Here is a 221,694-nt window from a genome sequence, read left to right as displayed (position 1 = left end):
AAATGATTTACTTTAATGATGCCCATTGTCTACAACCACGTGACGGAATAGCTGCCTCATGTTGTTTGCTCGCACGTACCCTTTATAGACCCCCCTCCAAGCCCCCTGGTCGCTAATCTTACACATTTCTGTCGCCATTAGCGAGTGCATTTAATGCTGCATGTCACACTTCCCCCCACTGCCGCTTTTAATCTTTCCATTTCCTGTCCTTATTATTCATAAAAGCCAGGATTGCAGGTGACTGGGGGCTTCACGTGTACAAGCTTTCAATGCTTTTTTTCCCCAGCGCAGACCCCTGGGTTACTTCGGTAGGTCTGTAATAAAAATATAATGCCACATTCATTTATTTTTTAAACCTGAATGCTGTTTCTCCTTAATTGAGCTGACTTTTAGTCGAAGGAGTTGTTCCCACACAATCCGTGAAAAAAATTCACAGCGAAACTCTGAGGCGATAAAGTCGCATTTTCCTCGGCAGCATGTGGACGAAATTGTTGTCTTTGTCTGCGGTGTAATTAACGTCTTGTGATGGAAATTACCTCCAAACCACTTTTGGAGTTTTATATCTAATCTTAGTTTCCGGTCTGGTTCATGATGGCTTCATACCAGCTCACTCGACTAGAGGTTTTTGTATCTTTCAGGTGTGCTGGGTGTCTTTCTGTCTCAACGTTATTGCTTAGAGGTTATTTCAAAGAAGTAAAAAAAGTAATAGAGTTATAAGTGATGATTCAAGGAATGAACTTGAATTTGGGTGTTTTCGAGTAGATGGCATTTTTGATCAATTTCAATCAGTTTATTCAAAAACTAAAATAATTAAAAATAATAAAAACACTTCAGATAATGAGATAGCACTCTACCAGCGTGCTGTATAGGATTATGTTTAGTATGATAAAATTAGTACATATAAATGCTCTGATAATATTTGGACTACATCTGTGAGCGTATTGTTCGGGTTTGGCTTTGTTTCTTTTCTGCTAGTGTTGTGATGTCGGACGTCAAAGATCCTCAGGGGAAGCATGGCGTTGGGGAAATGAGGAGCTGTTCGTGAATGAATCTGATGAAAATTGATGCTAATGAGTCAAACAAGCCCAGTGGCACGGAAATCAATACGTGTCTTCAGAGATGGTTAGTCGCTTGTTTTGGTTTGTTTGAATGTGATGTTCTTTGTCGAGCTGATCAAATGAGAGGTTAAACGCAGTTCCACTTAACATAGCCTCATTCTTGTTTATCTCAAATTAAAATGAATTTAGTCCACTTCATGTCGTTCCAAACTTATATCAACGTTTACATATAGAATGTCACACAAGTTAGTATTCAGATCTTTAGGGAATCTCAATGTGTTTATGTTATTTGACAACGGCATGTTGTCATATTACAGTTCTCATCTCACAGGCTCATTAGACACCATTCACACCTGTTGTTCCCCCCACAATGCAACTTTGGAGAACAAAATGTGGCTTGTGTTTTTCAAACATCCCTTTCATTTACGTCCAACAATATGATATTGTGTAGTCAGAAATGCACCGTGATTTATTCAGACAATACTCAATCACTGCATTGAGCTTATCACATAATACTTCATTTTTTGTCCTGCAATGCATAGTGGATCGTTGATTACTCATTCTCCTCTTCAAAGAATAAGACACGTTCTGTTTGCGTTAAAAGAGTTATTCAGACCTTAAGAAAAGAGAGAGAAGTTATTGTGTGAAGGTAAGGAGTCGAACGGAAATGAAGATCTCGTAAAACTACCCAAAAGCCTTGTGGGTAAATATCGGTCAACCGCATCTCTCACAACATTAAAAAATACTGAAAGCCCATCTCTTCTGTGAATACTTGACAGACAAGCGAAAAACAAACTTCTCTCTTTCTCTCAACAGGTATTGTTCTGGCATTTATTGAACTTTGGCATTAGCACTTGTTCTATTATTGCTCCTGTATGACATATCTCTTTATTGCTCCCTGAAATCTCTGTAAGTCGCTTTGGATAAAAGCATCTGCTAAATGACTAAATGTAAACAGACAGCCCACGGTACAATAACCACAGATATATCTGTAGAATTAAAGAACTGTATGCAATTCAATCCCTATGAGATCCATCTATCAGAAGAAAGAAAATCACTCAAAGGAACAGAAAATAGATTTTGGTCCTCTCGGTTTATATGAATTGGAGGTTATATACTTTTTCAATTCACTCACACAGCACATTCAAGTATGATTGCAGGTTTTCAGCACCCCAACATGCAAACAATGGTGTTATTGGCTGACTGCACACTGCTTCACTACCAATAAAAAATCTACGGATAAATCTAAATCTCTGTCTATTTGCACATCCTCATATTGTGATTTTGAACGATTTCAATGAGTTTCCGCAAAAAGTAAATAATATTTGATAATAAATAAGGCAGACACATGTTGGTAACCAGTGAGATATTTCATAAATGTAAAGATTGCTTGGTGTTTTATCGAGAAAAGGCCCGGTTACTCGTTCATTTATATGTTTATAGGAAAATCCACCCTACCCAATATGGCGGCGCCGTTGACGTATGATTGGGCTTCCAAAGTGACGTCTGTCATCTATGCGTTTTTTAGCCAACAATATTCATGTGCGTTCTTGCGTTAACATGTTATCGAGGACTTAACATTTTTAAATATTTTATATTATATTTAAAATTATATTTTTAGTGGCTATATACACTCACCTAAAGGATTATTAGGAACACCATACTAATACTGTGTTTGACCCCCTTTCGCCTTCAGAACTGCCTTAATTCTACATGGCATTGATTCAATAAGGTGCTGAAAACATTCTTTAGAAATGTTGGCCCATATTGATAGGATAGTATCTTGCAGTTGATGGAGATTTGTGGGAGGCACGAAGCTCCCGTTCCACCACATCCCAAAGATGCTCTATTGGGTTGAGATCTGGTGACTTTGGGGGCCATTTTAGTACAGTGAACTCATTGTCATGTTCAAGAAACCAATTTGAAATGATTCAAGCTTTATGACATGGTGCATTATCATGCTGGAAGTAGCCATCAGAGGATGAGTACATGGTGGTCATAAAGGGATGGACATGGTCAGAAACAATGCTCAGGTAGGCCGTGGCATTTAAACGATGCCCAATTGGCACTAAGGGGCCTAAAGTGTGCCAAGAAAACATCCCCCACACCATTACACCACCACCATAATTGCATTAATGAGAAATTAAACAAGTGTTCCTAATAATCCTTTAAGTGAGTGTATGTCCACGGTGTAACTGATTTTAAAGATGTGCAAAGTTGAATATGGTATTTGGATGTGGTAATGTTGAACTTTGTTGAAAGTGACTTTGGTGTCTAATGCAAATGGTAAACCTAGTTTTGCCACACATTTGATGAGAGGATCCTTTTGTTACGGAACTGAAAGCGCAGTTCAACCCTCTCCACTTTTTGATATTTTAAAAGCTGTATGATGATCAAAAAACCTCTTCCCTTAGACTTTCAAGGACACACACACACATAAATATTGGCTTAATATTGGCGTGAGCTGAAAACAGATATCATAATAATAAAAGGCCTGTAGGAGATTGTTATATACTTTATCAATACCTCACACTGCACATTTAAGTATGATTGCACGTTTTTAAGCACCCCAACATGCGTTGAGTGCATTTTAGAGCATATTATAATATTTAGTAAAGATCATGTTCCATTTAGATATTTTGTAAATTTCCTACCTTAAATATATGAAAACTTTATTTTTGTGAGTGGATGGCCTGCAACATTGCCCCAGATTAACAACTTTAAAGGCAATTTTCTCAATATTTTGATTTTTTTGCACTCTCAGATTCCTGAGTTTTAAACAGTTGTATCTCAGCCAGTTATCGTCCTATTCTAACAACTCATACATCAATAGAAAGCTTATTTATTAAGATTTCAGATTATGTAAACATCTCAATTTCGAAAAATTGACCCATAAGACTGGTTTTGTTGTCCAGGGTCAAATTTGTACTATGTTGGTGGTAGAAACATTCTGATGAAGATTATTATTATTATAACACCAAAAATCATTGTAAAGATATTAAATTATTTGTTGTAATATTATTATCATAATAATTGTTGCTGCTGTTAGTTTTAATGATGATAGTACTAGTGTATATATACGCAGTGTAAATCATATCTTGATAATATTCCAAATATAGTTTCTTGTTTATAGTTTAAGGTGGTTCTGAGGTATGAATCCAATAGGCAAATAGCGCCATCATGTGGCTAGAAAGGGACTTATCAATAGTGTATTTTTATTTACTCTGGAAATTGAAGGGCACTCAGAGTGTTTTGTATTATGGGATATAGCACTTAGTATTGTGATCTGGTTATTGGCTGTAGGCTAGTGCACATTTTTATGCAAATGTTATTTCATATGCATACAGAAAGTTTAAATATTATGCACAATTATGGATATCGCAAAAATAACAGTATGAGCTGCGCCAGAAGTATTTTACACAATTCTACAGAACTTTTTTCAAACTATTCTGATATTTTTAGTTATTAACAGTTTATTTGTTACTTACAAATAAAATAGTAATTATTAGCATTTTATTAATTATGAAAAATGTGAACATATATATAAACTTATGTGGAAATGGTCTCTTAAACAAAATTGATCTATATTAATTACATAAATAAATTTGGTACTCCGAATATATATATGTATATATATATATATATATATATATATATATATATACACTGCCCATCCAAAAAAGTCACACACTTGCAATGGTTCGTTGAACGGGTTCGTCACAACATTTATTGCCATCCAGAGTTGCATTGATTTTTCACCAAGATCTTCTATGGATGATGGGAGAGTCGGACCACATCCCAAAGATTCTCATTGGGGTAAAGGTGTGAACTGCGGTGGCCAATCCATGTGTGAAAATTACGTCTCATTCTCCCTGAACCACTCTTTCACAATTTGAGCCCGATAATTCCTGGCATTGTTATCTTTGAATATGCCCGTGCCATCAGGGAAGAAAAAACCCATTGATGGAATAACCTGGTCATTTTGTATATTCAGGTAGTCAGCTGACCTCATTCTTTGGGCTGACCAACTGCAGCAACCCCAGATCATAGACCATTTATTTGGACAGGCAGTATATGTTTATATATATATATATATATAAATAACATCATCTATATATATTTGGATATGGACACATAGTTGACAAATAAAACCAAATTCGCACACTTTCTGAATTGATTCATTATTTATTATAATATGTTTACATTCCACTTTACAAATTCCTACAATTTTCCTGATGTAAAAATTCCCTTCTTTTAAGAGCTGTTTTGGCCTCTATTGGTCATAACGATCTTCATACAAACATGATCACATAATACATAGAATCTGTATATTAAATTACTTAAAAAAAAAAAAAAGGAAACAAAACAACAGTAGCAAATAACTGAGCCACGAAATTTGCACCAAGTTGAAAATGTCAGGACATCTCATTTCCAGTCTAAAAACAAAAAGATTTGCTTTCGTAAGATAAAAATAACAAGTAGCCAAAACAAGAGCAGTATACGATCACGAAACAAACCACGGGCTACTTGGACAATGTTCTTTTAAGCTAAACACTAAAGCTGGACTTTTGAAATCTCAAAGCAAAACAGAGAAATAGGCGTATAGAACGACAGACGTTACATTCAAAACATCGATGAGAACTTCAAAACACGCTCAAAGTAAAGTGACAATGCGTTCAAGCGATAAACGACTGTAATGAAAAGGAAACTCTTCTGGAACGTTATGACATCATCACGAGGTCATAATGTTCTCATGACGTAACGATGTGTAATGTTACATTGCATTTATGTAACACTGACGTTTTTGTGCAATCACTGATTTACTCAGTTTTATGGCAACTTATGAAAGATCAGGCATTTACTGTACAAAACTGATCTACAATCCGCTGATGTATTTATATCCTGATTGATAACATTATATTGTCGAGAAAGCCGATCCAGGAACAGCATTCTTTGAGTTTTGTAGATATGTTTGGCAATGTGTCACATACAGGGGGTGTTGTTTAGTGTGGGTGTGTCAGGGGTGGGACACATTCTGGTTTAATAATTAAACCGCATCATTAAAGCTGGGAAATCATATCAAATAAATCAAATAGCTTTCCTGTAGCTCAGTGGTAAGAGCATTGCAAGGTTGTGGGTTCGATCCCACAGGGGATCGCAAATAGCTATGTAAAATGTATAGGATAAAGCAATGTAAGTCGCTTTGGATAAAAGCGTCTGCCAAATGCCTAAATGTAAATGTAAATAAAATCGATAATTTGAATAAAAATGTGTTTTCCCATTTAATTCACCGTATCTGAAATGCATCTAATATTGAGATAAAATGGGTAACTAAAATAACAAATATTTGTTTCCCCTCCTGGTGGGCGATCCTTCCCTTGCGACATTATCTGAATTTGCAACTTGATTTCTGATCAGTAAGAACGACTATTCCCAGAACAGGACTTAGTGCTGTCTTAACAAACACATAACAATATAGAATTCAGCACAATAAATATACAAACACAATAGAAAACAAGGCCTCAGAAAGGATGTTTTTAAATTGTTCTCTGAGAGGTTACGTGAGTGAACAGCGCTAGAAACCTGTCGCCCGCTACGAAAATGCAACCAAATGCCTGGAATCGTCGGACAAATGGGAATCTTCAAATTATGTTCCCTACTTCTTGGATATCATCAACTGTGTGTGTTGTGTGAATGTGTGTGTGTGTTTTAACAGTCCGAGTCACGGGATCATCATCGCGGCACTGACGCCCAGAGATAGAGAGGTGCGGTCACAGTACAACACAGTGCAGCCTCTGGGAACCCGAGGGTCTGTCCGCCCGCCATTTGGCCTTTCTCTTTTTCTTCAGACCTCGCTCTGGAATCTGCTGACTGCGGAGGCGGAAAACATTAATATTCATGTCTTATGATGAATGGCGTATGGAAAGTCAAAAGCACATCGGAATGGCTCTTACCGTATCACTCTTACAAGCTCGTGAAACGCTTTGTCTACATTCATGGGCGGATCCTTTGCACTCGTTTCGATATACGTGATCTGAGACATCAAAATACAACATTTTGGTCTTAAAGGGACGGTTCACTCGAAAATGGAAATTCTTTCATCGTTTACTGGTTATTTCAAACCTGTTTGACTTTCTTTCTTCTGCAGAACACAAAAGAAAATGTTTTGAAGAATGTTGACAACCAAACAACTTTGATCCCCATTTAATTCCATTGCATGAACAAAAATATTTCTTAACATATCTTCTTTTGTGTTCCACAGAAGAAAGTCACGAAGAAATGATGACAGAATTGTTCTTTTTGGGTGAACTATCCCTTTAAGAGCCAACAACAATGTAGCTGTTTAACAATGTTGAAAGTTGAAACATAATGATACACTTACAATGTGTTTGGAGGCCATTTCTCGACCCTGTTCGCTGGTTATCTTGCGCAGATGCACCAGGTCGACTTTATTCGCTACCAGGACCATTGGAAAAGATTCCCTACAAAGACACATGTATGTGCTTTTAAAGGAATTACCACATCATTATCACCAGATGAATTATTTAAGCAAGCTCTATTGGTTCTCGTATGCCACGTGACCGAGCGTGTTCATACCTGTCTTTCACTCTAAGAATAAGCTGGTGGAAACGGTCGACGTGTTCAAAACTGGCTTTATCGGTCACTGAGAAGACGATGAGAAACCCGTCTCCTGTCCTCATGTACTGCTCTCTCATAGCACTGAACTCTTCCTGTCCCGCAGTGTCTAAAACTAAACACACACACAGATTATCAATGGAAATGTCATATTTATACAGATATAACCACTGCATGCATATGAAGCCATGTTTATCACACAATTATTCACAATGCGATCCAAAACAGAAGATCTTTTGTCAAAATTGCGTTTTGTAATGCATTACAAATGATATAGTGCGCTATTTACATCGCATAAATTTTTCTATGAACGTTTAACAGTACTTTAACAAAATGTTCTCTATATATTTTTTCAACAAACAAAAAAATCTTTAACAAACAAACAAACTTTTTCTATTTTCACAAAGTTAAAACTTAAACAGAAAAGTTTATGTGAACCAGGGGTGTGACGAGACACTTTTTCCACAAGAACTTTTTTTAAAGAAATCCTCAATGATGAAATATATAGGGGGACACAAAATACAAAAAATGTAGGCACTATAAAATCATCTTGTACTTTAAGAAATAAATAAAGCTTCTATTTTAATGAATTATATTATGCAGTAATAAACAATAAACGCTGCAAAATGTTTTGTCACAAACTCAAATGACAGGCAGCACTTGCACGAAATGAATGCTTTGTTTTCTTAACAGGCGTAGCTTTTTGTAAAGAGCTGTGGTTGTTTTCTCAATATGCTTTTGTATAGTGCTCGAGTTAGCAAGGGTGGTGATCACATCAAACTGTCAATCCTCCTTCCTCCACTGACTGAACCCTCATAGCCTTGAGAGAAACAGTTAAAACTATAAAAACGCATCATGTTTTAAGCTTACATTGCACATATGTAAGAGACAGATAATCCATTTTTTTTAAAGTTTGCATGTGAATGTATTTAAAATAACGTAATGTGAACAATTGCTATACTCTGCTTGTGGTACGGTCCATTGTTGTTCAGCAGCAGTGTTGCGTTCCGCCGATGCGCGAGGTGCTGCAGACGCTCGTAAAGGTTGAAACCCATCCGTCTAGCGCATGTTTATATAGAAAATCGTTCGAAAAGTAGCGCAGTGGCATGGGAAAAATAATGTTGTCTATATGAATGGGCGGGCCAGTCACTGGAGTTTACAGCACGCACTTGTTAGCGTGTTCTGTAAAGTAATGAAAACAGTTCGCACCAAAAAAAAATATGCACTCACATAAATGATCCCAAATATATTTTGAGGTCGCACAGGTTAAATTTAAGGTGTATATGCGACTTAAATGGTCGCCATTTCGAGCATCGCACTCCCATCATGCCAATTGAGTGAGGATCTTATGTTCTCGCGAGACAAATAGGATCTCATATCACCCCTGATGTCAACTATTTACAAGTTTATACATTGGCTGCGTCCAAATACCCACACTTGCAGTCTTTGCACTTTACCACTTGACTACTTTCATGACGTATTTCCTGTTTTTGGCCGATATGTTCTAGTGGGCTTGAAGTTGTCAAGTGAGCATGTAGTATTTCTAACCCGTTACGACACACTTAGCAAGTGCAAACATGTTAAGTTAATTAATGTGGTGTTTCTTATTATGTGATAAAAGGCCGTTTTACAAAATACACTGACAACTCCAAAGTTTTCACCGATACAATGTGCAACACTGTAATATAAAGTGGACTTACAATAAACTTAAAAAAAAGTTTTATAACTTAAACTGGAAAGCTTTCCGCAACACCTTGCAACGATTTTTAATACTATTTTAGATATGTATTGGTCTAATAAACACTCACCGTCCAGAATAGCCCACTCTCCATCGATCTCTGTGTGTTTGAGGTACGAGTCCTCAATGGTGGGATCGTAATCTGGAACGAAGATCTTCTGAAAGAACTGAATGGTGAGAGCGCTTTTCCCGACACCTCCGTCACCGACCACCACCAGTTTATAGGTGGGCAGGTTGTCCCCGGGAACCACGCTGGTCGCCATGGAGACAGCTACACCTGCCATAGCGAGCAAATGTGTCAGAGGAAAATATGCATTGTTTCATGTGATTCATTTGTGGGGTTTCCTTGTTGACAGGACAACCCATGCAAACACTGTCAGAATCATATTTATCTGTATAAAATGTACACGTTACCAACATCACATCACAAAGTAGATTTAGCTGTGTGATATATAATACGTGCATTAGATGTCAGGCATTAGACCGAATGCGAGTATAAGGAAGAAGGGAAGACAAAAAATGGCACTAAATGGATTCTCTATTGGCATAAATGGCTTGTGTGGAGTGCAAGGCTTTTCCCAGACATAACACACACAGGAAACACGGTCTAGACGAGACGCTTGGATCGGCTCGCTGTGAGTTCACAGTGTGGAACCACAGCACGGAAACTGCCAACAGCACAGATTGACCAGCGGACTGTACCAAAACACTTCCCAAAAAACACTTTCTACATTAAACTACTGAAGCACAAACCACCTTTTATTTACATGAACATAATGCCAAAACATCCCATACTTCTACAAAGCTAGTGTTTGTGGTGTTGATAGGCGGATGCTAATGTGTTCTTGGTGTTTGTTGATGTGTTGCTAGATGGATGCTAAGGTATTCTTTGTGTTTTGTGCATATGCTAGGCGGCTGCTACAGTGTTTTAGTTGTTTGTTAGTGTTGCTACCTGGTTGCTGAGGTGTTTCTAGGGAGTATTAGAATGTTGATATTCAGTTTATATGGCGTTGCTGGTTGGCTGCTAAGGTGTTTAGTGTTCTTGGGGCATTGCTATGAGGTTGCTCTGATGTAGCTAGGCAGCTACAAAAGTTTTCTTGGTATTAAGGTATTGCTATGGTGTTGTTAAGCGGCTGGTAAGCTTGTTTTTGGTGTTTATAGAGCTTGTTAATCGACCTCACGGCAAGTTGAATGTTGCGCCATCTTGGGAGGATGGCTGCTAGTGCATTCAATGCAGTGTTTTGTTTTTCTTGTTTGATTAGGAAGTATAACTGTGGTAGGTCGGTCTTGCGGTGTTAAAAAAACGCAATAGCATTACGCAGAGTCGTTCAGGAAAGCCCTTCAATTTCTCCATATATCAAACAAAACAAGTAACCGTACATATCAAAACAATAATAGCAGTGGAGTATTCTCCTTCCAAGATGGCGGCGCCACCGCAACATGCAACATAGGGCGTGATGTCAGCTTCACATTCTCTACAGGAGCGTTGCTATGAGTTTACTGTGGTGTTGCTAGGCGGTTGCTAAGGTGTTCCTGTTTTTGTTAGTGTTGCTACGCACTTTATATAGTATTTCTTAGTGGCTGCTTACTGTTTAAAATCAAACGAACCCACTTGCATTGTCTTAATGTATCCAATGTATAAATATAAATGAGTTTATAGATATATAGATCAAATATGATTTAATGACATATTTGGATTCAATTAAACCTTAACTCAACATCTGATGTCATTATTACACACCTCCTCCAATCGCTCTTCCTGTCAACCACAATTAAAGGAAGTTCAGGATTTCCTTTCTGGAATCATCAGGGATACAACTCCATTTCTTAAGGACTACATGGAACAGAAAGTCAAGGAGCTGTGAAACCACATGCTTTCCAAAAGCCACGACGCATCTAGACCCCTTTCTACACGTTGACCTAAATTGTGATTTCATACTCCACGATAGAAAGTATGACTTTGGCTTATTGTGCTGTGAAAAAAATGGGTTGTGGTGGGCCTGGTAATGAGTTGTGCCCTAAAGGCCTGAGGTCTGTGATATAGTTTACAAATTGCGAGCAATACCCATAATACATTGTGTTCCGGCCTCTGTGAGGTCTAATTTAGTTTAAGAAGATGCTTACATAATATGTTCTTAAAATATTTGATCTCACAAGGCTGATAGTCGTTTGATCTCTAATAATAGGATAAGGCTGATAGTCAAATACATGCATATTTAACAGTGTGTTGCCCATATAGTGGACAACAACCAAATTTGATTCAAATGTTCTTTGTGCACATACAGACCTTTATGCATTTCGTGGTGGCATTCAAAACCAAGCTGTGAAAGGCAGGACACTATTTTAAATACACTGATCACTGTTGTGCTCATCTCTATCACCAATCTGGGTTAGTGTGCATTGTGTGTACTTGCATACTTTTGACATGAATACTGTCTGAAGTACAACACATTGAGTTGTATACATATCAATACACCCACCTTGATCCAACCGTCTGCCTTGCCCATTTTATTGCCATTTAGTGCGTTTACGTGTTTATTATAAATGCACCGTTAGATGGCAAAAAGGAAATAGTGTGTCGTGCATTTCGAGCGCATATGTGCAATGTTGCAATCCACCAATAAGATCGCGTGATACCACCATTAAACGCCCACTCGTCGTAGATAAACCAGGATTGCCTTCCTGTTAACAGATGCATTAAACGTGCATTTCAATGCAAAAAAACGGTCACGTGCTGTTTTACGACGAGCATTAAAGATCGTTACCTTTTCACGAGACGACAGCATATGCCAATAGCCCGATCCGTTTGCACAGATGTTGCAGCCGACATTACCGAGCAAATGCACAGACGGAAGCGTTTGTATGTTTGTTACACAATTGGATACGCGGTGTCTTTAGCATCCGCGCGAGGAACCGTTTTCAGTTCCTCACATCTCGAGAGCAGCGCTTACGGCTGACACCGATATACAAAAGTGACAGGGGGAGACGAGTCGCTTCTAAAACACATTTAGAAGCTGCTTTTAAACACAATGTTGTTATGTGCTTAGATACTATTTATGTAATAGTACGTTCATTACAACATGGTTAAACAAATGTGTTACTTTATGTAAGTGATAAATGTGGAAAATCGTCAACTACGCTACCCTCTTTTACTTTGCTTTTGGTACGGTCCACTGTCAGAGCTCTATGTGGAGGCTTTAGCGTGAGTCAATATCCTATTTTAATTGTGGTTTTATAATGACTTCCTTGACATTTGTATGTATGTGTATTTACGAAACTCGTTAGGTGTATACATATTAAATATTATTTGTTTTTTTAGCTTATGTTTATTATCGTTTGTAATAATATTAATGATTATTATTCACAATGTACATGAGTATTTAATACTTTTACACAACCTACATATTAAAAGTCTCTCTCCTATTACCTGACTGATATCACTAAATTAAAGGTGCATAACTATCTCAACCGCAACCAAGGGAGCGACCTGCCCTGTTTTAGCCAAGCAGAAATATGACGCGTTAGTCAATCATACAGGGGGCGGGGCTTTGGAGAAAGAGGGAGGGACTTACGTTGGTATTTACTTCAGGGCACTTAAAATAAAATTATGGTTGATGTACAAATACAAACATTTGTACAGTACAGTCAATTAAATATTACTTTTTAATATTCTTTTGTAGTCTGACATGATCATCCATTAGGTTATGACCCGACTATGTGTGGTTAACAAATATGCATATTTCCCAGCCCACTCTCCCTTTGATGGAGACAAAAGGCATTTTATTTTCTCTCTCATTTGACACCAACAAATGATGTAATTGACTACAGGAGAATATGTTGGAAACGGATCTATAGCGGTGATGTGTTCTAGAATCACCCTGTGACTTCATAATGGTTGCCTAGTAACAGACAGTCTCCCTCGAGCATCCTCCGGTGTTCTCGATCTCATACAGAGCTACTCAAAATGATCATCAGGACCCCACAGAACCTTCAACTCTAATACCTTCAAGTTAGAGATGTTGTTTTAATGTTGCAGTGATAATGTGATGTATTTGTGCTCTGTGAAGTGCAGATTCAGGTCACTCCTAGCTACACACACACACTTACAAACGCAGTCAGCAGGTGGCGATGTTGATATTTAAGTTTGCATTTGGGGCACCTAAGTTACTGCATGACTGATCTCATGACACTAGGCTCAGCAATGCCCCAAAATAAAAAATCATAACGTTTGATGATCTATATATAGAAAGAGTTACAGAAAAGAAGCAAGTAATCTGTGCATTCAAAACCACGCCCCCAGGGAGTTGCCCCGCCCCCACCAAACAAATCATGACGATAAAGCGTTTGCCATTTTTATTCTGAACCTTGACTGAAAATAACTGAAATAATCTACAATGTCTTTGTTTATTGAATAAATGATGAGTTTGGTTCCAAAATAAATGAATGAAATCTTTTTTTTGTGCATTGCGAACAGCAGTTGGTTTGTTTTGATTTAAGGCATAGTAACTAAAAAATACAGCTAACTAACACAATAAAAACATGTTAACATAATAAAATACATGATTTTTGAGTTTTTGTCATCTCATTTTGTCTCATTTATCTATCTATCTATCTATCTATCTATCTATCTATCTATCTATCCATCCATCCATCCATCCATCCATCTATTTATATACAAAAGCGAGACTTAAACTAAAAGACAGAAGTGACAACCTATGTAAGCGTGCATCCACGACCACGCCCCCGCGCGTTGCCCCGCCTCCCCGCGCATAGACCTATGAAAATGTGGGCGTGGCGTGAGCGGTTGCGCCATGTTAACGCTGCACGTTGCAGTCGCAGCAGCAGGAACGCAGAGATATATGCGGGATTATAGAGCTAAACCCGGGCCAGTCATCGCTGAACACAGCAGCCACAGAAAGGAAAGCAATCGCGTGCGGTGCTCTCATTTCGTGCATTGCGTCTGACAAGAATCCAGGATTGCACGTCGCCGTGGGATTCTCACTCTTATTATAACCGTGCCAAAGGCCCCTTAAAACGAATGTAATGTAAACGTCTACAGCGATGTGGTTATTTTCCTGCGGATGAGCTTCCGTTGTCCGTCTCTCCCCCTCCCGTTTTCCATCCATCCCAATACAGAACCATCTTTCATCCACTGGACTCTCCTAGACCTGTTTATGAAGGTAAGCGTGCGCATTTCTGCATTCACGCCACAGTCCATTCATTCATCCCTGCCTGCATGCGTGTCCCGTCTTCCTTTTTATCCCATTGCATAGCAACCAAACCAGCCAATGCAAGCTTTCAGGACCCCCGAACGATGCACGGGCAGAGGCGTACAGGTCGCGTGTGATCTGACGTGCGGCTCGGCTTTGCCACCGTGCCAATGACTTCATGTTATATTCATTTCTGCTAGATGTCAAGATAATCCATTTTTGGGATGCAACAGACGCTGCCAGGCAACATGGGATGCTTAGGGTTGTGTTGCTGATACCTGGCGGTGGCCCTTGTTGGCCTCTTTTGGAGATCCATTGGTGTCATTTTGGATATATTTAAGCTTCGTGGCGTTTCGTTCGTTTGTAACGGTGCATTCTTTTTTTCTGTCACGTTATTGCATAACCCCCTCTCATCCTTTGCATGCAAATAATCCGGTTGCATGTACAGCTGCATCCGGACACGTCTTTCTATTAATGTCGTATAAGCGGCATAAGGTTTGTTTTAATTGTTTTCTGGGCACTACGCATCTTACCCGGCTGTCGGTGACATCATCTCCTGTTCCATGTCCCCCGGTGTGTGTGTGTATGTGTGTTAGTGCGCATTCTTGAACAGACTGTAATGCGAGTGTGTGTTGTATTCAGATGGTGTACATGTTTGAATGGAAAGACGAGATGGCACTTTTGTACGTCAATTGTGCGTTTATTAAATGGTTTGGGGTACAGGGGCGTTATGTGTTTAAAGGGACAGTGCACTGTGCACCCACAAAAAAAATGATGTCATCTTTTATTAACCCTTATGTTGTTAAAAATCCGTTTGTGACTCTTTATTCTGTGGTGAACACAAGAAGATATTTTGAGAAATGTCCGTACATTGGAAGTCAATGTTTGATTATCAAGGTTCTTCCAGATATCTTCTTTTGTGTTCTGCGGAAGAAAGTCAAGCAGGTTTAAAAAGGCACGAGCGTGACGGATTATTCATTTTGGGGTCAAAGAATGAATTGACCATTTAGACCTACTGTCTTTTTTTCAAATTTGCAGATGCGTATATCCAAAGGTGCACCTTTAGAAATTCGAACCTGTGGCCTTTCGCATCTCAAGTGGTATATACTACCAAATACCAATTGATGTAGAAGTGTATCACATTTAGACTTTGATAACCTCAAGATGGAAAATATATCTGACCAAGACAGTTTTGGGGTGGGGAAAAAACTCACTTTTGTAACCTCACAATGTTATGTTCCCTCTGAGGTGTTGGTGGTCTAAACCCTACTCAGCGGAAAAATGACGAATGTTTCTGTGTTTGTGGTATTCGGTGACATCCGGGGGAACTTCTACTGAAGGGAAATGTTCCACCACACACGCACAGTCGCATATTATCTCAGTTATATCACACAACCTATCACACAAAGAGATTATCCTTTTTTGCTGAACCACATAGAACGAATTAGATTGTGGTGATGTAAGTATTGCATATAAAGTCTGAATTGTGTGTATGTGTCTCTGTGAGATCTTAAATAATGGTCTGTTTTATTTCAAAGGCAGTTTACAAGCTACATCGTAACGGTTGTCAGACAGTTCAAGTATGGTTACGCTGAATATTGGATAGAGTTGTTTAGTTTTGTGACAAAATTGAAATTGTGTCACGGATTAATGGTTATAATCACTTGGGTGTGGGAGTTTGAATGGGCGTCTGTGACCCCACCTACAGGTCACGATCTCTGACCCTCAAATGTTTACGCAGCTGTCTTCTGGACCTTGTTTCTTACAGCACCGACATGTGTAAAGAAACTTAGGTGCATCTTAAAATGGAAAACAAAATAAATGATTTTGCGTGCGTGGCGGCAACTGTGAATGATGACTGATGCAGATGTCGTTTCAAAGGAATATTTGATTGGGAAAACCTTAAAGGGACAGTTCACACAAAAATAAAAATTCTGACATTATTTACTCGCCGTCAATTTGTTCCAAATCTGTAAACATTTCTTTGTTTCGGTGAACAACAGAGAGAAAGATATTTGGAAGAATGCTTGTAACAGTTCTTGGCCACCATTGACTACCATAGTAGGAAAAATTAGAGAGTCTACCAGAACCTTTTTCTTTCTTACATTCTTCAAAATATTTTTTTTGGTGTATAACAGGACAAAGAAATATATAAAGAGAATGTTCCTGCTATGTTAGTCCATGGTGACCAAAATTTTGACAGTTTGGTCACAAACTTTTTCCACATATCATTCTATTTTTGGGTGAACTGTTCCTTTAAATGTTTTCTCACTGGACTGGTAGTCACCTTAGGCTTAAGCCATAACTACTACTAAATGACCTGAGCATCAGTGAATGTGCTGAGAATGTGTTAAGTTACAGGAAAGAGACTTTGTACACAACACCATACCATATTTGATCTTTTCCTTTCAAGTTATGTTTACAACGTGCAACAAACAATGTGAATAAACAGGGTCAAAACAAAACTTTTTAAGGGATAGTTCACCCAAAAATTATTTCATCATTTACTCACGCTCATCTCATTCCAAACCTGTATGAGTGTCTTTCTTCTGCGGGACACAAAATAATATACAGTATTTTGAAGAATGTTGGTAACCAAACAACACTGGACTCCATGGACTTCCATTTGCATGAACACAAAACCACTGAGACATTTCTCAAAATATCTTCTTTTGTGTTCTGCACAAGTAAGAGTCATATAGGCCTACTGGTTTTCAATGACATGGGGGCAAATAAATGACAAAATTGATATTTTCCCTTTTAAAGTGGGACATCTTGTACTAAAGATTGACTTTTAGTGTAGTAATGATATTCAATTACGATTTTGAGTGTGAATTCTGCTGTGTTAAAAAATAAATAATGTAATAAATATTTGTCAATCAAATACAAAATCGTGCTTTGAAACTCCTTCGCCGCTTTTTGTCAGGTGCTATTCAATGAAATGTATTATATTTACTGATCGTAGTCGCTTTGTGCCATTTCTTTCCATTTTCAACAAACTATCTTTTTAAAAAGGGCAAGATTGCCTTTAGGAAACAAGAAAACCGACAGATGAGGTGCTAAAGACGACCTTGAGAATATCAGTTGAGCTCTGAATAGATGGAGTTAATGTGAATAGTAGAGGACAAATGTGTGTCAGCGGTTTTGAAAATGGTGATTCACAGGAAAACATATCAGGCAGTTTCAGTTATGTAAATAAAATCTTCTGGTCTCTGCTGTAAAGCACAAATCTCATTTTTACTATTGGAACTGAAAAGCCTTTTGAGATTAAATGAATAAAAACATGTGGCTTAGACTTGCTAGCGTATTTAAGTCACATGACTACAAAATGAAAAGCATGTTCTTGTACGGTAAATCATCTGTAACGATTAAAAAAATCTATAGGAAAAGACTCGTTCACACCAAGGGCGATAAAAAAATAAATAAAGTCCTTTCTGGATTTAGGATAGCCAAGTCCATGTCACATCAATACTGAGGCAAGATGTTGTTGTGATCACTTTAAGCGATGTTTTTTTTTACTATTCACGATAAAACGTAATCCATTCCAATTTCAAATGTGAAGCCGCGACGTGCAAACGTAAAATAAACATAACAAGGTTAATATAATTAACCTCATAGTTATCTATGTAGTCCGCACTCTTATAAACAAATTAAATAGTTATTTGTTTTATTGCAGGGTGAAGAGCAAACACAAGTCAACTAAGTGTGTGTGCTTGACCTTTAACCTTCACTGTGCGTTTTGCAGACGGAAGGGGGAGCGTAATGACCGCACGCTTCCGGTTGCCCGCTGGCAGAAGTAACGATGTGGGAGCCGTGGAGGAGTCCAGAGAGAGACATTTGCTGGTGGTGTGTAACGTTTTGCTGTTGGACAACACAGTGCAGACATTCGAAGTCAACGTGAGTATAAACACACATTTTTGAAATTTTCACCCGCGACGTTTGGTCTGAATATTATTGACAATGTTTATGTTTTGCGTAAAAGTAGATCTGTTTAGATTTGTTTTTCTGATTCGTTTCTGATGTTGACAGACATTTTCCATAATATTTGCTATGACAAGCATCACTATTGTAATTTCTCAGAAATATGTTTGGGAGTTTATTTCAAGTATTAACTTCGGCATGCTCCGTTTTGGGCTGCGAACATGAACGATACCTCAAATTGCAAACAAGGTTTCTTGAAAACAGTTCATATTTTGTGAACTGTTCTTCTAACACCGCCGAGCCCCATTTTCAGAATGGGCTAAATGAAGATTTGGTTGCTTATACAGGGGTTGCAAGTTCAATTCCAGGCAGAGATGACCCAGAAACTGCTGATGTCTCATTCTTGCTCTATCAGCGTTTACCCCCGAGGGCAGACATGTGTGGAATAAATCCGTTTGGACAAGAAATGTCTGCTAAATGGCAAGTGGGTGAGAATCGGCACAGTCAAGCGTCTGCGATGCGCGGTGAAGCTGCAGTGAAGTCATGCGCTTATGTGATGTGGCGACGTTGGGTTTGTTGTCGGTGTGGAGCTCGGAGGGTTCGTTTCTGGCAGATTCGTCGCATTCCTCGGTTCGACAGTAGCGATCCCGGCCCGGGGCCATAACTGTTGTGATCAGACGCGCTGACGGATCAAGCTGGTCTAGAAATGTTTGAAGTTGAAATTTTCAAATTGAAGTCAGCGGGTTTGAATTAATAGCACGTTTGAGAAAAACCGAATTGTGAAAAAAGCGTTTTTAAAATGTTAACTTTGCATATTAGCTACGAAACATGGATCCTTTTAGGATTATGATAAGCATCTCTCTCTCTCTCTTTTCTCTCTCTCTCTCTCTCTCTCTCTCTCTCTCTCTCTCTCTCTCTCTCTTAGAAGCAAGATCAGGGCCAGACCTTGTTAGACATAGTCTACAAACATTTGGAGCTGACGGAGCGCGACTACTTCGGCCTTCAGCTAGCGGACGATTCTTTGGACAGCCCGGTAAATGCTCACCTGTCACTCAGCTGTTGCCCCAGCAACACATTCCCCATAAATCCTGTTTCATTCATGCTACAGTACATAACGTGTGCCAAATAACTCTCATGCTATTATTTCAAATAAATACGAGGCTGTTTGGTTATTATTTTTGGTTTATACAGACACAATGACCGAATGCTCATTAAAAGCCTCTGTCGAGTTCGCATAGTAAAATGAGGCAAATGTATAATTCATTAGATTGGATGCCGCTCGGTTTTGAATCGACAGCGGTTGCGAGGTCTTCCACATTACTTTAAGCATTTTTTACATTCAGATGAAAAGTAAAATCAGATTTTCATAGAAGCGGCGCCTTATTCGTTTTGTCTGTCTGTCTGTTTTTAGAGGTGGCTGGATCCTAACAAACCTGTTAGAAAACAGCTAAAAAGTATGTTTTTTATTTTAAATTTTTAGTTATTAGCGTGTTTTTATGAGGTAAATAATGGTGATGATTTGTGCTTGTAGGGTCGTCGTCTCATAATCTGAGATTTAGGGTGAAGTTTTTTGTGAGCGACCCCAGTAAACTACAGGAGGAGTACACGAGGTACGATTTATGCTTGTATTCGATCTGCAATAACAAGAGATTTTATCGTTAACGTTTATTTAGAGCTGTTCAATCGTGATTGATCGCATCCAGAATAAAGGTTTGTGTTAACATAATATATGTCCTTGAACTGTGAATGTAAAATTTGTATTTATAAACACGTATAGGAAAAATATATTGAAAGTATATATACATATAATATGCAAGTATTTGTGTGTGTTTATGAATACAAAATAAATATCCACAATGCACAGACATATATTATGTCATCACAAACTTTTATTCTGGATGCGATTAATTCGTGTGCATTTGTTATTGCAGGTATTTGTACTTTCTACAGTTAAAGCAGGATATTCTAAGTGGAAGGTGAATGTTTTTTTCTCTTTTAACAAGATTCGTAATGTATTTGTTGCCTTTTCTAATGTCGGTTGGTTTTCATTTTTTCCTTTAGACTTCCATGCCCTCAGAATACCGCAGTACTTTTGGCCTCTTATGCTGTTCAAGGTGAGATTTACTTCATGGGTTTTTCAATGGCTGAAACTGAGTTTTGACCGTTTCAAAAACATAACCTGCAAGCATTTGTTTTTCCTGGGAATCAAACCCATGATACACAATTTCTACCAGTTTAGCTACAGGAACTCTCTTATGGCCAACGGGGCCACGTCTAAATCCCAATGACAATATCCAACATAAACAGATTTGGAGGATTTGATTGTAAACTCTATGTACTTGGGCTGGTGATATAACAGTCTGTACGGGATGCTTAAAAGCTGTAGGGTTTGTCAAATGGTCCATGATCTCCTTTTGTCTCTTTTCTGTCACTGACTGACCCACTTTCAGTAAGAAAGGCCGGAAAACCGTCAATAATGTGGCTAACGTGGGTTTATTACATGAATAACAACACCAGTTATTTGAAATTTTATTTTAATGTTTCCTCATTTTTTATTTGCCATTAAAAGGACGTAATTGGGAAACATAAGTTTTCCTGTGAAACACAACAGAAGATGTTAAAAATGATTAAACTGTATTTGTCAAATGTTCAACATTAGGTTGCTCCGTGATTAATCACGATTAATCGCATCCTGAATAAAAGTGTGTGATTACATAATATATGTATGTGTGTTGCGCATATTCATTTTGTATTTATAAAAACATACACATATGTGTATATAATAAAGTGAAAAATCAAATTTAAACATGAATAAATGTTTATATAATATTTAAATGATATACTGTATATATATTAATATTAATGTTTCCTAAAAATATACAATGCATGTAGGTGTTTATGAATGCAAACTTTTTATGCACCGTACACAGATGTCAAATATTTAAACACAAACTTTTATTATAGATGCGATTAATCGCGATTAATCGTTGAACAACCAAAATTTAACATCTGTAAATGAGACATATTTCTAAATAAAACTGAATATATATTGTGGAATAATGTAGGGTAGCACTTTTATTTCTAGTATTTTCTAGTATTCTTATTTCTCCGTAACTTCATTAGATGGTAAAATGCTAAGCTGTGATATTATTGGTTAATATTATTTCTTTCCGGCCCACACAGCCTTGATGATGTCAGAAGAATAGAAAAGTAAGCGTTTTTAAAAAATTAATTGTGCACAAACATGTTCATTTTTAAGGGTCGTTTTCCCAAGTGTCAGAGTTTTAATGGTGTGTATTGAGGAAACTGGAAGTCTTTTGGACGCGCTGTGCCCCGTCTCACATTGACACACATGCACATATGGTTTCTCTGCTTGTGTTCCAGCTGAGTTCGGGGACTACAGTCACTCTGAACATTCGCCCGGGTATCTCTCCGAGTACAGCTTCATTCCCAACCCGCCACAGGACTTTGAGAAAGAGGTCTCCAAACTTCACCAAGAGCACAAGTAAGAGAGATGTGTCTGTGAAATACTTCACTGTGTTCATGATTCTTCGATTTAACTGAGTGTCTGCAGAGACCGCAGAACAAAGACTCACAGCTGAACACACACACACACACACAGAAGCGTATTTGAAGAAACAAGGCAGTTCATTGTTTGTGGCTCTCTGAGATATAGTCTCTCTTTTTCTCTCAGTGGACTCACTCCAGCTCAGTCCGAGTTTAACTATTTGAATGCCGCTCGCACGCTGGAGTTATACGGTGTGGAATTGCACTATGCTCGGGTGAGTTTTTACCCCGCTGTTTTATCTATTGCTTTTTTAATCGGGACATATGATTTGACAAAAAACGAACAAATATAATAACACAATTACAAAAGCACATAGTCAAATTATTAATGGTTGCTAATTGCATATCGATCGTTAATTCAAATCAATCCAGTAAGCCAGATGCCCAATTGCCCTTGAAAACACAATCATATTGATGTTGCCATGGAAACACCATCCTTCTGGTTACCAATTCTTCCTGTTGATTTCAGGACCACTGTAACGCTGAGATTTACATCGGAGTTTTGTCTGCTGGTATCTCGATCTATAAGGACAGGGTACGAATCAACAACTTTCCATGGTGAGTTTAATAGTTTTGCTATGGGTGATATAATCACAATATATTCAATATGATAGGAAAAAATGTGTTTGATTTACCTTTAATTAAAAAGTCTTAAAAATAAAATATTAATTTATATTTAATTTGTAATAATATATATTTTATATTTTAATATATTTAATTAATGATGTTTTTGATTGAAATTGTATGTGATTAATATTTACATATGCATTTGCATTTATTTATATTTCAATATACTTTAATAATAAGATAAAATACTTTTCTGATATTATCGATATATACATATTTATTATTTTTTCATATTGAATCATTTCTACCCATCATTTAATTTTTTTTTAACTTTCTCTCTTTCAGGTTGAAAATTGTAAAAATATCTTTTAAATCTAAGCAGTTTTTTATACAATTAAGAAAAGAACTGGTGAGTATGACTACAAAAATTTCCTTTTTTTTGTCATTCTCGCATTTTATTTTCTTCACATTCTGTCTTTGTTGTATTTCCGCCGTCACAGAGTGAAAACCCTGAGAGTTTATTGGGCTTTAACATGATGAACTACAGAGCATGTAAGAACATATGGAAGGCCTGCGTTGAGCATCATACGTTCTTCAGACTGGAGCGGCCCGTTCCTCCTGAGAGGAACCTGTTTCTGCAGTACTTCACCCTCGGATCCAAATACCGCTACTGGTGAGATGTTTAAACACCTGTCTGCTTTTGTCAGTTATTGAATTTCTTGACTTTGTCACGACAATAAAATGCTGTACACCAGTTTTAAAGTTATTTGTTCTGATGCCGAGACAAATTTAGTTTCCAAACTGGCAATGACACAACGTTCTTTTTTTTTTGACAGTGGAAGGACAGAGGCCCAGTCTGTACAGTACGGCAAGGAAAGAGGAAACAAAAACAGAGTTTTTGCCAGGTACAGTGACACTTTTATTATCCAACGTTATCCATTTTTAAAGTCCCAGTGAAATTATTTTATATATGGTGAAATATTGCAGCCTTTATCAATGTGGGTCATTCTCATTTTAAAATGTGTGTGCCCTCATAATCTTCAATTAAAATATGAAAATGCACTTCTGTCTTCTCGTGACTATCCATTTTAAATGACATATGTTTGACAGCCTGGGCGGAGCATCCGTTAACTCCTCCCCTTCAACTGTCGGTCTGCTGGCAGTTTCATTTCCAAACGCAACGGCTGTTATTTTACATCATATCAAATCGCAGAGAAACGCCCACTATTATTCTCATTCGAAATTCCAATTCACTCGGAAATGCGTCAAAATACGGCAATAAAAAACGGTCGCAACTTGCGGTTCATGGGGACTTTACAATAAAATATAGGATAAATGTCTTTAAAGCATCTTGAAGTGGAAGTGTCAACGTTTTGTTGAGTTCTGTTTGGCTGTTTTTGAAAAGATTAAGATAAATAACATCTGTGCTACAATTTTTTTTTAATAATAAAAGTAATATTTTGAACGCAGATAGCTACCGCGGTGTTCACGGGAGAATCTCTTGGCTCTTCGTCGATGATTTTATTATAGTAAAAAATGTAGTACCCATGTTTTTTGACGGATTACTTACTATTTCTATTATAAAATTAAGGTTTACTACAAATAAAATAAAAACTATGGCTCGCATGTCGCCCGTCCCTAACGTTGTCACATCATCCCCGGTTTCTATTTTTGAAGTAGCAATGTACTGTGACTCAATTTGCTACTCCCATAAAACATACCACAGATTAGATTTCTTTATTATTTCTCCTAGACATCAATGAGGTTAAATGGGAGAGCAAATTGAGTCTTGAGTCTTTTCTGCGTCTCAAATATCTCAACTGAGAAAAAGAGTCAGACACAATGCGCTATTCATTAGTAATGATCTAGATTCACTTTTTTAACAAATTTATCTTAAAAATCTTTTCAATTCACACGTATACTGTCTAAATGCACAAGTAGTGATGCGTGCGTCTTGTTCAATACAATATAGACAACAATATGAAACCACGTAGTGCTTGTAAGTGTTATATTAGACAGCATGTGTGTCATCGTATGTCTGTACGTGTTTGGGTGTGTTGCATTATGGGTTTGATATTAATGCTCGAGCGTCTGCATGTGTGGTCGGGTATTCTCAGAACGACACCCAAACACAGGAAGCGTGAGCCGAGCCGCGGGTAGTACGCACGTTTGTGAGACACACTCGAGAGAGAGCAGCGTTTGTTCGAAGATGATGAGGCTGAAACTCAAACTACAGTTAATGGTTCATCATACTTCAAGAAGGTATTTGATTTACAATACGACGACGCATCCTCAAAAGAATAGAAAACGTTACCTGGTTATGGTATGGGTCACGTTTTTTTCAAGGCATTGTTAGATATCTGTGGCTTTTAAAAGCACCACGTGTAAGAACGGCGTGAGGAAAAAGCATTTGTTTGTAAACTAACGTTTGTTTGGAAAGTTTCGGCTTTTGTTTGAATTTTATTGACGATTTTCTAGAACTTTGCTGGAAATTTCGTATTTAGTTTTGTTTAGTTGTTGTAGCATGTGTGTGAAAAATGTAATGGGAAAGCAAGTTTGTTTGTTTGTGAAAATGGAGCTAACGTGAAATGTGTAAATGGGGCTACAAAAATAGATACAAAATATATAAAATAACACAAATTTATATGTATGTTTTAAATGAATATAATGAAAAATAAATATATGTACTTAACAATGTTTAAAAAAAAAACATAATAATAATAATAAAATGTACCAGCTCTACGTTTGATTATTCTGAGTATCTTTGGAATTGAATTGAACGATGTTTCCTGTGGATCTGGTGCAGGTGACAAATAGGTCATATGTGTATAACCAATAACCAATCTGACGTCTATCTGATGTGTTTGCAGGTCACCGAGCAAGCCTCTGGTCCGGAGACTCATGAGCGGCTTGGACTGGGAGACCGTCAGTAGAAATTCTCTCTCGGATGACCGACTGGAGACTCAAAGCTTGCCGAACCGTTCTCCACCGGACTCGCCGAATCAGTGAGTCTTATACACAGACAACGGAGATCAAACGTGTGGCTTTAAAACACAAACACACTTTTGTTTTTCTTTGTTATGGACTTTCCCGTGACCTCTATTGGTTTTAAAGTAGACTATGAAATGATTTATCCTCAAGAGTGAGTGATTAACATGTTAAGTCAATGCAAAGATTTGATAGGTCATCCTGCGGCGATGATGCGATTCGCGTGAATGATGCGGATTGAATTGAGCGTTTCGGGCATTTGAAGCGTGTATCGCACGAGTTGAAAAATCTTTGGCTAATTTTTTTGCTGCGTTAACCAATAAGGAGCTTGCTCTAGTAGTGACGTGATTATGGCGTAGTGAGCAGAGGCAGAAATCCGAAATAACAATGGAGAACAAACTCATTGTTGCTGTATGTATGATACATCTTACTTTTATCGAAACAGGAATAAAAAGGATCCTGCTTGAAAGAAAGTGAGGAGGTTGGACAATCTGTTAAATTGTAAAAAACACTCTTTACTCATTTTGAGATATATATATATATATATATATATATATATATATGCGAGGAAGGCAGGACGGGAGCCGTGGGGCGGGCCGGTGGCGTGAGTGATAGTGGAAATCAGCTGTGCGCGCACCGGTCCCGCATCTCCCACGGAAGAGTTCGGGAGCATAAAAGGATGAATCAACAGGACTGCCGGCGAGAGAGGACCGGGCCCGAACATGTGTTTAGTTTGTATTTATGTTCTTGTGGCCTGCAGTCGACCATGAGGTGGCTGCCGGTCTTTTACATCCGTGTAATGATTTGTTTATTTTTATTAAAGTTTGTTAAATGTTCCCACCTCCTTCCTTCCTTTTATTGAACCTTATTACACATATATATATATATATATATATATACACACACACACACACAAGACTGGAGTCGCCTGGCAGAAGCCCCTCCCATGACACGAATTCGCGTAAATTTCACGCACGAATGAAGCGAATTTCACGCCTCGATTGAATCTAGTAAACTCAAAATGTTCAGGCGTCCAACTACGCACGAATAATGCGATTTATTATGTCTCTATTTAAACGCGCTTCCCTCGCGTCTGCATTTAAAATAGTCAATCTGTACATTGTGTGGATGATGCTGTGCAGTGTCAGGTATTGTTTGTGCTAACATTTATGCTGGCTCAGCGGCAGGACTACTAACGTCATGCGGCACATAACAATAATAAAAGACTGAGATGTACTAAGATAATATTAAGTACAGAGTTTGAATTTTTACATATTTATTTAAAGATTGTCTATTATGTTAACAGACAGTGTTTAAGTGCAACCAACATTTTTATGTTTATTAAAGTGACTCGGCTTTTTCAAATTACTGAGTGTGGTAAAGCCACAGTTTTGTTTTATATTTATGCAATCTGCATTTTAGTTTCTGTGATTATTGACCTTTATATTACACTGAGCTTATTTGTTAGCGCTTTATGTTGTGATATTTGCTACATTTTTACATGGCGAGAAATTTATATCATTCAATATACTAGCATGATTGAGGTAATTCTATAAAAATATGTCAATCAACTAATATAATTTTAAGCCTGGCCTATAGTTTAGGATTAGTCTGTCTAATATTGCATTGTTTACGATGATTGATTGATTTTATTTATTAAATAATACACAAGATAAAGTGCTTGAAAAATAATCTCATATTAATCGCAATCGCAATATCGGTAGAAAAAATCGCAATTAGATTATTTTACAGAATCGTTTAAAATGTACGTAAGACTGCTCTAAGATGTTTGTTTTTACACTGCAGGTATTTTCCAGACCTTATACAGACATCTCACAGATGCACCTGTGCTATCTGAGTCATGATAGATTTGATAGTTTATAAACCGCCATAACTATATCTGATTTCATGAAAAAGCAAACTTGCACGCAAACAAACTTGCACACGCAGACAAACAATAACAATCTGACCACATCTCTTGTGTAGTCACACAAATTCGCCCTTACAGGTGGAATAACACAGATACATAATCACCCTATGAGGTGGTTAACGCACCCAGGCACAATTTTACTCAACACGTTTTCACACACACTACTAACTAAACTTGTTAAGTCATACACACACAAAGGGTTTTACTGTATATTAATGTCTTCGTTTCTCTTTTCAGTAGTAATTCTGTGTTTAACACAGAGGGGGCGCGTGTCAGGCCGTCCTCCATCGGTCACTTGGTCGATCATGTGATTGACGACTCGCCATGTCAGACGTTCACCAACCACAAGTCTGCGTCCTCCACACAAGCAAACAGCATCAGTCTAGATTCAACACCGTAAGTTTGAAAGAACAAATCAGTGTTTGTAATATAACTGACAACTGCCCTCACACTGGAAATATAAATTATCTGTACGCAATACTATTTTGAGTCGTTTAAAATGATTTTTAGTAATCATCTGTTGAGCCGTGATCAACCGGCATGTGTTTTTCGATGATCAATGCAAATTTTGGCTGTGTTATCAGATATGATAAATCAAATATCAATCCGATTATTGATAAATCGTGTTGTATTATAACTGGTATTTTGTTTAGAGATTTTAATTCAATGCAATGTCACATCGATTTTTATCCATATTATCTTATCCAACTTATTTGTTGTCAAAGTGATGAACATTTTTTGTATTTTCTGTGCCATTTCATTATGCAAAATATCATACTTAAGGAAAATATCTCTTTGACAACCACATCGTCTCTATTTGCTTTTTGTTTTCTTGAAAAAAATCTGATTTATTTTTTGTATTTTGTTTACCCAAATATTCATGTTTTCCACATGTGAAAAATGTGCATATTGGGTAATTGAAAAATGAAGCGTACAGGTAAAGCAAAAATTTGAAAACAAACAGTTAATAAAATACAACTTTATATTAGCCAAATCAACATTTATAGGATACAATTCCGGTTTATTTGTCAACTACCCAAATTCAAAGACTGCACATTTGTTTAATTATGCGTTTTTGAAGCACACAATCGATGGTTGACCGTCCTTTGAGTCAAACTTTCCCTTGTGAAAACGCATTCTTATTTTAGCGCTGAGCAACATACTCAGACGTTCAATTGTAACCTGAGGTTTGATATCGCTCGACCTCGGCTCTGTTGAAATGACACGTCGGTGGTTAAACTCAGTTTTCACACACCGTTCGGCCTGAGAATCTGCAGTCGGGGAATTCGCTTTCAGCTTTGTGGTTGGCACAGCTCGCCGTGTTACGCTGACGTGCGATTGAACTCTAGCTTGTGAACACGGCATCATTTTCCATTGGAATAATCTGTGACCACGCACCAGCTTCCTTTCTCAGATCTGCCCGACAATCTAAATTTGCAGTGTCATAGTTTCCAAATCTAGGTGTCTGGTAGACCTTGATTCAGACCTGCCTGATCTAAAAAAAAAAAAAAGAATAAACCAGATTTGCATTTCCTGGAGAAAATACCATTTCAACGTGAAATGTGATAGATTATCTTTATAAACTCGATTTTATTTTAGTAATGAAAAATGATAATAACTTATACATTTTATTGTATATAAAAAATATTTTCAAATCTTTCATTTATTTTTAATTTAATATTTGATTTTTAATTTGGTTTTATTGTAATTTGTGTCAGTCAAAAGATTTTTATCATTTGAATGTGCATGGGCCGCCAGCATTACGCTTTGTTTTCATGCCTTTTTACTATTTTATGCTCTCCATCTTCTCAGTGTTGCATTTCAACTACATTTAAGTATCCAACTTAAAAACAACACAAAAGATTCTTCGGATATCTCTCCTTCTTTCGCCTGTCGGTCGAAACGTTCCTTCTTTTTCGCTCTAGCAACGTTTTCTGTGTGTCCCAGTTGTTTTTATTATGTAAATGTCCTGGAGGCCTTGGCTGTGTGTTGTCTGTGGACTGCAGAGCAGAGGAACTTTCATGCTGGAAATCTAAGCATTCATAATGAGACCGTGAGTGTGTGCGTGTGTGTGTGTGTGTGCGAGTGTGTGTGACATGGCTTCTCTCTCTGTGAGCAACAGTCCTGGGTCTTAATACTCTCCGCCTGGTATGCAAATAAGCCGTGCTTTGATTAACTGTTGGAAATCCTCGCTAACACCCAGCAGATATACAGCACCGCTCGTACAGACTGCTTTCTACAGATCATAAATCATTCTCGTTGCCTAGACTACATAGTGTTACATAGTGAAATCTACATAGTGAAAAATGTAAGAATGATCATGGGAAATCGAATGTTGCATGGTTACATTTGTATCTTATTGGGTCACTATTTTATCTTATTTGTTTATTCATAGTTTTCATTGTCTTCAAGTTTTTATTATGTTATTTTTATGTTATTTATTTTCACTCTCCTGATAATACATGGTTTATTTAACTCGTGTAATGATTTATTTATTTAATAGTAATGTTATAGAAATGTATTATTTAAAAACAATATTTGAAAATAATTATCTTTTGAATAATTGTATTTTTATAGTTTAGTTGCTAAATTGTAGCTTAAGTTTTCAAGAATTAAAAAAAAGCTTTAGATGTAAATAAATATTTTTGAATACTGTATATATTATGTAGGATAGTGTATATTTATGATATTAATTCACATATAAAATTAACAGACATAGGCCTGGTTTCAGAGACAAGGCTTAGTTTAAACCGGGATTATGCCTTAGTTGAATTAAGATGTTTATGTCACTTTTATAAATGCTTTAGAATACATCGCTGGTGAGCATCTGGAGACAAAACAATGGCACTGATATATAAGATATTAGATATTTCCGGACAAGTTATATTCAGTTGAGACGGTCACACATTTTTTTTGTTCTCGGAATAGCAGTAAGCTTTTCACAGAGGTGTGATATTTGCTTCCCTTTAAATGCTACAGATGGCGCTGTTCTCTTAAGAAAACACGTTTGTGCTCTTTTATGCAAGCATGTGTGTTATCCAGAATGTTTGTGTGACATTTTATACATCTACATGGCTCACATTAGAGATTTATCATTGTTTGCAGCAAAACAGGCGTAATTTATTATAAAAATATTATTGTGGCATTGGATAGATGTTATCTTAAATAACATCTAGCAAACATATTAAATTTAAGGTTGTTCCAGAACCTCTGAACTGTTTTTACATACAAATTCAAAGATCTCTCAAGTGTCCAAAATCGCTGTGATATTCACTACTGGACCTTTAAATATGTTTTTCAGGTCTCCAGATGTAACCGCTGATGAACAGCCACCGGCGTTGCCCCCGAAACAGTCCAGGAAAGACCCTCTCACCCAAAATGGCAGAACCCAGTCCCAACATGAGCTGGACGACCACTTGACTGAAATTTACAACGTACCTACGGCCTCAGCAAAGAGCATGGTGCGAAAAACTCATATTTCCATTCCACGTGTGCTTTTTATGGTCTTTGTTGTCGGTTTGATTCATATCTTCATTGGTTTTCAGAATGGAGCGGTTCCTCATGATAATCTTGTGCTGATTAAAATGAGGCCGGATGAAAATGGGCGCTTTGGATTTAATGTTAAGGTAAATTTTTGATTTATTAAAACTATTTAATTCATAAATTCAAAAATTACATGCATTACAAAATAAATAAAGAGCAATATATATTTGTAAAGAATTACCTTTTCTATCCACAGGGTGGCGCTGATCAGAGGATGCCCATCATAGTGTCCCGTGTGGCTCCAGGAACTCCAGTATGTATTTTTTTATTTTCATGTCAGCTGACAGGTGTGGCTGATGGAATTGATGAACGTCTGACCCTTCAGTATTGATCGGTGACTGCAACCTAATCTGTGGCCTTTGACCTCTGACAGGCTGACATGTGCATGCCGCGCCTGAACGAAGGCGACCAGGTCGTGCTGATCAACGGTCGGGATATCTCGGAGCACACTCACGATGATGTGGTTATGCTAATCAAAGCCAGCTGTGAGGACCAATCAGGAGAGCTCATCCTGCTCGTAAGACCCAATGGTACGACCCGCCTGGATGTTGCTTAACAAATATAATACTTATATTCTTGATATTTGATTGATTTATTATATGAAATAATGTAATAGTATTTGTCCTTTTTACACGTTCGTTTTTTATTATTTTTATTTAGTAATTTATTTAACATTTATTTTAATATATAATATATTTTTCTGACTCCATGTGTTCAAATTTATTTCACATTTTTTTATGAAAATAAATAAAAACAATTTAAACTACAACTGAAATGATTCATGATGAAACTCAGTATTAATAAATATTAACTCATAAAAACAAATAATAATAATAATAATAATAAGAAACACATAATAATAAATCTAAACCACCTAACATAAGTTAAAATTAAACGATAGTTAACATTATAAAAACTAAAAATGAAATCAAATAAATTAAAAATTAAAATAAAAATTCAAGTTAAAAAAAATTAAACCTTAATTAACATTATAAAACTGAAAATAAACAAAAAGCAAAAACTCTGTTTATGTCTACCTCCAGCCATCTATGATGTAGATGAAGACCAGGACAAGTTGGACCTGGAGCCCGATTTCCAGTACATTCCTGAGACATCTAGTCTTGATCAGTCCCACTCAGATGCTGATAGTCTAAAATCCTCCATTCAGCTGTTGAAAGACGGTCTTTCCAGCGGAACGGTCCTCGCGCAGTTTGATGTGAGTAAGCTCGAGTTAAACTTTTTTAATTAAATCAATTCTTTAATTTGAGAAAGTCAAGCCTTCACATTTTTTTATTTGTGTGTTTTGGCTGTCCTATTTTTGGCCTATGCTTTTTTTTATAATTTCCTGTTGTTTTCAAAATAACCAGTCCACTTCCTTGTCGCTGTTTTGATGTCGTGGCCTTGTGTACTGAAATCCATCTTAATTTAGTCTGTTTATTATTACATGATAATATTGCAACAACAACATTTTGCTAATATTAACAAGCAACTAGGTCAAGATAAACTATTTTTGTACACCAAAACATCTTTTTTATTGGAAATATGTGTTTTTCCTATAGCAACTGTACAGAAAACGGCTTGGGATGTCCGTGTCATGTGCCAGGCTGCCACAAAACGTCTCTAAAAACCGCTATCGGGATATTTCCCCATGTGAGTACACGATGCTTTATATTTTTATATTTAAGTAAAACTCTCCGTGATTGAACGTTCATAACTTTTTATTACACAGATGATGCTACACGAGTCATATTAAAGGGGGCGGATGACTACATCAATGCAAATTACATCAACGTGAGCGCTCTTCTGTGATTATCTAAATTTTTTAGTACATTAGTAGTTTCTTTTGTTGTTAGAGGGATGAATGTGTGATTTATTTTAGATGGAGATCCCCAGAACAGGTGAAGTAAAGCGCTATATCGCCTGTCAAGGGCCACTTCCTGGTACCTGCTCTGAATTCTGGCAGATGGTTTGGGAACAGAGCGCCCCCCTGGTGGTTATGCTCACGACACAAGTCGAACGTGGCAGGGTAGGAATATTTTAACAATAATATGAAACTTGGAAAAAGACACAAATTGTGTTTATACCTTTTTTGTGGGTTATTATTTACCAATTAAATCTGTTTTATATAAACTTTTTAATGTTTTGTCTCTAGGTAAAATGTCATCAGTACTGGCCGAATGCTTCTGCGAGTGGCACGTATGGGGACTTTCAGGTTACATGTGTATCTGAAGAAGGAAATTCTGCATATCTACTCAGAGAACTCACACTTACACACGTGGAGGTCAGACGTCCCACCTTTCTTCGCTTGTTCCATGTTTTTGTAGACAAGCTTGAAACACTTTCTTCATGTTTTTTTTTAACTGTAATACCATAAAAAGGAAATTGAATACATTGTATTTATACGCAGTTATACAGCCATGCACAGCAATAGAATTAATATTTCTGGTGTAAAATATATAATGAATAATATTATTCTTAACAATAAAAGCAAAGCAAGACATATATTTTTTAATAGTTAGTAGTATAAGAGTAAATATATCTTGATTTAATTTTTTTATATTATTAATGTAAACAATCAAACAAAACAAGAAATGTTTTTTTCCAGTATTACACATCAGTATGATGTCACACCCTTAATGGTAACCTATTAAAACTGCATTAATGTCTCTTTTGCTTGTGTTTTTAGAGTAAAGAAGATCGACAGATCTGTCAGATGCAGTACATGGCGTGGCCCGATCACGGCGTACCGGTAGATTCATCCGATTTCCTCAACTTCGTCAGTCAAGTACGCGGCAAAAGAGCCGAAACACAGGAGCCTGTGGTGGTTCACTGCAGGTCAGGCCTGAAAAATGTCTCGCTAACATTAAACCGTTAACAATCATCAAGTAAACGAAGAAACATTGTGGCATTGATCATAAACGCTTGACTCTCCTCTTGCAGTGCCGGGATTGGTCGCACCGGCGTTCTCATCACCATGGAGACAGCGATGTGTCTGATAGAGAGCGGTCAGCCCGTTTATCCGCTAGACATCGTAAGGACCATGAGAGACCAGCGTGCCATGATGATCCAAACTCCTGTGAGTATCCGCGCGACACGCTCTCGTGCAACCAGATCTTTGATCGTCCGTATTAATAATTTAACATTTTGTGTGCAGAGCCAGTACCGTTTCGTCTGCGAAGCGATCCTGAAAGTTTACGAAGAGGAGATTGTAAAACCGTGCGAGACCGAACCTACAGAAAAGGAGGAGTAAACCCTTGGATTCTCGGAGGGCCCAACTACTGCCAGTGAGAATGATGCTCGGCTCGCTGGCGCCCCTGCTGGAAGGCAGCAGACGTGACCGGCGCGAGCCAGAATACAGACGAAAAGCACTATTGCACTTTAACAGCGACAAACAATGAAAGGGATTTTCATTTACAAAAAATATCAGGTCACTGATTAATGGGTACTGTCAATAATGTTCATTTCGGGATCGGAGAAACAAACGTACTTTTGCTTTCGTGCCAAAAGCTGAAATGAGCCACAATCCATGTCAGAATGAACTCCTGCATCCAACATTTTTTTTAACAGTGAACAACGGGTGCTCGCCCCTTCTCTTCCCTTTTCCCGACTGTGACTGTACACATTTTAACGTTTAAGTTTAAAACTTAACTTTAAACTGTTAATTTAAGCGTCTTTTTATAAGTTCAACAAAACCAGTTCGCCACTGAAAAAATCAGCTTTTAATGATATACATTTTGTTCAGTTTTACTCCTGGGCCTTGAACCCCGTCTTTCACGAAGTACTAGCTAACGTTATCGAACATTTTCAATGAGAATATCGCAAATTCTCTCTAAATTAAATCCTAAATTCACAAGCCACCAGCTTTGTGTCAGCTACACTGAAAATGAGTCATTGCTGCCAAATTTCACAGCTGTTTGCCTCTTAAACCGATTGGTGCTTTGACTAATTAATTATTTATTACAAGGGTGTGTGTAGCACATAGCATGCCTAAAGTATGTATCCTTAAATACTCCATAGGCAGCTGTTTGACTCTGGGTTCCGCATCGATCGGATCTTGGAAGTAGATGTTTGTTAAAACTTTAAAGCTGTGAATTCATGTTTGATTTGTTGACGGAAACTGAAAGCTACTAGTTTCGATCAACCAGTACTTCTGATGCAAATTAAAATGTCAAAACTAAAATAACAATTTTCGGTAATGTTTAGCAAAGCATTTGCCCTTGTCAGCTTAAAGATTGTCTCGTGAGTCAGTATGGTTTTTTTTTGGTAGCAATTTACGATACGGGTGTGTTTTGTTAACAGCAAATGCTAATGAATTAGCTAACATGATCTAGCAATAAGTAATACTTAAACTGTGTTCAATTATTAGTTTAGCATGACTTACATTTCATTTATTATATTTAACCAATAATAAATGCTAAAAGACTATATTGCTTATTGTTAGTTCACGTGAAAATGTTAACAAAACAACCATATTTTAAAATGTTAGGAATTTTTTATGTTTGAAATGAAGATTTCTGGTACAAAATTTGAATTACGAATATCACAAAGTAGGAATATTTGGTGCTGAGTGAAAAATATCTGTGCTCCACCCTCTATAGAGCACAAGTTCACATTTTGCTTATTGTTGGTAATGCTACTCTAAATTTTGTCACATAGTTGTCTATTACCTGCAATATAATCCATAAGGTGGTCATAAATCCTACATGGCCATGCCTTTAGAACATAAAATATTTGACTAGTCTGCGTTAAAGTGCAAATTGCCGAAATTTAAGAAACGCTTGTGGACCTGCACGTTTTCGACGGTAGCGATCAATGAATTTGGCTTAACAATTGTTTTAACGGTATATGATCATGAAAAATTTTCCGCAAATAATATATATTTATAAATTACAGCTCAAACAAAGCATTTTTAATGTGAAACTCCACACCATCTTAATCGTTTACGATCGTGACCACTTTGGCACTTCACGTTTTTCCTTTACGACGTTTCGCGAAAACGATTTGACGTCAAGGACCAATCCCGCCCACCGTTTTGAATGTCGAGCCGATTCGCTTCACTGTACGTCGTCATAGTGCAGCAGCTAGAAATTTACTAGCGATGTTACCGTTGGATATGGTGGTATTTTTGTATTTAAAGAAAAAAACGAACGACATAAGGGCAGCACTTTGTAACTGACTTTGTAGTCAGATGTGCTACTGTAGAATTTATACTGTAATTGTGAAATGGGGGGGAAAGGCTGTTTAATTATATTTATGTTGAACATTTTGTTGAATAAGAAAACCTGTGTGGGGGGGTCTTAACTACATAGTGTCATATGTGAAATATTTGTAAATACGATGTTATATATTAAAAGTGTTCTGAAAAGATAACAGTGATCGTTTTTATTTAGTACATCTAAAAAATTAGGGAAGTATGCAGAATATTGTATGTTACATTTGTATATTGTATGGTTGTGTTAGTGTGTGTGTTCGAGAGAGTACAACTAAAACTCACAATTGTAATAAATATATGGATCACCACATCCAGAACTGAAACCAAACACACATTGAATTTCGCAGCTTGTCCATTTATTTTCAATTGTGTTTTACATGAAGTGTTAAAAAAGGGATCATTTATTTCATATTCAGGCGTACAATTTATTTTCTGTAAGGTTGTCGTCTTTAATTCAGGACATCGACATCCTCTGTGCGAGAAACAACTTTTCCGTCGATCACCTCTTCGATTACCGTGCGTACGCGTTTAGTAATGACAGGTTGGTCTGGAGAGGAAAGAAAAAAGACAAGTTGAAAGATTTATATTTATAACATTTAACTTACATTATTATTTATCTTTTATATAGTTGTTTTGTGGGGTTTTATAAATGTTATTCAAATAATAATAAAATACATTTTAGATTATTAGTGTATATAAAAGAATATAATCATTAAAGTAAATATTTATCAAAATAACAAATCGATTTTCGGAAAAATATTAAAACTTACGCTTTGGAGGGGGGGGAGGGGACACAACTTCTACAACCTTGAACGATTGTGTCCTGTGAAAGAAAAAAAACACAGTTTTTATGAATTGTCTTGAAATACGAACATGAGCAATCTTTAAAAAATAATTTGATCGGGGGTTTGCAGAAGTGGGTGCCATTTGCAAACCACAATTATTGTTATTACTAAAACTTTGCAATGTTTTCGCAAACACCCAAACTTACTGAACGGCCTCTCCATCCAGAAGTCTTCTGTACTCCGCGATCTCCATCTCTAGTCTGGTCTTGATGTCCAGGAGCACTTTGTATTCGTTACCCTGTCTCTCGATGTCAGTGCGCATCTGGCTTAGCTCCAGCTCCAGACTGTTAATGTGCGATTGCAATTGGTTGAGCTGAACGCCGTAGCGTCCCTCTGTGTCAGCAAGTGTGCCTTCCAGAGCTCCTTTCTGTCCAATCACAGAGCAGAACAGTACAGTTAGGGGGTGGAGCTATGCATATTTCATCAAGTAGAGTTCATTATCAACTGTGAATTTTGTTTTATGAATTGATGTACCAAGCTAAGCTGAGAGTTGAGTTCGATCTCCAGAGACTGCAGCGTTCTCCTGAGCTCGTTGACTTCGCTGCGAGACTGCGAGAAGTCTTCTTGTTTGGTGGACACTTCCTTGTTGAGTTCATCGAACTGTGCAAAAACATCCACAGTCATAATTCAGTCCCTGTCTAGTTCACACTAAACCTTTATTTGACTCTACACTTACTTTGGCCTTGTACCAACCCTCCATCTCTCGGCGGTTTTTCTCGGTAATGCCCTCGTACTGCTGGCGCATCTCCTCCATGATGCGGGCCAGGTCCTGATGTGGTGCGGCGTCGACTTCCACGTTGACGGAGCTGGACGACATGTTGGCGCGAAGAGCAGCGAGCTCCTGCAAAGCAATGATATTAGTGTTTCATCTTTAAGTTTTGACCATGTCCCTTTTTGTAACACAAAAAAACTGCTTGAACTTTGGGTCTTAAACTGTGCAACTTCAACGCTCCAAGTTGCGTTAAATTACAGGAGTTGCATTGCTTATGATGTTTTAAATTGCATTTGATGGGAAAAGATTATGGGTCTGGGGATTCAAGATCTCACATCACCTGGTTTTAAAACGAAACCTTGAATGTTCTTTGCTTACCTCTTCGTGGTTCTTCTTCAAGTAGATGAGCTCCTCCTTCAGACCTTCAATCTGCATCTCCAGTTCTGACCGGATCATGGTCAATTCATCCATAACTTTCCTCAGGCCAGCAATGTCTGCCTCCACCGACTGACGCATTGCCAACTCATTCTCGTACCTGGAGCCGCCAACAACAATTCCGGTTAGAGTGTAATGACACACTTAAGTGTATGCATGCCCATAAAGTTGTAATGTTGGGAATCACATTAAAAGGTCATAAAATGTGGAACAACCCAAATTATAATCCTCCTTATTATAAACATGAAAGACCGACACTCAGTAGAAAGGTAATTTGGGGTTATTCCCGCCCATGCAAAGTCTGGTTGCTATGGTATTCTGAGTTGTTTAAGCGTGTTGCTATGCAGTTGCTCGGCTGATCTGTGTCATTGCTAGATGGTTGCTTACTGTCCTTGGTGATTTACTTCCATCCTTACATGTATAGTACTTTCTGGTTCTGGGAAATGGCTCAAGTCCCACCTTCAATTTAATTCTATGAGATCTCGTCCCCGTCAGCTTTACGCTGTTATGAGAAACAGGTTTTTGTTTTGTATACTTACTTGACTCTGAAGTCTTCGGCCGCTAGTTTGGCGTTGTCGATTTGCAGGACGATGCGGGCATTGTCCTGGGTGGCGATGGAGATCTGAAGAGAGGAAAGTGGACATTTGATGAGAATACTGGTAACTTTAAAATACTGTAATGGAAACTATAGAGTATGTTAAGGCAGAGCCTTATACAGAAACTAAGGCCATTTACTACACAAACACTGATTACTTTGTGAATTTTTTGTTGTTGTGCCAATCTATTTATTGATTTGAATAAATAGAGTATTTGACATTTGAATATAATATGGAGATATTGATTATATGAAATATGAATAATAACAAACAGATTATAGCGATAAACCATCTATACATTTTAAACATAATTTTCTTCATAGTGCAATAATAGAATAAACATAACTTTCTCTTTGACAAGTATCATGAAAACCAGAAGAAGTTCTAATGGATTTATTGTTTTAATGGAATGGTCTCTGTGGGTTACTAAATGGTAATGTGTTGGGATGTTATCTGGTTGATGAGTGCCGATAAATAACAATACATTCTACTAGAATAAGTCCCAAAACACACTTCAAATCATGCTGTAATGGTATTTGTAATAGAGACCATTCGGACTTCTATCATTTTCTCAGCGGGGTCATTTAAAACTCACTTTTTTGCGGAGGTCCTCAATGATGACATAATATTTGCTGTAGTCTCTGGTGACCGGTGTTCTCGATTCGTACCACTCGCGGATTTGACGCTCCAGTTGCGCGTTGGCTTTCTCCAAAGAGCGCACCTTCTCCAAGTAGGTTGCCAGGCGGTCGTTGAGGTTCTGCATGGTGGACTTCTCGTTGAAATTGCCTAAACTACTGTCGCCCCCGCCGAGCGCACTGGCCAGATCAAACCCGTTGTTCTGTGCGTACGAGACGCGCACGCTAGACCCCCCGGCGCCTCCATAGACGCTCGGCGCGCGTCCGACCGCGATGCGCCTGTTGTATCCACCGGACAGGGAGTGCGAGGTGAAGGAGGGACGAGAGCTGGAGCTCGAGAACGACTGGCGGGTAACGGACTGTTTCACCTGAGTCATGGTTTCTGATGATGTTGTCTCTGCGCTTTGTGTTGGTAGACGTCTAACAGCTGCGTAATGGTTTTCTCTTTCCAAGGGTCTATATATATTGTTCAGCAGGGGGTGGGGTTTTGTCGGCTTATTTACGGTAATAATTATCTAAAAGGCATCTAACGGGTGTGTCCAGGGTGCGCCGGATAAAAAAGTGACCCAGGTACAGAGTACTACACGCCTATAACCCGACCGACACGATTTTACGCATTGACATCAACTGTGGTGTTAAGTGAAGTTTGAGATTTAATGTCTCGAGACATACAGTAGGCCTATACAAAATCTAGGTAACCCACTTTTCAGGACATTTAATTGTATATAATGCATTCGAATATCAAAATGGATCATGTAGGTTAATATATAAATAAATTATTTAAGTAAGCAATTCAGGTTGATTTGGACACTCTTTGACATTGACTACATAATAACTTTTTAACAAATACGTTTTTAGTCTGCATTTGTTTTCACCAACAATGTTAATGCTATACTTTAATTTCGTACATTAATTATGTGAATTGAAATTATGAATGAATTATAAATTACAAAAATCCTGTGACTACTGTAAGGTAATTGACCCATACGGTATGTGTGAGGACTTTAAGCCTGTCGTTCACGTCACACCCAGATTAGTGACATTTTTTATGATTTAAACGATTGCAAGGTTATAATGTTAACTAAACTTTAGTCAGTGATATTTTAATATTATTAGATTGCTTAAGAACATAATGAGCGTACATATCAGCATATCGGCCTGACGGATACCGATAACGTAACTTTCCCGATAAGAGTTGTAAACAAAAAGACACTCAACGCGCAATGCGATTTCTGTTCATTTTGTTATAGTTTTATAGTTTTTTGTGTCATTATTATAAGAACATCGAAGTAGCCATTAACCATTCCTTAGGTATGCCATTGCAATATGTGATACATGTGCGAAACACGCTGTACAAAGGTTCATCACACGGTCTGCAGACGCACTTAATGCGAGCACACATGCGCAGACCTGCCTGCATGCGCGTGACATATTTTCCTTCATTTTCAATCACAATAATTTTGTTCTTTACATCACTGCATTAGTCACGACTTTCCCTTTAGTGTTTGCATTAGCCTAATGCCCTCATTCTGAAGAATTGAGCTCCCACGAGCCCTTTCCGTTCGCCTACACTTATAAGGGTGTGTTCACGTCTGCATCTCTCCACTCCCGCATACCTCACCTCATCCAGACTGAATAAATCTCTCCGTTAATCTGTAAATAGACTCGTTTTAAAAAAGAAATCTTATTTCATGCCTTGTGCTGGTGGGGCATCGAGTTTCAGTCCGATCGCTGATCCGATCCATTTCGCCAACTTTCACACATCCTGTGAGGATGGATTTTCCAAATACTACCTTTGTTTGAAAAAGACAACGTGTGGTTTTGTAGATACTTGGTTAAGGATTGTTAAAATTGGATCTGTGATGACAATAATTCAAGTGTAGTATTTTTTCTTAGAAATATTTTTTTATTAATACAGACCACGTTGCGAGGTCTATAAACTGGTGCAGCAGCACTTCCGGTTCCGTTGTATATGTATCTTTTTTATATAATGAGATTTTAAGGATATTTGTTTAACATTTTGATTCGTTTATGAAAATTCTGTTGGTTGTAGGACTATTTTGTTTAAATGTTTATGCCCCTGTTGAAAAAACAGCATATGCTGGGTTAAACCATCTTAAACCAGCTAACGACCAGCTTAAACCAGCACATGGCAAGCTGAAACCAGCACCAAAACAAACAAACCTGCATATTCTGATTTTTCAACAGAGTTAAAAACTGAAAAAAGGAAGTAGTTCTGGACCAGTGTTATTTAAGTTTGCTGAAGTACAAATCTAACGTAATCTTCTTATTTTATATTTTTGTAAGGCTTTATCAGCACAGCATTTTCTTTACTAGTTTTTTGAATGCATTCAAGTCGTTTTGTATTTATTTGAATCTGTCAAAAAAGTGTTTGGTTGTTGAATCGTACAAAACAATCGTAAAATTGTACAAAATAAAATTTTAAATGTTTGCTTTTTTATTATTCACAGTGTTTGTACTCTGACAGATAGAGGTGGGATGGTTGAGAGTGTCTAGAGATGATCAGAGAAGTGGTTTCGGGTGGATATACGCTGATCCTAGTAGGTGCGAATCATCAACAAAACAATAAAAGTCCTCGTCAGGACCAACTTGATCTCTTCTTTGGTGGAAACATAAACATTGAATCCATTTACTATAAACATGAGATAAAGGCATAAATAAAGGCAAACAACTGCACATTTATGAAAAATGATAATTGAAAGTTGTTCAAATTAATACTAAATACCATTTGTCAGACAAGGTTCAAAGTGTTTACACCAAACAATTACTTAAAACATGCCCACCACTGTCATACTTTAACTGTTTGTTTTGTTTACACAGCACTGGTCCAGAGCCAATAAGGACTGATTTCAGGTCAGCGTAATACCGTGGTAAGTGAAAACCAACGGTTCTCCGTGCCACCCTAACCAGTTCGACTTGTCTAAGTGAGAGCTATGCGCCCATCCCTGTTTTGGATTTAATCATCAAAGACACTCCTCTAGATAATTATTTTTAAGTCTCTTTTCTCACCTGGGGCGATCACCAACCAATGTCAAGCAAATTGAAGACTTCTATTGTAGAGCATTGAGATTTTGTAACCTAAACCCTATCATTCATTGATAGATCGATGTCCGGGGTTTAAGATGACTCTTCGGTGCGGTTGAGGCTTGCAAATTGGCACGTTTTGAGTTTTTCTTAAAACAACTAATTTGTTTCTTTCAATGACGTTTAATATGAAATACCACGCATGGTTATGTATTCAATTTCACAAATTCACATTGAGGTTAAATTGAGCTCTCAGTTATGGATGACATCATCAATGAATACGATCATTCAAATGTCATTTAGTGAATTGACAGGATGTTTCGTTTAGGGTGGATTTATTTCTTCTTTTATGTGTATGAAATGTCTTTCTGCACGCCACATGTCTCTGTTTGCTCAAAGAAACGAATAACACCCTTTACATAATTCACTTTGAAAGTCATTGTGTGTCATTAATTACTTTTTTTAACCTGTCGTTTGATGTGGCCCCTGTGATATGGCATGCTTCATGTTTTTTTGATGTCTTGGTGTGGTTCGTGCAAACATGGTGAGCGATATTGAAGTAGACAAACGGGATGATGTTTCATGTTTGTGGAACAATGTAGAGGTTTCACCAGGAGATGAAAACGGTACACTTGACTGATGTTTGGTGAAGAATGGTTGAATAACTTTCAAAGTAACTTAATCCCAAAACAGTTGACAGTTTATCTGTCAATCTGTCTGACTGTCTGACTGTCTACAGAGTCTACATTCACAAGTTCAAGTGGTCACTTGACTAAAATCTTTGTCACAAGCTTAAAACCTTGTGTGCTCTGAAGGCACGTCTGAGGAAATCACAGGTGTGCCAACACATTAATTTAATTTTATTATTTTGTATTCATTTCATTTCATTTCATTTTATTTTATGTGCAACACTACAATAAATTTGTATGTGTTAATGCATTTGATTTCAGAATTGATTTTTTTATTTAAAGTTGAATGGGTCTGTTAATATTTAGTCAATGCATAATTTACTAACATAAACGATTACACAAATATTTTATTTTAATTATTTTAATTATTTTGTTTTGTTTTGTTTTGTTTTGTTTTAATTTTTGCTATGCTTTGCTTTGCTTTGCTTTACTTTACTTAGCTTTACTTATCTTACTTTACTTACTTAGCTTTACTTATCTTTACTTAGCTTTTCTTTACTTTGCGTCAAATAGAAGACTTCGATCAAATAAAAAAACAGCCATTAAGAGCCCAGAATATACTTTTTATTTAATAATCATCTAAATTTTATGCCCCATCAGGCCTAATTCACATAATTTCCATAATAATCCCCATAACTATCACATTATTTGCACAGTCACTGCACATTTTTGATGCAAAAAAAGTGACTGTACATTTTGAATAATAGTGTTTCTTCATGTAGTGAAAGTGTTATTGTCTATAAAAATAAGATCCTCCACATAACAACAACCACAAACCGTAACGAAATCCTAAAAGCTTGTCAAGCGTAATTACTCGCCAAGCCATCGTGAACTCGTCTTCTCACGATCCGCCTCCTTCCTATAAATCATCATTCGTTTTCAATGCATTGTTTGTTTTAAACAGTGGAGACACGCAGCAATGTGCACAATCCATGGCGACATGCCTGAGCATTGTAGCTTTGCATGCCTTGCGTGGTTTACCCGCGCGGGTGCGCCCCGGGTGTGGCTCACCCTTGCTGTCTGTCTGCACATTTGATGATTAAACATGTGATTATGTTGTGTGAAATAAAGACATTATACCTACAAAGCGTTACATATATTTGACATGTTGGGACAGGATTCGTACAGATTTGCACAACAGACTTACGGGAATCATTAATATTGTTACGTCAGCGACAGCAAGTGCAAGTTAGGGTGTATTTTAGAAATTTAACAGATGACTGATGGAGATTAACGTTCATCCATAAAAATTAAGCAAATTCAGAGCAGTTCGTATTTGGATTATCTTAATTGTTTTCTTTTTATTTGCATAGACGTGGCATTGATGGATTGATTCAGAAGGGACAAAGCATCCCATTAGAGGCCCATCAAAATGTTGTTCTAGGGCTCAAAAAGATGTCATTGCAAGGAAAGGCCAAACAAGACGTTCTGCATAGCTGAAGGGTCTTTGAAGTGTTGTAAGCCAGACATCTTTGTGTCAACAAACAGGGTGAGAAAGACATTATATGTCAGCTGGGGACTTTTATCCTGTCATTAAAGTCACAAAACACCAAGATAACAGAGGAATGTGCTTGAGGTGTTCCTCTTACCTACATCCCTTTCCTTGACATTTTTGAGATGACTTTAAAATAATAGGTCAATGTCATGTAACAGGTGTACTGCTAATGGAGCCATACATGCACATGTGTTGTAAAGTGTGCATGAGTTATGTCTTTGATTTCAATATATGTCAGTTGTTCATTTAATGCATTGATATTATTACATGTTTGAGCCGTTTTTGCGCTTAAATCCTCTGGGGGGGTTTGGGGGTTTGAGAGATTTACACATGCAAGGTTGCCCTAATGTTGCTTACAAGGGGTGTAAGATCATATCAATAAACAATAAAATTACAAAATATGCATTCAATTGCTCTGGCAATGCTTTTTATATTTACTTATTTTTTTTTTACACTTTTTAAATATGATGTATTCAAACCCATTGGTTGAGCTACCAGCATACCAGTTTATGTTTCGGTTTAATGTATAAAGTGATTTTGCATTGAGCTTTTACTGCTTTATTGAGTTTAAGAAGTTCTCTCTTAAAGGGGTAGTTCACCCAAAAATGAATGAGTAAATGATGAGAGAATTTTCACTATTGGATCAAGTATGCCTTTAAAGTATTTCTTTTTTAATTTACTTGATGGTAAAGACAGACAAGCAACCTTACAACAGCATGATAAAAAGAGGCGGTAAGAAAAAATATAAAAAACAATTCTGTTGTATTTTTTTGATTTCTTTACTTTACATACAGAAGTTGTATTTACAACAAGAAAAATAATACATTTTTATAACGTTTTGGAAATTAATGTGTTATTAAACATTCAGTCTGACTTTTAAAATGTATTAGAAATATTGTGATACTATCATTTCATGATCCCACTGTTGTATATTTCGCTTTACGTATCGACATGCCCTTATTGTTCACACTGCTTACATTGATATTTATGTGCACGTGTATTTTTAGTTGCTGAAACTGGTCAGCATTTCAACGTGTTTGCCATTTTTAAATGAAGTTCTGTGGTGGGAAAACAAAATGTGTTAAAAATAAAAATATTGACATGACAGGAAGTCTAAATATTGAAACAGAAGGTACAAATATTGATACTACAAAAGTGCAAATATTGATTTGATCATTAGATGCAGAAAATGCTTGTGTGCGTGCGTGCGTGTGTGTGTGAATATTTATGTTTCGTAAAAAACATGTGAAATCAGGTGTATGTAATTGTGTCATGATACTGCCCCATGTCATGTTTCTCTTGATCTAGTGGCAGGATCATGACAGAACCTCTTGTTTTATGTGAAGAGAGACGTTAGGGCCCTGTTGGCCTTCCATACTCTCCTGTCTCGTCTCTTCCGACCCTCTCGTTTCCTCATAAGCACTTGTTCCCTCTTGATTTGTTCCCTTATTTCATGCTCCTGTGTTTCCTGTCCTGTGCTGGTTCATTGTCATTTGATTCGTGTGGTGTCGCTCCTGTGTCAGGAATTGTAATTTAATTCAAGTGTTGTCTTTAGTCCTGTCTAGTGTAGTTAGGATATGTTCTTGTCTACCCGTCATGTTTAAAACCTTGTCCTTTGTATTTTGCCTCTTCGTGGGTTTTTGTTTTGTTTTATTATTTAATACATGTCTTGTTAAACAATAAAACATTTCTAAGCATTTAAATGTTTATATAACAAACATGCATCTTTACGCCATGGTCTAGAATGTTTATTGTGACGAAATTAGAAAGTGGGGCTTTAAACATTCAAGTCAAAAACATTAAGATCCAATTATCTCGTTGTTTCATTTCTAGCACTAATGATTTCATGCTAAGTTGTTTACTCAGTCAGACCACCTCGTAGGTTTACTGTTGGACAGGCAGGCGCATGCACGCCATCGTTTACCTGCAATTACATTCCCTACCATTTAAGGAGATGTGTCATTAGACCACATGTTTTCTCATGGACCTCAACGCCGGGGGCCAGAACGAGTCAAGCGGCATTCCCTGTCCCGTGACTACCAGATACGTCGACACCCCCAGAACCAGATGTGCGAGGGTGTATCCCGGCACAGCCACACGGACCCGCAGAGCGTGACTCTCATCTGAGGGGAAATCACCTGAGCAGGGACAGTAAAAAAAGTTAAAGGGGGCGGGAAAAGCCAAGGGCGTGTGGGTAAGTAGCTTTTGTTTTGTTTTCTGACGAACTTTCACTGGGCTTGTGAACTGATCAAAGATTTGTCAAAGGCTGTCGTCATTGTTTGCTCAACTGAGTGTTGCATAAGTTCATGCATGCGTGTTATAGAAAATATTGTTGAGTCTTGTGGCTTAAACGCTTACTACATTTAATGTAAACAACCACGACACATAGGTTTTAAATCCTAGTTTCTAGTACAATAAATGGTAGGTACAAACAAACTGCGCATATTCCACCTGCGACTGGTTTTGTGCGCCGCCGCAGTGACTTTGTAAGGCTGTTTGTATTGTGTAAGTATGCCCTAAGGACTATGTTCTCTACCTGAAGATAAGTCGACGGAAAAACCATTATGGAAAAAAAATGCTATTGAAGCCAACGAGAATCTACTCTACACATGTCCCTACAGCAATACATACAAACCGCATCTACGGAGCAAACATGCTAGCACATGCTGTTAAACTCAAATTTAGACTTTGACCCCAAGTCTTTCGTTTATCTATTGCCCAGTTTATATGTGATAGTGACTGTAATCCGGCATCAGTAAAAACAAAAGCATTGCCAGAACTCGTGACACAACCTTCTGGCTTCAGTACATAACAGACTTTTTTAAGTGTCAGGACCCCTGATATAGGCCTTCCGACCATCCCGTTTAGAACCGAGGGCCTGGGAAAGACGATCATGATAGTGTGTTTGCGACGTCTTTAACAGCCACGTCTACAGAAGCGTATGTATTCTTGAGAAATATTTGCTCTGTAAACACCCTAAACATCAACTGAGGTGTGGCATGCTGCAAACTCAAGACAAGCTCTCGTGGTTTTCTGTGTCTTTGCAGGGACCACATGGATGGACTGAAGGATCCAAAATGGTCCCTGAGGGACCTGAACGAGAGGTTGAAAGGCTTCGTGGAGCACGTGCATCTGTTGGAACAGGTGAACCGCAGACTGGAGGAGAACATTGTGGAATGGGGGAAGAGAAACGTCGCTCCTTCACAGGACTGGTGCGGCAAGGAGGCGCTGGCACGTGAACTTAGAGCTCAGGTCGGTCTGCGTTCTCGCGACGGTTGCTGATATGTGTTTTTAACATCATTACGATGATAAGGCCGGACCTGGAGGTGAAACGCAATGTTCTTATGAGTTCACTGCGTGTGGTCAAGTGACCGTGAGAAAAGACAGAGACTGATACTCGGTTAATAATCTTAATTGGGAAATGAAATGCTTTTATAAGTTTTGAAGTTTGTTTTTTCAATGCGGCCCCCGAGGGCCCGTCAGGTCTCTATTTTGACACGCCCAGATCATTCCAGAGATTTTACTGATCTGGTAATGATTTGAATCAAGTGCGTTAGATAGCAGAGTTTTTGTTCATGTTTCCTTGAGACTCAGAAATGGTTAGATGTGTTATATTACCATGTTACTTTTGCACCATACACTTTTTGGGCAGTATTACTTTATATGCTTTTCAAAGAACGGGATCTTTTTCTTTGCATGCTTCAGAGCAGCTGCCAAAATGTATAGGCAAAACCACAACAACACATATCCCACAATGCAATGCACTCAACCTTTTCATTCTCAATGTTTTGAATTGTCTCGAATTTAACCTTGGATTTTTGTAAATCTCATTCTGGACCGGTTATTTTATCAACTGCTCAAATGAATAAGGGAAAAAACCTACTTATCATTTTCAAAAAGAGACAAACTCAACAAATGGTTTATATTTGACATTTGGGTTGAAACAAACCCAGCATAGGTACATTTTCAACCCGACGGCAGCGTCATTTTTCATCTAATGCTGGGTAAAATTACCCAGAATTTGTGAAGATTTTTTGCTGTTTGAAGTAATGTTATGTTTGGAATGGAACACAAACATCGTTTATTTGCCAGTGGCATATATAACAATTAAATATTTAAAAGAATGTTTGCTATTTTTAATTTTGGTTTCAAGTTGTCGACAGTAACACAAAAATAAACATGTGCACATCACCGGCAAAATGTACAGATGGGTGCACTACCAAAATTTAAGTGTAATAAAATGTTCCTGTCATTGATGACATGTTATGTTTCCGTCATGCTTTTGCTGTTATACGGTGGGGGCGCTGTTACGCATCTATGGATCCGAAAAAACAAGCAAATTCTCGATCTATCTTTTGATAATAATTTTAAATCCAATCTGGACGAAGTCTTTCAGAAACGCATTTTGCAGTGATATAAATTCGTACGATCTCATTCGTGCATTTTTGTTTGATTTGCTTCTGCGGCAGTGACGTGAGGGGCAGGGATGGGGTTGGGTTTCCGAATAGCTTTTTTTCTAGTAATCGCACGTTTTTGCACAGCGTACAAATTCACACAAATAAGCCGACTCATAAAATAGTTATGAGTTCTCGTGAGATCAGTTTGTAAATGTTTTCCCCATCTATACAACAAAATGGAGCCATGAAAGTTTGGTCAAAAATTCGGACACTGGCTGGTAAACCTGTATACATTTTGTTGTTCTGCTAAACTAAAAAAAAAGATATTTGGAAGAATGTTTGTAATGAAACACCGTTGCCTACCATTGTAGGAAACAAAATCTACTATTGGAGTCAATGGTGCACCAGTCCTGTGTAGTTTCCCACATTCGTTGAAACATCTTTTGTGTTCAACAGAACCACCAATGTATACAGGTTTGAAACAACTTAGGTAATGTTGTTTCAAGCATAAAGTAGAGCTTGCATTCACGTAACATGAAATCTATTTTTTGCACTGCATTGTGGGATACACAAACCTAAAACTTTTGCACATTACACATACTTCACATGCATAGTGCACATACAGTACTAAAATCTGAGTAAATAATAATCACAGTATGACAATGTGACAAAAACGTAAACCCCTATTTAGGCTTATTTGAATTCTGTAAGACATGCCTGTTAATTCATTTCCAGAGGGCAGAGAGACACTTATTACCTGCACATCCTTAAGCCCTGTCCTGTTCTCTTAGCTATCATTACCTTGCGAAAGATTGTAAATCCTTTAACACTTCAGGGTTGGTTTTTTAATACACACTGCTCGACCTTTGACCCACACAACCTGCTTAAAGACACTAAAAATGCAGGAAATGGTTAAAACCGGGTTGCAATGGACTTAAAATGATACAAAGAGCATTTTGTTAACTCTGGAGCAAATTCAAACGAGATACTATCCTTATGTTGTGAAACGCGATATATAAACGTTAAACCAACAGTCCTGGATGCTGTCAAAACATCTTTCATTTATTCAGTGGGATACAGTCTGTCTGTCAGCCGGGCAGATTGATGCACCGTATACACCCTAATCTTTTCAGACTAAGAATGTAGAAACGTTCCCATGATTAGTTGGGTGTCAACAGTCATTTATCGGCTATAAATCTGGACTAAATATAATAATTGACCTTTAATATTTTGTCGGGTTGATCAAACTATGTCCTGCCCGCAATTTCTCACCCACGGGTTATTGGGCGTTCTGTACTTTCTCTCTTTATTATTTGGCTAACTGTATTTTCTGTGTTTGTAGGTTAGCAGGATGCTGATGGAAAACGCAGAGGTTTTGTTGCAATCGGACGTCGTGAAAACCGAGGCCTTGCATTTGAAAAACAGGTTCTGTCTTAATATTCATATTAGCCAAAACCACAAAACATTAACGCAGGGTGTGTTCGGAATGGAAAATTTGTATTTTGACATACCTGTCAACATGCTGAAAAAAATAAACAGCTTGCATCAAGCATCACAATGAATGGTTTGGTGATGTAAACGCTCTCTTGTGGTGAGAAAAGGAAGTAAAAGCAATTGAAATGTGTTAAAACAAAGGTGTGCATAGTTATCAATGCAAAAAATACTACATGTGTAGTGTATGTTACTAATATATGTTAATTTAGTTTGACAAGCTTCTAGGAGCAGTTTGTGGCTATTATTATGGAGTTAATAATTATCTTTATTATTATTCATTTTTAGAGGCAAGATGTAAATAACACATAGCCACACATATATTTATTGATATTTGGATAATGGATGATTAAACAGACGACGATTAACTGTTCCTAATGATGTCGAAATTCTAGAATGGCAAGCAGCCAATCACAGTTAGTATTTGTTAATAAATATTACAATAGATGAATCAATTATTCAGAATCTTATGTTAGGTGGAACTGTAAAATAAGTGTTTGTTTTAAGTTCCCAAGAATCTTCCATTTAAAATGATTGTTAATGGGTGTGCGCTGCATGTTCAGACACTTCTACATCCAGGGGATGATTTTTTTAATTAAACAAATATTCTCTTGAATTATTTTTTCATATGAATGACAGATTAAAACGGTTGGGAGACTTTTTAACACATTCAACAATGCATTTTTCTTTTTAAATGTTATTTATTCTCTTACTCTTACTGTAGACTCGGCCCTTCAATCTAAAAAAAATAAATCCATCGTAAATTTCTTGAAGAGTTTATTTGCAAAAGCAGATAACTATGCTTTTAAACCTGTACAAAATCTATTTTTTTATCGTTATCATGTTTTTATTGTGTTTTATTGTCTTAGTCAGCAGGTTTTTTTTGTTAGTTGTTATTACTTAATCAAAAACTCAACTGTAGTTTGATTTGATATTACTTGGAATGCACAATAAAAAACTGTTTCTGCAAATAAAAGTATTTTAAAGTATTGTTTTACACTGTAAAAAAACGAATTTTACAGTTTTTTACAGATATTGTATTTATATTTATTCGAAAAACTGTAATTTTACAGGATATTTCGGTTTCTCCAGTTTACAGCAATATTCCGTTTATAGTGTAATTGTGTTTAAATTCGTATTTTAATATCAATTATTGAAAAACAGAGTAATTTATTGTGTGAAAATAATTGGACAAATTACAATCGTCCCACAGTTCCTCCATGATCCACAATACTCAATACAATTTTATTTCTATGGAGCTCTTCACAAATTTGCATTTGTACATGCACACAGAAATTATCACAACTTTAAGTTTCATATAAAGTGTATAGGAAAAATGCATTTTTGTCAAAAATTCGGACACTGGCTGGTAAACCTGTATACATTTTGTTGTTCTGCTAAACTAAAAAAAAAGATATTTGGAAAAATGTTTGTAATCAAACACCGTTGCCTATCATTGTAGGAAACAAAATCTACTATAATGATCAATGGTGCCCCAGTCCTGTGTAGTTTCCCACATTCGTTGAAACATCTTTTGTGTTCAACAGAACCACCAATGTATACAGGTTTGAAACAACTTAGGTAATGTTGTTTCAAGCATAATGTAGAGCTTGCGTTCTCGCAACATGAAATCTTTTTTTTTTGCACTGCATTGTTGGATACACAAACCTAAAACAGTGAGTTCTGTTTATAATCAGAATTTTGGTGATTTGGGTGTGCTATAACAAGTCACATACTTCACATGCATTGTGCACACACAGTGCTAAAATCTGAGTAAAAAATACACGGCAATGTGCAAAAACTTAAACCCCTATTTAGGCTTATTGGATTTGATTCAATCACACTTACAGGTATTTTTAATTCATTTCCAGAGGGCAGAGAGACACTTATTACCTGGGCGTCCTTAAGCCCTGTCCTGTTCTCTTAGCTATCATTACCTTGCGAAAGATTGTTAATCCTTTAAGACTTCAATGTCGTTTTTTAACACACTGCGTTATCTGTTTTTGCAAATAAACTCTTTACTTATAAGCATTTCAAAGTATTGTTTTACACTGTTTTTTGCAGATATTGTATGTATTTTTGAACCAATGTTTAAAAGTGTAAATTACATAAAAAACAGTCTTAAGTAGCGCGGGAACATTTTTAGTAAAAGCAAAACAGGGTATGGGTATTTATGACAAACATCATTAGGATATAAAGGAAAGATACCATTCCATGAAGACATTTTATACATTTCCTACTGCAAATGTATAAAAACTTTATTTTTGTGAGTGGATGGCCTGCTGCAGTACCTCAGATTAACAATTTAAAGGCGACTTTCTCAATATTTTGCTTTTTTGCACCCTCAGATTTCCGCTTTGTAAAAAGTTGTTGTTCCGTCAGATTTTGTCCGATCCTGACAAAGCATATATCAATAGAAAGCTTATTTCTTCAGCTTTCAGATGATGTAAATCTCCCCTTAATACTGGTTTTGGCGTCCAGAGTCACATATGCATAATTTCGACGTAAGAAATAATTTTGTCAAATTATGCACAAAAATGATGCATAACAATATTGTATCACTTGGACAAATCTTCCTTCAGGGACATGTTTGTGAATGTAATTCCATTAAAAGGCGCTATAAATGAAACATTAGTAATATCCTGACACGTTTTCAGTTGGAAAAGCAATACTTTAATTTCATTCTTCTGTTGCAATACAGTTTGTGATCATTATATACGTCTACGGTATCCATAAAATGATCTGTGTATGTTTATGTAGGTGTGAAACAGAGGAGAAATTTCGTCGCGTGACAGAACAACAGGTGTCACAGCTGAAATTGAAGAAGAAGGAGGTGGAGATGACCAACAAACTTCTGGAGAACCAGCTGTCACAGTCCGAAAAGGAGTTCCAGCAACTTGTAAAAGAACAAGAGGTAAACAGACCATGTGTGGTTGAATGTGTGGGTCAAATTGCGCAACTGTGCGTGTTTAGCCTGTGCAATATTCTGTCACATAAATCACTTCATGTGGGAAAATATTGACGTCTCCTTTTGGTAAAGATGCTTGTCGAAAATGTTCCGTACATGCCAAAATGTGATTAGCCTGAAGGAAAGAGGTGTGTGTGTGTCAGGTGTGCGTGTCTGTTAATCTTCGGTGTTTTAGAAGATTTTCCTTAAAAATATGGAAAAAAAATCCTCATTTAAACACATTTATGTCTTTCAAAACCTGTATATGACTCATTCTACAGTGGGACACAAAAGAAGATATTTTGAGAAATGTCGCAGTGGTTTTGTGTCCATACGATGGAAGTCAATAGGGGTCCAGTGTTGTTAGGTTAGCGACATCCGTCAAAATATCTTCTTTTGTGTTCCACAGAAGAAAGTAAAATGAGTAATGTTTTGTTTTCAAGGTACATGAAATCCCAGATGTGCTTATTCACGATGTGACCCCTTTAAATCCTCTCTCTCTCTCTCTCTCTCTCTCTCTCTCTCTCTCTCTCTGGCTGACAGAAGGAGCTGGATCAGCACCAGAGACGGGCAGTACTGGAGTCTGATCGAGTGCTAGCGCAGGTTGCTGCAGGAGAGAATGGCAGAGGAATGGATCTCTCCCGGACCAGCACCTGGTGCGACCACTCCAGTCCCGCTCAGAGCAGCCTTGACTCAAATCGAGCCCCAGGATCCGGCCCGGCAACACAGACGAGGCCCCGCAAGGATGCGAACGGCCCCACGGCGCCGTTTCCTCTACAGGTACGAGTCCAGAATTCTCTCTTTATCTCTCCATCTCTCACTTTCTCCTTCGCACACTCTCTGGTCTGCTGGTCAGGGCACTGCAGTGTGTGTTTGTGTGTGTGTGTGTGTGTGTGTGTGGACTGCTACAGATTCTATTAATATTTAAATAATAATGGGATGTCAAGGCAACAGAGGATCTTTTATTGTTTCAATCAGAGGGTGATCATTATCTGTCAGCGCAGAATTTATGTCCTAGCACCAAAAAAAACGAGCCTCGTAATTCTCCTTGGGGCACAAAAACACACTGCAGCTCATTCTTACAGAGAGTAGGTCGTGGAAGTCAGGGCGCCCCAAGGTAATCCCTGTAGTACTGAATGATGGTCGTATTTATACCATTATGGTTTTGAAATGTATGTATGTGGTAGGCCAAGATACTTCCAAGAATACCATGGTACATAAGTTGTCCAAAACAACATGGTATTTATATAGTACTATGTTAAAAATACTATAAAGTATTGACGCTTGTTACCTTTTTTTATGATGTTTAACTCCTGTCAATTTTGTTCATTTTTATTTAAAAACAGCACAGATTATAGTGTTTTCCACTGATGTAAATAAGTACCATTATCTAGCGTTTGAACATATTTTCATGAATGTTGGAAACCGGTTTTAGGGCACCGTTGACTATCATAGTAGTCTTTTTGAGTTAACTATCCCTTTAAATCTAAACAGCCATTTATCGTCCAATCCAATTAAGCATTTATTTCCCTCAAAAAATACATTTGATTAATGGTTTCCAGTACATATAACATTATTAACCATTATGGACAAAATTCCTTTATTTAGTGTGTTGTGGGTGTTTTTCGGGTAGGATTCAATTACGTTTTATTTGTTCTGATCAAAGATAACATCCATTTTGTAAAACCCAAAACATAACAAAGAGACCCACAGAAAACAATGCAATTCCTATTTTTAGCTCCATTAGAATTCCTGTGATAGTTTATATAATTGTTTTGTTATGATTTTCAGCAGGGACATAATTTTCAGTAGTTTCCATTTGAACCAATGCAAATCCCTTTAAAACCATGACAACTTCTTTATGGTTTAGAAGTGTGTTTTGGGCATTATCCCAATAGAATTTAACATCCCAACAACAGAATCCATCACATACCAGTAGAACCAGTACAGTTTCCATTAAAGCCAGTACACATTAATGCTTTCTATTGTTTTTTTCAGCAGGGAGTTTCTGCTGAAAAAAACAATAGAACCCCAACAGAAACCGTTACAGAAATGCTAATGGTTTACAATAAAATACCATTATGAACCATTAGCTTTTTCCCTTAAAACCATTGCAAAATGCCTTTTTGTAGTGCGTTTTGGGCATTATTCCAGTAGTATTTATCATCCCACCAATAGAATCCATCACATAGTAGAACTAGTATTTGTATTGGTCTAAACGAAAACTGTAATGTTTCTACTTGTATGTGTAGGATTCTATTGGTGGGATGTTAAATCCTATTAGAAAAATCCCCAAAACACACCACAAAAAGGAATTTTGATCGCACCCTGTACCCTCATTTACTACATTAGTTCACTATTATAGTCCACTTTAAGGTGCGGGTGAAAACCAGAGAGTATATTCGGACACTCAGAGCATTGGAAGCGCTGCCGGCACCATCTTCTGCAGAGACGCTGGAATCATTCACAACATATGGCTAGCGGCTAGCCATGTGTGTACAATGGATTGTATTGGTGGGATGTTAAATCCTATAGGAATAATGCCCAAAACACACTACAAAAAATTATTTTGTAATGGTTTTAATGCAAAAACCAATGGTTCATAATGTTATTTTAATGGAAACCAGTTGAATATCTGTAATGGTTTCTGTTGTGTTTCCATTGTTGTTTTCCATTAAACCATTACAAAATTCCTTTTTGAAGTGTGTTTTGGGCATCATGCCGTTACAATTTAGCATCCGACCAATAGATTCCATCACACACTAGTAGAGACCATTACAGTTTCCATTAAAATCTGAAACATATCGCTTTTAAACCATTACAACTTCTTTAAATTCCTTTTTGTAGAGCGTTTTGGGCATTATTCCAGTAGGATGCCATAGAACACCCCACCATCAGAATCCTTTAGAGACACCATTATAGTATTAAACCAATACAATTCCCATTATAACCATTTCATTTTCCAATGTGTTTTGTGCAGGGTTCTACTGTTTCTTTTCAGCAGGGTTGTGTGTGTGTGCAGGTGAGAGCAGGTGAAGGGGTCCTGAAGGAAGCCCGTGCCGAGCTCACGGAGGCCAGAAAGCGATGGCACCGTCTGCAGGTGGAGATCGAATCGTTACACGCCTTGGTGGGTTAAATTCCCACATCCCCCACACACCTGTACACGCCCTAACACACAGTTATGAACCCGTTTCACCATTGCCGCAAAATGCTATAATTACATCACTTTGTGCTTATTACTTTCACATTCAACCACAAACGGCTATTATACAAAGACTTTGTGGTTAAAGGGAAGGTTCAGCCAAAAACAAAAATGTCAATCACCCTCATGTCATTGCACACATCACTCATTATTTTCTACTTGTTATGTGATGAATAAAGACATTTTAAAATCCCCATCAGGAGAGCAGTCTTCAAAGCTCCTTACGTCACACACAGCAGCAGTACTCCACACAGCTCAAGGATCTCTCGCGCTCCGTTGGGAGTCTGGAATCGGAGTTGGAAACGGTACGGGACAGTTTGGTGGTCCAGCGGCAGAACCACAGCCAGCTCCTGAACACCAAGATGAGGCTGGAGAGAGAGATCGCCACCTACAGGAAGCTCCTGGAGCACGAGGAGGGCAGGTCGGGGGACGGGTGGGACTTTGTTAAACATGTGTTAAACACATGCTCAAACTTGTATCGTGACAAACGGTTGTCGGTTGTCATTTATCTTTCTGATGTTTTGTTGTGAAGTGTGAAACATCTCATCAGTTAGAGAGTAACCAGAGCGTGATCCCAAACCAAGCGTGGTTAAACTTTTGCTTGTATCTACAGGTTTTTAAGTTCAGATGGTCTGGGACTGAAGCCGTGGAAGGGGTCTGTTTCCGCTCTGGAGCAAAACGGTCTGCCCAACGCATGTGATGAAGAAATAGCTCAGACTGTTACCACAGAGGAGAAAACTCCAAAAAAGGTGCAGGCCTACGTCGCCAGAAGAGCCTAGCTTTGACAAGTCAGGCAAACACGTGATCGCATCTTCGTTTTCAACATCACCCATCTGGAGAATTGGTTCTGAAATGTTCCTTTTATTACTGTTGTGGTCGAGTGATCATACAATGGTTTCAATGATAAACAAGTGCATGAATAAAATTTAAATTGCACATATATAAGGACATTTTAAGTAAAATATGCAGTATATATATATATTTTTTGTCATGTTCCAGTAGGAGGCGTTATGACAGTTAGAGAACCACTGGTCTAGAGTCATTCTCCCCAAAAATTGAATAAATATTTCTAGTAATATTAAAATAATATTTTTTATAATACAATTAAAATATTATTTGTTCGACTGGAGACACTGCTCAGATAGCACAGGTACGTCTGAAAGATATCTCTTTAAGATCTGGAGGTATGTAAAAAAAGCATCTTAGAAAGGGCAGTTTTCCATCCATTCTAAATTAAAACACTTTACAGACATCTTCTAGACGTCTATATGACGTCTGAAAGCAGACGTCTCAGAGACGTATTGCAGATAACCAACCAATCAAAAATATGTTTGGCAGATATAAATTCACACATCAAATAGACGTCTCTCAGATGTACGTGTGCTATCAGGGTGCTTACCTACAATCTATTCATAAAAGGGGATAAAATAAAGTTGAACTTTGTGGGCGTATTTATAACCAGATTCAGGTGGAAACAAAGACGGCGAGATCTGCACTGTAAAAACTCAGGAGATTCTAGAAGGAAACGTTGTCAGAGAAAGTGCTGAGGGTCATGGAAAAGTAGAGTAAGTTCACGTTCACGTTTTATTCTTTGTAAATGGATTGCTGGTGTGTAAAAGCGTGTGTGTGTTCCCTCCAGGACGGAAAAGATTGACAAAGTGATCCGGCAATGGGAGGGGTCATTCTTTCAAGGAAATCCCAAACTGAGAAAGAAATCCGTGTCTTTGCGTTTCGACCTCCACATGGCCGTGGCGGACGAGGGGTGTGGCCAGACGAAACAGGACAGTCTTCCCAACGTGGAGGTCCGTCTGGTCATGAAACGGTCCCGCAGCATCCCCACATTCGCTCAGTGATGTTGTGACCTCACAGTGCTGTTACATAGCAGCGTCGCCACGACAACATCTCAGCCATGAAAGAAAGATGATGCCACATGTGACATCAACCAACCTTTGCTACATGAGAGAAATAAGCATCACATCGTCACTTAAAACCCATATACAAAACAAATTCCTGCACATAAAGCTAATATTCAGCCAAGTGAATCTGTAATTGATTGAGTTATGAATATTTTCACGTAATCTATTAACGCATTTGGATTGGTAGTACTTGGAAAGTATAAACTAGTTTTGAGAATGGAAATGAATAGGCCAATGTCGAGCACTGAAAAGCCTTTAATGTGGACACGGATAAGATTTAAACCTTCAGTGCAGCCTAATGCAAGATGCCTTTTTTCATTTGACAAATGCCACTGGAAATCATTTAACTCCTCAATGAATGCAAATTCAACTAGATCTGGTTCTGCGAGAAACAAAACAAAACGTTGCGAAATTGCAAGTGTAGCAAAACTTGGCAGCCAAACCAGAAAATGTATGAAGGCAGTGTTTACTCTATGCACGATATTGCCTGCAATGACTTTGCAAAATGAGTAACAGTAAAAGCAGACGGTCTAGATGCTCAGAATGAGAAGATGAAACGTCATTTGAACACATGAATAACCTCTGTATTCATACACGCTATTACAGATGATTTATGCTTTATTTAAAGTGCGAATACTGTGTTTTACCCATTTAATTATGCAGGATTATTATTATAAAGAAAACCTGAAGTTTCCATATTTGATAAATGGGTAAGATTAAAAAAGGCATTTTTGATCTGCATATATTATTAATCTAAACTGTTATGTTCTACCTCTGAAAGCAGTATTGTAAATAAATGGGGATCTTTACGATGCAACAATAAAATAGATAGACATTAATTAAGATATTTTCAATCTGATCAATCTGACATTTAAGTTGGTATCAGCTCCATTACATATTGGCTTTTTATTTTCATATGCACATTATACACTCTAAAAAAAAAATTGTGACTTTAAAAAGTGCCAAAATATATATATATATATATATTATATGATATATTCATTGGGTAAAAATAGGATGACAAAATCTTATCCTGCCCGTCTCGCGTGCACTTTATTAGATCTTCAGCAACACACGTCCATTGATATCTTGTTGGTTTAGGGTGTTCAATGATTCCTTTTCACTGCAACAAAGGCTTTGATGACATTGTTGATTTGTTTTTGTTACACATGTTTTTTAAGCTGTATTAACTCTGCCCTGCTTAATGATTTGGCTTATATTGTATGACAGGTGCTAATAAAGCTATTCTTGTTTCTGAATTTTGATCACAGACGTTTTTGTTGCCGCAGAGGCTTAAAAACTAGCATACAACAAAGTTGTCTCAGTTAAACCTGGGATAAAGTTGACACTTTAAGAGGATATCAAATCCCTTTATTGTCACTCAAACATACTGTATACACAAGTGCAACAGTGGGTGAAAAACTTGGGTGCAGTTCCCACCAACATGGCAGTATGGCAGATTACAAAGAATTACAATACTCTACAGTAGACATTTCCTGTTCACATTTACACAATAAACAATTCTGTACAAGTGTTATATATAATGAATGACACATAATTTACATATACCCTAACTGTACAGCAGGAAGTGTACACAATGTGCGTAGTGTACACATAATAATGACACATAATTTGCATATAACTACACGGCATCAAATGTACACACAATGTGCTTAGTGTACAGTGGATACAGTTCTGAATCAGATAATATTACACAACTGTGGGTTGACAGTTGACATTTGAGATCACACAACACAGTGTGATCTCAAATATAGCACGCAATATAGATATTTCCATTGTGCATGATTTGAGTTGTTTTGAATTGCACATAAAAGTCAATAATTAAATTATACAAAGACAAACTTGATATTAGCATAATTAAAAATGTTATGTTAAATAAGAAAATATTTTATCATAATAATATAATTTTTTGTGGTCTTACATTTTTAAGCATTATAGCTAAAATGTTGATATGACTGCATCAAAAATACAGTCAAAATGGAAAAATGGTGCCATCTGGTGGTCACTATTAAACATGCAGGCTACACATCAAAGGTTTTTGAAATCCTGTTTAGTAGTAGAGCAGTTTGATATAAACTATAATATAACTATATCCTATAAAACTTTAAATAATAAATTATATAATAAATACTTTGTCTGTTTGTTTATCTGTCTGTCAATGTCAAGTTTTTATTTGTAAAATAAATCATTTTTGCTTCAAATTGTGCTTCGTATGCATTACAAGTATGTTTGTCGTGCCAAACTAGAATAGCTGTGTGCAATAAAAAAATGTGAACTGTTAAACGAAGTAAAATAAACAAAGAAATTATTAAACATAAATCTATTTTTAGTGCCAGAAAAAATGAACAAAGATAATTTAAAATAAAATAAAAATACGATAGGAATAAAATCAATATAAATAAATCAAAGAGTGTTATTAATAAGGAAACGTGAAAGAAAATCATAATGTATCTCTGTGTGGGATATAAAAACACAAATCAAAACTCTTGAAATGTTGCACCATTAACGCCTGCAACCAGGAATGCCATTTTGTGTGTGTTTGCACATTTGGAAATATATTATTTACAACTCATTGTGTCTTTACACATTCTATATTATATCATCAGTAATTTCAATACTTTGGGTATTGAATCATTGAACAGGAAAGAGGAAAAACCCTTAAATGAGTGTGTGTGCTTACCAACATGACTGAATACACACACATACACGCACACAAATGGACCACGGCCTGGATCTCTATACCCCGTAATCCCACCTGTATTTTTCCAGAAACCACTGACTCAATTCTTGGACCTGGTTTTCATGACAAAGCGAATGTCCTCTTTACACAGAGATGTCTGGGTATAAAAGAGGCATGCTGGGATGGGCCTGAACCAGCACAGCTCCTCACCACCCCTCCACAGGCACATCCCCAGGTGAATCTCTGCAAAATGGGCCGGGTGAGTACGAAGGTGATCAGGACACACCGATTATTGATCAGTTATTGATTGACATTTGTGATGATGACTGCATACAGTAGTGGTGGACAGATATTAAATGCTTAGTTAAAAAAATCTATATCTATCACTAGTCCTGCACAATTGTATTGTTTTCTATATTTTATACAATTATACATAGGTCTATTTCTATATATAATTATTTTACTGTTCCCAAGTTCTTTTTATTTTTCCATTTTACTTTGAATTAAATTATTTATTATAATGTGTATAATTTATTATCTATATTTTAATATGTCTATATATTTGTCTGTTTTAAAAACATGTTTTCTGTACAGCCACTTTGTAACATTGCAAACTTGTAAAAAGCATTACAGTATAATTGATCAACTTTAATTTTTAAATAATACATTTTTTATATTTTTATATTCAAATAATATATTCTTTTATTTTGGTAGATTGGGTATATAATTTTATTTTTATATAATAAATTAATTCATCACTATTTATATGGTACAATTTTGTATATATTTTAATTTTATATAATATATTACTTCCATCGAAATTGATTATGTATAATATTTTATAGTTTATAATTGTACATAATACATTCCTTCCATCAATATCTATTTGGCATAATTGAATCTAATAGCCTACAACTAAATACATATTTATACACACAGTAGATGAGATGCCAAACTGATGCGTAATGTAACTACTAGTTCATTTATTAACGTTGGATGAAATAAAATGTCCTCGTCTTCTCTGTCCAGATAATTTTCTACGAGGACAAGAACTTCCAGGGTCGTCGGTACGAATGCGACAACGACTGTTCTGACTTCCACACCTACCTGAACCGGTGCAACTCCATCCGTGTGGAGAGTGGAGCTTGGGTGGTGTACGAGAGGCCTAACTTCATGGGCTGCCAGTACGTCCTGACCCGGGGCGAGTATCTGGATTACCAGCGCTGGATGGGTCTCAATGATCGCATCTGTTCCTGCAAAATGATCCACTTTGTAAGTCTAACGCACATTAAGAACCATTTGTTTTTTTTATTTTTTTACGATCCCGTTTGCTGTTTAACTAATGGACTAATGGGATGGCAAAGTGTCCACCTAGGTGTTCTATGGACATTTTGTAGTTTATGTTAAACCAACCATTGGATTTGGTCCATATTCTACCCAAACATGGATTGAAACAACCCAGCATTGTTTTAATACTTATACCCAGTGCTCGAATTGAACCAGGTCTTATGGGGGTCCCCCTCATAAGACTTTTTTTGGCGGGGTTTAGTCTCGCGATATACAATTTATACAAAATACACAATATATTTGATTTGAATGAAATGTATCAAATATATTTTTTTTTTCAAATTTAAAGAGACATTTGCAACTAGCCCATAAATAAACTTAATTTAAATGATTGTTAATAATTCATTCACAAAATTGATCATATCCATTGCATGAATTTAATCACATTTCTCCCCCAAAGTCTGTTTTTTACTTCTTATGGGGGGCCCCTAATGCCTTATGGGGGGTCCCGGAGCCCCCAGCCCCCCTTCAATTCGAGCACTGCTTATACCCCAAACTATCCTGATATCCCTCTCCCTTCAGGTCAGTGGTTCCGAGTACAAGATCCAGCTCTACGACAAAGGAGACTTCGGCGGCCGAGTATACGAGACCACCGAGGACTGCCCGTCCGTGGTGGACCGCTTCCGTACCCGCGAGGTCCACTCCTGCAAGGTGCTGGATGGGATCTGGATCTTCTACGAGCACCCAAACTACAGAGGGCGCCAGTATCTACTGGAGAAGGGGGAATACCGTAAACCCGTGGACTGGGCGGCCGTCTGCCCCACGGTCCAGTCCATCAAACGCCTGACGGAGTGACGTCTATCCTCTAAATTCATCCATATTCTGTCCTCCTTACCTCCAAACCGCCCGACCACGGCAGCACAAGTACACCTGTGCTGATATAATAAACCTGTTGCAAATTAAACGTCTGAAATTATTATTTCGTTATTACGCATTTACTGACTGAATTAGCCTAAGGGACTGAGAATTGCAACATAATAACACATTTTACATTTACATTTAGCAGACGCTATTATCCAATGCGACTTAATTGCTTTATTCTATACATTTTACATAGGTATTTGCAATCCCCTGGGATCGAACCCACAACCTTGTTAATGCAATGCTCTTACCACTGAGCTACAGGAAAGCAATAACACAAAATTGTTAAATATACGATTATATTTGTTAGTGATCAATGATAAATTAAGATAATATTCCTCGTGAACAAGAGGAAAAAATGTGTTATTATATTTTTTTTGTGATGATTTAAATTCACAAGAGATTAAATTTAATTTCACGTGTATACATTTGTTTACAGAAACATTTTGTATTTTAGTCGTCAACGAAATGTTTTAAGAGAACTTTATCTAAAGTTCAGACCAAGTAAGGCGTATTTTGTTTTATATAAAATGCTTATTTGAAGTAGTCTAAAAGGTCTCAGCTAACGTGCATCATTAACAAAAAATATAACTTTATAATTAGGCTACTACAGTAATTTCATTACAATTGCTTACGATGCATTTACCACAATAAATAAAACTTACCAAAAAACATCAAGTATAATAACAAATCGTTTATGGAAAACATCTTCGTTTTATTTGTCTGTTAAAATTAACATTTACTTTAGTAAATTTTTTAGACATAAGCAGCTGATGTAGTTTCTTTAAATAACACAAAGTTTAAGCCTAAATCCAGTCTAATTTAAAGAGGGGTGTCTAGATCGAAAACAATAAGACATATCTTGAAATATATCCATGTGATTGTGTTGTCTCAATATGCACAGTAATGTTTTTTGTAAAGTAAAGTTTTTTTAATTGACTTAAATATCGCAATTTTACTAAGGCCTAGTCCTGATTAAACTAATCCTTGTCCGGGAAACCGCCCAAAAGTGTTTTGTATGCTATAGGATGTAATTTGTGTCACTTAATTTCATTGTGTTTATTTGCATGGAGTCGTTTCACTATGTTCAACTTTTTTACCTTTACTGAACTTTATAGGCCTATTAATTTATTTATATTTGGGAAAGTTTATTAAACACTGCTCAAGAATAAGAGTCTATCACCTGAATCACAATTTTATATTTAGCATTTAATGTAGGGCTATATATATATCCAGGTATATGTAATTTATGAATATAGACTTATTTTTTTAGAGGCTGCAGTTGCACTCCTAAACATCAGATGGCGCCGTTGAGTAACGACAGTTGTAATAATACGCGAAGAAGTGAGGGTTGAACCAAGCATTGCTTGTATTAAATCTCATTTGGTTTCGTTTTACAATGTTTTAGTGAGAAGTTGCAGGCATCTCCAAAATATTTAAAACGTTTATTATAAGAATGTGGTTACGTCATATGTAGGCCTACATTAAATACAATACGATATACGAATACGTTTGAGGACGGACAGTTCATGATACAAATCAAATTGAATTCTTTGTTTTTGAACTAAACCTTATTTTCTAGGTTATTTTGAGAGACATTTACAGCTCAGCATGGCTTTGGTGCCCTATAATGATACCTTACTGCCAGCTCTTTCCAAGTTGCACGAGAGCTCAGCTGAATTCGATCTGGCCAATCACAGGATCAGAATCAGCCAGAACTGGAACCAGTTTGGTGTGGCAGCTGTGGTCTGGGACGCAGTGAGTTTTATTGATTTATTTAATCATTTTGGTGTTAATATTAATCTTGACGAGGGGAGCAGAAGCTGTTAAAGAAGGAAATGGATGGGTCGCTGCTTTTTGCATCATCGTGTTTCTTTCATCCTCGCTTAGGCGGTGGTGCTCTGCATGTTTCTTGAAATGGGTACCATTGACCTCAAAGGAAAGCGAGCTATTGAGCTTGGAGCGGGCACAGGTTTGGTGGGCATTGTTGCTGCTCTTCTTGGTAAGCATATGCAATACGTTCTCTGTCTTGTTATATATTTTAGTGTAACTCATTATTTTAAGTAAAGTTTCATATTGGGTGAACTTTCCCTTTAAGTAACGTTGTGTTTTTGCAGGCGCAAAGGTGACCATCACAGATCGAAAACCTGCCTTGGAATTTCTGGCTGCTAATGTGCAAGAAAACATTCCTCCCAACCAGCAGCCTTCAGTGCAGGTATCTGAACTCACCTGGGGGGAAAATCTAGATCTCTACCCACCAGGCAGCTATGAGCTCGTGCTAGGAGCTGACATTGTGTACCTGGAGGAGACGTTCCCTGCTCTATTGAAAACCCTTGAGCACTTGAGCTCGGAGAACACTGTGGTCTTGTTGTCCTGTCGGATACGATACGAGCGCGACGAACGGTTCCTTATGGACCTCAAACGGAGGTTCTCGGTGGAAGAAGTCCATTATGACTCCCAAAGGGACGTTCACATTTACAGAGCGGTGAAAAATACGAGCAAAACTGAACTGTAGGGACCAAGTCGTTAAATACATGACGTCCAATATTATATTTTCTTTGTTTGATCAAAGACAAAAATTCTGTCAGTCATGTCACGTGCATATAACTCTTTTCATCTGTGGAACACAAAAGAAAATTGAGAAATGTGTCTGTGGTTTTGTGTCAATCCATACAATGGGGGTCAATGTTGTTTGGTTAGCAACATTCTTCAAAATATCTTTTGTGTTCTGCAGAAGAAAGAAAGTCATACAGGTTTGGAATGACAAGATTAAAAATAAAAACAAATTTTTGGATGAGCTTTCCCTAGAGCCATTTCTGTACCTGGTCAGCGGATGGCGCTGCCATCAAGGACCAAGATTCAACAGGAGACTTTGAAGAAAGTGGATACCTGTTTTACCTTAAACTGTCTGCTGTCTTTTTCTAATAGCCGCAAGTTTAAAAACATATACTTGGTATACAATTGTTGGATTTTTAAGATTACAATTGGTAAATACAAGCTAAAAGAAATGTTAAAAGTTTAACACTTGTCACAACATTTTTTTTATTTCTAGGACACAGAAGATGTAGCATGTAGGCCGATCCCCTTTTATGTTAAAAAGCAAGATGATTATCAATAAAATGAGCCTTTCCTCCAAGTAAAGAAAACTGACCTTATCTTAAGTAAACAATCTCCAGTTTACAACAGATAACATGCATCCGGTCCTGAAAAGACTTTTGCTATAAAGTCCAGAGCAGCCGTACCATGGTGAAAAATCCAGCGGTTGTGTTGAATCAAGTGGATCTATTTCTTGGACAGCAAGAGGAAAAAGCATTAAAATAATAATGATAAAATGCATGTGAAATTCTGTCATCATGTCGCACAAAACCTGTGTATGACTCTTATTTCTGTGGAAGACAAAATATCAGTTTTAATCAGTTTTGAACAGGTTTTGCTTTTATGACCTTTATTGCCATTGCAAACCCGAGTTTCTGTTTTTCTGGTCTGAGCAGGGCCAGACAAGTGCCATGACTGCTTATTATTATTTCCCAGCTTTTTTTGATAAACTAGTGATACTTGGACCCAAAGCTTTGAAGCACCTGGACAGTGATGCTGGCAGAATCTCAATAAAACCCATCACGGTGCACCTGTCGGGGGAAGTTTTAACTTTCACGGGCCATGCTGCATTAAACCGGATTGAATATGTGTTTGTTTGCGGAGGAAGTCTGCAGATGAGACAGATAGTTCCTTCTGGAGCTCAGTCAATAAAAGAGACACTATGATATTTGTTAAGCTTTTAACAGGCTTTTAAAGCCACGCTTTCCACTGTTGAACGATTTTTAAAGACGACTTCACTTGCTGCCGAGGTGATATTTCTGTATGCCTACAACATTTCTGTACAAAGGTTTCCTATTTTTAAAATGCCAGATTTTTTGTATTAAACAACAAAGTACATTTATTTTGTTCAAGGGTGCAATTAAAGACCCAGTGACATTAAAGATGACAAATATAATTTTTTCATGAAATTTTGCAGCCTTTACAGTAAATAGCTTATCAATGTTGGCCAATTTGTTTTTAAAAATCATGTCCCCTTATAATCTTCAATTACAATCTGAAAATCCACTTCCGCCCTGAAATGACTATCTATCTCAAATGACGTAAACTAGACGGCTTGGCCGGAGGCCCGGAGCATCCGTTAACTCCTCCCCTTCAACTGTCAAGCCCGTTGCACATTGAGTCCGAAATTTACGTCCAATATTTCCGCACGTTAAAAAAATAAATACGACCTTGCGTTGTGTCAATCACAACCGCCTCCGATATTTTCGTCCGTCATAAAAAAATCGGACCGGGTTCGATTTTCTTTCGCATCTGTCAAGCATTTTGAGTGGCCTTTTATAACAATTCATAGACACCGTACAAACAAGAGCCAAATACGAAAAAAATGTTTTTAAACATACAATCAATTCGCAGGGAAAAACGCAAGCCACGCCCACTAATTTTCTGTTTTGAAATTCATTTTTTCGGAAATGTGTCGGAATACGGAAGTAAAAACGATTGCAGCATCCGGTTCACAGGGACTTTAAACTCAAAGTAATATAAAAAAGTAATTAAATTCTTCATCAGATAAAGATGACATCACATCCAGTCGGTTTTAAAAGCCGAAACATCAATGGAGTCCCTTTATCGGACGTCAAAGACATAAAAATGTTCAAAGCAAACTAGATAGAGAAGAGACTCACCGACTACACATTAATGTCATATAGTTAACCTCTAAACACAGTCATGTGTGACACATGAAGTCTATAATCTGACGTATTTTACAGCCCTTGGCAGTTGGCAGTGAGAAAGTGCACATTGCCCTTTGAGAATGATTTGATATTATCTCTCGAGCATCTTTTGGAGATCTGAGATTTTCTAAAGAAAGAATGGGAATGTGTTTATAGCAGAATATGATACATAAAGACTGTGGGATGGAAATCTGTTATGGGATTTCTCAATTTTCTGACTGTTGTTCTGTTCGCTGTGGCTTTGGATGGCGTGCCATGAAGAGTCGAAAAAAATGACAAATGCAATCCATGAGCACCCCACCCAAATTTAGTCACCACTAAAAATAAATATGCATTCTTTATAAAAACACAACAATGCTTGAGAAATATACACAGTGTCTTGAGAATCAACACCCTGAAACTATCAAAAATTAAAAAATTAAGTAATTTTCACATGCTACGTTATTCAATAACATTTCATAAATAGGGAAGTCCATGTTAAAAAATTGTACTCTGAAAGGATTTCCCTTGAACGAAATGTTTTGTTCTTGTATAAAAAAAAAACCTTATTTTAGTAAATTATTAAATCGTCTTCATATGTTTCTTGTTGTGATTTTGTGAGCGTTTTCTTCCAAGCAAATGCGTAATCTGAAATGTTTAATGATTTCTTGCATGAAAGTTTTTTTTTGTTGCGTATATCACTGACAGTTTTATGAGTCGTGTGAGGCTCTTGTCTCGTTTAAAATAACTTAAGGATGTGCGCCTGTGAACCTCAGACATTATTTATTATTTGCTATATAAATGACCGTCATAAATGTTATAGCCCTCAATAAAAATGTTTGAATACTGTAATGTAGTCTATGTAAAGGAATTCCGGCATTTCCATGAGGTCATAAATGGACCTTATGAGATTTTTATTTATTTGACAAATGTTTGGTTATTAATACTCATTCCCTTTGTAACATAAATAATTAAAAACAAATTTTAGATTTAGTTCTTTATGCTTCTATGTTTTACAATATATTAGGCTATATTAGTTGTCATATAGCCTATTGAGTCAAACGTTGACAACATTGTGCTAAGACTTTATCAAAAGGTTTGACCGAATTATTAAAAAATCAACTCAAACGATCAACACATTTTTTCAGAAAAGCCATGTGTTTAAATGCTCATTTAAAATAATCTACATTGCACGTTTAGATGTATTTATATTGACAGTTATACGGTCAGTGAAAGAACAACACTAACGATCAATAAGTGCGCAAGCGAATGTGAAACTTTTTCCATACATGAGACTTTGAGATGTGCAGATAAATAGCCTATCTGTATGGCTGAACTAAATGGATCACTAGAAGAATGCGAACTTTAATCTAACACGATTTTATTGTTCCCTTTACAAGCAACGTGGTGGTAATATTTAACACTAGTGCCTTAGAAGCGCACAGACACGAAAAGGAATTTGCGTTGAAGAATCGCGGAATATCGAACCGGTACAGTCGCGCGATGGTCAGTAAGTCCCAATATTACAAATATTGTGTGCGTACAACTTGTTAAAAGTTGCAATTAACTCCTGACGTCTTAAAGAGCAATTACATAAATGCGCATTTGGAGAGGGTGCGTTTTACGCACAACGCGTTTTGTAGATGTGCGTTGTGTAATTCTGCTTTTGTTTGATTTTATTTCTCATGACATGTTTTAGAAAATTGGAAAATGGATTTTGGCAGCTTTTGGGATCGCAGTGATCGTTGTCTTAATAACTGTGCCGACAGTCATATTTCTCAAAGGTAGGTGCTTAAATGCCACAATAAGGATGCGTTTATTAATTTGCCTAATGCAATCTTTATTTGTAGTTTGGCTTCGTTTGAAACCTGTTACAAGTCAAACGGTCCCTTATACATGTGTCATGGGTTTATAAGACGTGAATGAAGTATGTTTCAGTTGGAGATTTCACAGCTGATTGGCTGCAAGTGTGCTTACATCAGTGATTTTTAGATGCTTAACACTTTCCAGTTGTTATCTGCGTCATTGTCTTGCCATGACTCTGAACTTTGTACAGGATAATGACTTTACTTACAGCTCTGGTTTCATGCACACAAATGTATGTACACTGTTAAAAATAAGTGTCTATCTATCTATCTATCTATCTATCTATCTATCTATCTATCTATCCATCCATCCATCCATCCATCCACCCAACCCCCCACCCACCCACCTACCTACTACCTACCTACCTACCTACCAACCTCCCAATCTATCTATCTATCTATCTATCTATCTATCTATCTATCTATCTATCTATCTATCTATCTATCTATCTATCTATCTATCTATCTATCTATCTATCTATCTATCTATCTATCAATCTTTCAGAGGATAAAACACAACCCCAGAAGACATTCACACTTGAAGACTACTTCAACAACACTGCAAGAAGCAAGTCATATAACCTGCGCTGGGTCTCAGGTAGGCTACTGTGTGTGGGGATATTAATAAAAAAAACTTTGAGGTAGTAACTCTACGGTCTTAGACGGTAATACCGGTATGTTAAAATATACCATGGTCCTGAATGATTACTTTATACAGTAAATCGTTTGGTGATCTAACATATACGTTAAAATATAATGGTGTTCCCATGTCACATGTTCACAACACCATACTATCATCACAGTATAAAAATACCATTGTGTTTTAAAAACCAACACCATTGTTATGTGAAGTCAACCAATTGCTGTTTCTTTTTTTCATCCAAAGATGATGAATATCTTCACAAGTCAGGAGACGGCTCCGTATACCTGATCAACGCACTTACAGGAAATGGAAGTGAATTCCTCAAACATCAGTTGTTTGTAAGATTTTTCACACATCGGAGCATTTGAAACATTTCCTATCCTGACCAGACAACTTCTGTTCACACACGTACAAATTCACATTACCCCTTGGCTCAGCCAGTGGTGTGAATGTGGGGTGGAGCTACCTATATAAATAAATGTTCTGTGTTTAAATCCATCATAAGTAATATTCATTAATTTGCTTCAAGGCCAGTGTGGCAGCTTACGATTACATGGTGTCAGCCGATCGAAAATACGTCTGTTTCCTGAGCAACTACACGAAGGTAACCAATCAAACACTTTCATATAAGTGTTGGCCCAGTATTCGTCTATAAACTTTTAACGTGGGTTTCTTCAACAGCTGTGGAGACACTCGTACACTGCATCGTACTCTATTTATGACCTGGAATATAAGTATGTTTGTTGTTTAAAATAATTGCTTAAAGCCATAGATATACATTGACACCAGGTTGACCACTGAATCATATGTCAACGACAACACCATATTGAAAAGAGCAAAATAGCCCTATAAACTCATACAAATAAACGGAGAAACTACCAATTCTAATGCTTTGATCTCTGTTGAGTATAAAAACGTTCAGTCTTATTTAGTTTAAAAAATACTCTTATCAAGCATTGAAATTGTTTTATAAATGTAAACTTGGGTTTGGTTGTTTTTCAAAGAATCGCAGCTCTCTTTATTTGTATGCATTTATAGGGCAGTCTTGCCCTCCCCAATATGGCGGACAAGTAAAACTGCTAATGTCTTTTAAAGCTAGCTAAACATGCAAATGAGCATTTTTGAAGAGGAAAAACTTTGTATTTCAGGGATTTTATAAACACAGATATCCCACATGAAATTCAGTACCTCGCTTGGTCACCAATAGGCCACAAACTGGTAAGAAATCAAATAATCGTGACATCGTTCAGAATATCGGTCTGTCATAACCTAAATTTGTTTTTGCAAACAAATTGCTCACAAAACTAGCGAAAGAGTAATGCATCTTGCTCTTACATCCATACAGGCTTATGTGTGGAATTACAACGTCTATGTGAAAGAAACCCCCGCTTCCCCTTCGCATCAGGTCACTATGAACGGAGCCCACAATCTGATCCTCAATGGCATTCCTGATTGGGTGTATGAAGGTATAGAATGACAGCCAATCGTACGAGACGTCAGTGATATGTCATTTGAACCTGCGTGACAATCTGCCATGTTTGCTTCTTCTGCAGAAGAGATGTTCTCCACAAACTATGCTTTATGGTGGTCACCGGGTGGAAGGTTCGTGGCCTACGCTCAATTCAACGACTCGGGTGTCCACAACATCGAGTACACATGGTACGGAAAAGACCAGTATCCAGAAACGGTCTCCGTACCGTACCCCAAGGTGAAAGACTTGACCATGCACAGACATTGAGCTAATATGCCCAACAGGTCTTCATAACTTTCATGTACGACTTCCAGGCGGGAACCCCAAACGCAATCGTGAAACTTTTCGTCTTGGATACAAACACAACCGCCATCTCTGAAGTTTCAGTGCCAAGTGATGTTGGGGCAGGGTAATACCTTGCTTATGTGCACTTACATGGGTTCTTCAAATCTTTTTATACTGTATATAAGATGAGGTGCTTTATTACAGAGAACATTACCTGAGCACGGTGACGTGGGCGAGGGATGAGCGCATTGCAGTGCAGTGGCAGAAGAGGACACAGAACTATGTGGTTTTAATGACGTATGATTTCGACAATGGCACTTGGAGCGAAAATGCCCTCGTAAGTTTGAAATGATTTAGTCACACTGATGGTTTATGAGCGTAGCCATCCACCATTTTTATAAGCGATAGTGGTTTGAATGTCTTTAACGTGTTGACCGCAGTAATTTATGTGGAAAAGTCTTAAAGGTGCAATATAATTTTTCTTGCAAATAATACAAATTGTGAAATATTACTTTGTCTTTTTGTGTTTTTGAACAGAAGCAAGTTCTTACAAGCAGCACGGGTTGGGTTGGTCGGGTATGACTTTGGCGTAAAACCTTCGATAACGTTAATACAACATTTTTCAGTTGGAAGTGAAATGTTTGTTTGTTGGTTTATCTTGCGTTGTTTTCACAGTTCTCTCCAGATGAACCTGTCTTTCAACCAGATGGCGGCAGTTGTTATTACGTACTGAGTGATGGAGACGGGTTTAAACACCTTGCTTATTTTAAGGAAGTGAGTTGAAACAGTTTGCACAACACAAATTTATTAATGATGAAAATGTTAAGCAAAACCTGTTAAAAAAATCTTTATTTTTGCAATTGCGAGTAGTAGAGACGTGAAATTTCTGTTTAAATTTTTATATTTTTATATCTAAGAATTAATTTGACTAAATCTTGAATAAATATGTGATGTTAAAAATCCTAAAATACCTTAAACTATTTTGATAAAAAGTGTTTCATTTTACATTCATCCAAAAGCAAAAAACAAATACGGCAATAAAAAATCAAATAATTTCCCTTCTTGTTGTAGTACAAACCCTTTATTTAAATATGATTGAATTTACTGATTACTTGTGATCTTGTTCAATATTTTCCTTTCCTAGTCGGGTGACAGAGAATTTCTGACCAGTGGTAAATGGGAGGTCATCAGCATTCTTAAAGTAACAGAAGACGCCGTGTAAGTTTTCTACAAATGTCGAACAATTGTGTGTTTCCCCAGTTGATTTCTTCACCTGTCTTCCTTTATTTTGAACAGATACTATGTCAGTAACGAACACAACGGCCAACCAGGTCAGAGAAACGTTTACAAGTAAGTCTGACGATCAGAAATCATCCAATTGTTCATGATCTAAAGTGAGAAAACATTTCAATGCTCCCCTGCAGAATTGACGTTTCTAATTCTGTGACCGTGTGCCTGACGTGCACCTTGAATGAGGACAGGTGTAAATATAATTCTGCACTATTCAGCCGTAAAGGGACGTACTATCGCATGGACTGTTCGGGTAAGCACTATTGTATTCACATGAATTACAACATACATTAAAGCACATACAAGGAAATGTTGTTGTCTTGTTATCTGTTTGTGTTTGTAGGGCCTGGACATCCTCTGTACACACTCAGAAACAGCCAAGATGGATCAGGTACTGTTATATGTTATGGATTGATTGGAGGCGTGGCCTAATAGTTGGAGCACACTAACCATTAACCATTAAAGGGATAGCAACGAATTGTTTTTGGCATTATGAGAAAGATTTGATTTAGTTCACTGGTCATTGAAGCGCTGTCCCTTTAAGAACACATTTCATAGTGAATTGAATGAAAATAGTTTCTTTCAAAAAAGTGAAAATGTTTTTAATATAAATCCACACTACGTTTTTTTATGAAATAGGATCAAGCATAGAACAGTATGTATTGACCAAATTTGCAATGTTGGTGAGTGTGTAAACATATAAATTCTTGTTTTTTTCTAGAGGTGAGAGTTCTTGAAGACAACGAAGAACTGGAAGGCATTTTGCAAGACATCGCAATGCCGTCAGTTACACACGGGACCCTGAAGATCGGAGATTTTGGTAAGACTGTATTTTACCGCAGACTGCCGGATTACATAACAAATGTGAAAAAATATGTTCATATCCGATCATAGTTTGTCTTTTCATTTCTTCATCCAGACCTCTGGTACCAGATGACATTGCCTCCCAAGTTCGACAAATCCAAAAAATATCCTCTGCTTATTGATGTGTAAGCTGGCCATACATATTTTTTAAGTAAATAGATTTGTCCAAAGTACCTAAACAAATCTTGTTTTAATGACAAAACGCAATTCATCTGTAGATACGCGGGTCCCTGCAGTCAGAAGTCAGATTTTCGCTTCAGGGTAGGATGGTCCACATACTGGGCCAGCACAGAGAATGTGATCGTGGCCAGCTTTGATGGAAGAGGAAGCGGTTACCAAGGCGACAAAATAATGCATTCTATCTACAAACGCCTCGGTACCTACGATGTAGAAGATCAGATCACCGCAGTAAGGTAAAAACAAGCGTCTGTGTTGTGCTCAAGAGAATGTTTCAATGCAAATAAAATAAAAGGATGACAATTCGCTAGTTACACAATATGGCGGCGGTGAGCTTTTGGGACGCCAGAGTCGGCAGACTCAGGATTTTTGGCCGGCAAATATGGATTGTTTTTAGATTAAAGAGAGGAAAGTTATATAGCAGCGATATGACAGATTCTCTTTACATTGTTAATCCAAAATAACTAGATAGTGTTGTAGGAAATTAGTTCGCTGAACCTTGAGTCGCAAAAGCTCACCGGCGCCATCTTGTGCAACTAGCCCATTATTCAAAGGAAAAGTTAACCCAAAAATTCAATTGTCTTGTAGTTTATTTACCCTTATGCCATCTCAAAATGACTTTCTCACATAAATCTTTTTTTTTGAAAAACAATTGAATAATTTATTATATAATTAATATAACCACAATTATTTATATTATATAAAATACCACGTAATTGTCTCTTTAGAAGCATAAATAGGTTTCCACTTGGGGAAGTAAACATTTAATATTTTGAGCGTCTGGAATCAAAACCTAAACAAACAATGCCATTTGATTGTTTTTATACTTGTATGTTTTACCAGATTGAAAAATGTATACAAACTGTAAATTATTTCTGTTAATGCCAATATTTTTACTCTTGCTTTTAGACAGTTTATTAATATGGGGTTCATAGATAAAGAAAGAATTGCCATCTGGGGCTGGGTAAGTTTTCACCAGAAATATTATTTGTTCGTTGCCCTAAAACCATATGATCACAAAATATATTGCAACCGCTCTCTGTGTAATGCTTTGTTTCTAATGCAGTCTTACGGAGGTTACGTCACTTCGATGGTTTTGGGAGCTGGAAGTGGAGTGTTTAAATGTGGCATGGCTGTCGCTCCGGTGTCTAAATGGGAGTATTACGGTAAACTACTTTAAATATGATTTGAGATTGTTCACTCGAAAAAGAAATCCTGTCATCATTTACTGACATTCAAGTTGTTTCAAAACGGTATCAATTTCTATTTTGGAGGTGCAGCATTCATATACTTCCCATAATGCACTAAAACCTATTTTAAGCATTATTTATCTTCCAACAGATTCTATTTACACGGAGAGGTACATGCTTACGCCGAGAGAGAATCAGCAGTTTTATGACGTAAGTTGACAAGTTCATGTTCTTTTATAGTAGTCTTAGTCTTTGGTTTTCCAAAATGACGTCACAGACATCCGCATGAAATAACTCATGAGGGGAAAGCTTTACTAGGGTTTATGGGATGCTGCGTGTTTTACAGAATTCCACAGTGACGGGAAGAGCCAAGAACTTTAAATCTGTTGAGTACCTCCTGGTGCACGGTACTGCTGACGGTGAGATAGCACTTCAGTGTCTCTCTCTCTCTCTCTCTCGTGCTCTGTCAATATCTCTCTGGCTCTCTCTCTCTTATTCTGTCTACATCCCTCTTGCTCTCCAACACTTACAATAAAAGTTACTCTCATTTTTAAATTCCTTATCATTTTTGCATTTATAAGTTTGTGCAAAATGATAAATTCAAATCAGATTTTTCTTTTATACATTATTTTACAATTTTGCGTTGTTGGAAAAAGGGAAGAAAAGAAAACTTAAATGAAATAAAACCAGAAATACATGCAATTTTTAATACAATATACTTTAGCATTATTATTATGAGTTTAAACATATCTTTTTAGATAATGTTCACTTCCAACAAGCTGCTCAGATCTCTAACGCTCTGGTCGATGAGCAGGTGGACTTTGATGCAATGGTAAGATGAACAGTGAGCTTTAGAATTTGATTTTATGCTAACATTACCCTTCGGCTACCTCACTCTTGTTTTAATCATCTCTCTCAATCTCACCCATTTAGTGGTACACCGATGAAGATCACGGCCTAGGAGGATCAGCCAATCAGCATGTGTACACTCACATGACTCACTTTCTGAAAAAGTGCTTCGCTTGAACTAGTAAACTCTTTCGACCACCCCAGAAGCTTTCAGTTCTGAATCAACGTTATTTCCAGACTGATTCACGCACGTACGGTCACACATGACCAGCCCTTGATGTCAAGCAACTGTTTTGTGATGGAATAATGGACACGTTTATTTATGCTTGAATCACTTTAAGACATTTCAAATGTACATTCTGAACATGTGAGTCCATTATTGGTACTAAAACGTTTATTGCAATGTCAAAGACCAATGAGAAACTATCTGTTGAATGTTTATTGTAAATGCTTCATGCAAAAATATACAGTAAATATACATAAATTACTATATATACGTGGATGCATACAAAGCTTGATGATCCAGCTAATATTTTGTTAAGTTAATAAAAATTGAATCACATTTTCTATTTTGTTCTATTTAGCCGATAAGAGCAATATTGTGTATGTTCTGTTTATTCTGGAAATTGTCAGCAGTTGATTTGATGTAAAAATGCATTAAGAGTCTGATTTTGAGAATCCTATGTGGGTTTTTTGTGTTATAATATTTATTGTGGATTTATTTGTAATGTATAAGCCAAAATAATACATACATCAAAAACTATTTCTTGATTCCTAATAAACTTAACAAATATGCTTAATGGATTGTTCTGTAACCACATCATTTATATGACGACTTGATTTAACAATATGATTAAAGAAATATAAGTAAAAAAATTAACCGTATTAGACATTTTTTGATAATGTTACAGAAACATTATTTGATTTTGTCTGAAATGACCATTTATTTTAAAATCTTATACTCATAGCAAAAATATACTAAACATGATATATGTACTAAATATAAATATTTTATAAAAATGTGAACATTTCCAAATAATTTTGTCATGTTTACAAATAAAGAAACATATTCCAAACTTTGTAATAACGATTTTAAAAATGTATACTTATAACAAAACAAATTGTATACTAAACATGATTTATGTACTATAAAGGCAATATATATTTAAATATATATATTTCAAAAGACAGACATTGCTTTTTCAACTACAGTAGCAATTCATTTATTTTCCTTGTCCTTTATTTGTTCACTTTTTTCACACCTCCAGGACAGCTCTTATCTGACAGTACTTTGGCACTTCTTTCACTTTAAACAAACATAAGGATGAGTTTCATCCAGAGGAGGTAATGGACTGACACTAATGAATGAGCTGAACGTGTGTATGTGTGTGTGCTTCCAAACCAGGCCGGCCCACTTGGTCCAGCTATATAAACCCACGAGTTTGAGAAGAGGCCACGAAGAACGAGGGGAACATCTGAGGTCGAGGAACAAACACGAATTCATCTACGTATTGTATCCATCCATCCATCCATCTACTGGTGAGTTCTTGAAGACAAACTATTTGGCTTTCAGGACCCAAACGCTTGTAGAAGTGGTTAAATCTGATCCACCGATGTCTTACTATATTTTTGCATATGATTTCTACAGGACTTGTGTGTTAAAACGTTACAGAAGCTGAAAAATGAAGGGCATCCAAGTTCTCGCTGGTATTCTATTTCTCCTCTTTGTTCAAAAAAGCATTAGTGCGCCACTACAAGACGACAGCACAAGGTAAGAAAAGTACCTCATGGTACCAGAATCCATGTGCGTTTGTACGATCTTACGAGAGAGACGGAAATGTGTGATTATGGTTTAAGATAAGTTGTCTTTTGATAAGGGAGTTTTCATGTAAGTGTCATGTCTTAAACAACGTATAAGCAATAAAATCATTAAGTTTGGTGTTTGAACTTTTGCGAATCATTATTTGACGACAGTATAAAGGCACTCCATAAAAGTGCTTCAACTTTTTTAATTGATACATATTTGTACATTTCGTCAGTGGGTGTGTACAATTATACTGCCGTGACACTTAGTATTTCTTCACCTGTAGCACAGAGACAGTAGAAAATCTTCTACCGAGAGGTCAAGATGTCACGACGGCAAAGAGGCATTCAGAGGGGACGTTCTCAAATGACTACAGCAAATACCTGGAGACCAGAAGAGCACAAGACTTTGTTCAGTGGCTCATGAACTCTAAGAGAAACGGGTATGAATGATTACATTACAAAGAAATTGCAAGTTTAAATGGGAAAAGCTACCAGTATCTTGCTTCTTGATGTGCGAAACAGATGTATATAGCGAGAGAATAACAAAAAAGATTTAGATATTTTAAAATAAATTGTTTGCATAAAAGTGAATAGTACTACATATAGAAACTTAAGATATGTTCTGTGTAACAACTCAGAAATACAATATTCCTAATTTACATTCTGTTATTATCACAATACTATCATATATATGTTATTTTTATAAAATTTATTTTATGAGTGCATATTATTGAAATTCAATTTTATAGTATTCCAATATTTAATATAAAGTATTTGGCTAGATTGCTAAATTGTATGAATTCGTACATTGTGAATCGTACAAAAGCATACCACAGTAATGAAAAAAGTAATGAAAAAACAGTAATGATTAGGCTCCACCCTTAACCACACCCCTTACCTGGCGCAAAAAGTGGATCAAACTAACAACGTAGTATAAATTTATACGAATTAGCCGGTCGTATATATACTGCCATCAGATTTATAAAAGGATTCACATTTTACAATAATCTCACCCATTTTTTCTACATTTTTAAACTGGCTTCTATTCAAATTTCTGTACGATTATTTACATCTCCATCTTATCTCCTCAGAGGTCCAATCAGACGTCACGCTGAAGGCACTTACACCAGTGACATCAGCTCGTACCTGCAGGACCAGGCCGCCAAGAACTTTGTCGCGTGGCTAAAATCCGGACAGCCAAAACAACAGTAGGCTTCAATGCTTAGTGACACCTGGCTTGTTGATTGTGAGAGTGATGCAAATAAAGAAAGCAAGTGTGTGTGAGAGAAAATTAACTGATCACTTGATTGCTTCTAACTCACCAAATGCTTATGCCAATAAATCGCGCTGAAACTGGGCTTTGTGGTTTTGGTGATCTTTCTGCTTTCTGGGTTTGCACGGTGTGTGTGGTATTGCTAAACTAACAATCACTTCCACAAAAAATCCACTACCTATTTCTATTTCCATGCAACTAATCCAATGACGATGTGATTTTGAATAGTAGACGGTGCAACCTTGAATTCCTTTCAACTAATCAGATTTTAGCGTTTGGGTTACAGATGGGCTGAACCATTTTGTTTGACCATAACATTTTTACCTGACAGAAATACAGTTATATAGGCCTACTAACAACCCACTGCAAAAAAATCTGAACGAGCATCTATAATATAGATGTTTGGATAAAATATGGACAAAAATATGATGCTAATGCAATAGTTGGTTTGAATTAATAGATGTCCGGATGTAAACAGATGTAAAAGGTCAACACTAAAGAAAATACAAAAACGAGACAAAGGCGTCACAAATATGCATTTCTGACGTCATCTTCTGGCATTTAAGTAGTTAGTTTGGTATTTAGTATTTTCTATTTAAAATATTTGGCAAAACTGTGTCCGTGAGCATAGACACTACAGTATTTGGTTACATGGTCAAACTTGGTGTGCAGCTACTAACAACTTGACTTGCGGTGCATTATTTACTGGTGCAAGCTTTTATTAATTTTTTGTGTTGCAAAATGTCGATAATGTTTATGTTTTTTTGCTCATAAAATGTGTTGTGCGTGTGCCCAGTGTTGCAGGCAACGGAGGTGCATATCTGTCCCGCAGGAGACATGTAGATGGCAGTTTTACTAGTGATGTCAACAAGGTTTTGGACAGCATAGCTGCTAAAGAATATTTACAATGGGTGATGAACTCAAAGACATCAAGGGCAAGGTAACAGTATGAATGTCAATCACAATTAATAGAAGAAATATACATTGAGTTAAATTAAACGTTTCTAATGTTTGCTATTCCTTTGTAGTGGATAACGGGCTGGGAATTGATGCAATTAAGCAATGGGCTTAAACTTGGATCCTGAGGGGCCTTCAATCATCAAATGAATGAAAGCCACATCGCTTAAAGCCAAAACTCTGGAAATCTAAAGCCATAATATATTTTCCATTACATTTTTTACATTTAAGCACTGTAGTTATTGTTATTTATTTTCCCACGAGTTAAAGAACATTGTGTAAGTTATATTTAATATTTTTGTATGATTTTCTATGCGTGCGACATTGAAGGAACGTGTTAAAAACTCAGGCGAATGCATTAATGCTCAGGAAAAACTGATGAATGTATTTGTGTCAACACTGTATGAAAGAACCATGCTGAACTGTGTCCTGCTCTGCTAAATAAAGATTTTCATATTCAGCCCAAGCCATTCTGCTGGAAAATATGTGCATGTATCTTCATCGCCACCTACAGGCCTTGCCTGCAACATCATGTTTTGTTCGTCAACATGCTTAATAAACTTTAAACAATTATTCTAATATTATTCATTATTTTCTAATATATATTATTTATAAAAGTATGTTAATAAGCAACATTTTGTGGATTATTTTGGGAATTTTAAATTAAATATAACTTTTACTTTATTGTATTGATAATAAATAGTATATTTTTTATAAATGAATACAGAAAATACCAATTGGATAGGATTTACATATTTCAACAAATATTTTTTGTTACTTTTCCAGAAAGGGTGCATTGTTCTGTAAAAAATACATTTATGAGAGACATCAATGCGTATAAGTAAACAAAAATGCCGACATGTAGCTTATAGCAAGTTATAACAAATAAAAATATTTATTAAATTTAATATTAGTATTAATTAAACTAATATTAGTAACGTATTATTAAATATTAGAAGAATATACTTTATTATTATTATTTAATATACTTATTATTATATACGAATTTTTGTTGTGGGTGGTATTAAAACAAATAATTTAACAAAAAGTGAATCATATTAATAAGAATTTATATTAAGAATAATTTAATATATATATATATATATATTTTTTTTTTTAATTAAGGGTAAAAATTACTACTATGCAGGGACTTTTACCGTCGACACGACACGCTCATTTAACGTCACTTCCCGAACCTGGTGTGAGGAGGAGGGGCCTGGCGAAAAGGCGTGTTTGCGCGTTGCGTCATTGACATCGCGCAGTTTGATTCTCCTTGCAACTGAGAAGGGCGTAGTGACTTTAACGTTACTGGGATCTCACATCGGCTCAAACGCTTTTAGCGAGAGTTTATACCCGTAAAACATGATCAGAAACGGACACCATGGAAACCAGGAGGACGACGACAGCGGAGCGTCGGTTTCCAGCAGCCAGGGGTCGTCAGCCCGCAGCCCGGAGAAGAGGAAGAGGGTGATCCGGGTGTGGTGTGACGGATGGTGAGTGAGATCAGACACGTGACGTTACTGTAGATCAGATCAATGCATGTTTTTGCTTTCTGTTTTGTACAAGCACTATAGTATTTGCATGATACTGCATTTACTGTAAACCCGGAAGTAGCATATTATAGTATGCACCACGCAGTACTTACGACAGTGTTTTTTTCATTCATTTTGGTACCATGTTGTGAGTCAACATAACATGATTTTACTGTATGACACCATCACTGTGCCGCAGTTAATAGCATGGTTTAATTATTTTAGTTACATTGTGTATACATAAATGCACCACAGTGTTTTTCTGTAAATTGTACTACTGTGTTATTTTAGATATACTTTATGGTGCTATGTTATATACACGCAATAGAACACCCTGGTATGATCATATCAAAGTCTCTCAGAAGCCCCCCCATGAAATCAGATGCTCAAACTAAAGTTATAAATAACGGACGCTGTGGCGGGTGGCAGAGGATCATGGGAAATTGGAGATTATGTCCCTGTAATGTAATGTAATCCATTGGCCCGTCTCATGGTTTTACTGGGGGAAGGGCTGGCCGTGGTTGCATAACACGTAAACACACCGTCTCCAGTTCCTGCTGTCGGCACCTGCTTGTCATCTAGTGTGCCAGGTCAACGTGTGTTTATTTTCGTGACCGCCCCTACTGATCACTGTTTTTTCGTCAACAGCTATGACATGGTGCATTATGGTCACTCAAACCAACTGAGACAGGCCAAAGCGATGGGAGATTATCTGGTAGTCGGAGTTCATACAGATGGTATGCTTTACATTAAACATTATAAACGCAACATGGTCACAATAATGTACGAACAGTGGAATCATTCAACATTTTTTCTCGCCCCTTCAGAGGAAGTAGCCAAACACAAGGGTCCTCCTGTCTTCACTCAAGCCGAGCGGTATAAAATGATACGGGCTATAAAGTGGGTGGATGAGATCGTGGAAGGTGCGCCGTATGTCACCACGCTTGAGACATTAGACAAGTACAACTGTGATTTCTGCGTGCACGGAGGTGAGGCCACCTGACCTTTATAGACAAATAGACCTACTCTGAAATTGTTATTTCAAATAATTACCCCAAAATGCTGTCAAGTTAGCCCACTAAGTCATTTGATAAGGTTTGCAACACAAAAACAAACGGTATTATTTAGTTTTAAATAAATATTTTTCACATTTGTCTGACCGTTATTATAGGGATGCTTCACCCAAAAATGAAAATTGTCTCATCATTTACTCCCTTGAGTTGTTGCAAATCTGTATACATTTCTTTGTTCTGATTAACACAGAGAAAGATATTTGGAAGAATGCTTCAAACAGTTCTTGGTCACCATTGACTCCATAGTGGGAAAAAAGTCTTCGTAAATATCTTTGTTCTGTTGAACACCAAAGAAGATATTTGAAGAATGTAGGAAAGCAAACAGTTCTCTGGCTTTTTTGACTACCATTGTCATTTGTCCTACAATGGGAGTCAATGTTGGCCATGAACTGTTTGGTTACAAGCATAAGCATTCTTCCAAAAAAAATAAACTTGCGGGGGAGTGTATTTTTAGGTGAACTCTTCCTTTAAACAAGTTGCTACGGTTCCTTTAAGACTTAAAGGAGCAGAGCCCCCAAGGAGGTTTTCTTGTAAAAAATGACTTTTGAAGTGTGAAACGACCTTATATTGAAAACTAAAAGAAGCATATAGGAGTACTTAATTTAAATATGACGATAAGATAAAAACTCATTCGTTGTAGCTCATCTTTTGGCAAAACACAACTATTCATAAGCCGAGCAAGGGCCAAAGAGATTCGAAATGACACCATATTTCACCATACTACAAATGTGTGGTCATCTGGGAACTGTATATGATGAAGTATACTGCCGTTATCTTTTTAATGATACCGATGTCGAAATTAATATTTTGATAGATGACATCACCTTGACCGTGGACGGGAAGGACACATACGAAGAGGTGAAGAGAATGGGCAGATACAGGTAAACTTTTACACTTCAGATCTGACAGATGTCAAATGTAAAAATAGAAAGCATTAACTCTCAAACTATGATTTTTTGTCCACAGAGAATGTAAACGCACGCAGGGAGTATCCACGACGGATCTGGTTGGTCGTATGCTCTTGTTAACTAAGGCTCATCACAGTAACATTGTGAGTGTACTTATTTCACGTTACATAAAGCCGTCCGACCATCCCTAATCCAGATCATCCCCTCTTTCTTGTACAGGATAACACGGCGTACCAGCTCCACACGGATAACTTTGGGAAGGTGAGGAGATTTACAATATATGTACAGTATGTTTATATGCGTTATGCACAAGTTTGGCCAGTAGGGGTCAGGGCTGATTTGTATATTTAATTATTAATATTATTTTTGTACACGCTTTTTGTTTTATCTTAGTTCATCATTGCATAATTGTTGAAGTGTGGAGATGCGCACAGAAAATAGCAATCATAACTGAAGGTTAATGTGTAATCTTCGGTATGACCTCAAAACATAATCTAACGAAGTAACCAGTTTAATAACGCGAAACATCTCTGTCATCTCACGAACGTGTTCTCAGGGTCCTAAAGGTCACAGCCCCTGGACCGGAGTCTCTCAGTTCCTACAGACTTCTCAGAAAATCATCCAGTTTGCCTCGGGAAAAGAGCCGCAGCCTGGAGACACCATCATGTATGTGGCTGGAGCCTTCGACCTCTTTCGTATCTTTTCATTCGCAGCCCACCTGTGAAACTCCTCCCGAAATTGATGAAACCGTTTTTGTAGTTGTGTTTGTTGTGGTTTTAACCTTGACTGTCCTGTTTAGACATCGGTCACGTGGATTTCCTCGAGACTGTTCACAAACAGGCAGAGAAGCCCTACGTCATCGTAGGGCTGCACTTTGATCAGGTGTGTGACTTGAACCTTTCTGGACTGTTATGTTGGACTCTGTACGAACAACACGCATATGACTGTTTAACGTTAGGAACATATTAAACTGTTCTGTGGTCAGACAGAAACTCATGTGAAGAGGTTTAGAGGAAGTTCAACTTGGGACAAACACGCTTGTTTTACATCGGCCGTAGTTTTTCGCCTTAGAGGCAACATGTGTTTTAAGGTTCATACCTCTTTAAGAAAAGAATATCGCACATTTCTTCTCCGTACGAATCTGTAGCAAATGCATATTTATAACTTTGTATCTCTGTGTAGAAAAATCTTAGATTTGATCTGCAGATGTTTTCAGTTTTATTAGTTAGTTATTTATATTATAAGGTTTTTATTCGTTAACTTATAAAAGTATATTTTTGGTGTAACATTTTGAATTGTCAGGATTATTTAATGTTGGTTTGTGATAATTGAGTGTAATTGTTTGTTCATTTTGCTAATACATTATAGGAAGTGAACCGCTACAAGGGGAAGAACTATCCCATCATGAATATTCATGAGAGAACTTTGAGCGTGCTCGCATGCAGAGTGAGTACACACACACACACACATTCAAAACTCTCACGCTAGTCTAAATTTTGATCACATTTCCTATGCAATGTAATAAAAAGCTGCTGTAATCATTTCTCAGCATTTCGCATCATTTACTGCCTCCTCCAATCAGTTTCCAGCATTGAGAATACTTTACCGCCCCCTCCCTCCAATCATTTTACAGCACACATTACCGCCTCCTCCAGTAATTTCTTGGCATTTTGCATAAATCACTGCCACCTCCAATCACGTCTTTGTATTTTGCATTCATTAACGCCGACGGTAGATTACATTTCACTATGTTGCATAGATGCAGTTGTTGGTATTCCTGACACTCTTGTCACCGAACAATGGGCCAGTGTGCTCTGAGAGAGAGAGATAGAGAGAGAGAGAGAGAGAGAGAGAGAGAGAGGACAATGAGAAAATAACAGAGCAGAAACATTTCAAGGTCAACAAAAGAGACATAACACACATGAACTTAATGCTTATTACACGCCCGTTACATACCAAACCAAGGTAATACCTCAAGCTAATGCAAACCATATTACAAAACCACAGATTCATCCAGAACATACAGTCTGTAACGACTGAGGCACACAACTGCATACCTAAAGCATGACATACAGAGCTCTCGGTATCAGAAACATGCGGTGAAACCTCCCACACGGCGAAATCTCAATGAGAAACACACGCGCATGTCTTCACAGCTACTTTAACTTTAAAGTTAGTTTTGTAATATAATACCTAAAGGGTGTGGAAAATCTTTTATTTTCTGTATTCTTTTATATAAATTATTTAGCTAGTTTATATAAAAAAAATTATATTAATAAGATTTGATTTGATTTATTCTAAAAGTTCAGAACTTGCACTTGACTTGAGAAAGACTTGTTAAAACATGACTTGAAAATGACTTTGGTTCAGTATTCTTTGTATTTAGTTGTGAATATCCATCTTTTCTGCAGTATGTTTCGGAGGTGGTGATCGGTGCCCCGTATGCAGTAGGCAAAGATCTCCTGGATCATTTTAAGGTTCGTATCCAAAAATCTGCTTCTGTTCTATCGTAGTAGGAATGACAAAACTTTTGCCAACAACACAACAACAGGCTTTCAGACAGGAAAAAAGGCCTGTGTGATTCACACAGCAGGTTACTAAGACATACATTTGTGTGTGTGTTTGGTGAGGTACCGGGACAGCAGCCAAACTGGAAGGCTTTACTGACAGACCACTATTTCAGCAATTTTCAGCTTTCATTCTGTGGGAACAATCCAGTGATTTACCGCCCGCCTTTTTAAGCGAAATCCCTTAAATAGTTACAGAGACTTTGATTGTGGTTTTATAGTTCAGTGGACAGCGATGTTTATACGAGTCTTATACTAGAGATGCACTGCATAACAGTGGCCATATCTTTCACTCTTTATATATACTTAAATTAAATAACATTTTATTAGAATGCAATAAAATGGCCCTAAAAATTTAAAAGACTAGTTCTAGTTGACCAAAAATGAAAATTCTCTTATTATTTACTCCCAGATGTGAATGACTTCTTTTCTTCACTTAAACTAGAACAAGACTATTATGTTAAAATGCCGCCATGTTATCTTTTATGTTAAAATAATTCTTATGAAGTGAAACGCTAAATGGGTGTGATAAAACAAATATTATTTTAAACACACACACATCATTGATGCTAAATTTGAATATGGCGGCACATCTTCAAAGCTTTGGTTGTTGCGTGTCTATCAACTAGCTTTAATTTTATTTCATCATGAGACATGCGATGATGATAATGTATTAGTTGTCCATGCAAACCAACTAGTCTTAAAGGGTCAAATTTAATGTACCTCATACCTCTGATCACATTTTCAGGAGAATAAGATCGAAATGTCCAGTATATGAAATTCAGGGCATCTAGTGGTGATGTTGTGAATTGCAACCAACACCTCATTCCAACCCTCCCATTCACTTTTTAAACTCTAACACAGGACTCAGATGATGTCGCATGTTTGCTTAAGGAGATAACGTATTTACGAAACGCGTTCTGTATAGCAGTTTGTCCGTTTAGGGCTACTGTAGAAACAACATGGTGAATTCCATGATAGGGGACCCGCGGTGTATGTAGATAGAAATAGCTCATTCTGAGGTTAAAAAACGCTCCTTATACACCTCAAGACATAGTTATGTGTATTTTAATTAAATTCGGTCAATAGATCCAACTAAAAAATTGCTCGCTGGACCTTTAAAAAAAGAACGCTTTAACTGTCAGAAAGTCTGCAACAGCTGTAACACAGTGTTTCCCCATCTGGATTTAGGTGGATCTGGTGTGCCACGGCAAAACAGAAGTGCTTCCAGACACAGATGCCACAGATCCTTACGCCGTAAGTATAGACAACTCATCTTTTTTATTCAGACCTTTTATTTCCAAGATTTTTTTAAATCTCAACTTGTTTCATTTCTTGTCAGGAGCCGAAGAAGAGAGGGATTTTCCGCATCTTGGACAGCAGCAACAGCCTGACCACCGATGACATCGTGCAGAGAATCATCAAGAACAGGTGTGTTTGTGTAATGATTCTGGTTAATTATGCAAATGAGGTGGATCAGGTGACTGTCGAGCGGTTCGTTTGATCCGAATTCACTACTGTTTCCTTTTGAATTCTTCATTAAAAAAGCCGTTCTCCACCCTGTAGGTTGCAATTCGAGGCCAGGAACCAGAAGAAGGAAGCTAAAGAGATGGCTTTAATCGAGGCTTTGAAGCATAGAGAAGATTCGCTGAATACCGAATCAGCTCTAGCGAATATTCAACTTTAAACTGTAAATAGATTGAAGTGTCTTATAACCAAATTTACCCCAGACTGATGAAAACCACTGACCCGTTTCTCTTGGCACACCCCAAAGCTCGATTTAACAGCTCCATTTACTGAACAATGCCTAAACCAATACCGCATTTCATAGAACAAGGCAGAAGACGACGGACTTGTGTTTTAATCTTACAACAAAAGCACTTTACAGTGCGGTGTGAGTTTTTATGGTACCTAGGTCAGAATAATGTTCAGCGAATTCTGTCTGTGAAGGTTAATTCGTGTCATTTCAACGTTTCATTTTTTTCCGAGATCCTTCCGCACAAATATCTGTAAATGAAGGAATGCTTTTTTAAAGTGTTTTTAACTTGAGCATGCATACTTGAAACAGACGTAAAGCTTTTTGGGGGATATTGTGCTGACATATTCCATTGTTCCTAGAAACAGAATCAGTTTTTTCCTGGGGGTTGATTCTTACAAGAAACGTGAGCAGGTCAAATTTTAATCCAAAATAAATATATATATATATATGAAAATATTGCACCTTTGAAATGATTTTAGGAAAAAGTTTGATTTTATGTGAGAAAATATATAATTTATGAGTCTTTTGTAGTGATTTTGGAGTGAGTTATGACCTGACCGTTTTGTGAGATTTAACCCGGGTATTTTATTTTCTAGAGGTGCTCTTGTAAATTTACTCATCCCATTAAAACTGGGACATTGACGTGTATGTCGTCAAGCAAATGGTCTCAGAACTGCAGTTATAAACTTTTGCCAAACATCGCTTCGTATTTGGGTACATGCCGGGCATTTTACGTTTCTTTCTCTGCATTTGCTGATTTATATCTGCCTCTTATCTAAACTTCATCCACCCGAGCGAGTCGTAGATACTTGTGATGTCATCAAAATCATGCCCAAAGGATTGTCTGACCTTTGACCCCTGGTGATTTTAGACATTGGGACGTACGACCATCACGCTTCCATTTCTTTTTTAACATGCAACATAAATATATTCTTTTTGACCCCCAGCTGTCCATAATCAAACTTTTAAAACTTTTTTATCTCGTTTTAAGCAGTGTGACACATGTTTTTTATTCATATCAAAGCACCTTGCTAAAATAGCGTGTTTTTATTTTGTTTTAGAATTCATTGCTGTGAAGAAAACATGTAACACTAATTTAATGTTGTAGAAATGTTGAGTGACCAATTCTGAACGTATATATGTGAGACGCTGAATGTTGTTTATGTCCTTAGATGATGTTTTCAATATAACCGATCTCATTCATCAGTTCATCCATGCTTTAAATAATCGGTTTGTTGCAAAGTAGATCGCAAATATTGTTTTGCAATAAAACGGATTTAAAACGCATTTTTTCTTGTTTGACTCGTATTTGAATGTGCATTAAAATAAGTCACCCCAAAAAATAAAAAGTAGTTTATTTGTATTTTTTTAAACGAGTCTAAATCAATTATACATTAGTTATGATTTAATATTATCTTTTGAAACATTTGTTGTAGCTCAGTGATAAGCATGGTGTTGGTCATGGGTTGAAACCCAGGGGATTGCACATACTTAGAAACAAAAGTATAGGATAATGTAAGTCGCTTTGCATAAATTGCACTTTTATGTACTTTTAACACTTAGACAAACATTCTTCACTGGTTTAATTACTCAGTTTAATCTAATGTTTGTGAGCCCTCTGTGTTATCTGTCCATGTTGAATAAAAAACAACAAACTGCAAACAAATATCAAACAATTGCCAGCAAATATTTGGATATATTTAATATATGTGACCCTGGATCACAAAACCAGACTTAAGTAGCACGGGAAATTTTTTAGTAAAAGACAAAAATACATTGTATGTGTCAAAATTATCTATTTTTCTTTCATGCCAAAAATTATTAGTATATTAAGTAAAGATCATGTTCCATGAAGATATTTTGTAAATTTTCTACCCTAAATACTTATAAACGTTATTTTTGTGAGTGGATGGCCTGCTACAGTACCTTTGATGGACAAATTTAAAGGCGATTTTCTCAATATTTAGATTTTGTAGCACCCTCAGATTCTAGAGTTATAAACGTCTGCATATCCGCCATATATTGTCCAATCCTTAACAACTCATACATCATTAGAAAACTTATTGAGCTTTCAGATGATGTAAAAATGTCAATTTGGAAAAATTGACCCATAAGACTGGTTTTGTTGTGCAGGGTCACATATATTAAAATTAAACATTTGATTTATATAAATGTTTCATTTTTCATACTTTTTTTCTATTGATAATTTCATATATACATAGTTTTCATATTTTTTTATTGTATTATTAACATATGTATTATTTTGTTTCGCCTCATTGCTTTTGTTTCACTTATTTTATTTCATTACAATTTTTGCTTTGTTAACATTATGTTTTCTATTGTAAATATTTAACGTTATTTTATTTTATATTGTTAATACTTTCTTCATTCAGATAGAAAAGCCGAACATTTTTCCAGCTCTGGAATGCTTGAACGAAACCCATCTCAGGTGACAAAGTTGCAAAACTCTGACGTCACTTCCCTCAAAGGGAAGCGGACACCTCTAAACACTTAAGCCTCTTCGCTTATAGGCGACGTGGGTTTATGGCAGTATGTAATTTACATATATTTTGTTGTATATTAGGGGGGTTCGCGTCGCGACTGTGATCATGTCTCATTGGACCCGATGATACAAACGCGTCTACCAACAGTAACCGCGAACGGGCGAATTTGAAACTTTTTTCTCTTTCCTCCTGGACGGGACCATCCCAAAACTCTCTCTCTCTCTCTCTCACACACACAAACACGCATTCTCGTTTTGTTCACAAAGGACACAGACCGAGGTCTCTTTAAAAACATCTGCGCTCTTTTACGCATCAACTTTAGATGAGCGCGCGCGGAGGTGTCGACGGGGATGTTTTTACGCGTTCGGTTCCCGTCGTGATCCTTGACTTTCTGCCGGTTCTCCTGCTGTCTGTGGGAAAGACATGAGCTCAGGACATGGGTCTGTGTTTGGGAACCGATTTGACAGAGGACGACAAGAAGGCGAAGATCCAAAGCGTAAAGATAGACCGAGATCTGTACGAATATGCCAAGAAAGAGATGAATGTGGTGAAAATACTCATGCTGGGTAAGAAAACACGCGCTCATCCTCAGTGTTTGTTCATCTGTTCACAGTTTGGAGTTGGATTAAATATTGAAGTTAAATGGACAAGTGTTACAAATTATACTTCAAACTTTGTGACATTTAACTTAGATTTCAACCTCAAATCTGGGTTTATAAGTGAAATGATAAAACTTGTGATATGCACTAATATATTGTCTGATATCATTTTTGATATTGAAAATTATGCTTCCGGTCTAAACCGGTTGGATTAAATGTTTACCAAAGTTCTTACAGACTTTCTTTTGTATAAATATAAGTAATGCAAGTTTTGGGCGGCTTGGTATAGAGATACAGGTAATTCAATTGAAAAGTTATGGTTTCGAACATCAGATCTTGGTCTATGGTCTACAAACCTATAGATTGTGGGTTTGACGCCCAAATTTGTGCTTAAAACTAGTGATGTATAAACATTTGGGATGGTTGGCAGATTATTGGCTTTGATCATTATTTGTGTCAGTTTCACAGTCAAAGTGTAAATTCTGTTTCCAAATGGTTTATGTACAAAACAAATGCGTAAAATATTATTTTCAGTCATCTTCCATTTAAAAAAGAAAACATTTTGGTCACCCACTTAAATTGAAACTCCGAGGACATGGGTTAGGCCTTAAATCTGGGCAAGGATTGTAAGTAATTCTGGGTTTGTCATCTAAATGCAAATCATTCATATGTAATCCGTGCCGAAGATGTCAAATGTCTTGAATGTTTTGTCTCTTTTAATGCAAACCCCCAGGAGCCGCAGAAAGCGGAAAGAGCACGCTGGTCAAACAGATGAAGATCATCCACAGCCATGGGTTCACCAAGCAAGAGCTGTCCAGCTTTAAGGTGAGTCCTCCCGTACACAAAATCCATTACAAATGAAGTTTGATGTTTGCATGGTTTCGTCCCTGCGTTCTCCGCTTCCCCGCCTGTCTGGGAAATGGGGCCGCTGTGCGTTTGGGGATTATTAAAAGTTTAAGGGGTCAGCGGTTCAGCTGTGTAACAAGACCTCAGTTGAGCGGTTCATTGGATTTTCCCTCGGCGTGTTGTTGATTGTTCTGTTAGGAAGAGGGAAATATGTGGAAAGCTGACACACGTAAAAGGAAAAGAGCCGGGAGAGATGGGTGAATTCACTGCTGCCCAAAAACACGCCTTAGTCGACGGGGTAAAATGTTTTTTGGTGACCACTGTCCTTCATAAAATCTTCTTTCGTGTTCTCGAGGTTTGAAATTAGACGAGTGCGAATAAATAATCAAAGCAGTTTCATTTTCAACTGAACTGTCCCTTTAAATAACTCTTTGTGACAACCAGCATGTACTTCCTCTAAACTCATATTACATCTTTTTTTAACCTGTCACTCACAGCCGTCTTTAAGGAAACTAGAACGGCACGCCACATCACTTCAGATTAACCTGCGATTTGCTTACGTCCTGTTGCCATGGCAACAGCTGATGCAATCGAGGTGACATTGATTGGCTCATTCATCGTCAAACGTAGCCAGCTGTGATTTTGATACGGCCATCAAGCATGCTATCGCTAAACCCCACAATCCTGATTCGCTTAAACTCTGTCGCCATGGTTGCTAGACTCTTACGGGCCAAACGTCACTTTTTGTCGCACAAAATAGTTGCGATTTTCAATCCCTTTCTTTTGCGAAGCAGCAGATGAGGAGTTGGCGTGCAGAATTATGCAATTCTCACGTCACACTATTCTGCAAAATCCGTCAAGTATTTTACAATTTATACCACCCAGATTGATCCTACATCTTGTTGAATATTCTTCTGAGATACCTCACTTCGCCGTTAACAAAAGCCACTTTGATGCCTCAAAATGGTGTAATTTGACTTTGAACGGCTCGTGAATCATGGACATCTGAAGAACCAGGTGCAGATTTTCACATGAGGAGGACTTTGTGTATCACGATCGCTCTCCTCATTAAACCTTCCCTCAGGGTTTGTTTGCATTACACACACTTTTCTCTGTGAGTTTTGATCCGAGTGAGATAAGAATGCGTAAATGTTGTTTTGAACTGCCCGAGGGGGTTTAAAACTCACAGGTCATTGGTTCAGAGCGGGGCAAACACACGTCGTTGGCTGTGGAGGGGTCAGGATGGCCAACTATTCTGTCATCATTTATTCACCCTTGTTTCGTTGAAAACCTGTATTTGACTCTTTCCTCTTATGAACACAAAATAAGATATTTTGAAAAAAAAAAATTGTCCATACAGTGGAAGTCAGTGCTGTTTGGTTACCAACATTTTTTTTATAATATCTTCTTTTTGAATGTTAGATGAGAGGTTAATCCTTTATGACCACATTGATCGTCACACAGTGGAAAACGCAGAACAAACCCTTTAAACAAACAAACGTTCATTGGAGATCACACACCTTTTCGAAACAGAATCATCGCCTCGCCCATTGTATCTTTTTCCACCAAGCCTTCCGTTATCTTGTAACCAAACAAAAAAGTGAAAATGGGAACCTTTGACTCTGAATGATGTCACACTGTACCTGTCATGAAATTCACAAAGTTAGAACCTCGGGCCTTTGTAATCTCATTCTACCTCTGACATCATGCGGATAGAATTTCGTGCACTTCTACGTCGTAAAAGTCACACCTCAGGGTTCCTTGTTTAAAAATCAGAGCTTGTTAAAAAAAATGGTAATGCTCTAGTGACTCTATGAAAGGGAAAATTGTCAAGAGTAACACACTCCTTCAATTTGCCAAAGTTGTGTGTGTTTTTAAACCTCAGGCTTGTAGATTTCACTTTTTTGAACATTGTAAAGGCAGATGAAAGAAGCTGTCTCACAAAATTGCTAGCTATTTGCCCTAATGTCTGTCTTCTTTGTAGAGCACTTTAGGCGTTAAACCGATCGACTTGCATATATGTGACCATACTAAGGGATGTAGGGTATGAATGACATAGTTTGTGACTGGAACTCTCTCGACTGGAAATGCAATGTTTGGCTTTTGGCACTGCGCTAGTTAATGATTCAACCGAACAGCAGATCCGCTACACAAACACAGTTTGTCTATGGAACTGGAAGAACAAAACAGTCCTGTATTAGCATTAAGCTGACGTCTCTTAGTGTTTGAGACAAAATAAACAAAGGCTTTTATACTAAAGCGACGCCCTACAAGTAATAAGTATAAGTTCATTTCATACAGAGTCGTGTCTTGACTTTGGGAGTACCGCATAGGCTGTTTTTGGCCCCACTAAGTTTGATGTTGATGCAATTAAAAGTCTTAATTTTTTATAGGCAAAGCAGTCATTTTTATGCCGATCTCTCCCATGTGTGTTTTCTCAAGAACTCGATGTGGTCGAGCAAGGTTGTGTTCAAAGATCCGTGTTCTGCTTGGCCGGATTTTGCTGGACTGTTGGAGGGTCACACGTGCATGTGCATTTGGAGCCCTGTAATTATGACTAATTTCTTGTAGTACACAAGCGTGCAGCCGCGACTACAGTCTATAATCACATTGGCCTTGGATGACTTGGGTCACAAGGCGGATCTCAGACTGTAAGAGAGAGGGCAGGGACGGGTGTGGTTTGCTGAGTGGGTAAAAAGTGAAGTGTTACAGGTATAAAAAGGAACATGTCCCGACCTGAATGTCACAGGAGTGTTTTGAACCTCTTTTGTATTGTCTCTTGATCTTTCTTCTATTTTCTTAACCGTCACAGAGGTCCTGAATTACCTTACGCCTCATCTTATTAACCTTCTTCTTTATCACCTTTAACACATGTCTCTGCTCTGTCTCTCCTTGTTCATCGCCTCTCCAATGTCGCCGCTCCTCAAAATCATTGTGAAGTCAAAATTGACACGTTTTCCCTTATTCTTATACATTTTAATGATGAATCAAGCTAGTCTTGATGACTAGCTCCGCCCTTAAAACGACTTTTTGATTCTTCCTTTTCTAGTTTATACTAAAATAAAATTTTAGTATAAAATAAAAACTTATTTACACTATTTCTCAGTGTGCCCCATGTTCTGTAACAGAAAAAACCTAAATATGCATAAATATAAGAAAAAAATCTTTTTTTATGAATTAATTTATTTGTATTTATATAAATCTTTTAGTTTTCATACATTTTAGTTAAATTTTTTAGCAATGTTATTTTGTGCTTTTTACATTTTATAATATATCTATTTATTATATTTTAACTTCATATGTTTTTTTTTTTTTTTGATGTGATTTATATTCCAGTTTAAGTTAAGTTTTTTTTTTATTAATTGTAGTGCCTTAACTTAATTTCAGTTTTTTGCTAAGGCAACAATTTTACATTTCATGTACCGTACTTCGCCTGCTTTTTAATTTGATTTCAGACCAAAAATGCTTTAAATGTAACGATACATCTGTGTGCACACTGTGTGTCTATATATTGTTTTCATTGACCCCTCTAGAAGTTAAAGAAGTGCTTTGAACATATTTCAAAGGAATGTTTTGAAGTCTTCAAGGACAAAACATTATGTCCCCCCCACCACGTACATTCACTAAAGCGCACACACTCCTCTTCTAAGATGCTTTCTACAATCTCTGCAATACCCCACACTTATCCCTTTCCAGAATAGCTTCATTGTTCTTTGGTATGTGTGATTCATTCTTGAACTTTATCTGTGGTCTTTTTCAAATGCACTTTGTGTGTGTTATTGCAACAACTGGAGATCAATAAAAGTGCATCATATTACAGAACCGCAGAACATTCGGCTCAGCCAACACAATAAGACTTTTCAGAGTACAACGTCCTGCTGCTTTTCCCTGGAATGCTTGCTTCTCTGATCCACGGTCCAGCAAGCAAAAGCTGTTCAATAAAGTGCAGGAATGCGTTTGTTTTGGCGAGAGAGTCGGGTCCGTGGAAATAAGTGAAGTTTGAGAGTGGAGCGGCTTCGTCTGTTTCAATGTGACAAATAGGTTGTCAAAACGTCCTGTTACATTCTTGTGTTATTGTGAAATATCACTTCAACGTAGATCAAGTTTGTTGATACTCAACTGTTATACAAAAACAATACAGTTCGTTCCCATCTCTGTGCAGTCTTTTTAAACTTCTCACCAAAATAGTTTTTACATTCTCGGCCCAAGGAAAGGTTCAACGCGCCACAAACCATAATTCATAACCACATAATTTCATTTAGTTCTCATTCAGTCTCAACCAGGATTGGCATGAGGGAGTGTCTTTTCTATTGACAAAAATAGCGTCTCTGTTAACACACGCACGCAATTAGACATGAGACAATGTCGGCAAATGAAGCAGAAGTTTCCGATAACACCCAATCCAAGTGGACGTTTTTCGAAAGACGCACACTCAGACGGCTTTGTTGTATTCTTTGAGGTTCTTTGAGTCGTTTCATATAATGATATTAAAGTGTTCGTACCTGCCAATCAGATTGGATAGAATTCGTATGAAACCATGCATAAGGTGATGTTTCTCAGATCATTGGAATATTGTGAATATGCGGAAATCTGCTTTTTTCAATAACCAATTCATATTCAAAGGATTCAAGAAGCAGTGCATGCTTAGAATCGCTTTGTGTGTGTTTAATGGGATGTTTTTTTCTTTCTTTTCAGCCTGCTGTATTGGATAACCTTATGACCTCTATGAAGTTTGTCCTCCATGGGATGGGTGTCCTTAGGATCAATCTCGCCAACAGCAAAAACAAGGTTTGCACATGCATCTCATTCTCACTTACTTAAATACTTATTTAATGTTACATTATAACACAAAAATGGCTGTTTACGCCAGATTTTTGCTTTGGATATGGAGGTTCTGCCACTTTTGCAATTTGGATGCTGTACTTACAATGGCCACCATGTGGCAGCATCCTGTAAGAACCTTGTGCTCCATCACAACCAACCTACGTGTGTTGTTGGATTGCTTGGACACGATACAAAATGTGTTTTTGAAGGAATCGTTCCCAGCTGCACGACACAATTCTAAACTATCAGTTATGCAAGGTGGGCTTTAGGGGTCATGTGATAAAATCCGCTTTTATTCTGTAATTAAAGTGATCAGCACTTGAGTTACTTAATAACAGTGTTGAGGACACATTTGTGTCGGGTCATGACCTTTTTCCTAGTTGTTCATTTTAATGTTACCTTTAATATGGTGACAAAGTCCAACGTATACTTAGTTTTGTTCATCTAATGCTATAAATGTGCTATTAATGTGTTATAAAATCTTCATAGATTTGAATCTAAATTTCTTCTTTTTAAGTTTCAGTGACACTTCTAAAAACATCTATGTGTGTTTTTCCAGGTCCACGCTCACTCGATTCTCTCGTGCGGCCGCTGTTTCGACGAAGACCAGATGCTGTTTCCGTTCGTAGGCCACGCCCTGTGCTGCTTGTGGGCGGATCAGGGGGTGCGGTCTGCGGCGGCTCGCGGATACGAATATGAGCTGAATGATTCGGCGCTGTAGTGAGTAACTCCAACAGGTCTCCAATCAGTGTTAGTCACCATCTGTAATGATACGTTATGTGCTAACTGGATTAAAATCTGTGATTTACTTAAAGTGTTATTTAATTCATGTCTCGTAGGTCGATGTTAGCAGAAAATGGTGTATATCAAGGGTTGGGCGTAAGATATTATGATTCAAAATTAGATTTATCAGCCTCTACTCAATAAATTATATTGCAGATGCATTCGTTATTTTTATATAAATATAAGGTATAATATACAAATATTTTGATTATTTATAACAGTATTTAGATATATTTTGTTTTGTTTTTATTATTATTTATAATGATGATAATTACAATAACAAAATAATAATCCATATTTTATTGAAATGTTATTTATGTTATACTTTTTAAAATATAGTAAATTTTTTATTTTACATATAGCTTTTTATTTTGATTGTGCTTTGTTTATGCGAGTTATTAATTCATTGCAGTTTCCGCTAAAAGTTGAATTTTGAATAATAATGTGACTCGAATTGCCACCCCAAATGCTTAACATCTCATTCGAATACACTTGACCCCGTTCAAACAGGCCAATTATGATCTGGAATAGTTCATAAATGTTTTATTTTATTTTAATTGGTCATTTGACACGGGCGGGCCACCCTTCTGAATTTTTTTTCATTTTAATACGTGCACATTTCATTCCAAAAACGTGTTTTAGGAGCTTTTTAACGTTGAATCTGTGTCATTGTAGCGTTCACATTTACTTTGTTTTCAAAATGTTTGACCGCATTCTCCGCAACAAATGACAACTAACGATTTTTAAATGTAACAATCACATGTTATCTCAACGTTTATGGGCTAATGTTTGTCGATGTTTCTATATTATTCAATATTTTAATGATCTTCTACCACTCTCACAGTGACGGCTAAAACGCACTGCGCATTTCCTGTCGCAGTTTCCGAACGTTCCATGTGGGTGTAATGGAGCCGACGTTCTACTGCAACTCATCGCCTGCCCGTGTCTTGAGCCGTAATGGCTGCTGATCTGTGACTCCTTCCAACACGCCCACTGTGAACAAAGGCTGATTAGGAAAATATTATACCACCGAATCGTGCAATTACGCGCGTGTGCGGAGACAAACCGAAACACCGGGAGGGTGATTATTTAAATGAGGCGGAGAGGGTCACCCGTGTCGCAGACGTGTGCTGTGTGACATGGCGAATGAGCCTCAAACGGCTGCGATGAAGTGTGCGTGTTTGTTTATTAACTCTTAAATGGCAATTAAAAGCCCGTGCCAGGGATCTCGCAGTGCATGCTGGGACGTCCGCCCCCCCACACAGTGAGACGCATGTAGGTTTGCCGTGGTAGCATGTCTTTTCGATTAGCACACGGGAGATGTGAAAAAGGTTAGCGCAAGGGAGAAGATGAAGGTGAGAGAGGGAGCGTGTGGTAAGAAAGGAGTTTTAAGTCGTCCGTACCTAATGTATTTGACATCAACGCCCCCAAACACACACATTTCACTGCCTTTCGTGTCTTATTTATGATCGACTGTGTGGGTTTTTGAGTGACAGGTATTCCTGCCCCCTGACGGCCTTTAGGGCCACAGAGACCATCGAGACACTTCAGTCAATAATACGGTATCAATAGCACGCTTGTCACCTGGGGCGAGTAAATTATCACCGTGATGCTGTTTGGGTTGCGTTTTGATTATCGTTTTAAACGTGTGTTAAGAATTTGAGTTAAATTGCCAAAGCTGTATGACTTTCTTTATTCTGCAGGACCTTTAATTTTAAAGGATGCTGGTATCGCACAACATTGGCCCTAATTGACTTCCAGTGTTTCGACACAAACATTTCTCAAAATATCTTTCTGTTTAGGAGAATAATATTTCTTTTTGGTTGAACTATCCTTTTTCAAAGTAAGATGCGGGTTGAAATGCCACACAGTTGTGTGTTTACTTAGTTTACATCATTTCACTCTACAGGTCTGAAACCTTTTTTCCCGAGCTGTCATGTTATATCTGCAGGGCTCCATCACGCTCTCAATCGCTTGCGTGTTGTTAAAGGTCAGATTTATCAAAGGGCATTTCCATCCTTGCAGTCCAGGTCGGAGCTCCTCACCTGCTCGTATCCTCCATCTCATCTTTTGAATCTCTTCACGCTCGTCCCCTCGAATGCCCTTTATCATGATCTTACACCTCTGACCCGTCGCTTCGCAAAATTTAACTGTGTGGAAAAATATCGTAAACGTAATTACTATGAGAAATATTTTAGATATTGAAAAGTATGGGAAGATCTTTGTAGGAGGTCAAAGGAATGTCAAAATCACTCAGGAAAACTTACGAAGTGGTGAATCATAAGGAATGACGCAACATGAAAGAGCTCCCAAACTTTATTTATTTGTTTAAATTTAGTCATACAACTTATAGAAAGCACATTTATCATTTTGTGAAAATACTTGATAGTTTGTACGTACGCTAATCTCAGTAGAAGCGTCTTGGGCGTGACTTTAAATGACATGTTTCGCGAGATAACAAGTCGTATGTAACTTGTAACGAGAAAAAAGTTACTAATTTGCTAAAATATAAAACATTCACGTATTGCCACGAGATTTTGGTCATGTCGGAAACCGTTTAGGTTGTGCGAGGAGGATGTTTTTCACACAGACTTTGTTGTAAAGATGCGTAGAGACAGGGGCCTTTGCGTCCTGCCGGGACCTGAAGGCCAGTCGGTGGAGTTGCGTTCAGTTGTGCGCCTAGACACGTTTAAAGAAATAAACCTCACACAAACACCGTCAGAGTGCGACCAGGGAGGCACAAGATGGGCATTGCATTGGCACCAGGAGAGAATGTGACGTTGTGTTTGTGTCTTTATACATTACCAAAAAGCCAAACCAGGTCGAACTTTATTCATTTTGTTGTATATATTGTAATTCAGTTGTGAACATGAAGCCTATGCTATATGGAAATTGCCATGTGCAGATTGATTTGTTAAAATGTATGGATGCACAGCTTTGGAACATTACGAGAGGGAATGTGACGGAATATTAAAAATATATTTGTTTTTTGCCAAAATACAGGCACAGTTGTCAATGGCTATTTCTTTAAAACTGAGTGCATGTGCTCGTGTCTAATGTTCTCTCTCTCTCTCGAGTGAATCCTGTGAAGTGCGTATATCACTACAAAGCGCACCGTGCTGGATAATTCCTCTTTGACGCATCCTCGTACTACGCAAATCCCCCAAAGACGCATCACGCCGGCTTGCTATGTATTTATATTCATGTTTGTAATTAGCATATGGCGCATGCTCCCCAGGCCGCCCTTATCGCTCACGCAAACCTCCGTCGGTGGTAAAGCTGCTTAACTTTGACAACATGACCCTCAGACGCAGAAAGAGTGGAAAAATCTGACATGACTGGCATTTTATTTGTATGTGTACACACGTTTAATCGTTCCCTGTGGGTCGCATAGAAAATGATAGAATTTTATTTGTAATTCAAGCTTGATATACAGTATGTAAACTTTCTTTCTCTCTCTTTCAGTTTTTTCGAGAACATGGGTCGGATCATCGCCCCCAACTATATGCCTACAGAAACTGACGTCTTGAGGGTCCGACTGAGGACCACTGGTGTGATCGAAACACAGTTCAAAGTCAAGCACTTGATCTTCAGGTAAACACTTCCTCTTTTTTAGAAGCCACAGAACAAAACACAATAGTCTGTTATCAGTTTTCTCCTGTGTGACGCATCACATCACACCTTGTTGTCATTTTTGGACGTTTCATCTCAATGTAGCTGAAAAACAGCTTCAACCCAAACTTATTGATCACTGATGGTCAGATGTCTTCTGTCCGACACAGATTTTGTATTACGTTTTCCATTAGGTCATATTGACATTGTCATTCATTATCTCGCCATCTTACGAAACGTCATCTTTGCGTTGTGTCTACAACGCGTTTCCATACGTCAATATCTTAACTGGTGTTATCAGCAGCGTGCACGCGTTCAGCTTTGACACGAGTGTCGCTTTGAATTCAATTTGGTGTTTGAAGAAGTGTGAAGTTTTTTGCTTTTTAGCACTTATTGGTCATTAAAAAAGCAGTGTTTCACTTCAAATATAAATATTAATTGATATCAGTTTTATATATATAAAACATGGGGAGATTAATAAAATAATTTTTATATTAGATTTTTATATTTTCTAGATTTATGTTTGTTTATATTTTATATAACATTTTTATATTGTATTTTTCATATTAATTATATAGATATATTTTTATTTAGTGTTTTGTTAATTTTTGTAGTTTTATATGATTTATTTATATTTATTATTTAAATTTTCATATTTATTTTACATATATTTTTTGTGCCTCAGCTTCATATTATTGCAACATCAAGGCAACATTTCAAAACAGTTTAGTTTAAGTTTTTCTAATAATATTAAGACTTTTAAAATTTATTTATAGGGGGGAAGAGATCTGATGTGTCGACACAATTTCCTTACATTTTAGTCATACACACTCCCTAAATTGAACCTGATTGACCTCAAAATATATTTTGGAGCTTTTTTGTGAGTGCACATTTTGTTGTGGTGTTGAGGTGAATAAAAGACTATTTTCCCCTATACATTTTTTTATTTTAGGATTTTTTAGGAAGTCAGAAAATCTCGTCTCGTGAACCCATTCTCACGTCCAATCTTGTTTCGTCAGATAACTATCCCATCACATCCCTATTAATTAACATAAATATTTTAATAGTTTTAGTTCTATTAAACTATACAGTGGATCATTGATTTCACTTTATAGCTTAATCCCGGGCCCAAGTTTTACACTCATCTTAAACAGCCCTTAAAACAAACGTTTGTTTTTATTAGCAAACTACGCACAGTCACTGTTAAAATGACACTCGTTCCTCGAACTGACAGATTGTGAAAGTTTTCCCTGCATGTTCATTACCCTCTCCAGCACCATCTCCCACGAATGCAGGACAACCAATAAAACGATCGAAAGGTTTCATGGGAATTCTGGGTAATTTTCCGCTTGGCAGCTTTTTTCTGGCTGTTTGAATGTTAATGGAGACATTTATAGCCGAGCGTTGTCACAGACGGTTTCCGATAGCAAGGAAAGATGAGCGTTTGGCCATTCGCTGGAAGACAACTGTCTTATTCCATAGTCTTAAATTCAACTCCGCGTCGGATCGCTCCGTCTCGGGAGTCTGCTAATTTATTGCTTTTACTTGAGGGCTTCTCCAATAACGTTTATATTGCATTACTTTGCATAACGGTACATTTCAATTTTTATGGCTTTCCTGACAGTTTTTCATAAACGCGCGTCTACATCGTCGTAAAATGACAACAGAATGACTTGATTTAAAACATTGGTCATGGGTTTCCACTGTGTACGTAATACCCACCTATACCTTTTTGTGTTAGTCATTGCGTAGATTTCTGTGAAGCGTATTTTAGTTTTTTTGAATGTTAGTTTATTAAAAATACAAATGAAAATACATAAGTGTAAATATGTATTTAACGTGCACACACACAAACATCGCCATAAGCTGTCTGCGGAGTCCCCAGCAGTAATTGAATCGATCTCATCAGGAAACGATAACAGGTGGACCGTGTGAAAGCCCGCGGGGTCTGAGCTCAAGTCACGAGTCACATTTAAATACAATCAGAATGGAATTAGAGAGATAAAGACTGTATTATCATGATTATTATTAAAACCAGTGAAGCTTTTCAAAGCTCCTTAGCGTCGATGTGATGTGCCGATTATTGTTTGAAACCTGGTTTGAGTTATGGAATGAATTCATATGGTGTGGTGTGATATCTCAATGTAAATCCTCTCTGCGTGTTCTTATCGAAACTGTTCAAAAGAGTCTCTTAAGATCTATCGAATGCTGACGTGATATAAACACCCCAATAGCAGATTAATAGATAAATCATCAAAACTGCTAAAGAAATATATACATCAAAAAGCGTCCAGAACTTAGTTGTCGACAACTAAGATCAAAAGGTGTTTGAAATGACGAAGAAAACAAACTCAGTCTAGACGTTAATCTGCTTTGTTGTATCGAGTCTTTTTATAACATTTTGTACGTTTTTAAACATCATTTTAGTCATTTAAATCATTTCAAAGCTTGTTAACATAAAGCTACATAACATTTTAAAACGAATAAAACAACACATAGCAACCGTTGTTATAGTTGTAAAGTTGTGAAGAGTTATCCAAATTTTGACCTAAACAAGTGATGAAACATTGTACTATGTGTACTATACTGTTGGGAGTGGACAGTTTCATTTTAAACAGGAAGTGATGTCGCGTTGTCACTATTACAGTGTTTTTTTTTCTGCCTCCAAGCACCAAATTCCTCAAAAGATCTGAATATGGGGGTGTTGTGGGTCATCCTTAAAATCGAAGCCGTGATTAGCGGTGTAATGATCTCACCCCGTCTGTACTGGTGTAACTATTGTTGTCATCAGACCATCCCATAATTAAACAAAGCTGTTGTTCCTACGACAGACAGGAAAAATGAAACGACAGCTAAACTAAGCTTCCTACAGTGATATGTTCACGATTCCATCCTTCTGTCTGACCTGGTGGGAAAGGCCGTGATCTATTAGTATACCTTATGGATTTCTTTTTCCATCAGGGTTGAAGTGCATATTGCAGAATGTCCTTCATTTCAAACGTGCGGAGGAATCTTTACCGCTGATATAGCAAATATATGGCGCAAAATGAAGTGGGCGATGGGAAATAAGCACGTGAGAGCGTTTGACTGTTTACAACCTTTGACCTTCAGTTAAAGATAGTCCGTGAAGAGCTCTTGTGGAGAAACACCGATGATGGAAGTGTTGAAGACAACATCCCTCGATCATCTAAATCGAAGCTTTTTGCTGTAAATCTAAACGGCAACTTCCCAAGAAAGATAGAATGAAAAACGTCATCCACAAGCTAACGTCATTCTTTCAAGCGCTCGGATCTTAAACACAGAAAGGGTAAATTTGCATCAAGAACAGCACGCTTCTGTATTTAAACATGTGGCATATTATCATTATCATATTGATAATCGTCCTGATGTTTGTGGTTAAAAATGAGCATTTTATGATGTCAGCCGAAAAAGGAAAGTCATTTGAAACACTTTTTCCTTTAAAATGTCAAATGTATGTGAACAAGATGATTTTTATATCATATATTGAGTTTTTATTTGGTTGCTTTTGGTCAATGCACAGAATGTATGACGTTGGGGGACAGAGAACAGAGAGGAGGAAGTGGATCAGTTGTTTTGAAGACGTGAGAGCCGTGCTGTTCGTGGTGTCCCTGAGCGGGTACGACATGACTCTAGTTGAAGATCCATCCATGGTGAGAAAATCCACCACTACATTTTATTAACATTCAGACAGTTAAAGAAAACGTTTAAAAACCAGGAAGCAAGTTAAGAAAAATGTTATTAAAAATGTATATATTAAATATGTTTATTCTCTTATTTCAAGTTAAATAGATCATTTATAAGAATATTACTAAAAATGTATTAGATTATTAGAATATTAATGATTAGAATATTTAAGAAGCCTTGTACAAAATAATTGTATCTAAATATAAACATATAGACACATGTTTTTAGACACCTTGTAGTACATACGATAACACCATTTTTAATGATTATATCGATCATTCAGTACCATGATATAGACCAAAGTACCGTGATATTTCCGACAGTTAATGGAAAATAAACAAATTTATATTACAATCTATTTTTATCTATTATCTATTTTTAAATGACAGTGTCAATACTGATGATGTTTTTTGAACTGTTAATTGAAATTAAATGTATTTTTCTCATTTATTTCTATAGCACTCTTTACAATTCAGCATCGTTTCAAAGCAGCTTTAACGTAAATAAATTATAGAACAAACAGACTAGGCTTAAGAAATAAACAATATAGAAAAATAAAAAACAAATGAAGTACTTTTAATAAGTACATTTTCAGAAACTATCATTTTACCGCCTTTATTTATTTAAGGTAAGGTGTTGTTTGGAAGCAAACAGTTCAATAGCTCCTGTTTGTATAGAGTAATTGTTCATATGCACTAAGCTCGAGCTTTTCAGCCGGATCTCCTAAATGACATAACGGAGCTTTTTGATTTCATTTGGGAACGAAAGCTCTTATCCTTCATTTTGTCTTATTTAGAATCGACTGCAGGAGAGCCTCAAGCTGTTCTTGTCAATCTGCAATAACGTCTTCTTCAGGAGTACCTCTATGGTAAGAAACTGCTCAATTAACAAAGACAGAGAGGCAATTTAATCTCACCCCATCAGCCCGAGAGGAGATTTGTGTCATCACTCTGGATGCTCGACAGATGCGACCGAGGAGCGCTCACGAGAGGTTTAGTTCTACAATGACTGAGAAAGCAAAAAATGAATTAGTTTGACGAAAAATGTGTTTGAATTGAGGATAAACGGGCCTTCGGTGTCTGATTTAACATTGAAAATCTTACATTGTAGATTTACAGATTTTATAAAATAAGAAATGAAGTTTATAGCTTATTTTGGTAATTTGGTCAAATACATTAAAAAGTAAAACAATGAATGTGTATATGCTTTTCCAATCTTCCTCTTCCATCAAAATGCCCTTGAAATGACTTTTCTTTTGCTCATCACCCAGGACCAATTACAACAATCCATTTCTGATTTGATCATTTTGTTCTTGTATAACTTCCTGTTTTATCGAAACAGGTTTAGAAAACGCTGACTTCTGTTGTGGTCGGCTGAACGATCTCTTCCTTTTCCAACTTATACTTCATTATGAACTCAAAATTAGGACAAGGAACCAACAACTTGTGTTTATTGGGAGGGTTGTTGTTTCATTCATCTATAAATGACCTCAGTGGTTTCAGCGAAGGTTTTGTATCCCGCTTTGGTAACTTCACCTCTAGATCTTCCCTCGTAATTACGGCCCACGCGTTTGCACGAAAAACAAACGCTTGTGAGTCCAGATTTTGTTATAATTGCCTGCGTCGTCCAGTAATTAAACAAGCGGGCGTATTTTTGGTCTCCGAGGGTGACAATCGCCTGCTTGTTGTCTATTTATTACCGCCCCCCTCCCGAAAGCTCCTTCCTGTGTCATGATCCGGGGTAACTGACCTTGTTAAGTGGCATTTTTTTAGTTTATTTCTTATTTCGTTAATAGTCGTTTATTTCTACACTCAAATTCAAGTTGTTTATGTAGAATGTTTTTTTTAGCTGATCAATGCTAGACTCAAAACTTTGACTTTAATGAATGATTCTTGATCGTCTGTTTTCCGTCTGATGTGTCGATGTCTCGTTTGACAGATCTTATTCATGAACAAGATTGATCTGTTCCAAGAGAAGATCCTCCACTCCGGGCGACATCTACGACATTACCTGCCGCAGTTCAAAGGTGAGCGATTACGTCTCCCGAATTTGCACGTTTGCTATCAAATGCTTATAAATGTGTATGTTGTGTGTTTATTTTTAGTTCCCTATCTTGCACGTCTTACGTGTTAGTCTTTTTTTCTCGATTCTTCCATTAAGACCGAATCCGGTGCGTCGCTTGGGGTTTGTAGTTTGGCTGCCTAATCAGCCGGAATGGATCCTGTAGTTTTCACCTCAGGGAGAAAAGGTCAAGAGAGATGAGGCTTGAAATTCCTCACATTAGTGTCTTCAAAATCCCCCCCACGACCATAAATGACAGTTAATCCCCTATGGATAGGAGATTACAATAAACCTGAATACGTCTCGCCCATTGATTGAAGCACGCCCAGAAATGCATGTCATGCAAATTTCAATTTTGCAAGGAAGGGTTTGAGTGAAATTAAACCTGCTTTTGAGTACTAAGCTTGACTGCTATGCATGGATTTTTTACTTTAAAGTTTTGTCTTTATCGGTCAGTTACATTTATTTTCTTTACATGGATGTAAATTATCTATAGTAACTATATATAGTGCATTATAAAGATCTGTTCATTTCTAAGCATTCTTTTCATTTGTAATAACTTACAATTCAAGAACCGAAGCGCGTAACGCTTTAGATTACGGCCCACAATGTACCATATAATTAAACATGATTTACCGCGTAACCAATCGTAACAATCAGTAGGTAAAGGGGAACAATATGCAATGTTTTTTTTACTGGTTACAAATATTACTAAATAGATGTCTACAATGCCTCTAAGAAGGTTTGATTTTTCAACCACCATCTCTCTTATTGTTTCCAGGAGCAGATTGTGACGTGGACGCGGCCGCTCGCTTCATCGCCGCCATGTTCATATCCCTCAACACCACGCCCAGCAAACTCATCTACCATCACTTCACTACGGCCACCGACACCTCCAACGTACAGGTGGTCTTCCAGGTCGTCATGGATACCATCATCAAGGAAAACCTGGAGGCTGTGTCTCTTCTATGAGGTCCGAACGGGCCCAGGGAGGTCCGTGTGGAACCGTTCCACAGATTTATGGACAGTGATGTGGTCATTTAAATATAAAGCGGATTATATTTATTATTTGCAATGCTCTGTACGCAATCTGAGAACTTGTGGACATTTGTTTCGTATTTTGCATAAAGGGACTGAATTCTTTAAGAGAGGGGTTATTCGTGAAGTAAACGATGACGGATATTTATGAATCGAAGGCAACGTTGAAAAAGTAAAACGTTGGTGGCTTTATTTTTGCCAGATCTGTGCATCGGCCGTGTGGACGCAGCATCACTTGGGAGGTTACTTTCACCCTTGTGAAAAACTGCTCATTCTTTAAGTCTTAAGTTCAGAGAAGGTTCTTTTGCATATGAATTATGTTTGCACCTCGTTTTTGTGCAGTTGTTTCTGTGATACGGTGCTGCACTTTTGTAGCTTTTCTGAATCGTTCGTTTTGTTTAATCTTTCTGATGGACTGTTAAAATGTATTTTTGTGTTGTTTGATTGTAAATATCAAACTTATATTCACATCTGTATGAAGAAAAATCGTACCAGACTGTAGCAAGAGTCGCATCTATATAAACAGACTATTGTAAATACATTTGTATTTTTTATGATGTTCTTGAAACTTAAATGTCTATCCCATTTATTATTTGTTATTTAAATCCCACTTTTGTCTATTTGAAGGCATTTCACTTTGAGTTCAAGTTTGTAATGCAAACCACTGTGAATTGATGTTATTAAACTTAACATTTTTATAGTTTCTTCTCATCATTGTTTAAACAAAGCCACTTTTCGTTTTTGATACACGACACAAATGCACACAAGATAACACTTTATCTGTCAAGTTTAATAAAATAACGGAAACATCTTTCAAACGTTATACTTATAACAGTGAACTCTTTAGAACATTTAATATATCTGGAAATAGGTACAGAGATGGGTGGGGAGATAACAAAAAATCTCAATTATGATTTTGTGGATTTCGGTTTTAAAAGCAGCTAACTTCACATTGTGTGAACCAGGGGTGCTCGGTGTTGCCATTGGAGATTTGTTTTTTTTTTCTGCAGAATCTAGATGAAACTTATGGAATACAGCTGCTTATTAAAGGCAAACATGTGTCCACACTGAAAGTGAAGCGACTTCGAATTGACTAGCTTTTGATTTTGTTGCGTCACTTTCTTTTTAATAGTATAGGACGTGTTGTTTTCTTGACCATTCAAATCAGGTAGGGATGCACAATATATAAATCACTCTTAAAAGGAAAGATTACAAAAAAATATTTTCTCAAATAATATATTATAATTGTATAATATATCTGATTTATTTTGTGAAAATAATCGACAGGTATGGAACAGAATTGGATCAATTTTTTTTGCGGAAAGCTAGATCTTTAAAGCAACACTGAACATCCCTGGTGTAACTCAAGTAAACATTCAATGTCAACAGTGCGCCTCACTGCCTTGGCTTTTAATACTCTTGAAATGGAAGAGATTCTGGGTCGGGGAGAGATGGGGATGCGCTCTCTTCAGGAGGTGAAGCAGTCCAGCGAGTCCAGAGAAAGAAACACGTCTGCTTTGCAACGAAACGTGCTCGAACCGTCTTGAACCAGCTCACAGCTCTGCAGGTTCGGAGAAATGTCCTTTACGCAAATTGCCTGTTAAGAAAAATGCATCACAGTTTACAGTAACGCACAGTCCATGCGTATCTCGCAATGCAAATATTTACTGAAGTCTGTACTATCTATTAAAAGTAAAAACAGCGGGATTAACAATAAAAAGTTGTATTGCTTAAATATAAAATTACAAAAAATTAATTGAAAGGTGAACATCTCACAATCCCGTGCGTAAAGTTCTCGTTTGAAAGTTATTTATTGATGGAGAGCTACACTTTTTGTGTATATCTTTTAAATGTTTTCATTATGATAATTTAAAGTTAATGATATTTCATAGCGACGTCTGTTTTTCGTTGAAATACTGCCTTCAGATTTGATGTCAAAGGATTCTGAACACGTTACCAAACATGTGGCTACACAAAACGTCGCGTAATAGATGAAGTACACCTGCATTATGGTTAACCTAGTATTATTATTACATTTTAACAATAATATAACGGATCTGTTAAGCAATATTTGATAGAACGTTAATAAGTTAAAGTGTTATATATGGAAACGTCATGAAACTGATATGCAATGTTCCTTAACTATTGATACCTCTGGTTAGATGATAAAAACATTTGGTTGATTACTTATTAGCTAGTAAAACATTTTTGCAAGTATACCGCAAAAAATACCATGTTTTTAAGGACTGAAGTTTGTCTGCTGCTTAAATCGGGCATCACGTTGTTGGAGATGCCGGGGGTCTCGCTGCTGTCCAGCGATGAATCTGTCTCAGACCTGCGCACGTACGGTGATCTCCGGATCCCGGACAACAAACCAGAAGCTCTCCCGACGGAATAATAACTCGGACCGGTAGACTGCTTGTACCAGGCTTCTGTAGGTTGACAGGAGATGAGTATAGAAACAGCCACGAACACCAGCAGAGATCTGACGGACCGCTCCATTACGCACACCACAATGCGCACTTGACCCAAAAGCGTGTTATGATCTTTGTCGTCTCGTAGCTTTTTGACTGAGTGGTCTCCACGTCCGGAGTTTTTATAGACCCCTAGAAGTCGTGACTCGTTCGTCATTACACCACCAGATGATTCATATTTCCGGCCAATAGGATCGATCTGCGCGCCTTTGAGCGTTTGGAGACGGTTGGAGACCCTTTAACGTCAAGCAGATGTGATGGGTGACGAGTTAATATCTTCTCTCTGTCACCATGGCTGTCTATTTTGATCAATAAACGTCTTTCTGGCGTGACACCATAAGATGAAAAATAGCAAATCCCGTGCGTTAAAACGCACAGATGGATTAATCTGAAAAGAACTTGTTTTTTTTCCGTTAATACTTTCAGTAGAATATGAATAAATACTGTTATTAAGCAATTAATTAAGGAGATATATACATTAGTAGTACATTTTGACAAATATATAAATAACCAAAGTATCCAATCAAATATTTGGTCATTATAAAGGATAGGACAGAATCTGAATTTATATTCAGTCTCATTAAAGAATTATTAAAATATTGACTAATTGATTTATCTGTAATTACCAGTTTGAACAACAGGACACTTTATTGCCAAACATTTCTAAATAATTCAAAAGACCCGAGGGCAAATAAAAGTAGGAGCCTTTAGAGTGCCATACATTTTAAAACATAAAAAAAATGTTTATTAGCATTTTTGTTACAAAAAAGAAACAACCTAAAAAATAAAACAGTCCCATGAAACCAATTAGAACTATTATTAAAAACACAAACAGTCTTGTATGAGTTCAGGTTTCATAGCCCGTTGTAGAGTGGCCTGCACTCTGGTTCCAGTTTCGCCTCCAGAACCGCGTCCGGCTCGCACACCCACGGATCCTCTGTGCGCCACTGCCACTTAAGCAGCTGAGCTCTCAGGCTCTCCAAAACCTGAGCGTAGGCCGGATCCCCCGCCAAATTCCTCCTCTCCGACGGATCCGAGCATGTGTCAAAAAGTTCCCATCTCTCTCTGTAGTAGTACTCATTTAGAGTCTTAAACCAGCCTGTGGGCTGACACGTCCGGGTACGGTTTAACAGATCCTGGAATGTTGGGGATACGTAGAAATCCTGGTCTATAGGGAAGGGCATACGGTAATGCATGTTGTGCAGGAGTCTGTAGGGACCCTGGTGGACGGAGCGCATCGGGTAGTACATGGTGACCTCGTGAAGACTCTGACTGGCGTAGACCGTGACCCAGGCGGGCTCCGAGATCAGGGCTGGGAGGAGAGAGCGACCGGTCAGCTGTACCGGATCGACACCAGAGATGCTGTAAGATGGATACGGTAGGGACAACCAGTCCAGAATGGTGGGTGTGATGTCTGGGGATAAATAAAGTGTATTTTTATATGTGAATCATTCAGATCGTGAGTTTTTTGAATATGTGCAACTTTAGTTCTAATCTGTCATTCTCCTCTGTTCAATACTTAATCTTGGTAAATGGATACAGCAAGTGATTTATAAGACTTGTAGCATCATCTAGTGGTAAAAACGAGGTATGGCAGAACTCATGAAGCCATGATCTTTGCGCTCCTAAGCTGCAGTCGCTTTTGCATTAAAAGCCAAATGCACAAAAATCATTCAATGTCAGATTTGAACATTCTTACCCAAGAGACTGACGTAGGCCTGGCTGATCTGTCCCTGGCGCTGCCGGTGTTCAGGTGAGGAGATCAGCATGGGTTCCTTCACACCCGAGCCGTACAGGTTGGTGCGGCCATTGGGAAACGGAATTCCATTATCCGAGCTATAGATTACCAAAGTGTCGTTTTCATATCCGGCGTCTCGTAGTTCTTGCAGAACCAGACCGATACCTTACAAACCAAACCGATACCAGATAAACATCAATTTGTTCATAACAAACATGCATTTTGAAATGTAGTCAACGTAAAGGTGAAAAAGAAACCTTGGTCCAGTCTGCTAACTGTAGTGTATTGTGCTGCAATGTCCGCCCTGGCTGCAGGTGTGTCGGGAATAAAATCAGGAACCTGGAAAACAGGACGTCCGAGATGATTTTCAACTTCAAGATTGAAAAATATATGATTTTAATATCTATTAGATAATGGAGTCTAAAACAAAATAGGCAAGATCTTCTTGTTTTACCTTGACCTGGTCTGGAGTGTAATACTTGGGCTCCCAATCCGGAATCCTCCCCATCCCGCTCTCTCCGTTCCCGAACTTCTCGCAGAACGCTCCGTACTGCGGCTGGGAGTGACCGCAGCGATGGGGATCATGAAAAGCCACGTAAAGGAAGAACGGAGGCTCCTCGTTTGCCTCCCCGCTCCGCTCCCTTTGGCTCTGGAAGAACTTCCGAACGAGAAGTTTGATCTTGGTGATATTTCGACCCACCTGCAGCACGGAATTGGTCTCCTCCGTGTAGGCGAAGTCGAATAGGTATACGGGTCCCGGCCCCACGTGTTTCTTCCCGATGATACCTTTCCAAAGAAGTGCACATTTTATGAATACACATTTAGGTTTTTTTTACAAAGCTCCAATGATCTCAATCGCACCTGTGCGGATGTTGGCTTCTTTTAGCAGGAGAGGGAGACTCCGCACTCCATCGAATGAGTTAAAGTGATGGACTCCCTGATGAAGACCATACATCCCATTCTGATGCTGTGGATCAGAATGAAAGATTAAAACATGTTCGTGCAGCACAGGACAGCGTTCGCCCGCAGCTTACCTGCGGGAGGCCGGTCAGGATAGTGGACCGACTTGGAGAGCAGCTACTGACGGTGGTGAAGGCGTTCTTGAAGATTAAACTGCGCTGAGACAGAGCTCGAAGATGAGGTGTCTGGACCACGGTGTTGTTGTAAACATCCGTCTCGAACCCGGCATCATCAGCTGCGACATAACATATGATGTTATCACTTAACAAACGAATAGTATTGAGTAACATTAGTTCACATTAACTCACAATTATTAATATTCATCAACATGTTGCTCAATTGCTCATTCATGTTAGTTCATCGAATAATGTTAACATTGAATTTGATTTTTTTTATTAAATGTTACAATTTACATTAAATAAGATTAATAAATGCTGTAGTATTGCTGTGAAGTATTGTTAGTTTAGTTTAGCTAACTTGAAATGAAGTCAAAGGAAGAAAACTAATCTTGTAAAGTGTTACCCATAAATTAAGTGACATTTATTCATAAAAAGCTTTAACAACACGAATAATAAAACATGAAAACATACAGTACGTCAGTATTAATAAAGTACATTTTCAGGAGGCCTAACATTACATACCAATGATCAAAAGAACATTTCTTCTGCTGTGTCCAACTCCACAACAAACCAAGACGCAAAACAGACGCCATGAAAATAAAAAACTCAGCATTTTGGCGTCATTTGCTCAATAAAAAAGTTTTACTGCAAACGAAACAATCAGCAGAACTTGTTTACAATGAACTTCCGCCATGTGAGTCAAGCACATGACCAAGATCAGCTGACGCGAAGCAGCGGCCAATCACCTCGCTGCATTGCGAGTGACGTCATTGTAAACCGCGTTACACGTCGCGGTGTTCAGATTTAACACATTTATTTTTTGTAATGCTTTCGTGTATCTTTACATTTCGGTCGAAATATGGGATTTCATGAGCGGGACTTTACACCGGCTTGAAAAGGTCTGAATATTTCACGTCATTCACGGTTTAAACATGTCGCTGGTACATTGTAAAACATTGTATTTAAAGTATTGTTTATTATTATTGTTATTCATATTGTGTGTGATAAGTGCTCGCGTCTTTGTGTACAATGTGATTCAATGTTGTGCATCATAATATCATGGGACACATATCCGGTTTGAGATCTTTTTAGTACCATTGTTTATGGATTGTGTACAAGTATACTATAGTATTTACTACAATTGTATTATTGTAGTACAATTACTAAATAGTAGTGTTTTCGAAATATTGAAATATACTGAAGTATTACTTAAGTGAATTGATTCCCTAAAAAGTAGTTAAGTTAATTGAGTAATTACTAGTAATACAGTTATTAATACAATAGACTACATTATTAAGAAAATTTACTGCAGTTCACTATAGTAAATGCTATAAAGTAAAGTATACTACAGGATTTCTAATGTGTGCATAATGCAAGCAAGATCATGTTTAAAATACATTTAATGTACACATACTCATACATGTATTATATGTATACATTATGGCAGTGGTTCTCAAAATGGGGTCCCAAGATAGTTCATATAGAATATAGAAATATCGAAATTTGTCATAAATGTTATGCAATCAAACATCAGAAAAATAACACCATCATTCAAAAGAATTCAGGATTGTAAAGCTGAATATGTTTTTGGTTTAATTAAAGTGTTAAGATTAAGTCTTTATTTGGGGGGCAAAAAAGCGATCCACTCTACTCTTCACAAAGTGATCTTACGACAAAATACGTTTGAGAACCAACGCATTATGGTAGTACTTGTTGTACCACGTTTAATTTGTGCCTTAGAAATAAACAAACATATGTACTACATGTCATAACAATGTTGTTAAAATACGAAATTATTAATGGGACAAAAATAGATTGATCTTTTTTAAGCACTTCTTTTGTGTGTTAAGGGAAGATATGTTTTATTTTAAGATCAGACACACAGTCTGCAGTGTCCAAATCTTGTGATTCATAGTCACACTTAGTTTGTTATGTGTGTTATATCATTAAATTAATATTGTCCTGTAGTTTAAAAAGTTCAGAACGTTTGTTATTATACTAACTACAACCTTACATTGTCTATAGGTGTACATTAAAGGCACTGTTATGGAGAAAACGGATCTACATTTTCGGATCTAAGATTTTGACCACCTCATGGCTCAGAGGAACTTGTCACATTATGGGATCCCAAATTGCTCCAATGATCCCTCTCTTCTGCCTGCACTCTAAATGCAGGATCATTATCTCGTGATGTACTCTATTCATAGTTTTATGCAAAATTAAACCAATTTTAACCTAATACAACTAAACATTGGAGGACCTGCTTTCATTAAAGTCAGATTCACACGATCCATTAGATGTGAATTGTGATGGAGTCACTAACAGGTGGAAGCTCACCTGCCCTCTGCTTGTATGGCACCCTGCGCACCTGTTTCCCCATCCTCACCTGGCTGCCCAGGTACAACCTCACTTGGCTGAAGATGGACCTGATCGCTGGTCTAACCGTGGGCCTTACCGTGGTTCCTCAAGCCCTGGCTTACGCAGCGGTGGCTGGTTTACCTGTGCAGGTAAGAACGTGTGGTGTGTGTACGAGTCTCTTTTTTTATCGTTCTAGGAACCTGCAGCTATACGACATCTGGTCTTGTTTTGTTTTGCAGTACGGTTTGTATTCTGCTTTTATGGGCGGCTTCATCTATTGTATATTTGGCTCATCTAAAGACATCACGCTGGGTCCCACGGCCATCATGTCCCTGCTGTGTTCCTCATATATTGACGGAGACCCCGTTTTCGCCGTTGTGCTCACGCTGTTGTGCGGGGTTATTCAAACAGGAATGGCTCTGCTGAGGTTGGGTAAGATCGGGTTCTCTCATTGGTTAAAAAAAATGTAGTCCGTTGTTACTGTATACTTAGTTATGCTTTTGAAGTATATATATACATATATATATGTGTTTTTTTGTGTACAAATCTTTGATCAGATCTCTCTGCTTGAATATGATAGTGAAAGTTGCTCATCTAACTCATCTCTCACATTCGTTTCTTACTACTAATTCATATAATTTTGACTGGATTCAGTTGTAGTTTTGTTGTAGGTGTATTATAACAACATTGAAGCCGAAGAGAAAGTTGTCATCTGTCTGTAAATCAGAACGGCATTGTAAACAGGAAGTTGATGGTTTCATTACTGTCACACATCGGATTGTATTACTTCCTGTTTTATTTCCTGCGAAAGGAAGGAATCTCTGTAGTCGCCCATTAAAATACCGAACGCCAGCTGTTTTGAAAAATGTGTTGGTTTCAATAACAGTAACAACAGCAAAAATGATTTAAGTGTCTGTTTAATGTACACACACAAAATGCATTTAAAGAGACAGTTCACCAGAAAGTGAAAATTCTGTCATCATTTTTTACTCTATAGAAGGCTATAGAAATGACTTTGTTCTGACGGACACAAAAGAAGATATTTTGAAGAACGTGGGAAATCCTTTCTGGGGCACCATTGATAACTGTAACTGATGACAGGAGTAAATTATGACGGAATAAAAAATTAAAATAAAAAGTTTCTGAAAAACACTGTGTTCAGACATTACATTGAAATTAAACTGTTTAAACTCATCAGTGTGAATTGTAACTCAATTCAGAATAAATAACCAGAAATGCGCCATAATCTTTCATCAAAATGTACCAATTTGCTCCGCCTCTGAAACGCTTTTGAATGTTTGCCGATGTCACCAAGACCTCTTTGAACCTCTCACAGCGATTGTTTTTTTATTAAGCACGATTCTGATTCATATTCTGTGTTTTACAAAGGGTTTCTTTTGGACTTCATCTCTTATCCGGTAATAAAAGGATTTACCTGCGCCGCCGCAGTCATCATTGGTTTTGGCCAGGTGAAGGTAAGTCTCATGAGAAGGTTAATTTAATGTTCTCTTAAGGTTTTATTTAGTGAATTTGACTTGTTTTAAAAGATGTTTGGGTTGCTACGTACTTTCTCAATGTCTCGCTTCCTTCAGAACATTCTAGGTCTGAAGGACATCCCACAGAGCTTCGTTCTGCAGGTGTACTACACCTTTCACAAGATACCAGAGGCCAGGTGAGCAGCCATGTGCTTTTCAAACTTATTTACCAAGCATAGAGAGCAAATGACCGATATGACATATATGTTCTTGTTCCTCAGAGTAGGAGATGTGGTTCTGGGTCTGTGCTGTCTTTTCGTCCTGGTCACGTTGAAAATGATGATGACTTCTCTGGGTTCTGCTGAGGATGAAGCCCCTCGCCTCCAGCGAACGGCCAGAGGCCTGGTGTGGAGTTTAGCCACGAGTGAGAGCGCCAAAATCCCATCTGCGTTCACGTGACTGTGAATATATAGTTTGATTGACAGATATTTTGTGCACGCAGTTCGGAACGCGCTAGTTGTGATAGCGGCGACGGCTGTCGCGTACTCCGCGGAGGTCGCGGGAAGCCATTTCTTCAGTCTGACTGGGAAATCGGCCAAAGGCCTCCCGCCTTTCGAAGCCCCGCCCCTTTCAGAGATAGCCAATGGCACGGTTATTACATTCAGAGATATTGCAAAGGTGAGTTCCAAAGTAGTACTAAATTAGTATACATATTGAATCAAGTAAAATAGTGTTGGTTAGTATATGGTATTATATGTAGGATGGTCAACTGACCATAATTTATGATAATTTATTCCATATCATAAACTAGACTACGTGTGAGATTCTTCTGTTTATTTTTCTTGCTATTTTACTAAATTCCAAGTCATCAATGGCTTAATTAATGTAGAATTTTGCCCATCCTCGGACGTCAATATTGACAAATCAGATGTATTTTCAGGATTTGGGCGGCGGCCTGGCTGTCATTCCTTTAATGGGCGTCCTGGAAAGCATTGCTATTGCCAAAGCGTTTGGTAAGTACGTATTTCACTGCTTGGCTTTCTGACATCATTTATTCACCATCATCTCATTGAAAACCTGTATATGACTCTTTATTCAGTGGAAGACGATAGAAGATATTTTGAGAAATGCCTCTGTGGTTTTGTGTCCATACAATGGAAGTCAAAGGGGGTCAATGTTGTTTGGTTACCAACGTTCTTCAAAATACTTCTTTTGAGTTTGAAATGACACGAGGGTGAAAAAAGGATGACAGAATGATTATTTTTGAGTGAATTTAACTTAAATTTGAAACTTTAACAATAAAAGCCATTTTACTGTAGTGAGACGTCACTTTTTCTGCAGGTAGCAAGAACAACTACCGAATTGATGCCAACCAAGAGCTCTTTGCCATCGGTAAGTGTTTCCCTGATGTATCAAAATATTAGCGCTGCACGGAAATCATTCACACCATAACTGATGTTTCTGCAGGTCTCACAAACATCATGGGCTCATTTGTGTCGGCTTACCCTGTCACGGGCAGTTTCGGAAGGTCTGTGAGTCTGTTTCACATATTTAAAGGGATATTTAACCCAAAAAATTCTGTCATCATTTACTCAGCTTCAAGTTGTTCCAAACCTGTATGAATTTCTTATTTCTGCTAAACAGGAAGATATTCGGAAGAATGTCAGTAAACGAACAGATCTAGTCCCCCATTTACTGCCAAAGTAGGTGAAACAAATTCTATAGGTGTTAAGGGGTGATGAGATCTGTTTGGTTAATGACATTCCTCCAAATATCTTCCTTTGTGTTTAGCAGAACAAAAAAATCATACAGGTTTGGAACAATCTGAGGGGGGATACATTTTCGTTATTTGACACAAAAGATATCTTTATTTTACAAAGAAATATGCAGCATTTGAGAAATAATAAAAGGGCAGTTGTTCATTTCTAATTTGCCTCAATTCATTGTGTAAAAAAAGTTATTAGTTACATCCCTAACTGCTACACAAAAGTAAACTTTTTGAGTTTTTAGATGATTTTTTTTAAAGTTCACTTGCTTTTGTTTTTCTGTGTTTGTGAATGTTTTACACCCTTGTTGTGTGTTTTTCCCACAGAACAGCAGTAAATTCTCAAAGCGGCGTATGTACACCTGCGGGCGGTGTGGTAACAGGTAAGATATACTTTGTATGCTTTGTAATGTTTGTGTAAAATATTTGAAGTGCTTAATGTTTTCTCTTTGCAGGTGTCATCGTTCTGTTGTCATTGGCATTTCTTATGCCGCTGTTCTTCTACATTCCCAAAGCTTCACTTGCTGCTGTCATAATATGTGCTGTCAGCCCCATGGTTGACTTTCGGGTGCCTGTTCAGCTCTGGAGAGTCAAGAGTTAGTGCTTCTTTTAATATAGATTGTATATTTTTAACTTTGCGTTTTGTTTATTGAAATTGCTTATCTTTTGTTCTTTCCTCTATGTTTTGCAGAACTTGACCTACTGCCCTTCCTGGTGACGTTTTTGATCAGTTTCTGGGAGATACAGTATGGCATCGTGGGAGGCGTGGTCGTGTCCGTGTTTATTTTGCTATACATTGTGGCCAGGCCTAAAGTAAAGGTGAGGGTTACGCCATTTATGAAATTATCCCCTGAAGACCATTTATAATGTAAACCAAGGTCAGACGCAGGCGTCCGGTCTGTGTTGGGTTATAATAAATTTTATATTTAATTTATATGAATATAGATTTTTATAGTATATTAATTGTATTAAATTATATTAGCACTACTTAAATTATTGATTCTTTGCGGAGGTCTACCAGAAGTTAAGTTCATCCCATATAACATTTATTCATGTTGTAGTCGCTGAAACTATCTATACCAAAAGTGTATCATTTATATTATATTTATATATATTATTTATATAATTTTCATGATCATTTTCAACTCTCTCTCTCTATCTGACCCGTAGAATAAAACAAGCTGCTTTTACTGTACTGTCCCTTTAAGACTCATTTATGTCATCGACTTCTGTTATGATTGGTGGACCTTTTGTACCTCCGTAATTCGCACAGTTGAATAAATGACCTAAAAATAAGCTTTTGGTTTCAAAAGTACGATTATCGCAGATTCAACATTTATATTTGATAAAAGTTTTAATCTTGGTTTTATTCTCCAGTGTAAATGTTTCGGAGATTCTGTTAATTGCCTACAAATTTTGGGTATTTTTTACTTTCATTATTTAGGCACTGCAGCTGCTTTTATCTGTAAAAACATTTTTTTTGAAAACACTTTTTTTAGGGAAATTTATCCGGATTTTTTACCGTAACTTTAAAAAAAATAGTCTGGCAACCACAGCTGGCAGAAAGTGTTTGTAACAAAAAAATGTTTTTGTGGTGTGTCTGTGTCACAAGGTTTCGGATAACGGCGTTGTGGTCCTGGAGTTGGACAGCGGGCTGAATTTTCCTGTGACTGAACATCTGAGCAGGATTGTCTACACACATGCGCTTCACGGTGAGACATATTTATATATACTTTACTTTATATAAATATACTCTATATATATAAAAAAGTATATATATGTATATGTATATATATATATATATACATGTATATATATATATATCTATATATATATATATATATATATATATATATATACTTTTTTTCCCCCTTTATTTTTCCAAGAGGTCATGTCCTTGACTGCTGTTTTTCGGTATTTTATTGTTTTAGCGTCTCCGCCGCGATGTGTGGTTCTAGACTGTTCTCATGTCAGCTGTATAGACTACACTGTTGTGCATGAACTTGAAGAACTTCTTCATCAGTTTGAACACAGAGGAACTTCACTAGTCTTTGCCGGACTGAAGGTAGTCAAGATATACAGTATATATGTATAGATATACAAATACATTTATTGATTCATCTCATGTTTATGTTCTTGTATGTTTACTCTCTCTCTCTCTCTCTCTCTCTCTCAGCCTTCAGTTTTAAAGGTGCTGTTGACAGCTGAACTGCCTGCTTTCAGACAAACTGACAGTATAGACGAGGCACTACAACTATTGACAGAACCCTCTTATTATGACCAGCAATCCTGACAACCAATCACTTACAAGAACAGAAACCGTTCCGCCCTCTCTCAGCCAATCAGCTGATCACCTCTCTGACCAATCACATCTCAGGAAACAAGTCACTAATACAAAAGTTACGTTTAAGAGTTTATAACCAAATTCATTTTTTTGCACTATCAAGAGAGCTTTTAAAGTCATAATAGCTATTTCTTTCAACTTTTTTGTATTTTTTCTAAATCATGTTCATAATGTTGTGACTGCAATATTAACATGCACTTATTTACACTAGAATTAGAAACCTTCGTAAGCACTAAAATCAGGTTTTTAGATCTGAATGGATTACAAGTGAAGCGTTCTGGACTATATAAGCAGTACTGTAATGTCTGTTTTCTGCAGTTCACAGCACTAAGAAGCATTAAGTCATATGTTTTGTCAGCTGCACAGCATTTGTAAGTTTACATTTTAATCTTGCGATGGAAACAGATTTGTTTTACTTTGTATTTAAGGCTGATTCATACTTTGTACTGGCAGATTTTGGACTGACCCAGATGAAATAGACTTTATAACTTGAACATTTGTCTTTCTATAATTCATTTAAGTGCCATTGTGTAGATGCACGAATCTGGTTATTAAAAATGGCATTTGGGTTTTTCGATACCTTTTATATAACATGGGTATATCAGAATGTGTTTTTTTATTTCAGGGTAGCTTTAAAACAAAATAACCCCCTGAATGAATGTAGTAATAAAGTGATTTGAGAATAAATGTCTGTTAGCTTTTTTAACAGCAGGGGGCGTATTTGAGGCTTTTTGTAGAGCATTACATTTAGTCATTTGGCAGACGCTTTCATCCAAAGCGACTCACAGATAAGGGAAACAACAACATTAAATTATATTATTTTGTTTTTAAGTCATTTTTCTTTAAGTAACTTGTGTGAGGAATGAAGTTTTGACTTGCTTAAAGAAGCATAAACTCTAATTACTTAACATTTATAATTCTCATCATCTGTGCAACCTCCAAATCCCAATAATTCTTAGTTTATCAGATGGCAAATGCAATAAATCTAAGCTTAAGCGCTTAAAATGTATCGAAAAACCAAAGGACAGTGATACTGTATATTCTGTACAAAACCCTTATCGCAACTTGAGTAAGTTTTATGATATGGTGTGGTTGTATGTTTGCTCTCTCAGTAAAGTGGCACACGCCCTGCTGAAGATAATAGACCCAACAGGTTTTTTTTTATTGTCACACCGCATGTTTGTTCCCCTACTGCAAACACTTCTTTTCCCTAGGCTGGAAAGACACGGATAACCCGAGAGACTTCATGGTAAACGTTTTATCTTGGTTCACTATTAATATGTTTAAATAATGTACATTTGAATATGGTTACAATGGCAGTTGTATTGGTTTTAATGGAAACTATAATGGTCTCTGTGGGATGTCTAATTGGTGGGATGTTATGTGGTGGATGGGAACCAATGGAACATTATTAAATCCTATACTGGAATAAAACCTAAAACACTCAACATACACCAATTTTGTACTGGTTTTGATGGTAAACATCTGATGGTCCCTAACTGAAGCTCTAATCATTTTGTTGTGGGGTCATTTAGGGTCTTAGTTGGGGTCACGTCACATACTGTGTGTGAAAAGTCCCACTAACTTAAAGCACACTGAATGAAGATCATAGCAGCTTTGTTTTGGCTGTTTTTAGAGGGCTGGCCTTCTCCGCTCTTGTGAAATTGCTGCGAGCAGACTCTCGCTCCACTGGGTCTCAATAGGGTGCAAATTTGGGGTGCCAAATATAGCAGGACGCCTTGCTAAATCTGAAGGTGAACTGTGAACTTATTTCACACGGTGCTGGAAGATCACATGAGGATTCTGCTGTGAGAATAAATTAAAAATTAAGACTGGGAGTGTTTGTTTAGAAACTCAAAAATGACATTGAACCATTTATTAGCCTTTATTAGTTTTGTAAACCTAGATATCGAGATTAAAGTCTTTTGAGATTGAATGAATGATTTTTACCTGATGGACAAACCATAAATGAATCATCCGTAATGTGGGGAGTCTAAAATAACCAAATAACCTGTACTACAACAACTCACCTTATCAAATTGTTACATAACAATATACATGTAAAATACGTCATACCCATATTATTATTAATTTAACTTTTTTAATTAACTTTTTTTCCACAAATACATTCATCTCTGTGTGCTGTGACGTAATGCAATCGCTTAAAATATTGAGACAAAATTGTAGGATTTCATGAGGTTTAGCTTTACAAAGAGTCCTTAATATTATCGCATAACGCCAAATAATGATATCAATATATTATTTTTGATAACACCTCATTAAATAATATTATATGTGAAAAATAATCAGAATTAAACCACAAAAAAACATTTATCGCCCCGTTTTCCCATCACTTTAACATTGACGCAAAGGCACCTGCCTCACCTTTAGCGCAACTGTCGTCACTGTCATGTGACGCCCAGCAGAGGGCGTCTTTCCTCGAGGGCGGGGATTCAACGCTCCCTCTCCTCTTATGATTGGCCAGCAATACGCCTGACGACAGAAGGCGGGACTTTTTCTAACCATCCCGTACTCTGATTGGCTAGGCGGGTCGAGAGTGACTGGACCGCAGTGGCGGAGGCGCAGCGGAGAATCACAGCACACCAAAGCTACTGCGCTCATGGCATCGAGGAGAATGGAGACCAAACCAGTGATAACCTGCCTCAAATCCCTCCTTATCGTCTATTCCTTCGTCTTCTGGGTAAGTGACGCTCGTTTTTAATCATCATTTATGCGTTTTTTATGATTTTTAAGCATATTGTGAGGCTTTTGAATGGATGTTTTCGTATTAAAAAGGGTTTGTTGCGTTATTGCGCCGCTGGAAAACAAATGCATCTCCATAACGGTGGGCTGGACCCATCCAAGGCCGTATTAAATCATATAAACCTTATTATATTTGTGTATTAAATCAGATAAACCTTTTTATATTTGCATGTTAAATCATATAAACCTTATTATATTTATGTGTTAAATCATATAAACCTTTTGATATTTGTATGTTAAATCATATAAACCTTATTATATTTGTGTGTTATATCATATAAACCTTATGATATTTGTGTGTTATATCATATAAACCTTTTGATATTTGTGTGTTATTAGTATTCTTCTCAGAAACAGGATGCAAAATGTGAATTTTTAGGCGAAAAATATAAATTATTCAGATTTGTATTTAGCCACATACGTGCATCAAATGTTAAACGTTATTATTTTATTAAATTAATGTACAAACGTGGACAGATTCGCATTATTAAGTGTGATTTTCATTTTAATGTCCAAATTACCCACATGATTTCATTATTAATGTAATATTAATGAAATCTTGTTGTATGCTGGCCATTATTAATTATATTACATTATATTTATTTTAATATAAATATTAATGTCCAAATGAGGATAAATATACAGAATTTTAGTCACGTATTTGAAATGAAGATCCTCATGTGGTCAGGTTAGTATTTTTTATAAACAGGTTTATTATATGGTTACAGTGACCTTCAAATTTAATAACAGGAATATGAAGAATAACAAGGAAATCTTCATCCTCAGTGATGGAGATGATGGTTTTTAACAGCATTGGCAAACTGGCTAAGTCATAGCTGGAGAGAATAACAGTTATGGAAACCAGTAACAGTGACCGGGCACCACCCCAGTATGCCTGTAGGGTCATGTGTGTGTGATTCAACCAGCTGGCATTGAAATGTCAATAAAGATTTAATAAGAATTTATTATCAGATAGGTGTTGTGGTGATAGTTCTTGAGAGAATTTTGATATTCTTTGCCATAGATGCAATGGAAGAAGTTGGTCTTTAAATGACTTTGTTTATGACTCACGGACAATAACAATGCATTATGGGAAATTAAAGTGAATTCTAGGACTGTTCAACTATTAATCGATTCCAGAATAAACGTTTGTGTTTACTTGATGTCTGTAAGCTGTTCATGTTAATGTTGTATTTATAAACAAACAAATACTCATACATGTACGTATTTAAAGGGATAGTTCACCCAAAATTGGAAATTCTGTCATTATTTAATCAGCCTCGTGTCATACCCCTTTAAATTTCTTTGTTCTGATGAACACAGAGAAAGATATTTGAAGAATGTTAGTTATTTTTAGTTCCAGGACATCATTGACTACGATAGTAGGGAAAATTCAATTGAAGTCAAAGATGCCCCAGAAATGTTTGTTTTCCTAAATTCTTCATATTATCTCAAAAAAATATACAATGTTTTTATTCCAACTATGGTCGTGGATGATGTCCTAGAACTGAAATTTGCTCAAATTCTTCCAAATATCTTTCTCTGTGTTCATCGGAAAACAGAGAAATGTATACAGGTTTGAAACAACTTGAGGGTGAGTAAATGATGCAGTTTTTCATTTTTGGGAGAACTATCCCTTTAAGTATGTATTTATGTAAACACAAACTTTTTTTCTGGATGCGATTACTTGTTTGACAGCCCTATATAAATACATTCAACCTAAATACATACATGAATCTGTATGTTTATAAATACAAAATGTTTGAACTCAAAATGCTGGGTTGTTTCAACCCATGGCTGGGTCAAATATGGGCATTTTCTAGTTGAACTTAAACCAGCAGTTGGGTTTGTCCATATTTGAAGCAACAATTGGTTGAAACATCCATGCAGTCTCACAAATGCTTCGTGACGATATGAAATCGTAAAGAACATTTTTCCAAACAGCTTTCCAACCAATCCTCCATTTGTCAAGCAAACAGGTAGCCCCGCCCCAAACCCATGCCATCGATTTTAATGTCATTTATCTTGGAAAGATAAAACACACATTCAGCTATGAACTAAAGCTGTGTTTGGAAACAGTGAGTTCAGTTGTCATGTAGGTCAACACTATCAGTGTTAGTTGGTAACAGACTCTTGAGTCTTCACAGCATCTTATTCTGTCTTTACTGGAGCTTCAGTAATATATAGTGGCACATTCGCCACCGACCAGCGGCTGTTACCTTCCCTCTACAATCCCATACCCGGCAAAGCGAACCAGTCTTTGACCTAAATCCCGCTTTTGTAGTATCGAGGCAGAGACAGTCTATTAACGGTTGGAGCTTGTCATTTATTTCTAGAGACTACAGACCGGAGTCAAAGTTTGCGCCATGTTTGATTTGACCCCAACCTAAACATGGCTGCAAAGGACGCAAGTTCGGTTTTAGTTCATTCTTTATTTTAAGTTGGATACAGCAAAGTTAACCCTGAGAAAATCACATTGTGGACTTTGAGATAGAACTCACAGGTGGATGCTGTCAGGTAGAGAAGATGAGAAGATGATTGTCATTTTTCCGGTCATTCGATGAGATGTTCCAGATGAGTTCAGTTCATTCTGTGCGTCTCTGTGAAGACAGATGGAGCTCGATATCTCCGTCTCTCTTCCCTCACACCAAGAACACACCGAGTATTTCTAGCAGAAGCAGTCTGGAACAGACCGACTGAGAAAAACCAGATCGGGTTAGAAAGTGAAGATGCAACAGATGACACCGAAACCTGCTGTTAACCAACAGAGGAATTGCGTGTTACACCCGGACAGTTTTATCACGGTGATCACATTCATTCATAGCGCTAATAATGACAAACATCTGCTGTTTGTATAGATAATGTTACAAGCCGTATCGTGTTTTGTGTAGTTTTCAGGTTCAAGTGATGAAGAAAAATGGGCGAAACAACGAAATCACATCCCATCACAATGTATTTTGGATCATGATGCCAATGCCACAGAATGGCATAAATTGCCAAGCAACAATATATCAATATCAATATAATGCCTGGTTTGGATATAACGAAACAAATCCATTAGGAGGACACTATGGTAACTAATAGCTCGTGTAACAATAACAAAAAAAGAACAATTCAGTAATGTAAATAGACGTCTATTGAGATCATTGAGGCTGTTTTAATTGTATTTATTATCTAGAGACGTAGAAAAGGCCCTGACAAGAGATCTGAATCCTTAGAGCTTAAATTAGAGTCAGGACAGCAGTGCGATCACATTTCAGCTTAGTCGATGTTTTTACAGCTTTGGACGTAACGCAACACCCCATGCTACCTTCCCACATGTACATTCGCATGTGAAAGCCCCCCTCGATTTTCACGTCTGGTCCAATTGAAGTGTGACTGAAGTACGCAAAGCTGAATATTTGGTCCGATTATGTCAGTGTTTTACTGAGCGATCAATTCAAATTGATTTGTGAAAACCGTGGTTTAGAATATATGAACTGAAGGATTACTTCGCAGTGCGAGTTTGTGTAGCCGATACACATTCAGACAGCATGAGACTACAGACACCCTGCCAGTGTTCCCGGCTTCTATATATAATCCGCTGGTACAGTCAATACAGCGAACAAAATCTTATTCGCACCCACTCCGAACCCTGAAATCTGAAAAGACAAGCAAGCTGTTTTCTGATTCGCTATTGTGACAAAGTATAGAAAGGCGCAAATGACTGAACAAACACATCTATGAAACACAATAACATACTTTCATAATGTTTCTACATCTTAGTTGCCACTAAAAGTGTCAGATCGGACCTAATGGTTGTCTCTATACTGCAGGAATGAAAAATATATAATGCTTGTATCACGAAGTTCTAATTGGTACCATTTCAACATCTTGTTGATTTTTCCCCAGAGTTATTTTGCTCCAAGTCAATGTTATGAATGTTGGCAGGTCTGTTCATTATGGCAGACAATTACCAGTCCGGTTTCATTGGTGCCCTTTTGTGTTATTATGGAAATGAGAGGGTGAAGAACTGCAGTGCCACTGATATATCTCATCCCTTTGTGCGTTGGCCCATTGATGATGTTTTGTTTGTTTCTCCTTAATGTTGTTAAAATTCTAAATGCGTTCGGTTCTTGTTCCTTTCGGAAAGCAGGAGAAACGACCGAATGTGGACTTAAGTACATTGGTTTTGGGTTCAACATGCGAGGAAAATAGAAAATAAACATTTGTACATGAGCGTACGTTTTGGTTTGTTTACAATGTTTGTACGCAAATTGCTGCTAGTTAAAAAAGCAATGCGAGAACTCGTCATTGAAATTTAAATGATGTTAAACAAAAAATGAACAATTTCCCCTTAAGTATTGACCAATCTTTGTCTGGTTTAGTCTTTCTTTGCTGTCTTGTACAGTGATATGAAACATCTTGTATAATCTTGTGAATTATGTCTCAAAGTTTAAGAGTTTATCTTCTGTGATAACGATTTGTGTGACTATGGTTGTACGTCAAAATGCACTTACTTATAATGAAATGCGTTTTTGATACATACTGTAGTTTAAAGATTAGGTAACACATGCAGTTTCTTCCAATCTCATATTAATCTTGAGTACCTATACAGTGGTATTGCACGTATCTACGAATAGTATTTAGTTTGATCAAAATCATAAAAGACATATACAGCTGTACGATTATTTCTGTAAAAAGTTGAGCTCCTGAAGGCATGCAGGTGGACAGAACTACAGCACCAGCATACAATACATCATCGCATTTCCCTGCATAACATTTGATTCACTATAGGTTTGTGTTTTTTACATTATGCACATACATGACGATTGGGTGGGGTTCGATTCCCGCTTCCGACTTGTGTGTGTGGAGTTTGCATGTTCTCCCCGTGCCTCAGGCGTTTCCTCCGGGTACTCCGGTTTCCTCCCCTGGTCCAAAGACATGCATGGTAGGTTGATTGGCATCTCTGGAAAAATTGTCCGTAGGGTGTGAGTGCGTGAGTGAATGAGTGAGTGTGTGTGCCCTGCGATGGGTTGGCACTCCATCCAGGGTGTATCCTGCCTTGATGCCCATTGACTCCTGAGATAGGCACAGGCTCCCCGTGACCCGAGGTAGTTCGGATAAGCGGTAGAAAATGGAATGGAATGACGATTGGCAACAAAACACAGATATATGACTTAGTTTGACTTACCGCGTGCGTTTCATGTCCGGAATCTTTTAGAGCTGGGACAACGCCCTCCAGCAGTTTTAAACGATCTCCAAATCCAGCATTAAATACTCTGTTTATAGACTTGTTTATAGACAATCACTGAAATACAGTGTGCTCCATCAGCCGAGTGAAGCCGCATTGATGGGCGTACTCTTTTTCATGCTGGTTGGTTGATGCTTGGGCGTGCTCTTTCTCGCTGGATGACGCGTGGTCATGCTTTTCCTGGAGAATTGGCCAATAAAGGACTGCGAAACGGGAATCCATGTTAGAAAAAACTTTCATAAACCTGTACGAACCCTGGCGGTGTGAATCGAGCACAGAACTGCTAAGTCATACGTTTTTTGACAAGTTGACCTATGTTACGCTTGAGAAGACAGCACTTTTAATAGTGTCAAGAAGTCAGAATGCATGAACTAGCAAGTAACCTTCGCAACTTTGGTCTTCATTTTAAACTACTTTGGTGAACATCCAAAACAAAAACACATTTTCGTCCCTTGCTCTACATGGTGGTGATTAAGTTGGTATCTCACAAGAAACAGGATCCCTACCTCCTTTGATCTGCGTCAAAATACTCGCTGTGGTTTTGTTAACAGGAAGAGAAGAAAAGTCAAAGGAGTGTCTGATAAATACAGTTATCAGTGAAGAATCTTTGAGCCTCGATTCAGATCTTTTGAGAATTAAATCATTTGAAATTAAATTCAAGTGAAATCTGATTTGTTTGGGATGACTTGAACGAAACATTTCTAATAGTAATTGCTTTGTTTAATTTTTCTAGAAATGTGTCCAGTATTAGGTATTGTAATGTCTCATTTCTGCATTTGGCAGAGGTTTGTCATCGTGGTGCGCATGCGGATGAAAACTAACGGCTCTAATCCTTGTCTGGATGTCTGAATGATACAGTCTGATTATGTGTTTTGAATGGATGGGAATGTAGTATAACCCAGTATTAACAGTTTAACGTATTAGAGCGTAACATGCTGGTGTTTTCAAACCCGTGGGGTCAGAGTTTGGCTGGGTAATAACAGTAGTTATCGTCTGTCGGTTGATGCTGTAATTACATTATTATGTGACCCAAAAACACTGTCTGTTTTCAAGTCAATTCAAAAGTCAATGGTTTCTGATAAGATTTGCAACAAATATTTAGGTCACCCAAAAATGCACATTTTTGTAATTTACACATTGTTACGTCGGTCATTAATAATTATAATCATTGGTATTAGTAGTATTATAACTAAGCAATAATCACAAAACTTTCTTTTGGTTGAAATGACACTGTCTTACCAAGTAGCTTTTACAATTTTGTAAAGTCTCTTCGTAAAGTTTGACATCCAGATAACAGAGGTACCTCTGAAAGTCTGGTAAAGACCTGGAGATCTGAAAAACATCTGCTATGTTAAAGGGGTCATATGACACAGCTTAAATTAATATCATCGTTTGTTTTAGATGTCATGGAATGCCTAACACAATTTATGGTTAAAAAATGCTGTATTTTTGTATCTTATCTTTGCCTCGCCTCTCTGAGACGTGCTGATTATTAACAAAACTCATCGTTGTGAAAAGCGAGGTGTCTTATAATTGGCTAGTTCACCAGTGCGTTGTGATTGGTCGAATACTGCAAGTGTGTGATGGAAATTTAACGCCTCTTACCGTATTTGGAACATCAGGTTCCAAAGCAATTGCACTTATAGGTACGCCCACCTTACTTGCATATACATTTAGGCGGTCTTAGTCAAATCATACAGTGAACTGACGTAGATTTGTGGGGGTGTGGGTACACGAGGGGTTTCAGTCAGGTCTGGGTGAGATTTCGCTTTTAGATAGAATGCATCTTTTGTTCCAACACTTACATTTTTGCAATTTATGCATGGGCAACCTATTACACACCAAAGACACAGAAAAACACGTATTCACTCCCTGTGACCCCTTTTAAAACATCTGATAAACGTCTTAGAAAGAGCAGTTTACCATACATTCCAAATCATAAACATCTTAGAGACATTTTTATTGACATCTGAAAGTAGATGTCTCTGAGACGTATTGTAGATGAGCAAAGTATAAAAAATACGTCTTGCAGATGTAAATGCACACATCAAATAGACGTATCTTAGGAGATGTATGTATGCTTTTAGGGGACAGCTCTGAAGTTTGCATTCCTGGAAAATTAGTTTCTGGCAGTGGAAGTCAAAGGTTGGAATTTCAGTTGTGGGGTCCAGGAATCCGCGAGTCATGTTTTGCTAGCATATCTCTGACTTTACACTCTGACCGGTTTAACACAGACCTGGTAATGAAAGAGACGCTATTATTAGTGTCTGACTTTAGCTGTGGTGCTAGATGCCTCTGTTCACTTTGTTCTGACATAGCGATTACCAGTATTACACTCAGTAGGCACGCTAAGCGTTTGTTGTGTTAGCAGCACGTCTATCTATCTATCTATCTATCTATCTATCTATCTATCTATCTATCTATCTATCTATCTATCTATCTATCTATCTATCTATCTATCTATCTATCTATCTATCTATCTATCTATCTTCCTTCTAACTGCTTTCAACTGTCAATTTGCTCTCAGTCAGATTAAATCCAGTGTCAGCTTCCATTTTCCTGTCAGTTTTCTCTCTGTATAATGAGACAGACCTTTTAAATGCATTAACTCCTGCGAGGCTGTGTTATTTAGACGAAGGCTATCTGCAGCACTCCCCCTCTGCTCCTTTTCGCTGAACTTTAATCTAACGTTTCTCGGAAACGGTGCGAGAGAGAAAGAGATCGGCGGGGAGCCCAGCGTCTCTGACAGCTGGAGATGGCCATTAAATGTGCGGTCGGCCGTCTAACCCACCCTCTCTGGACAGACAGCACTTAACACAGGATCACGATGATGTACGGCAGTCTAATGGACGAGAGCAATGAAGTGGAAGACAAGAAAAATTACCAGCTCGGTCCGTACCCACACAGTTCATCGCAGCAACCTTTCTTCGAAAATAAACAAGATCATTTTTATGATCTTTCTTGTCAAACGCTGAGTCTGTGTTTTGCTTGTAGACTTAGTTCTGGGGCACCATTGACTTCCTTAGTAACTACTATGGTAGTCAATGGTGCCCCACGATGGTTTGGTTTCCTACATTATTTTGAATATCTCTTTTTGGTTTGTGACTTTTATGGAAATTAAAGGGAAAGTTCACCCAAAAATGAGAATTCTGTCATCTTTTATTGACCCTCATGTCGTTCAAACCCTGTATATGATTGTTTATTCTGCAAAACAAAAATTAAGATATTTTGAGAAATGTCTGAGTGGTTTTGTGTCCGTATATAGGAAGTAGTGGTGGGCATAGATTAATTTTTTTAATCTAGATTAATCTAGATTAATTTTGGAATTAATCTAGATTAATCTAGATTAAAATGGCTCTTTTGAATTCTGCCGAAGGCATTCAGAATATGTGTGCTATCCAAATAATGACTAAAAGTAAGTCTTTGAGAACGGGTTTCTCAAGCCAGGTGGCGCATTAGACCAGGGGCTCATCTCCTGTTCCAAAATGCATCACAAACTGCTTGAGAAAGCTGTTCTACTATGATAATTGGTGATGAAAATTAAATTATGTTCAATAAGATGAACTTGTGTTTACTTCCGCATTAGCTAAGGGATGATTTGCGTTTAGGTGGTACTTGAGACTGGAAGAGCTCCTACAGTACATTTACATTTACATTTAGTCATTTAGCAGACGCTTTTATCCAAAGCAACTTACAAAGAGTGAGGGAGCAACAAGCGATATGTCATACAGGACATTAGCCATAATACATTAGATCTCAATACAAAGTTACTGGTTTCAACTAAAGTTAGACCACTACCTGTTGAGAGAAAGTTTTTTTTTTTAAACCAATTCCACATTGCACAAGGTGCAAACAACCTTAGTCTTGTCGATGTTTCTATTGGGAAGCTTCTTAAAAATTAATATTCCCTGAAGCAAACCCGGCGGCTTCATAGCTGCATCCATGTTAGCACGTCACGTTTGATGCGGTAATTTCACAGTAACATTATGTTGTGTTCAGACCAAACGCGAATGGCGTGTCAAGCGCGAGTGATTTATATGTTAATGCAAAGAGCCAATAGACCTACTTGCTGCGCGAATCGCGCGAAGGAAGCCCTGGTTATGAGATGATGAGGCGGCTTCTGCTTCCGCGAATGACGCGAATCACGCGAGTTGAAAAATCTCGTTCTCGCCCCGTACAGTGCAGTTAAGCTGGTATACATCCGCGCTAAAATATCAAGGTGAAAGTCATCATAGCTTGCGTAGTATAGACCCAGCTCCCAACCCAACTTTGAGAATAGATTAACGGCGACATTTTTTTTATCGCGCGATAAAAGTCTCACTGCGTACGGCGTTAACGTCGTTAACGGCCCACCACTAATAGGAAGTCAATTGCTTTCAATGTTGTTTGGTTACCTGACGTTCTTCAAAATATCTTCTTTGTGTCCTGCAGAAGAAAGAAAGTCATAGAGGTTTGGAATGACATGAGAGTGAGTAAATGATGAAGTATTTGTCATTTTTGGGTGAAAAAATATGTTTTAGTCAGTACACCTGAAAGCTTTTCCCAGTTTGGTCATAGGAGAGAGAAACACTGATGTGACAGTGTTGCGTGAGCAAAAAGACGTGTTTGAATGAGTGTTTATAAGGTCATCTGTTGTGTAGGAATGTGTGTGTTTGACCATTTGTCTCACACACCGGATTGCTTGCAGAAAGCAGGTTGAAAATGACGGCCAACATTCAAACAACAGGACGAGAGAGAAAACATTTAATCACATGCAAAAATATTTTCATAACATCTTTAATTTAGGTGGAGATACGGAGGGTTAAATGATAGTAGATCTCACACGAGTCGAACTGGAAATGTTTTTGTAGGTGGTTGTTAGATTGTTAGATTGAGATTACAGGGTTTTGGGGATTACTGTTGCCATGGATACAGTTGTCTCCTATTGGTTCGACAAAGGACAGGCACATTGACTGCGCTCAACCAACCATGCTATGAAATTTGGTTGAATTTACGGTGAAATTTGTTCTGCGCTTTGATCGGCTGTGAATAATAAGTCTTATCTATGGAAGCTGCTCGGTTTCTTAAAGGAACAATACAGGGTTTTTAGGAGGATCTGTTGACAGAAATGCAATATAATATACTAAACTATTTCTTTAGAGGTGTATTAAGGCCTTGCGTAATGAACCGTTATGTTTGTATTACCTAAGAATAAGCTGTTTATATCTATATATATATTGAGCAGAAAAACCAATGTTACTCACATACTGATCCTAATCAAAGCAACCTCCTCTGGGAGATTTTTAGACAATCTTTCTCTACGTCTCTCTACTGGAAATTATCTCCATAGATATCTATGAGTGTCTCTGCTAAAATGCGTCTCTGCTGAAAAGTCTTTATAATATTAATGCAGGTCCTAGCTCCTGCCTGACTTTTATCCTTCTTTTTATACTGAAAACCTTTTATTTGATGTAATAAATAAGACATCGCTCTTTCTACACTTTTTCTAATGGCCGCGTGATCTCTTCCCTGTGTCAACATGAGAAGACACACAGTGTCGCAGCCCACGACATCTTTATGTACTGAGGTGTTTACTGTCGTGTTTGGACCGAGAGAAATCTATAATACAAGGCTTGTGGCCGGTGTTAATCAAAGAGTGCCCCTTTAAAGGAACAGTTCACCCGGAAAAAAAAAAATTCATCATTTCTTCACCCTCAAGTTCTTCCAAATCTTTATACATTTCTTTGTTGAACACAAAAGAAGATATTTCGAAGAATGTTGGAAAGTAAACACTTCTGGAGCACTTTTCACTACCATTGTCATTTTTTCTACTATGGGAGTCAATGGTGGCCAAGAAATGTTTGGTTATAGTCATTCTTCCAAATATCTTCCTCTGTGTTCATCAAAACAAAGAAATTTGTGCAGATTTGAAACAACTCAAGGGTGAGTAAATGATGACTGATTTTTTGGGGGGCACGCTGTCTCTTTAATTTCCCTTTCTCACAGTGATGTCATCGGTCTGGATGATTTCATGACCAAGTGGGATTTGTAAGGCAGTTGTGAGAAACACACAAAAAAAATTATCTACTCGAAAAAACGACAAGTTTTGTGTTTCATTTTAGATGTTGACTGTCAACAATTTTATTTGGAGACATTGAGTTCAACTATTCACATTGTGTTATTTTGGATTATTTTCAATTTGTGATATTCAAAATTAGACGTGATGATTTCTAAGATCTGGGGTCAGGAAGTGACAGTGGGCATCGCAGAACATAGTTCCCACGATTGTTTGCATCTCACACACACACACGCAGGATTGTTCTCTCTGAGCTGAATTCAAGCTTATAGGACAACACTAGCTTGATCAGACGTTTGAAATGGAAAGAGTAGGATGTCTTGCGGCGAAATGAAGAAGAGCTACTTCCTGTTGGCATCAGACATGTATTAAATCAGCATTTCTCTCACTCGTTCTCTCTCTCTTTGCATCATGTTGTAGGTTTTTAAGCGCTCAGTTGGATGTTATCTGACATGTTCAAACATCATCATCTTTTACAATTTAAAAGTTTTTTTCTCTTCATGTGCATAAAAGCCTTTGGCATTATAGTGTTGTATATCAGACACTTTTTTATAAGACCATTCTGTCTTTGTTGTTTGCTTCATTTAATCAAAATACATTAACAGTTGCGTCAGCTCATTAAAACGATTTTTTTGCATTAGCATACAGTCATTATCATTTAGCACCCTGGTGTTCAGTGATCTGTGTATTTACAGACATTTTACAGCCTGTACATTTTTTTTTAAAGAAATACACCTATGCTTATTTAAACCAGATATGAATTCTTGTTTCTTAACGTTTCCAAAAAACTTGCCGTCACAATCCATTTATCCAACATTACCAAACTCTCTAAATGCAAAGAGAAGGACAGAATTAAGGTGTCACCATGGCAGCGTTGCCATGGCACCCACCTCTTCTGCTGTCATGAGTGTTTTCCTTGACGACGAGAAGTATAATAGATTTTACTGAACAGACGTCGACATCAAAGATTAACATTTTGGTTTGCGAGTCATTTGTAGAAATTAAAGGGATAGTTTACCCAAAAATTAAAATTCTGTCATCGTTTACTTCAGCAAAGTTCTTGCGATCTTGTAAACGTTTTATTGTTCCACTAAACAGACAAGAAGATATTTGGAAGAATGTTTGTAGCCGAACAGTTCTGGGGCACCATTGACTTCCATAGTAGGAAGCGAAACTATGTTAGTCAATGGTGCCCCACAATGGTTTGGTTTCCAACATTATTTTGAAGATCTCTGTTTGTGTTTAACAGAACAAAGACATTTATACAGCTTTGACACAACATTTGGGTGACTAAGTGATGACAGATTTTTTTTAATTTTGGGTGAACTATCCCTTTAATGTTTCACATATGATTAGCAGATAAATGTCACAGGAAAAGAAAATGTATTTGATTTGTATCTTCATTTTTTTAAAGCATATGTGTGGTTTTTACATATCAGACTGTAGAATCAAGGACTTTTTTGGGTTGTGAGTTATTAAACAGACCCCTGGCTAAGACTGAAGAGAGTATGAATAATTTAGATCCTTTTGCTCAATAAAACATTGCTTTTCCGGCCTTCTCGAAGAACACAAGGTCCGGTCCGCTGTCTAGTTTTGGGTTCTGATGTATAGTATTGTGTAAAAGGAACGTAATAAAGAAGCACACCTTAAAATGTTCTTCGGATGGGATTTAAATGTTCTTCGGATGTTTTGTTTCACTTGTGAAAGTTATAGTTGTTTTTTTCTCTCTCTCAGCATGAGCTGTAGTCGGGACATTGTGTACTCGATACTATGGTGGACATGGTGTGCATGATAACATGGGGCTTTCATTCAGCTTAAAGTGCATAACATTTTCTTTCTCTTCTTTTCGAAACCTATCGGGCTGTCAACTAACAAAGCAGTTTAAGAACCGCGTAAAATCTTTGTGTCTTCGTACATGTGAAATCAAGTTCTGTTTAAATCGAGTTCAGTCTTTCGAGTTGTTCCTGTGATGTGTTTTTTGAGCAGCGTTTTCGTCTCTCAGCTCTCCTCACATTCATTAACACATCTGTGAGAAAGGTGACGCTTTCAGAGGCGAGAAACCTGATTGCATCGTCGATTAGAGAAGAGTAAACTGCTTTTTCTGAGTGGGCCACGTCGATCACATCGTACTTTTTTCTGTTAGTTGCATTGGGCACACATGCACTATTGCTCATGGATGTTAAGATACATGTGGATTTTCTTAGTGTCACAGGCGAGATTTGGTTGGGTTAGAGAGACACAAATGTGCCGCTCTGGCTCATGTATGCTGATCTGGTTTAGTTCCGTCATTTTACATGTGTTACTTGAGAAACAGACGGCCAATCTGTGACCAGTAGCCAAAGGCACATTCCACCCACAGAGCCTCCTGTGTCCTCCAAACCGCTGATATAAACTCCATATAACCCTGCCTTATTTTAATGTCAGGTCACTTGATATATTCATTTGTGCTAATATGTTATATATATGGAAAAACATATTTATAAAAAAACTCTTTTACACATTTAATTTCCTCCCAATCTTCATATGCTTAATTACTTTTGAATAAACTTTCATTTTAAATCAAATTTTGGTTTGCTTTTTTTGTTTTTATGTTAGAATTTGTTTAGCTTTAAAACAAAAAATATTATAATAATCTTTAATGCTCATACTCTTACATTTCTGTAAATTAAAAAGTCAACACTTTGTAGATCTTAATGGTAGCTATTTTTGACTTAGTTCTGTTTAGATTTGACTAAATCTCACATTTTATACATTTTGTACATTTTGTTGGATTGCTATGTGTAGTCAGCTTGTTTGCACACATTTTGTTCTACAGTGAGAACTTCACAGAAGGTTCTAGTGGTGAATATTGTTGATACAGCAGCGCCCTCTGCTGGTCAACATACAAAACTGACAGTCGTTTAAATTTATGTAAACATGCTGACTGCATTGTTAAAAATGGCTGTTTGAAGATTAGAAATAAAATCAAACATTTAGTGAGGTTTATACATCTTCTGCATTTTGCTTACCAGGTTAATTGTAATACTTTCTGCATTTAATTTATCTTTATTTGATGTTATTTTAACATGAAGGCACTTTTTTATAGATCTTACTTTTCCACTTTCTCTAGATCACAGGGGCGATCCTGTTGGCAGTGGGATTATGGGGGAAGTTCATTTTAGGTCCGTATATCTCACTGATAGCTGAAAACTCCACCAACGCTCCGTACGTGCTCATCGGAACCGGAACCACCATCATTGTTTTCGGCCTGTTCGGATGTTTCGCCACCTGCCGTGGAAGTCCATGGATGCTCAAGCTGGTGAGAGACCAGAATCTAAATCGACCAGTGTTGTACATGATTCATAACTGAATTCAATTAAAATCCAATCTGAAGAATGCAAATGAATTAAAGGAATAGATAATGTTACTAATGAAAAATGTTGTTTCAGTTATAGACCAGTAAACATTTTAATTATACTTACATGTGACATTTCCACAATATTATGAATAAAGTTCTACCACTGTTTATAGTTAACATATAATATTTTGTTTTGCATCTCTTTAGTATGCAATGTTCCTGTCTCTGGTCTTCCTGTCAGAGCTGGTCGCCGGCATCTCGGGTTTTGTTTTTCGTCATGAGGTACGACACACAAACACAACTCAGATTCTCAGCAGATAGTCCATAATGCATCTCGTAGTTCTCCATCTGTCACACACCAGGAGGGCTTGTTGTGGACATCTGATGGAGTGTGTATATGTGTGTGTGTGTTCTTCTCAGATCAAAGGCACCTTTTTGAGAACCTACAATGAGGCCGTTCTAAACTATAACGCCCAGGATGAGAAAAGCATTGCGGTGGACAACGTCCAGAGGAGTGTAAGTGGACACACTGAGGTCTCACATACGCGCTTGTTCTGATTACAAGAAAACATCTCTCTCGTTTTTTATCTTTAGTTGCGCTGTTGTGGCGTTATGAACTACACTAGCTGGTTTTCCAGTGTTTATTTCCCCACCAATGGAATTCCGCCCAGCTGCTGCGCTACCAAATCCGACTGTCACCCCGCTGACATGCAGAACGCCACCATAGCGGCCGGCAAAGTCTACCAACAGGTAACGGAGACATAAAAGTGCAGTTTAATACTAAACAATCTTTGTTTTTATCTTTATTTAAATCAAATCTTTGGTTTCAGGGCTGCTATGAGCTGGTGACGTCCTTTATCGAGACTAACATGGGCATTATTGCTGGAGTAACATTTGGAATTGCGTTTTCGCAGGTAAGGCCATAGCACTATGGTATCATGTTGGACGGAAAACTAGCTATGGTTTTATTAGTTGTTGTTTATTAGTAAAAACAATGTACCTTAGTACCGCAAATATCTTGTTTAATATTTGTATTAAATGATATTGTTTGAATTATTATTATTTAGGGCATATTTAGATAATTCCAATTCACTTGAAATAATACATTCATTATTTTAAACGACAATTAACTACAAAATTTAGAAAACGTGTTTACGTTACGCTAGTTCAATATTTTTACCATAATTTACCACAAATATCCATATATCTAACATTTATAATAAATGTTACATTTTGTTTTCATATTAATAAGGCAATTCAAAAAAATGTCATTGAATTTTTGAAAATATATATTTAACAATTTAACCGAAAATTAACTACAGATTTACTATAGAAGTCTAGAAAACGTGTTTACGTTACATTAGTTCAACATTTTTACCCTAATTTACCACAAATACCAATATATTTCATATTTATAATAAATGTTACATTTTGTTTTCATATTAATAAGGCAATTCAAAAAGAGGTCATTGAATTTTTGAAAATATATATTTAACATTTTAACTGAAAATTAACTACAGATTTACTATAGAAGTCTAGAAAACGTGATTACGTTACGTTAGTTCAACATTTTTACCATAGTTTTACCACAAATATCATCATTGATATATTTAATATCTATATTAAATGTTATATTTGCATCAATACTAATTATTATTTAAATAATAGATTTTATATTTTAAACGATAATTAACAACCGGTTTACTATATCAATGTCGAAAACGTGTTTAAGTTACGTTAGTTCAACATTTTTACCATAGTTTTACCACAAATATCATGGTTAATATATTTAATATTTATATTAAATGTTATATTTGCATCAATACTAATTATTATTTAAATAATAGATTTTATATGTTAAACGATAATTAACAACATGTTTACTATATCAATCTAGTAAACGTGTTTGCTGTTTTGTTGGTTTTATTGGGATGTTAAAAGACGCAAAACTGATTGTAAAATGTGACCCTGGACAACAAAACCAGTCTTATGGGTCAATTTCTCGAAATGGAGATTTTTACATAATCTGAAAACTGATTAAATACGATTTCTGTTTATGCATGAGTTGTCAGAATAGGACAATATCTGTCTGAGATACAGTGCAAAAAATTCAGAATATTGAGAAAATGGCCTTTGAAGTTGTTAATCACAGGCACTGTAATTGTAGGCCATCCACTCACAAAAAAATAGTTTTTGTATATTTAAGGTAAGAAATGTACAAAATATCTTCGTGGAACACGATCTTTATTTAACATCCTAATGATTTTTGGCATAAAATAAAAACCGATAATTTCGACACATAACTTTTTAATATAAAAAACACATGCATTAACGTTACCTTTAAGGTTGTATTTGATCATTTCCAAAGCAGGAACGCTTTCCTCTGTTTGCGTGTCTTTATGACGTCATGTTATAGTTCGCGAACTAATATTGACCCAAATTTGTTTTCCGACGGAACAGCTGGCCGGTGTTTTCACACGCAGGTGAAGCGATACGTGTGCCGTTGTAATGACTTGATCGGCACCGTCGCGAGTGTGTGCAGCCATGGCAACCCCGCGATAAACGTCGACCCGGGCTGAGTGTGTTTTCCCAGCCCTCGTTTAGTAAACATGCGCGCGTGCCTGTTTCAGTCATGGATACCCCTCCCCCCCACACACTTTTATATCTCGCTCCCCTTATCTCTCCCCTCAAAGCTTAAATTTGTACGTGATGCTTAAAATGCTAAGTAGGAGGCAATGCTAATCTGTTTTTTAGAAGCGTGTGCGTGTTTTCTCAGAGAGTGAAGTTTGCTGCTCGGTTAAATGCACATCGGTAACCATTCATTACGATGGCAACTAGAATTTCAGCGCGCGGAGAGCGACGATCACAGTTTAATTGAATTAGCAATTGCTCAGGGAGGAAACGTGTGTGAAATGCACTTTTACCATGGTAACAGCGACGCGCACGCGCCTGTGTTTCAGCTGATCGGGATGCTGCTGGCCTGCTGCCTGTCACGATTCATCACTGCCAATCAGTATGAGATGGTGTAGCGGCGCGGGCACAGGTGAGTGGAGAGCGCGCATGCGCACACATAAGTTCAATTAGCTCATATAAATGAGGAAATTCTATACACTTCTTTTTTTTGACACAGGTATTTTTAATAACTAGAAATGAACCCTGAACTTTAAATAATACTTTTTTTTCATTCTGGAAAAAATATTATTTACTGTATTTTAGTGCGTTTAATAAATACGTTATTCACACACAGTCTAAACCTTTTTTTCAATCCTTGCAGGCAAAGGAAACACACGCTTTGGAAAGGGAAAGCATCCCCAAAATGCTTGCACACTCCATCTTTTCTCGTTCTGTCTCTTTTATATTCATCGTTTTCTCAGCTTGTCTTTTCTGCCTTCCTCGCTTTCTATTTTCGGGTAGTGCATCATTCCTCAGTCGTGCAGCTGTGCCATGACCGAAGTCTCTCCTTTCGAAACGTCAGCGAGGAAAAGGAAGTGGTTTTAGGATGCACTCCTGCATACGCGTATTTTACCCTGCATGCAGAATCCATCTCATGCCACACGCTAAAACTAAGATCATGAGCATTTCGATAACACCATGTCCTGACTGAACGCAAACCTGCACATGATGAAATCTCATCGTGGGTGATAAACATTAAATATGTTTTGATTTGTCCGATTTAACTTGAACTTGGTTAGGTCACGGTGTCTTTTTTTGAGATTTTATGTCCCAACTAAAAACAAAATCTTGTCAGTATGTTGATAGCCACAGTGAAATCGTATTGTTCCAAAATTCTGCCTGACATTGCTGTATATTGCACACCAGATGTTTATATTGGGTGTTACTTTGTTGCTTCGTGCAGCATTTCCACGTAGTGTGAATGGAAAATTGTCACGGAAAGCTTGACGCACCTGGTTAGGACATGATGTTCAACCCCTGATCTCACAGTGGCTTTACTTCAGAATAGTTAAATACATGCTTTTTCGAGAGGACAAACACAAAAAAATGGCAAGATGCGTTTTGTTGTTGTTGCTGTTGTAAAAACTTTGGCACATGGGTATATCTCAGAAATTGCTTTTTATTGCTTAACATAATTTGTTTTTTCTCAACATCTCGACACCGGGCGGACAGCGTTAGAGAACGTGACGACATAATCACATAGAAATCTCTCGTAGAATCATGCAAAAACTGTCAATTCTTTTGTGTTGTGAAAGCCAAAACAAGCAAATTTCTGCCACATATTGTATAGCGGTGACTGTACAGAAGAACTAATATACGTTTAGACTGAAGTGTTAACTAGATTTTTGTCTACAGTTTATCAATCTAACTATTTAATCTGTGATTGTATTTCGCAGCTATTAGGTTGTAGGTACAGTTTGACATTGTATCTTTCTCTCTCGTGGACTGTTGACTAACTGTATTTTTCGACTATTACTGTAAGAATTTAATCACACTGGGCATATCGCAGCATTTTAAATATTTACTCTGTATACCTCTAGGGACATAAACATTATTTTTTAAGCAAATGTTGGTGGAGTTTTGCATGGAAACTAATAAGACAATGACATTTTGGAATAAGAAATAATGTTCTCTGAGTACGGTATTTAATAAACAAATAAATTAGTGTATCAAAGTCATAACAGATGGTAGTCGTTAAATTAACTTTGGTGGTTGAATAGCGAACTGTTTGGTCATTAGAAAACTTGTATTTGCTATCAAAATTTCATAACTGCATGACAGACAATTGGAAAAACTGAAAAATTTGTAAAAATTGTGATTTACGGCTCTATATAAAATGAAATAAACAGAGATTTTCTGGAGTCAAATGAATTCAAGAATCACAGAGAACAGTTATTTGGCTCAGTTGTTTACTAAGGATAGACAAATGCTTTATTGAATCACAGTTGACTGAAATTTCTTTGTTTTATTTATTGTTTATTTATTTTACGTATGTGGTAGAAATCACTGTAGTCTTTGGCTTGAATCTGTTCAATTCAATTTATGTGTTCTGTGAGGTACTGTTAACAAGTTCTTTAAATTCCATATTTACACTTTTTTATTTATTTTTGTGTTTTGATTTGACATGCTTTACTCTTGCATTATTAATTTCTTCTCGTTTTATTATATTAATATTTTAATCATTTCTGCAACTGCCCCTTGTGTTGATCAAGTATTAGATTAAAGAACTCATAGTCTGAACACGTGATAAATTACGCATCTCAACATAGATGAGCAGAATAATAATGTACTTTGTATAATATACAACTTTTTAAAACGCATCACCAGCTAGCATGCCAACAAAAAATGTACGTTGATATTGTAAACAGCTGTGTTCTCTATGAATAAAATGGTTCTTCGTCGTTATCAGTTTCTCGTTTGTCTTTGAAGAAATTCAGATTCTATTTGACCCAGTTACGCTCATTGAAGGTTCCACTTTTGACCGCCAGATGTCACTACGAGGCTGGTGAAAAACGTAACGGAGCAACGAATGACGGCATTACGTGAATACGGGGTCTAAAAATATATGGGATTGGGACCTATACACTTTACATAGTACAATACATTTTCTAAAGCAGGAAGATCAGCCGTCAATAAACTAATGGAAAAGAGAATGATTTAGTACTTGGCAAAGAGTTTTATCACAAATCTGCACGATTTTAACCCAACTTTTAAACATATATTTTTATTGCTAGATTAATTAAAAGATAAATGTATAGTTTATATAAAGTTGTATATACCCTATAAGGTCATTCAGGTGTCCCAGCCAGAGTAACTTTTTGTATAAAAAATCAAGCGCATTCGTCTTTTGTTATCACGTGACTTTCACATCAGGTTTGAGTGAAAACTATGGTTTGATTTTAGACCTTCACTTTATCATCCTCTTATCATTTGCAAACATTTGCAAGTGGAATTTACATGAAACCCAAAAAAACAAACACATTCAGTATTTCTATTTATCTTTCTTTGCTTTGTAGGGTATCGAAATTTGCCATCTTTAAATAATCTTTCTCAACAAAGGTTTTACGTTAAAACCTTACGAAATGAACATTTACAACATTCTTTAAACTTTTATAGCTTATCAACTTTTATGATGAACTGAAATCAAAGGGTGAATGGACGAATCTCTTTAGTACGATATTAAACACAAAAACTCCTAAACAACAGCGTTTTAAACGTAATTTCAGGGAGTTTCTATCGCCATGTTTCGGTAGTTCCCTCGCGCAGTCTCCCTTCATCTCCTCCGTCGCGTTTTTGACCGTGAACTGCTGGCTTTGGCTCGCGGCCGGATTCCCCATCCCGCCTTCTGATTGGCCGCCGCTAAGCGCCGACCTCCTGGATGAACTCAGCGACTGGCTTTTGATTGGACGAGAGCGGCCGAGCGGTTGTGGGCTGATGCTTTCTTTGAATATTCATAAGCACCGTAGCGCTCCACGCCTCGCCCACCCACTGTCGGTTACTGGATGAATGTTATCTTTCCGCGACTTTATCGTCAGTTATCGTTTTCATTGGACTTTGTCAGCCGTTTCCGCGTTTAAGGGACACCAAGGTTGGTTTGTATACGATTATCTTCAACAGTTTTTGATAGACGTTATTTCGATTGTCTCGTTTCCCGGCCGGCCGGCCTCTTCCTATAGCGATTTAAGGAGTGGTAGGAAGCGCGTAATGTACGTTCCTGTATGCGATATAGATTTTAACGCAAAGATTTTCAACCACGTGCAGTTTAATGTTGATAAATGTTTAAGATGTGTGTTAGCAACCTGTGTCTAAATATGCTTTTGCGTGAACGTAGTCTGTACAGCCTTATCTTGCTACATTACAGTAATGTTAATCTATTTAGTTTTTTAACACATAACATTGCACATCCTGAGCCATTTCGCCCTCTGTGTTATTTCAGGTCACATTTTATCCGGTGACGCTGCACGCGAAGTGTTTGATTGACGTACGGAGGCCCCGCCCTGGCTTTAAACCCACCTGCGCTACTCAGCTGAACCGCACAATCCCTCAGGGCTTTAAGTCCGGTTTATCATTTGGTTAAACCACCTGTTCTATCTGGACCATCCAGCCCAAGTATAACCAGCTTACATCATCTTGTTTGCAAGCTCCCCGGGTCAACGTTTCCGAAAGACGGATCTCTACCGCAAAGATGATGCAAATACTTGATTCTCACAACCAAAAGAACTCCCTCTTCAACGCCATGAACCGGTTTATTGGTGCCGTGAACAACATGGACCAGACGGTGATGGTGCCAAGTTTGTTGAGGGACGTCCTGTTGGAGCAGGAGGACGAGAAGGAGATGAATTCTTTCCACAACGGAGACATGTACGGCTCATACGTTCTCCTCAAATCGATCAGGACCGACATCGAATGGGGCGTGCTGCAAGCCGACGAAAGACGCAAGGATAAGCACGGCGCGACGACGGCGACCCTGGACGTGGCGCGCGTCGAGCCGGACGACGAGAACTTGGAGAAGTTGTTTCGTTTTCACCTAAGCGGATTGCACACGGTACTGGCGAAGCTCACCCGAAAAGCGAACACTTTGACGAATAGGTACAAGCAGGAAATCGGCATCGGAGGATGCGGGAATTGAAACGATGTTTAAAGCGCACGCGCACGAGAGGGTGCGCGCCGGGATCGCAGCCAAAACCCCGTTGACTTCTACTCATCTTTCCCATCTCTCTGGACGGGAAAATAATGACTTGTAGTGCACGCGATGCCGGTTTACAAGCACCCTCGATGTCCCCGATATTGGTTGCACAATCTGGATATTATTGCCTTGTAGACTTGTCAAATTAAAACGCGGCTTTATTTAAGAATACACGTAAGCAAGCACTGTAAAGTATAGCAAGCATTTTACATGAAGGTCCCTTAGTATCTTTACATTACAATGAGATTGTAACGCATCAATGTAAAATCTCTTATCGTGTATTTTGAAAGCACATTATTGCGCCAAAGTTTCGGAAATTCAATGAGATGGTGCAGGGTGACGTCATAATTAATGAAATGGAATCGCATGAAGCTTCTGTTTGTCTATATAGAATGTTGACGGATTCCAGGAGATTGCGTCACATCCGGTAGTCTAACCCAAAACATTGCGCTCTGTCGTGTATTTTTTCTAACATGGGTCAAGAAAATAAACGTTTTGGTAATATGTGTCAAAATCGTTGATTCGGACTGTGTGATGCTTAACTGTATCTATTATCTCCCCTTTAAACCTTTAATAAAGTTGAAATGGTTTATAGCGTGCCGACGGTATGCAATGTTGGCACATGCAACTGCTGAAGTCTGCAAAGCAGATAAGACACGATCAGTTATATTAAGACCTGGCAACATCTATAAAAGCCCAGCACCTGCAGTGCATTTTTCCCGTTTGTGCTGCTGAGTCACCGCTTGAACTGCACTTAATGACTGACATCTCTAAACTGCCCACGCTAGTTTAATACTCAGGGGGTGATACCAGAAGGCCACAGCCAGCAATGTTGTATTTTCGAGTGCTATATATATTATAAATGCCTTTGATGATAAATCTTGACTTGTTTACCGACATCTAAATGTCCATCTGACAGTTCCATGAAGCAATATTCCAAGTTTAAACTGTTTATACACAATTCTCATGTTACATGGTCTTGAACAAAAGTTTATATAAGCAGAGGATTTACTTGCCCCAAATTCTACCCAAAACATAAAATATAGTTGACCCCTTTGTACATTGAACGTAGGGTGGTGCATTATGGGTAGAGGTATATTGACGTTTTCAATACACAATTAATTCTGTGCTGAACCACAGCATCTCGCATTTCTACCTATTCAAGGCACAAAAAAGATCATCCTTTGCTTCCTTGGTTTAAGCATTTATCATATCAACATTTGTCCAAGAGATGAACAGCAAGGTCTTGATTTTGCTCTTTGGTCATCATCTATCGCAGTTCTTCTCAGACTAGCAGACAAACTGACCTTTACTGATAGATTTATGGAACAGTGTCACCATGACCATTTAGATAAAGCTGATTCGAGACAGATATCAGATAGTGTCAACACTTCAGGAGTTTCTAGTCACAGTCTAAACCCTCAAGGTTGACATTTCCACATCTCCTTCCTCTCTGCACCCTAACTAGGAATTCTGGATACAACTTTATCGGTGTTTGGTTGGGTTTGCTGATGTTGCGTTTCTCATAAACCCAGGAACCGAGAAACTGTTTGTCTACAGTCTGGCTGATGTAAGACCAGCCCGTGGCGTGACATGCTTAAATTTCCAAGCGATGTGGTGGAGCAGGAACGGACTGCAGGTATGACGCAACGTACCCGCTGGGTGCCAAAAGGTTATAGTTATCAGGTGCAATCTGAAAATGTTTAATGATGGTGACAAAAGCAAACACATCGTTTTTTTCATTATAGAGTCAAGACGAAGATCTTTTTTGTGCAAAAAGACAAGAAAGAGAGTAAGTTACATTCATATTTTTCAGAATAGTTCATGACGAATTGTTTGGGTAGTAATTCAAGTGTGTTGAAAATAGAAAAGAGTCGTCTCATCACGTTCCCATTCAAAAATTTCACATCTCATTTCTCAAAAGATGCTTCAAAGCTCTCTCTTCTCATCATCTGTTGCATGCTGGGATTTCCCAGAATGACGTTTAGCCGTACATTATAGTCCTCCAGTGACAATATAAGAAGTCATATACAAGTGCAGCCAATGTTGTTAAACACAGACTGACACAAACAACAAGCGTGTGTTTCAAATATCAGCTGCGAAGTTGTTACTATGGAAACAAGTTGACAAAACAAAATAAAGCGTTGCATAATTGGGTTAAGAAATTGATTTAGGGGAAGCATTCTGCGCTGAATTTAATAATGCGAACTCGCCGGAGAAGCTAAAGACTTAAACCCCCTCAAGAGGCTCGTGTTGAGAAGTTTGAAAACTCTCCAGCGTTCAAATGAAATTCGCCGGTGCGTTCCGCTTGAAAATTGCTTTCAAACACTGTGGCAATTGATTTTTACACCACCTGTGTCTTGATATATTTGGGTATTACCGTAAATTAGGCCCGACAACCGGACTAGTAGGTCAACCGTAATTAAAACGTATAAATGTTTTTTCCATGTATAACTGTTCATTTTGAAAAGGTTTTCGGTTCACTTAAGTGCAAGTTATTTCACAGAACTACGTGATCAAGTCTATCCTTCAAAACCAGATTCATTTAACATTTTATATATTAAATCTGGATAGACAAATCAACTTGAGAGAATTTGATGCCTGTTTGCCCGTTTAATTCAACGGTTTAAAATACTGTCCTTACATGTTAAATTGATGCTTTAAAAACATTAAGAGCTTTAAGGCCTCCTGAAAAAGCGAAATATTATCTGGTCAGGACAGCACACAGCCTGAGGTCTGGTTTCTGTTCTCATAGATGATTTGGTTATTGAAATAGGCATGCTGGCAGGTGCCACCTGGCGCTGATCCGAGATCAAATTGTGCTGCATACGCACGGTGTCGTTGAAAGCGGGCGGGCTGACCCAGGATCAGCCCTCAAGGGCATTTTCTGCACGGCGGAGTGAAATGAAAAAGCCCTCGTTTAGCAGTCAAAGGATGCCGTGGTATTTCATCTCCAGAGCAGCACTGAATGCTGTGCCATGATTGCCTCCTTTCCATTAAAATAGGCTCTCTCTCTCCCTTCCTGACAGTGTTCCCAAGTATCCTGAACAGCTTTTTGAAATCCGCCAAAATGTTTAATGTCTCCACGCAATCGTTGATGATTTGCATGATGCACAGCGGAGAGAGAGAGAGAGAGAGAGAGAGAGGAGGGGATACATAGACGACACGGTGGAGAAGCGGGATTCATAATTGCTTTCTGCAGCAAGACTGCAAAGTGAGGAGAGAAAGAGAGAGTGAGTGAGAGAGATAGCTTTGAAATATCATCTCAAGAAGTCACAGGGCCATCAAAGTCAGTAGAGCTTTCAACAATTCTCGCTACTTGTCTCGCTCTTGTGTCTTGTCGGTGACACCGTTACGCGTCTTTATTCCGGTGGGCTTGTGCTCTGTCGGTAAAGCAGCTGATAAGAGCCAATAGTGAACCGCACACCGGGCAGGTGAAGGCCGATAAACGAGGGATGAAGGTTATTAAGCCGTGTCGCTCACGCTCCCTCAAACTGAGAAGAGACCCAGAGCTGTCAGAATGACCAGATGTCAGGGAGTCGCTTTAAATATTAAATTCTAAATATTAGTTCTTGTTTAATTTCTATAAAAAAGAAAAAGTAAAATCGTAAGTTTGTGAGCAAGGAATGGTTTTCACGGAAACAGTAAAAATGGTGAAAATAATAAACACGATTTTACCTCCTCTGTGGAACATACCAGTAGGTAAAACGGGCCTGCTTTTCTTGTGGCTGTCAAAAGATGTTTGTTGTGTTAAATATTTCTTTTATTTTTACCACGATTTTTATTCAAATAGAGCGATGTCCAGCTGGTGAAAAACAAACAACATTATACAAAATTCCAGCTAGCACGCGTACGTCTGTAATTCGTCGGCTAGTGATCTGTCGTCTACAAACATCTGCTAAACATCTTAGAAAGAGCAGTTTTACATCTATTCTAAATCATAAACATCTTACAGACATCTTCTGGATGTCTATATGAAATATGATAGCAGACGTCTCCGAGACATATGGAATGGGCTACTAAAATATAAGCCTACTACAGATATATAAACATAAACAAACATCCAAGTTGTTTAAAGGTGTGGGCTTGTAAATTCATTGTGCTCTTGAACATTACATTTTGAAAAGACCTGCTGGAGGTTTTAAGAAGCCTAACATTGAGAAATGCGGATTAATGTTATCACAGAAGGATCACCTTAAGCTGTGGCTTTAAGTCCCAAGAAGGTCCATGAATTACCACAGTTGCATCTACAATCATACTTAACCTCATGTTGCCTGGTATTTGGGATTATGCGGCCTATACATAGAGACTTGATCCAGCATCAGTGTCAAAACCAAGTTAAGAGTTGGCAGAGATAATCTGCGTTTCACTAAAGCATTGTAACCTTGAATTGATCTTAGAACCATTGCCACCAATGGAGCTACAATCAACGTAGGCTAACAATGCTTTTGCAAAACGCAGTCCAGGCTAGTATGCAGGACGTCATCTTGGCACAAAATGGAAATATCAATTCCCCTCTATTTCTATCTCTCACTCGCTCTCAAACTCATATCCGTCATCCTCCAATCAGCGGCCGCTCGTGCAGTCCTGGATGGCGGGGTTCTGCCCTTCATTTTCTGCGTAATTAAATTTTGATTAGCCCTTTAGCTCGGTGAGCAGGGGAACACAGCGCAGCCGGATTACCTCCGCACGGTGACTCATTATCGCCGCACATACGCCCAGAGACGAAGACACACAATAACGTGTGATCGGTGGATACCCTGAGGGTTCTTTTACATTGTTTATGGGGTTTGTTTTTTCTCATCAGAAGCATAAGCGGGTCAGAGCTGAGATGAATGGTGTCGTCCTTGCTTACAAAAACATGCGCACACACACACACACCCCACTGTGCTGTAATGCTGCATAACTGACCTTTCTAGACGTCCTTGTTGGGAGGACACACACACACACACATTGAGAGCATGTGCTGCTAGACTGCAATTTAAACTCATGTGTGTGTGCGTAATCTATCTTTCCATCCATCCATCCATTTATCTATCTGCATCTATCTGTCTGTTTCTGTCTGTCTGTCTATCTACCTATCTATCCACCTCACCTACCTACCCACCTATCCATCCATCCATCAGTCCTACCTACCTACCTACCTATACACCTTCATATCTACCTATCCATCCTACCTACCTACCTATCTACCTACCTATCCATCCATCATACCTACCTACCTACCTACCAATCCTACCTACCTACCTACCTACCTACCTACCCACCTATCCATCCATCATACCTACCTACCTACCAATCCTACCTACCTACCGTTCACCTACATTCCTACCTATCCATCCATCCATCCTACATACCTACCCATCCATCCATCCATCCATCCTACATACCTACCCACCTATCCATCGCTCCTACCTACCTACCAATCCTACCTAGATACCTACCTAGCTAGCTAAATACCTACCTACCTACCTACCTACCTTCCGACCTACCTACCTAACTAACTATCTACCTATATATCTAACTGTGCGACCTTCCGTCTGTCCGTCCATCAGACCATCCATCCATCTAGAGTATGCCTTAAGTTTCTAAATTTGACAGCGGGTTACTGTGCCTCTGGCTGTGCTGAACTGCAAGAACCGTTGTGAAAAATAACTGCTGCCCTGGCAGCCTCTCTCTCTCTTTCTCTCTCACGCCTCTTTTTTCTTTGTCTTTCTCTTTAACGCCTACGACAGCATTCTGGTCCTGCCCGCAGCGCAAACTCTACGAACTCCCTGCGTTCCGGCCTCCTCAAACTGCTTTCTTTCTTTCTCTCCTTTCTTCTTTTATACCAGATGGGCCGATGCAAATGATTGGGCGAGCTGGGACCCCCTCCCCCGTGTCTGGTTATTGATTGGTTAATGCAGGATGTCAGCGAGTCCGTTCGAGAATGACGCCCTCTCTCCCCCCGACCATTTATCAGCGTGCCATCAGCTCTCCGGGGAAGAGCCGCAAGTCAGGATGAATGCTAATCAATTCAGGTGGAGGAGAGGAGAGAGAGAGGAGAGAGAATAAGAGGAAGGGTAAGAGAAAATGAGACGAGGAGATAAGAGGGGAGGAGAGGAAATAGACTAGTGAGAAATAGGGAGTGGAGAGTGCATTAGAGAAGAGAGAATATGGGAAGAGGAGAGAAGAGAGGAGAGATTAAGGACAGAAAAGATGAGAAAATGATGAGAGGAGAAAAAGGAGTATAATCATGAGGCAAATGGATAAGAGAGAATGAAAAGGAGAGAAAAATGCTGAGAGAAAATGTTTAGATTTTTTTAAATTCCATTTTATTGCAATTTACATACTACACAAAATAAATGATACACTAACCAACTTGTGGCATGTAGAAATAATCTTAACAAAAAAGGGAAATTCAACTCTCAGTCTTGAGAAAGAGAAAGATTGGCAAAAATGCGGAAAGAAAATAAAGAGGGTACATAAGAACAGAAGGAAAACAGAAAAAAGAGAGGAGAGAAAACAAGTTGAAAAAGTGAAAGATTGGAAAAAGTGAGGAAAAATAAAGAGGTAAAATGGGGAGAGGATGAGAGAAGAAATTCAGAGCGAAAACAGAAAGAGAGCGAGGTGAAAAACTGAGTAAAGAAAGAGGAAGATAATGAGAAGAGTAGAGAAAAGATACAGAAAAGACAGATGGGAAAGGAACGAAAATAAGAAAGAAAGGACAGAAAAATGTGATGAAATAAGGAGACAAAACCGGACGAGGCAGCAGAAATGAGAGGAGACTAAATGAAAGAAGAGAAAAGAAAATGAACAGAGACGAGTGGAGAGGAGAAGGAGACGAGATGAGATCGCAAGACTAGATGATAATATAGGAAAAAAGAGAGACAGAGCAAGAGCGAGCGAGAGAGAGAGAGAGAGAGAGAAACTGTGGTTCACACTCCTTAAATATAGTTAGGTGTGACCTTCATCTCTCAGAGTGTGTGTGAGTCTGAGTTAATGGACAGATCTGAGATGAGTGTGTGTGTGACTGTGTGTGTGCGTGTGTGTAATGATTGAGCTGGCTGTAGGAGGCTGTTGTTGTGTTAATCTGAATATATAAAAAGCATGCATGCCATGTCCGGTAATCTGGCATCTGCGCGTGTGTATCTAGGTCAGAGACTTTCTGCATAATCCCTGGAACGACATCCATCAGAGAGACAGACACAGAGAGAGAGAGAGAGAGAGACAGGTCAGGAACAAGAAAGACAGAGAGAAAGAGACAAAAGAGAGACAGGTTGCGACTGACAGAGGCAAGCTAATAAGAGAGACAGACAGGCCCAAAGAAAGACATACAGAAAGAAGGCCGTGAAAATAAAAGGGGAGAGACAGAACGAGAAAGAGACAAGAGAAGACTGAGAGAAGCCATAAGAATGATAGAGAGAATGAACATGATATAAGAAAGACAGGAAAAGAGATACAGGGGGAAACTGAGAGACAGACAGATAACAAAGAGACAAAAAAGACAGACGGTGAAAGACAGGTAGGGACTGACAGAGACAAACTGAGACAGATTGAAAAGTGCCGTAAACGACAGTAAAAGACAATAACAAAACTATATGTTGATCTCTGGTCGCCATGGTTACCACACAATAGTTCATTGTCAATGTTAACGCAAACACGAGCCGTTATCATACATGTGCGTGTTATCATATGTCGCGTCTTCAGGGTTCATTTTTTGACGGTTTTGTATAGTCAAATGTGCGAGTTGTTTCAGTCGTAATTGTGTGCTTTAACCGTGTCGGTCATCATTAGGTGGTGAAAGATGAACTCGTATATTTGTTTTCACAAATGACGCGCGTCTCTCTCGCCGTGACAGCAAACAGTCGCTCGCCTGTGAAATAGCGCAAGAACAAACAATGAGATGAAACACACACACGCTATAGATGATCACGCAAATTCGATAAATTGTTGTTTTGTCATCATTTATTCACCCAAGAAGATATTCTGAGAAATGTCTCTATGGTTTTGCGTCCACACATTGGAAGTCAATAGGGACCGTTGTTGTTTGGTTACTAACATTCTTCAAAATATCTTCTTTTGCGTTCTGCAGAATGAAGAAAGTCATACAGGTTTGAAATGATATGGGTGTGTAAATGATGTAAGAATTTAGATTTTTGAGTGAACTTTATCCCTTTTTCAGAACACCCATGCTCAAAGTTTTCGTATATCTTTCGCTCTTTTTTTGCGTGCGGTTGCGTCTCTTCCTCTGTTCCTCTCGGTTTCTCTGGAGATAATTGGCAGGTGTGTCGCCATGGTGCCAAACACACCCACATCATTGTGTGCGCAGTTCGGCGCCATTGTTATTAGTGTCAACTTCACGCAAACTTTCCCTGATAACACATGAATGTGACGTGTATCGACCTGCATCGCCCACACATGCAGCCAGTGATTAACTCTGGTGGGATGATTTCTTCTCATGCGGCGAAAAAAGTAGTGTTTTGTGTAATGTCGTTACAAAGTATTACATTGATTTTAATGTACAAAGTGAATGACATTGAATTGAAAATGACTTCATCATTTACTCAACCTCATGTCAACCTCTATGACTCTCTTTCTTCTGCAGAACACCAAAGAAGATATTTTGAAGAATGTGGGTCACCAAACAACATCGGCCCTCGTTGACTTTCATTGTATGAACACAAAACCAGTCACTGTAAGTAAAATTAACCATTTATTTCAATGCTTCTAAACATACGCACACCTGATGTCGTCGCATGCTGCTGCACTCAACCTTCAGCAAATCCCTTGTTTACATCACAAAGGCTGCTTGTGTGTTTTCACGACATCGCAAGAGTCCCCGAGTGTGTGCGTGTGCCTGTTTGTGCAGCTGAGACATCTGAAAAACAAGTAACGCCGATAACAACGCTGTCGAGACGCTCAGGGTGACTGATAACAATAACATACAAAATACAGGGACACTCAAGGCACACTTGAATGTTTGATTGGCATTAGACAGATAAAAAATATAAAAGCAATGACTTTTGTGAAAAGTGAAAAGATTTGCAGTGGATCAAATAACAGTGTAAAGTAGGGAGACCATATGAACCATTTCTCCCAGACGTGTCCTTGACAGGATTCGGATGTGTCATCCGGGAGTCGCATTTTTCGTCCGTATACGTCATGGAGGATTCTTATTTCAGGTTTAATTTTATAAAGGCAGCCATTATATTTCAAGGTTAGAATACTACAATGATTATACGTCTTAAGCGATGTTAAATGTTAATTTTATAATGCTTTTTTTACTTAAATGTGAGAATACATAATACCGACGTATGTGGTTGACTAATGCGAGAAATGGCTCATATGGTTGCTGAGTTGCACTTTAATTTATAGAATAAAAGCCCTTTGTTTTGATCTAATACACTGACATGGATCAATTTGGGGGAACTGTGTATAAGAACCCTAAAATATAAATAAATATCTTAATAAATATCTATAATAGTGTTTTTTTGCCCATCAACACATGTGATCTCTAGCAATTGTTGAAAGGAACAATCAACATAAATGTCTTACATAACCAACCTGTACATTTCTGTTCATTTAAAAACTTTAACACGCATCAACAGTCAAATTATATTTTTTTACCATCTTTAATTAATACTTTATCTTGATTAATTGTCACCCAACAATTACAACAAATAATAATAAATCACATTAAACTGATGCCCAGGGCAATGGCCTTCTTACTGGAAACTAATTTGAAACTGCCCGCTGCTTTTAATCTCTCTAGGAAAACAGAAAAGTCATATTTCTCTCTCTCTCTGTCAAACATTATGACCGTTATCAGTACGTCTGGATCTTAACTAGCGTGCAAAGGTTAGTTTCACATGCAAGCACACACATTTATCGAACACGCGTGTCCCTCGCAGGATTTCTTATCAAGAACGTAAAGGTCAGATAGACGAGCCGTTTGCCGTTTGACTGCTCGATGGCGTGTTTGGATCAAGGTCTGTGTGCTGTACCACTTCAGAAGTGCATGCAAATCGACCGCGAGCGGCGTTTATATATCTGTCAGCCGCGTTTATGCATCAGGTCTGTGTTCACAGCTGGATGCGTTTTCATCCTCTCAGTCTTACAAACAACAAAGATGTATACAGAGCGCATGCTGGATCTGTTTACTTACCCTTATGTAAACAAACCTATTCAGTTTATGTGATCATGCTTATTAAAGCGTATTAATCTACGTCAAAATAGTACATTTTGAACAGAATGTATGCAAAATAGCAATATGAATCACAAACTTTATTTGTATTAGTTATTAGTTCATTTCTATCTCAAAATGTCATGGTTTTATAGCCTGACACTGTCACGACTGCCACGGTAGGTTCTGCTGGACAATATTCTCTCTTATAAGCCACTGAGGAGAGTAAAATTCATATGTTATAACTCAATTAAAAGTGAGTCAGTCCTGATACCTGCTGCTCTTCTTCGTCTGGGTTTATAACAGCGTGCTCTCTCAGAAGCCTGTCTGTTTTTCAGTCTTTATGAGGTCTTTCTGTCTCTCAGTGGCTTGTCTGGCTCTTACTGACCTATTTTTGTCTTATTGTCTGTCAGAGGCCTGTCTGTCTCTCAGTGGCGGTTTTTAATGGCACGTCTGTCCTGAATAGTCTGTCTCTCGGTGGTCTGTCTGTCTTTAAGTCGCCTGTCTGTCTCTCTGTGGCCTGTTAGTCTTTTAATGTGCCGTCTTTCTGTCTCTCGCTGGCCTGTCTGTCCCTCAGTGGTCCGCCTGTCTTTGTGTGGCACCTCTGTCTCTCAGTAGCCTGTCTGTCTCACTGTGGTCTTTCTGTCTCATAATGGCCCGTATGTCTCTGAAGGGGAGACTATAGTCGGGTCGTCCGTGCGCCGTCCGCATGACGTAATTTTTGTCATCAGGGGGGTCCGTTGGAGGTCCGCACACCCCAATTTTTTGAGACGGATAAAGCACGTAAAACATAAAAAGTTGTTGTGTGTCGAAATCATCTATCCGTGCTTATCTGCAATTTATCTTCAAGAAGCCGCGTATGTGCGCTCTGTGACACGTCTGTCTCTCAGAGGTCTGTCTGTCTCCCAGTAGCCGGTCTCTCTCACTGTAGGCGGCTTGTCTCTAAGTGGTTTTCTGTCTGTCTCTAAGTGACCTGTCTGTCTTTCCCTTGTTACCTCTATGGTCTTTCTGTCCATCACTGGTCTGACTATCTTTCTGTGACACGTCTGTCTCTCAGAGGTCTGTCTGTCTCCCAGTAGCCTGTCTCTCTCACTGTGGCCGGTTTGTCTCTTCGTGGTCTGGTTGCCTTCCTCCCGGTGGCCTGTCTGTCTTTCCCCTGTTCCCACAATGGTCTGTCTTTCATTCCTTTTTTTGTCGGTCTTTCTGTGGCTTTGTTCTCTCTTAGTGTGCTGTCTGTCTGTCTCTCTGTGCTGTGTCTGCCTCTCAGTGTGATGTCTGTCTGTCTTTCTATCTCTTTTTTCACCTATGTCTTCTCGTCCCTGACTCGACATTCTGGGGTCACACTCTGTTGAGAAGCTCGATGGCTTTTCCAGGGCTGTGTTGACGAAAATATGTATGTCTTGGGGGGTTGTGGGGCGGTTCTGTGACTCACTTGGAGTCTCTCATCAGTGTGTCAACAGATATGACAGCGGTCGGCTATGTTCGCTGCCAGGAGCCGAACAATCAGCACAGACGGACGACACATTAAAAAGATTATCGTCTGTCCTCTTGTGTGACATTATTGAGCACAGAAGTCAAAAATGACTATAATGTTATATTCTCAGCGTGATTAAAAACATTTAGTGACAATTAAAATAAATAACACTTTAATAAAGAATTAATGCTAGCTAATAGGATTATTGCTTACCATTTGCATTGATGTCATTAAACTGCTGACGCTACTGTGTGATGGCAAAAGCTTGCTCACAATTGTGAACACAACACTATAAAACATTTCATGGTGTGTTTTTTGGAGACAGGAAGAGGCAACAATACATAGGGAACAGTTATGATCACATTAAACCTATACGGGTTTGATTTCCAGAATCTCATATTCCTAGAAGAAGAGGGATACAGTAAACAGCGCTATATGACTGTTACTTATACAGGGTCTCTAGTACACAAATACCGGGTCAAGGACACGTATCGGGTTTAATCAAAACAGCCAACAGAGCTGTAAACAAAACTGATGTTACCGGACCTCCCCAGAAGTCTTAGAGAGCATGGACAGCGCATGCAGCATGTGCGATTGTTTATGGGTGTTTGTTGACTTTGCATGCGTGTTCTCAGTCAGCTGCGGGTCATGATGTCCCATACATGTTCTAAGAACGTTTTGGTAACATTGCCATTAAGTGTGTTTAAAATGTTTCACTAACAACGTTAGCAAAGACTTGTAATGTTGGTAATATGGTCTTTTAACGTAATTTCTAAGAATCATTTAGATAACGTTGAGAGAATTTGTAGAGTGTTTCTCTGTTAGCTTGGGTTTTAAAAATACACTTAGAAAATGTGTGAAATACAAAAAGGGAACTGAAACATAAACTGAAATATAAAAGAGATCTCACTTTAATTTGCTCGCCTGTGGGTGTGTTTAGTAAAATAAGGCGTATGAAGTAGAGACATATGGATGAGATGTATGTAGGCGGTTGTCAGTTGACTTGTGTTATATGACATCTCTTGTTTTAATGTGAGTTTCCTTCTGTATATGTTGCAAAAACACTTTTGCGATTTACAACAATTATTGACTAATTAGAATTGACAATGTGCACAGGTGCCGGTCTGACAGTGAGCAATAAAACTGTTTCCGTGGTGACCAGGATGAGACGCTATCACTTGTTAACCGCATGTTTTTATAAGAAATATCAAATTAAATTCTCCTGAGGTAAATTCCTCAACAAGAGAATAAAAATGATGAGAAAGATTAATTCCTGTTTGCAGACAGAATATTAATTGGGAATGGGGCATTATGATGTTGTTTTGATGTTTACAAAGAAAGTTTTGATTATTAATAACCTTTGAAAGAAAATACAATCTTTAAATGAGAATTTTTACAATGTATTTAAAGTATGTAGTTGTTTGTACTTTAAATGTGATAGTGTGTTTTAGGTTTGTTATACATTGCTGTTAATTATGTTGTTTAGTAAACATCGTTTTAAGTTGAATGTTAAACATAGGAATTTGTTAAAGAAATAAAAAAAGTTGTCTTCGTTAGATATTGATGTTTGTTAAAATGTTGTTTATTAAAGTTTTTAGTTAAACGGTTCTGTTTGTTAAATGTTTTTTTAAACGTTGATTGGGAAAAGTTATTTGTTAAACATCGTTTATTTTCTGTCAAACGTTGCTGTTTGTAAATATATTTGTTAAACTTTCCTAAAAAGTTGTTTGTTGATTAAAAAGTTATTTGTTGAACATTGTTTATTTTTTGTCAAATATTGCTGTTTGTAAATATGTTTGTTAAACTTTCCTAAAATGTTGTTTGTTGATTAAAAAGATGTTTGTTAAGCGTTGTTTATTATAGATAACGGTTTGTTCCTAAAAAAAGTTGTTGTTGTTGTTTTATTAGTTCAGTACAGAGAAGGATAACATCATGTACCTTGTGCGATATTTGTTTACCGCATTTGTGATGCTCTTGCACATGTTATTTGAGGTCCAGCTATATATCGACAACTTTTCATTTCATGCCTTTTTTAGAACAACCATAATGTCCTTCAGATGTTGAGGAATGACAGGTGGCTCTGAAAAGCAATAGCAGACTATCAAGTGAAGTCTCTAAGGGTGTGTGCCGCTCAGTCCAATGAGGCTTCGGACTTGGCTTGCAAATGTTTCCTAATTTGAGTGCCAGTGATAAACAGAGCCACTGCTCTCAATTTACGGCTCTAAATATAAACGTCTGACAGTCTGGTGATGGTGTGCGGGTGCATGCGTAGAGCGAGTGATCATCTAGGGATGACATTCATATCTATTGTTATCACCTGTACAGACAGAAATGTGGCTAATACTAATCCACAACTTTTATTTCTGCCTGATCTTCCCCTAAACCGTGGTACAATGCAGGACTTCATTGCTTTAGTACAGATTTATGGGTGTGTTAAACTCCGGTACAGCGATGACTCAACAAACGTTGCATTTGTTATTGATGCTTTACGGCTAACGTCTGGGTATTAAGTTATGGGTTAGACATGTAATATTTCCCTGACTTGGAGACACTTGGCAACCCAAAGATTTCACCGGGATTACACCTCAAGAGATATTTACACAAAACTGTTGTTCCGAACGTGCTCGAACTTGTTGACATCACGCCCTGTTATGGGACTCGCATGCTTGAAAAACAGGCAGACTTTCGAGACGTTTCACGTCAGCGTAACAAAATTTTAATAAAATTTGAGAAGTGATGTCATCGTCTGAGAACAGGCAAGGAAAACAAAAAGGCTCGATGAAGAGAAAGATAAGAGGGTGGGGCTATTTGTCACACGTTTTAGCTCAGTCAATCTTTTTGATGTTTTTGTGTTTTTAAAATAGATTTACACAACAGCTCTAGGAAAAATATTGGATCATGCCAGAAAGAAAAACAGGTTCATTAGAGTGGTCCATTTATGAATTAAATGTAAATAAATCCAGTAATACTCCAAATAAAGCATGTTCATGTAGTGTATCTATCTCTTGTTTTTTATAGTATGTAAAAAGTGCAGACTAGACAGGCAACGTGACCGATAATACGTTTACACACACACACATTTGCATGAACACGCCGGTAATGGAAATGAGTTTAAGGTGCAAGACAGGTGTTTAAAGATCACAGGTAGCTCAGAGGTCAAGAATCTTAAAGGGGTCATATTATAGAAAAGATGCTCAAAAATCACTGTATTTATTAGTTAGTTAGTAAGTTAGTTAGTTTGTTTATAAAGCACATTTTATACAACCGGGGTAGCCCAAGTGCTAATATGAACGCAGTCCAGCAGGTGCAGCGGAGCAATCGAGCTATGGTTCGGACCAGGTAATCGAATTAAATGTGAAACCGACAGAAAACACAACCGTGCTGGGTGCAAGAAACAAATATCCTAAGTATAAAAGAAACCCCCTTTAAAGGTTTTACACCTGTCGTGCAGGGTTTAAAGATTTAAGCGTTTACTGCTTAATTTCGACTCTCTTACACAGAATCACATAAAATGCTCTGTACACATTTGTGGTAGGAAACGCTGATGTAATGTAAATGAGTCACAGGAATTATGGAGTGCGGTGAACTTTTCCCATCCTGCACGCGAGTGTGTAAACCACAACTCGAGTGGTGTTGAATCATTATTGTTTACAGCTGTCTTTAACCTTTGACCTACGGCAGTGAATGACCTGGTCTGGAGTCAGCGTAACACATTAATGAATATTGATGCAGCGCTATGGAAACGGCAGGTAAATGGGTAACATATTAAAACGCTTTAAACACACAGCCACGTTTCCGTGGTGCTTAAATATCCCCAAAATAATATTAAAACCTGAAATCACCTGGTTTGTGGGGTCTCTCAACGGCCCCCGTGAGACAGACAGCTTAATAAAGGGACTAATTAGACCACAACAGTCGGGTTGTGGAAATAAAAATCCCGGTCGATCTCTCCTTAGAGAAATGTATGCTTAACAATAACATAAAACTTTTATCGCGACAATAAAGTATAAATATAAATCGTGGAAAACGAGTTTTGAAGCGTTCGCCCCTCATGAATCACTGTGAATGATGTTATTACATATATATTTGGCGCAAACATTATATATTTAAATATTTATTAAATCTACTTTATTTTAATTGATTAATCAAGCAATAAAAAGTCAATATGTTTAAGCTCAGCTGAAAAGCTGTGAGTCAAAGCAAAGTCCTCACAACAATAAGACTGATGTATAGAAAACAAAAGATGTATCGCAAACGTCTAGAGGCCTCGAGGGAGCAACCATAGCCGCATCTGTGTAACGTCAAACGCAAGAGTTGCACGAGACGTGTGCGCGCATATGTATGTGCAAGATGAAAACATAGATGTGTGTGATATCTGTACAGATGAGAGAGGTGGCAGAGAGACAGACCCAGCATGTATGTGTAAGGTGAACCTGAGGTTTCTCTGCATTGGATGTGTGTGTGTGTGTGTTAAAACAGAGAGACTAAAGTGGTTTGAGTGTGTGCAAGGTGAGCCTGGGGTTTCTCTTGGTCTACTGAGTGTGTGATGCCGTTATAGAGAAGAGACAGAACGTGTGTGTGTGCTAAAAGTGCGAACTGTGTGACTTACAGGATGTGATGTCACAGCTGAGAATGGCATTTGCTCGGATTCTGTCATCCTACCCGTGTGGCTGCTAAAAGAAATAAGCTCATTAATTGTAACGTTTTACAAATATTTTATACATTTATTTAAACTAGTTTGTAATTTATTAACATTAGGTTATATGAAAAACCAGTGAACAATTGCATTTGTATAAACTAACATTGAAGTCGCCGTAAACCGGAAGTCGTTTTTACTTCCGTAGTTCCGAGTGAAATGGAATTTCTAATGAGAAAAATTAGTGGGCGTTGCTTTCGTATTTCTCTGCGATTTGATTGGATGTATAAAACAGCCCTTGAATTTTCAAATGGAACTGGCAGCAGACTGACAGTTGAAGGGGAGGAGTTAACTGATGCTCCGCCCAAGCCGTCATTTAAGATGGTCAGTCATTACAGGAAGGAAGTGGATTTTGATTATGAGGGCACATGAATTTTAAAAAGAGAATGACCCAGATTGATAAACTATTTACAATAAACGCTGCAATATTTCATGAAGAAAATCGTAATTGATTTTTTCAATGGGACTTTAGAGATTCATAAACGTTCAAATAAAATATAAAAAGACTTAGTTGTCATTGTAAGTTTGTGTAAGCGAATGCATTGTTGTAAAATGTTACCGACAATGCAAATACAAAAATATTCATGTCAATTCAACTAAACTAATTAGCAAAAATTGGGAAATGTTCTGAAGGGTATTAGAAAAAAATGCAAACACAAGCATTTTTTACTAAAGCGGGTTGTTGACCCCTGGTGCAATTCTTAGGTGCTGTATCCACTGCGGCGCTTTTAAGCCGTGTGTCCACCGAGGCGTTTACGCCTGCGGCCGGCACATGTTTTCAATAGTTTTCAACGGTTATGCCGCGCTTTTTAAAAAAGCCATCAGTTAACGTTTTTTTTTCCGCTCCGCGCTGGTGCTATGCGTTTTCCCACGATCAGCGGCAGCATTCGAGTTGACAAATGCTCAACTTTGGGCAGAAAGTGAAAAAACGCCAACTGCTCGCATCTTTAAAAAACGCGGCGTTTCCATTGGAAACAATTGAAAAAACATGCTGTTAGCCGGCAGAAACGCCTCGGTGGACACAGCCCTTATGACCAGCACTGAGTACGGAAAAAACGCCAGCCACTCGGGTTTTCAAATAACGCAGCGTTTTCATTGGAAACAATTGAAAAAACACGCTGTACGCTGGCAGAAACGCCTCGGTGGACACAGCCCCTATGACCAGCACTGAGTACGGAAAAAACGCCAGCTACTCACGTTTTCAAATAACGCGGTGCTTTCATTGGAAACAATTGAAAAAACACGCTGTACGCTGGCAGAAATGGCTAGGTGGACACAGCCCTTATGACCAGCGCTGAGTACGGAAAAAACGCCAGCTACTCGCGTCTTCCAATAACGCAGCGTTTCCATTGGAAACAATTGAAAAAACAAGCAGTACGCTGGCAGAAACGCCTCGGTGGACACAGCCCCTAAAAGAACAATACAAAAAAAACCTGTCTGCGGTTTGCGCAACAGTAGAGAAAAATCTCTGTGTGGAAAAATCTCTGTGTGAGTTTATGTGTGCGCTGCTTTTTTCCGTCCTGACAGCAGACATGCATAAAAACACGGTTTTGTCGAATCAGATCAAAGGGTCATGCTGGGGCAGAGCCATCGCTCCCTCTCTTTCACAAGAGTGTATAACAACAAAATTATACATCTGTCAATTCTGTCTATAATACATTGTCGTCGCTTTCTCCGGATCACTCATTTCCCCATAAACACACATCCATCAACCTAAACGCACGCTCCGGCTCTGCTTCCCGAGATAAATCGTCTATGAAAGCGGCCGGTGGAGGCCCTACTCCCAAATATTCATAATTGATGTCTCTGGTGACGTGTTTTATTTGATGCAAATGAATCCTTCTAGATAGCTTTTATCTGCTTTTGCAATCTTGTTTGTTTGTTTGTTTGAATGTGTTATTTTATTTATTACAGATTTTTTTCTCAAATTTAAAGTGTGTCAGATTCTTCATGTTCGCGTTTGAGTGACAGATCAGACAGATGTATCCATTATGCAGGAAGATGTTTTGCTTTTTGCTAAACCACATAATAGCGCGTTGTCAAATTCACAGCAATGTGCTTAAAAACCCACATGGGACACCTTAGCAACCGCATAGCAAAAGTCTGACAACCACCCAAAGCAAGCTAACAGTGGGATGTTTGCACGGGCAAGCAGGGGCATGCATGTAAATTAGTGTTGTTTGTTCGTGAATGAATCATTGTTTTGAACCGGTTCTTTTCAGTGAACCGGTTGACCCGGATCACTGACTCAGACTGAATCAGTTGAAAGACTTTGCATCTCACGACTACAGTTTTTGTATACTTTCCTTTTACTTATAAATGAATGTAAAAAAAACTAAATATACTGTATGTTTACGTTGTATTGTTTACATCTGTACGTTTTAATGCTCACCGTTATTTATGTTATTAAAAAAATAATCTCACATTAATTACTCATTAAAAACCTTCTCTCGTCAGCAGAACATAAAATAAAACTTAAAAAATATATATAAATAATACAAATACTTTAAGTGTAATAATAATACATATTTATATTTAATTACAATATAAACATCATTGAGATGTGAAGTTCCTGTAACAATCACAGAGAGAAATCAGTGTGCATAAATGATGTAACCCATCGTCACGGTAATGGAATCTCCCTCCGCCGACACAGATGGATCTGTTGCCGTGGCAGCAGTTGCCGCCCGCTGACATTCCGACCTGCCCCCGTCTGACGCCTGGCAGTGCCAAGCACTCTGCCTGCTGTCACAGAGCTCTGTGTGTGTGCGTTTCACTGTGTGTGCGTGTGGTCCGGGCCTCAGGCCAGAGCGCTGCCTGACAGGGCCCCCTCGCGCAGCTCCGCTGGGAGGCCCATGAGAGGTTCGAGAATACAAGTCCTTGTGAGCAAGTTGCGGAGCAGCGGGTTCATTGTTGCCAAGCCTCGGGACAGATGGGATGACCAATGACGGTTGAGCCAGGGTGGGGTTAACGTTACGATGTGACAGAAATGATCAAAGTATCTCTTTGTGAAACACAAATTTCAGTCCAACTCATTTTACTTGAACAGTGCTCAAATGACAATGTATGCACAAATGGCATTTTTTTGTCTTCGTATCACTCGCTCTCAGCGCGGATGAGGTGTAAAACTAAATACGCACATTAGCCATTGCATATACTACTAATACACCAACTACAGTAGGAGCGAGAAAGCCAACAATATTAAAACTGAGAAAATATGGATTTACTTCTAGTCAAATCTGCTCAATTGTGTTGTGGTTGCATCAATCAAAAAAACGATGAGAGTTTTCCGTGTGTAGCGTGTGTTCGGCCGTCGTAAAATACTTTACCCTCGTGGTCAGCATGCTCTATTTAATTCCCACACACGCTGTATGTATGTGTGTGTTTTTGGGGGAATTGTGTGTCGGCACACAGCTGCCCTTCTTGTTCTGTAGCATGTGTGCGTGTGTGTGCTGCTCTCTAGTTGACATTTAAAGCCTTAAACACATGGTGCTCAAACGCCATTGGACGGCAGTGCCAATAGGTGCAATCCAATGCCACATTTTTACACACCCATGGATATGACTTTAAGTTTTTAACTTTAATATAAATAGAGCCGTTTGACAGTTTGAGCTTATTTGAGTTAAAATGACTTTAGATGATCATGGTTGATGATGCTGGTGTAAACTGCAGCTCGAGCGCAACGCTTTGCATTGTGGGATGCGGTATAAAAAAGCGTTTCGCTTTTTTGGACAAATTGCCATTTTAGTGCATCATCCTTGTGTTAAAACTAAAAATTCACTCACTGTCCACTTCATGCAAACAGTGCAAGAAGTATATTTGAATGCAATTCAATTTGTAAAAGGGTTGCCGGAGTCACGAGTTCATGTCTGAACAGACTGAAGAATGCAGCGCTGTGTGCACGATTAAAAATGAATGGTCAGGTTAAAGAATTAGCTTTTGGGTATGCGGGTACACTTGTGATTCATCTGTAGGTCAGTACTGCATGAATATTGGTATGGCACTTAGGTTGGTATGGCCAGTGGTTGACCACAGTTTGTGTGTTTGATAGCATGTGTGTGCATTTGTGGGCGGTAGCAGCCACGCGCAAATGTGGTATTTCCCTTGGGGATGTTTCTGCTGCTTGGGAGTATGGCGTCTTTGATTTCTTGTGCGCTCGAGGCAGAGCGCAGGAAACAGTGAAACGCTACTGCGCTTGGTTCTGTCATCGCGGAATCGCAGAGTGCCTTTGTGAGGAGAAAGTCAGTTAGACAGGTACCCTGTCGAAAAAAACAGCATGTGCTGGTTTGGTATGTTTTGATGCTGGTCATGTGCGGTCCTAAAATGGATTAAGCTGGTCGAACCAGCATCAAAACATACATAACCCAGCATATGCTGGTTTTTTCAACAGGGTAGAGACAGACAAAGACAAAATATGGACAGACAGGCAGTCATACAAAAAATTTTTTATAGACAGACAAAATATGGAGAGACAGACAGACCGATTTCCCTTATGCTGCATCCAGTAACACAGTTTCTTGTGTTTTGGGAGGATGATGGCGGTTGAGTTTCTCTGTTTTCAGCTACACGGGTGGAAGGAAATAAGAGGATTTAACAGCGCGGGCGAGCAAATTGTCCTGCCAGGAACACACACTCGCACACACTGCAGATTCTGCCAACTGTTTATTTGTCTGCCTGTTTGCAGGAGACGCAGCACGACGCGCTACGATCAGCCGAGCCAAGAGCCGATGCATATCGAGACAGAGAGAATGTGTGTTCCATGATGTCTGAGTCATTCCCCTGAGCAATAAATGAGTGCCTCCCTCTCTTTCCGATCATCTGGATATAAATATATGTAGTGTGTCAAGGACTTATATTAGATAAAAGTTCCTTCCTATACATTTAATAATGGTTTGCAAAGATTGAATAGGAATGAGTTTTGCATATTTGGCCTATTCCTAAAACTCTGACCTAATTTTATTTTATTACTTTTCATTTTTGTTCTGTGCTATTGTTTTACTGTCATGCCAATAAATCTCGAACCGAACAGGACACGTTGCAGACCGGACTCGATCCTGCGTCACCCGCACAAGCGCCACGGAACATGCGCGCTGACGCGTGAAGTGCTGATTAAACGTTGTGACGCAACACAGAGAGACGCAGTTGCGGGGTTGCACCCTGTGATAAACAGCGCTCACATTAGCGCGTGAGCGCGCACAGATGTGTCGGAGCGAGTGTGAATGACGCCCAGCCTTCGAGAGAGACTAACAGACTGTTAATAGTAGATTGTGAATAAAACGTGTGTGAGAGAAATATATAGGATGAAACTATATTTTTATTTAAAGAGCTTATTACAGTTGCATTTGACATTTTGTAATCGTTTCCACGTGTGCATTATTTTATGACATCGCACTTCGATTCAATGAAAATTGTGTTTTCTTTACAAAACGATTTACATTACTTTATTATATAACTTTATTTAACAACAATATGTATAGGTCTATACAGTAAGGTTGGGAAGGAAATCGTTATTTAAGCCCTTGTTAAACAAAACAAACACCCTAAGCAAGTATCTGAAAGAGTTAAAAATTCTCTTTAAAAATAAATAAAAACAAACGTATTTGTTAGTAACAATTTGTGTAAATAAATGGAAAAATTCGCTGTTTTATAAAGCAACTTATACAGAGCGCAGACTGGAGTGCTCTTCTATTATTTGTCGCTAGGGGGAGCTGACGCACCGCCGCTCTCCGTATCCGAGCGCTTCGCATCACTCTCGCGCTCTCTTTCTCTAATCACGATCTCCGTATTTTCCGCTCTCTTTATCATTCCGAGCCACCCCCCCCCCCCCCGTCACTTACCCTGCCCTTCTGAGAGAAGAACCCACGGCGTGTGCGATTTAAGTGTGTGCGTGCGTTAGTTTATGAGCCCGGTATCCTGTTTGCGTGTGTGCGTAAAGGTGCCGTGAAGGCCGGCTGTACTGTGGGCGAGTTACCTGCGCGAGTGATTAGAGCGCCGTAATAAACGGAGGGAGGGAGAGAGAGGGAGGGAGACAGCGAGAGGGTGAACGAGGGACGGGTTGAGTGGAAGAGTAATAAAGACCAAGGGAGGAGATGAAATTCCAGCTGCCTGTGAAAGCTGTTTCCTACAGCGCTGCCACGAGATTAATGACGAGAGGAAAAGAGAGAGAGGGAGGGCGAGAGAGAGCGACGCCGATCAAAAGAGTGCCGAGGAAACGAGCCTACGAAAGTAGATCCAGTCTGCCGGGACGGAGTCCCGTTTAACACCGCGCATCTCGATTTATTCGTATAATCCGGCTGAAGTTCTTTTATCGCTGTAATAACGCTCTCACACTGACAAACACACGCACAGAGAGATAGAGAAAGAGAGTGAGAGAGAGAGAGATCGTTGTCGGGGCAGATCGGCAGATATTCACAGGGCATGCAGAGACAATCTCTGTGCCAACGCGCGGCGCCTGTGCCAGGCCTCCCCCAGCTCTGCCTGTGCACGGGTTGAATTTCATTTCACGCGACAGTGTGCGTGTTCATCCACACAGTTACGAAAGACCTCGCGTGCGTGCGTGTGGTTCGCTCGAGTACTATTTACCTCATTATTTTCTATAGACCAAAATGCCAGTCACAGTTAACAAACGCCGGAGCGCAGTCCTTACTGATCTTATGAAATTTGTAAAAATATGCAATTACGTAGTCTTAATAGGCCTATTAGCGATAAATGCAACATTTGAAAGTTGAATTATATCTTAAAACAGAGCTCATCCACAAATGAATTAAAAGGCACAAGTTCGGCTCACCTGCGCTGCCTGTGCAGAACGTGACGGCAGCGTTCTTTATCACCTCCGTTATTTTCAAAGATACACGCGCGTCCATCGAGACCTCTTGGACGTGGATTCAATTGGAAAGGAGGTTGTGATTAATAATTCGCGTATATTAATTAATACATAAAATGATACCCATCGCATTCACAGTTCAATTTAAGTTATTCAAAGGTGGAGGGTGATGAACTCAACACAGCTATTTGCTTCAACTCGTTTATTTGATCTGCGAAGTTTTATTCCCTCAGATAAAGTTGATGAGATAATTTTACGCTACACGTTGATTTTTTGGAGTAACAATCTTCCTCTCATTATATGTAAATAGGGAGTTCTCGCGTGCTCTATGGGTGACAGTCGAACCCGTTTTAAAGCACAAGGGAAAACACAATGACAGCATTCCAATTTTTGACGAACTGTCCCTCAAACAGCCCCGTCTGTAATGCGTGTCCCTTTATTCAGCTTTTTTTGTCTCTCAGCCTCAGCGCCTTACTGTAAGTGTCGGCGTTCTCTCGCGCGGTGCCGTCTCGCTTCTGCTTTCTATATTTACCGAGCTGGTGGCAGGCAGCGGAGAGCGCGAGGGCACGCTGGAGATGTCTGTGGGCTGCGGGATTTCTCAGGGGACGTCTTACCGTCACGCTCCACCGGCCTCTGAACAGCGACAGGGAAACCCTGACTGCGGGAGCGAGACGACAGGAAGACAACGAGAGCCGAGATGAGGAGACAGTGTGGAGACGGACGAAACTGTGCGTGTCTGTGTGTGCGCGCGCGGCTCTGTGGGAGAGAAACAGGTGCTCACTGTACTCTTTAAATGTGTGTGCGCGCGGCCCTGACAAGCGTGCGCGGTTTGCATGCGATTACCAGCATCTTTGTGTGTGTGTGTGTGTGGCTCACGCTGAGACAGGACCATTAATCCTGCTTACTGGCCGTTGAGCTACGCAGAGCTGTGGAGAGATAAAGAGCCAAATCCCCCCTCTCTCTCTCGCACGCGCGCGCGGGCCCGCTCTCTCGCTGTAGGCTCGATGACTGACTCGAGCCGTCTGTCATCACCTGTAACAAGCAGATGCGATTTAATTCACTTCACTTCGATTCAGCGATTCGTCTTTAATACTATAAACGGCTCTATGATAATCGCATCGATGATGCGTTTCACCGGCGGCTGATCCCGGGAATGATGCTCTCTGCGGTCGCGTGTGAAATCTGCCCGAGCGGGGTCGGAACAAAACTGACCTGCGGTCGGGGTCGTGGGTTGGGTCACAACGCTGGTCACGGTTTCTGTAACAAACGCATTTGTCAATAACCGATCGATATTCTTAACTGCGTCTATCTATCCGTCTGTCTGTCTCGCTCTCTCTCGGGCCGCTTTATTAATAGCTCAAGCCACCGAGACCCAATTCCCAGAGCTGTGGAAGAATTCATTCTCTCGGTCTCCAGCTGGAGGGCAGACTCACGTATTTGGGAATTTGGCCTGTAAGTACCCTTCAGCTGGGGGATCAAAGACGTGCGCTGTACATCCAAGACAGGAGGAGTGTGTGTGTTTGAAGAGGTCAGCGAATGGAGAACGGCCCCCACCGTGAAGGATTAAACCGCCTCTCTCTCTCTCTGACACACACACATGAACGATGGACTGAAAAAAATCGCTTGACACACATTTTCCACACTGGGTTCAAGGGAACACAACCGACCCGGGCCGGCTGTGAGACCTGCGCTGGTTCAAGTTTATTTCCCTGCAGCTTAGTTTCCCCCCATTCCCCTATCCGCAGCCCGTTTACTACATCCGCATGTTTCCAGAAAACTGAAAAATGATGTTCTGGGGTGGAGATGGTTTGACTTCTTTGGAAACCAAAAGAAGATATTTTGAGAAATGTCTATATTGGAAGACAATGTTGATGGTTATCAACATTCTTCGAAATATCTTCTTTTGTGTACTGCAGAAGAAAGAAGTCCAAGAGGTTGGAATGACATGAGGGTGAGTAAATGATGACGTTGTCACGTTTGGGTGAACTCCCTTTAAGATGACAGGGCCCTGCTGGAGTTTCCCATGAGGAACACTCCTTATCTGGTCCAGGATCAGCAGTATACAGACATTAAGTTTTAATAAACGTGCCGTCTGCAATAACTGACAGGTTATACGATCGCGGCGCTTTGGGAAACTGAGTCACATAACACTTGTGAGTCACGGCACTCTTCCGCCAGCGAGGCCTATTTGATTCTCTCTCTCTTTCGTCCCTGCCAGATCTGACGCTTCCTTTAATTCTCTCACGCTCGCCTCTCTCTCTCTCTCTCTCTCTCGCTCTTTTCATCAGGTTTTCTCCAGCGCTCGTCTCCGTCATCGCACCTATTAAAGATGCTCGGCAAATGGAATTCCTCAATGTTGAGCTCCATGCCGCTTTGATGTGACGGGAGGGGGGAGAAAAGAGAGGGAGAAAAAGCCTGTGCTCGTTTTATCAAACGCGGCCTTGTACTTGTCACCGAACGGCTAAGACTCCTCAGAGTATTTCAATTAGTGCTGCGGACCCTTTAAAATATTTAGGCTGCAATTTGTTGTTTATTGGATTCTGATCAAAACATTGTTCGCCGATGTCCACTGATTTTAAACATACAGCAAGGAAACAGTCAAAACAAGGGCCGTCTATTATATTCTTGTCTACGATATTTTGTGATTGTTCGGACAGTTTACTTTTTTAGATTTCTTCAAACACTTCAGACTTGACTTTGTTTCATGGATGACATTTAAGAAATAAAGAGAGAATGTGATAAAATCATTTAGATCTTAAGGAAAAAAAACTAATCTAGGTGAGATTGATGGAGATTGAGAGGGCGGCCCATGCAGCGGGGACGTCTGCCAGCCGTGTGACCTCTGCCATTTGTAATGATCAACTGTGGAAAACACGCAAACGAGAGGGCAAACACGGCCAAAATTCTCCTAAAAAACACTTGGCAGGACGCTAAAGAGTGTGTGCGCGCGTGCGTGCCCGGCTTGCCAAGGTTGGCAGGGTCTTTGATTCGCTCTGACAGTCTTTGATGCCCCCCCAGTGCTCGATGCACCTTAGTACACACACAAAGACGCTCACACTGCCGTACTCCTGCCCAGATCAGACGGAGCAGAACGGGGCTGACGTAACTCAGAGGAAAAGATGAGAGTGGGCCTTGGAATGTGGGATGAAACGCTGAGAAAAAAGAAACATTGTTGTCATTCACCGTTAGCGATCGGATGGAGATTTTTCCCTGGCACATCTCCCGCTGCGAGCCGCAAAACACCCGCCCGCTGAATGCAAAAGCAGTAGGAGAACGGAGATCTCCAGCAGGGAGAGACCAGCCTGTTAATGTTAGACAGGTATGGACACGTCTTTCCTGTTCTGTCTGCCTGCGTTCATTTCAACTAGCAAAGCCAGAAGCTGAGATTATTTAAAAAAAAGGTGCCACAATTCTTCACAGCGATGCTATAGAAGAACCGTTTTCGGTTCCCTGAAGAACCTTTTAGCTAAAGGTTTTTAGACAACAAAGAGCAGCAGAAATGATTAGCATTATATACACATTTTGCAATGCATATATGATACTATGTCTTTATTGCTTACCCTAAATGTCATCATACTATGCCCAACAATTACCATCTGAATGTCCAATGTCAACACTGTTACTATTGAAGGAAACCAAACATGTGGCCAGCACTAAAATCCGAATGTGCTAATATCCACCTGAATGTCAAATGTCGAAAAAATCTTTAACAAAATTACTGATACTTGAACATAGACCTTTACAACTAAGCATTTCTGTAAATGTAATGATATCAAACACAATTTCTGCCTTAATTTAATTTCAAAGCTTTAGACCAAAAAAAATCGAAATGCTGCAGGATTAATGAGCTAAAAAAGCTTGAGACATTTAAATTATCAACTAGAAATGCAATGGAAAAAAAATCTAAAAGTAAAAAACAAAAGTTGACAGCAAAAATTTTAATTAACAAATACACAAAACAACAAAAGCACATCAAAATTGCCAAAATTTGAACAGAAAAAAGATAAATAAAACCTAATTCAAAATATGATTAAAACTGAAAAAAAAACAATAACTCCAACAAAAAGCAACTTTGGGACGTATACTGTAACAAGGTCAACCCTGACGTCGAGCAATCTGAAAACATGTTGATTTAAAACAGAACACATCAGAACATTCAGACTTCCACTGAAACACTTTTTCTGACAATCTTGACATGCTGGAGTATACTTGTCATAAATTATGAAGAGAAACTCTGTTATTTAAAAATGCTGTTTTTATTTAGCTAAATTATTAATATAGTCATATCTTCTTCAGGGACTGCAGCTGATTTTCGACAGGACTCTGTAACTCATTTCTATGAAGTTTGCACATGCGGTTTGACCAAAAACCAAACCCACCCTGTAAACAAGGTACTGTGACCTGACCAGACCGATGATGTCAAATTTTAAGACTGAATGGAAAATCCCTCACCTTGTTTATATTACTGCGTCTAGAGTCGACCCAGACAAATGGATTCTTAGGGGCTCTGCAACAAAAATATAGTTTGAAAAAGCATATATTAACAGTGTTGTGGTACGGGACATTTACCACACCGTATTACATTTGATTCATGACTTCTTTTTTCACTGCCTTTCTATCAATGTCTCTCATATTTTTTCTGATCTCTCTTGTTTTCCTTCATCTTTCTCTCTCTTGTAGACAGCGCTTTGGGCAGTACCGAATATGATAGAACCCTATCAAGAACGGCTGAGAAAGAGACTATGTGAGGGCAAGAGGGACCTGAACTTAAACGCGCACACACACACACACACACATACACACACACGCTCACTTTGTGCAATCTATGTGTGTGCTAAGTGGGTTAGGCTTCTAAATGACAGATCATTATCATGCTAATTAAAGCGTTTTGTAGTTAAGACTTGCACAGTATTTGTGTGTTTGTGTGTCTAATTAAGGCATGTTCATCAGCGCCCAACTCATTTACGCCGGGCTGGTGCGACACACTGATACCAGCACACGGACAATAATGAAGCTGCTAATTATTAATGCACTTTAACATATTTAACCTTAACACAACTGGACCAACACAACCCGAAATAGCAACACCACACGAACACAACCCAAAACAGCTACACCAAATAAATACAACCCGACATAGTTAAACTTTATGAACACAACCGAACACAGCTAAATGGTGTGAACAGTCTAACACAAGCTAAACTGTCTGAACACAACCTTGCACAGCTAAACTACACAAACAAACCCAACACAGCTAAACCCCATGAACACAGTCTGACACAGTTCAACCAACCCAACCACATCAACAGAACCCAACACTGATAAACCAGACAAACACAACCCAAGACAGCTAAACTGAACAGCCTAAAACAGCTAAACCCTATGAACACAGCCCAACAAAGCTGAACCACATGAACACAACCCAACTTGGCTAAACAGTATGAACAGCCCAACACAAGTTAATTGCAAGAACACAACCCAACACAGCTAAGTCATGTGAACACAAACCAACAGAGTTAAACCACCTGAACTCAACTCAATAATGTTAACACAGTCCAATGCAGACATAAACACAAACAACAAATTAAAACAAATAAACACAACACAGGTGACCTGTATGAACACAACGCAACACAGTTACACCACATGAGCAATACCTAACACAGCTAAACCATCTATATTCAACTCAACCCTATGAACACAGTCTGATGTAGCTAAATAAAGCTAAAAGCAGCACAAATAACAAACTAAAACAAATAGCAGACAATAACACAAATGACTAACTAAAGCAAAACACAGCTGAACTGTATGAACCCAACCCAACACAGCTAAACCCTATCGACACAACCAGACACAGTTACTGTATGAACACAACTCAACTAGTCTAAACCACACAAACATATCGTATAAATCATATGATCACAACACAGCTAAACCCCATAAAATAACCCATCACAGATAAACTGTATGAACAGCCCAACACAAAAAATAGTACAACATAACCCGAAACCAATAACTGTATATACACAAACAAACTCAGGTAAACTGCATAAACACAACCCAACCCTACCCAGCACATTGCGGCCTCGCAGATGTTGACCTCTGACCTCTCTTTAGGTCAGATAACAGTACCACTTTTAAACTCCCTCGAGTCTCTGCAAATGATAGCAAAGCACAATTTGTAGCCATTAGTTTGGTAAAGATTCAGACATGATAATGATTGATGAATTGGATTTTAATCAACTAATCAATTTTATTGCCACAGTCCATTATTGAGATAAATTCTAGCACCATATAAAAAGAAGAAATCTGATTTCAAATCAGACCCCCAAAACACCTATATCTGTGGTAATGAGGGTGAAACTGATCTCAGACCGGCACCCTTAACCTGAGAGGCTTCGAGCGTGTGATCCCCGTTGACTCGGTAATGCTGTAGAGGACATGGTGTTAGCTCAGTTCAATGAAGCGTTTCCTCATGCTAATGCTAGCGGTTGGGGCGAGAGAGGTTTAATTAGCGACTTAGTATTGATCAGCACTGAGGGTACCTGTGCTGACAGTGCACAGTGTGAGAGTGAGTCAGTAAGGAATGTAATTAAGAAATTCAGAAACCACGAGGGGGGAGGTCGCTTGAAATCGGGATCCTTGGCGGACTGTGTGTGTGTGAATACTGCCGTTCACTTTTCAGAGTAAATAGGCATTTATAATGAAGCGTTTGAGCAAAATAGCATACTTTGGTATTCCAAAGTATGCTAGGATAAGGTAACGAGTAATGATTGTTGGGTCAAAAAGGGATGAACCCAACAGTTGGGTTGTAAATTAACCTATGTTGGGTTGTTTCAACCTATTTTTGTCGTATTGTTGGGTTGAATATACATTTATTTTAGAGTGGTACTTAGATTCTTGACATTAATAGGTACTTAAGTGTCTTTTTAATTATAAAATTGTATTATAATGGTATTTCCATACTTAAATGTAAGAACGCCATATAAATGTTATTTTCTGTTAGTGTACCATCCTATACCATGGTATTCACATGGAGGGTGTGTAGTTAGAGACGGTTTATATGCTCCAAAAAGTGAGCTGAAAAGAAATCTCTATCTGAGTCCTTTGAATTCAATAGCAGAGAGAGAGAGAGAGAGAGAGAGAGGAAACCATGGAAACCAGAGGTTTGAGATAAATAGCTGAAGTATGTCCCTATGCGTGTGTTCATGACCTGCACTCTGTCATGCCTGCTATCTATACTTGTGACAACGCTGGGTGTGTGTGTGTGCTGAACTTAAATTTATGGCAGTTACACAGGTTTTATGAGTGAATATAACCATGAACTGCAACCCAGAATATGGCAAAATATAGACTAAATAAGAACTGACAATTTAGGTTTCCAAACATCTCTCTGCTTCCAACCAGTCACCTCAAAACAAGTAGACTGCGTTCGGCACAAACTCATTTCAAGTGAAGCTATATTTAATTTAGTCAACCAGAACAGTTCTGCGTCACAACCATTGATCTATATACATGACTGGATTGCGACTACAATGCTAAACCAACAGCAGGAGGTGAAGCCATCGGAAGCGATCGCGCCACCATCTTGGTATGCCCAACTGACAGAGAGCGCCATTGACTTAAAGTCAAAATGACGATCTAAACTAACCGGTTTCTTAAGCTTATAAGACACGCTTTTAGTTCACATGTGTGTTTAATTTTATTGTTACTTCTGATGTTTTTTCCGATGTTTACGTTTATTTTGGGCAGGATAGCGACGAATAGAAATCAATGTATCTAGGTGAGTGTGTTTTGCACACTGTTGTAATGGCACATGTGTAAACGTTTAGAAATAAAGCTTCGTGACTTAAAGAACATATACAGCCTGTATTTATCTGCATTTAGATTTCAGACTAAGCACATTTGTCATATGTTGAGGTGTTTTCTGATGGACGCTACTGTAAAGAAAATGAACGTAACTCACTCTATATCTAATAAGACAGGAAAAAGGATTAAATAATTAACCATTTACATGCTTAAAATACTTGCATTGTAAGAATGTAGATTTTAGATATAAAACATGGACTTGTAAGTTACTGTTTCATCATTAATATGTGACAACTCCCTATTAATTGAATAGAACGTCTGGGCACACCAACATGGCGGTGTGTTATGCTTCAGTGTAATGACGTCATAAGCAATCCAGTGATTTATATAGATCAGCGGTCACAACACGCCGGTTCAAAACGACTGATGAACCGAATATTGACATTGCGGTATGCTGTTTGTGTATCTGTGATTATTGCTAATGCAGCAAAAGCCGCAGCGGGACGCCCGTCTCTCTGCTGTCTGTCTCCGGCTTAATTGTTGATCTTTAATTCGGTTAAATTCAGGACAAAGACCCTGTCGATCCATTCTGCTCTCTCTCCATCATTATTCTCAGCCTTTTTCACGTTCCTTTTGCGGCTTAATTGGTGGACGGCAACGCGGCTTAATGGAAGCAGACTGCTGAAAGCTTTTCAACGCTCGCAATTCATCTCCCTCGCTCTCTTTTTCTCGAACGCGCATTGGAAAGTTTTCTCACTGTCAAGCGGACTCAAGTCGGTAGATTCTTACAGTACGTGAAGCTCACAAACTTTCTCATTAAATCTGTCACGAAGATGTGTGGGTCGTATTCTTTGCCTTTTGAAAATGTGTTCTGTTTCCAAGACCAAAAAAGTAAAATATTATTTCAATTAGTATGGTGTTATCGGGTAAGTTGGGTTGAGGTACTAGCATTAAACATATTTTATTATAGTAATTTTACAGCAATAATCGAGACCGTAAAATTACTGTAATACAGTGATGCAAATCATCTATTGCGAATGAATGAGAAATAATGATACAAACACATTACTTGAATTTGGCGAGGAAATGCAGATTGATTAAAATGTCCCATAAAAATGTCATTAATTTAATATAATTCCATTCATTCGCTAATTCAATATCATATAAAATCATCTTCATTTTCTTAATGCTTTCTTGTTTTAAATTTCAAATGTGACCCACACATGTGCTTTGCAGTTTACGTGAGGTTTGCCGTTCTGATGTTTTTGTCACACAAAAAAAAAAACACACACACACACACTATAACAGATAGCCGTGCGCTTTATAAACGAAGGCCTCCTGCAGTCTCAGCTCTCCGCATAGACGCTGACAAATAGATGCCTTTCTTGAAAAGCTGCGCGGAACGTGTGTGTGCGTGTTTGCTGCAGTGAGGTGAAGAGTGGGAGGGATAGAAGGGAGAGATTTGGAGAGAGAGAGAGAGAGAGGGAGAGAGAGAGTGCTGGAGTGGGTCGTAATGGGTGTAATTTGAGCGAGAGAGAGACGGAGACGAAATAAAGAGCGCAACGATTAGGAGAGGAAGACGGGGGTTATACAGAGAATCAGAAATAGAAAAATGGTAGAACGCACAGCCGTCTGAAAGGTTTGGCAAGAACTGAATGTAATAAGAGAGAGAGAGAGAGAGAGAGAAAGAGAGAGAATTTAAAGGTGAAGTGAGTCACTGCCGACTCTAGAAGCACCAAACAAAAATCACAACTCTTTTCAAACAGGTTTCTTCAGCGTTCCAGGGTGTCTGAGGGTCCTTCAGTTCACAGAGGTCTTACATTTGTTGTCAATCGACCAAAATTCTTAACAAGCAATGAAATCTAAAGTTTCTCTCCGATTTATTGTGGCATTTTCACGCTTTTAAAAATGATGATTCTTTTGTCCTTCGCTGAAAAGTGTGTTATTTTTTGGAGGATCTTTTGACAGAAATACAATATAATCTACATAACTATGTGTTCAGAGGTGTATAAACCCTCACACGATGAAGAGTTATTTTTTAATTACCTTAGAATGAGCTATTTCTCTCTACATACATTGCGGGTCCCCTTACATTGAAACAACTTACATATCTAAAGTAGCCCTAAACAGACGAAATGCACTACAGAGCGGATCTAAGAAATACATTATCTCCTTCAGCAAAGATGCGAAAATGTGACGGCATCATAGTCCTGTGTCAGCCACCGTAGTGCTCCGAAAGGGAGGGGTGGAGTGAGCCGAGCGCTGCTAGATGGCTATCAATTTCATACACTGGACCTTTAAACATAGAAAAATCACAGCAAAACAAACTTTTTTTTCTTCAGTATAAATCAACTTGTCCAACTGTCCTTGAGGACGCAACAAAGCTTGCATGGCCATACAATGTCATTGTGTGTGTGTGTGTGGCTGGTAAGGTTGAACCTCCCAATGTGAGGTATTAACCTGATAACATGTCTGGACCATCCCCACGGCAACAGAAGCTGCTGTTCCTTTCCATCTCTGGCATGCTGACCTTTACAATGACCTACCCGAGAGAGAGAGAGAGAGAGAGATAGAGAGAGAAAGAAAGAGAGAGATAAATACACACCTGCCCATAGTTATAGTCCTGCATCTGCAGCCTTCAAAGCTATAGTGATGCACAGGTGTGTGAGTAAGTGTGTGTGTTAGTGTGGCACCTGCATTCGTGTGTACATGAAAGGGATTTGATTTTAGATTTACATCAAACAGGCCTGTCTGAGCTGACCACACACACACAATAACACACACCCCTCTTTACTCCATTCGTGTGTTCTGGGTTAAAGCTTATTAAGATGTTCGGCGTGTGTGTGTGTTTGGTATGTGTGTGGGTAGTGAAATATCTCCTAACTCTTGTGAAAACGGTTGCAACAGGGCTAATCTCAGACGGCACACCCACGGCCCGTTCAGCCTGATGCATATCGCACACAAAAGCGGCAAGAGATTTCTCAAAGCGCTGCGCTCAGATCTGATTGGCTGGCTTCACGCGATTTCGGGTTTCTATCAGGCCGCTGGAAGCCAAGTTGCGATCATGGGCTGTTAATGAGCACATCTGAAGATCAACCGGTCGCTGTTGCCAAAGTTTCGTCAAAGTTTGCATCAGCTTATCTTTGGAAGGCATTCAAAGGTTTGTTTGAGCCAATGAGCACAATTTACACCTGGTTATAACATTTTTTACAGAAAAAACACAAACATCTGTAATTTTTATGGCTGGAGAAGGTTCACTTACAACATAATTCATAATATGAGCTGTTGGTACATAAAGATGTAAAAACAACAAATTAACCTGCAATTTTATGTTTTAAACAGAGAAGGCGATAGAGAGGGAAAAGTTCAGATTTAAGCCTTAATGAAGTAGCTTTAGGAATGGAAAAACGTATTTTGTTCAACGATCATTCTATAACTTAAGTAGTAGGGATGTAACAATATCAAAATCTCACTGTACGATAATACCTCTGTTTTTCAGTCCACGGTACGATATTTATTGCAATACTTCAATACAATACAAGTTGTAGACGTGCCACATGCATCCTCTTTTCTTTATCCTCTAATAATAACTGTTGCTAAGAGGTATGAGTTATAGTATGAGATGGGTCAAATGTCTTTTTTAAAACATAAAATAATTGCATCAGATGGACCTCGCCAAAGGTAACATCTATAATTTTTTTTAAAATTCTCTATGTTAGGCCTGGAAGATCTATCGTTTCATACAGTCATGTGACCACGATAATATTGAGACAATTTTGCTATTGCGATAACACGATATGGATAATATTGTTACATCCCTATAAAGAAGCATGTCTTTTTCAACTATGGAGGTATATATAACACCACCCTGGTCCCTGGCCAAAATTTGAACATTTTGGTCACCCCATTTAGGCTGATAGATGGTATGACATCACCCACATAAAAAACAGCTGCAGGGGGGCGTTACCAAGTTGACCGCCGAGTGACTTGCCAAAAGGGATTTTATTGATTTCACACCCTCAAAACGCACCTTATCTGTCATTCAAGCGCTTCGGCTGGTACGAGAAGGCCAGAACCCCCCTCAACCAATGCTACGCAGGAAGCAGCGAGCGATTATTCCCGGCTGCCTCATTTCCAAGTCCAATTTCTCAGAATGGAGCATCTGAGTGACGCCAAGCGAAAGGACCGCCGCCACCCCCCCTCCTCTCTGCCGCAGGAAGTCGGGTGTGTAGAGAGCATCCTGCAGTCGATAGGGTTATCGATCCCACTCGGGTTTGGTAAAGTGACAGATAAAGCTACGAGTGGAATGACAGGGCGAGAAAAATCATTTAACCCCGCGGGGGGAGAAGAGGCGGCACGGTTAATGACGGCGTACGCCGAGGGTTTATCTTCACGGTAAGATAGCGGGTGCGCAAACACAGCCGTCGTGCGGACGAGAGAGGGAAGAAAAGAGAGATAAGGGGAGAGAGAGATAGACGGCGAGACGTGCCTCATTTTCTAAGAAGTGATTTGAATAATGAGCGAGTGTAATTTTCTCTCTCTCTTTCTCTCTCGTCCGCGGTGGCGGCTCTCTAATTGCTCGGGCTGAATGTAGAGCGAGCGCGCAGCCTGTGATCTGAAGCTCCTGCTCTCACGTAATCACACGAGCTTTACTCCGTCCTTCCTTTTAGCTCCTTTATGTTTTCCTTTCTCTTTTTTCTCATTTTTTTTCTCGCAGTCTCCAGGCGTTTTCCATGAATAGAATAGAAAAACGGGCCTGAAACTTTTCACTTCCTTTTTAACAAACGAGCAGAAAATCTTGACACAACTTCAGGAGGTCAAAAAAACTGACTTTTAAAAGGTTTGTGATTTTTTCAACCCTGTTACCAAAATACGGGAAGTGTCTAAATACTAAAATTAACATTACCAAGGTTTTCCAGTAACACCATATATAGCTTTTTAGCGTCCAATCAAATCCTACATAAATAAAATATTTAAACTGAAATAAATTCCATCTGTTTGTCCACATAACAATATTCACATCTGAATATTCTATTGTGACTGATTAGATTCACATTCAGTTCACATTAGTTTTGCCACCTGAAAAGAAAGACATACATGAAGTAAAGAAAAAACAATTAAAAGCATTTTCAAAAATATGATACTAATCTAATAATTTAGTCTATTAGAACCCATATTTTTGCTAGTAACTTTAAAAAGTCCATACGGTAAATTTATCTCGTTGTTGGGAAGCACAATCCAGTCTTCAAGCACTTTAAATGATCTGCAACATAAGAAAAGAGAAAGCAGTAAATGTTTGCATTCACCTCGGCTTTACAACAAGAGTCAGTAGAAAGCCAAACCAGATGCTCAAACTACTTAAGACGTCATTGTATGGATGAGTGTGTGTGCATGTGTGTGTGCGTGTCCGGGGCACGAGTGCGACTCCTGAGTGGCAAATACAATAATTGTATGTTACGCTGGCGCAAAGCAATCAGACATGAATAAAGAAATTAATTGGCCGATCTCTGGAGTTTAAAACACTCCCTCCCCGACACACACACACATACGCTCTAATAAGCCATGGCTGACAGCCCCTCCTGTGAACATTAGCGGGCAGAGGATCAGAGAGGGGCATTATGGGAGATGAAAGAGGTGCGGAGGATGCTGCAGAGGTTGCCGGGGTGTATTACGCCCTGCGAACCTGCCAGGCTGGAGTGGAAAGAAACACACACACATTCACACACACACACACACACACACACACACACAGGATGCACATGGCAACATTTAAAGAAAATATCAGAAATGCTAACCTTAACTTAATTTATTTACAGTTTCTGCTAAATAAATAATATAATGTAATGTAAAAAAAAATATGTGTAATGTTAAACATTTGGCTTATAAAGAAACGCAACTATTCAAGAACTTTTATGTGTCATAAATAATTCGGACAGAAAAGCTAAGCGCAGTTTTGTTGTTGCGCTGACGGTAACCAACTATGATCAACTATACATACCTTTATTGTTGTATTTGTCGTTAGCGAATCCTGTTAATGATAACAGCCGCTCCTGTGTTAAGTAGCCACTAAAAAAGCATAAATGTGAAAATGTAACTATACAAACATTTAAAAAAAAACACCACCACACGTAATTAATTGTGTATGCGTTCTCATATACAAGGTTTGCTAACTACAAATAAACATACCATATAGTTGACCATAGTTTACTTTATGTAACCATCATCGTAAAAGAAATGTATAAGTAGTGAATACATTTTTATGTGTTTATGCGTTAAACGTAAAAATTTATGTATGACTAATAAATGTAAAGTACATACACAGTAGTTGATTATAATTTACCCATCAGCTAAAAAAAACTTGCAAATGCAAAATAGCGTAAACGTAAAATGTAACTATACCTGGGCTTTTAAATCTGTCATACAAATAAATAAATAAAACACTGTCACGCACTTTTAGATACTGTAATAATTTCCAATATGCAGTACCTAATAGGCCGGTCGAAGCATTCAAGCCCCTGAGTGACAAGATGATGACTCGTATTCAATTTTCCCTCTAATTGCCCCCACAGCTGCCCCACCCCCCTCAGCCTCCATCGCATTACTGTTGCCGTAACAGGCTGTTTAATAAACGCACCTTCTCCCCAGGGGTGTGTGCGTGCGTGTGGTTCTCAGAGGCGGTATTTAGAGGTGACGGGGTCATGCAAATGGTTTGTGTTTCTTGAGACGTGTGGCTTGTCTTTGACGCCTGGCTCACTCATGCATGCACAACGCGCATGCACGTACCGGCAGCAGCACCGGCGTGAAGCGAGAATGACACTTTGTGACTTTAAACGCAGATCTGAGACCAGGTGTTCCGTGCTTTTATGATTCCCCGCTTTCATCCTAGATGGAAGAAGAGATAGACGGTGGGGGGTGTACGTGGGGAGGCAGATGGACAGGGACGGCGACGGATCGCATTGTCTGTGCGCTGAAATTACCGGCAATGCCTATCTAAACAACATCCCAGCGGGAAACGGCTCTCGGCGCAGCCTGCAAGCGAAACACAGAGAAAGTAGCAAAGATATGAAACACATTTCCGTTCCCTGAAAGAACATTCTTAAAAGAGCATTTGCGTGACTTCATTAGTTTCCGGCGCAACAAGAAGGAACGGTGCGCATTTGTTTACGGGATAAACGAGCGAGAGACCTTTTCAGATGTTTAGCGTGCGTGAACGCGGAATCTCAATTAGCGAGAGGGTCTCTGGCTCCGAACGAGACATCAGGCCTCACGCACGTGCCGAATCGATCAATTAATTAGCCGGCGGTGCCGCGATCTGCCTGAGGTCTTCAATCAAATGCACGCGCACACACGCTCGCAAGAAACGGCGTGGTGGGACGAAGCCGCTCAGACGAAGCAGCAATCTCTCTCTCTCCTGTCTGTGCAGCACAAGGGCCCCCCGGATGGCATATTATTCATCCAACAGACAAGCGAGCGGGAGAGCGCGAGGGAGCGCAATAAAAGCACGTCTTCACAGGCGCGCGCTGACTCAGGAGCTGCATATATCAAAATAAGAGGAAAAAAGCCGGAATTATCCGGTGTGCTGCCGAGAACGTGGAAGGAATACAAATACCACACACGCACGCACACACGCTCAATCTTCGACACGCTGCTTTTGCGTCTGAAGCCTCTTTCTCGGCTTCCTTGTAGACTGGGAGCAATTTCCTGCCCTGATTGGTCAGATTACGTGCATTAGACAACTGAAGTATTTAAATCGCAATAAAATAACGGGAAAAGAGTGCCTGGACGTGGGAAGATCAGCACGCGCTGTCTCTCGCTCGGCTGCGGTCTTGCGCTTTCGGTGCCACACACACATGCACGCAGTGGAAAATTAATTCAGGCACTGAAGGGGAGCGCTGTCTGTGAATACTAATGCCAGCGTGCTGAAAGACCCCGGCAGCGCATCTCGCGCACATACACTCATACAACTCCTGTGTATGCGTTAGACAGGTGAAGTGTGTGTGTGTGTTTTGGGGAAAGTGCGTAAGATATTTAAAGCATGCAGGTGTGTTTTAGTCAATGTGAGTCTTTGACAGACAGGTGAAGTGTGCTATATATAGGCAAAGTGTAAGACATTTGAAATGTGTGCGTGTGAATTTGTTAGTTGTGTAAAATATTACGTGTGTTTGTGTGTTTGGTAGATAAAGTGTGAGTATGTTTCTACTAGACGAGTTTCCTGCATGTCTGTGTGTGAATTGTGTACGTCTTGATATGTTTGTGTGTTAAACGTGTCTATGAGTCAAGACTGTGTGTGTGCGAGTTTGCTCTTAACTGCTCTTTAATACCCCTCAGTCTCGCGCTCTTTAACAAGCCTCTAACGATCCGCGCGTCATTATAGCTCCGCTGTTCCATTCCCATTAATGTTTACCGGCCACACACACACACAGACACTCACGGCTCATCTGCATGGTAAAGGTCACCCGGCTGCCGATGTAATTGGCCTCTGTCGCTGGGAGCTACGGCGACGGAACAAACGCGTGTCAGATGCGCGGGAGTCGCCCGTCTTTCTGCTGTTTGCTTCCGCTGCCGTCAGGTTGTTAGACTGTATCTGTAAACACAAAACAGTAGCGAGTGAATTATGAATGCAATCTGAACTGTAAATCATTTGGATCATAAAATTATTCTTGTTGTCTGTGTAGTGGGTGTGGATTCAGATTTTTTGCGTGAAAAAAATTGGGGGTACAACTTCTCAATCTAATTCATGAGGCAACTAATTATTTCTAATACCAAAGAAAAAAGCTCTCGCCTCTCTATCGCCATCCCTGTTTGAAAGATATAATTGCACAATAAGCTCAACTTATAAATCATTATCATACGCTTACTGTTGTGAATTGAGTAAGGTAAGTGTAAGGTTTATTTTTACTAAAAACAAGTTAAGGATTGCAGCTTTAATACAGAATTTAATTTAAACAGAGAATACTATATTAACACTGGAAAATAAAACCGAATTTATTTTGTGGTGCTGTTACACGGACGAGGTTTCAAAACCCAACGCTGTTGTTAATTACTCAAATTGGCATTTGATAGTAATTGCTTAAATACTGTAATGTAATAAATTGGCGGAAAAATATTCCATATCTTGTACTCCGTGTGTGAGAACGCATAGACAGTTCAGATGTATTACGTGCTATATCTCTCTTATCTACATAGAGACCACATTTCTACCAGTAAATCGTAGTTATTAAGAGTCAGTTACATATCATCCACCAGACCGAACAAACGTCAGAAAAGCCTCAAGCAACGGCAGGGGAGAATCTTAATCTCATGTTATGAATCCGCAGCATTGCCTCTGATTTGAAACCAGAGTGGGCGAGTCATTTTGAACAGGGTGTTTTCATTATAATTAATGATCAGTCATCATATTCACAGTAATTGATAAACATGTTCTGCTCAAATTAAAGCATTCTTGACATTTTGTTTTAAAAAGACCAAGTTGTGTTCGTCTAACGTTTAAGGACTTTTTAAAAGATGGAACTTGTAAAAGTTGTGTGTGTGTATTAGCATACGAAGGGTATACAAACATAAACACATACATGCACATACACACACACACACACACACACACAGAGGAAGTAGGCCATTGTTGTGCTGTGACTCAAGGGAACATCTCCTTCTACACCTGAAGGTAGACTCTCTCTCTCCTCACTCTCTCATCTTCATCTCCTCCACTTCAAACCATCCTACCTTTCTGCAACCTACCTTCCTCCTTCTCCCTTTTATCTAGGCTTCCTCCCGAAAATCTGCCCCATCACACGTACTCTGTCCTCTAGATCCATCTTGTACTTGAGACAGTCTTTCATTTCACTAACTGCATCTTTACCCCTCCTCTCTCCTCGATACGAGGCCGACAGGGTAAGCGTGACGTGCATTGGTGCCGTTCGCTGGCTGCCTCGCGCACACAGACATGCGTTGAGTGTGACGTGCGCTGGCAGTATTTGCAAGCTGCCACGCCGCTTATCGGAGCTGTCAATCACGGGCTGGTGACAGTGCCTGGCAGGCAGCGCCATGGGGAGCCCGCCACGCAAACACACACGAGCGCTTGTTCCCGGCTGATCAGCGCTGGATGTTCCCTGACACACACACATACACGTATATGTTTCACATGCACTACATCGTACATATCATTCGTATGCACATAACGAAATTGGCTTTTTAACAAAACTACACATAGACATATGTTTAGTTTAAATAGGCATATATAGACAAAAATGCTAAGTTAACAAGTAAAAAATTAAAATTGGTTAAAAAAAGCTTTTTAGTGAAAATAGCTTAAGCCAACATATTTAAAGATGCTTTAATATAAATTAATTTAGAAATGAAGAGACATTGTTATAGGAACTGACAATAAACATACTATTTATAATAAATACTAAATATAAATACTATATATACTAAATATTATATATAACTAAATGTAAATTAGTTATTTGAAAGTTCCACAATAGTAGTTTTTGTCTTCGTTTGTAAGTTCAGCCTGATCTCACCCGAATTAAAAACTATTTTACGAAATGGCTAATTTTTATAAATTCATTTCGAATCGTACAAAACGTTTGATTGTTAAAAAAAGCAATGCTGAAGCCCCGCCCCTAAACCTCACTGGTTCCAAAACAGCTTGTACAAATTAGGTACTGATATTTTTTACTAATTTTACAAATTATTGCGAGACAGTGTTAGTTAGTTTTGTTATGACGGCAAAACATAAGCAATATAACAAACAGACACAAAAATATTATGTGGCACTGCACAAACTTAGTGTAAACGCAGGAGTCCAGGTCGCTCTGCTTAACTTGAGACACTTATTTATACGAAAATGTCTCGGGCGAGTCTTTCTGAAACCCCTTATGTTTTAACTAAATGGGTTTAAAGGGAAAGACAGACTTTGTTTTGACAGTTCAGCTGTCAAACTTTGGTTCTGGAAAAAAAGTAGTGAAACCACAGACCTACCATAATGTGAAACAAACCAAGTCGGCCTGTTTTCTGTGGCACATGCATGCACAGACGCCTATAAGCATCCTTTTCTGTTTTCTTTCGTTTCTCACTTGAGAACATAAGTTAAAGTTATTTTACTACAGTGCATATTTTAACCCAAATAATATTTATTTTATAAATCTGTGAAAGTAAATTCTGCATTGGCCTAAGTAAAGTGAGACCATGTGATGGGAGGACAATTTACCAACTAAAACTAAACAAATTTTCTCTCAATTGAATCAAAAAAATCTATTCGCACTTCAAACCGAATGCATTCAACATTTGCGAAAATTCATTTGAGAAAGTTTTCCTCTGCAGAGCCACTTGTTTCTCAAACAAACAGACAAAACATGTCACAAGTCTTGACTTAATCCACTAGAAGCCACAAGACACGAACACATTTTTAATCATAAACATTCCTGACATTTCACAAAAAACGAGTGGAAATTGTTCTGGAACAATTTTCGCAGTATTGTTGATTTGCCGCAGTTCAAACTTGCCTGCAGTTCCTCGCTGATCTTTTCATCCCTCACCGTCCATCATTTCACGAGCCTCATCAATCCTTCCTGTCTTTTCCCTCTGATGGAAATCTCCGTCGGTGAGACACGGATTCCATGGAGGTTTTTTTCCTCCAGCCGCTGCTAGTGTTTCCCAGGCCAACACACACACACCACACACACGGCGGCGCTTCCTCTCCCCAACCCACAGTCGCCTACGTTCTGCCAGCAGACCTGCCGTGTCCATGATGTCATTATTTCCCCCAGCGCGCGGCCGTATGTTCGTGAGCGTGTGGCTGTTTATCGGAAAATTCCTGTCTGGGGCTTTCACGAAGCGTCTGAGTTAACCGTGGCCCTCGACGCACGTGCACGTGTGTCATTGAAGATTGTCATTCAATCGTTGGTGGGCAAACAAGTTCAAGCTGCTAAGTTGGATCTCATTGCCTTGCTATACATTTGTATTTTGTCGAAGACTGCATACATCTGTGCGCTTCGTAATTTCCATTAAATATGTTAATGAGACCTTACTATTTGTTGTTTTGAGACATTTTAAGCCAAACACATTTGAAAGAAAATATAAAAACTGTTGTTTATCCTCCCCGCAAACCAAACCCGGCTCTATGTTTACCAAAACGTCTAACAGCACAGGGTTCCACTGAAATCGAATATTCCGCTGAGATTTCCGCAAGCGTTTTGGATTGAAATTCTGCGCTGAAATCTCTGCCAGCGTCCGTCGCCTCGCCGTTCTGTTGTATCTGAGTCAAGCCGCGATTGTTCAGGACGTTCCAAGCTGCTATGTGTGTGTGTGCTGTCATCTGGTGAGTAATAGCAGTACTGGGTCTCTAAATCTCGACGGACCGCTGCACTGTGGAACGGCGTAGCGGGCGGCCACCAGAGACGGGGTCTGTACACACACACACACGCGCTGAATATTAATGCATGTGTGTATGTGTGTATGTGTGTGTGCGCGCTCTGGAGAGCGTCAGCCCCCCGTGGCTTTGACTGGCAGGCGAGAGTGTTGCGAGCGTTTAGCCCCGCTGGATTCATGCGTGTCGGCCGGTGACTATGCGGGCAGGGTCAATTAGAGGGTCAACGCGTCCCAAAGGGCGGCCACGCCCACATGTGCAAACACACACACGGCTTAACACATTTACACACTTTTTCCACTCTCTTGAGCCAGAGAAACGTCGACAAAATGGTACATCTACTCTCTCTCTCTCTCTCTCTCTCTCTCCAATCTCATTCTATTCTCCCACATTCGTGTGCAGATTCATAATGAATAATGCATTTTCTAATCAGCAGTGGAAAGCTGTGTGTGCGCGGCTCATATAAAAGACACCGTCTCGTGCCGCTCACAGAGCAGATTTACGGGACATTTAGGGAGGATCTCAACTGGTTTCATAAACGTATATCCTAAAAAAACATTAGATTAATTCAAATTACCTGCATAAGACCTGCGATATGTAAAATAAAAAAAATACCTTTTCTTGCGTCAATAACCCACAAGTGTAAGTACTGTTGGATGAAAGACAAAGTCCAAAAATGACACACCTTATCTTAGAGCAGGATTTTCTGTGTCATATGGTTTGTGTATCACAGTTCAATTCACCTTTGTGAGTGTGTGTCTGGTTGTGATTTTGATAGCAAATGTTTGAAGATGTAATGCTTTCCATGACTTATTCTTCATAATCTCCGCTGTGCACTCGAGTCCAATGAAAAATGTTGCTCTATTCCATTTTTTTAGCTAGTTAGTGATTTATAGTTGATGGGCAGCGATTGCTTTCCCTATTCTCTCATCCGTCTCTCTACCTCTCGCTCGGTAACTGCCCGCAGCGGAAGAAAAGCGCGCAATTGAAATTTATTGCCTACATTTTGCCTCCTGCCCTGCTTTGTCTTGTCCTCCGATTCAATTCATTGTTCTCGCTAAACAGGCGGCTTTCTCCCCAAAGACTTGCTCTTGCTCTCTTACACACACACATGCAGAATAGCAATGCACAACAGATCACAGGGTTAGATTTTGGCCACTTGTTTGTGCGTGCGGCAAACGCACACACATGTACCCTAACCTCCTCCGTCTCTCAGCCCGGTCAAACACACCCTGTGACAGCTGTTGACTCCATTGTTTCCATATGTGCTGTGCTGAGGTGAACGCTTACAGCCTGAGAGCTTTTTACCACTACAAGCTCAAAACAGACACGACACAGAGTTTTGAAACATAGACATGACACAGAGAACTGCATAACTGACACGACATAAGTACCGCAACCCTGACATGATGCAGAACTGCAATACTGACATGACACAGAAAACTGCAATACTCACATGACACATAGAAAAAACACTCACATGACACAGAGAACCAAAATACTCACACGCCAAAAATACCTAAAATATAAGACAAAGAGAAAAAATACTCAGATGACAACACAGAGAAAAAAATACTCAAATGACAAAAATAACCAAAATACTCACAAGAGACGGAGACCAAAAATCCTCACAAGAGAACAAAAATCCTCACACGACAAAGAGAACCAAAGACAGAGAGAACCAAAGTACTCAGATGACAACACAGAGAACAAAAATATTCAGACCTAGAGAACTGAAATTCAAGCCACAGGGAACAAAAATATCTGAACTGCAATACTCACGTTCACACGTGAACAGCAATACTCTCGTGACAGCAAATAAGAATACTCACATAACATAGAGAACTTCAAATTATATTTCATCAGATAAAACACAGATTTAGCTCAATGAATACTGTGCAAAACATGAATATAAAGCAAAAAAAGATAAATCTAAAACTGAAAAAGAAAAATCCATAGAACCTATGTAGAAATGATATATAATGTCAAAGAAAGTGAAAACATCATACTGCGAAATGAATACATAAATAAAAATCATATTTTGAGGGAAATAGCACAGAGAAAATGACAGCACGGAAAAGTTTCAACACAGGCCGAGAAATGCACTAGCACAGAGAATCTGCCAGCAGCACAGAGACCAACAAACCAAGCCAGCTTGGCACAGGTAAAAAAAACGTCTCAGCGCTGCCGTGCGGAATCTCTGTGCAGTGCAGTCTCCCATCGGTAGCGCCGATCTAGATAAAAGCCCGGCGGGAGCTCAGCGCCCTGCGCTGTGCTAAAACAGCCTTTCTTAATCTCCCACCAGGCTGATTCCCTCCCCCTCCGCGGCTTCCCTCCCTCGATCTCTCTGCACAAAGCTTGTCGCTTCTCTGATCTACCACCTCGCAGACACACACCCTCCCTGGCGCACACACTTTCTTATCTCCGCTCGCTCGCTGATGAAATCTCTCCCCCTCCACCTCCCCGTCAGAGTTTTTTCCCCAGTCTTTCTCGAGCTCCAGTCATCCGCTTAATGAGGCTAATTCATTACTTTGAAACACAATCATTTATCAGAAATGTATTACAGGGACGTCAGAGGTTCAAAATGAGAAATCCGCGGCTCTGTCTCTCACTGTCGTAATCCAATATTTTCTGCGGCATGTGTGCGCGCTGGCGTGTTTTACGAGGGCGTGTTGTATACTCTTGACCCCTTTTAGACCCCTTCTGTTGGGTTGCTCCATTTGGAGGGGTCTGAAATTTAGCGTCTCTCTAGCTCGCTTTCTCCTGACGGAATTAATTTTCCCTTCCTTTCTCCGCTGGAAACCGGAGGCAGAGTTAATGCTGCGCGGCTCTCAGGAAGGACACACACACACACACAAGGAACCATACAAAATAATTGTCAGTCTAAAACACAGGACACACATTCAGATACACAAACTGAAACAGATACACACAAACCTTTTACACACATACACAACGTTATGTCACACAAAACAACAGTCAGTCTCAAACAGAAGACATACACACACAAACCTTAAACACATACTTTATACACACAAAAACACAGATACACAAAATAACTGTCAGTCTCAAACACATTAGACACAAACGACAGAAAAGCAGACACCCACACACAACCAAATAGACACACAAACAGACAGACACGAACACACACATCCACAAACAGACACACACACACATACACAATAACTGTCAGTCATGCACATAGGACACAAACACACAAACAGACACACCCACACTCAAACAAATAGACAAACAAACAGACAGATACAAACACATACATGCACAAACAGACACAAACACACACAATAACTGTCTGTCATGCACATAGGACACAGACACATGCACACACAAACAAATAGACAAACAAACAGACAGAAACAAACGCATACATGCCAAAACAGACAAACACACACACACACACACAACCCATCACAAAATAAGATAACTGTCTCAAACACAGGACACAAACCGCCAGAAACGGACACACACACACAAACACAAACAAATAGACACACAAACAGACAGGTTTGAAAGCACATGCACAAATAGACAAACACACACACACACATACACAATAACTGTCAGTCACACACAATCACACAGCAAAGACTCCTTTTACACATACTATACCTTACACACACTCAAAAATTGTCCGTCTTGCAAACTGGACTCACACAAACAAATGGCCACAGACTTGCATACAAACAAAATAAATGCCACTCTCACACACAGGATACACAAACAGACAAAGATACATACACATGCACTCACCTTATACACATATTACACAGACAACCAAAAACACACACACAAAGAAACTGACTGACACAAACACACTACACACACAAAAGGACACAAACACACCATAAACAACTACTAAACATACACACAAAGACACAAATATACACACAAACTAACTGTCAGTCTTACACATAGGGCACACATGCAATAGTTCTTGATGAACAGTAATAATGATTATTGAGCCGGCAAAGTGAACAATAAACATCCCCTCTGCCACACACATCGACTTACATTATGTAAATGAAGACATGCCGTGGCTTTGTTTTTACACACACATACTATAGATAAACACGTGCATATCATCACAGCAGAAAAGTGAGTCCGTTCCTTTTTTTGCGATTCGCTTGTGCGTTTTACGTGTGTTCTCACTCTTACTCACTCTTTTCTCGCTTTTACTCATTTCCATCTCCTCACAGTCTTGCTATGAGTCAGCCTGTCCTTCTGCGCCCGCACAGACACACACCTGTGTAAAGAAGGGGAAAACCCTGTAATGCAGCGCTGCGGCTCAACAGCAGACCGTTAACACACATTATTTTCATCAAGACTATTTTAACCACAAAGCAACTCAACAGTTGAACTTTGACAGTCTTCGGGAACGTGATTTTGAAAAGCAAGGACTGACACTATTGAGAAATGTCAATAATTAGTTATTTATTTTCCATTTTTAAAGAATTGAACGATATTTGTATAATATTTTTTATTAATCAATTAAAATAGTTCTTACCATTGACTGACGTCCACTCATCTTGTCATCTTTCTCTCAACTTTTCCATTCTATGAAAAGAAATATCAGACTGAAATGTGACCAGACATCGCTGATCCGAGAAGTCAAATCCGAAATGCTATCATTTAATATGCACTAATAATTCACAAAAAAAGAAATGTATAGTTTATAACAACAGTCAAACTAGAAGTACTGACTGAATTTTAAAGGATTAAAAGCATCTATATCAAATCTTATTAAATGTGCAAGCATGCATTTTGGAAAAAAATACAATATATACATATTTAATGTAAATAACTAGAATCATTATTAAATAAAATCATTGGTATCGGTTTGAGATGATAAACTGGGGGCGGATTCACAAAACATTCAGAAAACATAAAAGCCGTTTTGTATCCCCGAAAAAACATCTTAAGACAATTCTTACATTTATTTCTTGAGATGGATTAACAAAGCATATGTCATTATATACTTACAAATTAAACGAAGATGTTCTCAGGAAAATATTTGATAACTTCTTAAGAAGGAACAATCTTATGTATTTCTTACAAACAGTTTCATGAATTCGGCCCCTGAAATCCCACCATGCACTTTTCTCCCTAAATATTACTTCTTATTACGAAATACATTACCTGGATAAAATACTTTGTAAATGCCATTACCGGATGATTTTATAAACTTCTTTCAATGTTAATGCTTTAATTCTATCAAATTGCAAACTTCATAAGTAATCAAAATGTATCATCTGACTTTTTTATCAAACCTGCATCAAGTTAAAATGTTTCGTCTGATGAACACTCGACCAACGCGTTCAAACAGAAAAGTAACATTTACGATTATTTTCAGCACACGCAGCGATCTGCCTCTGCTTTTGTGCGTGTGTTTGTGGTCCGGTTGCTCGGGTGACGGTTCTCTTTTCATCAGGGATGGATGGAAGATTAATAATGGATGTATAATGGATCTATAAATAGACGCAAGGCTTCGGTCCCTCGGACCAAACAGAAGACAGCGCAGGGTGACACACACACACAGGGCTCTACCATTCACCTCGTCCTGGCCCTGGCTCTGTGTACACAGCCAATCTATTCATCTCTCTCGCTCTCTCCGCCGGCATTAATAAATGATCCTAGCCACACAGCGCACGCACACACACAGCCTTTAAATATTCATTGGCCGGGCGGTGCTGTTGGTCTTGGGCAGCTCTGGGCGGCAGTAAACGCAGACTCAGACTCTCACTGGCACATTAGTCATGCAAAAAGCTGTCGCGCACACACACATTGTCTGTTACTGAAGTACTGCAGAGGTGTCTACCGGCCTGTGTGCCTATCCACACCTGACAGACAATGTCTTTCCATCAATTTTTGCATTGACCAGTGTGTCTCAACACAGTCTCATTTCTTTCTCTTCTCTTTATCGCCTGTCTCGCTGCCATCTTATCTCATCTGTGTTACTAACCTCTATCTCATTTTTTTCACCTTTGTGTTCCATCCCTCTTTCATATGTTTCCAATCTGTCTCATCCTTGTCTCACATCTTTCTCTCTTCTATCCCTTGTCTTTGCCAGTCTGTCTGTCTTTTATCTCTGTCTCAACACAGTCTAGTTTCTTTCTCTTTACCATCAGTCTCTCTGCTCGCTCTTATTTGTGTCACCTTTATCTCATTCCTTCCCAGCGTTTTGTCTCATTTCTTTCATCTTTCTGCCTCTCTTTGGTCTCAAGGCCGGTTTCATCTTATTTCTTTCTCATTCCCTTAACATTTGTTTCTCTGTTTTCTCAACTCTTTCATATCTTATCTCGCGTCTTCAGGAAATTTCTGTACACCTTGTTTTCTCAGCGTTTGCTGCCTATCTCAACTCAGTCTCATTTCTTTCTCTTCTCCCAGTAATGATTTTCTCATCCACCACTTATCTATTTGCCAATCTTATTTCTTATCAAAATTTCTCTTCACTTTCTTATCTCACCTGTCTCAGTTCCTCCATCTCATTTCTTTCAACCTTGCGGTCTCATACCTTTCTCATCTTTGTCTCACATCTTTCTCTCTTCTCTATCCCTATTCTTTGCCAGTCGGTCTATATCTCTGTTTCAAGACAGTTTCGTTTCTACCTCTTTAACATCTGTCTCTCTGCTTGCTTCGCCATCTCATTTCTTTCCAGCGTTGTGTCTCATTTCCTTAGCCTTTCTGCATCTATTTTGTCTCAACCTCGTTTTCATCTCATTTCTTTCTCATTCACTTACCATCTGTTTCTCTTCTCTTTCTCATCACATCTGGCTTGGTACCTTCATCTATTTTTTTCCACCTTGCTGTCTCGTCTTTCCCTGCTTGTCTCAAATCAGTCCCATTTCTTTCTCATCTGTGTCTCATATTTACTCATCCACCACTTGTCTATTTGCATATCAAATTTCTTTCTCATTCCTTTACAATTTCTCTCTCTATTTTCTCATCTCATCTCTGATTTCTCATCTCCGTCTTAGTTCCTCCATCTCATTTCTCATGTTTCGCTGCTTATCTCAACCTGTTCTCGTTTTTTCTCATATGTCATATGTGTCATACAACATTCTTTTCTCCCCTAATGAATACCTTATTCATCACTTGTCTATTTGCCATCTTTCTTTCACCTTGTTATCCTATTTTATCTTGGCTTGTCCAAACTCTCATTTCTCTCATCTGTGTCTCACGTCTTTTTTCTCTCTTCATAATCACTTCCTCCTGTGAAATGTCTGTTCGCCATCTTGTCTTTTATCTCAGTTTCAACACAGTCTTGTTTCTTTCTCATCCAACCTCTGTCTCCTCCATAACTTGTCCTTTTGCCAGTGTGTCTCTCTTTCATCTCATCTGTCTTTCCTCCACCTAAAATCTTTCCAACCTTGTGTCCCATCACTGTCTCATTTGTGTCTCACGTCTTTCTCTTGTCTGCCTAATCACTTTCCCCTCTATCTAATTTTTCCATCATTACCTCTTCATTGCTTTTTCTTTCTGTCTTGTGTTCTCCATCACTATTATCTTTCTCTCCATTCACCTTGATACAACTCATAATGAACAACAAGAAAAGACACACAAACACAGGACAAGGCAGAAATAGCAAAAAAAAAGTAATAACAGCTATGTACGTCTTGCTCGAGACAGAGGGAGATTATGTAAAAGGTTAAAACAGAGAGCGAAGTACAGAGCAGAACAGTATAGTCAAATAGACAAAGTGTGTGTGTTCCAGGAAACAGGATGTCCCTTTGTGCGAGCAGCTGTGTTAAAGCGCTGTGAAACTCTACGACGACACAGGCCGCTCTCTTTGTAACGTAGCACCAGCGCATGTGTGCGCTAGTGTGTGTCTATGGGTAGAGAGAGAGGCTCAATGCTGCTCGGACATCTCAAACTAACAGACACGCTGCTCGTTTTCTGCAATGAAAGAGCCAGAGGCCGCAAGAGAAAACAGACGAGACGCAGCAGCGTAGCTTGGGAATAATTTATGCACGGCTCCGATCACACACAGATGTTCTGTGAGAGAGCGAGAGAGAGCAAAGCCAGCGCCGCTCGGAAAATCTGCAGCGATCAGCCTGGAATAAAATTGCTGGTGCATGTGCGCTCCTACCGCAACCGTGACCCTGCCCTGACCTCGACGTCTTGGATCAAAGAGGATTATTAGGACAGCGAGCAGCGCGCCAGTAGTCTGACTAGTGGAACGCACTGAAAAAACACCGTTGGAAGACTTCCCTGAAACACATATGTATAAACAAAATCCACATTATCTGCTCACATTCCTCCGAAGAGCATCAAAGACGTTGAAAAATAAGATAGATAGTTCAAGCTATCTTTGGATGAGCCACTTTTGAGGACATTCTAAACAGACAATACCAATAGATTTGATAAAAATGCCCAGATTTTCATTAATCTACACAAATAACAGTGGAACAATAACCCACAAGATATAGCGTGTGACAGTCATTTTACCCAATTTATAAGGCATTCTGGGGGTTTGTTCATACTGTATATGTTAGTTTATTTCGATTAAAACGAACTTTGGTATGATTGCTCTGTTAGTGCGGTTTATTTCTGTAAGTGTGAACACTGCCACCCAAACCCTGTCTGTCTAAATAAGCGGGCCGAGACCGCTGAAAAGATCCACTTTCAAATGAACTCTGGCGCAGTTCGATTGAAATATGAACGCAACACGGACCAAAGGCATTGAACCGAGCCAAAAACAGGAAGTGATATCAATATACGATACGAAAATCGAGTGATTTGGTAATATAAAAGGAACGTTTATTAGACATGTGCTTGTGCATGTAACGGATGACTTCCTGGTGCCGTTTGACTGCTTTAAACACGTCGTGAGATCTTCGCTAGTTACCGGCTGGCTAAAAATACTCTCATTTGCACTAACCTTGTATAACTCGCACACAGCATTTTCTTGGATGTTCGGTTAAGTTCCGTTTTAAAATACGAATCATAAAATCTGTCCAATCACGTTGCGACGTTACACGTAAGCTGTTAACTTCGATATCTTTAGGTTCGCTTTTAAAATGCCAGTCTGTGTGGCAAGCGAATCAGGACTAAATCCTTTTTTCACGTTTTGGTCCGGACCAAAATAACCAAAAGAACTAGAAATATGAACGCACCCTTAGGTTTTCCAATTCTAACTCATTCTTTACACAGATGGACGAAGGATGGCGTTTGTAAAGCGTGAAGTCTCCAATTGCGAGGATTTCCAAAGTGGCATTATAAATTATAAACAATATACAAGCCTGAAAGAGACTAGTCCCGTGCAAATCATTCTTAATTGTAGAAAAGTCGTCAATAACGTGAACATACGACGTAACAAAACTACAACGCTCCCATTACAAAACATTCAACGCTGCACGGTCACCTACAAGCAACACAAATCTAGAACACTCTTATTTTAGCCATGGACTCCGCAAACGCATGTCATCACAAAACTAGAACGTTCCCATTATAGTCAACAAAGCTGTCTGCTCGAGGAGCGGGCGACGCTACGCAACAAATCTGGACCGCGCCGTTTATAATCAACAAGGCGACAAAAACGTAGTGCTGGCGGTGTAGATATTTTCACAGATTATAGCAGAAGGGTTCTAGTTTTTGTCACACCGTGGCGCTTTCTTGCATCGTAGACAGCGCGGCGGAGCTGAGATCTGCTGCACGTTTGTGTGTGTGTGTGTGTGTAGCGCTGCGTAGCTCGGTGGAGTACGAAGATAAGCAGCAGCACGGAGCGTCTCGGAGCCTTGGGAAATGTGTGTGCGCGTCTCAAAAGGATTAGCAGGGCTGGGGGCCGGCGCAGGGAGGGGGAACAAAACGCCTCGAGGACTAAAAGGCCCACATGAGAGACGCACACACAGACACACACTCGCGCAGAGCAGCGGAGGCTCTTCTTTTTTCTGATCGCTGCACGTCTCTCTCGTCGCAACTCGTTTTTTAAACGGATTATTTCAAAGACGATTGGCAAAGCTACCTGAAAAACACGTGCATTGATTTAGTTGCCAAAATTATACATTTGTTGGGTCTAGTTATATAACAAAAAATAGAGCTGTATATTATGGTATAAAGAGAAAATCTCTCACGCTAAACGGACGCGATCTTTAGGGAGCGCGAGATCGTGGGTGAGAGAAATGAGAGACAGATTAGATGCGGATTGAGAGGGAGAGAAGCAGAGGGGGGTCAAGTGTGGGTGGAGGGTGTAACGCTACTTAGGGAAACACACGCAAACACGCACACTCAAATCCCAGTGTGTTTCCGAATGTTGTGTCAGTCAAAGCCAAAGAACCCAACAGGGGGGTCCGTGATTGGAGCCGTGGCATTTACTACCGAGAGAGAGAGAGAGAGTGAGAGAGGGAAATTTGGCGTTCTTTAGTTTGTTATTATCTAGGCCAAAGAAACAGTACAGATCACAAAAAGCTAGCTAAAGCCAAAGAAACCACAATGCACTAGTTAAGACAAAAAGAGCGTTTTAGTTTTTTGCAAATTGCACGAAGTTTTTTAAAAACAACAAAATATTTCGGTTCTTTTTTATATTTCAACCACGCAAAATAGCTCAAACCAGAGAGCTTCTATTAAAATATAAATACAGTACATAAAAAAGTGAGATTTTTCCCGCAAACTATACCGCAAGTGTGCGAAGAATTTGAATGCAAAGTGGTTTTGTCGTAACATTCGTTCTGATGAGTTTTTTCGAGTAACAAACTTGCCATGCACCACAACCACCCACCGTGCATTGAAACGTCATCCACGAGTGATTCAATCGCAGTCGGCGCATTTTAGTGCGTACCGTCGCTCCTTATCAGTGTAAATGTGGTGTCAGCGCGCACGTGAGAATTGTACCCAGCTGTGGCGCCGCTGTGATGGGCGGGAGGTTGACTGGGGCGTCGACATGTCGCCACCAGCGCGTCAAAAAAAGCAACGCTCAACAATCTTTGCTTGAATACCAGAGGTGCAGTCGGGAGTATCAGAACCGGCGGCAAAGAGAGAAAGAGAGAGTCTCCTATCTATCTTTATCCGTTTCAATCTCGCAGCAGCTGAGCTGAGCTGAGGCCCCTCTAACTCATGAAGTCGCTGTCAGTCATTTGCTCTCTCCGGCTTGTCTGACAGAGCTCTATCTATAGCAGGTGGTAGTTTGCGAGCCAGCGGGTGGATTTCCCTATGATTGGTGAGGACGGTGGGAGAGAGGAGGGGAAGACGTATGAATGAGTGCATGCGAGAAATGAAGAGTGAGTGACGAATGCGAAGCATCAACAAGTAATCATAGAGTGTTTGGCATATTGCATCCATTAAGTTAGAATAAAATAAGCGTTCGCTTGCATTCTAGCGCAGGTTATATTATTGGCCTTGACCTTAACCTCCTGACCTCTATCTCACACCCTTCCAACATCTCACACCGGCCTTTTGCACCACAGCCACACGCTAACGTTCCAGCCAGAACATCGTGAGCGCCAAGCAACCTCTCCTTTCTGCATCTCTCTCTTCCTCTCCCGTGGGCTCATTCATTTTTCATTAGCTGCGCTAACGCAGGCAAAACACCGCCTGTCTCTGGCTGCGCGCACACACATTCCCCTCCCTCTCAATCTCACTTGCTTGCTTTGTCTCTCTGGCTTGCTTCCTCGCAATCTGTAGCACGCACACACTCAGACACGCTCCCTTTCTCGCTCGCAATCTCAGCCGCGCACACACACACACACACGTCTCCCAGGCGCTCGTTTTCTCTCCCTCCCGCTTGCAATCTTTGCCGCGCACACACATGCGCTCGCTCCCTCTGCTCGTTGACACTCGCCTCTCTCTCCTCACCATGCCGAGGGGAAACGCTTTCTTCTCCTCTAATTGAAGCTGTTCGGTTGCCATGACGCCGCCCAGAGAGAGAGACACACGCGGAGGGCTGCTGATTGTTCAGCGGCAGGGCTGTTTTTATCCCGCGCACACACATAAGCGGGCGGGAGCGGGCTGTTATTCTGCGCCGTGATTGCGAGCGCATGTGAGAGAGCCGCTGTGCTAAAATATTACCCGTATTCATCCATCCTCCCAACCCGCTTATCCTCCCCTGCACATCACGAGTTGTAATTCCACAGAACAAAAAAACACAGTCTGGTTCCCTGAGTGACGTGTTCGGGCCGCCTGATTTTCGAGAGGGTTGAGCACTGGTCAGGCCGTTCTGCTTCAAAACATCAGTGCAGGATGGAGTGAATTAAAATGTTCTGGCTTATACATAAACACGTTTGATGTTCTGGATTATTTGGATTCTTTTACAAATGCAAAGTTCTTGATTCCTCTGATTTTTGGTTTCTAAAAATTCAAGTTCTAGATTCTTCAACAAATTTGGAGTTCTAGGTTTGTCTGCTTTGAAAAATCCACAGTTCTAGACTCATCTGCTCCTTATAATCAACACAACTAACAAATCTTCCAGCATCAGTATAACTGAGGTTCCATATTTTTGCTCTTTCTTGCAGTTTTGAACAAATCTTAAATTCTAGATTCTTCCAGTTTTTTGCGTCAACACATGTCAAGTTGTAGATTTTTCTGCTTCAACACATGTTATGTTCTAGATTTTTCTGCTTCAACAAATGTCAAATTCTAGATTTTTCTGCTTCAACAAATGCCAAGTTATAGATTTTTGTGCTTTAACAAATGTCAAGTTCTAGATTTTTGTGCTTCAACATACGTCAAGTTGTAAATTTTTCTGCTTCAACAAATGTCAAGTTCTAGATTGTTCTGCTTCAACAAATGCCATGTTCTAGATTTTTCTGCTTCAACAAATGTCAAGTTCTAGATGTTTCTGCTTCAACAAATGCCAAGTTTTAGATTTTGTGCTTTAACAAATGTCAAGTTCTAGATTTTTGTGCTTCAACACATGTCAAGTTGTACATTTTTCTGCTTCAACAAATGTCAAGTTCTAGATTTTTCTGCTTCAACACATGTTATGTTCTAGATTTTTCTGCTTCAACAAATGTCAAGTTCTAGATGTTTCTGCTTCAACAAATGCCAAGTTTTAGATTTTTGTGCTTTAACAAATGTCAAGTTCTAGATTTTTGTGCTTCAACACATGTCAAGTTGTAAAGTTTTCTGCTTCAACAAATGTCAAGTTCTAGATTTTTCTGCTTCAACAAATGCCAAGTTTTAGATTTTTGTGCTTTAACAAATGTCAAGTTCTAGATTTTTGTGCTTCAACACATGTCAAGTTGTAAATTTTTCTGCTTCAACAAATGTCAAGTTCTAGATTTTTCTGCTTCAACAAATGTCAAGCTCTAGATTTTTGTGCTTCAACAAATGCCAAGTTCTAGATTTTTCTACTTCAACAAATGTCAAGTTCTAGATTCTTTGTTTAAAAATTTCTGAAGTTTAAAAACTCATATTATTCGACAAATATAAAGTTCTCGTTTCCTTCGCTTTTCTGCTTCGATAAATTCCAATTTTTCTTCACCAACAAATTTGAAATTCTAGGTTTGTCTGCTTTTCTACTTCGAAAAATCCTAAAAAAAGTTCTAGATTGATCTGTGATTTAAGTGGTAGAACACAACTAAAGGTAAAGATCTTCTCGCATCAGAACATTTGACGTTCTACGTTTTATGCTCTTGCTTGCTTAAGAAATCTCAAGTTCTAGATTTTTCTGCTTCAACAAATGCCAAGTTCTAGATTTTTCTGCTTTAACAAATGCCAAGTTCTAGATTTTTCTGCTTCAACAAATGTACCTAAAAAACTTAAAGCATATACAGTATTGTCCACCATCAATTAATCTGAAGTTACACATTTGGCTCTTTCTTTTATAAATGTCAAGTTCTAGATTCTTCTGCCTTAAGAAATGGCAAGATAAAAATTCTGCTTTTTTGATCCAGCAATTCTGAAGTTCAAGATTCTCTTGGTTCTCTGCTTCAGTAAATCACAAGTTCTAGATTTTTCTGTCTCAACAAATTTTAACATTTCAAGCTACAACAAATCTGAAGTTCTAGATTCTTATGATTTCTGCTTCAATGTATGACAAGTTCAAGATTCATCTGCTCTTTTAAATCAACACAACTCAAAGTACAAATCGTCCTCCATCAGTTAGACTATCATTCCACGTACATTTCTTAAACAAATACCAAGTTCCAGATATTTCTACCTCTCAGTTTGTAGACGCATCGATCTTTCAGTTTCATTATGACATTATACATTTCTCTGCCGTTTGCTTCAACACACCTCAAGCTTAGGTACTATATTCTAGATTTTATAGTTCAGTCGGGAAAAATGCATATGTCACCAGTTCTTGCTCTACTGGAAAATCCATTTCAATATATCATAAATTAAATTTGAGTTTGAAGTTTTATTAAGTGTTTGTATTTAGATATTGTAGTTGGCCCTATTTTGGTTGAAAGGTTAAAATCTAACGCAGCTTCAGAGCAGTGCTAAAGGAGTCTGTCTCTCCTTACCCATCTTTCCGTCTGCTTTCTGTCTCTATACCTCATCCTGCTCTCTCGCTGACTGAGTGCTCGACTGCTTTTCTAATCTGATCTGTTCATCGGCGACCGAAGGTTTGGCTTTCACACCACTAACTCTTGAGGTCGAGCTCGGCCACACGACTCACGTGAGCCTGTTTATAATGAACACTCCTCACTGAGGGCAAATCGCTTCCTCCCTGATGGCCGATCCGTCTTTATTTCTCCTCCCTCCGAGGGGAAGCTGTGAAACTACCAGTGGAATTAAAAAACAGATTGTGTTAGCACATTTTCGCATACCTTTCAGCTGGCCAAACAAGCTCGAATCTGCCTCCATCGCCGCTGTCTTTCTCTCTCGCGGGCGAGAACCGGTGGAAGAGCTATTGATCTGTTGTTTTCCACGAGTCATAGGGTTTTGTGATTGTGCCATTTAGTGGTCGAGCAGCCGCCAGTGTGTCTGACCAGACACTCAAAGGAAAACATCACCTCCCCGACATCGTAACGGACGCCTGGTCCTCCACACGGCTCGTCAGCTTAATGGAGGAGAGCGATCAGACTCGGGTCATCGTTTGGACTCGACTTCAACGTAGTGTTGCCAGACATGTCCAGGGTCTAACACCTTCTAAACATATTTCACAAACACAGCACACAAGCGTCATTTCTGTAGCCATAGAGATGTTGAAATTAAATGCAAAAATATTTACAGCTATAAAAATAGTGAAAATATGTGTCACCTCGCTGAGACAACCGGCAATTTAAATCTGAAGTTTTGGCACGAGCGATCCATGTTGCGACGGTTGCTGCATGTGCTCTAGACACAATGAGCATATGTCGAATCTGGTCGGCAATGGGTTCGCATCCCAATCCCAGACATTCTACCCAACCGTTTCAGCAGTATCCCCAAATACAATGAACACAGCCGCTTTCGCAGCTGCGTCTCGTATCATGGTCTTCGCTATCAACAAAAGAAGCAGATTCTTCACCAGCGGCACCATATTGTCATAGAAAAATAAAGGAATGTGCAGTAGTGTTGAGACAAGAGGAGGAAACCTAGGAGATAAAAACAGGATGGAGAAAAGCGGTAATGAGACACGTGGAGGGGGGGGAGTACAGCTCGCTACGGCGTCCTTGACAGGACTCGCCGGCTTTTCTCAGCAGAGTCAAGGCCAGGAGCGTGTCAGGGCAGCGTCGCTGGGGTCTCTTAAATGCCGCTGTCTGTGCGGAGAGAGGGAAGACAGATGCAGTTAAGAGGCAGCGAGGCAAGTCGGAATGCTTATAAAAAGATGATGTGACACGCAGCCCGGTGTTTAACCAAAAACATTTTTTAATTAGAATTCAAATGCAATTTTGTGAGTTTTGTGACAAAAATACAGATTACGACAATGGTTATCTGCAGTGTGTGAGATGTAGAGAGAAACACAGTTCGTGTTGTTTTCGCAGAGCGAGGTGTTGTGTCTCTTCTCGCTTTGAGAAGACAGAGGTGAGACACGTGAAAACATCACAGACTGCGAGCCGTGTTGGTCTCTTGAGTGTTAGTAGCCTCTAGCCTGCCTGTCGTCCGTTCCTTTTCCATCTTTGTTAGACTAAAGGCTGACTCACCATCCACTCTCTTTGTCTCTCGCTCTTGACTCACTCTCTCTCTTTGCGTCCCTCTCTGCCAATTAACGTTTGAACTTTTGCTCATTATATACCGCTGCATTTCCCTCATAAACGTTTACACTAAACGAAACCCAGAGGGCTTTTTTTATTGCTTAACGGTTGCAATAAATATTTTTCTTTTCTTTTAATCCATAGCTGTCGTTCGCAACATATTCAAATGAATGTTTAGCCGCTTTTAAAGGACTAGTTCAGCCTAACATATCAGTTCAATATTTACTGATCCTCATGTCATTCATTCCACACGTGTGAGTTGCTTTTGCAGAAAACGAAAGAGGATATTTTGAAGAACGTGGTTATCAACATTGAGACCCAGATGACTTTCATTGTACAAACACGAAACCACAAAGACATTTTATTTTTATTCAATGGGACAATGCTCCAGCGTGCACTTACAGCTTCACATTTGGGGCTTCATCTCGGAAAACAAAAAGACAGTCTCGCCAGGTCTCTCTTGTGGGAAAATCACGTGCGGGTTTATTTTACAGATTACTGGAGACGGGATGTTTGTGCGAGCGACCCGGGTTGTTTAGACGTGCGATCTCAGTCGGGAAGTAACGTTTCTCGAATCCAATCATAGCTGGTGTCTGGCCAGAAAAACAAAAAAACCTGTAGGATGGAAAAACGAGAGAAAGCAGAAAGTTTTCCGTCTCGTGTTTGCTCTGTGTACTCGCCTGCGTTTGTACGGCTGAACGGGGGGCGTCTGCTGTCGATATTCACCTCTGGTGGGTGCGCTCGTGTGTTTGTGTGTGCGGCTGTCGAGCGAACGCTTTGTTGTGCGAATGAGATAGCTTGAGGTTACAGCGCTGGAGGGGTTTGCTGTAGCCGGTGATTCTGACAGTTAAAGACTAGCAGCCGTGAAGCGCGTCTCTCCGGCGGTACGGCAAGCCTGAAACACACACAAGCAAACGTTTGCACGCATTCTCTGTCTTGTTCTCAGCGAGAACACACCCAAACGCCCACATGCTCGCTTCATGTCGCCATCTGCGGGGTTAACCCTTTAAATGACAACAGAGTTTTTTATACACGCTCAAAAAGGATGTGTTGATGATTAACCCACTCTTTGGGTTACAATTTTTAAAACGTGTCTTTTTAATACATTTTGTGTTGATGTTGTGCTTAAAAAAAATGAGACGGACCACACAAGTTGAGTTAAAAGTAACACAAAAACACAATGTGTTCATTAAGGATTTTGTGTGTCGCCTCTTACTAATCACAAAATGTGTAGTTTTTGATAAACTGTTTTTAGGGTGCAGTACACAAGAAGACTAAAGAAATGTAAATGCTTTTTCTAACTGCGATAAAAATAAAAAATGAAATTTAATTAAAATATATTTAAACAAGCAGTTTTCATTAAATCTACAACTTGCTCTTAAAAAAGAGAGAGAACAGAATAAACATTAAACTGTAAAATTAAATAAACTTGTTAATTGGTAGACTCATTTAACGGTGCAAAAAAAGTTTTAAACCAAAAACTAAATATACTAGAAATCTGAAGCACAAACAAACTGAAACGACAAAATAGAAAAAGAAAAATAATACATAAAACAATAAATAAATATTAATATAAGATTTCATTAAATAATATATATATATAAAACAAATATCCTATATATATATAGGATATTTGTTTTACTTTTACAGTTTAGTAGTGATCTACTAAAGTTTAGAGGTTTAGATGTTGTGATCTGTGTTTGGCACTGAACCGTTCCAGCCCAGAAATATGGCACAGTGAACACCAGGACAAAGACCTGGGCTTGGTTTCCCGAAAGCTTCTTACCGCTACGTTATTCTTAAGCTATACCTTAAGAGTTGTAGCGATATATTCTTAAGAACGACGTAGCGATAAGAAGCTTTGGAGAAACCCAGCCTTGGTAGCCAGACACGTTGTCTCTCTCTCCCCTCGCAGAAGTTTGAGACCAAACATGCAGCGTCAACACACAAGTGGTGTGTGGGCTGTTCACCGCAGACTCACAAAACAAACACAACCAGAACAAACTTCCACTCAAGAACACGCCAACTGAATTTGGACGGACAGAAAAAAGCGATTTATAGAGAAGTGTTGCACTAAAAAATTTAAAAGAAACCACACAAATATGAAAAGGCTAAAAAACAAGGGTCGTTTCCACCAATATTTGGGTCAAGTATTGACGTTTTCTAGTTTTAAAGGACAGTTCACCAAAAAATGACAATTCTGTCATCATTTTGTTCCAAATCAGTATAAATTTCTTTACTCTGATGAACATAGAGAAAGATAGTTGTAAGAATGCTTCAAACCAAATTATCCTGTTATTGGACAACATTGGCTACCATAGAAGGAAAAATAACAATGGTAGTCAAAAGTGCCCCAGAAATACTTGATTTCCTATATTCTTCAAAATATCTTCTTTTCATTCAATAGAACAAAGACATTTACAAAGCAATTGTTCCTACTATGGTAGCCAATGGTGGCCAAGAGCTGTTCTCTAGTTTAAATATTGCAAATATTAATAAATAAATAAAATAAATGTGTGTGATGGATAAAAGGGGTGAGTATTTTTGTGTAATATGTGGTAAGAAAGTAATCCTCATTTGTTGTTTGTGTGTTTCTAGATTCTCCGTCAACTCTTCCCTCTGACAGACGGCCGTGTATGTGTGTTCTGCGCGCCGGTTGATCTCAGGATGAAATGCCGCTATTGTTCCGCTAACAGACTGACAGAAATCACGAGGGAAGGAAGGTCGCAGCCTAGAACACCAAACAACGAGGTTCATTCACGGCCGCGGCGTGCGCGTGTTCCAAGCCTGTCTACCACAAAAATGCAACAAACTCAAGACAGATTTCTCTCGAGCTTTACATCGTTTCCACCCCGGTGTGACACAAGTTATTTTCCTGCCCTTGCCGTGTTAAAACTTACACATCACAGCCAAGCGAAACATATTTGACGTGTATCGTATAGCTATGAGCAGGATAGTATATTTAGCACGAACCTGGAAAGATTGTGAACTTTGAGAAACATCGAACGTAATGACACAAATCCCACTAAAAAGAAACCGCAAAGTTGTCTGGAGAAGCATTACGGATGTAATGAAAATACAAGGTATGCGTTTTACGACCTACGGTTGTGCCTGGTGAGCGACTGCACAAACACAGAAAACTCATTTATGCTCTTCTTACTTTCGTTCGTTGGGTCACATGCCGCGGAACGAAAAATCACCCAACGCTGGAATCTTGCCCAGCATCCCGCCCGCTCGGGACACGTGTATGGCGGCACTGGCAGCACACACACCACCGGTTTCTCTCTCGCACAGGCTGAAAATTACCATCGTGGCTCGTCTGCTGGTTCTCAGGGAAGGTGGGTGGAAAGACAGCGAGAGGGTGAGACAGCGAGAGAGAGACAGAGATGTTAAAGTGTGACCTTTCTTCCAAATGTCACCAGTGTGAGCAGCGATTAATGGCTGCTCATGGGCCGGGGACACATGCTGAGATTCAGTGCGTGTGTGCGTGATACCGAGTCATGGCTGAGCGAATAACGTAGTCGAACTCTATGCCACGGAACCGTTAGAAACCGTTTTTGTGTATTTGAAAGAGCGCAAATGCTAGTGCGTGTGTGATAAACAGGCTAGGTTGTGCCTACTGGCGTAATATCAGCCCACACGTGCACATCTTGAGGGCAGATACCAGACTAACAGAACGACAAAGATCTCTCTCTTCCTCCTATGCTTCTCGCTCGTTCTCTCTGACACACATCACGGTTTCCTCTCATTTTTGCAGTTCTTCGTAAATGAGTGTGTGACTTGTTTGAAGTTTATGCTGGCTTTTAGCCCGCGTAAGAAGTCATGACAGACGGACAGATTCGTTTTTGTCAATTATTTACATATTGGGTCACCTTTAATACGGAGGGGACTGATGTAAACAGGGTGAGGTTTTCCATTGAAGACACATTAGTTGAGCTAAAATGAAAATTCTGTCATCGTTTACTCACGCTTGTCATTTCATCCCTGTAAGAATGTCTTTCTTCTTCAGAGCACAAAAGAAGATCTTTTTAAGAAGGTTGGTAACCAAACAACACTGACTTCAATTAACGTCCATCGTATTGACATTCAATCACATTTCTCTAAATATCTTTGTCTTGTGTTGAACACAGAAGGAGTCACATACAGGTGTGAATAAATGATCACAGAATTGATATTTTTGGCTGAACTACCCCTTTACATGTTTCTGTGAAATAGGAAATCCTATGTGTCTACGGCTATTCAAGACCGCTATGGCTGTTTTTGGAACCATTTCTTGAAAGACCGCTTTGGCAGCACTGTACTTCTGTAATTATGCTAATAAACTTCATTAAAGACTGAAAATTGAGAGAGAGAGAGAGAGAGAGAGAGAGAGAGAGAGAGACTGTAGGCACTCAAACCTTGACTCGTGCCGTCTTTGCAAAGGTCTTGACGTTAAGAGGAAGCCATCCACTCGGGGCACTCGTGACGTGACATCTGTCCGAGACACCTGAACGACAGACCCGGCGTGCCCGCAGCGCGCTCTCCTTCACGGAGAACAGATGAGGAACCAGGACCGGGGAGGGAACACGATCGCAAGGTCGTACATCACATCCTGGTGACAACCGGGGGAAGCTGATTTGAACAAATGAGAGCGAGACGGAGGGATAATCTCAAGGACATCAAGAGCGCCTGGACGTGGAAGGAGAAAGCAAAAGAGAGAAGGTTAAAGGGTTGTGTGTCTGTAGATGGGAGATCGGCCAAACAGACACTGGAGGCAGGCTGTCAACTCCTATTATCTATTCAGACCTTAATATCTCATATTAAAAACCAAGAGAGAGAGGGAGAGAGAGTTTAGACAGGGAAAGACAAGCACGCCACGGGCGATTCACCTTGCCATGTTTTCCCTGTGTTACCATCCACACATGCACACACACATATACGTCTGTTTTTTGTGATGTAGAGGTTGCCACAGTGGCAGTCGACACCTTGACAACCACGCGGCCCCCACAGCTGCTGTCTGACTGGCAGCCACTTAGAGACCGAGTGTGTGTGTTTGACAGGAAGCCCTTAAACTTGAGCACAATCGTGCCTAGTTCCTTGTGCGTATAAGGCCAGAAATCCTAAGCTAGAGTCTGTGTCAGTTACAGGTGCTATACTGTAGAAACATATGGCATGTACATATAAGACAATGTGAACACTTCGCCAAGCTATCGCAAGCAGGCGGTCACGTATAACATAATACGATGCGTTTTTGTGTAAATGGAGAAGGAAACCTCAAGGGGGCGATGGAGTTACTGTACCTTTAAATACAACCACAATACTAGCAAGTACTGCAATATTTTCAACGGCTGTCAAACGATTAATCGCGATTAATCGCATCCAGAATAAAAGTTTACATGATATGTGTACTGTGCACATTAATTTCTCATTTATAAACACATCCACATACATGCATATAGGCCTATTCAGGAAAAATATTTAAATGAATAAACCTTAATTCATCATTTGAATTACTGGTAAATATCTAATAAATACATCAAATGTTAATATTTCCTATTTAATAAAGTATGTTTTTGTGCCCAACAAAAGTCCCATTGCTTACAGAACTTCTGTTTCTCGCAATCTAAAAGAAGCTCCGTCCAAGGTTAACATATCAATAGACAAATACAATCTTGCTTTCATTTTTCTATACTTGAGCTGACAGCCGATTGGTCCATTTTTACACATTTTGGATGCCATGCCGATTCGATGATACAAGTAAAGCAAAAACACAACAAAAGCACGTACGTCCACTTGAAATGGGTGCTCAACCAAAATCGAAAACAAATGAGAAAATGTATACAAAGTCGACACACCAAAGCTCAAAAATTCTTTGACTTTGTACATATTTTTCATGATACTTGTATGACAATGATACACATGATTAGATGTAAACAAACACACTCGCATACCTTGTTGAGGTGATGTAAAATAGCTGTGCATCTAAGTGGGTCCTTTTAGATACACACTTCCCCAACCTCTTAATTTACATGTGACATTTACACATGACGCCCCTACACTCACAGTCATTACCCAGAGAGGTTCAATTCAGGAATGCTTAGGCCATCAACCTGACAATGCACACACACATACACACTTAAGACTCATTCAAGGCCTGTAAACTAGACATATGTGTGACTATTTACAGTACAATTGACCATATTTGAAACATTTACAGACCCATTATGGTATAATATCATTATGTGATATATAGATATATAGAAAGATCCACTGTATATGTATAGATTTTTCTCATTTTCTCGTTTTGTTATAGCAAAAATGTAGTGACTGTGGTTAAGCTATGGTTAACTATAATGAGACCAATATTATATTTAAATTTCGACATATGACATTTTGATCCCAGATTATTACAAATACAATTTTTTATAAAAAAAAAAAAAAAGAATTGCATTAGAAAACGTAGTATATGTTATTTGTTCGGAATATCTATAAACACTACGCACGAACATATAAATAAATACAATTTATAATGAAAGGAAGTGTTATCTTTAACTCACCACCTGTGACGTACTTCCGTGAAAAATAAATACTTGGCAGAACCTCTGAAATATCCTTACAATCCAAGCCAAAGACGGCAAAACCTGTCGATATCCAGTCACGCAAAACGTCAAAACAGCAATATTTATTTATCGTGATTTGTGTGAAAAAATCGTGCGACGTCATTCAATATTACACACGCACGCTGTGGCGAATTTCATTCACGCATGCGCAGATCCAGACCAGTCAGTGTCGACGTCCGTGATGTGACGTCAAATGTCATTGCGTCTCTTGACGGATCGTGAGGTACGTACTTGTTTTGAACGGAACAAACTCGAAAGCCATTCGTCTCGGTAAAACAACGCAACTAAGAGGCGTTTCAAAAACGTACATATATTGCAGGCTCTGATCATGTTGAAATAGGTGAAGGTCAGAGGTCACTGACCTTTGGATACGCGCTTGACGCAGGTCGTCTTGTTTCAAAGCGTCGGACCATAATGAGTTCTTCCTCCCTGTCAATCAAGAGTGTAACACTAGTTCACGCATCGCATCATTACACACACACAGGCACGGACCCGAGTGTGTTCATAGTCGGCGCGCGCATGGGACGTTTTTCACGCAGTTATAAGGAGCGTCTCTCGCGTGCGGAATAATCGAATCGCGCTGTCATACGGAAAGAATTATTCCCCTCGTATCGCCGCGCGGGCAGTAATTGGATACAATTTAACATTTGCAGCTGCTTTCCTGTCTGTTCTCCCCCCCCCCCCTCACACACAGACATTAAAACGCACGCACACGCTGCCGGTGCGCGGAGCATCGCGCGCAGGGAAATGGAGGAATAATTTTTCAGCTCTCGGGAAGCACGCTTACCGTGACAAACGGATTAACGTGAGCTCCTCGGGTTTGTGTGTACGCGTATGTGTGTCAGATAGCAGTTTTAAATAGTTTTCATATACAGTCTTGAAAGTGTACCTGAATTTAATCTAGAAACGCTCGGTTTGGCGACGCCTTAAAAAGTGTTTATTAAATTACAATTAAAAACAAAACTTAATTGCCAAAAGTTGTGTTTTGGGGTCGGGAATATAAAACAACAACGTCGGACATCTATGGTGTGTATCCACTAGTATAAAAGTAGGCCTACCTGTCTTTAAAATGTACAATGGCGTGTCAGGGTTAGGATTAGTCTTCTAATTATACTTTAATATGAGAACAATAGAAGTCAAGGAGGTTCTCAAAAGCAGCAAATAGACGCGCAAGTGTGTGCTCGGGCGCACGCGTGCCTTGTTTTGAAGTCGTATCCTCATCTCTTCTCGGACAGGTTTAAAAAACATTTGGTCGCCAAAGGCACCGGTGAGTTCAAGCGCAGAAAAGAGAGAGAGAGAGAAATTGAAAGCAGCAGCTGGTTGTGGGAGTGAGATCAGCCCGGGCAGGAAGCATTAAATCTGAGTCTTTAGGGCTTCTACAGTCTGTGTGCCGCTCGCGTATATGCGTGTGAGTGGGACGATAAAGGAGCCTCGTAAACCGGTGCTTTAACGACACGCTGCGCTCGTTAAACCCCGACAGCAGCCAGCGCGAGAATCAACAATCGGGTCACGTACGCGTTCTAGACTAAATTGCGAAATAATTCTAGAGCTCTGGAACATTTGTGGAAAATACTCATTTTTACAACTTTATACAATATCGGGATTGTTTTTAACATAATGTCATGACCTTTTCTGCTATATTATAAACATTTCTCTATTTAAACAAGTTTATTTATATTTCAAGTTGAGTGAAGGAAGGCAGATTTATAATTTATGTTGGCCTATGCTACTTTTAGATTTTTGACCTCCTTCTACTGAACTTTTTGTTGATATTTTCGGCCGTGGAACCAGGATACCGATTTTCCATAATGAGTCATTGTTTAAATTCCATTTGAAAATGATTTCCCCAAATTAGACGTCAGTTTCACGTGACAGACTGTTGTCCGGGACAGGTCAAAAACACCCATTCACACGAACAACAGTGACAGAGGTCTCGCTCTAGTTCACTATTGGCGAGAAGTGCGCAGGTTTTTTGAGGAAGCGCGAGCGCATGCGTGCGTCTGTGCGCAAAAACGCAGTCACAGGGGAGTTTACAAAGGGACCGGCCCCTCGCGAAATTCATGTCAGTGCTCGAATTTACTGCCAAGCACGCGGTCCGCACCTCCTCCCCCTCTCCTCTTCATCCCCCGAAGCGCTTTTCTTCTCTTTGCTCTCGCCGATCAAGTAGCCTGTAACGCAAACAGGCTGTGGGCGAGAGGCGTCAGGGATGTGGGGGAAAAAACTCCTCGCCGGTTTCCTGCGCACACTGTCAAGGCAATTAACAATTAATAGACCACAGTTATGAACCAGGTGTCGGGGAAAACACAGCAGTGGGTTCCATGTGATGTATTTTAGAGGCACTTTATAATCACTTGTAGAACGCAAAAGAAGACATTTTGAAGACGATGAAAGAACCATTGACTTCCACTATGGACATTTCTCAAAATATATTCTTTTGGGTAAATAAATGATGGTAAATAATGTTTTGGGTGAATTATCCATTCACAACTATGTTGCGTTGTGATAATGTATAACGCACAGCACTCTGCCACATTATCCCATATTTTTTTGCCAAATTACATAATGCAATAATATTTGCTATTACAATTGTTATTTTAAAACCTAACCAATATATTCTTTTCGCGCTCTTAAGTTCTTTATTTAATCCATCACATAAAAAATAATAACCATTTGTCTGGCTATGTTGTTTGCTCAGAACGCACGATTTAATTGATTTAAATACACACGTGGCTGCTTATTTGGCAACCGGTCCTCTCCTTAAATCCACGCAGAGGCGTATAAACAGCAGGGAGAAACCTCGTGCTGTTGACTTTTGCTGCCGCAGACCGGTGTGTTTGCTCGCTGGGGCACGAGCAGAGTGATGAATGTGTATGTGCGTCCGCGCGCGCGGGGCCACGGTCAGGTTGCGCTGCTCGGGCAAGACCAAGAAAAATAGCCTCCTGGGAGCGAGAACGAGGGAGAAATGCACAAAGCAGAAAAAGGGTTTACGAATTGAGAGAATCTTTCTAGCAGCTGGTCCTCCTTTAACATGGACCACGTGTTTCGGGGTTCTGTGTGCCCCTGAAAACACCCCAGGTTGTGTGTAGTTTGAGTTTCAAAAGGTAATGCAGCATGTCTGTCTAAAATCCCTAAAACCTTTGAAGAAAATGGTATTGTTAGTTGATGATCTTTTCAGAAATAGCCCATAGAACATTATTGAACAAAAAGGCCCTCAAAAGTTTTCATGTTTTAAAAGCAATGTTATTTCAAATGTCTTTTAAGGTTTTAAATCCCTTCTTAGATAACCGAACACACCACACAGAGAACTAAAACATGGTTGAGCTTTTAGGAACCCGGGGGCCCTGACAGGTCAAAGTGTCAGCTTGGGTTTAGTGTTTAAACAATGAGAGCTTTATTTGTCTTTTCTGGTGGTTATGGCCCTCAGGCTGTTGGGATAGAGCTCGGATTAGGGTTCCGGACCTACTGGTGCTCACAAATTTCTATGGTTCTCAAAAAACTTTATTAGCCTATACTTTAACCTATATTATATCTACATTTATGCATTTGGCAGACACTTTTATTTCAAGTAAATTATGGTGCATTTATGTTACATTTAATAATGAATTTAAGTGATAATTCAAAAACTCTCATGTCATACAAAACCTGTGCTGTATAAAACTCTTCTGTGATACCGAAGATATTTAGAAAAATGTGTGGTTTGGTGTCTATACAGTGGAAGTCAATGGAGCTCAGTGTTGTTTGGTTACCAACGTTCTACAAAATTTCTTTTGTGTTCTGCATATACTTTTGATTTTAGTTTTATTTAGTTTAGTATGAATAGTTTACATCAGCTTCTATTTTTTATATTTTTTGTTTTTTAGTTAATTGTAGTTCAAGGTTCAGCAATTTTGGTGTACGCTTTTGTCATTTCATAAATTATTCTTATTATTTGTTTATGTTGCTATATAAAATTATATATTATTATTAATATAAATTTAGTGCTAGAAACCTATTTCTGTTGATTTTTTAGACGTTTTTCAACTTTTCATTTGGTTTATGTTTTTCCATTAATGTTTAGGTCAATATTTTATTTGATTTCACTGAACGTAACGTTTTCAAGTCAACTAAAACTAACCTTGTTTGGAATGACATCAGGGTAAATGAATAATAAAAATGTTTGGGTGAACTGTCCCTTTAAATAACATTTAAGTTAAAGATTCATACCCTAGCCATAAACACTACAATTTACATACAACGAAATAGCTTCATGTTGAACGGAGTGGGCTGTTGTTGTGGAAGGTCGTGGTGTCCATTTATTCTGTAAAGTGGCGGTCCAATGTAAACAACTTCCTGGAAAAAACAAACAGCTAAAACCGGCCATACCAATATTAACCAGCTTAGGCTGGTTTTAGTTGTTTATTCAGGAACGGACGTGGAGATGTTGTGTATTCCGTCCTTCTTGAACGATCACATCTGCTCCCTCACCCCCTCTCTTTCTCTCTCTAGCTTGTAATCATTTGAGAGCAGCAGATATTGTGCCAGTGGCTTCTCCGTGCGGCCCACATGACCGTGTTTATAGACGGTCTCAAGGTTGCTGCCCCTGACGCGCATTCGCACACACACCGGCCGTAAACGCTCCGCGCACACACAAACCGCTCGGGGAGAGAGAATAAAACTGAGCAGGCAAAAAAATGTAAAGCGAGGTCTTTCCTTCCCTCGTGGGATGAAAGCGTTAGGACACAAATCTTTTCAAACTGCACGCGGCTCAGAAGGGCCGGGTAACATTCCAGTGGGGTAATTAGTCGGCGTGTGTACGGGGGCATGAAATTGGAGCGCGCGCTCAGATTTGTCGATAACCAAATGTGCTTGGACTTTGTAGACTGCCTCGTGAAACACAGCGCATAGCGCACTTGGGTGTTTACGCAAACACGAACTATTTACCCTAATTACTTTACAAATATGTGTGTGGTTTCTTATTGCCCAAAAATAATCGATGCGTGGAATTCTTGTACAAAAAGTTTCAAATAATACATTAAAACGACTTTCCTTTGCAGGTGACGTCACGGATCTATATAAAATAACCCTTGCCCTGCCATCCAACAAGCTGTTATGATCTAATAAACAACCTTCAGTTTTCATTCTGCAAATTAATTTCATATCGACTTTTATATTTCTCATAGTAAAGTGAATATCACTTACACTCACATTCGCGCATTTGGCCAAAGGGACTTACAGTGCATTCAAGTTTTTTATGCGCGTGTGTTCCCTTGGAACCTTGGGATCCTTTTTTGCACACGTGTGCACTTGTAAACATTCAAGAAAAATCGAAGTGATCTGTGACGATGCGCAGATGGATATCGTGTGCGTGCGTGTTGGTGTGATAACCCGGATTTATAAGGGCTGCTGGAGGCGTCGCAGCGCGCCGAGACTTTCCTGCAACCTGAAACCCGACTAGCGTGTGTTCTCTATCGCTTATTTGGCCGCGCGCCCGCGTCCTTGTTCCAGCTCGCCACCGCTCACGCCTTCGAGCAACGACCGCTGCCAGCGTCTGACTGCACGGACAGATGGCTAGATCACAGTTACCTACTGGAGAGCGCAACTCCTACACGATCCGAGAATGTATGTGTGTGTCTCCGTGTGAATGTGTGAGATAACATGAAGAACCTAATGGACTTCTTTCTAGGAACGCTGTGAAAATCATTGGTGCCTAAAGGGTTCTTCGAAGTGAAGAACCATTTTGGTAACCTTTCTGTCAAGTTTCCAAAACATTTTGTGCAATTAAAAGGTTCTGTGGATGGTTCTGGAAGAACCTTTTAGAAACCTTTATTTTTAAGATCCTCCTGACTGCACTACGTTTTAAAGGATAACATTGAGGGAGTAGTTCACCTAAATACTTTTTACTCATGTTTCTAAACTCTTATGATTTTCTTTCCCTGCGGGTGCAACACAAAAGGAAAATTTTAAAGGATGTTTCATCATTGCATCAGACCTGACATAATCCATCCTTACATTTCAAACGAGATTTGTGAGCTTTTACAGAGAGGTAGAAAAGGAAGTCTTGGAGCAACACAGGGCTGAGTAAATTAGAATTGGGTGAACTAATCCTTTAACGTGTTTGTTTATAAGGAGAATTGCCTCACGTCTCATTCTCGGAAACATGTGTTTGACAGGTGATGATCTGCGGGAAAGAATTGATTCGCGGGAGTGAGAGAGAAGCAAGCAACATCTGCTTCCATTCACGCCACGCGTGCGAACCACCCACACATACGCACACACACTCATATTTATACATAGGGATGAGAATCAAGAGGAACGTAATGATTCTGGTGCAGAAGCTATTCTGGTTCCTGAAGACTCCTTTGGAACTTTTAAGGAGGCGACCTTCACCCTTATAACAGGTCCCAACTGTATACTAAACATAAAACTATAAAACAGCACTATTGTACAATGCCTTTATTGCAACACAACTATTCCAAATGCATAAGGAAGCACTATATACTCCCTGTGCCTTCTATTTAGTGGACAAAATTATTCGGCAAAAGGGCTACATCTAATGGGAACTTGGGTTTTAGTTCGACAAAAATGTGCAGAAAAAGGCTCATAGGAAACAAAGCATGTTACCTTGATTTTAGTAATTTTTATTCTATCACGTGGTTCAATTTCTTCTTTTAATCAAATGTGAGCTTTAATTTACACTCCAATAAATGAAAACTACATAACACAAACAGAAATGTGTGAACACTTTAATAATTAATGAATTATACATGTACGCTTTTCAAAATTGGACATCACTTTTGGCCAATACTGTGTTTAAACTACACTGTGAATTTTAACAATGAAAGTCAATAGGCTGCCAGTCACTATTCTGCTTCACCTCACCGTTCGTGTTTACAGAACAAACAAGGTCAGTCATACGAGTTTCAAAGAAAACGATGACATAATGTGCTCGTGAACTTTTGCGTTGTGTTTCAGAAAAAAGGCTGACGTTATAATAACTCGTCATGTGGTTTCGCTTGTTTTCAAAAGGGAATTTTCCCAATTCCAATCTTACCCAACGCATCTGCAAACCAAAACCATATCTCATTGTTTTCGTATTCCCTCATACGCATCCTTTGTGTATTCCCTTAAAAATATCCTAACACATGCTCCGCGTCGCTCTCGTCAGCCCCCACTTGCCAGCGCGCACACACTCGAGGGCAGCAATATCCTCGCAGAGATCGCGCTGAGCTATTAGAGCGCGCCGCCAGGGCCCCGAGAGACCGGCGCTCTCTGATTTCCTTTCGCAGCGCAGAATAATGCAATCCTTTCAGCCTGCCTCTCTCTCTCACTCTCTCTCTCGCTCTGAGAGCCGCATGCGGCGCTCTGAAAGGCCCTTCGCAGAATTAATTAGTGTAGAGGTTACCTAATCCGCCAGAGAGCGGTTTTTCCTGCCTGCCCTCGAACCAGAAACGTGCGTGTCCACGCCAAAGCCCTCTCAGTGATGGGCAAAGCACCGGCCCCGGGAACACGCGCACACACAATCTTCCGACAGCTGCATTAAAGCGGATGCCCAGTTTGCCCCCGAGTTCAAATACACCCTTCCCAGCATTTCCATCGCAGGGTGACACTGCATGGCATGACAATCCTAGAAGGCTCTTGCTGTACTCAATGATGCCAGCACATAGCTTTTGTTCATTATGACAGAAGTGTAACCATTTTTAGTCAACGTGGAGTTGAATGTTATGCTGAATTAGCACCTGCCAGGAGAAATATAAATATTAAACTATCTTGGGTTTTTATAGCTAAACTGTGTTAGAAACAACATGGTTCGATTCACAGGGACACACATGCTGATCAAATGTATAGCTTGAATTGAAGAAGACGGTTAAAAGCATTTGCGTAATAGTTAAATATTTAGCAAATTGGATGTTAGGAAATTGTTGCTAATTTGTATTAGGCCTACAGGCTAAAGCCTGTCTTATTACTTAATGTTGTGCTTTGGCTTTAGAGCTAGACTTTCATGCCTGCTTTTGTTAAGTATCTAAGTTTGGTACAAATCGCATTAGCCTGTGTAAGTTCATATGCCATTTCTATCAATTGTCTAAAATAGTAATTCGTATTAATTTTTTCCCCTGAATCAGTCTATTGGACCAGAGTTGCAAGACAGTACGCCCCAAAACCAATGAACTTGGTCACGGTGCAATTTGTATTGGAATTACGTAATTACGCAACGCAGGACATGAACGTAAACTATTTTCTATGGGCATTAAACTTAATTTGTGTCTTAAGTAGCACGTGAACATCTTTAGTTAAAGACAAAAATACAGTGAACGGGTCAAAATTATAGATTTTTCTTTTGTGCCAAAAATCATTAGTATATAAAGATCATGATCCATGAAGATATTTTGTAGAATTCCAACCTTAAATATATAAAAAACTTTATTTTTGTGAGTGGATGCCCTGCCACAATGCCCCTGATTAACAACTTCAAAGGCAATTTTCTCAATATTTTTGATTTTTTTACACCTTCGGATCCCTTAGTTTTAAACAGTTA

The 221,694-nt window shown here is 38.7% G+C and overlaps 15 protein-coding genes and 1 long non-coding RNA gene across 22 annotated transcripts; 11 read left to right on the top strand and 5 right to left on the bottom strand.

Moving 5' to 3' along the window:
• Positions 1-5,223: 5,223 nt before the first annotated feature.
• Positions 5,224-12,372, bottom strand: mrasb (muscle RAS oncogene homolog b). 2 transcript variants are annotated; one of them, XM_056759370.1, is made up of 6 exons: positions 12,198-12,372; positions 9,503-9,709; positions 7,656-7,809; positions 7,441-7,540; positions 7,013-7,092; positions 5,224-6,929 (listed from the first exon to the last, which is right to left on the bottom strand). In XM_056759370.1, exons 2-6 carry the CDS (start codon positions 9,693-9,695, stop codon positions 6,830-6,832), a joined length of 627 nt encoding a protein of 208 aa, XP_056615348.1. In that variant the 5' UTR covers positions 9,696-9,709; positions 12,198-12,372; the 3' UTR covers positions 5,224-6,829. The 2 variants fall into 2 exon arrangements, with proteins under 2 accessions (XP_056615348.1, XP_056615349.1); XM_056759371.1 differs by lacking the exon at positions 12,198-12,372 and adding an exon at positions 11,913-12,183.
• A 1,882-nt stretch (positions 12,373-14,254) lies between these two features.
• Positions 14,255-36,636, top strand: ptpn4b (protein tyrosine phosphatase non-receptor type 4b). 4 transcript variants are annotated; one of them, XM_056759767.1, is made up of 27 exons: positions 14,255-14,612; positions 18,388-18,539; positions 19,492-19,596; positions 19,975-20,017; positions 20,095-20,173; positions 20,495-20,539; positions 20,625-20,677; positions 21,948-22,068; positions 22,258-22,345; positions 22,600-22,688; positions 23,043-23,106; positions 23,198-23,370; positions 23,534-23,602; positions 25,568-25,702; positions 27,856-28,011; positions 30,917-31,076; positions 31,161-31,241; positions 31,355-31,411; positions 31,532-31,688; positions 32,202-32,374; positions 32,718-32,808; positions 32,888-32,949; positions 33,038-33,184; positions 33,311-33,439; positions 33,845-33,993; positions 34,099-34,234; positions 34,313-36,636. In XM_056759767.1, the coding sequence occupies exons 2-27, from the start codon at positions 18,405-18,407 to the stop codon at positions 34,406-34,408; spliced, it is 2,793 nt and encodes a 930-aa protein (XP_056615745.1). In that variant the 5' UTR covers positions 14,255-14,612; positions 18,388-18,404; the 3' UTR covers positions 34,409-36,636. The 4 variants fall into 4 exon arrangements, with proteins under 4 accessions (XP_056615745.1, XP_056615744.1, XP_056615743.1 ...); XM_056759766.1 differs by having other exon boundaries at positions 27,853-28,011; XM_056759765.1 differs by having other exon boundaries at positions 19,489-19,596.
• A 68-nt stretch (positions 36,637-36,704) lies between these two features.
• On the bottom strand, positions 36,705-40,036 carry krt97 (keratin 97). The gene is made up of 8 exons (XM_056759771.1): positions 39,554-40,036; positions 38,902-38,984; positions 38,306-38,462; positions 37,892-38,056; positions 37,690-37,815; positions 37,362-37,582; positions 37,141-37,193; positions 36,705-36,917 (listed from the first exon to the last, which is right to left on the bottom strand). Exons 1-8 carry the CDS (start codon positions 39,968-39,970, stop codon positions 36,820-36,822), a joined length of 1,320 nt encoding a protein of 439 aa, XP_056615749.1. The 5' UTR covers positions 39,971-40,036; the 3' UTR covers positions 36,705-36,819.
• A 6,870-nt stretch (positions 40,037-46,906) lies between these two features.
• Positions 46,907-60,026, top strand: krt222 (keratin 222). 3 transcript variants are annotated; one of them, XM_056759769.1, is made up of 10 exons: positions 46,907-47,016; positions 47,870-48,074; positions 50,562-50,644; positions 53,471-53,624; positions 54,201-54,437; positions 56,680-56,784; positions 57,060-57,292; positions 57,473-57,607; positions 58,320-58,424; positions 58,499-60,026. In XM_056759769.1, exons 2-10 carry the CDS (start codon positions 47,877-47,879, stop codon positions 58,710-58,712), a joined length of 1,464 nt encoding a protein of 487 aa, XP_056615747.1. In that variant the 5' UTR covers positions 46,907-47,016; positions 47,870-47,876; the 3' UTR covers positions 58,713-60,026. The 3 variants fall into 3 exon arrangements, with proteins under 3 accessions (XP_056615747.1, XP_056615748.1, XP_056615746.1); XM_056759770.1 differs by lacking the exon at positions 46,907-47,016 and adding an exon at positions 47,041-47,761 and having other exon boundaries at positions 57,060-57,280; XM_056759768.1 differs by lacking the exon at positions 46,907-47,016 and adding an exon at positions 47,041-47,761.
• Positions 60,027-61,702: 1,676 nt separating this feature from the next.
• crygs1 (crystallin, gamma S1) lies at positions 61,703-63,622 on the top strand. Its single transcript, XM_056759772.1, has 3 exons — positions 61,703-61,735; positions 62,506-62,748; positions 63,346-63,622. The coding sequence occupies exons 1-3, from the start codon at positions 61,727-61,729 to the stop codon at positions 63,616-63,618; spliced, it is 525 nt and encodes a 174-aa protein (XP_056615750.1). The 5' UTR covers positions 61,703-61,726; the 3' UTR covers positions 63,619-63,622.
• A 1,406-nt stretch (positions 63,623-65,028) lies between these two features.
• Positions 65,029-66,757, top strand: mettl21a (methyltransferase 21A, HSPA lysine). Its single transcript, XM_056759135.1, has 3 exons — positions 65,029-65,442; positions 65,575-65,686; positions 65,802-66,757. The coding sequence occupies exons 1-3, from the start codon at positions 65,296-65,298 to the stop codon at positions 66,197-66,199; spliced, it is 657 nt and encodes a 218-aa protein (XP_056615113.1). The 5' UTR covers positions 65,029-65,295; the 3' UTR covers positions 66,200-66,757.
• A 3,088-nt stretch (positions 66,758-69,845) lies between these two features.
• dpp4 (dipeptidyl-peptidase 4) lies at positions 69,846-77,863 on the top strand. Its single transcript, XM_056759036.1, has 26 exons — positions 69,846-69,935; positions 70,129-70,213; positions 70,800-70,892; positions 71,181-71,275; positions 71,467-71,541; positions 71,619-71,671; positions 72,086-72,155; positions 72,283-72,403; positions 72,491-72,645; positions 72,723-72,817; positions 72,898-73,030; positions 73,231-73,269; positions 73,369-73,467; positions 73,838-73,911; positions 73,990-74,043; positions 74,118-74,236; positions 74,327-74,374; positions 74,705-74,803; positions 74,903-74,972; positions 75,066-75,260; positions 75,934-75,988; positions 76,091-76,190; positions 76,366-76,424; positions 76,561-76,633; positions 76,973-77,046; positions 77,148-77,863. The coding sequence occupies exons 1-26, from the start codon at positions 69,933-69,935 to the stop codon at positions 77,238-77,240; spliced, it is 2,229 nt and encodes a 742-aa protein (XP_056615014.1). The 5' UTR covers positions 69,846-69,932; the 3' UTR covers positions 77,241-77,863.
• Positions 77,864-78,526: 663 nt separating this feature from the next.
• Positions 78,527-80,226, top strand: gcga (glucagon a). Its single transcript, XM_056759329.1, has 4 exons — positions 78,527-78,602; positions 78,712-78,834; positions 79,154-79,309; positions 79,961-80,226. The coding sequence occupies exons 2-4, from the start codon at positions 78,746-78,748 to the stop codon at positions 80,079-80,081; spliced, it is 366 nt and encodes a 121-aa protein (XP_056615307.1). The 5' UTR covers positions 78,527-78,602; positions 78,712-78,745; the 3' UTR covers positions 80,082-80,226.
• Positions 80,227-82,313: 2,087 nt separating this feature from the next.
• pcyt2 (phosphate cytidylyltransferase 2, ethanolamine) lies at positions 82,314-90,225 on the top strand. Its single transcript, XM_056759685.1, has 13 exons — positions 82,314-82,592; positions 83,280-83,368; positions 83,459-83,620; positions 84,519-84,585; positions 84,671-84,755; positions 84,832-84,873; positions 85,169-85,307; positions 85,412-85,494; positions 85,981-86,058; positions 87,024-87,089; positions 88,371-88,436; positions 88,522-88,610; positions 88,746-90,225. The coding sequence occupies exons 1-13, from the start codon at positions 82,462-82,464 to the stop codon at positions 88,864-88,866; spliced, it is 1,218 nt and encodes a 405-aa protein (XP_056615663.1). The 5' UTR covers positions 82,314-82,461; the 3' UTR covers positions 88,867-90,225.
• Positions 90,226-91,428: 1,203 nt separating this feature from the next.
• On the top strand, positions 91,429-109,610 carry gnav1 (guanine nucleotide binding protein (G protein) alpha v1). The gene is made up of 9 exons (XM_056758567.1): positions 91,429-92,008; positions 92,775-92,866; positions 97,583-97,675; positions 98,271-98,431; positions 101,960-102,088; positions 105,648-105,777; positions 106,608-106,679; positions 107,750-107,837; positions 108,654-109,610. The coding sequence occupies exons 1-9, from the start codon at positions 91,879-91,881 to the stop codon at positions 108,842-108,844; spliced, it is 1,086 nt and encodes a 361-aa protein (XP_056614545.1). The 5' UTR covers positions 91,429-91,878; the 3' UTR covers positions 108,845-109,610.
• Positions 109,611-109,762: 152 nt separating this feature from the next.
• On the bottom strand, positions 109,763-111,524 carry npb (neuropeptide B). Its single transcript, XM_056758949.1, has 2 exons — positions 111,143-111,524; positions 109,763-110,507 (listed from the first exon to the last, which is right to left on the bottom strand). The coding sequence occupies exons 1-2, from the start codon at positions 111,410-111,412 to the stop codon at positions 110,379-110,381; spliced, it is 399 nt and encodes a 132-aa protein (XP_056614927.1). The 5' UTR covers positions 111,413-111,524; the 3' UTR covers positions 109,763-110,378.
• Positions 111,525-112,102: 578 nt separating this feature from the next.
• Positions 112,103-114,886, bottom strand: sgsh (N-sulfoglucosamine sulfohydrolase (sulfamidase)). Its single transcript, XM_056758948.1, has 7 exons — positions 114,724-114,886; positions 114,157-114,317; positions 113,984-114,089; positions 113,577-113,908; positions 113,380-113,461; positions 113,084-113,287; positions 112,103-112,798 (listed from the first exon to the last, which is right to left on the bottom strand). Exons 1-7 carry the CDS (start codon positions 114,812-114,814, stop codon positions 112,239-112,241), a joined length of 1,536 nt encoding a protein of 511 aa, XP_056614926.1. The 5' UTR covers positions 114,815-114,886; the 3' UTR covers positions 112,103-112,238.
• Positions 114,887-114,966: 80 nt separating this feature from the next.
• slc26a11 (solute carrier family 26 member 11) lies at positions 114,967-123,533 on the top strand. The gene is made up of 16 exons (XM_056759183.1): positions 114,967-115,100; positions 116,227-116,708; positions 116,799-116,991; positions 117,949-118,034; positions 118,152-118,231; positions 118,316-118,458; positions 118,537-118,712; positions 118,975-119,047; positions 119,376-119,426; positions 119,502-119,562; positions 120,127-120,182; positions 120,255-120,395; positions 120,491-120,618; positions 121,412-121,511; positions 121,731-121,864; positions 121,976-123,533. The coding sequence occupies exons 2-16, from the start codon at positions 116,511-116,513 to the stop codon at positions 122,090-122,092; spliced, it is 1,737 nt and encodes a 578-aa protein (XP_056615161.1). The 5' UTR covers positions 114,967-115,100; positions 116,227-116,510; the 3' UTR covers positions 122,093-123,533.
• Positions 123,534-124,690: 1,157 nt separating this feature from the next.
• Positions 124,691-144,889, top strand: tspan7b (tetraspanin 7b). Its single transcript, XM_056759184.1, has 8 exons — positions 124,691-124,844; positions 139,304-139,492; positions 139,739-139,813; positions 139,952-140,047; positions 140,126-140,281; positions 140,362-140,445; positions 142,492-142,574; positions 142,806-144,889. The coding sequence occupies exons 1-7, from the start codon at positions 124,764-124,766 to the stop codon at positions 142,558-142,560; spliced, it is 750 nt and encodes a 249-aa protein (XP_056615162.1). The 5' UTR covers positions 124,691-124,763; the 3' UTR covers positions 142,561-142,574; positions 142,806-144,889.
• Positions 144,890-145,928: 1,039 nt separating this feature from the next.
• Positions 145,929-147,767, top strand: mid1ip1b (MID1 interacting protein 1b). Its single transcript, XM_056759005.1, has 2 exons — positions 145,929-146,072; positions 146,421-147,767. Exon 2 carries the CDS (start codon positions 146,670-146,672, stop codon positions 147,111-147,113), a length of 444 nt encoding a protein of 147 aa, XP_056614983.1. The 5' UTR covers positions 145,929-146,072; positions 146,421-146,669; the 3' UTR covers positions 147,114-147,767.
• Positions 147,768-174,712: 26,945 nt separating this feature from the next.
• On the bottom strand, positions 174,713-205,537 carry LOC130430513 (uncharacterized). Its single transcript, XR_008907831.1, has 8 exons — positions 205,234-205,537; positions 195,033-195,082; positions 194,688-194,771; positions 186,569-186,721; positions 184,136-184,203; positions 183,344-183,400; positions 180,598-180,679; positions 174,713-174,835 (listed from the first exon to the last, which is right to left on the bottom strand). It is a non-coding gene; the product is annotated as an uncharacterized LOC130430513 (long non-coding RNA).
• Between the last annotated feature and the right edge of the window lie 16,157 nt (positions 205,538-221,694).

This window comes from Triplophysa dalaica, chromosome 10, assembly GCF_015846415.1.
Source record: "Triplophysa dalaica isolate WHDGS20190420 chromosome 10, ASM1584641v1, whole genome shotgun sequence".
NCBI classification, from domain to species: domain Eukaryota; kingdom Metazoa; phylum Chordata; class Actinopteri; order Cypriniformes; family Nemacheilidae; genus Triplophysa; species Triplophysa dalaica.
Note: the sequence above shows the minus strand (reverse complement) of the source record. Positions and strands in the feature narration are given on the sequence as shown.

What these genes read in the sequence shown, in the direction of transcription:
- gnav1 (XM_056758567.1), top strand. Translation starts at nt 91,879, where the DNA reads ATGGGTCTGTGTTTGGGAACCGATTTGACAGAGGACGACAAGAAGGCG. An exon ending in AAGAGCTGTCCAGCTTTAAG is followed by an intron (nt 92,867 to 97,582) that starts GTGAGTCCTCCC and finishes CTTTCTTTTCAG; the next exon opens with CCTGCTGTATTGGATAACCT. An exon ending in TAGTTGAAGATCCATCCATG is followed by an intron (nt 105,778 to 106,607) that starts GTGAGAAAATCC and finishes TGTCTTATTTAG; the next exon opens with AATCGACTGCAGGAGAGCCT.
- krt222 (XM_056759769.1), top strand. Translation starts at nt 47,877, where the DNA reads ATGGATGGACTGAAGGATCCAAAATGGTCCCTGAGGGACCTGAACGAG. An exon ending in CACGTGAACTTAGAGCTCAG is followed by an intron (nt 48,075 to 50,561) that starts GTCGGTCTGCGT and finishes CTGTGTTTGTAG; the next exon opens with GTTAGCAGGATGCTGATGGA. An exon ending in GCCTTGCATTTGAAAAACAG is followed by an intron (nt 50,645 to 53,470) that starts GTTCTGTCTTAA and finishes ATGTTTATGTAG; the next exon opens with GTGTGAAACAGAGGAGAAAT.
- tspan7b (XM_056759184.1), top strand. Translation starts at nt 124,764, where the DNA reads ATGGCATCGAGGAGAATGGAGACCAAACCAGTGATAACCTGCCTCAAA. An exon ending in TGGACAACGTCCAGAGGAGT is followed by an intron (nt 140,048 to 140,125) that starts GTAAGTGGACAC and finishes TTTTATCTTTAG; the next exon opens with TTGCGCTGTTGTGGCGTTAT. An exon ending in TTGGAATTGCGTTTTCGCAG is followed by an intron (nt 140,446 to 142,491) that starts GTAAGGCCATAG and finishes CCTGTGTTTCAG; the next exon opens with CTGATCGGGATGCTGCTGGC.
- npb (XM_056758949.1), bottom strand. Translation starts at nt 111,412, where the DNA reads ATGGAGCGGTCCGTCAGATCTCTGCTGGTGTTCGTGGCTGTTTCTATA. An exon ending in CTTCAGTCCTTAAAAACATG is followed by an intron (nt 110,508 to 111,142) that starts GTATTTTTTGCG and finishes TTTTCTTAACAG; the next exon opens with GCAATTTGCGTAAAGGACAT.
- mettl21a (XM_056759135.1), top strand. Translation starts at nt 65,296, where the DNA reads ATGGCTTTGGTGCCCTATAATGATACCTTACTGCCAGCTCTTTCCAAG. An exon ending in CAGCTGTGGTCTGGGACGCA is followed by an intron (nt 65,443 to 65,574) that starts GTGAGTTTTATT and finishes ATCCTCGCTTAG; the next exon opens with GCGGTGGTGCTCTGCATGTT. An exon ending in CATTGTTGCTGCTCTTCTTG is followed by an intron (nt 65,687 to 65,801) that starts GTAAGCATATGC and finishes GTGTTTTTGCAG; the next exon opens with GCGCAAAGGTGACCATCACA.
- dpp4 (XM_056759036.1), top strand. An exon ending in GACAGTCATATTTCTCAAAG is followed by an intron (nt 70,214 to 70,799) that starts GTAGGTGCTTAA and finishes TCAATCTTTCAG; the next exon opens with AGGATAAAACACAACCCCAG. An exon ending in TCCTCAAACATCAGTTGTTT is followed by an intron (nt 71,276 to 71,466) that starts GTAAGATTTTTC and finishes ATTTGCTTCAAG; the next exon opens with GCCAGTGTGGCAGCTTACGA.
- pcyt2 (XM_056759685.1), top strand. Translation starts at nt 82,462, where the DNA reads ATGATCAGAAACGGACACCATGGAAACCAGGAGGACGACGACAGCGGA. An exon ending in CGGGTGTGGTGTGACGGATG is followed by an intron (nt 82,593 to 83,279) that starts GTGAGTGAGATC and finishes TTTCGTCAACAG; the next exon opens with CTATGACATGGTGCATTATG. An exon ending in ATCTCCTGGATCATTTTAAG is followed by an intron (nt 87,090 to 88,370) that starts GTTCGTATCCAA and finishes ATCTGGATTTAG; the next exon opens with GTGGATCTGGTGTGCCACGG.
- mrasb (XM_056759370.1), bottom strand. Translation starts at nt 9,695, where the DNA reads ATGGCGACCAGCGTGGTTCCCGGGGACAACCTGCCCACCTATAAACTG. An exon ending in ATTCTTAGAGTGAAAGACAG is followed by an intron (nt 7,541 to 7,655) that starts GTATGAACACGC and finishes GTGTCTTTGTAG; the next exon opens with GGAATCTTTTCCAATGGTCC. An exon ending in GAGCTTGTAAGAGTGATACG is followed by an intron (nt 6,930 to 7,012) that starts GTAAGAGCCATT and finishes CCGCCTCCGCAG; the next exon opens with TCAGCAGATTCCAGAGCGAG.
- sgsh (XM_056758948.1), bottom strand. Translation starts at nt 114,814, where the DNA reads ATGCTGAGTTTTTTATTTTCATGGCGTCTGTTTTGCGTCTTGGTTTGT. An exon ending in AAATGTTCTTTTGATCATTG is followed by an intron (nt 114,318 to 114,723) that starts GTATGTAATGTT and finishes GTTATGTCGCAG; the next exon opens with CTGATGATGCCGGGTTCGAG. An exon ending in GGCCTACGTCAGTCTCTTGG is followed by an intron (nt 112,799 to 113,083) that starts GTAAGAATGTTC and finishes ATTTATCCCCAG; the next exon opens with ACATCACACCCACCATTCTG.
- ptpn4b (XM_056759764.1), top strand. Translation starts at nt 18,405, where the DNA reads ATGACCGCACGCTTCCGGTTGCCCGCTGGCAGAAGTAACGATGTGGGA. An exon ending in AAACTTCACCAAGAGCACAA is followed by an intron (nt 22,069 to 22,257) that starts GTAAGAGAGATG and finishes TTTTTCTCTCAG; the next exon opens with TGGACTCACTCCAGCTCAGT. An exon ending in CGGCCTCAGCAAAGAGCATG is followed by an intron (nt 31,077 to 31,160) that starts GTGCGAAAAACT and finishes ATTGGTTTTCAG; the next exon opens with AATGGAGCGGTTCCTCATGA.
- gcga (XM_056759329.1), top strand. Translation starts at nt 78,746, where the DNA reads ATGAAGGGCATCCAAGTTCTCGCTGGTATTCTATTTCTCCTCTTTGTT. An exon ending in CTACAAGACGACAGCACAAG is followed by an intron (nt 78,835 to 79,153) that starts GTAAGAAAAGTA and finishes CTTCACCTGTAG; the next exon opens with CACAGAGACAGTAGAAAATC. An exon ending in ATGAACTCTAAGAGAAACGG is followed by an intron (nt 79,310 to 79,960) that starts GTATGAATGATT and finishes TTATCTCCTCAG; the next exon opens with AGGTCCAATCAGACGTCACG.
- crygs1 (XM_056759772.1), top strand. An exon ending in CCTGCAAAATGATCCACTTT is followed by an intron (nt 62,749 to 63,345) that starts GTAAGTCTAACG and finishes CTCTCCCTTCAG; the next exon opens with GTCAGTGGTTCCGAGTACAA.
- mid1ip1b (XM_056759005.1), top strand. Translation starts at nt 146,670, where the DNA reads ATGATGCAAATACTTGATTCTCACAACCAAAAGAACTCCCTCTTCAAC.
- slc26a11 (XM_056759183.1), top strand. Translation starts at nt 116,511, where the DNA reads ATGGAGTCACTAACAGGTGGAAGCTCACCTGCCCTCTGCTTGTATGGC. An exon ending in TGCGGGCGGTGTGGTAACAG is followed by an intron (nt 120,183 to 120,254) that starts GTAAGATATACT and finishes TTCTCTTTGCAG; the next exon opens with GTGTCATCGTTCTGTTGTCA. An exon ending in TAGTCTTTGCCGGACTGAAG is followed by an intron (nt 121,865 to 121,975) that starts GTAGTCAAGATA and finishes TCTCTCTCTCAG; the next exon opens with CCTTCAGTTTTAAAGGTGCT.
- krt97 (XM_056759771.1), bottom strand. Translation starts at nt 39,970, where the DNA reads ATGACTCAGGTGAAACAGTCCGTTACCCGCCAGTCGTTCTCGAGCTCC. An exon ending in GCCGAAGACTTCAGAGTCAA is followed by an intron (nt 38,463 to 38,901) that starts GTAAGTATACAA and finishes TGGCGGCTCCAG; the next exon opens with GTACGAGAATGAGTTGGCAA. An exon ending in TCAACTCTCAGCTTAGCTTG is followed by an intron (nt 37,583 to 37,689) that starts GTACATCAATTC and finishes GTGATTGGACAG; the next exon opens with AAAGGAGCTCTGGAAGGCAC.